General features: G+C 45.9%; 2 protein-coding genes across 2 annotated transcripts; one reads left to right on the top strand and one right to left on the bottom strand.

The window, feature by feature from the left end:
• The first annotated feature begins 56175 nt into the window (after positions 1-56175).
• LOC140195997 (uncharacterized) lies at positions 56176-110688 on the top strand. Its single transcript, XM_072254685.1, has 3 exons — positions 56176-56291; positions 105022-105183; positions 106732-110688. Exons 1-3 carry the CDS (start codon positions 56208-56210, stop codon positions 107680-107682), a joined length of 1197 nt encoding a protein of 398 aa, XP_072110786.1. The 5' UTR covers positions 56176-56207; the 3' UTR covers positions 107683-110688.
• Positions 110689-135273: 24585 nt separating this feature from the next.
• Positions 135274-280503, bottom strand: cpe (carboxypeptidase E). The gene is made up of 9 exons (XM_072254684.1): positions 280186-280503; positions 240520-240716; positions 236262-236426; positions 231303-231420; positions 150122-150304; positions 140860-140999; positions 140250-140349; positions 138444-138562; positions 135274-136458 (listed from the first exon to the last, which is right to left on the bottom strand). The coding sequence occupies exons 1-9, from the start codon at positions 280427-280429 to the stop codon at positions 136360-136362; spliced, it is 1365 nt and encodes a 454-aa protein (XP_072110785.1). The 5' UTR covers positions 280430-280503; the 3' UTR covers positions 135274-136359.
• Positions 280504-288358: the final 7855 nt, after the last annotated feature.

Below are 288358 nucleotides of genomic sequence, written 5' to 3'. Positions count from 1 at the left end.
AACTCCCAGTAATTTCTTCCTCTCCTTTCCCCTTCCCCATCCCCCTCACTCTTTGTCTTTCCATTCCTTATTCTGTTTATCCTCTCACCCCTTCTCTTCTCCTCATCCACCCATCACCTCCCTCTGGTTCACCTCCTCCATGGTCCACTGTCCTCTCCTATCAGATCCCTTTTTTTTTCTTCTTCAGCCCTTTACCTCTTCCACCTATCACTTCCCAGCTTCTTACTTCATTTCTCCTTCCTCACCTAGTCTCTCCCATCTCCTGCCAACTTGCACTCCTTCCCCTCCTTGCACCTTCATACTCTGGCTTCTGCTGCCTCCTTTCCAGTCCTGATGAAGGATTTCAACCTGAAACATTGACTGTTCACCCCCCACCTCCAAAATACTGCTTGATTCGCTGAGTTTATTCAGCATTTTGTGTGTGTTCTTCCGACTCCTCCCACTTTAACAAGCATACCCAAAATAATAGACTCCATATGTTTTCGCCTAGCATCGCCAGTTATAGTTTCAATACCAAACAGAAGATGCAGAGTCTGGCATACAGGTGGTATTTATTATTGCTAGTGTAGCGGTTAGCGTAATGTTTCACAGCACCCCTGACCTGGGTTCAATTCCTGTTTCTACCTGTAAGGAGTTTGTACGTTCTCCCCCATGACTGCATGGGTCTCTTCCAGATGCTTCATTTTTAGATTAATTGTCATTGTAAATTGTCTTCTGACTAGACTTGGGTTACAAAGGTGGATTGCGGGGCTCATTGGGCTGGAAGAGCCTGGGGTATGGAGGGAAGGCTGGTACAGGGCTCTGAGTTGGATGATCAGCCATGATCATACTGAATGGCGGTGCAGGCTCGAAGGGCCGAATGGCCTACTCCTGCACCTATTTTCTATGTTCCTATGTTTCTGCACTCTAGAATTAGCAGTTGTAACGGTGTGAGGTTTTTTTCTTCTCAATAAGGTCATTGTCTTTGCTAACACACAGTTGGCCAATGGCTCTCCTCTCTCAACTTCACCCCACAGGGTATGGGGGATTATGACCTAAAGCTGGACTACCAATTTGCTGTTCATACCCCCAAATGTCTGAGTAATCTGCTTTCTAGATTTGTATCTGAAGTAAGGTAAAATGGAAGAGATCAACAAAGCATAAGTTATCAAAACCGCATGGCTTTCTTTTGTGTAGATGTTTTCTCTTCAGAAGTGACTTTGCATTTTTGCTGTGGAAAGCACCTTTTCAGGTTCAGGAGGCAACAAGCCAGCAGGGGTGCTGAAACTGAGAAAAGAAAATCATTAGAACAGTGATATCGCCATCTAGAGGAGGATTTTATAAAACAGCTGAATTCAGGCACTGCTTGGTACTGTATCTGTATGGGGTTGTTGTAGCAGACAGAATATAACTCCTGATTCTTGTCCACCATTTGTTGAGGACCCCCACAGGTCAGAGTCTTCTGGAATCCTCTTCACTTCCTGGCACTTGATCCTCCTGGATTACCTTCGATCTGAATACTCAAAACACCTTTTTCCCACCAACTCAGGATACCACCTAATTTTGCCTTGAATTCTGATTCCCCTCACTCCCAGTCATATCTTCCATTTCCAGAGACGCTCAGTAACAGTCTTCCTCTGATTCTATAATCATAGAGAACTATGATTCCAGATCTTTCAAAGCTACTCTCTCTCACCCTGCTAATATCCGCACCAACCCAAACTCTTCCGTTGACACAACAAAACCAGAGATCGCAGAGGGAATGTCTTTGGCCACCCAGAGTGTACATAATCTGTTGTACCTTCTGCAAGGCCTGCTACAACATAGTGGGGCCTGTGACATTTTGCCCTTGGTTTTGCGATATGGAAAGCCTGTTCTATTTGCTGCTAGATCTTTTGTGTTGAAAATGTGAAATATTAAAGTGCCTTAAGTGCAACTGTGCACAACAGTCTCTGAACTAAGAGTAAGACCTGCTCTATTACAGTATAGAGTCATAGAGTCATAGAAAACTACAGCACAGAAACAGGCCCTTCAGCCCATCTAGTCCATGGCAAACTATTTAAACTGACTAGTCTTATCAATCTGCCCTCCATACTCCTCCCATCCATATACCTATCCAGTCTTCTCTTAAACATTGAAATCAAAATCACATCCACTACTTGTGCTTGTAGCTCGTTCCATACTCTCACCACCCTCTGAGTGAAGAAGTTTCTGCTCGTGCTACCCTTCAATATTTCACCGTTCACCCTTAACCCATGACCTCTAGTTGCAATCTCACCCCATCCCAATGGAAAAAGCCTGCTTGCATTTACCCTATCTGTACCCCTCATAATTTTGTATACTTTTATCAAATCTCCCCTTAATCTTCTATGTTCTAGGGAATAAAGTTCGAGCTTTATTCTAGGGAATAAGTTCTAAACTATTCAATCTTTCCTTATAACTCAGGTCTTCCAGTCCCAGCAACATCTTTGTAAATTTTTTCTGTACTGTTTCAATCTCTAGTTTGAAGCCCCTGTGCAGAACTAGCAAACCTTCCTACTAGGATAATAGTCCTCCTCCAGTTTAGGTGCAAAGCGTCTCTTCTTTACAGGTCTCACCTTCCCTAGAAAAGAGCCCAATATGTTAGTATGTCCATATGTTGCATATAAGCTTGCTGTATTCTGCACAGGGTCCATTGCTTTGTCCTTCCTCTCTTCTTAGGTATTTCATTGGAATTGAGAGTGATTTATTTCAAATTTGGATTTGTGGTTTGTGGTTAATTAGTATGTTGGCTTATTATGGTCACGTACTGAAGTACAGTGAAAAATGTTGCTTTGCACACCATCCATACAGACCATTTCATCTTTTAATTCGTGCAGGTAGTACAAGACTTGTAGCTTGTAGCTTTAGTTTTAGGTTCATTTGTCACATATACATTGAAACCATGAAACATACAGTGAAATGCATCAAATCAAATCAGTGAGGATTGTGCTGGGTAGCCTACAAGTTTCACTATGCTTCTGGTACCAACATGGCATGCCCACAACTCATTAGCCCTCGCATAATTGTAATGTGGAAGGAAACCGGAGGAAACTCATGCCATCATGGGGAGAATGTACAAATTCTCTACAGTCAGTGGCAGGAATCAAACCTCGATCAGTGAAAGCTGCCGTTGTGAAGTGATGTGCTAACGGGCTTTGATTCCTGCCACTGACTGTAAGGAATCTATTTGCACTAATATTACTTTATGTGTTACTTGTGAATTAAATGTACTGTGTTGCGTCCTTGGTCCGGAGGAACATTGTTTCATTTGACAGTTCAGTTGTGCATCTCACTGTACATATCATTTATTACAACTTACTATAATTTGCACATTGTACGTTCTGACAGAGATATAACAAAGATTTTTACTCATGTATGTGAAGGATGTAAGAAATAAAGTCAACTCAATTCAGTATACAGTACTTGTATACAGTTAAATGACAATAAACTTGAACTTCACTGTTATATTTCAAATCAGACACATTGTGTTATGCATAAGTTGTATTTTTCTGTGGGTGATGTCTGTTGCATTGAGCATGGGATGTAATTAAAATGTGCAAAGCCTGTTGGATTTAATCCAAGATTTTTGCTTAATCAGAATCAGACTGAATATCAGCAGCATATGTCATGAAATCTGTTGTCTTTGCAGCAGCAGTACAACGCAATACACAATAGAGAAAAAATGTGAATTACAGTATATAGATATATATTAAAAAGTTGAATTAAACAAGTAATGCTGTACCTCCTTCTTTTATCAACAAGAAGAGGCATGTCCCCAGGGTGATGGGGGTCTTTAATGATGGACACCACCTTTGTGAGGCATTGGTCCTTGAAGATGTCCTGGATACTACGGAGGCTAGTGCCCATGATGGAGCTGACTGAGTTCACAACTCTCTACAGCTTACTTCGATCGTGTGCAGTTGCCATTATATGACGTATAAGTTACATTATTCACAAGCTTGTTGTATTGTTGAATGGTATCCAAACTCTGTTGTACATTGCAGAAGTCTTGCTGTATTGTGGCCAAGCTCCATCATATGGAATGAAAGACCAACTGTTTGCAGACTATACACAAGACCTGTTCACAGAGCATGGTGCATGTTGCAATGTGTAAAAGGCATGTTATGTTTTGTATGAGGCTTGTTGGACAGTACATCAACCCTTTTGAGATGTGTACAAGGTCTATTTCTTGTGAGTTAGATCTGTTGTATTGAAGGCGAGTCTTGAGTTTTTATGAATGTGTGTATTGCTGTTCATGAGGCCTGTTGCAATGTGCATACAATGAGGTTGGAAGTGGAACTGGATGCACGTCAACTCTGACAGAGTTTTTAGGCCATCACTTCTTACAAAGTGAAATTGAGAATGGCTGTAATGCTTCACTCCCAGATGAGCTCAACGTCATTTATGCACACTTTGAAAGGGAGAATAAAACTACAGTGATGAGAATCCCTGCAGCATTCAATGACTCTGTGATCTCTGTCTCAGAGGTTGAACGTCAGAACATCTTTCAAGAGGGTGAACCATTGCAAGGCAACAGGCCCTGATGGAGTATCTGGTAGAGCTCTGAGAACCTGTGCCAACCCACTGACAGGTATGTTAAAAGATATTTTCAATCTCATTGCTAAAGTCAGAAATTCCCACCTGGTCAATACAAGTACTTATGTCTGGGTGCTGTCTATTGACTACAGCTAAGCGTTTAACACAATCATTCCATTCCTACAGCTCTGATTGAAAAGCTCCAAAACCTGCGCCTTTGTACCTCCCTTCCATGACCGTGTGTCTAGGCACAGCTCAAATGCCATCTATAAATTTGCTGACAACACAAATGCTGTTGGCAGAATTTCAGATGGTGATGAGAGGGTGTACAAGAGCAAAAGATATCAGCAAGTGGAGTGGAGTCACAGCAACAACCTTGCACTTAACAACAGAAAGACTAAAGAACTGATTGTGGACTTCAGAAAGATTAAGGCAAGGGAACACACACCAGTCCTCATAGAGGGATCAGAAGTAGAAAGAGTGAGCAGTTTTAGGTTCTTGGGAGTCAACATCTCTGAGGACTGATCCAGGGCCCAGCATATCGCTGCAGTTACAAAGACATAACAACAGCTGTATTTCATTAGTTTGAGAGATTTAGCATGTCACCAAGGATACCTGTAAATTTCTACAGATGTGCCACGGAGAGCATTCTAACTGGTCGCATCACCATCTGGTATAGGGTGGGGGAGGCTGTTGCACAGGATCGAAAGAAGCTGCAAAAGGTTGTAAACTCAGTCAGCTCTGTCAAGGGCACTAGCCACCCCAGCACTCAGGACATCTTCAAGGAGCAATGTCTCAAAAAGGTGGCATCATCAAGGACCCCATTTGCCCTCTTCTCATTGTAACCTCAAGCACCAAACCTGTATTTTCTGACTAGCCTGTGTATTGTGCGTTGTGTGTGAAACATGCATTGTTTGATAAATATGTTGTATTGTGCAGGGAGATTGTTGTATTGTATCGTACGCAAGCCTTGACGTACTCTGCACAGGATCTGTTGTATTGAGGATAGAACTTGATCTATCATGTGTATGCTGCAGGGACTTGTAATATAATGTGCAAAACTTGTATGATGTTGATTCTCTTTGTCAGTTATGGTGAAGTGTCTTCGACTTGAAATGTTAACTGTTTCCCTTTCCACAATTCCTGCCTCACTGCTGATTTTGTTCAGCAGTTTCAGTTTATATTTCTGCATTGTACTTGTTTTACTCTGCATCCTCAGTTTGACAGTGCATTTTGTATTGGTTTATTCTGTGTTATTTGATTTTTGCAACCTGCATTAAGTTTATTGTATTGTCTATGATGCTGGCTGTACTGTGTGGTGCAAAAAGTAAGCTCTGTCTGTGCAGCGGATGTTACATGTTTATTTAGCAATACAGTGCGGAATTGGCCCCTCCAGCTCTTCAGACCGCACAACCCAGCAAACCTGATGACCCCGATTTAACCCGAACCTAATTACAGAACAACTTACAATGACCAGTTAACCTACTAACCAGTATGGCTTTAGACTGGGAGGAAAACGAAGCACCCTGAGAAAACTCAGGTATTCCAAGGGGAGGACCATAAGATATAGGAACAGAATTAGGAAATCTGGCCCATCAAGTCTGCTCTGCCATTCAATCATGGCTGTTCTTTCTTTTAATCTCCTCCACAACCCCAGTTCCCAGCCTTCTTCCCGTAACCTTTGATGCCACGTCCAATCAAGAACCTATCAATCTATGCCTTAAATACACCCAACAACCTGGCCTCCAGAGCTGTATGTGCCAACAAATTCCACAAATTCACCACCCTTTGGCTAAAGCAATTCCTCCACATCCTTGTTTTGAAAGGGTGCCCCTCTATCCTGAGGCTGTGCTCTCTTGTCCTAGACTCTACCACTATGGGAAACATCCTTTCCACACCTACTCTGTCTAGATCTTTCAACATTTGAGAGGTTGCATTGAGATCCCCCTGATCCTTCTGAATTCCACTGACTACAGACCCAGAGCCATCAAACGTCCCTCATATGACAACCCTTTCATTCCTGGAATCATCCTTGTGAACCTCCACTGGACCCTCTCCAATGCCAGCACATCTTTTCTAAGATGAGAGGCCCAAAACTGTTCTCAATGCTCAAGGTGAGGCCTCACCAGTGCCTTATAGAGCTTCAGCACCACATTCTAGCTCTTGTATTCTAGACCTCTTGAAATGGCATTTGTCTTCCTCACCACTGACTCAACCTGCAAGTTAACCTTCAGGGAGTTCTGCACAGGGACTCCCAAGTACCTCTGTATCTCAGATTCCTGGATTTTCTCCCCATTTAGAAAATTTTATTTCTACTACCAAAGTGCATGATCATGCATTTTCCAACATTGTATTTTATTTGCCACTTTCTTGCCCATTCTTCTAATCTGTCCAAGTCCTTCTGCATGCTACCTGTTTCATCAACACTCCTGCCCCTCCACTAATCTTCGTATCATCCATAAACTTGGCAACAAAGCCATCTATTCCATCAGCTAAATCAGTTATATACAGCATAAAAGGAAGTGGTCCCAACACCAACCACTGCGAAACACCACTAGTCACTGGCTGCCAACCAGAAAAGGATCCTTTTATTCCCACTTGCTGCCTCCTGCCAATCAGCCAATGCTCTAACGATGTTAGTAACTTTCCTGTAATGCCACGGGCTCTTAACTTGGTAAGTAGCCTGATGTGTGGCACCTTGTCAAAGGCCTTCTGAAAGTCCAAATGTACAACATCCACTGCATCCTCTTTATCTATCCTACTTGTAATCTTCTCAAAGAAATCCGAACAGGCTCATCAGGCAGGATTTTCCCTGAAGGAAACCATACTGACTTTGTACTATCTTGTCCTGTGTCACTAAGTACTCCATCACATCATCCTTAACAATTGACTCTAACATCTTCCCAGCCACTGAGGTCAGGCTGACTGGTGTATAATTTCCTTTCTACTGCCTTCCTCCTTTCTTAATCAGTGGAGTGATATTTGCAATTTTCCAGTCCTCTAGCACCTTCTCTCTTGTAATAGAAACTGCACCCACTTCTCTTCCTTCACACACTACAACATCAGGCATACTGCATCCACAGTGAAGGAAAAGGAAAGGTACGTCTCATCCAGAGTTTCTCCGGTTAGCGGGCGACTTCCCTCCACACCGCTCTGACGTAGTGGGGAACCGCGTACGAGGCAAGTTACAGCAGTGGTTTGCCATTGCCTTCTGCCGGGTGAGTTTCCAAAGAGATCACCAGCTCATAGCCCAGCACGGATGGAAAGCGTGCAGGGGAGCCGGCTGGATTCAAACTTGGGACCTTTCGTCCTGAAGTCCGATACTGATGCCACTATGCCACCAGCCAGGCCCCACAGTGAAGACTGATGCAAAATACTCATTTAGTTCATCAACCATCTCTTTGCCCCCATTACTATTTCTCTTGCCTCATTTTCTGACAGTCCTATATCCATTCTCATTTCTCTTTTATTTTTAAGATACTTGAAAACACCTTTACTATCCACTTTGATATTATTTGCTAGCTTTCTTTTATATTTCATCTTTTTTCCTTGTGATTTTTTTAAGTGCTCTCTGTAGGTTTTTAAAAACTTCCCAATCATCTATCTTCCCTGCCAGCAGCTCCTTCCAATTTACTTTGGCCAACTCTTCTCTCATACCACTGCAATTTCCCTTACTCTATTGAAATACTGCTACATCAGACTTTACTTTCTCCCTATTAAATTTCAAGTTGAACACAATCATATTGTGATCACTGGTTCCCAAGGCTTCTTTTACCTTAAGCTCCCTAATCGCCTCCAGTTCATTACATAACATTTAATCCAGTACAGCTGATCCCCTAGTAGGCTCAATGACAAACTGCTCTAAAAAGTTATCTCTTAGGCACTTAACAGACTCACTCTCTTAAGATCCATTTCCAACCTGATTTTGGCAAGTTATAATCTCCCATGACTACCATAACATTGCCCTTTTGACTCGCTTTTTCTATTTCCTGTTGTAATCTGTGGTCCACCTCCCAGCCACTGTTGGGAGGTCTGTATATAACTGCCATCAATGTCCTCTTACCCTTGCTGCTTCTTAACTCAACCCACAAGGATTCAACATCTTTCGATCCTATGTCACATCTTTCTACTGATTTGATGCTATTCTTTACCATTAGAGCCACGCCACCCCCTCTGCCTACCTTCGTATCCCTCCGATATAACGTGTAAACTTGGATATTCAGTTCCCAACTACAACCATCCTTCAGCCACGATTCAGTGATGGCCACAACATCATACCTGACAATCTGTAATATTGCAACAAGGTCATCCACCATCTTATACTACGCGCATTTAGATACAACACCTTGAATACTGTATTTGCTATCCTTTCTGATTCTGCATCCCTAATGATTCGATACTCAGCCTGTTGGCTGCAACTAAATCCCAACACCTGCCTGCCCTTCCTGACAATCTGACTGCATGTTATCTTTACTTTTTTACCATCCATCCTTTCCTGAGTCCCTTCACTCCAGTTCCCACCCCCCTGCCAAGTTAGTTTAAACCCTCTCCATCAGCTCTAACAAACCAGCCCGTGAGAAAATTTGTCCCCCTTGAGTTCAGGTGCAACCTGTCACTTTTGAACAGGTCTAACCTCCCCCAGAAGAGCTTCTGATTATCCAAGAACCTGAAGCCCTGCCCCCTGTACCAGCTTTTCAGCCACACATTAATTTGCCACATCATCCTGTTCTACCCTCAATGGTGCATGACACAGGCAGCAATCCAGAAATTACTACCTGGGAGGTCCAGCTTCTCAGCTTTCTACCTAGCTCTTTAAATTGTCTTTTCAGGACCTCATTGCTTTTCCTTCCTATGTCATTGGTAAAAAAAACATCCAGTGGGTGGCTGGTCTGTGAGCAAAAACACCTTGTTAAATGCACTCGCTGGATGTTTATTTTGTTTTTGGCACCATTCTTTGTAAACTCTAGAGTCTGTCATGCGTAAAAACCCCAGGAGATCAGCAATTTCTGAGATACTCAAATCACCATGGGCGGCAACTAATTAATTAGCTTGATTATTTCAGCTTTTTTCTTAAAGATGTGCTGGACGTGCTCTGGTGCGCCCCGGCTAGCACTGCACCCCTGATGCTCCCCTCCCTCTCCAAAATGTTGTGGACGTGATCTGAAACATCCTTGACCCTAACACCTGGGAGACAACATACCATCCGGGAGTCCTGTTCACATCCACAGAATCTCCTGTCTGTTCCCCTCACTATCAAGTCCCCTATCACTACCGCTCCCCTCTTCTCTCTCTTTCCCCTCTGTACCACCGACCCATGCTCCTTACAAAGGATGCCGCAATTGAACTCCGAACTCTGATGTCCCATTCTGTAACAACGTCTCGCTAACTGCTACGCTACCATAGCGCCCACACAGTTGTATTTAGCTTTTTTCATGTGTGACGCTTGCCGCATTGTACATTGGGCTGAATGATCATGCTTGACTCCAATTAAATTCTGCGCAAGGCATGATACACAGTGGACAATGCAGGTGAAGTTGCATGTAACACACTTTGCATAATGCATTAGGCTTATATTATGCATGTGGTCTGTGGTATGGCGTATGAAGTCTGTCGCATTTTACATCAAGCTTATGGTATATTTTGTGAGTCGTGTTGTACTGTGCACAAAGCCTGTTAGATTGTGTGCAAGGTCTATTGTACTGGACTGAGACCAGTTCTTTTGTGTGTCTTGCCCTTGTTATTGTGTGTATGTTTGTTGTATTGTGCACGTGGCCAGTTATTTCTGGGCAAGGCATCCTGAATTGCATGCAAGGCCTATTGCTGCCTGGCCTGCTGTGTTCACCAGCAACTTTGATGTGTGTAACTCTGAAGACGAGTGGTATTCGTTTTATATTTAGTTTTTCCTTTCAGCCTCAGTGTTGGCTTCGTTTTCCAGTTGAGAGCTTTAGTTAACGGCCCTGTTTGGCCTACGGTTTATTGTTTTCTTATCCCTCTAACTCTGTTTGCATTAAAGTCTGTGAACTATCCGTGTCTTGCACTTGGGCCATATCCAAACGTAGTGACAGAAGGAGGTACAGGAGCCTGAAGGAGCACACTCAACGATTCAGGAACAGCTGCCATCCAATTGCTGAATGGACACTGAACCCATGAAAACTACCTCACTACTTTTTTGCACTACTTATTTAGTTTAACTTTTTAATATAAATGCTTCGTGCTGTAATTCACAGTTTTTATTATTACATATTGCAATGTACCGCTGCTGCATAACAACTAATTTCACAACGTACGGTGGTGATATTAAACCTGATTCTGAAGACATGGTGGCTGGTGCAAAACAAAATAGGCACCACAGGCAATCACTGAATTCTTTTAAAAAACTGCAAATGTTTGTAACCTGAAGCAGACAGCAGATGAGGCAGCATATGTGGATAGTGAGCTATAGTTTCAGGACAAAGACTTCATGAGTGATTCAGCAGGCATTCACATCTACAATATAACAATCCCCTTCCATAGCACATCATGGACAAAGCAAACAAGCTCTGCAGACCGAGCAAGAAGGTGAGGTGGGGTGGGGGGGGCCAGGAGAGGAGTACAATCCTACTGAGGACTAGCACCTTATCTACAGTCTAGTATGTTGCATCCTGCTGGACTCCATACTGCATTCTATAACTTTAGCTGATTTGGTTTCTCAATCCGTATCATCCATCTATGGTATTATCTCAGCTCGTTTATTATTTCTTCTCTCTCTGAGAATGAAGGACATGCTCGGCCTGATCTGCTGGCCGCATCCTCCTGCTCTGCATTTCACAATTCCCACATTCTTTTCTCAAGATTGTTCTGCTTATGGTATCACCCTCTAACAGCTCCCATTCATTTAACGACCAGATAATGTTGGATATAGATTCTCCCCATGTTCACCCCAGTTTTACCCCACCAGAGACCTCCCCCTCTCTTACCCTTACTGCAGCTTTACAAACTTCTGTCTCTTTTTCACTTCTGACAGAGGGTCTCTAATTCTAGTTTCCAGATACCACTTAAACTTTCCTGCATTTTCTGTTCTTGTTTTAGTTTTCCAGCATCAGCAGTAATTCTTTTTCTTTGGTTTTCACTATATAAATAGATGGTTTGGTGTAATTAAAATTATTCTATATAAAGGAATGCTAATAAATTCACAGTTGGGGAAATTGCTGGATGAATTACCTTTACCTTTGGCCAATGACAATGCCAATTATCATATATTAATCTATTATTAAAGCTGTTTACTTCATTTATATCAGAGTCATTTGATCAGAATATAATGACTATAAATCAACAAGAATCTTGTTCAAATATGGTTAGAAAATGAGCAAGGAAAGGCTATTAGATCCTCATGAGAGCTCATGAATCATCTTCAGCCCCAGATGATGTGGTTTACTCTGATGTCATTATGTTGTTTAATTCCTGAAAAAACACAGACTTTTAGAATCACTAATCTACACAGTTAGTGGCAAGTGACAGAAATAAATTCTGGCATCATAGTGAACTGGGCCTTCAAATCAAGGTGAAAACCAATTTCAGTATCTGAGAAAATATAGATTAAGAGAGGGATATTTGACACACTGAATGACTGGTCTATACACTGTGAACATACTGCTTTTCTATCCTAACTTTTAAGTTAACTGAGGGAAATATTACACTTCTACTTCATCTGGAAATGCTGATCCAGCATTTATATTTTTATATCTCTATTATCGAAGATTTCTGGTTTCTTTCCACATTTATATTTTCTTAGTCTCAGCATCATTTGGATTATCGTCTGCCAGGCAAAATTTGACAAGCTTTTTATTAATATCTCCAGTCCCATTTCAAATAGACATTTGCATCTCCCCATCAGATCAATTGCCCAAAGAGGGAGTCTGATCCAGATGCTGCTACCATGCATCATCATCAGCATGTGCTGTGTCATATGACGTGGGCGATCATGGTCTTCATCGATCTTTAATCTGGCTGTTGCTCTTATTCTTTCTTCCATCCATGACCATGATTGCTCTTGGCAATTTTTTTTCTACAGAAGTCATTTGCCATTGTCTTGATAGAATAATCTTGATAGTGTCTTTACAGAACAGTTAACCCTAGCCATTATCAATACTCTGCAGAGATTGTCTGTCTGCTGTCTGTGGTCACATAACCAGGACTTGTGATTTGCACCAGCCACTCATACAGCCATTCACCACTGGCTCCCATGGTTTCACATGACCCTGAGCAGGGGGCTAAGCAGGAGCTACACCTTACCCAAGGGTGATCTGCAGGCTAACAGAGGGAGGTGGAGATGTATCTCCACCCTGCCACCCAGCTACTATGCAGGGAATTGCATTGGGAGGACAGCATAAGATTTACATACTTACCCAATGAAGGTATTGCAGGTTTGCAAAATCAGTGGAGTACAGCTTGCATTTATGTAGTGCCTTTGACATATTGAAGCCACCCAAGTACTTCATAGGGATGTGAACAAATTAAGGTTAAAATAAAAGAAGGTTAGTCAAATAGGAAGATTTTCAAGAACATCTGAAAAGAGGGAAGAGCAGTGAGTTCAGGGAAGAAGCTCCAGAGCTGATTAGCTTAGTGTCTGAAGGCTTGCCAGCTGAAGGTCCATGCCCATAAAAGGGGTTGCAGGCAACATTAAGTGATGGTGATGACTCTCTTTCAGTTCTTTTGTGTGACCAGTTATGGTGCTGTTCATTAGCTGCATGGATTAACAAGGAATACAATCATTTTGTATATGTGTTAATTTACAGCACAAAAACAGGCCCTTTAGCCCAAATTGTCCATGCCAGCAAAGATGTCCTCCTGAGCTAGTCCAATTGCCTGTTTTAGGTCAATATCCCACTAAATCCTATCTATTTACCTGTCTAAATATCTTTTAAATGTCTTAATTGTTGTCACCTCCATCACAAGATAGTGAACATCTACTCAGTCTAATTTTATAAGCCTCTATATGGTCACCTCTCAGCTTTATTCATTTCAGGGATAATAGCCCCAGTGTATCCAATTCCTTCTTACAACCGAGTCTTTCGAGTCCAAGCAACATCCTTGTGAATCTTTGCTGCACTGACTCTAGTTTAATCACATCCTTCCAATAGCATGACAACCAGTATGACACACAGTACTGCAAGTGTGCTCCTACCAATATTTTGAACACTTGTTTTCAGTACCATAGCCATAAAAAGCAAGCACGTCAGATGGCTTCCTCACCACCTGCCTGGCTGTGTACTTGTACGCCATGTCTCCCTATTGGGATACCAAGGGCCCTGCTATTCAGTTTATATCCTGATAGAACTTCACAAAATGCAGCACGCTCTGCCAGTCCAAGTTAAATTTTATCTGCTCTTCCACGTGTCCACTTTCCCAGTTGAGCTAAAGACAGCTGTGACATGAACCAAGTCACCAGAGAGACACTGGAGCTAGTGGACATAGAATTGCTTTATTCAACAAAAATCAGCACAGGCATCATATTGAGACACTTGATATCGGCGGCAGCCAAAGGCAGGCGGAGCACCACCAAACGCCGTGAGTTCTTTCACCTTGTGTGGGGGTTTTCTTATTTTTTTAAACCGTAAAAGAGAGATAGGGTCTAGTGGAACGGCCATCATTGGAGAGGGGGCTAAAGCCAAAGTGGGAACTTAGAGGCTTTGACTCAGGAGGCTTCGACAAGAAGAGGCTGAGGCCAAAGGAACAGGTAAGAAGGGCAGGTTTGTCCTTTCGTTATTGCTGATTTGGCCTTGGTTGCCCATAATAAAGAGCAGGCAGAATGGCAGATACAGCAGTGGAATGCTCCTCCGTAGGATGTGGGACTTCATGGAACCTAATGGTCTCCCTGATGACTACACCTGCAGGAAGTGCAGCCAACTGCAGCTCATGAAAGACCGCATTAAGGAGCTGGAGCTGGGGTTGGATGAATTAAGGATCATCCAGGAGGCAGAGCAATTGATAGATACGACTTTTGAGCAAATGGTTACACCCAGAGTGCGGAATTCGGAGAGCAGATGAGTGAACACCGAGAGAGGTGAAGGGAGAAGGAAGTCAGAGCAGGCTCCTCCTGTGGCCATTCCCCTCAGCAGCAGGTATATCCCTTTGTATACTGCTGAGGGGGATGACTTATCTGGGCAAGGCAGCAGCAGCCAGACCAATAGCATTGTGGTTGACTCAGCCTCAGAAGGGAAGGGTGAAGTCAGGCAGAGCAATAGTCATACGGGACTCGATAGTTAAAGGGACAGATAGGAGATTATGCGGCACCAAAGGAGACGCCAGGGTAGTGTGTTGACTCCCGAGTGCTAGGGTCCAGGTTGTCTCTGAGTGATTGCAGAATATTCTTGAAGGGGAGGATGAGCAGCTGGAGGTTGTGGTACATGTTGGTACTAATGACATAGACAGGAGAGGGACAGAGATCCTGCACAGCAAGTTTAGGGGGTTAGGAAGGAGGCTGAAGAGCAGAACCTCCAAGATGGTAATCTCCGGATTACTCCCAGTGCCACGAGCTAGTGAAGGTCAGAACAGGAAGGCAGTGCAGATGAATGAGTGGCTGAGGAGATGGTGTGGGGGGCAGGGTTTCAAGTTCTTGGATCATTGGAACATTTTTTTGGGAATGGGTGACCTGTACAAGTGGGACAGGTTGCACCTGAACTGGGGGGGGGGGGGGAACCAATATCCTGGGAGGGAGGTTTGCTAAAGCTATTGGAGAGGGGTTAAACCAGATTTGCAGGGGAAGTGGGAACTGAGGTGAAGAGGCAGAGCATGGGGTGGTTGGTGAACACGTAGAGACAGCTTGTAGGGAGTTTATGAGGAAGGACAGAGCAAAGGTACACTGATGGCTTGAGGTGTGTCTGTGTTAATGCAAGGAGTATCATAAACAAGGTGTATGAACTTGGAGCATAGATCAATACATGGAACATTGTGGACATCACAGAGATTTGGATGTCTCAGGGGCAGGAATGGCTGCTGAGTGTGCTGTGTTTTAGATGTTTCAACAAGGACAGGGAGAGATGCAAAATAGGTGGGGATGTGGCATTGCTAATCAGGGATAGGATCACAGCTGCAGAAAAGGAAGAAGTCAGTGTGGATAGAAGTCAGAAACAGGAAGGGGCAATAACTCTACTGGGTGTTTTTATAGATCCCCCAGTAGTAACAGATACATTGAGGAGCAGATGGGGAGGCAGATTCTGGAAGGGTGCAATAATAATAGGATTGTTATGATGGGTGATTTTAACTTTCCTAATGTTGACTGGAATCACCTTAGAGCAAGAGGTTTAGGTGGGGTGGAGTTTGTTAGGTGTATTCAGGAAGTTTTGCAAGTTTTGCTGGTAAGCCAACACAAGGAGAGGCTGTACTTGATCTGGTATTGGGAAATGAGCCTGGTCAGGTATCAGATCTTTCAGTGGGAGAGTATCTTGGAGGTAGTGATCACAACTCTTAGCTCCTTTACCACAGTGCTGGAGAGGGATATGAGCAGAGAATTTGGGAAAAACATTTAATTGGAGTAGAGGGAAATATGATGCTATTAGGCAGAAACTTGGGAGCATAAATTGGGAACAAATCTTCTCAGGGAAATGCATGTGAGAAATGTGGCTGGTGTTCAGGGAACAATTACATGAAGTTCCACACAGGTATGTTCCATTGGGGCAGGGAAAGGGTGGCAAGGTGAAAGAACCATGGTGTACAAAGGATGTAGAAAATCTAGTTAAGGCAAAATGAAAAGCTTACAAAGTGTTCAAGGAACTAGGTATTGTTAGAGCTCTAGAAAATTACAAGGTTGCCAGGAAGGAGATTAAGGATAAAATTAAGAGAGCTAGAAGGAGCCATGAGAAGGCCTTGGTGAGCAGGATTAAGGAAAACTCCAAGGCATTCTACATGTGTGTGAAGAGCAAGAGGATGAGCCGTGTGAAAACAGGACCAATCAGGTGCGATAGGGGAACCGTGTGCATGGAGTCAGACAAGGTAGCGGAGGTTCTTAATGAACACTTTGCTTCAGTATTCACCAGGGAAAAGGACCTTGGCAATTCTGGGGGATGACTTACAGCGGACTGAAACGCTTGAGTGTATAGACATTAAGAAAGAGGATGTGCTGGAGCTTTTATAAAGCATTAAGTTAGATAAGTCGCCGGGACCAGATGAATTATACTCCAGGCTACTGTGTGAAGTGAGGGAGGAGATTGCTGAGCCTCTGGCAATGATCTTTGCATCAATAGGGATGGGAGAATTACCAGAGGATTGGAGGTTTGCAAATGTTGTTCCCTTGTTCAAGAAAGGGAGTAGAGATAATCCAGGAAATTATAGACCAGTGAGTCTGAATGCAGTGGTGGGCAAGTTGTTGGAGAAGATCCTGAGAAGCAGGATTTATACGCATTTGGACAGATATAACCTGATTAGGGATAGTTGGCATGGCTTTATCAAGGGCAGGTCGTGCTTTACGAGCCTGATTGAATACTTTGAGAATGTAACAAAACACATTGATGAAGGTAGACCAGTGGATGTAGTGTATATGGATTTCAGTAAGGCATTTGATAAGGTTCCCCATGCAAAGCTCATTTGGAAAGTAAGGAGGCAAGGGATCCAAGGAGACCTTGCTTTGAGGATCCAGAACCGGCTTGCCCACAGAAGGCAAAGGGTGGATGCAGATGGTTCGCATTCTGTATGGTGGATGGTGGTCCGAGACCAGTGGTGTTCCGCTGGGATCTGATCTGGAACCCCTCCTCTTTGTGGTTTTTATAAATGACCTGGATGAGGAAGTAGAAGGGTGGGTTAGTTAGTTTGCTGATGACACAAAAGTTGGTGGTGTTGTGGATAGCCTGGAGTGTCGACAGAGGTTACATTGGGACATCGATAGGACGCAGAATTGGGCTGAGAAGTGGCAGATGGAGTTCAACCCAGGTAAGTGTGAAGTGGTTCATTTTGGTAGATCAAATTTGAAGACAGAATATAATATTAATGGTCAGACTCTTGGCAGTGTGGAGGATCAGAGTGATGTTGGGGTTCGTGTCCACAGACACTCAAAGTTGCTGCGCAGGTTAACAGTGTTGTTAAGAAGGTATATGGTATGTTGGCCTTCATTACCCATGGGATTGAGTTCAGGAGCCAAGCGGTAATGTTACTGCTATACAGCACCTTCATATGACGCCACTTGGAGTACTGTATTCCTTGGCTTGTCCTTGCAACCTCCCTTAAAAAAAGGCAAACATTATTCCATCCTCTAGCCTTCCAGTTTCTCACCTGTGACTAATAGAGATACACAAATCTCTGCCAGGAAGCCTACAATTTCAGCATTGCAGGTTTTCTCGTGTTTTTGAATTTCTTTCTTTGCTTCCCACAACATCCTAAAATACACTTGGTTAGGCCCCAGGGATTTATCCAGCCTTATGCATGTTAAGACTGCCCTCCCTTTTGTAATGTTGGTATGATTCAGGATAGTATTGTTCTTTTCCCTCTAAACGCATTATCTTCCAGGTCCTTCTCCAGAGGAAATACAAATAACTCTGCATGGCTCTCATAGTCCACACCAAGGTTCCTACACTTGTTACCATTTTGCTCTTAAGAATCAGTTCAGGATTTTGCCTAGGCACGCTGTAAGAGAAGACTTACAGGTGTTCACAGCCAATTGCAGCACTGAAGTGCCTGTTGATATTAAGAACAAAATGCCTTTGAACTCTAAAACTCCCGTGTTAGATGCATTAAAACACCCCCACCCCCAGTCTGCCTTAATACCAAAAAATAACTCACTGAAAAATGATAAACTTGGGATTTGTATACATTAAGAAATAATTACTGTGATTTATTTCCTTCAAAACTATGTTAAACCTTAATTGTATATTTCATAAACACTGCTGTTTCCCAGCAGGAAGTGTCAAGGTCATTCACCCATTTTAATGTGGTAAATGGGGCGCTAATTTTAAAGGGATCACACTATGACAGCCTTCACAATTAGCAGCCGCCTCTTCACCGCAGATAGATAGGTACATGAATTTCTGTTATCAGTTCCCAGGAGCCGTTGACTGTACTGCAACATAATTTTATTGAAGTAAAATTTATTGGAGATGATCTTCACTGATCAAAATTGTTATCCGAGTGACCGTTTTCAATCCTGGAAGTTTAAGGTGTCCCCTGGTCTTTGAGCCAGTTGCAGCCCAGACCAAGTTGGCACTGTGTAAGCTGAGGGCTGTTTGAATTTGTCTTCTTAAGCTATTTGCAATCAAAGGTATGCAGCTACATACTAGCCACTAGGTAAGCATCTCAATGCACTAAAAGGCAACTTTGGTCATTAATGGGTCCGACAATTTCCTGCAGGATCCCACCAGCTTCCAGTTCATTAAATCTGCCATTATCCAATCCTCGATGTCCCCTAACATTCAAATTCCCCAAGACTTGTTGGCATAACCCTTACCATTATGGGCACATGTTAATCCTGAACCCTTGACTATTTCAATTTAGGATGATTTCCACTGATCACATGTAGAGAAGAAGAATGCCCTTAACTCAGAGTGGAGTCATCGGGACGCTGTCATAACAGCACTTTTTTTTTTAGCAGGCTTCTTATTTTTACGAGACCAAGTTGCTAGATTGACGCTCAACCCAGCTCAGATGGAAAGCGTGCAAGGGAGCCGGCTGGATTCAAACTCAGGAGCCTTCGCTCCAAACTCCGGCGCTGATGCCACTACGCCACCAGCCAGACTTCCCTGAAAATTGTTTCTCCCAGTCCAAGTATTATCATATTGAAATTAGTCTTCCCCTATTTAAGGACCTGAATTCCTGGTCTATTCTTGTCTTTCTCTATAAAATTCAACGTTATCATCATTATCTCTGTTCCCGTACAGACAATTCCTCCACTTTCCAAGTCACTCGCCCAGTGATTAAACCCAGTTTTCTGTATAACCTTAGGTTTACATTGAACAATTCCATGCAGTTATTCAATAAGCATGGCCTACTGATGAAAAAAAATGTCCTTTATGCTTCAGCATTGTCATCAAACTAACAGAGAATTAAGAATAGCATCACAAGATATCTTATGTATTCCCATTCTTGAAATTGACCCAACAAGATAACAACTGAAGCAGTTTGCTGAGAAGTGTGTGTATGCTTATGAAGGAGCTGTCTGACATGAGGGGTTGTCTGAAGGGTGATATGAAACACAAAAGGTTCAAAGTACTCATGCTGACATATAGTGCACATGACCTGAATTGTTAAGCAGGCTTCTCAGAGGGAATCTTGCAGTTGAGGCAAGTGAGACTTCTCGTGCATGCCTTTTATTTTTGTGTCCATATCGATCTAAGTGCACCTTCTGTTCAGGGAATGAGCACTTCTGCAACTCAGAGGAGAGCTTTCAGCTGGTGGAATTATCTGCAGGTGGCAGATGGAGAAATACTACAGACTCTTCGAGCACTGGCCAAAACCACATTAGGGGTTATAAATAAAATCAAAATAAACTGCAGACACTGTAATTCTGAAATAGTAAAGTATTTTCAAAACCTCAGCAGATCAGGCAGAATTGGTGCAAAGAATAACAATCAATGTTTCAGGTCTGACAATCTTCATAAGAACTGAGAAAAAGAGAAACACAATTTTCTAAGTGGCTAGAGAATTTAGGGGAGGACAACTGGTCAAGCAAAGAGAATGTCTGTCAGATTGTTCCTCCTCCATCTTCTCAGCTATGTGGACTGTCTTGTTCTTGCTTTCTCAGTTCTGGCAAGGATCTCAAACCTGAAAGATTATTTACATCATTCTCCATATGCTGCCTAACCTGCTGAGTTTATCCTGCATTTTCTGTTTTTTATTGTAGACTGTAAAACACTTGTTGGAAATATTTTATAATACTGACTTATGTGCAGGTGGTTGGGATCCCTGGTACGGTGACTGTTGGAGAGTCTATGCTCTTGGATGGTTCCAAACCACCTGTCCTTTGGATCGTTCACAAGCCTTTGGTGAGGGAAGACAGCCTCCCTCTATTGTCTTCTTCCTAGCTTTCCTCATGTTCCACCTCTTGCTGCAGGATGCTCAGGCTGGGCTCTGCTCAGCTCTTTGTTAAAGAGCCAGGAGATGCTGCAGCTGAGTACTGAATGCATCCAGAGAGGGTGCAGACACAGAATCTTACCCTGAGAAGGCCAATGGAGGCATTGGCTCAGTTCTTTGCAGTGCCATGGCACCTGTTACAGCTCCTGGGGCTGTAATGTTCATAGAGAAGATAGGTAAAGAGTCTTTTTTTCCTATGTCCATCCACTGGCAGTGGCCCCTGAAAGATAGAATGCAGAACATAGAACATTACAGCACATTACAGGCCTTTAGGCCCACAATGTTATGTCAATCTTTTTAACTGAGTTTAAGATCAATCTAACCCTTCCTTTCTACACAGCCCTCCATTTTTCTACCAGCCACCTGCCTATCTAAGAGTTTTTTAAATGCCCCTAATGGATCTGTCTCTACCACCACCCCTGGCAGGATGTTCCACACACTCACCACTCTGTAAATGACCTACAGTGCCCCAGACATTCCCCCCTATACTTTTCTCCAATCACCTTAAAATCATGCCACCTCATATTAACCATTTCCTTCCTGGGATAAAGTCGCTGCCTATCCACTTGATCTATGCCTCTTATCATCTTATACACCTCTGTCAAACCACCTCTCATCCTTCTTCATTCCAAGGAGAAAATCACTAGCTCACTCAACCTATATCTTAAGATGATAAGATATGCTTTCTAATCCGGGCAGCATTGTGGTAAATCTTCTCTGCACCCTCTCTACATTATTCCTGTAATGAGAGGAACAGAACCGAACACAATATTCTATACGTGGTCTAACCAGGGTTGTACAGAGCTGCAACATTTACTCACAGCTCTTGAGTTCAATCCCCTGAATAATGAAGGCTAACACAACGTATGTCTTCTTAACAACCCTTTCAACTTGCTCACCATCTTTAACATACCCATGGATGTGGATCCCAAGGTCCCACATTCCTTCACTCTGCTAAGAATCCTGTTTGTAACCCTGTATTCTGCCTTCAAATTCAACCTTCCAAAGTGAATCACTTCACTTTCAGGGTTGAACTCTGCCACTTCTCAACCCAGCTCTGATTCCTATCTATGTTCTGTTGTAACTGAGCATATCCTTCGACACTGTCAACAACTCCACCAGCCTTCAAGTCATCTGCAAACTTACTAACCACCCCCACCCCCCCCCCCGCCACTTCCTCATTCAAGTCATTTATAAAAATCACAAAGAGGTAAGGTCCCGGAACAAATCCCTGTGGAACGCCACTGGTCACCAACCTCCAGGCAGAAGAGGCTCCATCTACACCAACCCTCTGTCTTCTATGCATAAGCCAATTCTGAATGTACACAGCCAAGTTTCTTTGAATCCCATCCATACTGAACAGCAGTTCAAACACTGTAATTATCTTGAAATTAAGGAGTAATATGACCTTCGAGGATATCTTGCGTTAACCAGGACCCACACACTGAGTGACTGGAAGCCTGATTTAATCATGAAGAACCCTGATACAACCTGAACTTTAGGGAAACCAGCAACACTGGCAAGTCCACTTGACTGCTTCACAACATCTTCTCCACTGATAGAAATGGAGGGGAAAGCCACTTTTCTCAAGAGTAGAAATCAATAAGGTCAGTCAGTTAGAAACTGGAAATAGAGCACAGATCAGAAGCAGCCATCCACATTAATCTCAAGGCCAGGAGATTAGGTGTTACATTAACTTTGACTTTAAATAAGACAGTTCAGGCATAGATATGAGACAGGGGTTGGCTACAGATCACTGTTATTAGGACAACCTGAACCTCCACAGCTATAGATCTTCAGCGTGGTCATAGAGGAGCATAGACCTCTGGGATATAATCTTCAAAATTAGGCCCTCCTCCCTCCACAGTCAGGGTTCCCAGTGTGTTTGAAACCCCTCCTGCCACATGCTCCATTTCCCCGCTGTGCAACACCACACATGTGCATATCACATAGAGATCCTAAGTTCAGAAATAGCAGCTAGCTTTTAGTAAACTGAGCAGACAGCCTATAGTGTGTTGTACCGCAGAGCGTAGTTATTGCAGGTGAGAATGTAATCGAGCCTTTAAATTGTGCATCTACCGAGTAAGCAACATTGCACATGTGAAAAAAGTCAATGCTAAAAGTTTGCAGGCAAAGAGAGAAAGAGCTGGAGTCCTGTCCCTCATCTCCTTTAAGTGATAGCAGCTTGTTAAGTGTCAGGAATGCAACATCAGCCTCAAGTCTTCCTGCTCTTTGCACCAGTTCAAAGATTCCCACATCCTGAATTACTGGAGACACTTGTAACTAATGATATACCAAGGAAGATGACAGATGGGGGCAATTCAGAGATAATTACTGGTAATATGAGAGTGAGAAGGCATTATTTCTTCCACCCAACCTCCCTCCCCGCTCCCATCTTCACCAAAACACGATGAGAGTGCTTCAATTCTTCCCCATCCAGCTAATAACTCTCCACTTAATGGACGTGATCAAAGTGAGATACTTCTCCTTTGATTCCATATATTTCTACCAAATGAAATGTGCTGGCCTGGGAACTGAGTCCATTTCAGCAGGTCTCCATGTGCATTGTGAAAGGGTAGGCAGAACCTGCGGAGGAAAATGAACGGTCGACATTTTGGGATTGAAAGGGTAGTGGATAGACGGTCAGTGTAAAAAATTGGCAGTATGGGGTGGACAAAGAGGTGGCAGGTGATCCACTTGAGGAGGCGTGATAAGCAGACAGAAGAGGAAAGCGTGGAAATAGCAACAGAGCCTGGGAGATGATGGGAACTGACAGGAAAGGAAAGCGGAAGCTTTCGGAGCCAGGTGTAACTCATTGTCACTGCTGCATATTGCCAGGTCAATTGCTCGTGGTAGCTGCACTGTGCGCCTCAGAACTTCCTAGCAAGCTCCATTTGTGGACAGACTGCACTGACTCCAGTAATATAGCAAAACAGAGTGGCATATACTTCAGTAGTCACATGGCAGTGCCATGTTTATGGCAGAGATTGGTTAAAAATCAGCCAGAATTTGACATTGTTCAGCACCTCTCTCCTTTGCAAGACAAAGCCTGTTTCCTTCCTGGGAAAACCAGGCACCATAAGACAAAGGCACAGAATTAGGCCATTCAACCCATCAAGTTTGCTCCATTATTCCAACATGGCTGATTGATTATTGCTCTCAACTCCATTCTCCGGACTTCTCCCTGAACCTTTGACACCCTTGCTAATCAAGAACTTACCAATCTCCACTTTAAATATATCCGATAACTTGACTTCCACAGCCATCGGGGTGGTAATGAATTCCACAGATTCACCACCCTCTGGCTCAAGAAATTCCTCTTCTCACTGTTCTAAGGCGTCATCCTTCTATTCTGAAGCTATACTCTCTGGTCCTGGACTCGCCCTCTACATCCTCTCCACATCCACTCTGTCTAGGCTTTTCAATATTCAACAGGTTTAAATGAGATCGTACCTCATTCTTCTAAACTCGAGTAAGTACAGGCCCAGAGCCATTAAACACTCCTCATCCCACTTTAATTCACAGGATCATTTTTGTGAACCTGCTCTGGACACTCTCTAATGCCAGCAATTCCTTTCTTAGATAAGGAGTCGAAAACTGCTCTCAAGTGCGGTCTGACCAATGGCTTATAAATCCTGAGCAGTACGTGTTTGCTTTTATATTGTAGTCCTCTCAGAATGAATCCTAATATTGCATTTGCCTTCCTTATCACCAATTCAACCTGCAAATTAATCTTTAGGAAATCCTGTCCCAAGTCCCTTTGCACCTCTGATTTCTTAGTTTTCTCCCTGCTTAGAAAATATTCTGTGCCTTTAATCCTTCTACCAAAAAGCATGATCATTCACTTCCCTACACTATATTCCAAATCCCATTCTTATAATCTTTCTAAATTCTTCTGTAGACTGCCTGCTCCCTCAAAACCACCTGCCCCTCCACCTACCTTTGTATCATCCATAAACTTGGCCACAAAGCCATCAATTCCATCATCTAGATCATTCACATATAAAGGTAAGATAAGCAGTCCTAAAACCAACTCTTGTGGAACGCCGGCAGCCAAGCAGAAAAGCCTCCTTTTATTCCCACTCTCTGGCTCCTGCCTGTCAGCCAATCTTCTATCCATGCCAGTATCTTTCCTGTAATACCATGGGCTCTTATCATGTTTAGCAGCCTCATGTGCGGCACCTTGTCAGTGGATTAACATTTGCAATTTTCCACTCCTCCAGAACTATTCCAGAATTTCATAATTCTTGAAAGATCACTACTAATGCCTCCACAAACTCTTCAGTTCTCTGTTTCAGATCTCTGGGGTCCAGGTGACTTATCTACCTTCAGACATTTCAGCTTCCCAAGATCCTTCTCCTTAGCAATAGCAACTACTGTCACAATGGGCGGGGCATTGGGAGAAAGGGTGGACCCAAATGCGAGACACATCTTGTGAGGTTACTTAGATTTAGTTTATTGTTCGACACCAGGAGAGCTAGGCAGGAGCAGGAAATAGCAAACTGGACAAGGACTCAGGACTATGACTAGGCTGGGACCAAGGGTCTGGGCTTGGACTCGGAATCAGCTCCCAGAACTAGAGGAGACATGAAGAGGCTAGGGTATGGACTCCGAGCCTGAGACTGGGCAAGGACCCAGTACCTGGGTCTTGCCTCGGGCTCGGACCCCAGAACCAGGCAAGGACATGACATGGGCTAGGGAGAGGAGGAACATGGGAAAACAGAGCCTCGGTCTTGGGAGAGCAGGTACATGGAACCATGGACACATACAAAGAACACAGAGTCGGGACCCCTCCTTGGGTACAGGACATAAGGCCGGGACTCACACACAGAACAGAGAGCCGGGACCCCTCCTTGGGTACAGGACATAGGGCCAGGACTCATGACACCCCGCGGGGCAACGGCAAGACGACCTGACTTACCCTACGGAGGCGAGGACAAGACAAGACATGACCCCCCACGGGGTAATGGCAAGATGGCCAGACTTACCCCATGGAGGCAAGGACAAGACAAGACAAGACCAACATGAAAGAACACCAGACAGTACCTATCTAGCTCCGGCAATATAGAACTAGACCGAAGTGCAGGTGAGGGCTGCAGATGAGGGCTAGAGTGAGAGGGACAGAGAAGGGATTCAGACAGTGGGGTAGGACAGGAATCAAAGACCGTCAGGGCCAGGACTTGACTCAGAACTGGGAAGCCGCCAGGACCAGGACTTGACTTGGTGCTTGAATGCCACCAGGGACAGGACTTGACTTGGTGCTTGAATACTGCCAGGGCCAGGACTTGACTTGGAGCCTCCGGGTAGTGGCAAGCTCTCGACTCGACCTGGGAACAACGACTCCTGATTCTCTCCGGCAGGTTAACTGACGGACTCACCTTGATGAGGAAACTTTGCAGGCTCGCTTCGGCGAGGTAACTGGACAGGGTTGCTCCGGTGAGGAAGGGCGAATTACCGGCACTCGCTTCAGCAGAGACTAGGCTTGCTCCGGCCAGATGACATCGGCACACCGTGACTTTGCAGAGGCTCTCCCGCCGAATGGCTGAAAGCTGGAGACTATAAACTACCGGTTCAGCCGAGCATTAATTGTCTCTAATCACCAAAGTCGAGGGGCACGGGAAAACAGGGAATCAACGGTCTGGATCGTAACATAAACAAGGTAAATTTAAAGGGACCCCAATCCGGACCATGACAACTACACTCACTTCTGCCCATGGGCACATTTGAATCTCTGGAATACTGCCAGTGTTATCCATAGTGAAGACTGACAGAAAATACTTATTAAGTTAATCTGTCATCTCTTTGTTCCCCCATTACTACCTCTCCAGCGTCATTTTCCAGTGGTCCAATATCCGTTTACTAGGCACTTATGATACCTTGGTTTCAGTGGTATAGTGCTAACACAAATTACCAGGCAACTGCCTGCTGAATATTCCACTCACCTTTCTCCTCTTTCTCCAAAAGCAAAGGCCCAGAGAGGGTTTCCTATCTAGGTTTCCACCTTGCCCTGCCTGCATCCATTTGTTGTAAACAGCAGTTCCACAGAAGAAGGCACTCAGACAGATGAGTGGACAGTCAAGAAGATCACAACTGCTTCAGAAATATAGTCCATAAGTTGTATGTCAGCAGCCCTGGGATATTAAATTTCATTCCATCCCATCCGTCATGCTATACAACCTACTCTGTAGATTACCTGATACAAATAAAATGTGTCGGATAATGGAAGCATAGTATGGAACCACACTATCAACACCTTGTTTCCACTGAGTTGTCAGCAGTTAGCTTGGCACTACTACCAAACGGTAAATATCAAGCAGGTAGCAAATTGTGCCAAGTTCCCATCAATTGATATGCTGCCCGTTTTCAACTTATTTTAGTTCCTGCATACTACTGTCATGTGCACCAGGAATGAGAAAATCAAGCTTGATTCAAATATCCACTTCATTCACAAAATATTCAGGAAGTGAGTTACATAAATTATGAAAGGTTTGTGAAGTACTTACAAAATCTAAATAACTTGGAATGATCAAATCTATATATCAGATAGGCGAGGAAGAGTCTGGTTCAGCTCACTGCTCTGCTTTGCGCTGAACTAGGGCTCGGAGGATGGTCTGTGAGTGGACATCAGTTGAGAACACTATTTGCTTGCATTTATAGAACATAAAACATACAATAGTACAGCACATTACAGGCCCCTCGGCCCACAAAGTTGTGTCGACCCTCAAACCCTGCCTCCCATATAACCTCCCACCTTAAATTCCTCCATATACCTGTCCAGTAGTCTCTTAAACTTCACGAGTGTATCTGTCTCCACCACTGACTCAGGCAGAGCATTCCACGCACCAACCACTCTCTAAGTAAAAAACCTTCCTCTAATATCCCCCTTGAACTTCCCACCCCTTACCTTAAAGCCATGTCCTCTTGTATTGAGCAGTGGTGCCTTTGGGAAGAGGCGCTGGCTGTCCACTCTATCTATTCCTCTTATTATCTTGTACACCTCTATCATGTCTCCTCTCATCCTCCTTCTCTCCAAAGAGTAAAGCCCTAGCTCCCTTAATCTCTGATCATAATGCATACTCTCTAAACCAGGCAGCATCCTGGTAAATCTCCTCTGTACCCTTTCAAATGCGTCCACATCCTTCCTATAGTGAGGTGACCAGAACTGGACACAGTACTCCAAGTGTGGCCTAACCAGAGTTTTATAGAGCTGCATCATTATATCGCGACTCTTAAACTCTATCCCTCGACTTATGAAAGCTAACACGCCATAAGCTTTCTTAACTATCCTATCTACCTGTGAGGAAACTTTCAGGGATCTGTGGTTATGTACCCCCAGATCCCTCTGCTCCTCCACACTACCAAGTATCCTGCCATTTACTTTGTACTCTGCCTTGGAGTTTGTCCTTCCAAAGTGTACCACCTCACACTTCTCCGGGTTGAACTCCATCTGCCACTTCTCAGCCCACTTCTGCATCCTATCAATGTCTCTCTGCAATCTTCGACAATCCTCTACACTATCTACAACACCACCAACCTTTGTGTCATCTGCAAACTTGTCAACTCACCCCTCTACCCCCACACCCAGGTCGTTAATAAAAATCACAAAAAGTAGAGGTCCCAGAACAGAACCTTGTGGGACACCGCTAGTCACAACCCTCCAATCTGAATGTACTCCCTCCTCCACCACCCTCTGCCTTCTGCAGGCAAGCCAGTTCTGAATCCACCTGACCAAACTTCCCTGGATCCCATGCCTTCTGACTTTCTGAATAAGCCTACCGTGTGGAACCTGGTCAAATGCCTTACTAAAATCCATGTAGATCACATCCACTGCACTACCCTCATCTATATGCCTGGTCACCTCCTCAAAGAACTCTATCAGGCTTGTTAGACATGATCTGCCCTTCACAAAACCATGCTGACTGTCCCTGATCAGACCATGATTCGCTAAATGCCCATAGATCCTATCTCTAAGAATCTTTTCCAAAGCTTTCCCACCACAGACATAAGGCTCACTGGTCTATAATTATGTGGACTATCCTTACTACCTTTTTTGAACAAGGGGACAACATTCACCTCCCTCCAATCCTCTGGTACCATTCCCATGGACAACGAGGACATAAAGATCCTAGCCAGAGGCTGAGCAATCTCTTCCCTCGCCTCATGGAGCAGTCTGGGGAATATTTTGTCAGGCCCCGGGGACTTATCCGTCCTAATGTATTTTAACAACTCCAACATCTCCTCTCCCTTAATATCAACATGCTCCAGAACATCAACCTCACTCATATGCCTGTATGATCATATTGAAAATATACATATACACATTTTTTCAATATATCATATTGAAAATCTTGATTGACTTGATTGCACAGACCAACTGCAAAAACTGCCAGAATCTCTCGAGTCAAAGCCTCCAAGCTCCACTCCTTCACTGGCCCACTCACTCACTGGCCGCTTTCCACAGGAATATTGTTTGCATGATTTGTTTTTTTCTCTCTGCATATTGGGTGTCTGACTGTCTTTTTTTATGGATTCTTTTGGGTTTCTTTGTTTTGTGACTGCCTGTTAGGAGACAAAACTCAATGTTGTATAATGAATACATACTTTGATAATAAATGTACTTTGAACTTTGAACTTTGAACGTTGAACTTCCAGCTGGGATTTTCAAATATCATTCTTAATGTTTTGCAAACTAAATTTCATGATTTAAATCACAAAGGAGACATGAATAGAGTATTTATTTAGTGAAAAGCCTGTACATTATTGCAATCTATGTACAGATCACAAAACAATGAAATACAATTTGTGTTGACACATGGGACTGCAACAAATTGGGAGAAAATATTCCTTTTAATAAGTGTTCAAGGTATCTGCTTAATCCTGTCAAAGAAATCTCCACAGCTCCAAAGAAATTAATTAATGAAAACTTTAACAAAAAAAGCTTCCCTTAAACACAATCAATACCCTCTGACAGTGTTATGTAAATCTTAAAGCTTTTATATTTGTGAATACAATTAAATCAAAGTTGTCTGCAATTAGTTTTGTCCAGCAAAAATTAATGACAAATCACTTCTGTAGAAATATTTGCAAGAACAATCATGGCCATGGAAATACCATGATCGTCCACATCATGTGGCACAGCACATAACAAATGAACAAAAGTTTTCCAAATTGGTTAAAAGAGTATCAACAATCACTAGGTCCAGTTTTTTTGCATAGAGGCATGATTGTAAAATCGTTCTCATTTACAATGATGTCTATGTTATTGGTAAATTTCTGTAGCATAAGCCATAGCCAAGCAGCTGTTATTTTTGGATCCTTCCCAGTTCAGAAAAGGGTTACAAACACAAGAAAAAGTGTAGACGCTGGAAATTTAAAATGCTGCAGGAACTCAATAGGCCATGCAGTATTTATAGAAAAGAGGAAACAGTCAACGTTTCGGGCCAAGATCTTTCATCAGGACTATGAAGGATCCTGCCCCAAAAAATCAACTGTTCACTCTTTTCCATAGATGCTGTCTGGCCTGCTGAGTTCCTTCGGCATTTTGTGAGTGTTTCCTCAGAAAGGGGTTAAATCATTTGTCACTGGTAAATGGTGGATTTCACTGATAATTTCCATATTGGCAGTGACGTAAACTTGTTCCTAACATATGCTTTGCTACCAGATAATATGAGTGGTGGAGCACTAGATCATAGTTAATACAGAAAGAAACCATTCAATTCAGAAAACAGGATATTCATTGAAACAAGCATGAAGTTTTCATTTGCACTGCAACATCATAATACAAACACTTACCAGCTCAATATCCCTCCATTTCAATAGATAATTAGTTTACTACTCACCTCTAATTCCTCTGTTAAATTGAGCCACTTCAGGCCAATCTCATTAAATGTTCACATGATAACACCAACAATAGCTTTACCTTTGAAGTACAACAATCTGATTTTCACAGAGATAGCCACAATTAATATAAAAATTCTTCATCACCCGTTTTACACTTTTTCTCAAATTTATCCCTATATTGCTGCAAATCAATTAACATTATTTATGAATATGTGGTCAGAATGAATAAAAAGTCAAATCAGGTAAGGTTGACCTGACTGCTTATTGTTGAGTTCAGAACATAAAGTCACCAATATTTACCACATCCTGAGTAAATGGCTTGAACCTCCATCTTAATGATTTTAACAATCTTGAAGCTAACTACTGCAAATAATTACCACATGATCACCAGGAAAGAATTCCACTGCCTTTAGCAATTTCAAAGTCCTCATGAGCTCCAGTTGTAAGTAGTTAATGCAACCAATATGGCATTATAAAATGCTTCCAAATGTCGAGCTTTAAGCGAAAACAATTAGATTATTTATTAATAAGCACTGTTTCTTTGAATGAACTGACTAAATTTAATTCAGATGCAGAGAACCTAATGAGAACCATCCAAGAAACATCCGCTACATAGGTGTTCAATTTACACAAGGACTGTCTGCTGAAATGTAATTCCTTTACTGAGTCAGTATGCACTCTCCTGGTTTTATTTACCATGTCCTGCATCACAGTAAGGGGAAAATATGTGTACAGTTCCACATTGAGCAGATGTACGGGAGCTGATGACACCTCCACCATCACTCTGACAATTGGGATTTACACCCACTCATTAAGTAACACAATTTTTGTTCTAAATCTAATCAACACAGGTATAATTTGGATTTGACACTGCCTGTAATCAATCCGCAAGGTATTTTCAGACAACACAAGGTTTTGCTGACTGTAGATTGGTGCAGACATCATCCTGGTAGCATGCAACCAAGACCACAGGTTGCTCAACTCAGCCCAACCACCACTCAGCAGAGAATCTGCTACAGCCCTGTGTTAGCAAACGCAAAATGAAGTGCAGATTGAGTTTTTGCACTCAAACTGCGAATTCAGTGATGAGATTTAGATGTTAACCAGTCCCCATGACAGTTTAAAAGCCTGGCTATTTGACTGTTAGTTTGGGGGAGAAAGTGACCAGCATTCGGAAGTAGTTGAAAATTGCCTGCAGATGTACTGTGCTGCAGAATAGTACATTAAACAGGCTCACATACACTTGCCCATCCATACTGAATGCCATATCCATAACCAGCAGCCATCCAGCATCTCCACCTGGGCAGATAGCGTGGTGAAAGGTGGAGCAGTCTCGCCCAAAACATCAACCGATCTTTTCCACGGATGCTGCCTGACCTGCTGAGTTCCTCCAGCATGTTGTGAGCGAGGCCTCGAATATAATTCGAAGCCAGTAATTGATTATTCATGGTCTCTTTCACCCATGCAGACTGATCTTATAGCAGCCTCACTGGATGCAGGATAGTACTGAGACATTAAGCAATATCAAATTCCAGACACACTCAGAGGGGTGGAATACAAACCATGCTGACCTAAATTGTGGATCATTATCAGAAACCTGTTCCTCCACATGTATGACTATTTGCAATCATTGGCGTGTGTGATTCTTTCTTGGCTACCTCCTCCTTACTATCTACCACTTCTGTAAAGATCACCCATCCTATTCAGACATTTATCACTGGAAGGGCCCTCCAATTGAACTATCCTCTTAAAGGTATTGACAGAAATGACCTTCTACTCTTAAAATCAACCATCCCCGATGCACCACTCCAAGCTGCTCTGGTTAAGCTTGCTTTTCCAAATGTGAGATCCTTTCAAATAATACTTTGATCTGAAACGATATTATTGCCTCTACGGACCTTGATTTTCTGATCTTAGCTGAGACCCGGTTAAAGCCAAATGAATACAGCCAGTTATGTGAACTGTGTCCCCTGACTCTGACAGCTTCAATGTACCAAGGTCTAGTAGATAAGGTGGTGGGCTTATCACCAGATTCGTAAAGGATTTTAAGTGCAATCTACTGCCTGTCAACAAATTTTCAAGTTTTGAAGTACATATGTTTAAAATGTAGTATGGATTCTGTCCACTGTGTTATCATTTATTGCCCTCCTAAATCTAATGCCTGCTTTCACCAGCAATTCTCAGAATTCTTATCCTCTTTTATATTGAACTATGACACGATTGTCATTTCAATATTTATATTAATGATCTCTCAAATGTGAACTCGAGGGCAGCTGAATTCATGAGCTTGCTCAACAGCCTGGATCTCAGCCAGCATGTCACTGAGCCCTGGCACTGGAGGGGGATGCCCGGTGGGTCCTCCTCGACCTAACCCCCGCAAGAGGGTGTATCTTTGCAAGGCATCAGGCCCTGATGGTGTACCTGTTAGGGCTCTAAAATCCCGAGCTAACCAACTGGTGAGAGTGTTCAAGGACAGCTTCAATCACTCACTGCTGCAGTCAGAGGTTCCCACCTGCTTCAAAGGGGCAACAATCATACCAGTTGCCGAGATAGGCTGGTGAGCTGCCTCAATGACTATCACCCAGTGGAACTCACATCTACTGTGATGAAGTGCTTTGAGAGGTTGGTTATGGACAGAATTATCTACTACCTAAGCAAGGACCTGGTTCCACTGCAATTTGCTTATCACCACAATAGGTCTACAGCAGATGAAATCTTGCTGGCTCTCCACTTGGCCTTGGATCACCTGAACAATTGTAACATCTACATCAGGCTGCTGTTTATTGACTACAGTTCAACACAATCATACACCCCACCCCATTGTAAACAATGAGCTCCAAAACCTGTGTCTCAGTACCTCCTTCTGCAAATGGCTCCTTGACTTCTACACCAGGTACCACAGTCTATGTGGATCAGAAATAACATCCCCTTCTCACTGACAATCAATACTGTCACAGCTCAAGGATGCATGCTTAGCCCACTGCTCTACTCTTTCTACGCCCACGACTGTGTGGTTAGGCACAGCTCAAACACCATCAATAAATATGCAGATGACACTGCGATTGTTGGTAGAATTTCAAATGGTGATGAGGAGGTGTACATAAATGTGATAGATCAGCTGGTGGTGTCACAGCAATAACCTTGCACCCAACATCAGTAAGACCAAGGAATTGAGTGTGGGCTTCAGGAAGGTGAAGTCGATGGAACACGCACCAATCCTCATCGAGGGATCAGCAATGGAAAAGGTGAGCAGTTTCAAGCTCATGAGTGTCAGCATCTCTGAAGATCTATCCTGGGCCCAACATATTGATGAAATTACCAAGGAGGCATGACTGTGGCTATAGTTCATTAGGAGTTTCAGGAGACTTGATATGTCATGAAATGCCGTAGCAAATTTCCACAGATATACCGTGGAGAGCATTCTACCTGGTTGCATCACAGTTTGGTATGGATGGACCACTGCACAGGATCAGATAAAGTTGTAAGGTCAGCGAGTTCCATCATCCAGGACATGCCCTCTTCTCATTGCTACCATCAGGGAGGAGGTACAGGGGCATGCAGACCCACACTCAACATTTCAGGAACAGCTTCTTCCCCTCTGTCATTTCTGAATGGTCAATGAACCCATGAAAACACTAGCTCTGTACTTTTCCCTTTGGTTTTGCACATACTTCTTATTGTAATTTATGGTTTTTACGAATTTTTATTGCAGTGTAATGCTGTCGCAAAACAACAAATTTCATGACATGTGTCAATAATATTAACCTGATTCTGGTGTTGATTCTATTTTTATCAACAAAATTATTTCCATTAGAGAGAGTGTAGTGACAGATACTGCGAACCTCCATAACCAACCTCATAAAAAAATGGCAACCATGTCAAAATGTACAAGTTTTTCTGATTCAGGTTGTAACAAAGAGCAAACTGCCTACTTGCTAGCTCAACCATGACCCTGCCACACTTTTTAAGGACTCTTTTAATTATGTTTTCAATTCTGTTAGAAAAAATTATTACCACATCCCTTGAAACTGGAGTTTTTCCAGATGCCTTCAAAATTGCAGCTGTCAAGCCCCTAGATAAAAAGCCAGTCCTCTTGAAATAAATGCTAAGGTTTCATTCAGTTTTCTCACCATCAATTTAACCTGCAAATTAACCTTTTGGGACTCCCGCATGGGGACTCCCAAGTTCCTTTGCACCTTGGATTTTTGAATTTTCTCACCATTTAGCAAATAATCTATGCTTTTATTTCTTCTAACAAAGTGCATGATCACTGTGTTCCATTTGCCACCTTTTTGTCCACTATCCTAATCTGTCTAAATCCTTCTGCAGCCATTCTGTTTCCTCAACACTACCTGCTCCTCCACCTATCTTCAAATCATCTGTAAACTTGCTTACAAGGCCATCAATTCTGTCGTCCAAGACATTGACATACAGTGTAAAAAAGAAGCTGTCCCAACACCGATCCCTGATCACCTTGAGAACTGGGTTGGCCGCTGAGGTACTGCCCTTAATTAGTTTCACTCATACCTATATCTTAGAGGGAGAATTTTTTGTCTGGGGACCAATTTTCTAAGAGATATAATGTACCTTTTGGTGTTGCTTAGCAAAGCTGCCTTGGCACCCTACTGTCCTTGTTATACATGGTCTCCTTAGGAGACATCTGTTGCAGCTGGGTTGATCAGATTCAATTACTTGAGTGTCCAGGAGGAATGGGAGTAAGTGAGTAAGCACAACAAAGTAACTTAAATCTAGTTTATTATCATAAAATAGGTAGCACAAATAAACCATACCAAATGCTGCATAGCAAGTCACAAAAATTTTTACAAGCTACAAAGACTTCTGGTCTCACGATTCCTAGTCACCACTCAGTTGTTGTTGGGGAAACTCCGATTCCAACTCTTGAAACCACCCCTTGGTCCCAGACACCAATCACGATTCTGATCCAGGTGAAATTCCAATGTAGCCTGGGAAGGCACCCTCATAAATATGAGCTTCACCAGCACTGAACCATCGGGTGACAAACAAATCCTTTGTCCTTCTCCGACACAGTCTGGTTTCTTTCATTTAAACAGCACCTCGTGCCCATCAGCACAGTCTTATAAATTCAATTAAACATTTTAATGATCATTCCTTGTTATCTCATTCCTTAACCTCATAGTGTCCATCAGACATAACATTCCTTGGGCTTACACTATACATTAATGTTTACAGATAAGTGATAAACCTGAATTCCAAAAGAATCTGGCCATCGATATCTCTTGACAGACATTCTCACTAATAGACCTACAGATTGCATATGCTACAAGTTCAGAAAGAGTTAAGTTGTTATCCCACCTGACAGATATTCAATCATTACTCTACACATTCCATATGCTACATTCAATCCCTTAAGTATCAGGTTAGAGGCACATAGAACTCTTTTCTCTGCTTAAAACATTTAATCTAATATTGAAGAATACGTAACTATATCCCTTGGGTAATTAAAAGTAATATTATCACAATTATTAGAATATGAGATATTATATGCATCTACCCAATGAAGATAAAATTGAAGACATTTGGTTGGTCCCAAAGCCAGAAAAGATAAACTTATTGATAAACTTGGGAGCTTAGCCACCTTGTAAGATCAGAAGTAACACACCTGGTGTTATCCTTGATTTAGATTTCAATTTTTATAAACGACCATTAAGAAAGTGACCAAGGCAACATTTCTACACTTACGAAATATTGCAAAGGAACATCTATAATTGTCACGTAATGATGCTGAAAAACTAATTCACACCTTTATATTGAATAGATTGCTGCAATGCACTTTTTTACTGGCCTTCCAAAGCAATCCACTGACAAACTTCAACTCATCCAAAATGCCACTGCTAGACTTCAAACTAAAACCAGGATGAGGGAACATATCACTCACACCCTACCTACTCTGCATTGACTTCCTGTATCTTTTGGAATTGATTTTAAAGTTCTCTCACTTGCTTTTAAAGTTCTCAGTGGTCTGGGACTGGAGTACATCACAGAATCAGTTTTGTTTTATGATCCTGCTTGAGCTGTCAGGAATTCTTCTGCCAGTCTGTTAAATTTAAACAATCTTCTGCAAAGATCTGGTCAGCTTTATTGAAGTACATTTCTGTCTGTAGCGCTTAATACCTAAAACTCAGATGATACTTCTAAATGCCAGCTCAAAACCTATTTATTTAGTCTTGCTTTCAACTAACATCTTTTTGTCTTTTACTTTCATGTTTGCACTTTAACCCTTTATGAAACACTTTGAAATATATCATTTGTATGAAAAGTGCTCCATAAAAAAGTTATACTTATTGTTGTATTTGTATTTTTTCTCAGCTCAAGCTGGCATAGCCATGCACACTCAATTCTCAATTTCTAGGAACTTTTGGACTATTCTAGTGGTGTTTAGTATTGTGGCTTTCTGGAGACTTACGTAAATATTGCTGTGTAGGCCTATTTGCTTAATTCCATTGTGTATTAGGATGATATTAGCTGTAGATATTACTATTAGGACAATGTATACTCTGTTCATGTTCCATAGTCTTTCAATTTCCTCTTTTATTTCAGCATATTTTTGGTGTTTTTCACTTATTAGTTTCCGTATGTTATGTGTGTTTGGGATGGCTAAATCTATTAAGTAAGTTGTTCTTGCATGTTTATCTTGTAATATTATATCCAGATGGTTATTATCAATTGTCCTATCTGTGATAATGGATTGGTCATAATATAATTTGTAGGGCTCTGATTCTAAAACTAGATCAGGTTTGTATTTATAGTAAGGCATTGTGTCTTTTATGAGTATGTAACTCAAAGCAATATTTTGGTGAATGACGTTTGCCACTTGATTGTGCCTGTGTAACAAATCAGATTGAATTAAACAGCTACAGGATCCTATAATGCGTTGGATTGTTTCTGGTTTCCTTTGGCATTTTCTGAATTTATCAACTTGAATTTGTTGGTTCTTTATTATGTATTCTTGATAATTTTTTGTGTTAACCACCTTATCCTACACTGCCTCAAGAACCCCTCTGTTCCTGAGAATAAGTCTCCAACTCTGAGCCAGGTGTTTGATGCTTCCTTGTTGATATCTAGTTTGCTAAGATCATGGGCATGTCTTCCATGGTCTTCATGCTCTTCCAATGGTTATTTTTTTCTTTTGTAGCAAGGATTCCCAACCTTCTTTATGCCATAGACCAATACCATTAAGCAAGGAGTCCATGGAGCCCAGGATGGGAACTCCTGTTCTATCGTGAATGTCTCTTCAGTTTTTCTGCATTGTGCTTTCACTTAAGTTTAATAGTGTGTACTGCAGATCAGAATTGCACATGCTCACGTGGAATGCTGAACCTTGTTTTTATTAATGAAAATATATCCTTAGAAGTTTTATCTGTTGGTTGTATAATTTTTTAAAGTCTGTCTTTCCTCTTCTCCTTTCTGTCCTAGGTAGTATTAATCTAAGCACATTTGAATAAGAATAATGTTTTCTAAAAATTGTCATTTCAGTTCTTATTTGTCCTTGTAAATTTTCCAGGTTGGTTTTGGACCAAAAGAATATGTTAATACAGGTATAGCAAAAGTGTTTACTGCCTTTGCTATGTTTTTACTATTGAGCTGTTTGAAAGATTTTCTTCAATCTTGAAGTAAATTGCATTGGAAGTTTGTCCTTTATTGCACTATGATCTATTTTCTTTCCTTGTTGATGTCCCAGATACTTCTATGCTTCATATTCATCCATCAGTTGTATTGTATCTTGCTGTTCTGCTTTGTATTCTATTAGTTCTATTGCACCTTTCTTTATGTTTAATGTTCTGCACTTATCTAGTCCAAAGTTTATGTTTATATCTTTTGAATACAGCTCTACTATTCGAATTAATTACTTTAGCTTTACTGATGAAGCAGCATACAATTTCAAATCATCCATGTATAGAAAGTGTGTTAAGGTATAACTCATTTTGATGTTTCTGATTTGATACTCAAGTAAGTTAGACAGTGGTTTAAAGCTAGACAGAACCAAAGTGGACTTTGAGGGTTGCCTTGGAAAATGCCTTAGTTTAAAGGTGATTGTTCTTTTTTGGTTGTTATCTGATAGGCTGATTATAGTACACCAGTCCTCCATCAGATGTTGTAGGGATTTCACAAGTATTGGGTGCAGTTGATATATATGTAAAGAACTTCTATTAACCGTGAGTGTGGGACAGAGTCAAATGCCTTTTGGTAGTGAAAGATTTATGCCTTTCTGCCCAGTTTAATTTAGAATTATGGAATCTATTATCAGTTGATCTTTACATCCTTTCATACCCTTACAGCACCTTTCTGCTCTTCTGTAAGTATATTGTGGTTATACAAGGGAGTGGTGATTAGTTGTGAGATGCTTGATGTTACAATTTGATATATAGTTTGTAAACAAGTAATTGGATGATATTTTGATGTATAATTTGTGATTTCTGCTTTAGGTAAAAGATATGTTTTACCTTCTATCAAAAATTCAGGTACTTTTCAGGATTTTTAAGAAAATTGTTGATATGCTTATAAAGGTACAGATGAAGGCCAGTAAATTTTTATACCAATAATTATGAATATTATAACTGCCAGTACATTTCCAGTTGTGGGTATTTTTTATAACCTCTTTCAGTATTTGCATTGTAACTTTAGGTACTTGCATTTCTTCAATTGTGTATGTGTGATCTTTGTCCTCCCTTATCCAGCTTGCTTCTTGATTGTGCATCACCCTGTTTGACCAGATATTAGACCAAAATTTCATTATCTCTGTGTTCATTGGTAATTGCGTGCTAGGTTTGGTGTCATTTTGAACCATTGAATTTAATTTCAATGTCTTGTATAAACCTTTTTCATTGTTTCTGAACAGATAATTCTGTTTTCTTTGTCTGATGCATTTCATGTATCTATTTAGTCTGGTTTTGTACACACCAAGCTTTTGTTTTGGTGTATCTGTAAACTCTACAGTGCTTTAGTTAGGCTGGTCATATCTTGCCTAGACCTTATATTTCCTTCATATTTTCTCAGTTTTTCTCTTAACTTTCCTGCTTGGGTTATCCATTTTATACTCCATTAGGTGGGCTATTTCTGCTGTTAAAGTTTCAATGTTATTTTTTAATCTCTTCTGCAATTTTGTTGTTCTCATTTCATTACTCAGTTTTGAGTTTCAATTAATGAAAGCTTTATTTTGGAGCTACTGCTCTGCACTGTTGCTAATGCCGCACAGTGTTTTATTATGTGTAGTTCTTCAAAAGTTTCAAGGTTTCCTAAATGATGTGGAAATATAATATTGTTGAGAGTATTAACAATCTTTGCAAATTTTGATGACTTCTTTTGGTGTGTAGGGTTATTTTTGTTAGGCCAATGCCCATATATTCTGTTAGTGTGGTGTTAAATATTAGGGTAATTTTGTCTGAAAGCTCAGCTTCATCATCAGCATCCTGCAGAGGCTCTGAATCTGTGTTGTTGCTGTTACTGTCCAATTGTGAAGCAGTTGAAATAATTGTATCTTGATCAATGCTTTGGTGAGTTCCATCTTCATTACTTTCTTGTGTAGTATTGTTGTGGTCTTCAGGCTGGTTTCTCTCTAGCTTTTGTGCAACCCCATGTTTTATTTGGCTTAACATGTCTATAGGGATTAAGTTATTTTTTTACTATCACATGATTTTGATTTGTTGTGCATTTACTGGCATGAAGGGATAGTGTGCTATAAACTGTTGATGAAGTTTGTATCTGTATGCTGTCATGTCAGTCTCAAGTTCTGTTGCTCGATAATATACATGCATTAAGAATGTGTTTACTTCTAATGATCATTTCACGCATGTCCTCCTTCGGTTAACTGCTTGAGTGATCTCAGTTATAAGTGGACTACTCCCCTTAGAAACACTTGCAGCAGTCACAGCCTGTGATGTTGATGGGTTACTTTGAAAGCTGGCTGTATCTTTTCAGGTTCCCAGGTGCCTGCCCACCAATTCAGCAGTGCACCACTAGCAGTTTGTTTACGGTCAGGTCACGCCCATTGCTAGCTCCAGGCATGCCCTGGCAATCCCCAGACAGCGTCCGCATCACTCTATTCCACAGACACCTCTCTATTTCTAAAGCAAAAGGGTAATGCTTTTTATACCTTCAGCCAGCCCTAACATGGAGAACAGACACTGACCTGAGCACCACCCAGTCTGAGTACAGACGTGTGTGACATGTGTGGATTTGTTTTTGGACCCGGCAGGGCGGGAGGGTGGGGAGTGGTGTTGGGGTTTGAGGGTTGGGCATGGCTGACTTTACACTGATGGATATCCTCTCCCCGCACCTTATGTCCCAGCATCCAAGACCGTCCTGCAGAGCCCAAAACCGAGCCTTGGCTCCTCATCTGTCCTCCGAGTCTGTACGGCTGAGTGGCACACCGTCTGATGAGTTCTCTAAATGCTGCCTCCTACTGCCAGAGGCCAGTATTGTCATCTCATCCTGCCCATGCTGGTGCTGCTGCTGGCCGCCCCTGGTTCTGTTTGTTCAAATATTTAGTATTATTGCTGTTGTTGTTATTATTATTATTATTATTATTATTATTATCATCATCATTACTGTTTCTCTCAGCTCAAGCTGATAAAACCTGAGGTATGGGCACAACCAAGCATGCTCATTTCTTAATTGCTAGGAACTTTCAGACTATTCTACTGATGATTTGTATTGTGGCTTTCTGAAGATTTACATAGACATTACTGTGTAACCTAATTATTTAATGATACTGTGTAGTGCCTTTAGGATGATAGCAGTTGTCAATATTACTATCGGGACAATGTATACCTTATTCATGTTCCAAAGTCTTTCAATTTCCTCTTTTAATTCAGCATATTTCTGGTGTTTTTCACTTACTGATTTCTGTAGTTATATATGTTTAGAATGGATATATCTATCAAGTAAGTTGTTCATGCTTGTTTATCCTGTATGATTACAACCAGGTGGTTATTATGGATTGTCCTACCTGTAATAACAGATTGGTCATAATTTCATTTGTGATATTTTCACTCTAAAGCTGGTTCAGGATTGTATTTATAGTAAGGTGTGATTTCTTTTAGGAGTTTGTATTTTAAAGCAAAATTTTGGTGAATGATATTTGCCATTTGAATGATATTTGCGCAAGTAATCAGATTGTGTTAAACTGCTACAGGATCCTGTAATATGTTGGATTATTTCTAGTTTTCCTTGGCATTTTCTAGAATCAGAATCAGAATCAGGTTTATTATCACAGGCATATGTTGTGAAGTTTGCTAACTTAGCAGCAGCAGTTCAATACAATACATAATGTAGAAGATAAATAAACAAATAAATAAATAACAGTATACATATAATAAATAGATTAAAAATTGTATGAAAACAGAAATAACATATATTAAAAAAGTGAGGTAGTGTTCACAGGTTTAATGTCCATTTAGAAATCAGATCACAGAGTTGAAGAAGCTGCTCCTGAATCACTGAGTATGTGTCTTCAGGCTTCTGTACCTCCTACCTGATGGTAACTGTGAGAAATGGGCATGCCCTGGGTGCTGGAGGTCCTCAATAATGGACGCTGCCTTTCTGAGACACCACTCCTTGAAGATGTCATGGGTACTTTGTAGGCTAGTACGAGAGTGGAGCCGACTAAATTAATGACCCTCTTCAGCTTCTCTCAGTCCTGTGCAGTAGCACCCCCCCCCCCAACCCTCCATACCAGACGGTGATGCAGCCTGTCAGAATGCTCTCCATGGTACTTCTATAGAAGTTTTTGAGTGCTTTTGTTAACATACCAATTCTTTTCAAACTCCAAATGAAGTATAAGCACTGTCTTGCCTTCTTTACAGCTGCATTGATATGTTGGGACCATGTTAGGTCCTCAGAGATCTTGACAGCCAGGAACTTGAAGTTGCTCACTCTCTCCACTTCTGATCTCTCTATGAGGATTGGTATGTGTTCCTTCATTTACCCTTCCTGAAGACCACAATCAGCTCTTTTGATTTACTGACATTGAGTGCAAGGTTGTTGCTGTGACAGCACTCCACTAGTTAGCATATTTCTACATTTATCTTCTTGAATTTGTTGAACTTTTATCATGTGTGTTTGATTATTTTTATTGCTAACAACCTGGTCCTGTATTGTAACCAGGATCCTTTCTGTTTTTGGAAAGAAGTCTCCAACTCTGAGGCTCGTGGTTGAAGCTTCCTTGTTGACATCTAGTCTGCTCAGATCATGGGCATATCTTCCATGGAGGGCCATGTTCTTCCATTTGCTAACTTTTTCTTCAATAGTGATAATGTCTTCATTTTTCTGTATTGTGGCTCATTTGAGTTTAGTGATCTATACTTCTTATCAGAATTGTAAATGATCACATGGAGTGCTGAATCCTGTTTTCATTGGTGAAAAGTTTATCCTTAGAAGTTTTATCTGACTGTTCTGTAGATTTTTAAAATCTTTTATTCCTCTTCCCAATTCTGTCTTAGGTAGTTTAATCTATGCACATTTGAGCGTGCATAATGTTTACTGAAATATGCTATTTTTGTTCTTATTTTTCTTTTTAAATTTTCCAGTCATCAGACCAAGATATTATGCCAAAATAATATGTTTATATGGGTATCGCAAAAGTGTTTATTGCAAGGGTCAGCAACCTTTTTGCCTCTGTGGGCCGGATCACATATTAATGAACGGATGGTGGGCCAGATAAATGCCATAAAAAAACTTGAAATTTGGGAATTATCCATTTAAATACATCTAGTTATGTTTTGCCTCAAATTAATGAATATCGCATGCTGGAAAAACATTTGTGCTTAACCAAGGATGCCAATTAGTAATCAAAGAACTCAGTTTAGTTTCAATTTATTTCAATCAAGGCATTTTTTGAATCTATTAAGAGGACACAAAGAATCTTTAAACATAAAACATATGAACATGATGCATTGAATGGTGGTAAATTAAGTATAATAAAAAAGAAAATTTTAATACAAACAGTCAATAATCAATGTGAAACTTGATGCTGTTTATTGCTTGAAAGCTTCTCAATATTGGGTGTCAGACTTGTTGATGCCAAGAGCAAGACATTATCCAGATGGGCATCAGTCAATCTTGTTCTCAAATGGTTCTTGGTGTGCTTCATTTTTGAAAATAATTGCTCACACAGATAAGTGCTTCCAAACAATGATGCCATCTTTTCTGCATGGTCCACTAAGTTAGGATACGTCCCACTTGGATGAAGATATTTTCTATAGAAGTCAAGCACTGACACATCTTCAGAATGAAACTTCAATCTCAGTATGTTGTCACACAGCATCTCAATCAATTCCATTTGAAAAATTTCTGATGCAGTATCCACTTCCACATCAAATGGAGTAGCAAACAGCTTGAACTCATTTGCATGCAAGCGAAAATCAGCAAAACGTGAGGAAAACTCTTTTCTCAATTCTTGGACCATATTCACAAAAATGCTTGAATCTTGTGCTTTACTTTTTTGAAAAGTGGGAAAATATGCACAATTTCCTTTTTGAAGCTGGTACTCCCACAATTGCAGCTTTCTTTCCACTATGCCGGGTCTTGTAATGTCACCTGATATTTGCCACCTTCTTCACAGCAACATTTTCTAGGCAAATGAGACAAACTGGTTTCCCAGCTTGCTCAGTGAAGAAGTAATCTAGTGTCCAAGTGTCTTGGAAGTTTCTGCACTCAGTGTCTACCTTCCTACGTTCTGCATTCATTGCCATTGGAGTTTTTTCTTCGGTTTTATCTCCAAGCACAAGTTATTCAACAAGTTTCGTAGCACATGTAAATATCCGGATATTTAGCATGGATTTCTTGTTAAAACATTTCTTGTTAAAACACAGTGACGCTGTTTCTGTTTACAAATTTGAATGATCCAATCTGAAAACCTGTGCGTGTACGGAGAGTATCTAATACATATTAATAAGGTAGTCTGCCTTCCCGTCATTTGTATATACCAGTGTTTGGTTTGGAACAAAATGGAACCTGGGGCCAGTGTAACTAGATGCCATGCATGTCCATCAGTGTGGTTACGTGAAACACTCAGAATAAAGAAAAATCGCTCGCAGGCCAGATAAGCATAGTATCCCAATATTTGCTCGTGGGCCAGATCTGGCCCGCAGGCAGTAGGTTGCCTACCGCTGCTTTATTACTTTTGTTATATTTTTACTATTGAGCTCTGTTTAGCAGATTTTCCTAAGCTTTGAAGTAAATTCTGTCAAAAGTTTTTCCTTTATTGCACTATGATCTATTTTCTTTGCTTGATGATATCCCAAATAGTGATACGCTTCATATTCATCCATCGGTTGTATTGAATCCTGCTGCTCTGTTTTATATTCTATTAGCTCTATTGCACCTTTCTTTATGTTTAATGTTCTGCACTTATCTCGTCCAAAGTTCATGTTTATATCTTTTGAAAATAGTTCTACTATTCGAATTAATTGCTTGAGTTTTTTGGATGAAGGAGCGTTTAATTTCAAATTATCCATGTATAGAAGTGTGTTCAGGTATAATTCTTTTAACTTTTCTGATTTGATACTCAAGTAAATTAGGGAGCGGATTTAAAGGTAGACAGAGCCATCATGGATTTAGAAAGTCACCTTAGAAAATGTCTCAGTTTATTTTGATAACAGTGGTTATTCTTTTTTGGAATCTATTATCAGTTGTTCTTTACATCCTTTCATACCCTTACAGCATTCTTTCTGCTCTTCTGTAAGTATATTGCGGTTATCTCAGTGAGTGGTGATTAGCTGTGAGATACATAACGTTACAATTTTATATATAGTTTGTAAACAAGCAATAAGATGATATTTTGATGGATCTTTTGTGATTTCCGCTTTAGATACAAGATATGTTTTACCTTCTGTCAAAAAGTCTGGCACTTCTACAGGATTTTTAAGAAAATTATTGATATGCATTAATATTACTTTTATTCAAAATATTCCTCAGGCCAGCCTGCAGCAGTGAGAAGATAAATCGAGTTTCACCCTCAGTCTGAAGTCCCTTCTTCAAAACTCAAACCAGTAAGCAGCCTGTTTCCAGATGAAAGAGTGAAGAACATGCTGGGCCTCTCCATGGCTGGACTGAGAAGCAGCGGTTGTAGCCCATAGTCACCACACACTCACCAGTCTCCACGGGGTCTTCCCTTTCCTAACCAACCTGCGGTCCGATCGTTTTAAGCGCTGTGCTGGAAGCAAAATTGAGATGGTGATGTCCTGGCCCCAGAGAGTACCAATTCGACTGCACTCAGTGTTTGCACAGAGACTTCAGCATCGTACTGAATCAGAGAGGTCAGTTATAGGCTGAATTGAAGCATGGGGTCCAGGCCCCAGAGCATTTCGGGCCGATTGAACCCAATGTTTGGATGTTGATTTAGGCACTGCGCCAGATTGAAAAGTTTAGATTGTTGGGACCCACGGCAAAGGAGGAGCCGGTTCAGATCTCTGCTCTACAACTCAGCTCTATGCTGAACTACGATACTTAGGCTATGTCCACACTAGACCGGATAATTTTGAAAACGCCGGTTTCACGCAAGAACGATAGGCGTCCACACCAGGTGTTTTTGAAAATATCTCCATCCACATTAAAACGGATATTTGGGTGAATCTCCTCCTACTGGGCATGCGCAGGACACACAGAAGACAAGTGAAGAGGAAACGGTCCATGTTTGTCCAGTTACAGACTTGAAAAACTTAAAAGGAGATTGCCAAACGAAAGACTTGGTGCGCGTTTGTCCAGAAACATTTCCTACAGCCATAGTCTCTTTACCGATGAAAGGGACGACAGCTACAACTAAATGCAATAAGGTTTGTTACTGGACAAAAGTGAAATATGCTGTTACCTCATTTGTTTGACTTTACTTTTGCCATGTCTTTGTGTATTATTTTGCTGTATTTAACATGTGCAATAAAATGAGTTACTGGGCAAAAGTGACAATTGCATTCATTGAATATTTGCACAAGCAATACATTACTAAAGCACCTTGTTAAATGTATAAAACATGTCTGCATCAGTGTTACCTTGTATTTCTATACAACGTTACACATCTATTGTCAGATATTGTTGTGGTGTTGGAGGCTGCGTTCAAGAAAACAATGAAATGCCGCGCTGCCACCACTATTTGTTCCGGCAGGTCATGACAGCTGTTTTAAAAATAGCTGGTTACCCCATACACACTACAATGGATATTAGGCATTTTCAGATTTATTCACTCTGGAGAGCGTTTCTGTAAAACTCTTTTTTCGAGGGAGGAAAACGACGTTTCAGTGTGGATGGAGGGTCAAAACGAAGAGAAAAAGCTTTGGATACGGATTTATCCGGTCTAGTGTGGACGTAACCTAAGGGACTCTTTTTGTAACCTATAATTCAGACCTCTATTTGCTTGCATGATGTGTTTTTTCTCCCCTCTGCATAATGGGTGTTCAACGATAATTTTTTATGGGTTCTTTCATTTTTTTATATGGGGTCTTTATGGGCATGATGTTTTTTTCTCTGCACATTGGGTGATTGATGGTCTTTTCTGTATACGGGTTCTTTTGGATTTCTCTGTTTTGTGGCTGCCTGTAAGGAGACAAATCTCGAGGTTGTATAATAGGGGTCGCCAACCCATCCACCACGATCGACCGGTCGATCTTTGAGACTTTCCCAGTAGATCCTGAAGAAAAATCAAAAATAAATACACAAATACTGTTGTAATGTGAGCATAATAAAAGTAAGTAATACTAATTAGGATAATGGTAATATAGCAATATCTTCACTAAAAAGCTGTTCGTAAAGAGAGATTGTTTCCGGGTTGCGGGGGTTTAGTTCCGTTCTTTCTGCCCAGTGTGCATGTGTGTAGCTCCCCCGCCATGCACCACGTTTTCAGCGTAGCCTGTGCTGCATCAAAGTGACCAATCGGATTAGGGATAAGAGTACCGACGGTCACAAACATCAATATACGGCAGTGGTCCCCAACCTCCGGGCTGCGAAGCATGCTGTGGTGCAGCGGTAGTCGAGATGCACACAGCACATCTTTAAGAAAAAAAGCCAAAACAAACAAGCTAATTAATTAGGTGCCGCCCAGCACGTAAATGTCGGCTTAGATCACAGGCGACGCAATCGGCAATCGCTCGTGGTATCCTGATAGCATAGCGGAGGCTCCATGAAAGAAGGTGAAAACATACGAATTCCATCCAGAATGGGAAGAGGAATTTCTATTTACGTTAGTGAAAGACAAGTGTGTATGTATATTGTGCCACCAAACACAAGCACTGACCAAAAGAGGGAATCTGGAGCAGCACCGCAACACCAACCACCAGGAATTTAAAGACACTCACCCCCCAAAGAGCGCAATTTGTGCCTGGAAAGTTCTGAAATCGGGGTTGAAAGCCCTGTTTTTCCACAAAACATGCTGCTCAAAATAAGGCTGCTATTGAAGCATCATTTCATGTAAGTCACCTTTTGGCTGAGTACAAGAAGCCTTTTACACATGGCAATTTATTCAAGGAAGCAGTGGTCATTACTGCAGAGACTGTTTTTAATGACTTTAAAAACAAAAACAGCATCACAACCACAATACGTAATATACCGCTTGGCCCTGCAACAGTGCCGGGGAGGGTAGAGTCACCATCAGAGAACGTGAATATTTTTCACTACTGTTCGATGAATCCCTGGATGTAATGCAAACAGCTCAGCTTGTTGTATTTGTCAGAATGGCTTTCCAGGATTTTACAACAAAGGAGGACTTCCTCACTCTTCTGCAATTAAGGGAAAGAACAAGTGGTGAGGATATTTACAATGAGTTTAAAAAAATAGGTCCGTGAAAATGACATCCCCATTCATAAACTAGTAGCAATTACTACTGATGGGGCCAAGCAACGCATGGTGTGTGCGTTGGTTTTATACCACTAGAAGTCAGTGCCTACTTCGGGTCAACTTATCTATGTGAAATTGCATTTTCACAGATGAAAATTATTAAATCGAAGTACAGGAGCTGACATACTGACAGACACCTCACTAGGGTTGCCAACTTTCTCACTCCCAAATAAGGGACAAAAGTAGCAGTCAAATCCCGGGACATTTGTGTTTACCCTGAGAAAGACTACCATGACCATGAAATCTTGCGTGGGCACCTGTGTGCACATGCGTGTACGTGCCGATTTTTTTTTACCCCACGAATGGGTTTTGGCTTAATCTTCATTCTTTCTACTTTATATAGGCTGTGTATTTATCATATCATTCCTGCATTTACTATATGTTAGTGTTATTTTAGGTTTTATGTGTTATTTGGTATGATTTGGTAGGTTTTTTTGGGTCTGAGAACGCTCAAAATTTTTTTCCATTTAAATTAATGGTAATTGCTTCTTCAGCGTAAAGCATTTCAGCACAAAAGGTTTCATAGGAACGTTCTACCTTAGCGGGGGGAATATGGGACAGTTGGCAACCCTACACCTCACAGACTGTCTCAGACTGGCAGTCTGTAGTTATGAGCCAAATTTCAGGGAACTGGCTGAAAGTATTCAGCCCCAGTCATCACACTGAGTGCATCAGTCAATTTTTATTCATTTATTTTTTGTGTTGAAATAAAATTAAATAATGAAACTTAGAATTAAAGGTGTGAAGTATTGTAATATTCTTAAAGAAAGACAGCTATGGCCTGTTTGATATGCTAGTTACAGTGTTTTCTTGTTTGAATTAATTTGAAAGTTTGACAAAAGTATTTTGTGTAATTCAAATACAATTCACCCAAATAAAAGGCCTCAAATTGGAAGTACAATCTGAGCTGTTTTTTCTCTAAACGATTTAGTAGGTAGATCTTGCCTTTCACTGAGGTCGAGGTAGGGGATCTTGGGCTTAAAAAGATTGGTGACCACTATTGTATAATATATACATATTTTAATAATAAATGTACTTTGAACTTTAGCACACATATTCTCTAGATACTAAACATGAGATTCTGCAAATGCTGGAAATCCAGAGCAAAATACTGGAGAAACTCTGCAAGTCAGGCTGCATCTATGGAAATGAAGAAACGGTTGACATTTCGGGCTGCGACCCTTCATCAAGGTTGCGAAAAGGAAGGGGGAAGATGCCAGAATAAAAAGGTGGGGGTAGGGAAAGGCAGACAAGCTAGAAGATGAAGTCAGGTGGCTGAAGAGGGATGATGAAGTAAGTATATGGGAAGCGATGGGTAGGAAAGATGAAGGGCTGGAGAAGAAGGAATCTGATATGAGAGGAGAGTGGACCATAGTAGAAAGGGACAAGGAGGTAATGGGCAGGCAAGAAGAGGTAAGAGGCCAGAATGGGGAATAGAAAAAGAGGGGAGGGGAAGGGAAAAAAATAACTGAAGGAGAAATTGATGTTCATGCCATCAGGTTGGATGGAATATAAGGTGTTTCTTCTCCACCCTGAGAGTGGCTTCATTGCTGCAGAAGAGGAGGCTATGGACAGACATGTTGACATGCTGCCTTATATGAACAATGCTCAGGTGCTGACCATGAATCTTCTACAACATGCAAACCTCAAGTACATTCACAAACTCTAGTCTCTGGCCCCAATCGAGTTAGCTCTGATGCACCAATAACTCAGGCTGACTTCTCTGGGGGGCGGGGGGCATCTATCTCATCACTCACTTCCAACTCCGATCGATTCAATGCATCAAATGCGGTATATTCACATGCTTGTCACTGAGTATATCAGCAAAGTGGCTCCAGCAATCCCAGCCTTGTGACTGGAACATCATCTCCAATACCCTGAAGTTGAAAAATGTCCTATTCCAAGTTAGCTATCGCTACCTCATAACATACCTGAGACAAAATATCTGTAGCACTTGTGAGGCAGTATTCAATATAGTTACAGATGGGTGGGAGGAGAAGATGGCAACGCGCCACCAGTGCGCAGCTCTCCGGTGAAAAATGATGTCGTATCTGTTAAATAGGGGCCATGGGCAATTCTGATTTCATGGAGAATGGACGTGAAAGCACAGAAGAACATCTGGAGAAATTTCTGAAACACCCGTTCGCTGCTGTCGTTACTGTGTGGTTGGGAATCTTTCGGAGGGTAGGCCTCAGAATCCCTGGCCTTGCCTGCTTTTGGCGAACGAGAAGGAGGTCAAATCGTTCAGCAGAGATGGTGCTCAGTACTCGGTGTCGGAGAGCTGATCAGAGCTCAAAGTTTTCGGATGACTCAGAGACGGATTGTGGTTGGCATGGCAGGAAGAGTTTTTCTTCCTTCTCCCATCTGCGTGAGATGTGGGACATTTGAGAAACTTTGAACTTTACTTTGGACTTTCTTCATCAAGTTACGGTATTGTTACACTGTTTGTAACTATAGGTTATAATTATGTGGTTTTGTCAGTTTTTTCAGTCTTGGTTTGTCCTGTATTTTGTGATATCACACCGGAGGAAATAATGTATCATTTCTTAATGCATGCATTACTAAATGACAATAAAAGGGGACTACGTGTCTTCATAATCTAAAGATGTGTCAATAAGATAGGTAATCACCCTTTGTGTGAAAATTTTATCTATCAGGTCCCCTTTAGACCTTTCCCCTCTCATCAGATTTAAATTGTCCTACCCTGTGGAAAAGACTGTGACTTTATCTTACCTAAGATATTATATACCTCTGTAAAATCATCCCTTAGCTTCTGAAACTCTGAGGTGGAGAAAACAGTCTATTTAGCCTCTCCTGATCTCCAGTCTTCCAGTCCCAGTAACATGGTTTAAGGGCAAGACGGTGGTGAAACACTATTACACTGCCCGTGAATCGGGTCCAATTCTCACCACCGTCTGTAAGGAGTTTTTACGTTCTCCCTGTCATTGTGTGGGTTTCCTCTGGATGCCTTGGCTTCCTCTCACATTCCAAGGACATACAGGCTAGTAGATTAATTGGGTGGCGTGAGTTTATTGACCTGTTAGCATGCTATATCTCTAAATTATTTTTTAAAATTAGCATTCTTTTAATATTTTCTACATCTTTTCCAGCTTAATAACATCCTTTATATAATTGAATCACCAAAACTACAACAATATGGTCTCACCAATGGCTTGTTGAGTTATAATAGGACATTCCAATTCTTGTATGCGGTGCCCTGTCAGATAAAGACTCTTTCCACATTATTCTGTCTACCAATGTTGCCGCTTTCAGGGAACTTTCCATTTGAATCCCTAGGTCTCTCTGTTACCCAACATTCTTCAGAGTCCTGCCATTTAATATGCAAGTCCTACCCTGCTTTATCTTATCAAAATGCAACCTTTCACACATCCAAGTCAAATTATATCTGTCATGCCCAGCTGATCTATATCCTGCAGTGGTTCAAGGGAGTGGCTATTTGGGTTGGTTGTTAAATTGTGGCCATGTGATGCTTGGAACCTGTAACTATCATTCCTGACATCTAGCCCATCAAGCTCCATAGGAATTTTACCTGTTTCATTGAGATTCCTAGTATTTGACTGTTACAATGGGTATAAGCCTACTGTTTTTCACTGTCCCTCCTAACAAGACAAACTCCATCCCAGGAATCAATCCAATGAACTTCATTACACTCTGTCGCAAGTATGTTATTCTTCAGACAGGGAGACCAGTTCATTACGTAATATTGTGGTTATTACGTAATATGGTGCCTCAATAGGGTTCCATGTAATTTGAAAATATATCTTCACTCTTGTATTCAACCTCTCTTGCAATAAAGACCAATATGATCCATGCCTTCCTAATCACTTGGTTACTTAATTGTAACTGAAGGGCACATGGAAAAAGTCCAACCCTATGTCCCCGTCATGAGAGGTGGAAGTGGGTAAGGCTGGTCAACAGGGCTCTGGCGAAGCTGTACAGGCCCATCCCCTGTACAGTGGATACAATGGATTGCAGGAACATTGATGAACTCCAACCATACCATTGACTTTGTGAGAATAGGCTTATCATTGAGTGAGCACATGACACAGTGCAGGGAAAGTCATCAGGATCCTGCACACGTCAACTCTTTTGTCACCAAAGTCTATATCTACCTTGAGTACCTGGAATGTGAGAACCATGTACCAGGCAGGAAAATCCACCATCATAGCAAATGAGATGAAAGCGTAAAAACTGTCAATACTTGGAATGAGTGAGAAAAGATGGACGTCATCTGGAGAGACACAACTGACAGACAGGATAAGTATCATCTCCTCTGGCCATCAGACCAATGATGCACCGCCTACAGAGGGTGTAGCCTTCATGGTGACACCAGAAGCTCGTAGAGCCATGATCACGTGGGAAGCCAACAGTCCCAGAGTCATCACTGTTGGCTTTAAAACCAAGCACAAGAATATAACAGCTCGAGTTATCCAGAATTACGCACCAACAAATGACACTAATGAAGAAGACAAAGACTAGTTCTACATTGCACTCAGTAGCGTCATCAGCAGAAGGAAGGAAAAAGACCTGACCATTGTCATGGGAGATTTTAGTGCCAAAGTAGGCAGGGACAATGCAGGATATGAACAGGTAATGGGAAACATGGTTCAGAGAAATGAACGAAGATGGGGAATAATTTGATGAAACTTGTACTGACTTCAAGCTAGTTTTCAGAGGAAGCTTATTCCCACACAAGTAAATACACAAAGCAACATGGATATCACCAAACAAGGTAACAGAAAACCAAATCGACCATATATGCATCTCAAAGAAACTTTGAAGATCACTCCATGATATAAAATTGAAACATGGTGCAGATGCAGGATCAGACCAATGTCTTCTAATCGCCGATGAAGCTAAAAAGAACCAACGCACCATCCAATCAATGACTGAAGTATAACATGAGCTACCTGGAAGACAAAGAAGTGGCTCAGAGATTTGCCTCACACTTTCCAACAGGTTCCAGGCACCTGAGGACGTTGATATTGAAGATGAACGACTGCTGTCAAAGAGGCACTAAATGAAACTTGTGAGGAAGTGCTGGGAAAAAGGACATTTGAGCATAAAGAGTGAACTACACCAGGAATCATAGAAGCAATGAATGGGAGGAGAACACAAAAAGAAAAATACATTAGAAGCAGATCTAGGAATTAGAAAGTGGAGGCACAGGGGGAAGATGACAAGAAATTAAGGAGAAACATTAAGAGGGACAGGAGAGAGCACATCAACACCCTTGTGTCCCAAGCAGAAGAATCCTCAGCAAATGGGAATATGAAAGAACTGTATGATATAACCAGGAAGCTAGCTGGCAAATTCAGATCAACACCCAAGTGAAGGATAAAGATGGAAATATCCTAAATGAAGAAGATTAACAGCTCCAACATTGGACACAGTACTTCAATGAGCTTCTGAACAGACCACCTCCTCTCGAATCTCCTTTAATTCCAGAAGCACCATCACACTTGGATGTCAACTGTGTCAAGCCATCAAAGAAGGAGATCATGCAGACAATCAAGACGCTAATGTCAGGAAAAGCAGCTGGCCCGGACAGTGTACCACTAGAGCTGTTGAAGGCAGACCCTAAACTTTTGACTGATTTCTTCGACACTTTGTTTTGCAGCATCTGGGACAAAGAAGAGTGGATAGAAAGTCACATAATCAAGCTTCAAAGAAAGGTGACCCACAAGACTGTAAAAACTGCAGAGATTTATCCTTAATGTTTGTGGTCAGAAAGATGTTAAACAGAATTATTCTGCAACACCTTCAACAAGCTGCTGACATAACATTAAGGAACCAGCAAGCAGGCTTTAGGAAAGATCAGTCCTGTACAGAACAGATAGCTGCCTTAAGAATAATCATAGAACAGTCAATCAAATGGGATACATCTCTCTACATCAACTTCATCGACCACGAGAAAGTCTTCAATAACTTAGACAGAAACACCTTATGGAAACTTAAGAAAGATTATGGAAAACTGCAGAAATTTATCAATATCATCAGGAATTCCTACAACATGTCATGCAAAGTCATACATGCAGGAGAACTGTCAGACAGCTTCAATGTCAACACTGGGGTGAAGCAGGGATGTTTGATGGCTCCTTTCCTGTTCCTGTAGGCAATAGTCTGGACTATGAAACAGACAAGTGAAAAATGAAATGGAATCCAATAGGCTATGTGGCGGTAACTTGATGATCTGGAGTTTGAAGGTGACATGGGACCTACAGACTAGCTCTAACATATCAATACAAGAGAAATCAACACACTTGACCACCAGCTCCACCTTACTGGGTCTAAGACCAAATGTAGATAAAACAAAGGTGATGAAGATAAACTGCATCAGCAATAGACCCGTAGTGATGAGAGATAAACCTGGAAGAAAGGACTTCCTTTGTCTGTCGTAGAAGCATCGTGAGTACTCATGGTGGAATGGATGAGGAAGTCAAAGCCAGGATTAACAATGCCAGAGTAATTTTCAACATCCTGAAGAAAGTGTAGACATCTAGAGTCATGTCATGAAAAAACAAAATTAGAATCCTAAAACAGTGCTCCTATATGGCTCTGAAACTTGGAAAAGAACAAAAAAGACACTACAGAAACTACAGGCTTTCATCAACCAGTGCCCGTAAAAGAATCTAAGTATCAAATGGGTTGACAAAATAACCAACCAAACACTGTGGGAAAACACCAACCAGGAATCTACAGAGATACAAATACTCGAAATGGAAGTGGATTGGCGCCTTGAGAAAGCCAACCAACATTATCACCAGGCAGGCGTTAAAATTGAACCCCCAAGGAAAGAGCAAAAAGGGATGTCCAAAGAACACATGGAGGCTGAAATTAGATGATGGACACTCCTAGTCCACTCTCGTGAAGGTGGCCAATGGAGACGGGAGGTCATTGATGGCTGATGCTTCAAGGGGAACCAAGGGCCCAAGAAGAAGACATGGACAAAATATTCATATTGATAATCTACTCTTTGTCCAGTTGCTGGCCCCTCTGAAGGATGTTGGATTTATAAAATGGATAATGTTTGCAACAGGAGTTGGCATTTAGATTAGCCCATTGAGAGCTTGTCCTATAGTTGAAGTCACAGTGTTGGGAAGGCTGTGATATTGCCAACATAGAAATTTTCTTCCTTCAATCATCCTTCACCATTTTTAGGATTAGTGACTTATCCAGTTTCCTGGCAGTCATATTAAAGCCCCAGCCAATTACATCAGAAACCTACCATTGGGCCCACAGAAATTCCAAACCAAAGTAATTTTTCAAAATAAACATTTGCTATTAAAACATGTTATATGTTCCAACTATTCAATAATTTTGAAGTGACAACAACAATTTAAGTCAGGAGGACAATTAATATATTTATTTATGGTTGTTTTATCTTATCAAGTTCCTCCTATCATTTCATGTCTGTATTAGATGCCAGCTCCTTGTATGGAGATAGGCCTCCCCCGACTTTGCTCATGAAGCATATATTAGGGAAATGCCTCGTTGCAGTTCCTGGACACTGACCAACTTCTTCTCATGAGAGTGCAGCTGACATTGGGAGTTTACTCATTCCATAATCTGAACACTACACCATGACTTTTACCATTTGTTTTTAATTGGACCTTTTATTTTCATTGCTTAAGGAAGTACGCACCTAATTAAATCATCAGATTCAATTACCTGGCTGTGGTTCCTCATAAAACCTTTTTTAATACACACATTTATTGTCTTCATGCATTTCATTAAGCCTATGCTAAATAATGTCCCTCCCTCTAGATTTCCCCAGATGCTCCTGCCAACCATGTGTCATTCCACCCACAGTGCTTCATTCCAAAGTTCCTCTTTTCACACAGAACAAAAATTAAAAATCTCCTCAGAAGTGCTGCGGTCTCCACACATGCAGTCATAGATTTCTGTCTCAGTTCATGCCCAAGAAACGGAGAAGAATGTTGACAAAATTATTCTACATGTTCCGGGTAATGAATTGTGTTTGGTTCCACTTACTGCTAGTAAGTTGCATTTATTATTTACTTTTCATCATTTCTCATCTTTCTTGTTTGCTCAACTATTCTAGTTTCTGGAAATAGATGGATTAACATGGTGTTCTGATTCTGGAACCAGTGTTCAAATTCAATCTGCACTATTAAGTCTCCCATGTCTCTGATGGTTTCTTTATTAACATTTTATCTAAATCTGCCATTAATTGTTCTTTTACAATTATGGGTCCATTTTCAGTTCCATCCAGCTGTGAATTAATCCATATTACACAGGATGAGAAAGCTCTTTAAGAAACATTAACAATCTATGTGTTGACCATCTGTTTCACTTTAGGACGAAACAACACTTATATAACATTCCCTTGGGAGACTAAATAGTTGAGGTTAAAGTCTGTGAAAAGAACAGAGTCTCTGTTATTCTTTTTATATGTTACCAAATAAATACTGAACTGTACCAGTATATGTTTAGAAACCGTTTAATCCTCGTACTAATTTATTTTTATTCATTAAAGGATGGTAGACATTGCCGGCAATTATCCATCATTAATCAAACTTTACTAAAGATGGTCACCATCTTTCCCAGAAGTCTAAATTCAGCTGGTGAGGCCAGAGAGGCAGGAGGGGAAGGAGTTGGTTGTTTCAGAGGACATTGGTGAACCGGCTGGGCCTTTTCGTGAGCAACATTGCTGGAGCTAGTTTTTGATTTCCAGATTTATTAAGCTAAGTGAATTTAGATTCTCAAACTTCCCTGATGGAATTTGAACAATTATCTTAAAATCTTCAGTCTATACTCCTGGGTTCTAGTACAGTAACAAACACATTTCACTGTTCTCACTTGGTATTTAACGGAAAGAATACACATTTATATGCAGAAATGTGTACTTATAATTAAGGGCTTCTAGTGATAAATTATCAATCATTGAATTGGTTGCCAATACAAATGGATATTTCCAGCTGCTGTGCTAGAAGATACAGTACCTTTGCAAACTAATGGTTCAGTAGAAGAAAAATTATTTTGGAGCCACAAGGATTGGCTCTGGGTGACAAAATGGAATCATATTCCATGCTGCACAATTCTGCGTCAGAATGCTCTATTTTCATCATTACAGTTTTTACTCTTTCTACTCAAAGGATAAAATTCCACAGGAGCTGTTTTTAATGAATAGACTTGGTACAATTATTTGAGTATCCCTGTGTTAAGCTGGCCTGTTATAGTTTCAGGTATTTATATTACACTGAATGCATACATTGATTTCCCCTCAATAAAGAAGGCAAAGTATGTTACATATACTGTAGGTATTTGCCAGAGAACATAAATGTCGAGAATTCTAGAGTGGTTAAGAAGTTCCTTGTTAGCTTGTACTTTTTTGATCAGAAACAGACTTTACTGTAACTACTTCCCTTTTGCCACAATAGGGGGAAATTGTTGCTTCATTTTTTTAAAAAATGCCCAGATCTGATTATGGCTTCCATTAGAAAGACTAGATAGAACATTGTGTGTGTAAAGCAGATGATCACATCTCTCAGTAACTCCATTGGCTGTATTTTGTTGTTAGCGTGGCCGTACTGTTAGCAGTGTTCATATTGATATTTGAGTCTAATACCCAATTCAAGTAACTACACAAATATAATTAAATACATAAATCAGGTGATTCCCAGATTATAGAAATAGTTTTTATAATAATCTCTCTATAAAAATGGAAATTTCTGGAAGGACCCAGGAAGTCAAGTAGGCATCAATGGGGAGAGAAACAGAGTTGACATTTTAGGTTCAGGACCCTTTAATTCACATAAAAAATGTTTGCTAGAGTTCCTGGTCGAGATGCTGAATCAGTAAATTAATGACTCTTCAATGTCATTGGTTAAGGAGATGCTCAGTTCTAGCTTTCTTCATATAGATGCCAGAAACCCTTTAGAGGGAGGCATGAACTTGGACAGGAATTTCCACTACCAAAGCCCACAGAAAGCCAACGGCCAAGAGCAAGTCTTACAAGAGGCTGGTTCTGCTTGTTTGCCATTGGCCACAAAACTCTACTCAAGGGGTTACTTTGAATCTATAGGTGAAGGGTCTGAACCCAAAACACAAACTGAGCATTTCCCTCCACAGATGCTGCCCGACCTACCAAGTTCCTCCAGCAGTTTCTCTTTTACGTTTTGAATCTTTAGTTGATTTGCAACAACCATCAACAACCATTTAAACGTAACGGTAGCTTGTGAATGACATTGACATGAAGAATGGCTTCCTCATTAGTTCTTTGTTTATGTTTGAATACACAAAATGAATAATATCTATTCTGGTCAGTACCCCAATATATAGTCTCAAATATAGTCTCAGAACCAGCCTCTTGTAAGACTTGCTCTTGTACTCACCTCCCTCACTCTCCTACACACCAACTATTCCCCCAACACCCCCCCCCCACACACACACTTGAAATTGTGTGTCCTTTTGACTGTATTTTGAAAGGTGGTGAATTTCAGGGGTTTTTTTTTTTGCTTTCAATGATGTGGATAACCAGATTGTTGAAATCCGTGTTTGAAATTTCCACTAAAAGTCTAAATCATTAACAAAAATAAATATATGATATAATTGCAATTATCTTTTAATCTGAGAAGTAAACTATATTTCAGCAGATTTACTTGCTGCTCCTCATATGAAAATTCAGCAAGTATTTTGACATAATACAACAGAGGGGTTTAAAGAGCAAATTCCATAAACACTGTTTTTAAAACTGAAATTGGTAAGCTGAACTGATGCAACCATGGCAACATCATCAAAACTCTTTACCACTAACTAGATCTATAACAAATCTGACTCAATGCCACGTCAAGGCAGTCCTTCAGATTTTGCCTGTGGGAATAGCCATCTGTTTCCAGGCAGACAAGGACTTGAATAAACTTTCACAGGGTAGATTGTTAAAACTCTGCTAGATGGACTTACAATTTTCTTTCCCCTATCATTTTCTCCTCTCCTCTCCTCTCCTGAAGTTCTGACACCTATTGGAGAAGTTTCGTAGGCATTTTACCCAAATGCCCCTTTACTGTGGCTGTGCCTCACTTTAGGATTTAGCAGGCAAATAAACCTGGTGATCCTTTTTGTCTCTTACATATTTCTTACCAGCTGATTCCATTAGGTAGCAATCAGAAGCGGTAAACCTTCCCCATTCCTTCCCCGCTATCTGTCTGGGTCTGGAGAGGCTAAGCAAATGCAAGTGATCCTATTCAGCATGTGCAAACTCACTCACCAGCACTGCCAGACAAGCTGTTTTAGTGATTCAGGAGAAAGCTATCATTGGACATACAACATAGAACATCAAACCTAGAACAAGCCGTACAGCTACAATGCTTGTGCCAACTAAATGATCCGATTTGCCTGCACGTGATCTATATCCATCCATCCCACGCCTGTCGAAATGCCTCTTGACTGTTTCTGTCAGATCTGCTGCCACCACCTTCTCTAACAGTGTGATCTACGCATCTAGCAACCTCTGTAAACAAAACACTTGCCTCATAAATCTCCTTTAAACTTTCTTTGTCTCACCTTAAAGCTGTGTCCTATGTATTTGACATCTCTACCCTAGGGAAAAGGCTCTGACCATCGATTATACCTGTGCCTCCTATTATAACATACACTTCCATCAGGTCACCCCTGAACCTCCAGTGTTCCAGGAAGTCACTCTAAGTTTATCAAAGCTCTCCTAATACTCTCTCCTTGATCGCCCAATCTACCTCACTCTGGCCCTTGCTCCTTACTAGCCTACATGCATTCGACTTTCTTTGTAACTAGAACATGGTATTCTGCATTTAGTTTTCCTCTTAACAATCTTGACGTGTTTATGCACAGAACGATCGGTCTGGAAGGCGCACAGACAAAAATCTTTTCACTGTATTTCAGTACATGTGACAAGAAGAAACAAATACCAATTTTGGCAACATCCTAGTGAACCTCTTCCATACGCTCTCCAAAGCCTCCACATTCTTCCTATGATGTGGCAACCAAGACTGCTCACAGTACTCCGAATGCGGCCTAACAAAAATGTTATACAACTCCAAGCTTTCTACTCAGTGTCCCAAACTATGAAGGCAAGTATGTCAAATGCCTTCCATACCACCCTACCTACATGTACTGTCACTTTTAGGGAGCTATGGACTTGCACCAATGTGCATCAATGCTCCTAAGAGTCCTGCCATTCAAAGCATGCTTTCCTATCCAGTGTATGGCCTTAAGAGGGATAGGTGTGACAGAGACTGGAAGGTGATGGATGGAACCAGACTGGAGAGGGGTGGGGGCAGGCTATGGTAGTCAAAAATCATGTAGGCAAAGGAAGAAACACATATGAGGTCTCCAACTATTGCAGAGGAGAAACCTCATTTCAGGATGGAGGAGGACATTTCAGAGGGATCTTGGGGTCCGAGTCCATAGGACACTCAAAGCTGCTGCGCAGGTTGACTCTGTGGTTAAGAAGGCATACGATGCATTGGCCTTCATCAACCATGGGATTGAGTTTAGGGGCCAAGAGGTAAGGTTGCAGCTATATTAGACCCTGGTCAGACCCCAATTGGAGTACTGTGATCAGTTCTGGTCACTTCACTACGGGAAGGATGTGGAAACTATAGAAAGGGTGCAGAGGAGATTTACAAGGATGTTGCCTGGATTGGGGAGCATGCCTTATGAGAATAGGTTGAGTAAACTTGGCCTTTTTTTCCTTGGAGCGACAGAGGATTAGAGGTGTATAAGATGATGAGAGGCATTGATTGTGTGGATAGTCGGAGGCTTTCTCCCAGGGCTGAAATGGCTAACATGAGAGGGCACAGTTTTAAGGTGCTTGGAAGTAGGTACAGAGGAGATGTCAAGGGTTTTTACGCAGAGATTGGTGACTGCGTGGAATAGGTTGCCAGCAACTGTGGTGGAGGCAGATATGATAGGGGCTTTTAAGAGAGTCCTGGACTAGTACATGGAGCTCAGAAAAATAGAGGGCTATGGGTAACCCTAGGTAATTTCAAGAGTATGGACATGTTCCAAACAGATTTGTGGGCCGAAGGGCCCGTATTGTGTTGTAGGTTTTTTATGTTTTTATGTCTTTATTTCAGAGGTTATAGAACAGAAGGCCTCACCTTGAAAACAAATGAAGCACAGTTGATAAAATTGGGGAAATGGGACAGCGTCCTTGCAGGAGGCAGGGTGTGAGCAGGTGTAGTTGTTTAGAGAAGATGTCATTGGCATGTCTGTCTCCTGTGATGGAGACAGAGAGGTCCAGAAAAGGAAAAAAGTGTCAAAGATAGTCCAGGTGAACTTGAAGGCAGGGCGAAGCTGTCGACATTGTTGAGGCTCTACACAGGCGCAGATTGTAAGGGGGTTAGGAAGATGCCTGCCCATTCATATTCAGCTTCATTCACTAAAGGTAGATGACAATTTCTGTTGACAGAGGACATGTAACCACAAGGATGCTGCCAAATATGTACTTGGACACATCTGACATGTTGACATGACAGTGAGATGAACGGCAAGTCATGGTACGCCGATCTGTCTCTTAGCCTCCAATTCCCCAAGAGTCTTTTCTGTGACTTTTCCAGTGGAGCTACTTGTTACGTCGAGAGAGGTAACAAGTCTATGAATATGATTTGAAATGACCTGTGCTGCAAAATAGAGACATAGAAAACTACAGCACAGAAACAGGCTGTCTGGCCCATGCCAATCTATTTAAACTGCCTCATCCCAATGCCCTCCATGTACCTATCCAAACATAGAAAACATAGAAACATAGAAAATAGGTGCAGGAGTAGGCCATTCAGCCCTTCGAGCCTGCACCGTCATTCAGTATGATCATGGCTGAACATCCAACTCAGAACCCTGTACCAGCCTTCCCTCCATACCCCCTGATCCCTTTAGCCACAAGAGCCATATCTAACTCCCTCTTAAATATAGCCAATGAACTGGCCTCAACTGTTTCCTGTGGCAGAGAATTCCACAGATTCACCACTCTCCGTGTGAAGAAGATTTTCCTAATCTCGGTCCTAAAAGGCTTCCCCTTTATCCTCAAACTGTGACCCCTCGTTCTGGACTTCCCCAACATTGGGAACAATCTTCCTGCATCTAGTCTGTCCAATCCCTTTAGGATTTTATACGTTTCAATAAGATCCCTCCTTTATCTTCTAAATTCCAACAAGTATAAGCCTAGTTCATCCAGTCTTTCATCATATGAAAGTCCTGCCATCCCAGGAATCAATCTGGTGAACCTTCTTTGTACTCCCTCTATGGCAAGGATGTCTTTCCTCAGATTAGGGGACCAAAACTGCACACAATACTCCAGGTGTGGTCTCACCAAGGCCTTGTACAACTGCAGTAGTACCTCCCTGCTCCTGTACTCGAATCCTCTTGCTATAAGTGCCAGCATACCATTCGCCTTTTTCACCGCCTGCTGTACCTGCATGCCCACTTTCAATGACTGGTATATAATGACACCCAGGTCTCGTTGCACCTCCCCTTTTCCTAATCGGCCATCATTCAGATAATAATCTGTTTTCCTGTTTTTGCCACCAAGGTGGATAACTTAACATTTATCCACATTAAATTGTATCTGCCATGAATTTGCCCACTCACCTAACCTATCCAAGTCACCCTGCATCCTCTTAGCATCCTCCTCACAGCTAACACTGCCGCCCAGCTTCGTGTCATCCGCAAACTTGGAGGTGCTGCACTTAATTCCCTCAAACAAGTCATTTAAACTTCTCTTAAATGTTGAAATCAACCCCACTTCCACCACTTCCATTGGCACCTGCTTTCTCACTCACACCACCCTAAGTGAAGAAGTACCCCCTCATGTTCCCCTTAAGCATTTCACCTTTAACCCTTAACATATGACCTCTAGTTTTAGTCTAACCTAACCTCAGTGGAAAAGCATACTTGCATTTGTCCTATCTATACTGATAATTTAGTGCACCTCTATCAAATCTCTCCTCAATCTTCTACGTTCTGGGAAACAAAGTCCTAACCGCAACATCCTTGTAAATTTTCTCTGCACTCTTTCAATTTTATTTAGATTCTTCCTGTAGATAGGTGACCAAAACTGCACCAAAACTCCAGGTTACATCTCACCAACAGCATCAACATAACCCCCCAACTCCTGTGCTCAATACTTTGAGTTATGAAGGTCAATGTGTCAAAAGCTTCTTTTACAAACCTATCCAGCTGTGAAACCACTTTCAAGGAAATATGGTTCTGTATTCCCAGATTCCTTTGTTCTACTACTCTCCTAAGTAACCTACCACTCACCATTTAGGACCTACCCCGCTGGTCCTCCCAAAGTATAACACCTCCAGCTTCTCCACATTAAATTCCCTCTACCATTATTCAGCACATTTTTTCAGCAGGTCCAGATCCCACTGTGAGCTTTGATAGACTTCCTCACTATGCACTACATGGCCAATCTTCGTGTCATCTGTACCTCTTCCAGTTTACCACCTTACCATCTGGTTGTTGATATAAATGACAAACAACCACAGACCCAGCTTTGATCCCTGCCGCACTCCACTAGTTACAGGCCTCCAGTCAGAGAAGCAAATATCTACTACCCCTCTCTGACTGCTTCCATGAAGCCAATGTCTAATCCTATTTACTACACCTTGGATGCCAAGTTCTGCCAACCTTCTTGACCAACCTTCAATATAGGACCTTGTCAGAGGCCTTGCTAAAATCCATGTAGATAACATCCACTACCTTGCATTCATCAACTTGCCTGGAAGCATCTTTGAAGGACAAGAACTCTTTCAGATTAGTTCGACATGACTTACTTCACACAAAGCCATATTGACTATACTGACTCAGTCCCTGTCTACCCAAATACTTGTATATCTGATTTGTTAGAATATGGTCCAAAAACTTTTCCACTGCTGATGATAGGCTCAACAGCCTATAATTTCCAGCTTATTTTTAGTGCCTTTCTTTAACAACAGAGCAACGTTAGCTGTCTTCCAAGCCTCCAGCACCTCACCCAGAGCTAAGGATGTTTTAAATGTTTCTGCAATAGCCCCCCAAAAGGTCCAAGGGAACACCTGGTTTGGCCCTGGGGTTTTATCCACTATAATTTGTCTCAAGACAGCAAAGACCTCCTCCTCTATAGTCTGTATAGAGTCTATGACCTCACTGCTGCTTTGTGTCCATTTACAAATAAACACAGATACAAAAAATTCACTTAAGTTGTCCCACAGCTCTTTCCATTCCATGCATAGATTACCACTCTGATATTCCAGAGGACCAATTTTGTCCTTTCCTATCCTTCTGCTCTTAATATATCTGTAGAAGCCCTTGGGATTCTCCTTGACATTGCCTACTAGAGAAACTTCATGTATTCTTTTAGCCCTTCTGATTTACCTCTTAAGTGTTCTCTTGCATTTTAGTGCTCCTCAAGTACTTCATTTGTTCCAATCTGCCTATACCTGCTATGCTCTTGCTTCCTTATCTTAACCAGGGCCTCAAGATCTCTTGAAAACCAAGGTTCCCTAAAGCTGTTGACCTTGCCTTTTATTCTGACAGAAACTTATAAACTCTGTGCTCTCAAAGTTTCACTTTTGAAGACCTCCCACTTACCAAGTACACCTTTGCCAGAAAACCACCTGTCCCAATCCATACTTGCCAGATCCTTTCTGAAACATCAAAATTGGTCTTTCTTCAATTTGGAATCTCAACCCAAGAACCAGAATCCTTTTCGTAAATACCCTGAAAATTAGACCATAAGACATAGGAGCAGAATTAAGCCATTTGGCTCATCGAGTCTGCTCCAGCATTCAATCATGGCTGATCCTTTTTTAATCTCCTCCTCAACCCCAGTTCCTAGCCTTCTCCCCGTAACCTTTGATGCCATGTCCAATCAAGAACCTATCAATCTCTGCCTTAAATACACCCAACGACCTGGCTCCACAGCTGCATGTGGCAACATTTTCCACAAATTCACCACCCTTTGGCCAAAGGAATTTCTCCACATCTCTGTTTTAAAGGGCGCTCCTCTGTCTTGAGGTTGTGCCCTCTTGTTCTAGACTCTCCCACCATGGGAAACATCCTTCCTACATCTACCTTGTCTAGGTCTTTCAACATTCAAAAGATTTCAATGAGATAACCCCTCATCCTTCTGAATTCCAGCGAGTACAGACACAGAGCCATCAAACGTTCTTCGTATGATAACCCTTTCGTTCCTGGAATCATCGTTGTGAACCTCCTCTGGACCCTCTCAAACGCCAGCACACCTTTTCTAAGATGAGGGGCCCAAAGCCGTTTGCAATACTCAAGGTGAGGCCTCACCAGTGCCTTATAAAGCCTCAGCATCACATCTTTGCTCTTGTATTCTAGACCTCTTGAAATGAATGCTAACATGGCATTGGCCTTCCTCATCGCTGATTCAACCTGTAAATTAACCTCCAGGGTGTTCTGCACAAAGAATCCCAAGTACCTCTGTATCTCAGATTCCTGGATTTTCTCCCTCTTTTGGAAAATGGTCCACACATTTATTTCTACTACCAAAGTGTATGACCATGCATTTCCCAACATTGCATCACTGTCTGGTATGGAGGGGCTGCTGCACAGGACAAAAAGAAGCTGCAGAAGGTTGTATATCTCATCAGCTCTATCTTGGGCACTAGCCTACAAAGCACCCAGGACATCTTTAGGGAACGGTGTCTCAGAAAGGCAGCGTCCATTATTAAGGACCTCCAGCACCCAGGGCATGCCCTTTTCTCACTGTTACCATCAGGTAGGAGGTACAGAAGCCTGAAGGCACACACTCAGCGATACAGGAACAGTTTCTTCCCCTTTACCATCCGATTTCTAAATGGACATTGAACCCTTGGACACTACCTCACTTTTTTAATATACAGTATTTCTGTTTTTACACAATTTTTTAAAAATCTATTCAATATACGTAATTGATTTACTTGTTTATTTATTATGTTTTATTTTATTTTTTTTCTCTTTCTCTCTACTAGATTATGTATTACATTGAACTGCTGCTGCTAAGTTAACAAATTTCACATCACACGCCGGTGATAATAAGCCTGATTCTGATTCTGATTCTGACTTTCTTGCCCATTCTCCTAATCTGTCTAAATCTTTCTGCATCCTACCTAGTTCAACACTACCTCATCCTCCACCAGTCTTTGTGTCATCTGCAAGCTGGCAACAAAGCCATCTATTCCATCATCTAAATCATTTATATACAGCATAAAAAGAAGTGGTCCCAACACTGACCCCTGCAGAATACCACCAGTCACTGGCAGCCAATCAGGAAAGGATCCTTTTATTCCCACTCACTGCCTCCTACCAATCAGCCAATGCTCTAACCACGTTAGTAACTTTCTTGTAATACCATGTGCTCTTAATTTAGTAAACAGCCTCATATGTGGCACCTTGCCAAAGGCCTTCTGAAAGTCCAAATATACGACATCTACTACATCCCCTTTATCTATCCTACTTGTAATCTCCTCAAAGAATTCCAACAGTTTCATCAGGCAGGATTTTTCCTGATGGAAACCATGCTGACTTTGTACTATCTTGTCCTGTGTCATCAAGTACCCTATAACCTCATCCTTAACAATTGACACCAACATCTTCCCAACCACTGAGGTCAGGATAACTGGTCTATAATTTCCTTTCTGCTGCCTTCCTCCTTTTTTAAAGAGTGGAGTGATATTTGCAATTGTCCAGTCCTCTGGCACCATGCCAGAGTCCAATGATTTCTGAAAGATTATTTCTAATGCTACCACAATCTCTAACACTATCTCTTTCAGAACCCTAGGATGTAGTTCATCTGTTCCAGGTGATTTGTGTACCTTTAGGTCTTTCAGATTTTTGAGCACCTTCTCTCTTGTAATAGTAACTGCACTCACTTCTCTTCTCTACTAGTGCCCTCCACAGTGAAGATAGATGCAAAATATTCATTTTGTTCATCAGCCATCTCCTTCTCCCCCATTATTACTCCACCAACTAGGCCTCAGCTCATCACTCTGCAACTGGGTCCTGAATTTCTTGTCAGAGTGTTCGCAGGCAGTGAGACTGGGCCCTTACCTGTTCTCCACTACTATCCTGAACACTGGTATACCACAAGGTTGTGTATTGAGTCCCATACTCTACTCCCTCTTCACTTACGACTGTGTATCTGCATTTAACACCAACACCATAGTTAAATTCACAGATGACACAACAGTGATCGGGCTGATCTCCAAAAGAGACAAATCAGCATATAGAGCGGAGGTACAGAACTTGGTGAGCTGGTGCTCAGAGAACAACTTGTCCCTTAATACAGCAAAGACTAAGGAGCTAATTATCAACTTTGGAAAGTCACGGGATGACGAGTACGCTCCAGTCTACATTAACGGAGACATAGTGGACAGAGTGTCCAGTTTCAGGTTTCTGGGAATACACATCTCAGAAGACCTTACACGGTGCACTAACACTACAACAATAATTAAGAAAGCACAGCAACGCTTGTTTTTCCTCAGGACGCTGAAGAAAGCTGGTCTACCTGAACAGATGCTGGTGACTTTTTATCGTTGCACCATAGAGAGCACCTTAACATACTGCATCTCTGTGTGGTACCTAAGTTGTACAGCAACTGATAGGAAAGCACTTCATCGCGATGTCTCTAGCGCACAGAAGATCATTGGGACACAGCTCCCAGCCCTGGAGGACACCTACAGCTCTCGCTGCCTAAGGAAAGCTACAAGCATCTGTGAGGACAATACACACCCATGCAATTATTTGTTTGAACTTCTTCCATCTAGCAGACATTATAAGACTTTCTATGCCCGCACTTCTAGACTGAAAAATAGCTTTTTTCCCCAGAGCTATAATTGCTCTGAACCAATTGATCAAGCATCATCCATGAATTTGTTATATTGCTACTTTTAATCCTGGTTTTATGGCCGTCATGCATCTGAGTCGTGCTTTTGTACTGCTGGACATTGCTTGTACTGGCTGGTTACTTGATTTTATCTATTGTTTATTTTATTTGTTGTTTGAGCATTGAGTATGAGAGTTGCTTTATTGGTGCATGACAAATTGTACTATGCAATGACAATAAAGATATTTCATTTCATTTCATTTCATTATTCCTCTTGCCTCATTTTCTAGCAGTCCTATATCCACTCTCATTTCTCTTTTATTTTTAACATACTTGAAAAAACTTCTACTATCCACTTTGATATTATTTGCTAGCTTGCTTTTATATTTCCTCTTTTCCCTTCTAATGATTTTTTTAGTTGCTGTCCGCAGGTTTTTAAAAATTTCCCCATCCTTTATCTTCCCATTGATTTTTGCTTTGTTGTATGCCCTTTCCTTTGCTTTTACAATGGCTTTGACTTCCCTTGTCAGCCATGGTTGTACTACTTTACATTTGAATATTTCTTCATTTTTGGAATACATGTGTCCTGCACCTTCCTTATTTTCCCCAGAAACGCACGCCATTGCTGCTCTGCTGACATCCCTGCCAGCAGCTCCTTCCAGTTTACTTTGGCCAACTCCTCTCTCATACCATTGTAATTTCCCTTACTCCATTATGGCATTATAATCACTAAATGCAAAGTTTTCCCATACACAAACATCTGTCACCTGCCCTGTTTCATTTCCTAATAGGAGATCGCGTATCACACGCTCTCTAGTTGGGACTTCCATGTACTGATTAAGGAAACTTTTGTGAACGCATTTGACAAACTCTTTCACATCCATCCATTTTACTGTATAGGAGTAACAGTCAATATTTTGAAAGATAAAATCTCCTATCACAACCTTATGTTTCTTGCAACAGTCTGCAATTTCTCTCCAAGTTTGCTCCTCTAAATCCATGGATTGTTGGGTGGTCTATAATTAATTCAATTAACACAGTTTGAGAGGGAGAAGCTAAACTCAGACGTATCAGTATTACAGTGGAGTAAAGAGAATTACAGAGGTATGAGAGAGGAGCTGGCCAAAGTTGATTGGAAAGTCACACTGGTAGAGCAGCCAACAACAGGAATTCTGCAGATGCTGGAAATTCAAGCAACACACATCAAAGTTGCTGGTGAATGCAGCAGGCCAGGCAGCATCTGTAGGAAGAGGTGCAGTCGACGTTTCAGGCCGAGACCCTTCGTCAGGACTCGGCCAGGCAGCATCTGTAGGAAGAGGTGCAGTCGACGTTTCAGGCCGAGACCCTTCATCAGGACGAAGGGTCTCGGCCTGAAACGTCGACTGCACCTCTTCCTACAGATGCTGCCTGGCCTGCTGCGTTCACCAGCAACTTTGATGTGTGTTACTGGTACAGCAGCAATGGCTGAGGTTTCTGAGAGCAATTTAGAAGGCACAAGAGAGATACAGTACATCCCAAAGATGAAAAAGACAGGGTGACACAACCATGGCTGACAGAGGTCAAAGCCCACATAAAAGCAAAACAGAGGGCAATATAATAGACCAAAAACTAATGAGAAGTTAGATGATTGGGAAAATCTTAAAAACTAATAGAAGGCAACTAAAATACCAGAAGAGGGGAGAAGATGAAATATGAAGCCAACAATATCAAAGAGGATACCAAAAGTTTCTTCAGATATATAAAGGGTAAAGGAGAGGTGAGAGTAGATATTGGAACACTGGAAAATGAGGCTGGAGAAGTAATAATGGGGGAGAAGGAAATGGTAGACAAGCTGAATAAGTATTTTGTATCATCCTTCACTGTGGAAGATACTAGCAGTACACCGGAAGTTCGAGTGTGTCGGGGGCAGAAGTGAGTTACTAGGGAGAAGGTGCTTGGGAAACTGAAAGGTCTGGAGGTTGATAAGTCATATGAACCAGATGGTGTACATCCCAGGGTTCTGAAAGGTGAAGTGATGATAGGAGATTCCATAGTCAGAGGAACAGAGATGAGATTCGGTAGGCGCAACAGAGACACTCTGATGATATACTGCCTTCCAGGTGCCAGGGTCAGGAACGTCTTGGATCGAGTCCATGACATTCTCAAGGGGAAATGTGAGCAGCCAGAAGTCTTGGTATATATTGTCATCAACGACATAGGTAGACAAGGTGAGGAGATCGTGAAGAGAGGCTTTAGAGAGCTAGGTAGAAAGCTGAAAATAAGACCACCAGGGTAGTAATCTCTGGCTGGTGCCTGCGCTACATGCCAGTGAGGGTTTGGCAGATGAATCCATTGCTGAGGAACTGGTGCAGGGAGTAGGGGTTCCAACTTATCAATCATTGGGATCATTTCTCTTCTGGGTTAGGGACAACCTGTACAAAAGGGACCTTTTACACATGAACCCAAGATGGACCAATATTCTTGTAGGCAGGTTTGGTAGAACTGTTCAGGAGGGTTTAAACTTATTTGGTAGAGGGATGGGAACTGGACTGATAGTGCTGAGGATGAGGTAGTTGGTTTACATACAGAGACAGTGTGTAATGAGATGCCAAAGAAGAAAAAGCTGGTGATAGGGCAAAACTGCAGTCAACAGGCAGACAAAATCAAAAGGGGTGAATACAGGACTGAATCCTCCAAGAGGCCCACGACCTTGTCGAAGGGTTTGGAGGCTTGCGTGCCTCAGTGGACTGGAGAGCTATGTTGGCTGGAGTCAGTGCTTTATGCTTTGGATCTCGGTAGAGTCATCCATGTCAAACAGGTCAAAGGGTAGAGGCCTCCAGGTCCAGGATTCACCTCAAGGCTAACAACCCTGACCGGTAAAACAAAATTGTTATGGAAACAGCAATGAAGAATCCTTCTACATCTGAGCGTGACAGTATTCCTGAGTATCCACCTGGGACTTGCATGACTGATAGTAATGAAAACTGAGAAGCTACTGACATGATGGAAGAAGCCCTGAACACGGCCAGAGATGGAGGACCATCATTGCTCTCCTAAACACCAGTGGCATAACAGGCAGCAAGTAAATAAGTAAGTACAGGATTGAAGGTGTTATATTTGAATGCGCACAGCATACAGAATAAGGTAGATGAACTTGTAACACAGTTACAGATGGCAGGTATGATGTTGTAGGCATCACTGAATCATGGCCGAAAGAAGGTTATAACTGGGAGTTTAACATCGAAAGATACACATTATATCAAAAGGACAAGCAGATAGACAGAGGGGATAGCGTGGCTTTGCTGGTAGAAAATCAAATCAAATCATTGGAAAGAGTGACATAGGATCATATGGTGTGAAATCATTGTGGGTAGAGCTAAGGAACTTCAAGGGTAAAAAGACCCTGCTGGGAGTTTATATACAGACCCCCAGACAGTAGTTAGAATGTGGTCTACAAATTACAGTGGGAGATAGAAAATACTGGTCATGGGGATTTCAATATGCAGGTAGATTGGGAAAACAGGTTGCTGCTGGATCCCAAGAGAGGAAATACCGAGAATGCCGACAGAATGGCTTTTTAGAACATCACATGGCTGAACCCACTAGGGGATCAGCTATTCTGGATTGAATGTTGTGCAGTGAACCACAACTGATTTAAGAGCTTAAGGTAAAAGAACCCTTAGGAGCAAGAGATCATAATATGATTGAATTCACCCTGAAAGTTGAGGAGAAGCTAAAGTCAGATATATCAGTATTACTGTGGAATAGAGGGAATTACAAAGGCATGAGAAATTAGTTGGCCAAAATTGATTGGAAAATAACACTGGCAGGGATGACAGCAGAGCAGTAATGGCTGGAATTTCTGGAAGCAATTCGAAAAGCACAGGATATATATGTACATCCCAAAGAAGAAGAAGTATTCTAAAGGCAAGATGACGCAACCGTGGCTAACAAAAGAAATCAAAGCCAACATAAAAGCCAAAGAGAGGGCATATAATACAACAAAAATTAGTGGGAAGTTAGAGAATTGGGAAGCTTTTAAAAACCAACAGAAGATAACTAAAAAAGTCATAAAGAAAGAAAAGATAGAATTATCTTTAGATAGAGTAAGCAAGACAATAATATTAAAAAGGATACTAAAAGTTTCTTCAGAGACATAAAGTGTAAAAGAGAGATGAGAGTGGATATTGGACCTCTGGAAAATGATGCTGAATAGGTAGTAATGGGGGACAAGGAAATGGCAGATGAATTGAATGAGCATTTTGCATCAGTTTTCACTGTGGAAGACACCAGCAGCATGGTGAATATTCCAGGTGTCAGGGGTCATGAAGTGCGTGGTTACCATTACTAGGGAGAAGGTTCTTGGGAAACTGAAAGGTCTGGAGTTAGATAAGTCAACTGGACAAGATGGTGTACACCCCAGGATTCTGAAAGAGGCAGCTGAAGGGACTGTGGACGCACTAATAATAATCTTTCAAGAATCAATAGTTTCTGGAATGGTTCCAGAGTACTGGAAAATTGCAAATGTCACTCCAAGCTTCAAGTAGAGAGGGAGACAAAAGAAAGGATTTATAGGTCAGTTAGCCTGACCTCAGTGGTTCAGTAAACGTTGGAGTCAATTGTTCAGGAAGTAGTTTCAGCATACTTGGAGGCTCATGATAAATTAGGCAAAGTTGGCATGGTTTCCTTCAGGGAATATTTTGCCTGACAAATTTGTTAGAATTATTTGAGGAAAAAATGAGCAGGATAGGCAAAGGAGAACCAGTGTGGATGTTGTGTACTTGTATTTTCAAGGTTCCACACATGAAGCTGCTTAATAAAGTAAGAGCCCATGGAATTACAGGAAAGATTCTAGCATGGATAAAGCAATGGCTGATTGGCAGGAGGCAATGAGTGGGAATAAAGGAGGCTTTTCTGGTTGGCTACCAGTGACTTGAGTTGTACTGCAGGATAGGTGTTGGTACCACATCTTTTTCCGTTGTCTGTCAATGATTTGGATGATGGAATTCATGGCTTTGTGGTGGTAGGGCAGGCAGGCTTGAGGAAGCAGGGAGGCTGCAGAAGGACTTAAATTAGGAATATGGACAAAGAAGTGGTAGATGGCAGAAGGACTAAAAGCATACACTTTCTTCTAAATGGGAGAGAAATTCAAAAATCCAAGGTGCAAATGGACTTGAGAGTCCTTATGTAGCCAATTTACTGTTTGAGCCGGTGGTGAGGAATGTACTGTAAAAGCAATGTTAGCATTGATTTCTAGATGACTAGAATATAAAAGCATGGCTGTAATGAAGTTTTATAAGGCACTGGCGAGGCCTTATTGTGAGTATTGTGAAGAGTTTTGGGACTTTTATTTAAGAAAGGAGTACTGACATTGGAGAGGGTCTAAAGGAGGCTCCAGAAATTGAACGGTTCATCATATGAGGAGTGATTGATGGCTTTGGGCATTTATTTGCTGGAATTTAGAATAATGTGGGGGGGGGGGCAGAATCTCATTGAATATTGAAAGGCTGAGATAGATGTGGACAGCATGTTTCCTCTGGTGGGGGAGTCTATGACCAGAGGGCACAGCCTTGGAATAGAGGGACATCAATTTAGAATGATGAGGAGGGAGTTCTTTAGCTAGAGGATGATGGATCTGTTAATTCATTGCCACAGGTGGCTGTGGGGCCAAGTCATTGGGTGCATTTAAGGCGGAGGTTGATAAATTCTAAATTAGTCAAGGCATGAAAGGTTATGGGGAGAAGGCAGGAGAATGGGATTAAGAGGGGAATGGATCAGCCATGATGAAATGGCGGAGCAGATTCAATGGCCTAATTCTGGTCCCATGTCTTCAGGTCTTATGGATTAACATGGTCATACCTTACTTATTCCTCATTTCTACCCATAAAGACTCACTAGACAAGCTCTCCAGTCTGTCCAGACTGAGCACTGCCAAGATATCTTCTCTGACTAGTAATGCCACCACTCTCCCTTTAATCCTTCTTGTTCTATCACTTCTAAAATAATGGAACCCCAGAACATTGAGCTGCCAGACCTGATACTGCTATAACCGTCTCAATAATGGCTACAATGTCATAATTCCATGTGTTGATCCATGCCCCAAGCTCATCTTCCTTTCCTATAATACTTCTTGCATTGAAATATACGCAGCTCAGAACATTAGTTCCACCAAGCTTAACTTCATAATCCCTGGCCTTGTACGTAGGCACATTGATGAAGGTAGAGCAGTGGATGTAGTGTATATGGATTTCAGCAAGCTATTTGATAAGGTACCGCATGCAAGGCTTATTGAGAAAGTAAGGAGGTATGGGATCCACAGAGACCTTGCTTTGTGGACCCAGAAGTGGCTTGCCCACAGAAGGCAAAGGGTGATTGTAGATGGTTTATATTCTGCATGGAGGACGGTGACCAGTGGTGTTCTGCAGGGATCTGTTCTGGGACCTCTCTTCTTTGTGATTTTTATAAATGACCTGGATGAGCAAGTAGAAGGCTGGGTTAGTAAGTTTTCTGACAATACAATGGCTGGGGGTGTTGTGGATAGTCTGGAGGGTTGTCAGAGGTTACAGAGGGACATCAATAGGATGCAGAACTGGGCTGAGAAGTGGCAGATGGAGCTCAACCCAGATAAGAGTGAAGTGGTTCATTTTGGTAGGTCAAATCTGAAAACAGTATATAATATTAATGGTAAGACTCTTGGCAGTGTGAAGGATCAGAGAGATCTTGGGGACCATGTCCATAGGACACTCAAAGCTGCTGTGCAGGTTGATAGTGTTGTTAAGAAAACGTACGGTGTGTTGGCCTCCATCAACCGTGGGATTGAGTTCAAGAGCCGTGAGGTAATGTTACAGCTATACAAGACCTTAGTTAGACCCCACTTGGAGGACTGTGTTCAGTTCTGGACACCTCACTACAGGAAGGATGTGGATACTATAGAGAGAGTGCAGAGGAGATTTACAAGGGTGTTGCCTGGACCAGAGAGCATGCTTTATGAGAATAGGTTGAGTGAACTTGGCCTTTTCTCCTTGGAGCGACAGAGGATGAGAGGTGACCTGATAAAGGTGTACAAGATGATGAGAGGCATTGATCATGTGGATAGCCAGAGGTTTTTTCCCAGGGCTGAAATGGCTAAAACAAGGGGGCATAGTTTTAAGGTGCTTGGAAGTAGGTACAAGGGGGATGTCAGGGTTAAGTTTTTCACACAGAGAGTGGGTGCATGGAATGCACTGCCAGCAATGGTGGCAAAGGTGGATACAATAGGGTCTTTTAAGACATTCTTAGCTAGGTACATGGAGCTTAGAAAGATGGAGGGTTTTGTGGTAGGGGAATTCTAGGCAGTTTCTAGAGTTGGTTACATGGTCGGCACAACACTGTGAGTCAAAGGGCCTGTAATGTGCTGTAGATTTCTGTGTTCTTAACAATATTTGTCTCCACAACTACTCTACTATCCGGCCTGAAGCTTTGGTTCCCATCCCCATGCAACCCTAGTTTAAATTTCCCCATGCAGCAGTAGCAAACCTCCCCACTAGAATATTAGTTCCCCTCCTGTTCAGGTGCTATCCATCCCTTCTGTACAAGTCTCATCTTCCCCGGAAGAGAGCCCAAAGATCCAAAAATCTAACGCCTTCTCTCATGCACCATCCTCTTAGCCACATGTTAAACTGTATGACCTTCCAATTTCTGGCCTCACTAGCATGTGGCAGGGGTAGCAATCCTGAGATCACAACCCTGGAGGTCCTGTCCTTTAACCTAGCACCCAACCCTGAGCTCACTCTGGAGGAACTATCACTCTTCCTACCCATGTCATTGTACCGATATGCACCACCACCTCCGGCTGCTCACCCTTCCATTTAGGAGTGTTGTGGACTCGATCTGAAATGACCCTGACCCTGTGCCCTGGAGGCCACAAACCATCCATGAATCTTGTTCTCATCTATAGACCTTCTCTCTCATCTCCCAATCAATGAATCCCCTATTACTTCAGCTCGCCTCTCCTCTCACCTTCCTTTCTGAGCCACAGAGACAGAATCAGTGCCAGAGACTGGGTCAGAATCAGTTTATTATCACCGGCATGTGACGTAAAACTTGATAACTTTGCAGCAGCAGTTCAATGCAATACATAATCTAGCAGAGAGAGGAAAAAAATAAAAATAATAATAATAATAATAATAAATAAACAAGTAAATCAATTACATATATTGAATAGATTTTTTTAAATGTGCAAAAACAGAAATACTGTATATTTTAAAAAAAATTGAGGTAGTGTCGAAAGATTCAGTGTCCATTTAGGAATCGGATGGCAGAGGGGAAGAAGCTGTTCCTGAATCGCTGAGTGTGTGCCTTCAGGCTTCTGTACCTCCTACCTGATGGTAACAGTGAGAAAAGGGCATGCCCTGGGTTCTGGAGGTCCTTAATAATGGACACTGCCTTTCTGAGAGACCGCTCTCTGAAGATGTCCTGTGTACTTTGTAGACTAGTACCCAAGATGGAGCTGACTAGATTTACAACCCTCTGCAGTTTCTTTCAGTCCTGTGCAGTAGCCTCCCATACCAGACAGTGATGTAGCCTGTTAGAATGCTCTCCACAGTACATCTATAGAAGTTTTTGAGTGTATTTGTTGACATGCCAAATCTCTTCAAACTCCTAATAAAGTATAGCCACTGTCTTGCCCCAGCTTCAGCTGCAGCTTCTCCCAGTAGATTATTCCCACACCCCACCAGTTGTATCCAAAGAGTTGTATACATTCTATTAAGGGATACTGCCGCAAGCTGTTTATTCCCTTTCCCTCTCCTGACAATAATTCAGGACCTGCCTCCTGCAACTTGTGACTACCTCTCTATCGCTCCTACCTATCACCTCCTCATTCTCTCATATGAGTTGAATGTCATCGAGCTGTAGCTCCAGTTCCGTAACTTGTCTCTAAGGAGCTGTAACTCGGTGCACTTTGTAAAGATGTAATTATCAGGGAGACTGGAAGTCTCCCAAAGTCCCCACATCTTACACAAAGAACATAATGACTTTTGATTTTTCACGGGTGACAAACGCATGTCAGAAAATTGAAACCAAAGAAGGAAAGAAATGAAGACAATCATTATCTCTGGAGAAAACATACCTTGCATACCAATAGGACAAACTGCTGTGAGACCTCTGGACCTGCATTCATAGAACTTTAAAAGTGTTGGCTGTAAAAGCTCTAGATTCCACAACTCCTGTTGTGATCATCCCAAAATTCCTCGGATTTTGCAAAAGATCCAGCATGTTGGAAAATTGAAAGTGCAGTTCAAGAAAGAAATGAGAGAGGAATCAGCAAAACTACAGGCCACTTAGCTGAATATCTGTCAGTGAGAAAAGGATGGAAGAGGGAACAAAGCCTTTAGAAAATTATAATATCACGAGCCAAAGCAAATATTACTTCTAGTGGAATGTAACTTGTGTTTGACATACTTAGTAAGATTTGTGAGGATGTAACTAACAGATGTGGTATATTTGGATTTTCAAAGGCATCTACTGAGGCAACACGTGTCCATATAGCACTTTATTTTAGGTCCCTTGGCTGAGATAACAAGAGTGCAGCATTAAGGGTGCTATATTAGACTGGATCTATGACAGCTGACAAAAGGCAGAGAGTAAGGATAAATAGATCATTTTCAGGTTAACAAGCTGTAACTAATACATCTGCATCCTGGGACTTCAACAAATTACAATCTATATTAATGATTTGAACATAGGAGCCAGGTGTATGGCATCAAAATTTGCTGATCATACAAAAATCAATAGGAAATTACGTTGTAATGAGCACACAGAGGATTCACAAATCAATATAAAATTGGTGAAGAGAGGGGAGATAACAATGGCAGTTGGAGAATTTTGAAATTATTCACTTTGGGAGGAAGAAGAGAAAAGCAAAATATTATAGAACAGTCATTGACTAGAGATTCCCAAGAGTCATTAAGAAGGTTATGTTTCTTCAAGGAAGTTTTAGGCATTTCTTTGAAACCTTTCCCCTGTTTGCTTGAGAATCTCATTTCATGACAAAGCTCTATGGTGTCAGGCCTGTGAACGATCTGCACATTGCAGCTGACCTGAGAGTAACTATGGCCTCCATACTGCAGATGGAGGAAACGGATATTGCCAATCCTTCCACTGAACTTGGGGGCTACTGAGAAGGTACCACTGGTGGTATTTTTCCAATGCCTAGAGATGCTGTTGTAGGGAATACAGGTTTAAGAATCTCATAGAAAGAGAAACGTCACTGCTGCCTGGTATCCATGAGTTTGTGCCAGGTCTTCCTCCATTGACAGAAGGCCATTCTGGTGCATTGACGTCATTGGTAAATTTGATGTCTGACTTCACCAAGATGTGACACCTGAGATATGGGAAGTAGTTCTCACTTTTTGAGGGTCCCACTGTAAACCTTTACTATTGGAAAGGATTGTAAGGGCAGGTAGGAATATGTTGCATGCAAGCCACATCTTTACAAACACTTTAATGAAAGACTTTATAATGACTTGGAGGTTGATCACTGGCCTTGGGCAAACACAAATGTCTATATACTTCAGCAAACTACTGAAGATTAGGTAATATTGGTTCCAGATTGCATTCACTTGAACAGCTTCTCCTGACATCTGAAGACCATTGCAGGACATTTGTCAGAGGCAAGATGTAAGACTGCATCAAGGAAAACAGGAACACAGGCTCAGAGGGACAATCACACAGGATCACTGGGACAATCACATAGGATCACTGGGACAATCACACAGGCTCAAAGGGACAATCATACAGGACCACTGGGAAAATCACACAGGATCACTGGGACAATCACACAGGCTCAAAGGGACAATCACACAGGATCACTGGGACAATCACACAGGTTCACTGGGACAATCACACAGGCTCACTGGGACAATTTCATAAGCCTTGCTGGATGCCTGTCTTCATTCAGAATGGAATGTATTCACAAAGCAAATAACTCTGTTCCAACTGCAAGCCAATGTTGTTCCTGTAGAGACAGGTTTTGAAATAATGAGAGATGGGTGATAGAGTACTGCTGAACTGTCTGTTATATGGAAATGACTCCAGACAGCGTAACCTTTAGACATGGAGCTCTCCAAGAGAACTGCTACATAAAAGTTGCTGTGGTGTCTCTCCAGTGTGCGACTGTGTTCTATGAATACCCGCACTTTAGGAAATAGTTCAGTGGTTAAAGTTGATATCAGAACTGTATAGAATATACCACCCAAAATTCTTACTCTTCATAGACATCCACGAAACAGAAAAAAATCCCAAAGAGTGAATGACAGAAAATATCAGAACTCCAAACTCCTCCCCTCGCACTCCCATGCACGAGCAGCAGCGAAGCTTCAACCCTCCTCCTGTCTAGTCTGTCTGTTTCTGTAGACTGTAAGTTAAACAAAGTCTCCTTTTATCGATTATGGAGTTTGGTGACCCACCTAATGCAGCAGTCGAGCGGCAAAATCGGTGACATCATGAGATCATCATCAGCAACCTGGAATGGTCGTAAGGCTGAGAAGCTAAAAGTCACTGTGGTCTTGCCTTTCAAGAGCAAAGCATTCAAGGCACATGTCTGAAGTTGCATCTCAATGAAGACTAGAATTACTGTTCAAGCGAAAACACATACTGACGCTCTACCAGCCTCTCTCTCTCTTGCTGCTGCAGAGGAAGGTATCTGTTTATGATATTCTCTCGCTCTCTCACTCTCTTCTGCTTCTACTAGAGGAACGTCCCTGCATTCGAATGGTCTCTGTCTCCCTCCATCTCACTCGATGCTGCCAGAGGATGATGCTGGGGTCCTGGGTCTTGGAAAAGATTTAATCGACACAGTTTATGGATAGGACTCACATTATGATGTTATTCTAGTTTCTGATCACTCCTTTTTTGTTGCTATTTTGGGCAATTTTGATTGGGCCAGACTGCCTCGGTGGCCTGTTGCCAATGAACGACACAGCACCACATTGAACTGAATTGAATATGCCTGGATTTGTTCAACGACTTGCAGTTCGGTGTTTTATATTCTGTGTTTTTCATTCTTTTTTTTTGCCATTTGTGTGATTTGTTTGTTTTGCATGTTGGGGTCTGATAATTTTCTTTGAATGGGTTCCATGGTTCTTTGTTTCATGACTGTCTGTGGGAAGACAAATCTCGGGGTTGTATAATACATAAATACTTTAATAATAAATGTACTTCGAATCTTAAATCTTTGGAATAGGATTTTACCTAGTTAGCAATACTGAAACAAGTAATTAATGCCAGTGCCAAGGAAGTCATAAAATTAACCAAAATCCAGTGTGAATTTGAATGAGGGCTGTTCTCATCCAGAAACACATCTTGAAACAGGACCCACAAAATTCCCCGCAACACTTATTTAGCATGGATCCTGAAACATCGTGGTAGAATGATCACAGAAGGGAACATTTCACGTGATAGCACACAGCAGCAATGTACACTGCAGCTGCGATGGATGTAGAAAATGTTGGGCATACTCAACGGGGCAGGCAGCATCTGTGAAGAAAGAAACAGAATTAAAGTTCAGATCTATGACCTATCATCAGAACCAGACAAAGAATGGTGAAGGAGAGCCCATGGTTAAGAACAAAAGATATCTTGAAAGCACGGGAATCAAAATTGTCATTTCAAAGGTTTCGAAGATACATTTAATGTCAGAGAACTGTATACAATATACATCCTGAAATGCTTTTTCTTCACAACCACCCACGAAAACAGAGGAGTGCCCCAAAGAATGAATGACAGTTAAATGTTAGAACTCCAGAGCCCCCCCCAACTCCCCCCTCCCATATGTAAGCAGCAGCAAAGCAACGATCCCCCCTCCCTATCACAAAAAAGCAGTGGCGCCCCCCACCGAGCACTCAAGCGTGCAGCAAAGCGTCAATAAAGACACAGACTTGCAGTATCCCGAAGACTACTCATTCACCCGGCTCTCCCTCTCCCTAATAAGGGAAAAAGAGATGTCTCCGTTTCACAGTGAGGGGGAGACATAACAAGCAACTATTTTAGAAACAGATATGGCAAAGTTAAGGAAACTGGTAAAATGGAATAGTTTCCTAACAGAAGGTTGTCAAATAGTAGTGAGAGTCAGTTGGTTTTAATGAATATTGGTTTCAAGGCTCCCCCTATGAGATGAAATCTTGAAATCAAGGACATAAATTTACTTGTATGTAATGTCTGGGTCTTTATGCTAATACAATGATTAGAAGGCATTGCAGAGATCTGCAGCAGCAACTTGGAAAAGTCCTGTGAGAGTTACGAATCGGTCTCAGCTTCCTGTGTCTTTTCTACTAGCAGTTTATTTTTTCCTCCAAACCCCAGAATCTGCAGCCTCTAGTGTTCGAAGCTGAGAGTAAACAGGCCCTTGACAGTCACATAGAGAGTAGTGAAGAAAAGAGAACGCAAGCAAAAGAATGTCAGCTATCTCAGAATTGCGAGCTAGGATGTGAGAGAATAAGCTGCATGAAGCTTAAAAATGGACTGTAATAGTTTGAATAGAATATGCAAAAACAGCAATTGAATGTCACCTACAGCTAGAGAGGGAAATTTTATAATGGAGAATGTTGAAATTGCAAAGAAACAAATACTTTCTAAACATTCAAAGGTTCATTTACTATCGAAGTGTGTATGCAGTATACGTTCTTCTCCAGATAGCAACAAAACAGTGAAAACCATGCAAATCAGATTCAAAGAGAAACAGCAAACCCACCCCCCGCCCCACACAAAAACAGAGTGGCAATACGATCATCAATTCCTACCCTCCCCCGCCCCCGAAGCCCCCCTCTCGCCATGCAAAAGGCAACAAGAACATCAGTCCCCAAATCCCACTCCCCCCACATGAAACACAACAAGAAAATCAAACCACCCCCCACACACACAAAAATTAACAAAAACACCTGTTTTGACTGAAAAAAGGCCCAAAACCTATAAAAAGTCTGAGAAGAGGAGGTCTGGCTAGAATAAGGAACTATCGGTAAAAGTGTTAGTAGAAAAGAAGTACCAGAGTCAATAAATACTGAGGTGTCAGTAACCTTTTCAAAGAGGAGGCCATAGAAATATTGAGCATCTGATTATCATCTTCCAAACTTCTACTGATCTGTGGGTGGGAAGAGAGCAAATATGACCCCAGTATTTATGAAAACAAGGTGTGAGAACAGAGGGGTTTATAGACCAGTTAGCCTAATATCAGTAGCAGGGAAAACGCTGGGATCTAGAATGAAGGATATAATAATGGAACCTCATGAAAAGAATATAATCAATCACTATCTGACCATTTAGAAAATCCAAATGGTTGGCATCTGGTTCACCAGCTAATGTTTGTCATTATCCCTATCCACTCACAAAGTAAACTGGTAAATTGGGTTATGATTGTCACATGTACCAAGGAACAATGAAAATCTTTGTTTTGCTTGACATCGATACAGATTATTTCATCCCATAAGTACATTGGGGTTGTATAAGGGAAAAGCAATAACAGAGTGCAGAATAAAATGTTACAGTTACACAGAAAGTACAGTGCAGGCAGACAATAAGATACAAATCCATGTCAAGGTAGATTGTGAGGTCAAGAGCCTATCTTATCATACACTCAGTGGCCACTTTACTAGTTACCTCCTGTACCTCATAAAGTGGCTGCTGGGTGTATGTTCATGTCCTTCTGCTGCTGTAGCCCATCCACTTCAAGGTTCGACATGTTGTGCATTCAGAGATGCTCTTCTACACATCACTGTTGTAATGTGGTTATGTGAGTTACTGTCACTTTCCTGTCAGCTTGAACCAGTCTGGCCATTCTCCTCTGACTTCTGTCATTAACAAGATGTTTTTGCGGCACAACTGCAGCTTACTAGATTTTTTTTGTTTTTCACACCATTTCTGTAAACTCTAGAGAATTTTCTGCAGGAAAATCACAGAAGATCAGTAATTTCTAAAATGCTCAAACCATCTCATTTGACACCAACAATCATTCCATGATCAAAAACACTTAGATCAAATGTCTTTCTCATTATAGTGTTTCATTTGAACAATAACTGAAACTCTTGACCATTTGTGCATGCTTTTATGCATTGAGTTGCTGCCATGTGATTGGCTGATTAGATATTTGCATTAATGAGCCGGTGTACCTAATGAAATGCACTGAGCGTGCAGGAAGTCCAATCAATAACCTTTCAACTACAGGAAGGATATGTTGACTGACTTACCAAGGCAGCAAGAAGTGTGGTCATTGAGAAGGGTTGGTTTTCATGATGTGCTGAGCTCTGTCCATAACCTTCTGCAGTTCCTTGTAGTCTTGGGTAGAGCAATTGATATACCAGGTCGTGATGCTGTTCATTCAGTAAGGTGCTTTCTATGGTATCTCTATAAAAACTGGTGAGGGTTAACAGGGATATGCCAGATTTCGTTAGCCTCCAGACACACTGGTGAAGTTTTTTGGTCATGATGTCTACCTAGATGGACCAGGGCAGGCTGTTGGCAATGTTTACTTCTAGCTGTAGTCTGGTACCTTCATCTGAAAAGGAATATACTGGACGAAGAGGCATGCACCGGCTGCTTTCCATAAGACATCGGTGTAAAATTAGGCCTTTTGACCCACCAGGTCTCTCCTGTCATTCGATCATGGCCGATTTATTTACTCTCACAACTGCATTCTGCTACCTTCTCCCTGTAACCTATGACAGCCTTACAAATCAAGAACCCATCAACTTCTGCTTTCGATATACTCAATGACCTGGCCTCTGCAGCCATCTGGCAATGAATTCCAGAGATTCGCCAGTCCCTGGCTAAAGAAATTTCTCTCCATCTATGTTCTAAAGGAACATCCTTCTATTCTGAGGCTGTGCCCTCTGGTCCTAGACTTTCACATTATCGGAAACATACTCTCCACATCCACTTTATCTAAGACTTTTAATATTCTGCAAGTTTCAATGAGGAGCAATGCCTCAAAAAGGCAGCATTGTCATTAAGGGCCCCTATCAACATGAGCCTGAAGGCACAACTCAACATTTCAGGAACAGTTTCTTCCCCTCTGCCATCCAATTTCTGAATGGACATTAAACCCGTAAATGCTACCTCACTACTTTTTTTCTCTCTTTTTGCGCTAATTTAATTTAACCTTTTTAATACAGTGCCTATAGAAAGTATTCAACCCCCCTTGAAAGTTTTCCTGTTTTACCATTTTACAACATTGAATCACTGTGGATTTAATTTAGCTCTTTTTGACACTGATCAACAAAAAAATACTCTTTTGTGTCAAAGTGAAAACAGATCTCTACAAAGTGATCTAAATTAATTACAAATGTAAAACACAAAATAATTGATTGCATAAGTATTCACCCCCTTTAATATGGCATGCCAAGTCATCACTGGTGCAGCCATTTGGTTTTAGAAGTCACATAATTAGTTTAATGGATATCACTGTGTGTAATCAAGGTTTTCAATTGATTGTAGTAAAAATTCACCTGTACCTGGAAGGTCCATCTGCTGATAAGTCAGTATCCTGGCAAAACTACACCATGAAAATACAAGAACACTCCAAGCAACTCTGTGAAAAGGCTATTGAAAAGTACAAGTCAGGAGATGGATACAAGAAAATTTCCCCCATGTCACCAAATATCCCTTGGAGTACACGTAAGTCAATCATCAAGAAATGGAAAGAGTATGGCACAGCTGTAAATGACGCAAACACGAGGAAATCTGCAGATGCTGTAAATGAGTAGGCTGTTCTTAAAAACTGAGTGACTGTGCAAGAAGGGGACTAGTCAGGGAGGCCACCTAGAGACCTATGACAACTCTGGAGGAGTTACAAGCTTCAGTGGCTGAGATGGGAGAGACTGTGCATACAACAACTGTTGCCCAGGTGCTTCACCAGTCGCAACTTTATGGGAGAGTGGCAAAGAGAAAGCCACTGTTGAAAAAAAACTCACATGAAATCTCGGCTAGAGTTTGCCAGAAGGTATGTGGAAGACTCTGAAGTCATCTGGAAGAAGGTTCTATGGTCTGATGAAACCAAAATTGAGCTTCTTATCCCTCAGACTAAACCCTATGTTTGGCATAAGCGAAACACCACACATCATCAAAAACACACCATCGTTACCGTGAAGCATGGTGGTGGCTGCATTATGCTGTGGGGATGCTTCACTGCAGCAGGCCCTGGAAGGCTTGTGAAGGTAGAGGGTAAAATGAATGCAGCAAAATACAGGGAAATCCTGGAGGAAAACCTGATGCAGTTTGTAAGAGAACTGCAACTTGGGAGAAGATTTGTTTTCCAGCAAGACTAGAATATAAGCCAAGCATATATTCTTCATTCACCTCAAGCATTAAGCCAAAGCTACACAATTATGGCTTAAAAACAACGAAGTCCAGACCTCAATCCAATTGAGAATTTGTGGCTGAACTTGAAAAGGGCTGTTCACTCTCAATCTCCATGCAATCTGACAGAGCTTGAGCAGTTTTGTAAAGAAGAATGGGGGAAAATTGCAGTGTCAAGATGTGCAGATCTGATAAAGACCTATCCACACACACTCAAGGCTGTAATTGCTGCCAAAGGTGCATCTACTAAATACCGACTTGAAGGAGGTGAATACTAATGCAATCAATTATTTTGTGTTTTATATTTGTAAGTAATTTAGGTCACTTTGCACAGATCTGTTTTCATTTTTCTGTTCTAAAGGACATCCTTCTATTCTAAGGCTGCGTCTGTGGTCCTAGACTTTCCCACTTCAGGAAACATCCTCTCCACATCCACTCTATCTAGGCATTTCAATATTTGATAGGTTTTAGTGAGATCCCCCCTCCAAATCTTTCAAACTTCAGTGAGTACAGATCCAGACTCACCAAACACTCAGCATGTATTAATCCTTTCATTCCTGGGATCTTTCCCATGAAACTCCTTTGGACCCTCTCCAATTCCAGCACATCCTTCCTTAAATAGTTCACAATAACCCTAGTGCAGTCTGACTAATGCCTTATACTGTCTCAGCATTGGAGCCTTGGTTTTACTTTCTAGTCAGAGCTGAAGGGTGCAGAGTGACCAGGATGCCCCAGTGCATGATTTTAGAAGGCTGATATACCTGTACACTTGAAGTACAACAAGTAATTAGGACAACTATTTACTCAAGCACTCTCTTCCATTTACTAAGATCATGGTGATTTCACCCTAACCTCACCTCTGCTTTTCCATCTTTCACCCTCTTGCTTATCAAGAATCTACAGTATCTTTACTTTAAAAATATCCAAAAGCTGTGTTCCTATTCGTCGATCAAGAGTTCCAAAGAGAGCTGAGAAAAATCTCATCTCTGCCTCAAGTGTGTGATTTTTTTTAGACAGTGACTCCTCACCCTAGATTATCACAGAGAAAGCAGCCTCTTCACATCACTTCGTCAACACCCTCAGGATCCTTCAGGTTTCAATCAAGTACCTTTCCAAATTCCAACATTCCATCAGCCAGATATTTCCATAATCCTTAATGTAACTATGTCCCATTGTCGCCTCCCCATGCCCTCATCACAGTTTAAGACCATTAGCCCACTTCCAGTATTGACCTCATAACCTTCTCTTGAATAGCTGAAGTGCATTAAACAAGGAGACATATACTAAACCTGTTCTTGAGTTGTAGTTTCACCAATATCTGAAATAACTGAGGTATAATTTTATTTTTGTACCCAATTCCCCTAGCCATAAATGGTAACACACTGTTAATTGTTCTAATTGCTTGCTGTATTGCAATTTTGGAAGTAAACCAGTCTTGTAAAAATCATGCACACTAGGATCAGGGATTAAGCTAGTGCGGGGCCTGTAGCTTATGTTATAAAGGGGCCCTAATTTTAAAAATGCACGTAAGTATTAAAACATAAATTACTTACTTGCATAGTAAAGTAATTAAATTTTTTCATTTGCTATACAGCCAGATAATATGACAAACGTCTGACACTTCAGTAATAGTATTACTTACATGTAGGCATCAATTTCAAATGTCAACAGTAACAAAACTACAATTTAAAAGTTAGATTTTCTAGATTAGCATGAGCAAATTTGTTGATAATACTGGAAATGTCTATTTCACACAGAAGTTCATGTTTAATGCTCATTAGAGTGAGATTGTTCAATCTGTTTTGACACATGGTGCTCTTTAGTTCATTTTTAATCCTTTTCAGTTTTGAAAATGAGCATTCTCCACTGCAGTTGGTAACCATGAGTGACAAATCGATGTGCAAGGCATTGTCTACACTTGGAAAGCATGGACTCCAAAGAATTCTCAGTTATCAAACGGCACAACTGTAACTCTACAAGGTCTTGTTTGGTGCCAGTATGAGAATCAAGATCAGTTTTCAACAGTTCAGTAAACTGCACAAATTCTTCATCAAGACTTTCTTCCAGATCTTCTGGATATGATTTAATAAGATTTGATGACCGCTTTATGATCTCTTCAGGTGTAAATGACTGTAACTGATGAAGGAATCCAAAAACACCATTCACCTTTAGATAAGCTTTCTGCCTTTTTGACAGGGCAGAAAGCAAGCTGTCAATAACAGCAAGAAACGTTCGGCTTTTCAACTTCTGAGAAGGTGTTTGAGATTCAACAAGTGGATCAAGAGTGCTGGAACCACTGAAATCATCATACATGTGATTTTGCTTGTGTTTTCTTCGAGTTTGCTGTTGATAATCCTCACACTTAGTCAGATCCTTGGCTTTTTACTCAATGTCTGAAAAAGTAGATGGCATAGCTTGAACATATCCATGCAAGGATTCATAGAGTGCACAAGCTGTGTTCAAGTCTTGGCCAGAAGATTGCAAGGAAGCACTGGTCATCTGAAAACGCTGTAATACTTGATCCCACAATATGACCATTATTCCTGTTCCCAACTTCATCATGGTTGAAAGTAGTCCATGAGCCTGTTGTTGACACTCTGCCTTCTGATCATTGTTATTGAAATGTCATCCAAGACTTGTTTTATTGCAGAAAAGCTGTGTAAAAGTGCTTTTGTTGTATCTGCACGAGCTGACCACCTGGTATCTGACATTCTTTTCACAATGGACAAATGAGCACCACCATCAGATAATGCAGCAGAAAGGAGATCCCACCGATAAGTAGAAGCAGAAAACAATGTGTACAGGCTTTCTACAAATTGAAAGAAAATTAATGCTTCTTGACAACATTCAGCAGCGCATTTTCAACTAAATTTAGTGAATGTGCAAAACATGGATTGTAATCCACAAACTCATTCAGCTCTTTAATTCGTGCTTATAAGCCACTATACTTGCCACTCATGTTGCTGGCATTGTCATAGCTTTGACCACGGCAGTCTTTTATATCAATGTCATTTTCCTTTAAAAAGTCAAGTAAACTTTGAGCGAGCTGTTTAGCACTATGACCTTCCATATCCAAAAACTTCACAAATCTTTCAACCGGTCCAGACGGCAAAACATAGCGCACACTCAAAGTCAGCTGATCCACATTAGATATATCTGGAGTAGAATCCAATGAAACAGAATAATACTTGTATTTCTTCACTTCACCAATAATGTGATCCAGTATGCTGGATCCAATTAGATTGATGAATTCCTCACATGTTGTTTTAGATAGGTATGATTTATGTCCCCTTCCTCGGTTTGCATGAGCACTTATACCACGACACAGCAAGGAGCCAACACACGCCTGCACACACATACTGTACCATGCAGCATGCAGCTCCCCCGACATGAAAATAACAGCGTTGCCAGATCGTCGTTGTTGTGGTGTGGATGAAATCACAGAGCGTTGCGTCACCAGTAGGTACAAGGCAGTTTCTTTATTTGACAAAACAAGGTTACAGCAGGCAGAGACCCCTGGCAGAACAGGTCTAACCGCCTTGTGATTGAGGCTTGATATTTATTTGCTAAACACAAAGGTCAGTTCATAGTTACAAGTATAGACAATTTTTTCACATCTTTTGAGTAAATTCATTCTACTGGCGCCAGTATGCCTAAGCTGGCATTCATGGCCTTTAGGAATGCAAGTTAAAATCCATAATATATTATCTGGTATGTTACGTGCTAACATAGAGGACAATTCATATTCAAAAAGCATAGATATGGCATCTTCGCAACTATCTGTAAATTTAGCATTCTTGTCTCAGAGGTGCCGTGCCAGAGATGCATTGTTACAAATGAAACTGGGTTCACAGCTTTTAGAAAATGCATTGTTATGAACTCAATCCACAGTACTTTGTCAAAGAACAGAAGACCAATGGCTGAAGTCATTTACTTAAGTGTAAATGAATCGTCTACCCAAAACCCAAAACAGTCGTGAGAATACGGTGAGATGTTGCTTTCACCAGACTGCAGCTTGCAGGCATTTAGTGCCTCAAAAATATGGGGCCCGTAGCATATGGTACTTTTGCTACTAAGTTAATCTGGCGCTGACTAGGACACCCAGGTCACTGCATCTTAGAGATCTGTAAGTTCTTGTCAAGCACCTTTCGCTATGTCTTATAATGAACAACAAATAACTCAAATAACTCAGAGTGGATCAATCATAAACACATTTATTTTACTTGCACTAAGGGAAGACTAGCACCACACAAGAGCTGATGATAGTTTTGATAAAACAGCATAGTCTCTTTTATAGTGTTATCTAGCCCCACCGGTTCAGGGACAGGGCGCTTTCTGTTAATCTGCTTAATTAGTGTACTTGGCATTCTTCCAATAACTGAATCTGCTTGTCTTTCTGCAGTTTCTCATATACTCAAGGCACAGCAGCCGAATGTTGCATGAACATAATTAGCAAAACACTCTGGTACAATGCAGATATCATTATGCTACCCACATCCATGACACTTCACACGTTCCAGTTCTCTTCAATGACTTTAAGCTCCCTAGCCCAATTGTCTCACTGTCACTATGGATGTCCAGTACCTATACACTTCTATCATCTATCCGGAGGCTTTAAAGCTCTCCACCTTTCTGGACAACAGACCCAACCAGTTCCCCTCCACCACCACTCTCCTCCATCTGACAGAACTGGTCCTCAACCTCAACAATTTCTCCTTCAGCTTCCCACACTACCCTCAAACTCAAGGTGTAGCCATGGGCACTTGCCTAAGTCCCTGCTATGCTTGCCTTTTCATTGGCTACATGGAACATTCCTCAACTCTTCCTACACACTACATTGATGAATGCATTGGTGCTGCTTCCTGCACCCATGCTCAGCTTATCACTTTCATCAACTTTGCCTCCAACTTCCACCCTACCCTCAAATTTACACTTTCTATTTCTGTCCCCTCTTTCACTATTCGTGAACCCTCTGTCTTCATCTCTGTACGCAGTCTAACTACTGATATCTTTTATAAACTCTCACACCTGCTTTGACTATACCTCTTTTCACCCCATCACATAAAAATGCCATTCCCTTTTCTCAGTTCTTCCATCTCCACTGCACCTGCACTCAGGAAGAGGTTCTTTGTTCAGAACAACTGAGATGTCCTCCTTCTGCAAAGAAAATGGCTTCCCTTCCTCCATCATCTACACTGTCCTCACCCCATCCTCCTGCCACCACATCAGGTACAGGGTTCCTCTTGACCTCACCTACCACCCCACAAGCCTCCACATCCAGCACATAATTCTCAGTAACTTCCACCATCTCCAATGGGATCCCACCACCAAGCACATCTCTCCCTCCCCCCCCCTCAGTCCACCACTTTCCACTTTCTGCAGAGATCGCTCCCTACGCGACTCCCTTGTCCACTCATCCCTCCCCATTGATCTCCCTCCTGGCACTTATCCTTAGAAGTGGGATAAGTGCCACATCTGCCCCTGCACCTCCTCCCTCACTACCATTCAGGGCCTCAAAAAGTCCTTCCAGGTGAGGCAACACTTCATCTGCTAGTCTGCAGCGATCGTCTGCTATATCCGATGCTCCTAGCGTGGCCTCCCGTATATCAGTGAAACCTATTAATTTTATACTGGACTGAAATTTTTTTTGAAAGTGTTGCTTCCTCAGAAGTCTCTAGTTTTTATAACAGGCCACCTGAAGCTGAACACAAATATAATTTAACACTACTTGTATCACATAGGAATTAGAGAAACAAGAAATTAACTTTTATTGAATATAACGTGTTTAATTGCATATCGGTGCTGATGCTTTGCAATAGTTCAGCTAAGCTAAAAATCTTCTATTGATGATTTTCATTTGTACTCAGTGTCTGAGGCTTCTCACTTAAGTGTCCAACAATAATCAGCCAGCATTGATGAATTCCAATTGCACTGATACCGTTTCTCAATGACCACAATGCCCTGGTGAAACTTTTCACTGTTTTCGTCACCGACAGCATCAAGATTTGCAGGGAAGAATTCCAAATGGGAATGCAGAAAATGAATCTTTAGTGACATGTTGCGCTTCATTGTTTTGAAAGCTTGAAGCATGTTGTCAACCAGCTGCACCTAATTTGGTGCCCTGTAGTTGCCAAGAAAGCTTTCAACAACATCCTTGAATGCTTTCCATGCGATTTTCTCTGGTCCCAGTAGTAGAAATTCTTTGAATTGCCTGTCATTGATGACCTGTTTGATTTGTGGACCAAGAAAAATGCCTTCCTTAATCTTGGCATCAGTTATTTTGGGAAATGTCTGTCTCAACTATAAAAGTCCTTCAAGGAAATGTTTGTGTCATGGTATACAACCCTGAGATTCACTTTCCTGTGGGCATACTCAGCAAATCTATAAAATAGTAACAGGATCAATGAAGTATTAAGTAGAGTGCAGAAGACAACAAACTGTGCAAATGCAAATATAAATAAATAACAATAAATAATGAGAACATGAAACATAGAAACATAGAAAACTTAGAAAATAGGTGCAGGAGTAGGCCATTCGGCCCTTCAAACCTGCACCGCCATTCAGTATGATCATGGCTGATCATCCAACTCAGAACCCTCTACCAGCCTTCCCTCCATACCCCCTGATCCCTTTAGCCACAAGGGCCATATTTAACTCCCTCTTAAATATAGCCAATGAACTGGCCTCAACTGTTTCCTGTGGCAGAGAATTCCACAGATTCACCACTCTCTGTGTGAAGAAGTTTCTCCTAATCTCGGTCCTAAAAGGCTTCCCCTTTATCCTCAAACTGTGACCCCTCGTTCTGGACTCCCCCAACATCGGGAACGATGTTCCTGCATCTAGCCTGTCCAATCCCTTTAGGATCTTATACGTTTCAATCAGATCCCCCCTCAATCTTCTAAATTCCAACGAGTATAAGCCTAGTTCATCCAGTCTTTCATCAAATGAAAGTCCTGCCATCTCAGGAATCAATCTGGTGAACCTTCTTTGTACTCCCTCTATGGCAAGGATGTCTTTCCTCAGATTAGGGGACCAAAACTGCACACAATACGCCAGGTGTGGTCTCACCAAGGCCTTGTACAACTGCAGTATTACCTCCCTGCTCCTGTACGCGAATCCTCTCGCTATAAATGCCAGCATACCATTCGCCTTTTTCACTGCCTGCTGTACCTGCATGCCCACTTTCAATGACTGGTGTATAATGACACCCAGGTCTCGTTGCACCTCCCCTTTTCCTAATCAGCCACCATTCAGATAATAATCTGTTTTCCTATTTTTGCCACCAAAGTGGATAACTTCACATTTATCCACATTAAATTGCATCTGCCATGAATTTGCCCTCTCACCTAACCTATCCAAGTCACCCTGCATCCTCTTAGCATCCTCCTCACAGCTAACACTGCCGCCCAGCTTCATGTCATCCGCAAACTTGGAGATGCTGCATTTAATTCTCTCATCCAAGTCATTAATATATATTGTAAACAACTGGGGTCCCAGCACTGAGCCTTGCGGTACCCCACTAGTCACTGCCTGCCATTCTGAAAAGGTCTCGTTTATTCCCACTCTTTGCTTCCTGTCTGCCAACCAATTCTCTATCCACATCAATACCTTACCCCCAATACCGTGTGCTTTAAGCTTGCACACTAATCTCCTGTGTGGGACTTTGTCAAAAGCCTTTTGAAAATCCAAATATACCACATCCACTGGTTCTCCCCTATCCACTCTACTAGTTACATCCTCAAAAAATTCTATGAGTTTCGCAGACATGATTTTCCTTTCACAAATCCATGCTGACTTTGTCCGATGATTTCACCGCTTTCCAAATGTGCTGTTATCACATCTTTGATAACTGACTCTAGCAGTTTCCCCACCACCGATGTTAGGCTAACCGGTCTATAATTCCCCGGTTTCTCTCTCCCTCCTTTTTTAAAGAGTGGGGTTACATTAGCCACCCTCCAATCCTCAGGAACTAGTCCAGAATCTAAAGAGTTTTGAAAAATTATCACTAATGCATCCACTATTTCTTGGGCTACTTCCTTAAGCACTCTAGGATGTAGACCATCTGGCCCTGGGGATTTATCTGCCTTTAATCCCTTCAATTTACCTAACACCACTTCCCTACTAACATGTATTTCCCTCACTTCCTCCATCTCACTGGACCCTCTGTCCCCTACTATTTCTGGAAGATTATTTATGTCCTCCTAGGTGAAGACAGAACCAAAGTAATTATTCAGTTGGTCTGCCATGTCCTTGCTCCCCATAATCAATTCACCTGTTTCTGTCTGTAGGGGACCTACATTTGTCTTAACCAATCTTTTTCTTTTCACATATCAATAAAAGCTTTTACAGTCAGTTTTTATGATCCCTGACAGTTTTCTCTCATAATTTTTTTCCCCTTCCTAATTAAGCCCTTTGTCCTCCTCTGCTGAAATCTGAATTTCTCCCAGTCCTCAGGTGAGCCACTTTTTCTGGCTAATTTGTATGCTTCTTCTTTGGAATTGATACTATCCCTAATTTCCCTTGTCAGCCACGGGTGCACTACCTTCCTTGATTTATTCTTTTGCCAAACTGGGATGAACAATTGTTGTAGTTCATCCATGCGATCTTTAAATGCTTGCCATTGCATATCCACAGTCAACCCTTTAAGTGTCATTTGCCAGTCTATCTTAGCTAATTCACGTCTCATACCTTCAAAGTTACCCTTCTTTAAGTTCAGAACCTTTGTTTCTGAATTAACTATGTCACTCTCCATCTTAATGAAGAATAGTCTTTAAAGTGATATCATTGGTGTGGGAACATCTCAATTTATGGGCAAATGGAGTGTACTCATCCTCTTTTATTCAAGAGCCTGATGGTTGAGGGGTAGTAACTGTTCTTGAAGTGGGTGGTGCCAGTCCTGAGGCTCTTGTACCCAATGGCAGCAGGTGGCAATCTCTGATGATGGACGTTGCTTTCCTACGACATTGTTTCATGAAGATGTGCTCACTGGTAGGAAGGGCTTTACCAATGATGTACTGGGCCAAATCCATTACCTCAACATAAAGTGTTCAAACTTTGTGTCGTTTTCCATTCCTAGCTCCTGCATCATGAGATCTTCGTCTGCCTCCTCTAGACTCCATTTCTCTGGGGGGCTTCGGTAATGGAAGACTATCATCATGCAGTACAGGTCTCATAACTGAATGGAGATTGGGGTATTCAATAGATTTCTTGTTTTTATGAATTGAATTAACAGATAGAGTTGATTTCAAAAAATAGAGCGTTATAGTGAGATTTCATATAGTCCTGATGAAGGGTCTCAGCCCAAGACATTGACTGTTTATTCCTTTCCATAGATGTTGCTTGGCCTGCTGAGTTCCTCCAGCATTTTGTATGTGTTGCTTGGATTTCCAGCATCTGCAGATTTTTTCATGTTAGTGAGATTTAATTGTAATATTCATGGCCAGCAGCCCAAAATCCATAAGATGGTCCTAAAAGTATTCAGGAAGCAAATTCTTTGTTGTCTAGTGTTAGCAATAGTTTTATCTGACACACTGCAGCTGTTAATAATTTTGTCATTCTCTGTTATTCTCACATAAGTCGTTAGGGACCACTGCAGAGTCCATTTCATGTCTATGCTGCAATTCCTTGGAGTTCCGAAGGTGGCGCTGCACACGGAGTCCTGTCAATCTCCTGAGTTTGGATGGTGGGCACCGTTCAGTGGCTGTGAGCAGTAATAGCTTGGGCAGAGCTTCCGAAGTAGGAGTTTCCCAGAATGCAACATCAGCAGTTGTGTCACTAGTAATGCCACTCGAAGTGTCAGGGCAAGGACCGCTCACTCGAGGTCGAGGCTGTGATTTAACTTCTTGTGTTTCGCTTTGAAACTTCATACATTGAGCATCGATTCAACTATCACACTCTTTCGGCTAATGCAAAGATTTCGGCTTTAGACTTTTCATGGTCTATATCATGATTTTTTTTAGTTTATCGCATGTTTGCCATTTCTTTCAATTAGTAAAAGATTTTACATGCCTCGTTAATGTTCAATCGCTCACACATTTCTTGTTTTAATTGTTCAATTCATCTTTTCTACTCAGCCTACCAACTGAGGGTGGTAGCTACAATGGAAATATGTAAGGCCTTACATATAAGGTTCAAAAGTCCAATTTAATGTCAGAGAAATGTATACAATATACATCCTGAAATATTTTTTCTTCACAGTACAGTGGGTACCATTGTCTCTAGACAATTTCCAAGGAATCCCAGGTCTTGGGATGATTTCCTTCAATAAACATTTAGTTACTGTAACTGCATCATTCTTAGTACAAGGAAATGTTTCAACCCGTCGTGATAAAACATTAATAATGACCAATAGATATTTATAAACTTCACACAAGCGTAACTCTATAAAATGGTCGCACAGTCCAGGTTCCATTGTCTAGTATCTTCTGTATATATTTTTCTACAGACTTGCCTCTACCTGTGTCTCCATAATCTTAGACCAATTAGCCAATTTAGGAAAGGCAGCATGTAATGCATCGAACATAATTTTATAAAAATCTTCATTTGGCAAGGTGACAGGTTCTGGTATTCTTGAAAGTTAACCAAATAAAATTCAAATTTGGGGCCTAACCATGCCCTTATTAAGGTTTCCAAATCCATAATACTAGGATCGTGACACAAAACAATAGTTTTAAGTTTCTGAATAGCTTTTTCCAAACCCACTTCTGGTTCAGGCAGCTTTTCTACCACGGCCTGTAATTCTCCTGCCATCCAAGTCAATGTACACCCGTTGGTTCCCCATGCACCCCAGCCTTCAGGGGAACACCTCCTGGTTGGTCTGGTTGTCTCTCCTGATCCTGTCCCCGAGCAGTGGCTTCGGCACTATTTCTTAACTCCATACCATGCCAAGAATTAGGGGATGTGAGTTGGGTCTTTGAGGGTGCTGAGTGACAGGGAAGACTTATACCGCACAGGAGCCATTGAAAGCTTCGAGAAAACAAACAGCATATGCTCTTTTTTGTACTCAAGTGTTATCTACCTACACAAGTTCAAGGACAGGTTGCATTCTGTTAGTCTACTTAATTAGTGTACTCAGCATTCTTCTAGTCACCAAATCCACCTGTCTTTCTGCAGTTTGTCATATACTCAAAGTCCATCAGCATAACATTGCACAAGGACTATTAACAAAGCACTCTGGTACAAAACAGGTTCTGTTTTGTTGTAGACAAAACTGCCGTTTTGTTACTCCAAGTAAAATACATCTCTATATTGTTAACATTCAGATTGCATGTTTCTTTACTAATTTTGCTAACAAACTGGAAAATGTGAAATTATACTTTATACTTTATTGTCGGCAAATTGGCCATTATTATACTCCATTTGCCTGGTTTTTAACTGAACCACTTCCCTTTGCAGCCTCCCTGTGTTTTCATCACAACCCAGATTGTCTTCCACTGCAGGTCAAGCAACTTATCAAGTTTTTTTGTGGAATTATGGAAAGGATTTTCAGCCCACAAAGTTTTGCTGGCTGCCAACCCCAAACAGACAGGATTTGACCACAATGTGGTGCTGGGGCTGAATAAAGTTTTCAGATTCAGATGTGATCAGAATACACCACACTGGTCAGGATGCACCACACCAGCCAGGTGTGGAAAACCCAGCCCGTTCTACACCATGTGAAAAGAGAGGTCTTTACCCAAAACTACGTCCCTTTGTTGCCCCTGCATGCTTTCATGGTCAGATCAGAGATTCATCAATTCATGAAGCACGGAAGCAAACCATTCAGCCTAACATGTCCACACCAATTAGTAGGGACCGATCCAAAGTCATTCCACCTTCCAGTGTTTGTCCCGGAGCCGTCTATGTTGAGGCAATCCGTGACTCTTAAATGATGTGGGTGACTTCGCTTCCATCATTCTCACATGCAGTTTATTCCAGATACTCACCTTTCTCTAAGTGAAAACAGATGCTCCTCTTCCTCCTTATCCCAAATTTATCTCCCCTATTTTCATTCAACTCTGATAAGAGGAAATGATTCCTGCAGTCTTCCCTATTAACCCTTCATAATCTTATATAACCCAATCATGTACCCTAGTAACATAGAAACATAGAAACATAGAAAATAGGTGCAGGAGTAGGCCATTCGGCCCTTCGAGCCTGCACCGCCATTTATTATGATCATGGCTGATCATCCAACTCAGAACACCGCCCCAGCCTTCCCTCCATACCCCCTGACCCCCGTAGCCACAAGGGCCATATCTAACTCCCTCTTAAATATAGCTAATGAACTGGCCTCAACTGTTTCCTGTGGCAGAGAATTCCACAGATTCACCACTCTCTGTGTGAAGAAGTTTTTCCTAATCTCGGTCCTAAAAGGCTTCCCCTTTATCCTCAAACTGTGACCCCTCGTTCTGGACTTCCCTAATATCGGGAACAATCTTCCTGCATCTAGCCTGTCCAATCCCTTTAGGATCTTATACGTTTCAATCAGATCCCCCCTCAATCTTCTAAATTCCAACGAGTACAAGCCCAGTTCATCCAGTCTTTCTTCATATGAAAGTCCTGCCATCTCAGGAATCAATCTGGTGAACCTTCTCTGTACTCCCTCTATGGCAAGGATGTCTTTCCTCAGATTAGGGGACCAAAACTGCACACAATACTCCAGGTGTGGTCTCACCAAGGCCTTGTACAACTGCAGTAGTACCTCCCTGCTCCTGTACTCGAATCCTCTCGCTATAAATGCCAGCATACCATTCGCCTTTTTCACCGCCTGCTGTACCTGCATGCCCACTTTCAATGACTGGTATATAATGACACCCAGGTCTCGTTGCATCTCCCCTTTTCCTAATCAGCCACCATTCAGATAATAATCTGTTTTCCTATTTTTGCCACCAAAGTGGATAACTTCACATTTATCCACATTAAATTGCATCTGCCATGAATTTGCCCACTCACCCAACCTATCCAAGTCACCCTGCATCCTCTTAGCATCCTCCTCACAGCTAACACTGCCACCCAGCTTCGTGTCATCCGCAAACTTGGAGATGCTGCATTTAATTCCCTCATCCAAGTCATTAATATATATTGTAAACAACTGGGGTCCCAGCACTGAGCCTTGCGGTACCCCACTAGTCACCGCCTGCCATTCTGAAAAGATCCCGTTTATTCCCACTCTTTGCTTAACCACCCCACTCCAATGAAAACAGACCCAGCCTCTCTAGTCTCTCTTCATACCCGAAATGCTTCATCCCAGGCAACACTATGGTGAATAAACTCTGCACCCATCTGGCAGTATCATATCCTTCCTACAGAGTGGTGAACCAAACTGTTGATAATACTCCATCTGAGGTCTTACCAATACTTTATAAAGTGGAAGCATTACCTCCTTTATTGTAATCACCTGATCTATTTGTGCTACTACTTTTAGGGATCACTAGGCTCATATATCAGAGTCCCCTTTTCTTAATACTCCAATACCTTATTATGTGGTGCTGCCACAAAGGGCTGAATGGCCTACTCCTGCACCTATTGTCTATTCCTATTCTATGTCCTAGCTCAACGGTACTCCCAAACTAGAAAAACATTGCATTTATATGGTTAAGCTCAATCTGCCATTTCACCAACACATCAGTTTCACTCTGTAGCTCAAGAGCCCAAGACTACCATCCAAACTCTCAATATCTCCACCAATCTTCATGTATCTGTAAGCTTCTTGATCACACTTCCCTGATCCACTAAATCATTCACATACAGTACATTATAAACAGCAAGAGGTCCCAGCATAAAGCCTTGGGGAACACCACTAGACACAGATATTCAATTACAGAAACAACCCTCTACTATCACCTTCTGTCTCCTATGCCAAGCCAATTTTGGTTCCAATTTACCACCTTGCCTTTAATTCCTTGGCCCAAACATTTAGCAAAGTGACCTCATCAAAATTCTTGTAAACCATATTTACTGTACAATCCTGATCAAAACACTTTATCTTCCCATGAAAACATTCAAATATATTGGTCACATAAGATCTGCCAATGCCATACTTGCTGCTACTGAGGTTAGACTTACATTCTGTAGTTGGTTGGCTTTAACCCAGTGCCATTCTTGAAAAGGGGAATACATTTTCCATTCTCCAGTCACCTGACACCTTATTTCAGACCAGCAAAGATTTAAAAACACCAACCAGAGCCCAAGAACTGTCTTTCCTTGCTCCCACAGCAGCCTCAGGTAAATCTTATCCAGCCCTGTAGATTTGTCCATTTTTAACCCCACACAGAGCCCCTGTTCTCCCAAACAGTCCCTACTCATTACCTAATTATTCTTTAATCCTTAATTCTGTTTGCCAATGATAGATCATGATCCATCTTTCTCTTCATTAGATTAAGTCAGGTTAAGCAAGAAAATAACTACAAGTGCTCAAGCTCAGGTCAGAACCGTGACAATGCTGGTCAGTTGGGGTATTGGTCAAGTACCATTTTTAATACCTGAGCAGTCTCTCTTGTAGAGGATTTGGGTGAGAATGCACCTGGTGTACTACATATAGTGCAATGCAGTGATACTACATGTAATGGAAAAGCCTAGAAATCTGGGTGCCTAACTTCTGTTTTGCGTCGAAAGTTGATTTGCACATGTGTAACCCTCTCACCGGGGCTTGTATACAAACTGGGCTCGGTAGCCGACTCTGCTAACAGCCACCTGACTCAGGGGTGAGAAGGCCACCTTTCACAAACAATTTGCGTATAGGTTTGGTATGATCTGGGACTCAACCAAACAGGAACATTGGGAATTCCAATTAAAGAAACCTCAATTTGAGTGAATGCCGTGTAAGTACTGCCCATACACAATTCTCGGTCACCAAGAAATAACAGATCATGAACTACATGAAATTATAAAGGAAGTATATTTACCAATTTCAGCTTTTATCAAACAGTTAAGAGGAAAAAAAATTTTAAAAGGGCCAAATATAGTTAAGCCAGTCTAAATATGCACATAAACACTGGAGCTTGTTTCAACAGTGGTTTTGTGTACCACTTTACTCACGGTGCTGAATTCTCATCACCAATCACAGTCCCTTCATGGACTCCTTCATCTTGGGAAGTACTCCTTGCACTAGGGTCTCCCCTTCAGATAGGATCCTCCAGGCGTCTTCCCAGATCCTCTCCATATCTTCCCCCAAAAGACGACGAACCTGACTACTGTCCATCAGAAACCTGTCTCCACCCAGCTCTTTCTAGAACCTTCTCTCCACCCCACCATCTCAATTGGCCTACACAATGTTCCTAAGTTGGACATCATGGTTCCTTTACCAAAACAAAAACACTCTCACCATCAGGACACACTGCTTTTACAGAAAGCTGCTAAAATAAAATACCTTTCAACATAGTAGTAGAAATCTTAAACAAGGCATTACACATGATTTCATCCCTCTAGGAAACTGCACCAGGCACTTCCAGCTGCCAGTTGACTCGAGAGAAACAGTTGCTTTTCTAGAGTTATTTTACACATGATGACAAAACAGTTTCAGCATGGGGCACACATTAGTGACAAAATTTGAATAATATGAAACCTATGCCATTCACCTTTAACTTCCAGGAGAATTAAAGGATTCTTACCGGGGCATAGAAACATTGTGTGTGGCAGAATTTCCAAAGATGGAAGTTTTTGTTATATCATTCCACCAACAGCAGATAGATGCAGGTTTGCTGATGACACCAGTGTTGCTGGCTGAATAAAAGGTGGTGATGAATTGGCACATAGGAAGGAGGGAGGCTGAAAATCTGACTGGATTGTGCCACAACAACAACCTCTCACTCAACATCAGCAAAACTAATGAGCTTGATTATGACAGCAGGAGGAAGATGGAGGTCTGAGAATTAGTCCTCATTAAGGGATCAGATGTGGAGAATGTCAGTAGATTTAAATTCCTCAGCGTTAACAAATCAGAAAATCTTTCCTGAGACCAACACGTAAAAGGAGGCGTGACATTGCATTTACGTTCTTCGAATTTCCCATAGATTCAGCATGCCACCAAAATCTTTGACAAACTGCAATAGATGTACAATGGAGAGTGTCCTAAGCAGTTCCAACATATCCTGGTATGGAGACACCAATGCCCAGAACAGAAAAAAAAAGCCCTGTCCATCTCAGGCACAGCCCTCTCTGCAGGAAAGCTACATCCATCATCAAAGACACCCAGCGTCCAGGCCATGCTCTTTTCTCTCTGCTGCCAACAGGAAAGAGGTACAGAAACCTTGGGCACCACAGGATCAGGTTCAGGAAAGTGAGTCAGTGCAGAATCAGTTCAGAGTTGTGGTCAGAGAAAATATTCATGTTGGTTCAGGGCCATCAAGCTCCTGAACCAACATGAATATTTTCTCTGACCACAACTCTGAACTGATTCTGCACTGACTCACTTTCACACACACATTTTAATTCCACATCCCATTCCCATTCTGATATATCTATCCACAGCCTCCTCTACTGTCAAGATGAAGCCACACTCAGGTTGGAGGAACAACACCTTATATTCCGCCTGGGTAGCCTCCAACCTGATGGCATGAACATTGACTTCTCTAACTTCCGCTAATGCTCCACCTCCCCCTCGTACCCCATCCGTTATTTATTTATATACACACGTTCTTTCTCTCACTCTCCTTTTTCTCCCTCTGTACCTCTGACTATACCCCTTGCCCATCCTCTGGGTTCCCCCCCCCTTGTCTTTCTCCCCGGACCTCCTGTCCCATGATCCTCTCATATTCCTTTTGCCAATCACCTGTCCAGCTCTTGGCTCCATCCCTCCCCCTCCTGTCTTCTCCTATCATTTTGGATCTCCCCCTCCCCCTCCCACTTTCAAATCGCTTACTAGCTCTTCTTTCTGTTAGTCCTGACAAAGGGTCTCAGTCTGAAATGTCGACTGTACCTCTTTCTAGAGATGCTGCCTGGCCTGCTGCGTTCACCAGCAACTTTGATGTGTGTCACTTTCAATGTCTCTTTTACAAATCAGGTTCTGAGTTTTACTTCTTTATTTGCACAGATGGTCATCTTTTACACATTGGTTAGGTCTGTCAATCTTTGTTTATGTATTTTTTCATAGATTCTATTGTATTGCTTTACTTTTCCTCCAAGTGGCTACAAGTAATTAAGTCTCAAGGTAGTATATGAAAATGTACAGTATGCACTATGCACTTTGATAATAAAGTTGATTTGTGTCTGGCTTTGTCTCTCTGCCTAGGAGGATGGTGCAATCAGAACTTTTCGATATCTTTAAGACAGAAGTAGATAGATATTATAAGTAAAGAGGTGGGTTCACAGCTTGGAAGAGTATCTATAAAGTAAAAGTGAAGGACAGTGCAGCAGAGGTTACTAAAGTCTCCAGAATAAAGAATAAGACATAAAGTTTAAAAAGGGATTAGAATATCACTTCCAGTAATATGAAGAGAAATTCGAAACGGGTGGTGAATGCTGGACTGAAGGTGTAATATTTGAATGTATATGGTATTTTAAATAAAGTAGACAAGCTTGTAGCGCAGCTAGAAATGAGCAGGTATGATGTTGTAGGCATCACTAAGTGATGGTTGCAAGATCTTTACTGGAAGCTAAGCAACCATGGATACACATTTGGGCAGATGGATCTGCTGATAAAGTTGCACATGTGGGTAGATTGGGAAAATCAGGTTGGTACTGGATACCAAGAGAGGAATTTGTAGAATGCTTATAAGATGGTTTTATTGAGCAGCTTGTGGCTGAACCCACAGGAAAGGCAATTCTGGAATTGGTGTTATGTAATGAACCAGATTTGATTAGGGAGCTTAAAGTAAAGGAACCCTTAGGAGGCAGTGATCATAATATGATATGATTCACTCCATAGTTTGAGCTGGAGATGCTAAAATTGAATGTATTAGTATTACAGTGGGGTAAAGGTAACTATAGAGGCATGTGAGTATATAGTATATATTTTGAATATATTGTATGCTTTGACAGTAAAAACGAAGTTTTATTATGTGTATTTGTATTACAAAGATTACCTTAGAAATGAAAGGGTTAACATACGAGAAGCATTTGATGGCCCTGTGCCTGTACTCACTGGAGATTAGAAGAATGAAGGGGGATCTTATTGAAACCTACCGAATATTGGATAGAGTGGACATGAGAGGATGCTTCCAATAGCGGGAGAGTCTAGAACCAGAGGGCACAGCCTCACACTATAAGGACATCCCTTTAGAACAGTTGTGAAGAGGATTTCCTTTAGCCAGAGAATGTTGAATCTGTGGAACTCATTACCACAGACATTGTGGAGACCAGTTCATTGGGTATATTCAAAGTGGAAGTTGAAAGGTTCTTGGTTAGTAATGGTGTCAAAGATTACAAGGAAAATGGGGTTGATATGGAAAATAAATCAGCCATGATCTAATGACAGAGCAGACTCCATGGGCCTAATGGCCTAATTCTGCTCCTACGCCTTATAGTCATATTGTCTTAAAAGATCATTGCAGGTACATGTGAAATCAGAAGCAAATTTACAAACAAGTAATGCGTGATTTTATTAAGTGATGGACCGGGGCTGAATGAGCCGCTCCAATTTCTGATTGGTATTTTCATCAGCTATTTACTTAGTGGCATAGCTTCAGTGGAGATTAAGGTATTTACCAAATTCCAAGTACAGTCAAGGATGAGATAGATAAAGTTTTCAAATTTAGGAGAATCAAAAGTTATGGGGATCAGCATAAGAATGGGCCAAGGCCAACATTACTCGATGTTCGATACGTGGACTTTGTGTAGGTAAGAGGGATTAGTTTTTGGGGGTTTTTTTGATTTATTTTTTAGCCAATTCAGCACCACATTGTTGCTGAATGCCCTGTTCCAGTGTTGTACTGTTCTATGTTCTAATAGTAGATCAGTCACAATCCTATTGAATCGCAAACCGGGCATGAGGCCCATGTGGCTTATTCTCACTGCTACACTATACACGCACAGGCTTAAAGGCAGTTTAAATTGTTTCACCATGGACTAGATGGGCTGAAGGGCCTGTTTCTGTGCTGTCCTTCTCTATTACTCTAAAGGCATCATTCCAAGATATGCCACTATGTAAATTCACCCATGATATGAAAATACCAATTAGAAACAGGAGTAGCTTATTCAGATCCTGGTCCACCATTTACTAAAATCAAGCAAATTCTTTTTGTAGATTTGCTTCTGTTTTCCAATGTACCTGAAATTATCTTTTATAGAAACATAGAAACATAGAAAATAGGTGCAGGAATAGGCCATTCGGCCCTTCGAGCCTGCACCGCCATTTATTATGATCATGGCTGATCATCCAACTCAGAACCCCGCCCCAGCCTTCCCTCCATACCCCCTGACCCCCGTAGCCACAAGGGCCATATCTAACTCCCTCTTAAATATAGCCAATGAACTGGCCTCAACTGTTTCCTGTGGCAGAGAATTCCACAGATTCACCACTCTCTGTGTGAAGAAGTTTTTCCTAATCTCAGTCCTAAAAGGCTTCCCCTTTATCCTCAAACTGTGACCCCTCGTTCTGGACTTCCCCAACATCGGGAACAATCTTCAGACTATAATACCATATGCGATTGAGACAAGGGTGTGAGTAATTTATTTTCTCTGTTCTCTTACTCTAGGTACCCGTGACAGGACAGTTAGCTGCTGATGATGGAGCACCGGAAGGTTCCAATCCTCTTCGGCCATATTTAACGGTGGCTATTGTCCTGCTTGTGATGGTTCTGCTAGTGTGCCTTGCAGCTATCATTGGAGTAGCTCTCATCTATTTTAAATTGAGCCAGGTACATTATAAAATAAAACAAGCTTTGTAACTTTTTTTAAAAAATCACAAAATGAAATTTGGCTACTGAGCCATTAAGTCTCTTAGGCCTGGCCTCTACTTTATTCAATTACTTGATTGACATCTATCTCCCCACCTTTGCTCTGCATGCCTGGATGACCTAGCCTAATGAAACTCTATGCAGCTCAATTCAGAAGCTCTGCTATACCCAGCGTTCACAACCTTCAGGAAAAGGAATTCCAAATCCCACCAGCTGAACTGAAAATGTGATTCTTGACTTCAGGTCAAGTCAAGTCAAGTCAAGTCACCTTATATTGTCATTTCGGCCATAACCGCTGGTACAGTGCACAGTAAAAATGAGACAACGTTTTTCAGGACCATGGTGCTACATGAACAATACAAAAACTACACTGAACTACATTAAAAAACAACACAAAATTACACTAGACTACAGACCTACCCAGGACTGCATAAAGTGCACAAAACAGTGCAGGCATTACACTAAATAATAAACAAGACAATAGGCACAGTAGAGGGCAGTAGGTTGGTGTCAGTCTAGGCTCTGGGTAATGAGGAGTCTGATGACTTGGGGGAAGAAACTGTTACATAGTCTGGTCATGAGAGCCCAAATACTTCGGTGCCTTTTGCCAGATGGCAGGAGGGAGAAGAGTTCGTATGAGGGAACATGTTGTTTATGTTATATTGATATAATAGTGTACAAAAGGTCACCGAAAGTATGAATTTGCAAAAATCCCACTTAAGCTGTCATTGCGAATTATATTCAAACCAGCTGCTAGGTTTATGCAGCTGTTTTATGTTGGACCTGAAGTTGCAAACACTTCTCTCATATGTACATCTGGGAATCTCCCAAAAAAATAGTGAAAGATATTGATCATATCTGCCACTTTCACTCCAAATACATAAAGGACATTAACTGTGTTGCTGACAACGAAGGAGGAATCAGAGTAACATTGATGGCCAGGAAAAGAAGTGAAATGAAAGATGCCAGCTTCACCCAAAATGTATGAAAATAAGGAGAGAGCGTGACTGAATAGGAAAACAAGTAGTGTCTTTTTAAATTGTCTGCTAAAATAATTAGGTTTCAATAGCTACATTTAATGTCAGAGACATGTATACAATATACATCCTGAAATTCTTTTTCTTCGCAAGCATCCACAAAAACAGAGGAGTGCTCCAAAGAATGAATGAGTTAAATGTTAGAACCCCAAAGACCCCCAACTCCTCCTCCCACACATAAACAGCAGCAAAGCAACAACCATCCCCCCTCCCACCCAGACCAACAAAAAAGCATCAGTGGCCTCCACCGAGCACTTAAGCATCAATAAAGACACAGATTTGCTGTACCCCAAGACTACTCATTCACCCGGTATTTGACATAACACAGGCTCTCTCTCTCTCCCTAGTAAGGGAAGGAGAGGTGTCCCTGTTTCACTATATGTGTGTCTGCCACAAAATAGGTCACTTTTCTTTTGCTTAATGTGTACCTTGCTCCAATACAGAATACAAATTAATAGATCTTCTGTTTCAGATCCAGAAAATGCTGTCAGAAAAAGATGAAGAGACATATGCACAAATTGGCACCAACCTACCTCATTTTACACATGTAAAAAAGGATCAGGACCTGACCAATAACAGCACAAACATGAAAGGAAACAACGGCATCGTGGAAACAGGCAATGAACATGACAGGGAAAAGAGGCCAAGCAATTGTCGTTACCTCAAGCTTCCTGACAAGGTAGTTCAAGCCATTTCTCTGGAGTTCCCTAAAGAAGCGAAACATGACACAGAAGCAACAGCACACTCCAAAGGAGCCAGAATGAATGGACAATTGACAGAGGATATCCCAAAATATTCCTCACCACCATCTTACGATAATTTTTCCAGGAACAGCTCTCCAGCAGAGCTGAATAATTCCCAGAGGAACATCCCTCAGCAATCCAAAGAATCTCAAACATTCAGTCCTGCTGCAAGCAATGACTCCAACATTACTCAAAGCAACCAGAAAGCTGCAAAGAAGACAAAGGTGCAGCCAGCAGCAAACATCCCCGAGCCCTCTTCTCTTGACTCAAATAATTATGCCATTTATGATGTTCCTCGGCCTTGCACTTGCTCCCCGACGTGCCATGGTGTTCCGTGGCCTCCTCCAGCTTCAGATTTCCACCACAACCCCTTGAAGCGCTCCTTCAGTGAAATTGGCCCTTCCACTTTTGAAGTACCCCTTGAAATAGTCCAGGATAACAAGTATGCAGTGCCCAGACCTGTGACTTTTCCAAGCCATGGAAACTATGAAACTGAATTTAAAGATATGACAAAATCATCATCCAAGGACTCGGGTGTGCTTTCCTCCGTAGACTCCCAGTTGCTGGATTTCATACCTGAGGGGAATGAGCCCCATCTTGACTCAAAAAATAATCTGGAGAACAAGCAAAGACAAGTTGCTGATAAGGAATCCATTGAAAACAAAACTGTATTTATTTAACATAATTGTTAACTAGGAATCCTGAGCATTCATAAAATAAGCAATTTGCCTGTCAATTTCAAAAGAAAGGTTTATCATGTACACTTTCAAACAAAACTGATGGCAACATCCAGTGTTATTGATCATAAGTCTAATGATTTCATTGGAACATTATTTTATTGCTGGCTATAAGTTTAGACTTCTAGTATAACTAAGTGAAGGTGCACTAGTTTACCAGCTTTTTCTTTCAGTAAGAGCAGTCCCAGTCCATAGCAAGCAGAAATATCTAGATCAAGCAATTATGATTCTGAGGTACATCCTAGGATGTGCTGGGACCTGCCATCACTGATGTAACCTGGGGTCACTGGGTGTTCTGGGGCTTTCAACCCTCACCCAGGCGACCCAGCCAGGGTTGATCAGGCCCCGGCTTGTTTACCAGCAGCACTGATCTACAGTCACACCTCTTGATCCATAGCCATCCGGAGGGTTGCTCAGCAGCCCCTGTGATGGTCCTGATGGCTCTTTTCTTTGCAGCCCCCATAATGCCAAGGAGAGACTAGCTTCTGCACAGTGAGCTGCCAGCAAAACCTTGAATACAGGAGACACCTTAGAGAGAACTCCAACCTTTGGTCCAACAACATACAAAAACATAACAACACTCTAGAACACTGACTTAGATAGCAAAGTATTCTACTGGAGCAAAATAGCTGTATAGTATTTATTTCAATTGCATTGTTCATCATACATACATCTCAATAATATGTAATCTGAGCATTACAATTTGGAAGGATGTAAAGACTTTGATAATTCTGCTGCAAACTTCTCCCAGAAGAGCACTGAGCTGGGAGTTCAACAAATTGGAACTAGAGAAAATGCTGTGCTTGTTCTATCCTGAGCAGAGAAGGTTAAGAAATTTAAAATGTTGCTCCTAAGTCTGAGGTGCTTTTATAGAGTGAACAAATTTGCACTGGCAGAATGATCAGAGAGTAAAGTAGTTAAAAGTAAGAGAATTAGGAAGAAAGGTCACCAGTGACACAATGGGTGGAAGAACGCTGGAAGCCTCTAACCTTGCCACGCCAAGCAAATGCATGCAGTCTGATCCAGTAGGTGGGTAGCTGCATAACTTTGAGCTGTATGAGCCAATCACTGGGGAACCAGGAAATTTAAGCCAACACTTATGCTAGTTATTAGTTGTAGCTTCTAGGAGAATCTTGGGATCGGGAAGAGAACACCAAGGACAAAGAGGTGTAAACATCTTTTTAGGACCGATGTAGCATGACTCTTCTGGCCCTGGATTCTCTTCCCATAATCATCATGTATGGACAAACCACGGTAAAGTCATGCCATGAACTGCACCAAAATAAGTCTTCAAATAATCTGACAAAAGGGCATTAGTGCAAAATGCCAACTCTGTTGCCTCACCACAGATGTTGCCTGACCAGCTGAGATACTTTAAATAGGTAAAACTGGTAAATTGATTTAATATTGTCACAAGTAAAGAGGTACAAAGAAAACTTGTTTTGCATGCCATCCATACAGATCATTTCATTACAACAGTGCATTGAGGAGCTACAAGGGAAACCAGTAACAGGATACAGAATAAAATATTACATTTACAGAGGAAGTGCAGTGTAGGCAGCCAATAAAATGCAAGTTTTTAACAGTGTAGATCACACAATCATGAGTCCATCTTACTGTACCGAGGAGCTGTTCAAAAGTCATATAACAATAGGATAGAAACTGTTCTTGAGCCTTGTGATACATGCTTTCAACCTTTTGTATCTTCAGCCTGATGTGAAGGGGCTGTGGAGGGAATGCCTAGGGTGGGTAGGGTCTCTCTGATGTGCTGGACTGTGCCTAGAGCTCTCTGCAGATCCTTGCGGTCTCAGGCAAAGCAGATCCCATACCGAGCTGTGACATATCTGCATAGGATGCTTCATATGTTTTGTTTTGTTTTTATTTCAATGTTCCAGCATTTTCATTTTTCAATAACTATGGTGTTACACGGCTGAAGCAACAAACTGAAATTAATCATGCTTATATTCTCTGCCTATTGTCCTCCAATAGTAATTCTAAGGGCCAATAGCTTCACAATTCTTTTTACCAGGTCATCTTTAACAACATGCAGTGTAAATAAATGTCTGCTCTGCATTGTCAGATTGTGGTTTCAAACCCTCCTTCAGCATATAAATACATATTCTGGACTACAAATTCAACGTCATCATTTTAGAGGTATTATTCCTGGGACAAGAAAATAGACCTGCCTGTTAAATATCAAAGATCCCCAAGATAAATGCAGATTTTATCCCTTGTACCCTGATCAATATGTGTCTTTCAATTGACATCTTTAAATCTAGATTATCCTGCTATTTATTTTATTACAGTTCGTATGACCTCAATCTACAAAAATAATTCACATGTTTTTTTGCTAATGCAATAATTACACTTCAGAAATACTTTATTGGCTGCAAACCATTCTGGATGCCCTGATGTTGTGAAATGGTGCTTAGAATTACTAGGTCTTTCTAACTTTGTATCAGTTTCAAGATTCTTTTTAATATTATTGTAAATGTAGAGCATTTCTTTCCTTCTGATTCATTAAAGAGATGTAAATTTGTTCTTTTTATATATTTTTACCTATAAACCACTATATATATCCTGATCCCATTTCAGAGGACCCCATACCAGGCTGTGACGTATCTGCATAGGATGCTTCATATGTTTTGTTTTGTTTTTATTTCAATGTTCTAGCATTTTCACTTTTCAATAACTATGGTGTTACACGGCTGAAGCAACAAACTGAATTTAATCATGCTTATATTCTCTGCCTATTGTCCTCCAATATCATCTGTTGCCAAAACTAAGTCTATTGTCAACCACCCTTTTGCCAAGTAATTCCTATTTCTGCTGTGTCCAAGCATATGTTGTGCTCCCTTCTCTAGATGTATATGCTTTTAAATTTGTCCATGTAATATGTGCCTTGATAGTTGTCCAATACATTGCAAATAACTCTCTCTTTGTGTAAAATAATCCAATTTAAAAAATAAAGATTTTTTAAAATTCTTGATCACTTCACTTTTTCTGCTTTCCACGGCAATTCCAGGGATTTGCAATTTGCCTTTCACCACAATAGGGCTACAGTGGATACGATCTCATTGGCTCTTCATGTGTCCTTGGATCACCTGGACAATACTAATACTTACATCAAGTTGCTATTTATTGACTACAGCTCGGCGTTTAATGCAATCGTTCCTGCAGGTTTGATCAAAAAGCCCCAAAACCTGGGCCTCTGTACTTCCCTTTGCAATTGGATCCTTGACTTCCTCACCGGAGGACCTCAGTCTGTGAGGGTTGGATATAACATCGTAACCTTGATAATCAACACTGGCACACCTGGTGGATAGGTGCTTAGCCCACTGCTAACTCTCTCTACACCCACGACTATGTGGCTAGGCACAACTCAAGTGCCACCTAAATGCTGATGACACAACTATTGTTGGCAGAATTTCAGATGATGATGAGAAGGCGTACTGGTTGAGCGATGTCACAACAACAACCTCAGTAAAGCCAAGGAATTGATTGCTGACTTCAGGAACGGTAAGGCAAGGGAACACGCACCAGTCCTCAAAGGGGGATCAGAATTGGAAAGGGTGAGAAATTTCACATTGCTGGGTGTCAACATTTCTGAGGACCAATGCTGGGTCCAACTTATCGAAGCAGTTACAAAGAAGGCACAACAGCGGCTATGTTTCATTAGGAGTTTGAGAAGATTTGGTTTGTCACCAAAGACACTTGCAAATTTCTACAGATGTATCATGGAGAACATTTTAACTGGTTGCATCAGCATCTCATATGGGGTGGGGTGTCATAGTCCGGTCCGTAGAGTCTGTGTTCTGGTTCATGGTCCGGTCCATGGTTCCTTGTTCCAGGGTTTCTGGTTTTCTCCAGTTTCTGTTGTGGGCACATGTTTCTCATTTTGGGGCTGAGACATAAATACCTCTGCAAACCAGAGATTCCCTGCTGGACTGTCCTGTTCCCCTCCCTGTCTTTTCCCCCCTCGCCTGACTCTCTGCCTGGATACCTCACCTGAGTCTCTGCCTCTCGCCTAGCCTGGATAACCTACCTGTATACCCCACCTGTATCACTGAAGTCTTAGCGCTGGAGCAAGACTGGAGCCTTGTTAGGTCAAGATAAGGAACTGTCTTTTGTTGTGTTGAATTGTCTCTCTGTGTCCATGCCTTCGCTAGGTGGGTCTGGCTGTTTGCTGCCACCTAGTGTTGGGATCTGTCTCTGTGTCCACATCTTCGCTAGGTGGGTCCGGCCGTTTACCGCCACCTTGTGTTGGGATCCGTCTCTTCATGTTCAGTGTTCTGTGTATGAGTTCTGGCCCTATGTCTTGTTCCCAAGGAGGGGTCCCGGCTCTGTGTCATGTGTGTGGGTCCTGGCCCTACGTCTTGTTCCCAAGGAGGGGTCCCGGCTCTGTGTTATGTGTGTGGGTCCTGGCCCTACGTCCTGTTCCCAAGGAGGGGTTCTGGCTCTGTGTTCCGTGCTCCTGAAGGCCCTCATCCAGTCCGTGCCTAATCCAGTCCTATCCAAGTCCTGTCCATGTGCCTTTACCTGTCCTTGTGTCTCACCCTACCCAGGAGTTCCACACCCAAGGAATGCCCAGTCCTGTAGCCTCATCATATCCACGCCTCATTCTGGAGTCCGAGCCTGAGTCAAGTCTCAGGTTCTGGGTCCTTGTCCAGTCTCTGGCTCAGAGTCCATACCCAAGCCTCGAAGTACCCAAGCTCTAGCCTCAAGACCAAGACCCCAGCCTGTCTCCAAGCTCAAGCCTCAAGCCTGTCTCCAAGCCTCAAGCCTCAAGACCTCAAGCCTGTCTCCAAGCCTCAAGCCTCAAGACCCCAAGCCTGTCTCCAAGCCTCCAACCTCAAGACTGGTTCTGGGGCCCGAGCCCAAGGAAGACCCAAGTTCTGGGTCTTTGTTCAGTCTCTGGCTCGGGGTCCAAGCCCTAGTCTGCGTTCTTGTCCCTGCTCCTTGTCTGTATCCGGTCACGTCCCTACTCTAGTCAAGTCCTGTTCTTTGTACTTCAGTGTCTGTGTCTTGCATTTGGGTCCGTTCCCAGCACCCCCATTGTGACATGGGGGCTACTGCACAGGATCTAAAGAAGTTCCATCATGGGCACCAACCTTCCCAGCAAGCAGGACATCTTCAAGGAGCGATGCGTCAAAAAGGCATCTTCCATCATCAAGACCCCCATCGCCCAGGACATGCCCTCTTCTCATTGTTACCATCTGGGAGGAAGTACAGAAGCCTGAAAGCACACACCCAGTGATTCAGAAACACCTTCTTCCTCGCTGCCATCTGATTTCTGAACAAACATTGCACCCATGACACTACCTCACTACTTTGTTTCACTTTTTGCTCTACTTACTTTAATTTAATTTTTTTAGGTACTGCATTGTACTGCTGCTGCATACTAACTAACTTCACGACAGTGATATGAAACCTGATTCAGATTCTGAGGACATGTCACACCTCTCACACTGCAATCAAAGAAGAGACAAAATCATTTCCTGTGTCCAGCCAATCAAAATCAAGTTTACTAGTGATTTTTGGAGCTTTTATTTACATGAAATAAAATCTCTTTTAACTACTCATATTTATCTAGGTGCTTTTTTTCCAATAATTGTTCCAAGAATTCCTACTGCTATTGTTCATTCAATAGATCCAGCACCGTCAGACACTGGAGCGACTGCAACTGTTGAAAAAGGGGACTCCCTCCTCAGGAGTCAGAGGAGGAGGTGTTGGGCTGATATGAAATATAACACACAGACAGATCACCCTCATCTTAGATGATAATTGGAGGTTGTCCTTCTAAAAACTTGTGAAGGAAAATTAGGAAGTGGTTGAGGGAATCATTAATTGTCAAATGAACTCACTGTGAATTGAGATTCTTCAATGTGTTTTAATATGGGTGTCCTGCATGGTAGTAATTTTCAACTGAAATTACTTTACATGAGTATTTAGAATGGTTTACATTCATAGAGATGTCTTACCAAAACTGGTAAAATCTTCCGCTTTAGAATTCAGTAGTAATGGAAAATCACAAATGTCACTCCACTCTTTAAGAAAGGAGGGGGCAAAGGACTGGAAATTATAGGCTAGTTAGCTTGACCAGTGGTTGGCAAGAATTTATAGTCCATCATTAAGGATAAGGATTTCTGGTACTTGGAGGCACACAATATAGGCTGAAGTGTGCATGGTTTCCTTAAGGAGAAAACATGCCCAGTAAATCTGTTGGAATCTTTGAGGGAACAGCAGGCAAAATTGGCAAATGCAAGCTAGTGAATGCTGTTTACTTGGAATTTCTGTTGACAAAATGCTGCACATTAGGCTGCTAACCAGAAGTCCATGGTATTACAGGAAATATACTAACTAGCATGGACAGAAGATTGGCTGACTGGCAGAGGGCAAAGAATGGAAATGGATGATGGAAATGATGCCTTATAGCCTAGTTTGCAGATAACATGAAGACAGGTGGAGAGGCAGGTAGTGTTGAAGAAGCAGGGAGTCTGCAGAAGGACTTGAACAGATTGGGAGAATGGGCACAGAAGTGGCAGATGGAATACAGTGTCTGGAAGTGTATGGTTACATACTTTAGTAGAAGGGACAAAGACATAGACTGTTTTCCAAATGGGGAGAAGATTCAGAAATCAGAATTGCAAAGGGATTTGGGAGTCCTTGTGCAGGATTCCTTAAATGTTAGTTTGTAGGATGAGCTGGCAATGAGAAAGGCAAATGCAATGTTAGCATTTATTTTGAAAGGACTAGAATATAAAAGTAAGGATGTAATTCTGAGGCTTGATAAGGCATTGGTCAGACTACATTTGGAGCATTGTCAGCAGTTTTGGCGCCATAAATGGTGTGCTGGCATTGGAGGAGGTCTCTCGGAGGGTCATGAGAATTATCTCAGGAATGAACATATGAGGAGAGCTTTATGGCTCTGGGCCTACACTTACTAGCGTTTAGAAGAATGTAGGGGGGTGGATTTCATTGGAATGCAGCAAATATTGTGGAGGTTGTGTCCAGTGAATGAAGAGTTTAGCACCAGAGGATACAGCCACAGAATATAAGGTTCCTTTGGAACCTTTGTGATGAGGAGAAATTTCTTCAGCCAGAGGGTGGTGAATTTGTGTAACTCCTTGCCACAGACGGCTGTGGAGGCCAAGTCATTGGGTATATTTAAAGATGAGGTTGATAGGTAATTAATTAGGAAGGGCATCAAAGGTTATTGGCAAAAGGCAGTAGAATGGGGTTGAGAGAAAAAATAAATCAGCCATGATTAATGGGCAGAGCAGACTTGTTGGGCCAGATAGCCTAATTCTGCTCCTTATGTTCTTGTGATCTTATAAACTGGAACCCACCTTTCCAGTCCATACAAACCATCTTCACAAAATTCCAGCCCTACCCAAGCTCCAATCCCAGATCCTAGTTGTACCTTTGTGTTACTGAGCAAGATGTAGTCTACTCATTCTAATGTCTAATGGGTATTCCCATTTATTCATAATGTGCTGGGAGGTTGCAAGATCATTGGATGGATTTTCTGCTTGGGTAGCCAGCAACAATCTGCTGATCTCTGCTTTTCCACAGTGTTATTGAGAGATGTCATTCTTGGAGGATCATCCAGTGAGTACATATCAAGATCAAGTGCAAATTTATTATCATCTGACTGTACTAAAAGAAACAACACACACAGCACCTGCAGTAAAACAAAATATTCTCACAAATAAGTTAAGGAAATATAATTCAAAATGCATATAAAGTGTGCAGTGCAGGTAAACAGTAAACACTCACTGTCCTAGTGATGAGACTTCACTGATGGTAGAATGTTCATTAGTCACGCAGCCTGAGAGAAGAAACGGTTAACCAGTCAATGCATAGATGTTAGAAACAAAAGAAATAAAAGATTGCAGAAAAATTACTTCAGTCAGAGGGTGGTAAATCTGTGGAATTTGTTGCCACAAGCAGCTGTGGAGGCCAAGTCATTAGGAGCATTTAAGGCAGAGATAGATAGGTTCTTGATTAGCCAGGGCATCAAAGGGTGTGGGGAGAAGGCAGGGGAGTGGGGATGACTGGAAGAATTGGATCAGCCAAATTGAATGGCAGAGCAGACTCCAAGGGCTGAATGGCCTACTTCTGCTCCTATATCTCATGGTCTTATGGTCTAAAAGATCAGGGTAACTCTAGGTCCTTATTAGGGACACCCAGTGGTCAGTGGGACCTTAAGGAGCAGGTGTATAGAGAAATTGCTCATTGTTAACAGAATAATGGGGATGTATTAATAAACAAGCAAGTTTATTTGTATAACACTTTTCAAACACCAGGCAATTCAAAGTGCTTTACATAGAACAAGGTATAAAAATCAAACTTCAAATTTCAGGCAGCATGTAAGAGAAAAAAATCACACAAAAAATAAATAATGATAAATAGAAGTTATGGTGCAGGAGATTCTAATCAAAGCTACAGCGGAAAGAAAAGTTTTAAGCCTTGATTTAAAAGAGCTTAAAGATGGGCCAGACTTCAGAGCCGCTGGAAGGTTATTCCAGATATGCGGAGCATAGGAACTAAACGCTGCTTCACCATGTTTAGTTTTGACCCTGGGGACGGTAAGCAGACCTGCCCCAGACGATCTGAGACTTGGGAAGGTTCATAATGCAGCAAGAGATCGGACAAATATTTTGGTCCTAGACCATTCAGTGGTTTATAACCAGTAGTAATATTGTAAAGTCAATCCTCTGATGAACAGGAAGCAGGTGTAGTAATCTGAAAACTGGATTGATGTGTTCTACTTTACTGGTTTTAATGAGGGCTCCACAACTATCAGCGCTCTAAATGAGCTGCAGCTGAATGAGGGATTTTTTTTTTACAGGGACCTATGAAAAAACACCATTACAGTAATCAAGTAACACACATAAAAGTTGCTGGTGAATGCAGTAGGCCAGGCAGCTTCTCTAGGAAGAGGTACAGTCGACGTTTCGGGCAGAGACCCTTCGTCAGGACTAACTGAAAGAAGAGCTAGTAAGAGATTTGAAAGTGGGACGGGGAGGGGAAAATCCAAAACGATAGGAGAAGACAGGAGGGGGAGGGATGGAGCCAAGAGCTGGACGGGTGATTGGCAAAAGGGATATGAAAGGATCATGGGACAGGAGGCCTAGGGAGAAAGAAAAGAGGGAGGGGGGAAGCCCAGAGAATGGGCAAAGGGTATAGTGAGAGGGACAGAGGGAGAAAAACAATGTGCGTATATAAATAAATAACTGATGGAGTACGAGGGGGAGGTGGGGCAGTAGCGGAAGTTTGAGAAGTCAATGTTCATGCCATCAGGTTGGAGGCTACTCAGACGGAATATAAGGTGTTGTTCCTCCAACCTGAGTGTGGCTTCATCTTTACAGTAGAGGAGGCCGTGGATAGACATATTAGAATGGGAATGGGACGTGGAATTAAAATGTGTGGCCACTGGGAGATCCTGCTTTCTCTGGTGGACAGAGCTTAGGTGTTCAGCGAAACGATCTCCCAGTCTGTGTCAGGTCTCGCCAATATATAGAAGGCCGCATCGGGAGCACCGGACGCAGTATATCACCCCAGCTGACTCACAGGTGAAGTGTCGTCTCATCTGGAAGGACTGTCTGGGGCCCTGAATGGTAGTGAGGGAGGAAGTGTAAGGGCATGTGTAACACTTGTTCCGCTTACAAGGATAAGTGCCAGGAGGGAGATCAGTGGGGAGGGATTGGGGGACGAATGGACAAGGGAGTCGCGTAGGGAGCGATCCCTGCGGAAAGCAGAGGCGGGGGAAGGGAAAGATGTGCTTAGTGGTGGGATCCCGTTGGAGGTGGCGGAAGTTACGGAGAATTATATGTTGGACCCGGAGGCTGGTGGGACGGTGGGTGAGGACAAGGGGAATCCTATTCCCAGTGGGGTGGCAAGAGGATGGAGTGAGAGCAGATGTGCGTGAAATGGGGGAGATGTGTTTGAGAGCAGAGCTGATGGTGGACGAAGGGAAGCCCCTTTCTTTAAAAAAGGAGGACATCTCCTTTGTCCTGGAATGAAAAGCCTCACCCTGAGAGCAGATGCGGTGGAGATGGAGGAATTGTGAGAAGGGGATGGCATTTTTGCAAGAGACAGGGTGAGAAAAGGAATAGTCCAGATAGCTGTGAGAGTCAGTAGGCTTATAGTAGACATCAGTAGATAAGCTGTCTCCAGAGATAGAGACAGAAAGATCTAGAAAGGGGAGGGAGGTGTCGGAAATGGACCAGGTAAACTTGAGTGCAGGGTGAAAGTTGGAGGCAAAGTTAATGAACTCAATTTAACTGATTACAGCAATCAAGCCTACTAAAAATAAATACATGGACCAGTTTTTCTAGACCTTGCTGAGAATTAAGCCCTTTAACTTGTGCTATATTTTTAAGATGGTAGTAGGCTGACTTTGTAATTATCTTTATGTAGTGGTTAAAGTTTAATTCGGAGTCCATCACAACACCAAGGTTTCTGGCTTAGTTTGTGGTCTGCAACAACAAGGATTCTTTATGAGCACTGACTTTTAATTGTTCTTTTTTGGCACTAGAAACAATTACTTCAGTTTTATCTTTGTTTAACTGCAGGAAATTTTGGCTCATCCAATCAGTGATTTGTTCAATACAGTTTTTTAGTGACCGTATGGGACTGTAGTCACTTGATGACATCACTATATAAATCTGAGGGTCACCTGCATAATTACGGTCATATACCAGGATCTGAGCTAGAGGGAGCATATAGACATTAAACAGAAGAGGCCCTAGTATGGAGCATTGAGGCACTCCGTGTCATTTTTGTTCAGTCAGATATGCATCTACCAATCGATACAATAGTCCCTGTCCTGTAAATACAATTGAAACCACTTTAGTACTGTATCAGCAATTCCCACTCAGTTTTCCAATCTGTCCAGTAATATGCCATGGTCAACTGCATCAAAAGCAGCTCTAAGATCCAGTAAAACCAAAACTGAAATTTTATCATCATCATGGTTTAAGCGGATGCCATTTAAGACCTGGACCAGAACAGTCTCTGTGTCATGGTGTCATCGAAATCCAGACTGGAAAACATCCATACGGTTGCTTAATACCAAAAAGCTACTGAGATGCTGACAAACAACCTTTCCAATGACTTTATTTAAACATGGTAAGTTTGATATAGGTGTGTAGTTATTAATTACTGAGGCATCTCGGTTGTTCTTTTTAAAAGAAGCTTAATAACTGCAGTTTTCAGGGCTTTTGGGAAGCAGCCTGATAGAAGAGAAGTGCTGTCTATTTGCAAAATGTTTGGTGCAATGCAGCTAAAAACATTTTTTTTAAATGGTTGTCGGTAAAATGTCAAGGGAACAGGAGGAGGATGTCAGGTGTAGCACAATTTCTTCTAAAGTTTTATAGTTAATAGGTTTAAATTGTGTCACCTTAACTAAGTTAGTTCTAAGTGCTTGAAAGAATGACACTGGCTTCAGACCTGATGCAGTGACTGATAATCTTCTGAATTTTGTCAGTAAAAAAAACACAACATTATTACATAACCTTGTAGATAGAAGTTCAGGTGCTAGGGTGAAGGGTAATTGGAATTGGTTTATTATAGTCACACGTATTGAGGTGCAGTAAATGAACTTGTCTTTCATACCCTTCATACAGATCATAATGACACAATACAAGGTAAAACAATAACAGAATACAGAATAAAATGCCACAGCTACAGAGAAAGTACTGTGCAGATACATAATAAGGTGCAAGATCATAACAAGATGGACGGTGAGGTCAAGAGTGCATCTGTTGAACTAGGTGAACAATTCAGCAATCTTATAACTGTCACGCACGCCATGACAGGAATAAAGAACCAGCAGAAATAGAAAACACTTTGGAGTCCAGTATTGCTATTAACTAATAATATTTATTAGTAACTACGCAATACAGTAATACAAATGTAGATAAATCAAATAGGTTAGCATGATTATATATATATAAGTAAGTATATCAGTAAGTGTGGAAATATATGTGAAAACCAAGCTTCTTCAAGTCTAGGGGTAAAAAGATACAGTCTTACGATGATAAGTAAAGTTCAGTTCAGTTCATGGTATTGAGTTGAGTAGTGATGGAGAGAGAGAGAGGGAGAGATTTGAGTCTTCAGGTGAGCTGACGCCATCGATCTTCCCATTGTTCTCTGAAATCCTTTAAAAGTCATCGACTGTGACTTCGACCAGTTTTCTGTGGTGGAGCTATCAACCCAGGCAAGGGTGGACACGTGGACAACTCCCCACCAGTCAATCCCTTTTCTCACTGCAAGAGCGACTGATCGATCTGCCTGATCGATCCTCCAAAAAAACCCACTTTTTCTGTGGGCACAACAAAGCTCATTCAGTGTCCAAAATATGTGCCTGAGGTCTATATCATCCTACCTCCTATTTATCTCACTGTACTGGATACCAACTGTCATTCAAATAACTCCTCCTTCCTTTCTCTGCGTAAGAAATGTACAAGCAGGCAAATGTCCTTGAGAAGTATAAACACGCTGCCGGAAAATCATAACATCGATTGTCCATCAAATAACGCCACCCTCAGTCACCATAGCAACTTACGAGCTGCTCGGTGCAGTCTGCAACTCCAACTCAGCAGAAATCAAAAAGTTAGCCAGTGCCTTAAAGTGACAGTCCAAAAGTTAGTCTTCGTCTCTATCTCTCTCTCTCTCTCTCTCTCTCTCTCTCTCTCTCGTCAAAAGCACAGTTCATAGGGGTAATTCAGGACCCCATCACATAACAATGGGACTAAAGCTGTCCAGGAGCCTGGCTGGCCATACAAGGTTTTAGTATCTTCTTCCTGATAGAGTGGATGGGGTCTTTGATAATGCTGGCTGCTTTACAGAAGCGGTGAGAAGTTTAGAGTCTATAGAGGGGAGGCTGGTTTCCATGATGTGCTGAGCTCTGTCTATGACTCTCTGCAGTTTCCCACTGTCATAGGCAGAGCAGTTACGTTCACATAGGATGCTTCCTATGGAGCTCCATTTAAAAATTGGTAAGGGCCATTGGGGACATGCCAGATTTCTTTAACCTCCAGAGGAAGAAGAAATATGTCTGAGCTTTCTTGGCTATGGTATCCACTTGATTAGACAGGGACAGGTTATTGATGATATTCACTCCTCAGAACTTGAAGCTTTCAGCTCCTCATTGATGAAGATATTAGCATGGGCACCACCCCACTTCCTTCAGTCAATGACCAGTTTTTGGGCTTTGCCAACACTGAGGGAAAACCTGTTGTGATGAGACAAGGTTACAAAGCTCTCTATCTCCTTCCTGTACTCCGACTCATTGTTTCTTTGAGACACAACCCACTACAACAATATCATCTGTAGATGTAGATGGAGTCAGAGCATAATCCAGCCACATAGTCATGTGTACAGGGAGGAGAACAGGGTTTGAGGATATAACCTGGTGGAGCACAAGTGCTTAAAATAATTGTGGCAGAAATGTTGCTGCCTATCCCTACTGTTTGCTATCTATTGGTCAGAAGATTGAAGATCCAGTTGCAAAGGAAGGCACCGAGCCCCAGGTCTCAGAATCTGTTGATAAATTTACTTGAAATTATAGTATTAAGACCATAAGTCCATGAGACATAGGAGAAGAATTAGGTCATTCGCCCAATCAAGTCCTCTCCACTATTCCATTATGGTCGATTTATTATCCCTCTCAACCCTATTCTCCTCTTACTTGACTCCCTTACTAATCAAGAACCTCCGCTTTAAACATACCCAATGGCTTGGCCTCCACAGCTGTAATAGCAATGAATTCCACAGATTCACCACCCTCCTCATCTCTGTTCGAAATGGACATCATTCTATTCTGAGGCTGTGCCCTCTGGTCCTAGCTCCCCCACTACAGTATTTGAAACATCCTCTCCATATCCATTCTATGTAGGCCTTTCAATATTCAATAGGTTTCAATGAGAATTCTACAATATTGAAGAAGCAGTAAACCTGGCACGTTTAGAGAACCTTGACTGAAGAGAGATATTGAGGTTCTGGTCAAGAAAAAGAAGGAAGCATGCATTGGGATTTGGAGGTTGGGTACAAGTGAATCCCTGGATAACTATAAAAGGATTAAGATTACTTCTAAGAGGAAAATCAGGAGGGCAAAGAGGGGATATGAGACGAATCTGGCAGGTAAAATTAATGAAAATCCCAAAAGGTCCTATATTTATATTAGGAGTGAAAGAGAGGCAAGAGAGTATGTGGCCCTGCTGACATCAGCAGGGTGTCCTGCATCTAACAACTTGGTGTTTGGTGAAGACAAAATCATGGTTGCTCAAGAGCTAAGGGAGACAAGTGGAGATGTTTTGAAGAACATTGACATTACCAGACGAGAGGTATTTGCAGAGCTACAGTGCATTAAAGTAGACAAATTCCCAGGGCCTGACCGAAAGCATTCTCGTAATTTGTGGAAGACTAGAGAAAAAACTCAAGGGGCCCCTTCAGAGGTATTTGCTTCATCATTAGCTACTGGTGAAGTTCCTGAAGACTGGAAGATGTCTAGTGTTTTTCCATTGTTTACGAAGGGCAGCAAAGACAAGACAGGGAACTACAGGCTAGAGAGTCTGATGTCAATCTTGTGGAAGTTACTGGAGGCAATCCTGAGGGATAGGATCCACCAGCATTTGGATAGACAAAGTAAAATTAGGAGCAGTCAGCTTGGCTTTGTGCTTGGAAAATCATACTTGATAAACATTTTAGAGTTCTTTGAAGAGGTAGGCAAAAATGTAAATGAGGATAGGGCAGTAAATGTTGTCTATCTGGACTTCAAGGCCTTTGATAAGGTCCCACATGCTAGAAGCTTAGGTCTCATGGAAGCCGGTGGTAGCTAGTTAGGTGGATTCTAAATTGGCTCAGAGGTAGGAAGCAGAGGATGGTGTATTAAGGTTGTTTCTCCAAATGGAGCCTGGTGACTAGTGGATTACTGCAGAAGTCGATACTGAAACCCTTGTTATTCTTTATTTATATAAATAATTCGGATTAAATACAGCTGGGTTCAGATTACACAGAATTAGGAAGTATTACTGATAGTGAAAAAGGTCATCATCGATTACACAGGGATCTTGATCAGTTAGGGAGATGGACTGAGGAGTGACAAAGAAATGTGAAGTGACGCATTTTTGATAGTCAAACCAGAGTAGTATTTACACCATGAAGGGTAAGGCACTAGAGAATAAAGAAAAGGATCTGAGAGTACAAGTGCTTAGGTTGTTGAAAATGGAGTCACAGATAGACAGAGTAGTGAATGAAGTGTTTAGCATGCTAGCCTTCATCAGTCAGAACACTGACTAAAGGAGGCCCACACTTGGAGTAATGGATACAGTTTTGGTCACCTTCTTATAGGAAAGGAGTGGTTAAAATGGAAAGAAAGCAGAAAAGATTTCCATTCTTGTTCCGTCTTGTTGATCCACAGCCTCCTCTTGTGCCAAGATGAGGTCACCCTCAGGTGGAGGAGCAACACCTTATATTCTGCCTGGGTCCCCTTCAACCTGATGGCATGAGTATCTATTTCTACTTACAGTGAACAAATTCCACCCCCCCCCACTTCCTCTATTCCCACTCTGTCCTTTCATTTCTTCACACCTATTACTTCCCCATGTCCCCTCCTCCTTCCATTTCTCCTATCGTCCACTCTCCTCTCCTACCAGATCCTTTCTTCTCCAGTCCTTGATCTTTCCCACTCAAATGGCTTGACCTATTACCTAGCCTCTTTCCTCACTCCCTCCCACCTTTTTATTCAGGCATCTTCCCCCTTCTTTCCAGTCTTGAAGAAGGGTCTTGGTCAAAAACACCAGCTATTTACACCAGCTGAACCTGCTGTGTTCCTCCAGCATTGTGCATGTGTTACTTTCGATTTTCAGTACCTGCAGACTTTCTTGTGTTTAAGATTTTCAAGAGTATTGCCAAGGCCCTAGGGTTTGAGTTATAGAAAGATGTTGGCCAGGTTAAGTCTTCATTCTTCTTGAACCAAAATTCTTCAACCCAAGGTCAACACCTCATGTAATGACACCAAAACCAAAGGTAGAACCAATGAGCTTCTCAGAGACAAAATAATTAAGTGCTCTGAATACACAGCACCCATTGTACTGGTATTAAAGCATGATATATCCATGAGGATTTGTGGAGATTCCAAGATGCGAAGTGGAGGTTGGACTTTGTGCATTCCAAATTATTGCTGTTGTCCGCTCATCCACTTGTTCACTGCTCAAAGATATAGAAATGATCTTATTTTGTGATGCCACTTGTCTTCTGTTAGGGTTGTGCTTGGCAACACATGATGGCTCAGGAGGCACACAAGCAATAAACTAAAGTGCTAAAAGGATAAAATTCAGCCTTCTTCCTCTGTTAAGATATTACCTGGTTCAGTAGGAAAAGGCAAAGTGTTTTTATGCCAGAACTGTACATAACAGGGTTCCACAGTGTGAGGACTGATTCCATTGCTTTTTACAAAATGTATTAATAATCTGGGCCTAAATTTTAGACATTAGAGTGTGATATCAAAATGGTCAGTGTGGCTGATGGCATGGTAGGTGGTTCTAAGCTGCAGGAAGATATTGTGGCCAGCATTTGGTCCATAATGACAGATGAGGAAGCTCTTTAACTCAACAACTGTTTTATTGTGTTAGACACAAAACAGACCAGGCAGTGAACCCAGACCAGAGAGTGAACCCAACCAGTCTCACACAGACAGGGGGAGGTGACCATCACACACCCTGGTTGCAGTCACACAAATACACAAGCAACTAACTCTATAACCCAAGCTAAAATGTCACAGTGGACAAACTGGAACTTCCAACCATAATCTCACAAAAGCATTTTAACACACGAACAATAAACAGTACTAGTCATCAGAAATGCAGGGCCGTCTGTCGACCACGCCCCTCCCAGAATGCCACACTGTCGCCATCCAAGGGGTCAGCCATCCCCAGTAACCCCAGAGCCAATAACAAAGTCCAAAAAGGTCCAGTGGGCATCGTCACTGCCGCCTGTTTGTGTGAGGCAAGAGGCAGGGCACCCGGAGTGTCACTTCCTTCCTTCAGCCTCGCTGGGTTAGTGGTGGCCAAGGGCTGACACAGTGCCAGCTGGTCCCGGTGCAGTACGACCGCATTCTGCCGCTCAGGTAACCGCACCCAATATACCACCTCTCCCGGCCCCTTCCAGTGACTTCCACACCCGGGGGTAGTCCCTTCTTCCTGGAGGCACAATAGACACTTACTGAGGCCCCCACCATGTACCGCTGCATTGGCACTCTGGACTGGTGACCCGGCCCGTTCTGGGACTTGCAGGCATTGCAGCCGTGCACAAACAGCTCCGTCCTGCCTGTACCCAGGCCAGTAGAAGCGATCACACAGCCTGCCCAATGTCTTTGCCACTCCGAGATGTCCGGCCCCCACCAGCCTGTGCACCGACCACAGCACCGTGGCACAGAGCTCCCGGGGGACCACCAGCTGCAAGAGTCTTTCACCATCGGACAACTGCCACCGCCTGAACAGCAAGCTGTCGTGGCCCTCCAGTGTTCCCCACGGCGAGTACAGAGCCTTGGTCTCCGGGTCCAGGATGGAGACCCCTGCCCACTCCGGCCGTTGTCCCAGTCAGCCATTCTCTCACCCGGGCCAACATGGGGTCACTCACCTGTTCGCTGCGCAGCTGCTGGTCCATGGTGGGGAGGTGGTCGCCGGCTGTCACCTGAAGGGTCGTCACCGTTGCTTGCCCCTGGTTCAGCTGTGTTGTGTTGCCGCGGGCCGCTGTGAAACCGGTGGTGGTTGCTGCCCCCGGTGCGACCGCTTCCTGGAGCTGCCCTGCTGGAGAGCCGCGGCGCCAGCATCGAGGTAGACTGTTGGCCCAACACATCCACTCGGGCCCCCGAGCTGGACGGCGGGTCTCGGATGTCGGCGAGCCACACCTCGTGCTGCACTGTGTCCCCTCGCCCCCCCCCCCCCCCGCCACCACTGCGATGTGCAGCCTCCTCTTCCCTCGCATCGCCGGTGGCCGCCGCCAACTGGACCACCCAGGTGGGGATGGCGGGTCTGTGTTGGGGAGAACACCGGGACGGATGATGGTGATGACTGACCCTGTGTCCACCAACGCACAGCATCTGATACCCTCCACCACGCAGTCCGCGTATAAGCCTCGCTCTTCACCCAAACGGCCCACCCGGAGGGGCGACAACAGAGGGGTTCTGCTGAAGGATTCGGACGGCGCTGCCTGATCACCGTTTCCCGATGGCTGCTCTGGGCTGTGGCGTGGTGCCGGTGCGGGCAGTCCCAGGCCAAATGACCTGCCTCATCGCACTGGTAGCGAAGGTCGTTTTGTGGCCGGCGTGCAGCTAGTCAGACCTGCCTCACTGGCTCCTCCTCACCCTTGGTGACACAAACCCGGGCTGGCTGCTTGTGGGTCAACGCTGGAACACGTTGAAGGGCTAAAACTGCTTCTGTCCTCTCCGCTTCGTCCAGTGATGATGTCAACATCAGGCGCACTTGCTGCTGAAGGTGCTCTGGCATCAGCACCTTTACAAAGGCGTGGAGGGCAGGCTCCTCCTGGGTCGCGGGAGGGAACTCGGGGTAGCCATGTCGAGCACAGTGGCGGAGATCAGCTGCTAATGCCCCCAGGCTTTCTCCCATACGGCCCATCTGCTGCTCAGTTCTTCCCTCATTGCTACTACCCACGGTCTCTGCTCGAAATGCAGCTCAAGTGCCACTACGAGGGCCCTGTAGTCACGCTGCTCTGCCGGCATTAGTTCGAGGAGGGCCTGCAGGGCATTTCCTTCCAGTGCCAGGGCAAGGTGCACCGCCGTCTCAGTGGGGCTCCACCCGTTGCGCCACGCGGCAAGTTTGACTTGCGCCAGGTAAGGCTCCAGGCGGCTGACATTGTATCTGGGGAGCTTCAGGGTAGACTTTGAGGTGCAAATCGTCGAGGCCCTTTGGTCTTCCTCTTGCCCCGGCAGCATCTACCGTGGTACCCATCCTCCCATAGCTACGGCATCTTGGGTTCCCCGGTGCGGGTCGTGACGGGGACGAGTGATGCGCTCCGCTCTGTCCCCCGGGTTTGGGAGCCTGGGGACACTCGCTCCGTCGGGGCTCCCTGGGAAGGCACAATGCTCGGTTCCCAGGTCCTCCCTCCAGGTCTCGTCTGCGTGAGCCCAGCCTCTCGGTGCGGAGGAGGCATATTGCTCGGTCCCTCATTTTTTTCGCCGGGTCTTAAAGCACTCTATCCGCCGTCGTAGCTTTTCAATCTCGTTGCTGATCTTGCATCCCACTCCTGACACCAGTGTGGCGAGCAGTTGGTCCATAATGACAAACGAGGAAGCTCTTTAACTCAACAACGGTTTTATTGTGATAAACACAAAACAGACCAGACACCATGACCTGAAAAGTGAACCTAACCAGTCTCACACCGACGGGGGAGGTGACCATCACACACTCCGGTTACAGTTATGGTGACCCATAAATACACAAGTGAATAACTGTATAACCCAAGCTAAAATGTAACAATAAACGAACTGGAACTTCCCACCATAATCCCTCAAAAGCAATTTAATGTAAGAACAACAAACGGTACTGGTCACTAGAAATGTAGGGGCCGGCTGTCAACCACACCCCACCTCAGAACGTCACAATATCAATAAACTAAAGAGGACGCAAAATGGCAAATAAAAATCAGATGGGGGTTGGTGTGAGGCAATGCATCCGGGGTGGAAACAAGGCAAAGGAATACACAATAAGATACTATGAAGTGTAAACTAATAGAAGGAATTGTGAGAACGTATCAACACATTCATGAAGGTAGCAGAACAGGAAGATCATGTGGATAAGAAGGCACGTAAGATACTTTAATCATCTGTGGCACAGACTAAAAGAGCAAAGGCATCATACTATAATTATGTAAAACACTAGCAAGGCCACAAGTAGTCTGGTCATCCCATCAATGCAAGGATGTGGTAGAATAAACTAGGCTGTAGATAAATTTATGAGTGTACTCCTGGAGCTATAGTATTAATAATTATGTAGGGAGACTGTCTAAAACGAAGCTGTCCTCAACTGAGCAAAAGAGATCAAGAGATTTAATCACTGTGCATGAAATTGTGATGCCTAGAAAGGGTGGGACAGGAAGGATTTGCTTCCCTCGGTGGGGCGATTGATAACTGGGGAACCTAAATTCGTAGTTGGGTCAGCAACTGACTACTGGAAAGGTGGTGGAAACAAAACCCTCAACACCTTTCAAGATATTGAGCTGAGTGTCTTAGGCAGTGAGTTCCAGTCAGGTAGTCATTTCTACACACTCACCAGTCTTTTTGGAAAAAAAGCTTTTTCTCAACTTCGATCTTCCGAACGCTCTGCTCTCCACTCCCTCCACATTAATCCTAACCTTACTACAAAAACCCGCCGATAAGGGGGGTGCTGTTGTAGTCTAGTGTACTGACCTCTACCTTGCCGAGGCACAGCGTCAACTCATTGATACCTCCTCTTATTTACCCCTCGATCGTGACCCCACAAAGGAGCACCAGGCCATTGTCTCCCACACCATCACCAACTTTATCAGCTCAGGGGATCTCCCATCCACTGCTACCAACCTTAGAGTTCCGACACCCCGCACTTCCCGTTTCTACCTCCTACCCAAGATCCACAAACCTGCCTGTCCAGGTAGGCCCATTGTCTCAGCTTGCTCCTGCCCCACCGAACTCGTTTCTGCATACCTCGACACGGTTTTATCCCCCCTTGTTCAATCCCTTCCTACCTATGTTCCTGACACTTCTCACACTCTGAATCTTTTCAATGGTTTTAAGTTCCCTGGCCCCCACCACTTTATTTTCATCATGAATGTCCAGTCCCTATATACCTCCATCCCCCACCAGCAAGGTCTCAAAGCTTTCCACTTCTTTTTGGATTCCAGACCTAACCAGTTCCCCTCTACCACCACTCTCCTCTGTCTAGCGGAATTAGTCCTTACTCTTAATAATTTCCCCTTTGGCTCCTCCCACTTCCTCCAAACTAAAGGTGTAGCCATGGGAACCCGTATGGGTCCCAGCTATGCCTGTCTTTTTGTTGGGTTTGTGGAACAATCTATGTTCCAAACCTATTCTGGTATCTGTCCCCCACTTTTCCTTCGCTACATCGACGACTGCATTGGCGCTGCTTCCTGCACGCATGCTGAGCTCATTAACTTGATTAACTTTGCCTCCAACTTTCACCCTGCCCTCAAGTTTACCTGGTCCATTTCCAACACCTCCTTCCCCTTTCTTGATCTTTCTGTCTCCATCTCTGGAGACAGCTTATCTACTGATGTCTACTATAAGCCTACGGACTCTCACAGCTAAACTGGACTATTCCTCTTCCCACCCTGTCTCTTGCAAAAATGCCATCCCCTTCTCGCAATTCCTCCGTCTCCACTGCATCTGCTCTCAGGATGAGGTTTTTCATTCCAGGACGAAGGAAATGTCGTTTTTTAAAAAAAGAGGCTTCCCTTCCTCCACCATCAACTCTGCTCTCAAATGCATCTCCCCCATTTCACGCACATCTGCTCTCACTCCATCCTCCCACCACCCCACTAGGAATAGGGTTCCCCTTGTCCTAATCTACTACCCCACCAGCCTCCAGGTTCAACATATAATTCTCCATAACTTCCACCACCTCCAACGGGATCCCACCACCAAGCACATCTTTCCCTCCCCCCCCTCTGCTTTTCACAGGGATCACTCCCTACGCGACTCCCTTGTCCATTCGTTCTCACCGATCTCCCTCCCGGCACTTAACCTTGTAAGCGGAACAAGTGCTACACATGCCCTTACACTTCTTCCCTCACCACCATTCAGGGCCCCAGACAGTCCTTCCAGGTGAGGCGACACTTCACCTGTGAGTCGGCTGGGGTGATATACTGCGTCCGGTGCTCCCGATGTGGCCTTTTATATATTGGTGAGACCCGACACAGACTGGGAGACCGTTTCGCTGAACACCTATGCCCTGTCCGCCAGAGAAAGCAAGATCTCCCAGTGGCTACACATTTTAATTCCACATCCCATTCCCATTCTGATATGTCTATCCACGGTCTCCTCTATTGTCAAGATGAAGCCACACTCAGGTTGGAGGAACAACACCTTCTATTCTGTCTGGTAGCCTCCAACCTGATGGCATGAATATTAACTTCTCTAACTTCTGTTAATGCCCCTCCTCCCCTTCACACCCCATCCCTTATTTATTTATTTTATATATTTTTTATTCCCTCCCCCCCCCCTTTATTTCTCTCTCTCTTTTTTCTCCCTCTGTCCCTCTCACTATAACTCCTTGCCAGCTCTCCACCCTCCGGGCTCCCCTCCCTGCTTCTCTTTCTCCCCAGGCTTCCTGTCCCATGATCCTCTCCCTTCTCCAGCTCTTCGATCCACCCCTCCCCTGTCTGCTTTTATTACTTCCTCCTCTTTGTTGAAGCATCTGCTTTGGAAAAAGATCTTTCCTGTTTATCCTGTGAGGCCTGTCTTAATTTAAGCACTTCTAATAAACCTGATTCTCAAATAAGTATGCTTCTATAAACATTCATTATTTTTAGTTCATTTAAATATTTTAAAATTACAAACTTTCAAATTCATTTTGAAACGTCTTCTATCATCAAAGTTATGAAACAAATTAGGTGCCGAATCGCAAGCTCACATGTGTGTTGATGAACCCAATCTCATTTTTCCCCATATGTCTTTACTTAAGCAAGGAAAATGATTCAGCAGGCATAGGGAAAGATTTAGTTTGACCCAGCCTCTGACACTAGAAGCTGTGAAGTATCATTATGAGGTTCTGAAACCAGAGGCCAATTTACTGCTTTCAACTGATCCCCTCAGAAGCACCAGTGTTTGCTTACAGCCAGAAAAAAAAACCTTTACAGCCGTGGGAATGGTGCGGAAGGCAATCCTGAGTTGCAGGCTTGGGCCAATATAATCTGGCCCCATGCTTGCTCAATAAGGTTCTAAATGAACAGACACAAGACCCTTTTCACCAATGTAAGCCCAAGACACAACTGTCATGTTCTATCTGGGCACAATACAGCTCTCAGTTTTCAATATTGAATTCAATGATCTCAGTAGCCAGTTTGTTTCAGAACTAGCTTGTGTGGCAGGGTGGAGATACGTCTCCACCAAAGGAGGTGTAAGGCGCTCCTTCCCTCCACTAGCCTGCAGGTCACCCTTGCTTGGCACCTCCGATCAAGGTCACGTGAAGCCATGGGAGCAGGTGGTGGATGGTCGTATGAGCAGCTGGTGCAGATCACAAGTTCTGGTTATGCGACCACTGATGCCATGCCGACAAGTCTCTGAAGAGTATTGATTGTGGGTCACCTGTCTTGTAAACACTCTGATCAGAAGGTGACAATGGCGCAACACTCTGTAGAAAAAAATTGCCAAGAACAATCATAGTCATAGACCATGATTGCCATGTCATATAACACGGCACGTAATGGTGATGAGGAGCCTGTTCTGGTGAAAGGCAATCCACTACATCCCCATCTTACTCATGCCACAGATTCTGCCTAATCTGCATTCATTTTTCAGATCTCAAGGTATTGAATCTTACAATTCCCAAATGTTCTTTGCACCTCTCTTATTGACTGTCTTTCTTGTTAACTAGATGGCTCAAAAAGCTTTGCCTCACCAGGACAACCTCGGTCTTCACCATTGCTATTCCTTCTGTTTTTCCCACCCATCTCCTCTCTCTCCAACCTTCTCTGCCCCAGATGAATGGTCCTTGACCTAGAATTAATTCTGTGCTCTCTCTCCATATAATGCTGTCTGACTAACTGAATATTTTGGCACCCTCTGTTTTGACCCCTTATTTCCCACATCTGCATTTCATTACTTTCTGTAACACAGAAGGATTAAATAGTGTCAAATCAGTGATGGGGTTTTTAGGGTCTTGGGTAACTGGTGAGACATGTATCAATTTTGGTGGTTGTGAGCATGGGACACTGAACAGGTGCTGAAGATTTGGCTAAGTTCACGACTTAAAGGGAAACTCCCCAATGATGAATTCCTCAAAGTCTATTTAAAGTAATACTGAAACAGCCTACACAAGTGTTGTCCCTGCTTCTGCATCAGTGGTGTATGTGTGTGAATGAAATCCAGGCACCCATTGCATGCCATTGGACTCCACTGCACATACAAACTCTCCCTGCTTCAGGGCATTGTCACAGAACATATGGTTTGTGGTCACATCCAGCCCACAAAATCCTTCCTTCCAGCAATGGAGCCTTTTGCGATACAATGTGGAATTAATAAATGGGAGGTCCTCAGCTGCCTTCCACTTCGGCATCAGACACCCAGCATTCCAACTACCTAAAAATGTTACTGTTTTAGTTTATGAAACTTGATAATTTCCTTTATTTCACATGCACATCATCTTAAGCAGTTAACAAAACCTGCCAATATCCACAGACCAGTCCAGACTATTTCAATTCTCCAATGGCTATGAAGATTTATTTCCAACTGTTTATCTGAAACCAAATTCAATAATGATAAATTCCATTATCATTATTGCATTTGCTTTCAGATAAACAGCTGGAAATAAATTCGGTGCCAAGCAGAGGTCCAGCGGGTTTTATGAGCAGGAGGAAATATGGTTGGGTTCATCAACGTGCATTTTGCCAAAAACATGCCAGAAATGTTGAGTAAAAGTCAAGACAAGATCACCAGACCATCAGCCAACATTGTTGTCTGTGGATTAGAGCTATTGGTTTGAGTCTTTACGTACAAAGGATATAGCTAAATTACAAATGTTGAAGAAAAATGAGGACTGAAACAAAATACCACTATTGTCTCTTCCCATAATCTCAAACCTGGAATATTAGTTTTGTTGTCCGGTTGCCTTGAGAGGCCCTCATTCATTGTGCTGTTTCTGACACCATGCTGGTGCTGCTGGGGTTCCAGACATCTGCTTTCATTCAAAGTACATTTATTATCAAAGTGTATACATTATACAACCTTGAGATTGGTCTCCTAACAAAACAAAGAAACCCAAAAACAAACCGCTTATACTTGAAAAAAAGACTAACACGCAATGTGCAGAGAATTAAAAAAACACATCATGCACATAAGAACATAAAATAAAATAACCCATAAAAAAGGCCATCAAACACCCAATGTTCAATGGAAAAAATGCCAACAATAACCGCAAGCAAATAGTGTTTCTGAACTTAAGTCCGCAAAAGAGTCCCACAGCTCAACGCAGATCCAAGTAGCCATCATGAAGCAGCTATCTTAATTGGCCTGTACCTTGTCTCAGGCCCCGACACCCTAACCTTTCCAACACCTTGACCTTTTCAATCTGGTCCAGCGCTTAACTCTCCATCCCTACAACAGGCTGTGCCGCTTAGATACGCCAGACTTCGCCACTTCCATATGATCTGTAAATCTCCGTCCACACGCTGTGTCCAGTCGTATCTGGTGCCTGGAACCCGCGCTTTGATTCGGTCTGTACCCAATCTTTCACGCTTTTCCATGCTCTCGGCAATGGGCCCGCCGCCTCGCCTTGCCTCGCCTCGGTTCTGTCACATCGAATTACTTCCAAGTCCAAAGGGAAGTTACAGACCATCATCGGTGATGACCGTTTGCCAGAAAAAGTGTGGTTAACGAAGTATTTAGTTGCTGTCCTTGTTTTGTTAGCCACCAGCCAGAAGTCACAGAGGTTCACCAGCACCATCATTCAGTCTCTGCAGTGTCACTTATTGATTTATTTATTTATTTTGATTCGGTAACCACTCAACACAATCCACGAAATATCAATGTTTTTAAATGATTTATAATCAAACTACTGAAATGCCTGGACTTCCAGAATTTCTGTTTGTCAGGCATCAGGAACATTATACCTCTCATCAAACCCCTAATCACTATACCACTCCCAAATCAGCCAGTCTTGGCACATAAGTAGATCAAAGGGCAGGGGAGGGGAGAAATCTGGGAGAAATGCACAGTTTCATCTGATTCCAAGAAAATATTCAATCCTGGCTTTGGACCTACAGGTTTCCAAATGCTCTATTAGGTCAAATGTTTGATATATAAGTTTATTAGATACCATGGGGTGTAGGGGGTGTCAGGGAGGGGTAGCACCTCTGGTGGGGGAACATGTCGCGTCCTTTTCAAGGCAGTTTGTCCACCTTTGGTCCCCACCTGGCACTCAGCTCTTACCTGTGGCTCCCCGTAGCTGTTTGCATACGACAGTGGCCACACCCCGGCAACGGCTTCAACAAGCCGGCTAAACCAGGTGAGGGTAGCCGACGGGTCTCAAACCCTCGAGGAGATAAGGAGTTGTCTATCCCAGCATGTGAAGACAGACTCCAGTGGATTGAGCAGACGAGACCAATGGAAGGTCCAACGGTCAAGAAGGCGGTCTCTGCAAGCGTCGTGGAACGTGTAGAGCAGGACAAGACACAGAAGACGTCCTGGTCATCCACTGTGCCTAGTCCCATCTCCAGCTGTCTCGACTCTGTCTTGCCACTGGATCCAGAGGGGAATTGGGAAGAGAGAGTGAGGCTGATGCTGCGTAACACCCCCTCACTTAAATCCAAACCACGCACTAGTCTCGACACCATCATAATGGTGTTGAGGTCCTCATCGACGTCAATGATGGACGAACACACACATTAAATACCATAAGCAGTACTGCATACTTAATAACAGCTAACTCTTCCACCATTTTATTTGGAATCCGATAAACAATTTCCAGAAAACAATCTGTAAATTGACAGGCCAAGACTGGCACCAGGATTGGGGAAGCCCTCAGATTTTTCACTTGCTTAATTTTTAGTCAGTGAAACAAGAGACCAACAGTAAAAAAAAAGTGTGAAATTGGAAATGGATTTTTTTTCTCTAAACATCAAAGATTAATTGTTAATAAGGAAATGTTTTAAAATGAATGATATCATTTGATTTGGATGTAGACCCAGGCTGCACCTCTGGGATTGATAAAAGCTAAAAATGATTTCACACAAATTATGCTGCCAAACACAAACTATAAGTCATAACTTTAAATGTGGAAACCATTATTGGCTTGGTGTTCTTCAGTACCAATTTACATTTGAAACTAAATTGTTCACAATTTCCAACATCCATCCATTCAAAAATGTGACTAAAATGATCAGTATGGGTAAATTAGAAAATGCTTCATGAGTGGACGTCAAAAGAGATTGTGATTGTTAGACTGACCACTTCCCCTACTCCCACCACACATTCTGTCACAGCCAAAATACATGGAAAATCTAGCAGGAAACTGCGCAACTTGCAGAAAGTTCCTGAATTTTCCCCAAGTTTTATTTTTCACTGAAACTGAGAAAAGAATTGCAGCTGCACAATCTAGTTCCTGGTTTAAACCCATAAGGCTTCTTTCTGGTCAACCAAGTGAATGAGCAATGAGTGATCAATTGCATCGCCTGTGGGCACTTTCCTGTATGGCTGCTATTTTACACTGCTCCAAATTCTTCTCTGACATTGATACGACCAAATTTAAGCAGAGAGACCACATGCGGACAAATTACAGAAATCCTTGATTATTGGGCGATAATTAAATTTTAATCACAAACACAATAACCAAAACAACAACAAATCACAGTTCAGTTAGTTTGAGTTCATTATTACCATGAATGTATGTAGGTGCCATCCACTAATATTTCTGAGGTAACTATATAACGTTCAGTGTACAAAAACTGTGTCCAGTACACTTCTATGAAGAAATGAGACAGTAGCGTTACGAACATTCAGATACAACAGGATTATGAAGACATGGATGAACTATACCACCATGTGTTAAATTTTTAGTCTTAACTAACAACCAAATGGAAAGCATGGCTATTAAGTTAGACTGCTGACATACAAATTTAATGCATTTACATTCCCCCAAGACATAATCTAAACCTTTAAACTCTTTAACACTCTAATTTAATAACTTGGGTTTCAGATCTTCACATATGATTAAGGTCAGAACAGGAATGCATTATGAATATGAAAAATTGCTTCCATTAAGTGCTTAATTTCATAGTTTAGGAGTTATTATAAAATAACAGTTACTGTAGGATTGATTAAATGTAAGCATACAATGTACAGACAATATTATAACCATGATAGAATATTAACATTCTTGTAATTAATCAACAGCAGTTTTGATGTGAGAGCCTCCCTTCATTTGCCTTCAAAACACACTTTCCATTTCAATTTGAATACCCTCAATAGACAGTTACATAACTCCACACAGATCTTACAAAATTCATTTGTCATGGGCTATTTCAGAAAATCCCAAGCATTACGTAATGTGACACACCTCATGGGATATTTTAACGAATTATTCCAGAGACACAAACATGCAGTTGCAGTAATCACGTGTATCTAAAAAAAGGCCATGGGGGAAGGGAAACCAGCTTTCAGTAAGGGGAACAAATGAAATTATTGGCAAATACAAACATGTATTGCAGTTGGTGTGCTTGGAATAAGATGAGAGGGACATCAGATTGAATGCCTTACCTCAAGGCATCACTTCCTACATTAATCTCAAGTAATATTAAAACATCAAACATAATAATTAAATAACTTTTAAAAAAAGGATCAATTTGCTGTCATTTTCCATGAAAGCATTAGAATCCTCCTCTTTAAAAATTAAGCGTTTCAGACATCATCTTCCACCATTGCATTATTTCTGCCTTCTCCTCTTCTTTTCGCTCAGAAAATGATTCAAGGCTAAAGTCAAGCTGCAAAAAAAAGTGTACAGATCAAAATAAAACGTTGGAAAAATAACTCCTTTATTTAGTAGGGAACATGCCTACGTATGAAAATGAAAGAAAAGATGACACCATTCTGTCCACTGAACTTGAGAGCCCACCACAACACCAAACCTTTCTGATCTACACACAACAGCCACACGGTTGCCAGGGAGAAGGATGTGTCGTGCAAGACTGATTTAAGTTTTCTAGTATTGTTTGGTTTTCTGTATCTGTGGGAAATGTAGCAAGTTAATATTTATTAATATCATTACATGAAAATTCAGTTCAGGGTTGTTAACTTTGCTGAGAAATTGGACAACAGCCATGCAGAATTTGACTTCATCCAGACCAGATTGCACTTGTAATCATTTCTGGGTGAAATCAAGTCAGTCATAGACCTAAAAGGGGCATACCCATTTCTGAATGATATTAGCTCTTCAGAACTTTTCTCTGCTTCAGCTGATGGCATTATTCACAATTCACCCATTCATTCATTCCCACACTTTTATAAAGTGTCCTGGAACATTCCCAGTAGAAGTAGGTTAATGCTGTACTGATGTATTGCTTTTTGCCACTATTTAAAGGAATACTCTGCTGAGATCAGGAAATCTGACTGGGCATCTCCAGACCACAACAGACAGCTTAAGTGCCTTCCAAACTCCACAAAGTGAACTTAAACCAACAAAATGTCTTTGTCAGCATTTAATTGCGGAGGTGCTCATCCAATGGGTGGCTCAGTATGACATTGCGAGCATCCATCCATTACGAGAGGCACTGATATAGCCATAGCACCGTAGGCAGCAGGAAGATAAACACTCCTTTGGGTGAAGAACCTATTCTCAGAGCTTTCAGAGACACCACATAATGACAATGTATTCACAGGCACCAGCTTTCCAAGGCTATCGTCATTGCAATGTGACATTTTAATGAAAGAACATTCTCTTGTGCCCAAACTGCACTCTCTGTGGAGATCAACTCTCTCACCACCAACCTGTTCCACAGCGTTTCCTTCCTCTACAAACATTCATATGCTTTTAACACAGAAAAAGCATGACAGAGCATACACAAAAGCACCATAATCCTAACTATAACAGCAGTCAAGCACAAAAGCAATCCACAAGGATGCTTCACGATAGTCCCAAGTCGATGAGTAAAGTTAAAACTTGTTTTAAGTTGTGAAAGCAGGCTAGTCTGTTCATTTTTTACTAAGTTCATTTAAAAAAAAACTTCTCATGGTATATTCATAAGATATAGGAGCAGAAGTAGGCCATTCAGCCCATCGAGTCTGCTCCACCATTCAATCATGGGCTGATTCAATTCTTCCAGTCATCCCCATTTCCCTGCCTTCTCCCCATACCCTTTGATGCCCTGGCTAATCAAGAACCTATCTATCTTTGCCTTAAATACACCCAATGACTTGGCCTCCACAGCCGCTCGTGGTAACAAATTCCACAGATTTACCACCCTCTGACTAAAGTAATTTCCCCGCATCTCAGTTCTAAATGGACAACTCTCAGTCCTGAATTTGTGCCCTCTTGTCCTAGACGCCCCTACGATGGGAAATAACTTTGCCATATCTAATCTGTTCGGGCCTTTTAACATTAGGAGGCCATTGTGCCTCGTCTCACTTGGGAAAGGCATCTCCATCAAGCCCTGCTCAGGCAGGCAATGCGAGAAGCAGGAACTCTCACCGTATGGAATCCTGACCAAGTCCCTTTGATACATGGTTCATAATTCGTGCCAGACAAGTCTTCCTCTGAAACTTTCAACACAACAGTTTGCCTGAAGACCCACTTCATTATTGCCTCAATGTCACAGACTTTTAGTAACATTTGTGGAATTGCAGAGTACAAATTCTCATCTTTTCTTTGGAATGCAACTGTACAATTTTCTCATTCTTACATTCCTTTCACTTTAAGGGGGCAAAATGTGAAGTAGTATGCACAAATGATTAAGCAAAATGTGAAGCTTACCACTACAGCTGGGCTATAAGGGACTGCCACTTTCTTAGTTATTGCCAGATAGCCAGGAGCAGAAGCTGTTATTTTATAGTTTCCAGGAGCAAGGAGCCTCCAGTAATCACCATCTTTTGCTGAAATAGGAATACAATATTCATGTATGGTTATTTTACCCCGAAACTGCAGATATTTTCCAGGCTGACAATGCCATGGACAGATTGAACAATTTAAACTTATGCCAACAAAAGGCAGTCACATTGATTGCAACAGACTTTCCATCTATCTTAAGGCTCATGCATATTGAGGCCTTTATAAAAGGTGGACATTACTGTATCAAAAATGGTAGGATTAAGTTGTTTGAAGTGATGTGGATGCTATCATTGGGGCCTCATGAGAATGGATCACTTCAGCTGCAGAAACACAAAAAAAGTAACCAATTCACAAATCCCATGTTCCCTACCACCAATCTCTTCCTTCCAGTGCCAAACACTGTTGCAAAATTGCTTTGCATAAAATGAAGTAAAGATGAAAAAATAGTTAGTTGCTGAAATGTAACACTTAAAGACAAATATTTTACAAAAACTTTGTGTACAATAGTTTAGATACATAGTGTCAGATTATGTGGGGAAGTAGAGTGAAGCCCCATCTCCAACCATTGATCTTCTCAATGTGTTCCTCAATTATTTTCTTCTCTGAAATGATTTATTAGCTCCAGATCAATACCTATTCAGGTAATGACTGATTCCTGCCCACCCCCCAGTCTTTTACTGTATTATTGGCGGAAAAACCTAAATCAATATCATCAACAATGTTCTCTAATATCTTTGTAGTTCAGTCAAACCTTATGGTAGATACATCAGCACTTTTATAACTTATGTACATTTGGAGGAAAAACTATTTCTCTTACTTTCTTTCTAAGAAACACATTTGTAATTGTTGAGATTGTTTTCCAAGGAGTTACAGCACAAACTGTGTGAAAACTGCCAGTTTTCATCCCTACAGTATTACACAAAAAGTTCTGTTATGTTGCACAAATGGTAGAAATATTGCTTCACTCCTGTAGATAGCTGATTCCTCACAATTCAGAGTAACAATCTGAAGAGGTGCTGGAAGCGAGAACCACGTCAACTAAAAGAGGTTATTGTTCTTTACCAAATTTTTAATCATTGTTCTTGGCTGCAGCTTGGCCAAGTTTAATTGTACCCAAAAGCAGATGTGATGCAGACACTCCCAACTGAGGTCATGTTGGAAAGTTAACAAAGGTTTTGTAAATCATTTCACACACAGCATTCCCTTTCTCCTTCCCTCCTCCAGCAGAAGCAAAAAATTGTTATCCATCACTGCAAGATGTAAATTGTAATTTAAACTGGAATTGGCTTTAGTCAATTATGCCTTTTGTAAAGAGGCGACTGCACACTTACCATGTGCAGTTTCTCCTAAAGAAATTTGCTGAAAGAAGCCAACCCAAATCATTAAGTAGGACATGTCCCCCCACTAAACTGCTTAAGAGATTTTGACAGGTAGCTAGTCCAAGCAGAGTACATTCCCTTATGGAGAAACCCAAAGGAAGCAAAGCACTTGCCAACAAATGACATAGGAACTTAAGGGAAGCATGCAATAGAAATGTGGGTGTATACACAGTTAACTTGAGGATACATGGTATTGGAGACAGGCTGGAGGAGTATGCAACATTCTTCTCATCACAAATCATTGTTAATAAGATTCATATTTAATCAATAAAGATTACATTAAAATGCACCAGAGTTTCTCTGAATTGCCACTACCATTCCCAACACAGAAACATAATAATTTCAAACATACCAGAGGTGATATCATGATTTATGCCTTCAACAGATATCGTAGCATTAGCAATTGGGTTCTGATGATAATCACGGACAAATCCTTTAATGCCGCGGTGGATCTGAAACACAACACAGCAATGAAATCTACGCAACCTGCAAGTGTAGGAGGCAGGTTGGTTGTGAACTGGATTATCTCACTTCAAAAGCCCAGCTGCATGAGCACATTATTGCAAAGAGAAAGAGAAAAATATAACTGTAAAATTATTGTTGCACTTAATAGCACCCAGATCATATTTTACAAGAAACAAAATTTAGAAAGTAAAAAAAAGCAATGAGAAACCATTTGCATAATAAGAAATTTCAGCAAGTTTATATTCAATGTACCAACAACCAACATGCTTTTCGATGCTTGACCTATCACACATCCAAGAGCTAAATATTGTTTCTCGTTTCCTCACTGCCAGAAACAATTTGATTTAACAGTGATAAAAGATCAGACCTGTAGAAATGTCACACTTTCAATAATCATAACCTTCACTGAAAATAAAGTAAAAGATTAAGAATATAATAAATTACCCAGGCTGAACTTAATGGCAAATAGTTTGCTACTGCAACTATTGTTTGCTAACCTGCTGAATGTAATTAATGAGGGAGTCTCTGTTCTCATCCCAGTACTGTGAAAGTGTGTCTGCTGGTGGGAATTTCATGCAGCTTAGTTCCAATGTGATCTCAAAGCAATTACTGCTCAAGTAGTTGAAATCTTGCATACCTGGGAAAGAAAAAATTGAAAAAAATACAAAATCTTATTATGTTAACTGTGATACACAGATAAGAACAGTGAGACAATGAGAAAAAAAAGGTTCAGCAACATGGACATATACTACACAGATTAATAACATACATAAATGTTCAAAGTTAAAAAAGTAAAATTTATTATCAATCTCTGTGTTACCATATACTACCTTGAGATTCATTTTCTTGTAGGCATTTAGAATAAAAAAGCAATTCAATAGAACTTACAAAAAACCGTACATAAACAAAAACTGACCAAAAACCAACTTGCAAAAGATGACAAACTGTGCAAGTAAAAAAGCTGAGAACATTAGTGTAAAGAAATAAGGAAGTAAAGGAAGGCATCAAAATAAAAGCTTGTGCGTACAAAGTCGCAATGAGTAGTGGGAAACTGGAAGATTAAAAAGCAACAGAGAGACACTGAGCAAGCAATAAGGAAAAGGAAGCTAGATTATGAAAATAAGCTACCACAAAATATAAAAGCAGATAGTAAAAGTTTTTATAATTATTTAAAGCAGAAAAGTCTGGCCAAAGCGAATGTAGGTCCCTTGGAGGGCAAGAAGAGGGAATTGATATTGGGTAATAAGGAAATGGCCGAGGCTTTGAGTGGCTATTTTGTTTCAGTTTTCATGATGGAGGACACATCTAATATGCTGAAGAGAAATGATATGGATGTGATGGGAGGTGAGGACCTCGATATAATAGCTATCACCAAGGAGGTAGTGCTGAACAAACTTGTGGGCCTAAAGAAAGACAAGTCCTCTGGTCTTGATGGAATGCATCCCAGGGTACTGAAAGAAATGGCAGAGGTTCTCTGGACTCTGGGCAGGTCCCAACAGATTGGAAGAACACAGAACATAGAGTCTATATCACATTACAGGCCCTTCGGCCCACAACGTGGTGCCGACTATGTAACCTACTCTAGAAACTGCTCAGAATTTCCCTCGTGCATAGCCCTCTATTTTTCTAAGCTCCACGTACCTACCTAAGAGGCTCTAAAGTGGTTCCACTACTGCCACCAGCAGTGCATTCCATGCACCCACCACTCTCTGTGTGAAAAACTTACCCTTGACATCCCCTTGGTACCCATTTTCAAGCACCGTAAAACTATGCTCCCTCATGTCAGCCATTTCAGCCCTGGGAAAAAGCCTCTGGCTATCCAATATCACACCACTGTTCCAAAAAAGGATACAGGCAAAAGGTAGGTAACCATAGGCCAGTTAGTTTAACATCTGTAGTTGGGAAAATGCTTGAAGCCATCATTAAAAAAATAGCGAGGCACCTGAAAAGAAATGGATCCATCAGGCAGATGCAGCATGGATTCAGCAAAGGCAGGTCCTGTTTGACAAACTTACTGGAATTCTTTGAGCATATAACAAGCACAGTGGATAGAAGGGAACAGATGGATATTATTTACTTGGATTTCCAGAAGGCGTTCAATAAGGTGCCACATAAAAGACTTATCCATAAGATAAGGATGCATAGAGTTGGGGTGACATATTAACATGGATTGAGGATTGGTTAACTAATAGAAAGAAGAGAATTGGGATACATGGGTGTTACTCTGGTTGGCAATCAGTGGTGAGCAGTGTACCGCAGGGGTTGGTGCTGGGCCCACAACTGTTCACAATATACATTAATGATCTGGAAGAGAAGACTGAGTATAGCGTATCGACACTCTTTGCTGATGACACTAGATTGAGTAGAAAAGCAAATTGTGCAGAGGATACGGAGAGTCTGCAGAGAGTTACAGATAGGTTAAGTGACAGGGCAAGGGTCTGGCAGAAGGAGTACAATGTTGGTAAATGCAAGGTTATCCACTTTGGAAGGAAAAATGGAAGATGAGATTAATATTTAAATAGTAAAAAGTTGCAGCATGCTGCTGTGCAGAAAGACTTGGGAGTTCTTGTGCATGAATCACAAAAGGTTGATCTGCAGGTGCAGAGGCTATCAAGAAGACAAATGGAAAGTTGGCCTTCATTGCTAAAGGAATTGAACTTAAGAGCAGGGAGGTTATGCTGCAGCTGTATAGTGTACTGGTGAGGTCTCATCTGGCATATTATGTGCAGTTCTGGTCTCCTTACTTGAGGAAGGATATACTGGCTTTGGAGGCGGTGCAGAGGAGGTTCACCAGGTTGATTCCAGAGATGAGGGGGTTAGACTATGAGGAGAGATTGAGTCTTCTGGGACTGTACTCACTGGAATTCAGAAGAGTGAGAGGAGGTCTTAAGGAAACATAAAACTATGAAAGGAATAGATAAGATAGAGGCAGGAAAGTTGTTTCCACTGGTAGGTGAGACTAGAACTAGGGGACATAGCCTCAATATTCAGGGGAGTAGATTCAGGACAGAGATGAGGAGGAACTGCTTTTCCCAGAGAATGGTGAATCTGTGGAATTCCCTGCCCAATGAAGCAGTGGAGGCTACCTCAGTAAATATATTTAAGACATATAGATTAGATAGATTTTTGCATAGTAAGGGAATTAAGGGCTATGAGGAAAAGGCAGGTAGGTGGAGATGAGTCCATGGTCAGATCAGCCCTGATCTTATTGAATGGTGGAGCAGGCTCGATGGGTCAAATGGCCTATTCCTGTTCTTATTTCTCATGTTCTTACAGAGTTCTTAGAAGTGAGTCTGTAGAATCAGTTCAGAGTTGTGGTGAGTGAAGTAGAGTTAAGCAGAAACTCCCATTTAACCACCTGTAGATGTGAACTTCCTACTATTCAGGATATTTACAAAGACAGGTGTGTAAAACGGGCCCAAAGGATCAATGGAGACCCGACAACAAACTGTTCCAGTTGCCACCATCGGGAAACGGTACCGCAGCATAAAAGCCAGGACCAATAGGCTCTGGGACAGCTTCTTCCACCAGGCCATGAGACAGCTTAACTCATGCTGACACAACTGTATTTCTATGTTATATTGACTATCCTGTAATACATAATACTTAATACAAAATACCATAATTGCACATTGCACATTTAGAAAGGAGACGTAAAGATTTTTACTCCTCGTGTATATGGAGGGAGCAAGTAATAAAAGTCAATTCAAATCACCTTGCTGCTCCCAAACTAGATAGTAAAGGGTTAACTGGGATTCCTGTTTCAAAATCCCACCTAGTGATCCGAAAGTAAATGCAAAGGGGGTGGCAATGGGCAGAAAGCACCTACTAACTACTACACAACAACACAGTTCCCAGCAGGGAGAAAAGACACTGTCAAGTCAGGCAACATCTTTGGAGGCACTGGGATAGTTGACATTACGGGTTAAGGTCCTACGTCAGGACCTGTATCTCCAATATAGTTCCCACTTTACCTTAGCTCATTTACAGAATGTCTCCTGCACACTCCTGTTGTTTTTAAATTTGACCATTCTAGTGCTTTCCTGTCAACCTCCCTTATTCTACTTTCCATAGTCTGAGGTCATCCTGTGCACTATAAATTTGGTGTTTGCTGATGTCTGTGGCCGCTTTAATACAGAAATAGAACAGTTCATCACAGGAACAAACACTTCAGGCCACAATATTGTGCCTAACTAATTACCTTAGTAATCAAATACCCAACTGAACTAATCTCTTCTGCTTTCATAATGTCCATATCCTTCCGTTTCTTGCTCACTTAAGTGCCTGTCCAAGAGCCTCTTAAAAACCATTAGCATATTTGACTTCACCACCACCATACTTCACTGCAGCACACTACATACACCCACCATTCTTGTGTAAAAAACTTGTTCCACACATCACCTATGAACTTACACCCCCCCCCCACCTTAAAAGCATTCCCTCTGGTATTAGATATTTCAACCATGAGAAAAAGATAGCGGCTGTTTACTTATGACTTCTTCATAATTTTATAGATTGTTATCAAATCTCCCCTCAACTGCCGCCAGTCCAAAAAAAAACTCATCTGTCCAACCCCTCGTTATAGTACATGCCCTCTAATCTAGACTGTATCCTGGTAAAACTCTTCTACACCCTCTCTAAAGACTCCATATCCTTCCTATAATGAGGCAACCAGAAGTGAATAGAGTACTACACATGCAGCTTAACTGAAGCTGAAACAACTTCCTGGATCTTGAACTCAATGCCTAATAATTGCAAGAATACCATATACCTTCTCTGCCATCCCATCAACTTTCAGGGGCCTTTGGACTTGCACCCAAAGATCCCTGTCCACATCAGCACTGTTAAGGGTTTTGGCATTAACAGTGTACTGTCTTTTTACATATGATCTCCCAAAGTGTAACACTTCACATTTGGCCTGTTACACATCATCCACTATTTCTCAGCCCATATGTGCAACTGATCTATAGCCTGCTGTATTCTTTGCCAGTCTTCTCCACTTCATACAAGAACAACAATCTTTGCATTTTCTGCAAACTTATCTACATGTTTACCCTTATCTACATGTTATTGATACACACTCAGTGGCCACTTTATCTGGTACAGGAGCTACACATTCATGGTCTCCTGCATCCACTTCAAGCTTCAATGTGTTGTGCATTCAGAGATGCCCCTCTGCACACCACTGTTGTAACGCAAGGTTATTTGAGTTACTGTCGCCTTCCTGTCAGCATGAACTATTTCTAGCCATTCTCCTCTGACCTCTCTCATTACTAAGACATTTTTGCCCACAGAACTGCTGCTCACAGGACTTTTTTTTTTTGTTTTCCACACCCTGCTCGGTAAACTCTAGAAACTGTTGTGTGTAAAAATCCAAGGATATCATCAGTTTCTGAGATACTCAAACCACCCATCTGGCACCAACAATCATTCCACAGTCAACGTGACTTAGATTGCATTTCTTCCCCATTCTGGTGTTTGCTCTGAACAACAAGTGAACCTCTTAATCGTGTCTGCATGCTTTTATGTATTCAGTTGCTACCATATGATTGGCTGATACAAATACAGATATTTACGTTTACATTAATGAGGTGTACAAATGTACTGAGTGTATATTTTAAACAGCAGATACCCTAGTACAGATCCCTGCAGAACACCATTAGTCACTGACCTTGAGCCGCAATAGGTCCCATCAATCATTGCCCTGGTTTCCATGGACAAGCCAATTCTCAATTGAAATGGTCAATTCACCGTGGATCCCATGCATCTTAACATCCTAGGTGAGCCTCCCATGAGGGACTTCGTCAAATACCATATTAAAAACCAAGTAGGCAACATCTACAGCTCTACCTTCGTCAATCACCTTCACCACATCTTTGAAAAACACCATCATGTTAGTAAGAAGTGACTCACCCAGCACAAAGCCATGCTGACTGTCCCTAATTTGGCCATGGTTTTCCAAATGCTCATAAATTCCATCCCTAAGATTCCTCTCTAACTCCCCCCAACACAGATTCTGGTGAGATTCACCTGTCTCTTGTGTTTACCCATTCTGCTTCTGGAATAATGGAATAACATCAGCTACTCACAAGTGCTCTGGGATCTTGCCTGTAGATAAAGGGGACCCGGATCTGGGCCATACCCTCCAAATACCCAGACCTGCTTCTCGGTTTTTTTGCACTATTTTACTTTCCCTTTTCTATTTTCTATTTATGATCTATAATTTAAAATTTTTAATATTTACTATCGATTTGTACTCCAGGGAGCACAAAGACCAGAATCAAATATCGCTGTGATGATTGTACGCTCTAGTATCAATTGTTTGGTGACAATAAAGTATAAAGATATTGGTCAAGACCACAGCAATCTCTTCTCTTGTCTCTTTCAATAACCTGGGGGATATACCATCAGGCCCTGTAGATTTATCCACCATAATGTTCTTTAAGACTCCCAGCACTACTTCTTCCTTTACCTCAAGGTGCCTGGGCAAACTAGCATATTCCACACTGATCTCGCTATCCTCCACATCCTTCGCCTTGGTAAATTATGATGCAAAGTACTCAGTTAGGACCTCGCCCTCATCCTCCTCCAAGCACTCCTTTATCCTTGAGTGGTCCTATCCATTCCCTAGTTATCTTCTTCGGATTCTCTTCAAACATACTTGCCTTGGACATTTCATGGCCCCTCCTGGCTTTCCTAATTCCCTTTTCTGGCTTCTTTATAATCCTCCAGGCTTAGGTTTGATTTTAGCTTCCTAAACCTTATATGTGTTTCCTTTTCCATCTTGACCTTACATGACTGTATGTGTGCTCACTATCCTGAATGTGCTGTGTATGTTTTGCTCCTTGGCCCCAGAGGAACACTGCTTCATTTGGCTATATCAATGCATGGTTGAATGATAACTAAACTTGAGGAAGATTGAAATCATCGAGGCTGGTGCAGCAGCAAGTGTTCAGGGCTGTCTACACCCCCTCGTTCGTTGCTGCCAGAGGAGGGTGTCTGCATGTGGTGGTATTCTTCTCGCTTTCTGCTCCTGAGGGAAGGTCCTTGTGTGTGTGTGTTCGAGTTCGCTCTCTCTCCCACTCCCTCAATGTTGTCGGAGGAGGGTGTCTGCACGTGGTGGTATTCCTCTCGCTTTCTGCTCCCAAGGGAAAGTCCTTGTGTGTGTGTTCGAGTTCACTCTCTCTCCCACTCCCTCAATGCTATCGGAGGAGGGTGCAGGAGCATAGTTCAGTCACTGTGGTTTGCAGATTTGAATTCAGGTTTATGATATGTTCTAGTTTCTGGTCACTCATTTTTTTTTTGTTGCCACTTTCGGATGATTTTTCTGCATGGCCTGCAGAAAACGAACACTCAGCTGAACTGAAATATGCCTTTGGATTTTGTGTTTTATATTCAGTGTTTTTTATTGTTGTGGTTTGCAAGTTTTTGTTTTGCACATGAAAGTGGCGTCACAGGTAGACAGGGTTGTAAAGAAGGCTTCTGGCATCCTGGCATTCATAAATCAAAGTATTGAGTATAGGAGTTGGGATGTTATGGGGAGGTTGTGTAAGACATTGGTGAGTCCAAATTTGGAGTATTGTGTACAGTCCTGGTTACCTAACTATGGGAAGGATATGAGTAAGGTTGAAAGAGCGCAGAGAAGATTTTCTAGGATGTTGCCGGGTCTTCAAGAGTTGAGTTACAGGAAAAGATTAAGCAGGTTAGGGCTTTATTCCTTGGAGTGTAGAAGAATGAGGGGAGATTTGATAGAGGTTTACAAAATTATGAGGGGTATAGACAGAGTAAATGTGAATAGGCTCTTTCCACTTAGATTAGGAGAGATAAATACAAGAGGACACGGCTTTTGGTGAAAGGGAACATTAGGGGGAACTTCTTCACTCAGAGAGTGGTGGGAGTGTGGAACGAGCTGCCATCTGACATGGCAAATGTGGGCTTACTCTTAAGTTTTAAGAATAAATTGGATAGGTACATGGATGGGAGAGGTCTGGAGGGTTATGGACTGGATGCAGGTCAATGGGACTAATGGAATAATGTTTCAGCACAGACTAGAAGGGCCAAATAGCCTGTTTTCTGTGCTGTAGTGTTCTATGGCTCTATGGGGTAGGGAGGGTTGATGTTTTTCTTTGAACGGGTTGGTTCTATGGGTCTTCGTTTCGTGGCAGTCTGTGGGGAAAACGAATTCCAGGGTGGTATGCTGCATACTTACTTTGATAATAGATGTACTTTGAATTTCCATCACATGGTCAGATTTATAAACAGTCACATCAGAACGTTTAATTCTATGCAAATGGCATCCTTTTCTCTGTACACCGAGCAGAACGTTGGGGAGCTGTCCGTAATCACCATTTTCCTTCTAAATTACTCATCATCCATTTAATTACAATTTCCTTAAAATATTTGTGAATGTTTACTCTTAAAGCACAAAACACTAGCCATTGCAAGTTGAATGTTTCAACCAGGAAAACATATTTTGAAAGTGGATTACGGTCTGATGCTGACCTCAGTGTACTTGGCATGTAGCACATGCAATCAACAACAATTTGCGGCATACATTTCCAGGGAAGCAGAAGCTGTCCTCTTGATGAACTTGCTCAGATTCAGCCTTCAGCTGAGAGTATTAAACCATCTTAATTAGATACTTATCTAATTTTATATGAATTGTCCGTGTCAGTTGCCTACTCAACAAAGTCACTACACTTGAAATAAAGTCAACAGCTGTGCAGTCCTTTGGGTGTGTTCTGGGGAAAGTGAAATACATTGTATAAAGTTTTCCTTCAGACTCAGACAAGATTTGGTTCTTCTATTACAGAGGTTCTTAACCTTTCTTATGCCATGAACTCCTTTGGCAGTCTAGTGAAGCTAATGAACCCCTTCTCAGAATAATGTATTTAAATATAGAAAATGAAATACATAGGATTACAAAAGAAACCAATTATATTGAAGTACAATTATCAAAATTATATTTCAGGACCCCGGTCAGACCCCATTTGGAGTACTGTGCTCAGTTCCGGTCACCTCACTACAGGAAGGATGTGGAAACCATAGAAAGGGTGCAGAGGAGATTTACAAGGATGTTGCCTGGATTGGGGAAACATGCCTTATGAGAATAGGTTGAGTGAACTCAGCCGTTTCTCCTTGGAGCAATGGAAGATGAGAGGTGACCTGATAGAGGTATATAAGATGATGAGAGGCATTGATCGTGTGGATAGTCAGAGGCTTTTTCCCAGGGCTGAAATGGCTATCACGAGAGGGACAGTTTTAAGGTGCTTGGAAGTAGGTACAGAGGAGATGTCAGGGGTAAGTTTTTTTACGCAGAGAGAGGTGAGGGTGTGAAATGGGCTGCTGGCGATAGTGGTGGAGGCAGTTACGATAGAGTCTTTTAAGAGACTCACGGATAGGTACATGGAGCTTAAAAAAAGAGGTCTACGGTTAACCCTAGGTAATTTCTGAAGTAAGTACATGTTCGGCACAGTATTGTGGGCCAAAGGGCCTGTATTGTGTTGTAGGTTTTCTATGTTTCCATGTTTCTAAAATATTTTTAAAAACAAATAACTGTAGGAAATGTTAAATTTCAGTTTGCGGTTAGTGAAAATAAAGATGCAACTATTTTCCCATCCAAATTCACAGACACCTCCCCCCACCGGAATCTGTCCACAACCCCTCCCCACCCTCCACCCAGAGGGGTCCACGAACCCTAGGGTAGGGTTCTATGAGTTTCATAACAAGTGGATTGTTTATGGATAGGTTTCCACTTACCCCCTGGAACACTATACCAAGCTCCTCCATTTGTCGTTCCATCAACGAAGCTGGCGCCGTCATCATTCTTGTGGCATGGTTTTCTATGAGGATTTGACATGACTGGATGCAAAGAAGCATAAGCTTCAGCCAGGCTTTTAAAGATCTTATCATCTGGGCTGGCACTATATTCATGTGAAGAACCTGCCATACAAGAATACATGTTGGAACAAACAAATACAAAGGGTTTTATCAGATATTTAACTATTGCAATCATTTATAAAATGCAATTCAGATTGATCCATTTCATTTTCACCTGACTTACTGTACAAACGGAAGGATGGGTTTGCCAGAAATCAGGAAATCCTGGCTAAGTATGGAAAAAAAAAATTACATTCACCATTTCGGACACTGGCCTTCCCCGTGCTTAACAGTTGGAGAGGGGTTCTTTTCATGAAATTCTGCACCCTTTTTTCTCCAAACATACCTTTGCACATTGCAGCCAAAAAGTTCTATTCAAAAGGTTCAAAAGAACATCTAAACAAGCTTGATACATTTTGGAAACAAGTCTTGTGGACTGATGAAGTTAAAATAGAACTTTTGGGCTGCAATGAGCAATAGATCGATTATGCTTTGGGCTTGTGTTGCAGCCAGTGGCATGGGGAACACTTATTGGTAGAGGGAAAAATGAATTCAATTAAATACCAGCAAATTCTGAAAGCAAACAACACACCGTCTGTAAAAAAGCCAACGATGAAAAGGGGATCGCTTTTACAACAGGATAATGAACCTAAACACACCTCAAAATCCACAATGGACTACCTCAAGAGGTGCAAACTGAAGGTTTTGCCGTGGCCCTCACAGTCCCCCAACCTAAACATCATCGAGAATCTGTGGATAGACCTCAAAAGAGCAGTGCATGCAAGACGGACCAAGAATCCCACAGATCTAGAAGCCTTTTGCAAGGAAGAATAGGCGAAAATCCCCCAAACAAGAATTGAAAGACTCCTATCTGGCTACAAAAAGTGTTTACAAGCTGTGATACTTGCCAAAAGGGGTGTTGCTAAGTACTGCCATGCAGGGTGCCCAAACTTTTGCTTCGGGCCCTTTTCATTTTTTGTTATTTTGAAACTGTAAAATATGGAAATTAAAAGGTTTTCTTGTTTAAAATATGAAAGAAATGTATCATCTTTAACTTTATGCCTTTTGGAAATCAGTTCATCTTTTACTCACTTAGCTATTCACAGTAACAGAAATTTTAAGCAGGGGTGCCCTGCCACCTGTATCAGATAGAGCCTGGAGGGGTTGTGTAGCAAATCTTGGTAACAAAGAGTGAAGGGATGGAAAAAAGGGAGAGAAAGCTTGGGTAGAAGGAACAGAGGGGGTGTGGGTTACCAGAAAAAATAAAATCCAATGTTCACATCATTTGGCTGTAGGTTACCCAAGGGACCTGAGACGTTACAGCTGATTTTGTGGAGGAAATCGGCGAGTTGAGCAACATTGGTGGGAGGAAATAAACTGTCGATGTTTTGGGTCAAAACACTGCATCAGGAATGTATGGCCAGGAGTAGCTCTACCTGCAGAATGTTTGGTGCTCCAGATTCCAGCATCCGCAGTCAAGAACATGTGACATTGTTCAGCACAGCAGGTAATGCCATGTAATGTAATGTAATGTAATGCCATGACATTGGCAACTGGTGTCGCTGTCGGTAAGGAGTTACTACGTTCCCTCCCTGACCATGTGGATTTCTTCCCAGTGCTCCAGTTGCATCCCACATTGCAAAGGTGGACGGGTCAGGGTTAGTAAAGGTGGACGGGTCAGGGTTAGTAATGGTGGACGGGTCAGGGTTAGTAATGGTGGACGGGTCAGGGTTAGTACATCGTGGACGGGTCAGGGTTAGTACATCGTGGACAAGTCAGGGTTAGTAAAGGTGGACGGGTCAGGGTTAGTACACCGTGGACAGGTCAGGATTAGTAAAGGTGGACGGGTCATGGTTAAAGGTGGACGGGTCAGGGTTAGTAAAGGTGGATGGGTCAGAGTTAGTACACCGTGGACGGGTCAGGGTTAATAAAGGTGGACGGGTCAGGGTTAGCGCATCGTGGATGGGTCAGGGTTAGTAAAGTTGGACCGGTCAGGGTTAGAAAAGGTGGACAGGTCATGGATGGGTCAGGGTTGGTAAAGGTGGATAGGTCAGGATTAAAGGTGGAAGGGTCGGGGTTAGTACACCGTGGACGGGTCAGGGTTAGTAAAGGTGGATGGGTCAGGGTTAGTACACCGTGGACGGGTCAGGGTTAGTAAAGGTGGACAGGTCAGGGTTAGTACACCGTGGACGGGTCAGGTCAGTAAAGGTGGACGGGCAGGGTTAGTACACCGTGGGCGGGTTAGGGTTAGTAAAGGTGGACGGGTCAGTGTTAGTGCTCGTGGACGGGTCAGGGTTGATAAAGGTGGATGGGTCAGGATTAAAGGTGGACTGGTCAGGGTTGGTACACCGTGGATGGGTCAGGGTTGGTACACCATGGACAGGTCAGGGTTAGTAAAGGTGGATGGGTCAAGGTTAAAGGTGGAAGGGTCAAGGTTAGTACACCGTGGACGGGTCAGGGTTAGTGAAGGTGGACGGGTCAGGGTTAATACATCGTGGACGGGTCACGGTTAAAGGTGGACGGATCAGGGTAAGTACACCCTGGACGGATCAGGGTTAGTACACCGTGGACACGTCAGGGTTAGTACAGGTGGACAGGTCAGGGTTAATACATCGTGGATGGGTCAGGGTTAGTAAAGGTGGACGGGTCAGGGTTAGCACACCATAGACAAGTCAGGGTTAGTACACCGTGGACGGGTCAGGGTTAGTACACCGTGGACACGTCAGGGTTAGTACACCGTTGACGGGTCAGGGTTAGTACACTGTTGACGGGTCAGGGTTAGTACACCGTGGACAGGACAGGGTTAGTACACCGTGGACGGGTCAGGGTTAGTACACCGTGGACGGGTCAGGGTTAGTAAAGGTGGACGGGTCAGGGTTAGTAAAGGTGGACGGGTCAGGGTTGGTAAAGGTGGACGGGTCAGGGTTGGTAAAGGTGGACGGGTCAGGGTTAAAGGTGGACGGGTCAGGGTTAGTACACCGTGGACGGGTCAGGGTTAGTATGTCTTGGATGGGTCAAGGTTGGTAAAGGTGGACGGGTCAGGGTCAGTAAAGGTGGACGGGCAGGGTTAGTACACCGAGGGCGGGTTAGGGTTAGTAAAGGTGGACGGGTCAGTGTTAGTGCTCGTGGACGGGTCAGAGTTGATAAAGGTGGATGGGTCAGGGTTAAAGGTGGACTGGTCAGGGTTGGTACACCGTGGACGGGTCAGGGTTGGTACACCGTGGACGGGTCAGGGTTGGTACACCGTGGACGGGTCAGAGTTGGTACACCGTGGACGGGTCAGGGTTAGTAAAGGTGGACGGGTCAGGGTTAGTATAGGTGGACGGGTCAGGGTTGGTAAAGGTGGACGGGTCAAGGTTAAAGGTGGAAGGGTCAAGGTTAGTACACCGTGGACGGGTCAGGGTTAGTACACCGTGGACGGGTCAGGGTTAGTGAAGGTGGACGGGTCAGGGTTAATATGTCGTGGACAGGTCACGGTTACAGGTGGACAGATCAGGGTTAGTACACCCTGGACGGATCAGGGTTAGTACACCGTGGACACGTCAGGGTTAGTACAGGTGGACACGTCAGGGTTAATACACCGTGGACGGGTCAGGGTTAGTATATCTTGGATGGGTCAGGGTTGGTAAAGGTGGACGGGTCAGGGTTGGTAAAGGTGGACGGGTCAGGGTTAGTAAACGTGGACGGGTCAGGGTTAAAGGTGGACGGGTCAGGGTTAGCACACCATAGACACGTCAGGGTTAGTACACCGTGGACACGTCAGGGTTAGTACACCGTTGACGGGTCAGGGTTAGTACACCGTGGACGGGTCAGGGTTAGCACACCATAGACACGTCAGGGTTAGCACACCATAGACACGTCAGGGTTAGTACACCGTTGACAGGTCAAGGTTAGTACACCGTGAACGGGACAGGGTTAGTAAAGGTGGACGGGACAGGGTTAGTAAAGGTGGACGGGACGGGACAGGGTTAGTAAAGGTGGACGGGACAGGGTTAGTACACCGTGACGGGTCAAGGTTAGTACAGGTGGACGGGTCAGGGTTAGTACACTGTGGAATGGTCAGGGTTGGTACATCGTGGACGGGTCAGGGTTAGTACACCGTGGACGGGTCAGGGTTAGTAAAAGTTGATGGGTCAGGGTTAGTAAAGGTACACGGGTCAGGGTTAGTGCTCGTGGACAGGTCAGGGTTAAAGGTGGACTGGTCAGGGTTGGTACACCGTGGACGGGTCAGGGTTGGTACACCGTGGACGGGTCAGGGTTGGTAAAGGTGGACGGGTCAGGGTTAGTAAAGGTGGACGGGGCAGGCTTAGTACACCGTGGACAGGTCAGGGTTAGTACAACGTGGACGGGCAGAGTTAGTACACCGTGGACGGGTCAGGGTTAGTACACTGTGGATGGGTCAGGGTTAGTAAAGGTGGACGGGTCAGGGTTAGTGCATCGTGGACGGGTCAGGGTTAAAGGTGCAAGGGTCAGGGTGAGTACACTGTGGACAGGTCAGGGTTAGTACACCGTGGAATGGTCAGGGTTAGTACACCATGGATCAGTCAGGGTGAGGACACCGTGGACGGGTCAGGGTTAGTACACCGTGGAATGGTCAGGGTTAGTAAAGGTGGACGGGCAGGATTAGTACACCGTGGACGGGTCAGGGTTGGTAAAGGTGGACGGCTCAGTGTTAGTGCTCGTGGACGGGTCAGGGTTGATAAAGGTGGATGGGTTAGGGTCAAAGGTGGACGGGTCAGGGTTAGTAAAGGTGGATGGGTCAGGGTTAGTACACCGTGACGGGTCAGGGTTGGTACACCCTGGACAGATCAGAGGTAGTACACCGTGGACACGTCAGGGTTAGTACACTGTGGACACGTCAGGGTTAGTACAGGTGGACGGGTCAGGGTTGGTAAAAGTGGTCGGGTCAGGGTTAGTAAAGGTGGACGGGTCAGGATTAGTACATGGTGGACGGGTCAGGGTTAGTACACCGTGGACGGGTCAGGGTTAGTAAAGGTGGACTGGTCAGGGTTAGTACACCATAGACACGTCAGGGTTAGTACACCGTGGACACGTCAGGGTTAGTACACCGTTGATGGGTCAGGGTTAGTACACCGTTGACGGGTCAGGGTTAGTACACCGTGGACAGGACAGGGTTAGTACACCGTGGACGGGTCAGGGTTAGTAAAGGTGGACGGGTCAGGGTTGGTAAAGGTGGACGGGTCAGGGTCAGTAAAGGTGGACGGGCAGGGTCAGTAAAGGTGGACGGGCAGGGTCAGTAAAGGTGGACGGGCAGGGTTAGTACACCGAGGGCGGGTTAGGGTTAGTAAAGGTGGACGGGTCAGTGTTAGTGCTCGTGGACGGGTCAGAGTTGATAAAGGTGGATGGGTCAGGGTTAAAGGTGGACTGGTCAGGGTTGGTACACCGTGGACGGGTCAGGGTTGGTACACCGTGGACGGGTCAGGGTTAGTAAAGGTGGACGGGTCAGGGTTGGTAAAGGTGGACGGGTCAAGGTTAAAGGTGGAAGGGTCAAGGTTAGTACACCGTGGACGGGTCAGGGTTAGTACACCGTGGACGGGTCAGGGTTAGTGAAGGTGGACGGGTCAGGGTTAATATGTCGTGGACGGGTCACGGTTACAGGTGGACAGATCAGGGTTAGTACACCCTGGACGGATCAGGGTTAGTACACCGTGGACACGTCAGGGTTAGTACAGGTGGACACGTCAGGGTTAATACACCGTGGACGGGTCAGGGTTAGTATATCTTGGATGGGTCAGGGTTGGTAAAGGTGGACGGGTCAGGGTTGGTAAAGGTGGACGGGTCAGGGTTAGTACACCGTGGACAGGTCAGGGTTAGTACACCGTGGACAGGTCAGGGTTAGTAAACGTGGACGGGTCAGGGTTAAAGGTGGACGGGTCAGGGTTAGCACACCATAGACACGTCAGGGTTAGTACACCGTGGACACGTCAGGGTTAGTACACCGTTGACGGGTCAGGGTTAGTACACCATTGACAGGTCAGGGTTAGTACACCGTGGACGGGTCAGGGTTAGCACACCATAGACACGTCAGGGTTAGCACACCATAAACACGTCAGGGTTAGTACACCGTGGACACGTCAGGGTTAGTACACCGTTGACGGGTCAGGGTTAGTACACCGTTGACGGGTCAGGGTTAGTACACCGTGGACGGGACAGGGTTAGTAAAGGTGGACGGGACAGGGTTAGTAAAGGTGGACGGGACAGGGTTAGTACACCGTGACGGGTCAAGGTTAGTACAGGTGGACGGGTCAGGGTTAGTACACTGTGGAATGGTCAGGGTTGGTACACTGTGGACGGGTCAGGGTTAAAGGTGTACGGTTCAGGGTTAGTACACCGTGGACGGGTCAGGGTTAGTAAAAGTTGACGGGTCAGGGTTAGTAAAGGTACACGGGTCAGGGTTAGTGCTCGTGGACAGGTCAGGGTTAAAGGTGGACTGGTCAGGGTTGGTACACCGTGGACGGGTCAGGGTTGGTACACCGTGGACGGGTCAGGGTTGGTACACCGTGGACGGGTCAGGGTTGGTAAAGGTGGACGGGTCAGGGTTAGTAAAGGTGGACGGGGCAGGCTTAGTACACCGTGGACAGGTCAGGGTTAGTACAACGTGGACGGGCAGAGTTAGTACACCGTGGACGGGTCAGGGTTAGTACACCGTGGACGGGTCAGGGTTAGTACACCGTGGATGGGTCAGGGTTAGTAAAGGTGGACGGGTCAGGGTTAGTACACCGTGCACGGGTCAGGGTTGGTAAAGGTGGACGGGTCAGGGTTAAAGGTGCAAGGGTCAGGGTGAGTACACTGTGGACAGGTCAGGGTTAGTACACCGTGGAATGGTCAGGGTTAGTACACCGTGGAATGGTCAGGGTTAGTACACCATGGATCGGTCAGGGTGAGGACACCGTGGACGGGTCAGGGTTAGTACACCGTGGAATGGTCAGGGTTAGTAAAGGTGGACGGCTCAGTGTTAGTGCTCGTGGACGGGTCAGGGTTGATAAAGGTGGATGGGTTAGGGTCAAAGGTGGACGGGTCAGGGTTAGTAAAGGTGGATGGGTCAGGGTTAGTACACCGTGACGGGTCAGGGTTGGTACACCCTGGACAGATCAGAGTTAGTACACCGTGGACACGTCAGGGTTAGTACACTGTGGACACGTCAGGGTTAGTACAGGTGGACGGGTCAGGGTTGGTAAAAGTGGTCGGGTCAGGGTTAGTAAAGGTGGACGGGTCAGGATTAGTACATGGTGGACGGGTCAGGGTTAAAGGTGGACGGGTCAGGGTTAGTACACCGTGGACGGGTCAGGGTTAGTACACCGTGGACGGGTCAGGGTTAGTAAAGGTGGACTGGTCAGGGTTAGCACACCATAGACGCGTCAGGGTTAGTACACCGTGGACGCGTCAGGGTTAGTACACCGTGGACACGTCAGGGTTAGTACACCGTGGACACGTCAGGGTTGGTACACCGTGGACGGGTCAGGGTTAGTACACCATGGACGGGTCAGGGTTAGTAAAGGTGGACGGGTCAGGGTTAAAGGTGCAAGGGTCAGGGTGAGTACACTGTGGACGGGTCAGGGTTAGTACACCGTGGAATGGTCAGGGTTAGTACACCGTGGAATGGTCAGGGTTAGTACACCGTGGATCGGTCAGGGTGAGGACACCGTGGACGGGTCAGGGTTAGTACACCGTGGACGGGTCAGGGTTAGTACACCGTGGACGGGTCAGGGTTAGTAAAGGTGGACGGCTCAGTGTTAGTGCTCGTGGACAGGTCAGGGTTGATAAAGGTGGACGGGTCAGGGTTAGTACCCCGTGGACGGGTCAGGGTTAGTACACCGTGGACGGGTCAGGGTTAGTACACCCTGGACACGTTAGGGTTAGTACACCGTGGACACGTCAGGGTTAGTACAGGTGGACGGATCAGGGTTGGTAAAGGTGGACGGGTCAGGGTTGGTAAAGGTGGACGGGTCAGGGTTGGTACATGGTGGACGGGTCAGGGTTGGTACATGGTGGACGGGTCAGAGTTAGTGAAGGTTGACGAGTCAGGGTTAGTGAAGGTGGACGGGTCAGGGTTAAAGGTGGACGGGTCAGGTTAGTAAAGGTGGATGGGTCAGGGTTAGTACACCGTGGACGGGTCAGGGTTAGTAAAGGTGGACTGGTCAGGGTTAGCACACCATAGACATGTCAGGGTTAGTACACCGTGGACACGTCAGGGTTAGTACACCGTTCACGGATCTGGGTTAGTACACCGTGGACGGGTCAGGGTTAGTACACCGTGACGGGTCAGGGTTAGTACAGGTGGATGGGTCAGGGTTAGTACACCGTGGACGGGTCAGTGTTAGTACACCGTGGACGGGTCAGGGTTAGCACAGGTGGACGGGTCAGGGTTAGCACAGGTGGACGGGTCAGGGTTAGTAAAGGTGGACGGGTCAGGGTTGGTACACCGTGGAATGGTCAGGGTTGGTACACCGTGGACGGGTCAGGGTTGGTACACCGTGGACGGGTCAGGGTTGGTACACCGTGGACGGGTCAGGGTTGGTACACCGTGGACGGGTCAGGGTTAGTACACCGTGGACGGGTCAGGGTTGGTACAGGTGGACACGTTAGGGTTGGTACACCATGGACGGGTAAGGGTCAGTAAAGGTGGATGGGTCTGGGCTAGCACAGGTGGACGGGTCAGGGTTGGTACACCGTGGACGGGTCAGGGTTGGTAAAGGTGGACGGGTCATGGTTGGTAAAGGTGGACGGGTCAAGGTTAGTAAAGGTGGACGGGTCAGGGTTAGTACACCGTGGACGGGTCAGGTTAGCACACCATAGACACGTCAGGGTTAGTACACCGTGGACGGGTCAGGGTTAGTACACCGTGGACGGGTCAGGGTTAGTACACTGTGGACGGGTCAGGTTAGCACACCATAGACACGTCAGGGTTAGTACACCGTGGACGGGTCAGGGTTAGTACACCGTGGACGGGTCAGGGTTAGTACACCGTGGACGGGTCATGGTTGGTACATCGTGGACGGGTCAGGGTTAGTACACGTGGACGGGTCATGGTTGGTACATCGTGGATGGGTCAGGGTTGGTACACCGTGGAATGGTCAGAGTTAGTACACCGTGGAATGGTCAGAGTTAGTGCACCGTGGATGGGTCAGGGTTAGTAAAGGTGGACGGGTCAGGGTTAGTAAAGGTGGACGGGTCAGGGTTAGTACACCGTGGACGGGTCAGGGTTAGTACAGGTGGACGGGTCAGAGTCAGTAAAGGTGGACTGGTCAGGGTTAGCACAGGTGGACGGGTCAGGGTTAGTAAAGGTGGACGGGTCAGGGCTAGTACCCCGTGGACGGGTCAGGGTTGGTACACCGTGGAATGGTCAGGGTTGGTACACCGTGGAATGGTCAGGGTTGGTACACCGTGGACGGGTCAGGGTTGGTACACCGTGGAATGGTCAGGGTTGGTACACCGTGGACGGGTCAGGGTTAGTACACCGTGGACGGGTCAGGGTTAGTACACCGTGGAATGGTCAGGGTTAGTAAAGGTGGACGGGTCAGGGTTAGTACATCGTGGACGGGTCAGGGTTGGTACTCCGTGGACGGGTCAGGGTTGGTACTCCGTGGACGGGTCAGGGTTGGTACACCGTGGACGGATCAGGGTTGGTACACCGTGGACGGGTCAGGGTTGGTACAGGTGGACACGTTAGGGTTGGTACACCATGGACGGGTCAGGGTCAGTAAAGGTGGATGGGTCTGGGCTAGCACAGGTGGACGGGTCAGGGTTAGTACCCCGTGGACGGGTCAGGGTTGGTACACCGTGGAATGGTCAGGGTTGGTACACCGTGGAATGGTCAGGGTTGGTACACCGTGGACGGGTCAGGGTTGGTACACCGTGGACGGGTCAGGGTTAGTAAAGATGGACTGGTCAGGGTTAAAGGTGGACGGGTCAGGGTTAGTACACCCTGGACGGGTCAGGGTTAGTACACCGTGGACACGTCAGGGTTAGTACAGGTGGACGGGTCAGGGTTGGTAAAGGTGGACGGGTCAGGATTAGTACATGGTGGACGGGTCAGAGTTAGTGAAGGTGGATGAGTCAGGGTTAGTGAAGATGGACGGGTCAGGGTTATAACATCGTGGACGGGTCAGGGTTAAAGGTGGACGGGTCAGGTTAGTAAAGGTGGATGGGTCAGGGTTAAAGGTGGACGGGTCAGGGTTAAAGGTGGACGGGTCAGGTTAGTACACCGTGGACGGGTCAGGGTTAGTAAAGGTGGACTGGTCAGGGTTAGCACACCACAGACACGTCAGCGTTAGTACACCGTGGACACGTCAGGGTTAGTACACTGTGGACGGGTCAGGGTTAGTACACCGTGGACGGGTCAGGGTTAGTACACCGTGGACGGGTCAGAGTTGGTACACCGTGGAATGGTCAGGGTTGGTACACCGTGGACGGGTCAGGGTTGGTACACCGTGGACGGGTCAGGGTTGGTAAAGGTGGACGGGTCAGGGTTGGTAAAGGTGGACGGGTCAAGGTTAGTAAAGGTGGACGGGTCAGGGTTAGTACACTGTGGACGGGTCAGGTTAGCACACCATAGACACGTCAGGGTTAGTACACCGTGGACGGGTCAGGGTTAGTACACCGTGGACGGGTCAGGGTTAGTACACCGTGGACGGGTCATGGTTGGTACATCGTGGACGTGTCAGGGTTGGTACACCGTGGACGGGTCATGGTTGGTACATCGTGGATGGGTCAGGGTTGGTACACCGTGGAATGGTCAGAGTTAGTACACCGTGGAATGGTCAGAGTTAGTGCACCGTGGATGGGTCAGGGTTAGTAAAGGTGGACGGGTCAGGGTTAGTAAAGGTGGACGGGTCAGGTTTGGTACACCGTGGACGGGTCAGGGTTAGTACAGGTGGACGGGTCAGAGTCAGTAAAGGTGGACTGGTCAGGGCTAGCACAGGTGGACGGGTCAGGGTTAGTAAAGGTGGACGGGTCAGGGCTAGTACCCCGTGGACGGGTCAGGGTTGGTACACCGTGGAATGGTCAGGGTTGGTACACCGTGGAATGGTCAGGGTTGGTACACCGTGGACGGGTCAGGGTTAGTACACCGTGGACGGGTCAGGGTTAGTACACCGTGGAATGGTCAGGGTTAGTAAAGGTGGACGGGTCAGGGCTAGTACCCCGTGGACGGGTCAGGGTTGGTACACCGTGGACGGGTCAGGGTTGGTACACCGTGGAATGGTCAGGGTTGGTACACCGTGGACGGGTCAGGGTTAGTACACCGTGGACGGGTCAGGGTTAGTACACCGTGGAATGGTCAGGGTTAGTAAAGGTGGACGGGTCAGGGCTAGTACCCCGTGGACGGGTCAGGGTTGATACACCGTGGAATGGTCAGGGTTGGTACACCGTGGAATGGTCAGGGTTAGTACAGGTGGACGGGTCAGGGTTGGTACACCGTGGAATGGTCAGGGTTAGTACAGGTGGACGGGTCAGGGTTGGTACACCGTGGAATGGTCAGGGTTGGTACACCGTGGACTGGTCAGGGTTAGTACACCGTGGACGGGTCAGGGTTAGTACACCGTGGACGGGTCAGGGTTAGTACAGGTGGACGGGTCAGGGTTAGTACACCGTGGACGGGTCAGGGTTCGTATACTGTGCACGGGTCAGAGTTGGTACACCGTGACGGGTCAGGGTTAGTACAGGTGGACGGGTCAGGGTTAGTACACCGTGGACGGGTCAGGGTTAGTACACCGTGGACGGGTCAGGGTTAGTACCCCGTGGACGGGTCAGAGTTCGTATACTGTGCACGGGTCAGAGTTGGTACACCGTGGAATGGTCAGGGTTGGTACACCGTGGACGGGTCAGGGTTGGTACATCGTGGACGGGTCAGGGTTGGTACACCGTGGAATGGTCAGAGTTAGTACACCGTGGAATGGTCAGAGTTAGTACATCGTGGATGGGTCAGGGTTAGTGCACCGTGGATGGGTCAGAGTTAGTGCACCGTGGATGGGTCATGGTTAGTAAAGGTGGACGGGTCAGGGTTAGTAAAGGTGGACGGGTCAGGGTTAGTACACCGTGGACGGGTCAGGGTTAGTAAAGGTGGACGGGTCAGGGTTAGTAAAGGTGGATGGGTCAGGGTTAGTACACCGTGGACGGGTCAGGTTAGTACACCGTGGACGGGTCAGGGTTAGTAAAGCTGGACTGGTCAGGGTTAGCACACCATAGACACGTCAGGGTTAGTACACCGTGGACGGGTCAGGGTTAGTACACCGTGAAGGGTCAGGGTTAGTACACCGTGGACGGGTCAGGGTTAGTAAAGGTGGACGGGTCAGGGTTAGTACACCGTGGATAGGTCAGGGTTAGTACACCGTGGACGGGTCAGGGTTAGTACAGGTGGATGGGTCAAAGTTAGTAAAGGTGGACACGTCAGGGTTGTTACACCGTGGACGGGTCAGGGTCAGTAAAGGTGGACGGATCAGGGCTAGCACAGGTGGACGGATCAGGGTTAGTACACCGTAGACGGGTCAAGGTTAGTAAAGGTGGACGGGTCAGGGTTAGTACCCCGTGGACGGGTCAGAGTTGGTATACTGTGGACGGGTCAGAGTTGGTACACCGTGGACGGGTCAGGGTTACCACACCGTGGAATGGTCAGGGTTAGTAAAGGTGGACGGGTCAGGGTTCGTAAAGGTGGATGGGTCAGGGTTAGTAAAGGTGGACGGGTCAGGATTAGTACACCGTGGACGGGTCAGGGCTGGTACACCGTGGACGGGTCAGGGTTGGTACACCGTGGACGGGTCAGGGTTAGTAAAGGTGGACGGGTCAGGGTTAGTACACCGTGGACGGGTCAGGGTTAGTACAGGTGGATGGGTCAGAGTTAGTAAAGGTGGATACGTCAGGGTTAGTACACCGTGGACGGGTCAGAGTCAGTAAAGGTGGACAGGTCAGGGCTAGCACAGGTGGACGGGTCAGGGTTAGTAAAGGTGGACGGGTCAGGGCTAGTACCCCGTGGACGGGTCAGGGTTGGTACACTGTGGAATGGTCAGGGTTGGTACACCGTGGAATAGTCAGGGTTGGTACACCGTGGACGGGTCAGGGTTGGTACACCGTGGACGGGTCAGGGTTGGTACACCGTGGACGGGTCAGGGTTAGTAAAGGTGGACAGGTCAGGGTTAGCACACCATAGACACGTCAGGGTTAGTACACCGTGGACACGTCAGGGTTAGTACACCGTGGACACGTCAGGGTTAGTACACCGTGGACGGGTCAGGGTTAGTACACCGTGACGGGTCAGGGTTAGTACAGGTGGACGGGTCAGGGTTAGTACACCGTGGACGGGTCAGGGTTAGTACACCGTGGACGGGTCAGGGTTAGTAAAGGTGGACGGGTCAGGGTTAGTACCCCGTGGACGGGTCAGAGTTCGTATACTGTGCACGGGTCAGAGTTGGTACACCGTGGAATGGTCAGGGTTGGTACACCGTGGAATGGTTAGGGTTGGTATATCGTGGACGGGTCAGGATTGGTACACCGTGGACGGGTCAGGGTTGGTACACCGTGGACGGGTCAGGGTTGGTACACCGTGGAATGGTCAGAGTTAGTACACCGTGGAATGGTCAGAGTTAGTGCACCGTGGATGGGTCAGGGTTAGTAAAGGTGGACGGGTCAGGGTTAGTAAAGGTGGACGGGTCAGGGTTAGTAAAGGTGGATGGATCAGGGTTAGTACACCGTGGACGGGTCAAGGTTAGTAAAGGTGGACGGGTCAGGGCTAGTACCCCGTGGACGGGTCAGGGTTGGTACACTGTGGAATGGTCAGGGTTGGTACACCGTGGAATAGTCAGGGTTGGTACACCGTGGACTGGTCAGGGTTAATACACCGTGGACGGGTCAGGGTTAGTACACCGTGGACGGGTCAGGGTTAGTACACCGTGGAATGGTCAGGGTTAGTACAGGTGGACGGGTCAGGGTTGGTACACCGTGGAATGGTCAGGGTTGGTACACCGTGGACTGGTCAGGGTTAGTACACCGTGGACGGGTCAGGGTTAGTACACCGTGGACGGGTCAGGGTTAGTACAGGTGGACGGGTCAGGGTTAGTACACCGTGGACGGGTCAGGGTTCGTATACTGTGCACGGGTCAGAGTTGGTACACCGTGACGGGTCAGGGTTAGTACAGGTGGACGGGTCAGGGTTAGTACACCGTGGACGGGTCAGGGTTAGTACACCGTGGACACGTCAGGGTTGGTACACCGTGGACGGGTCAGGGTTAGTACACCATGGACGGGTCAGGGTTAGTAAAGGTGGACGGGTCAGGGTTAAAGGTGCAAGGGTCAGGGTGAGTACACTGTGGACGGGTCAGGGTTAGTACACCGTGGAATGGTCAGGGTTAGTACACCGTGGAATGGTCAGGGTTAGTACACCGTGGATCGGTCAGGGTGAGGACACCGTGGACAGGTCAGGGTTAGTACACCGTGGACGGGTCAGGGTTAGTACACCGTGGACGGGTCAGGGTTAGTAAAGGTGGACGGCTCAGTGTTAGTGCTCGTGGACAGGTCAGGGTTGATAAAGGTGGACGGGTCAGGGTTAGTACCCCGTGGACGGGTCAGGGTTAGTACACCGTGGACGGGTCAGGGTTAGTACACCCTGGACACGTTAGGGTTAGTACACCGTGGACACGTCAGGGTTAGTACAGGTGGACGGATCAGGGTTGGTAAAGGTGGACGGGTCAGGGTTGGTAAAGGTGGACGGGTCAGGGTTGGTAAAGGTGGACGGGTCAGGGTTGGTACATGGTGGACGGGTCAGGGTTGGTACATGGTGGACGGGTCAGAGTTAGTGAAGGTTGACGAGTCAGGGTTAGTGAAGGTGGACGGGTCAGGGTTAAAGGTGGACGGGTCAGGTTAGTAAAGGTGGATGGGTCAGGGTTAGTACACCGTGGACGGGTCAGGGTTAGTAAAGGTGGACTGGTCAGGGTTAGCACACCATAGACATGTCAGGGTTAGTACACCGTGGACACGTCAGGGTTAGTACACCGTTCACAGATCTGGGTTAGTACACCGTTCACGGATCTGGGTTAGTACACCGTGGACGGGTCAGGGTTAGTACACCGTGACGGGTCAGGGTTAGTACAGGTGGATGGGTCAGGGTTAGTACACCGTGGACGGGTCAGTGTTAGTACACCGTGGACGGGTCAGGGTTAGCACAGGTGGACGGGTCAGGGTTAGCACAGGTGGACGGGTCAGGGTTAGTAAAGGTGGACGGGTCAGGGTTGGTACACCGTGGAATGGTCAGGGTTGGTACACCGTGGACGGGTCAGGGTTGGTACACCGTGGACGGGTCAGGGTTGGTACACCGTGGACGGGTCAGGGTTGGTACACCGTGCACGGGTCAGGGTTGGTACACCGTGGACGGGTCAGGGTTGGTACACCGTGGACGGGTCAGGGTTAGTACACCGTGGACGGGTCAGGGTTGGTACAGGTGGACACGTTAGGGTTGGTACACCATGGACGGGTAAGGGTCAGTAACGGTGGATGGGTCTGGGCTAGCACAGGTGGACGGGTCAGGGTTGGTACACCGTGGACGGGTCAGGGTTGGTAAAGGTGGACGGGTCATGGTTGGTAAAGGTGGACGGGTCAAGGTTAGTAAAGGTGGACGGGTCAGGGTTAGTACACCGTGGACGGGTCAGGTTAGCACACCATAGACACGTCAGGGTTAGTACACCGTGGACGGGTCAGGGTTAGTACACCGTGGACGGGTCAGGGTTAGTACACTGTGGACGGGTCAGGTTAGCACACCATAGACACGTCAGGGTTAGTACACCGTGGACGGGTCAGGGTTAGTACACCGTGGACGGGTCAGGGTTAGTACACCGTGGACGGGTCATGGTTGGTACATCGTGGACGGGTCAGGGTTAGTACACGTGGACGGGTCATGGTTGGTACATCGTGGATGGGTCAGGGTTGGTACACCGTGGAATGGTCAGAGTTAGTACACCGTGGAATGGTCAGAGTTAGTGCACCGTGGATGGGTCAGGGTTAGTAAAGGTGGACGGGTCAGAGTTAGTAAAGGTGGACGGGTCAGGGTTAGTACACCGTGGACGGGTCAGGGTTAGTACAGGTGGACGGGTCAGAGTCAGTAAAGGTGGACTGGTCAGGGTTAGCACAGGTGGACGGGTCAGGGTTAGTAAAGGTGGACGGGTCAGGGCTAGTACCCCGTGGACGGGTCAGGGTTGGTACACCGTGGAATGGTCAGGGTTGGTACACCATGGAATGGTCAGGGTTGGCACACCGTGGAATGGTCAGGGTTGGTACACCGTGGACGGGTCAGGGTTGGTACACCGTGGAATGGTCAGGGTTGGTACACCGTGGACGGGTCAGGGTTAGTACACCGTGGACGGGTCAGGGTTAGTACACCGTGGAATGGTCAGGGTTAGTAAAGGTGGACGGGTCAGGGTTAGTACATCGTGGACGGGTCAGGGTTGGTACTCCGTGGACGGGTCAGGGTTGGTACTCCGTGGACGGGTCAGAGTTGGTACACCGTGGAATGGTCAGGGTTGGTACACCGTGGAATGGTTAGGGTTGGTATATCGTGGACGGGTCAGGATTGGTACACCGTGGACGGGTCAGGGTTGGTACACCGTGGACGGGTCAGGGTTGGTACACCGTGGAATGGTCAGAGTTAGTACACCGTGGAATGGTCAGAGTTAGTGCACCGTGGATGGGTCAGGGTTAGTAAAGGTGGACGGGTCAGGGTTAGTAAAGGTGGACGGGTCAGGGTTAGTAAAGGTGGATGGATCAGGGTTAGTACACCGTGGACGGGTCAAGGTTAGTAAAGGTGGACGGGTCAGGGCTAGTACCCCGTGGACGGGTCAGGGTTGGTACACCGTGGAATGGTCAGGGTTGGTACACCGTGGAATGGTCAGGGTTGGTACACCGTGGACTGGTCAGGGTTAATACACCGTGGACGGGTCAGGGTTAGTACACCGTGGACGGGTCAGGGTTAGTACACCGTGGAATGGTCAGGGTTAGTACAGGTGGACGGGTCAGGGTTGGTACACCGTGGAATGGTCAGGGTTGGTACACCGTGGACTGGTCAGGGTTAGTACACCGTGGACGGGTCAGGGTTAGTACACCGTGGACGGGTCAGGGTTAGTACAGGTGGACGGGTCAGGGTTAGTACAGGTGGACGGGTCAGGGTTAGTACACCGTGGACGGGTCAGGGTTCGTATACTGTGCACGGGTCAGAGTTGGTACACCGTGACGGGTCAGGGTTAGTACAGGTGGACGGGTCAGGGTTAGTACACCGTGGACGGGTCAGGGTTAGTACACCGTGGACGGGTCAGGGTTAGTACCCCGTGGACGGGTCAGAGTTCGTATACTGTGCACGGGTCAGAGTTGGTACACCGTGGAATGGTCAGGGTTGGTACACCGTGGACGGGTCAGGGTTGGTACACCGTGGACGGGTCAGGGTTGGTACATCGTGGACGGGTCAGGGTTGGTACACCGTGGAATGGTCAGAGTTAGTACACCGTGGAATGGTCAGAGTTAGTACACCGTGGATGGGTCAGGGTTAGTGCACCGTGGATGGGTCAGAGTTAGTGCACCGTGGATGGGTCATGGTTAGTAAAGGTGGACGGGTCAGGGTTAGTAAAGGTGGACGGGTCAGGGTTAGTACACCGTGGACGGGTCAGGGTTAGTAAAGGTGGACGGGTCAGGGTTAGTAAAGGTGGATGGGTCAGGGTTAGTACACCGTGGACGGGTCAGGTTAGTACACCGTGGACGGGTCAGGGTTAGTAAAGCTGGACTGGTCCGGGTTAGCACACCATAGACACGTCAGGGTTAGTACACCGTGGATGGGTCAGGGTTAGTACACCGTGAAGGGTCAGGGTTAGTACACCGTGGACGGGTCAGGGTTAGTAAAGGTGGACGGGTCAGGGTTAGTACACCGTGGATAGGTCAGGGTTAGTACACCGTGGACGGGTCAGGGTTAGTACAGGTGGATGGGTCAAAGTTAGTAAAGGTGGACACGTCAGGGTTGTTACACCGTGGACGGGTCAGGGTCAGTAAAGGTGGACGGATCAGGGCTAGCACAGGTGGACGGATCAGGGTTAGTACACCGTAGACGGGTCAAGGTTAGTAAAGGTGGACGGGTCAGGGTTAGTACCCCGTGGACGGGTCAGAGTTGGTATACTGTGGACGGGTCAGAGTTGGTACACCGTGGACGGGTCAGGGTTACCACACCGTGGAATGGTCAGGGTTAGTAAAGGTGGACGGGTCAGGGTTCGTAAAGGTGGATGAGTCAGGGTTAGTAAAGGTGGACGGGTCAGGATTAGTACACCGTGGACGGGTCAGGGCTGGTACACCGTGGACGGGTCAGGGTTGGTACACCGTGGACGGGTCAGGGTTAGTAAAGGTGGACGGGTCAGGGTTAGTACACCGTGGACGGGTCAGGGTTAGTACAGGTGGATGGGTCAGAGTTAGTAAAGGTGGATACGTCAGGGTTAGTACACCGTGGACGGGTCAGAGTCAGTAAAGGTGGACAGGTCAGGGCTAGCACAGGTGGACGGGTCAGGGTTAGTAAAGGTGGACGGGTCAGGGCTAGTACCCCGTGGACGGGTCAGGGTTGGTACACTGTGGAATGGTCAGGGTTGGTACACCGTGGAATAGTCAGGGTTGGTACACCGTGGACGGGTCAGGGTTGGTACACCGTGGACGGGTCAGGGTTGGTACACCGTGGACGGGTCAGGGTTAGTAAAGGTGGACAGGTCAGGGTTAGCACACCATAGACACGTCAGGGTTAGTACACCGTGGACACGTCAGGGTTAGTACACCGTGGACACGTCAGGGTTAGTACACCGTGGACGCGTCAGGGTTAGTACACCGTGGACGGGTCAGGGTTAGTACACCGTGGACGGGTCAGGGTTAGTACACCGTGACGGGTCAGGGTTAGTACAGGTGGACGGGTCAGGGTTAGTACACCGTGGACGGGTCAGGGTTAGTACACCGTGGACGGGTCAGGGTTAGTAAAGGTGGACGGGTCAGGGTTAGTACCCCGTGGACGGGTCAGAGTTCGTATACTGTGCACGGGTCAGAGTTGGTACACCGTGGAATGGTCAGGGTTGGTACACCGTGGAATGGTTAGGGTTGGTATATCGTGGACGGGTCAGGATTGGTACACCGTGGACGGGTCAGGGTTGGTACACCGTGGACGGGTCAGGGTTGGTACACCGTGGAATGGTCAGAGTTAGTACACCGTGGAATGGTCAGAGTTAGTGCACCGTGGATGGGTCAGGGTTAGTAAAGGTGGACGGGTCAGGGTTAGTAAAGGTGGACGGGTCAGGGTTAGTAAAGGTGGATGGATCAGGGTTAGTACACCGTGGACGGGTCAAGGTTAGTAAAGGTGGACGGGTCAGGGCTAGTACCCCGTGGACGGGTCAGGGTTGGTACACCGTGGAATGGTCAGGGTTGGTACACCGTGGAATGGTCAGGGTTGGTACACCGTGGACTGGTCAGGGTTAATACACCGTGGACGGGTCAGGGTTAGTACACCGTGGACGGGTCAGGGTTAGTACACCGTGGAATGGTCAGGGTTAGTACAGGTGGACGGGTCAGGGTTGGTACACCGTGGAATGGTCAGGGTTGGTACACCGTGGACTGGTCAGGGTTAGTACACCGTGGACTGGTCAGGGTTAGTACACCGTGGACGGGTCAGGGTTAGTACACCGTGGACGGGTCAGGGTTAGTACAGGTGGACGGGTCAGGGTTAGTACACCGTGGACGGGTCAGGGTTCGTATACTGTGCACGGGTCAGAGTTGGTACACCGTGACGGGTCAGGGTTAGTACAGGTGGACGGGTCAGGGTTAGTACACCGTGGACGGGTCAGGGTTAGTACACCGTGGACGGGTCAGGGTTAGTACCCCGTGGACGGGTCAGAGTTCGTATACTGTGCACGGGTCAGAGTTGGTACACCGTGGAATGGTCAGGGTTGGTACACCGTGGACGGGTCAGGGTTGGTACACCGTGGACGGGTCAGGGTTGGTACATCGTGGACGGGTCAGGGTTGGTACACCGTGGAATGGTCAGAGTTAGTACACCGTGGAATGGTCAGAGTTAGTACATCGTGGATGGGTCAGGGTTAGTGCACCGTGGATGGGTCAGAGTTAGTGCACCGTGGATGGGTCATGGTTAGTAAAGGTGGACGGGTCAGGGTTAGTAAAGGTGGACGGGTCAGGGTTAGTAAAGGTGGATGGATCAGGGTTAGTACACCGTGGACGGGTCAGGGTTAGTACAGGTGGATGGGTCAGAGTTTGTAAAGGTGGACACGTCAGGGTTGGTACACCGTGGACGGGTCAGGGTCAGTAAAGGTGGACGGGTCAGGGCTAGCACAGGTGGACGGGTCAAGGTTAGTAAAGGTGGACGGGTCAGGGCTAGTACCCCGTGGACGGGTCAGGATTAGTACACCGTGGAATGGTCAGGGTTGGTACACCGTGGACTGGTCGGGGTTAGCACACCGTGGACTGGTCAGGGTTAGTAAAGGTGGACGGGTCAGGGTTAGTACACCGTGGACGGGTCAGGGTTGGTACACCGTGGACGGGTCAGGGTTGGTACACCGTGGACGGGTCAGGGTTGGTACACCGTGGACGGGTCAGGGTTGGTACACCGTGGACGGGTCAGGGTTGGTACACCGTGGACGGGTCAGGGTTGGTACACCGTGGACGGGTCAGGGTTAGTAAAGGTGGACGGGTCAGGGTTAGTAAAGGTGGACACGTCAGGGTTGTTACACCGTGGACGGGTCAGGGTCAGTAAAGGTGGATGGATCAGGGCTAGCACAGGTGGACGGGTCAGGGTTAGTAAAGGTGGACGGGTCAGAGTTAGTACACCGTAGACGGGTCAGGGTTAGTCAAGGTGGTCGGGTCAGGGTTAGTACCCCATGGACGGGTCAGAGTTGGTATACTGTGGACGGGTCAGAGTTGGTACACCGTGGACGGGTCAGGGTTAGTAAAGGTGGACGGGTCAGGGTTAGTACCCCATGGACGGGTCAGAGTTGGTATACTGTGGACGGGTCAGAGTTGGTACACCGTGGACGGGTCAGGGTTAGTAAAGGTGGACGGGTCAGGGTTAGTACCCCGTGGACGGGTCAGAGTTGGTATACTGTGGACGGGTCAGAGTTGGTACACCGTGGACGGGTCAGGGTTAGTACACCGTGGAATGGTCAGGGTTAGTAAAGGTGGACGGGTCAGGGTTAGTAAAGGTGGACGGGTCAGGATTGGTACACCGTGGACGGGTCAGGGTTGGTACACCGTGGACGGGTCAGTGTTGGTACACCGTGGACGGGTCAGAGTTGGTATACCGTGGACGGGTCAGAGTTGGTACACCGTGGACGTGTCAGGGTTGGTACACCGTGGAATGGTCAGGGTTGGTACACCGTGGACGGATCAGGGTTGGTACACCGTGGACGGGTCAGCGTTGGTACACCGTGGACGGGTCAGCGTTGGTACACCGTGGACGGGTCAAGGTTAGTACACCTTGGACCGGTCATGGTTGGTACATCGTGGATGGGTCAGGGTTAGTAAAGGTGGACGGGTCAGGGTTAGTAAAGGTGGACGGGTCAGGGTTAGTACACCGTGGACGGGTCAGGGTTAGTACAACGTGGACGGGCAGAGTTAGTACACCGTGGACGGGTCAGGGTTAGTACACCGTGGACGGGTCAGGGTTAGTACACCGTGGATGGGTCAGGGTTAGTACACCGTGCACGGGTCAGGGTTTGTAAAGGTGGACGGGTCAGGGTTAAAGGTGCAAGGGTCAGGGTGAGTACACTGTGGACAGGTCAGGGTTAGTACACCGTGGAATGGTCAGGGTTAGTACACCGTGGAATGGTCAGGGTTAGTACACCATGGATCGGTCAGGGTGAGGACACCGTGGACGGGTCAGGGTTAGTACACCGTGGAATGGTCAGGGTTAGTAAAGGTGGACGGCTCAGTGTTAGTGCTCGTGGACGGGTCAGGGTTGATAAAGGTGGATGGGTTAGGGTCAAAGGTGGACGGGTCAGGGTTAGTAAAGGTGGACGGGTCAGGGTTAGTAAAGGTGGATGGGTCAGGGTTAGTACACCGTGACGGGTCAGGGTTGGTACACCCTGGACAGATCAGAGTTAGTACACCGTGGACACGTCAGGGTTAGTACACTGTGGACACGTCAGGGTTAGTACAGGTGGACGGGTCAGGGTTGGTAAAAGTGGTCGGGTCAGGGTTAGTAAAGGTGGACGGGTCAGGATTAGTACATGGTGGACGGGTCAGGGTTAAAGGTGGACGGGTCAGGGTTAGTACACCGTGGACGGGTCAGGGTTAGTAAAGGTGGACTGGTCAGGGTTAGCACACCATAGACGCGTCAGGGTTAGTACACCGTGGACGCGTCAGGGTTAGTACACCGTGGACACGTCAGGGTTAGTACACCGTGGACACGTCAGGGTTAGTACACCGTGGACACGTCAGGGTTGGTACACCGTGGACGGGTCAGGGTTGGTACACCGTGGACGGGTCAGGGTTAGTACACCATGGACGGGTCAGGGTTAGTAAAGGTGGACGGGTCAGGGTTAAAGGTGCAAGGGTCAGGGTGAGTACACTGTGGACGGGTCAGGGTTAGTACACCGTGGAATGGTCAGGGTTAGTACACCGTGGAATGGTCAGGGTTAGTACACCGTGGATCGGTCAGGGTGAGGACACCGTGGACAGGTCAGGGTTAGTACACCGTGGACGGGTCAGGGTTAGTACACCGTGGACGGGTCAGGGTTAGTACACCGTGGACGGGTCAGGGTTAGTAAAGGTGGACGGCTCAGTGTTAGTGCTCGTGGACAGGTCAGGGTTGATAAAGGTGGACGGGTCAGGGTTAGTACCCCGTGGACGGGTCAGGGTTAGTACACCGTGGACGGGTCAGGGTTAGTACACCCTGGACACGTTAGGGTTAGTACACCGTGGACACGTCAGGGTTAGTACAGGTGGACGGATCAGGGTTGGTAAAGGTGGACGGGTCAGGGTTGGTAAAGGTGGACGGGTCAGGGTTGGTAAAGGTGGACGGGTCAGGGTTGGTACATGGTGGACGGGTCAGGGTTAGTAAAGGTGGACTGGTCAGGGTTAGCACACCATAGACACGTCAGGGTTAGTACACCGTGGACACGTCAGGGTTAGTACACCGTTCACGGATCTGGGTTAGTACACCGTTCACGGATCTGGGTTAGTACACCGTGACGGGTCAGGGTTAGTACAGGTGGACGGGTCAGGGTTAGTACACCGTGGACGGGTCAGTGTTAGTACACCGTGGACGGGTCAGGGTTAGCACAGGTGGACGAGTCAGGGTTAGTAAAGGTGGACGGGTCAGGGTTGGTACACCGTGGAATGGTCAGGGTTGGTACACCGTGGACGGGTCAGGGTTGGTACACCGTGGACGGGTCAGGGCTGGTACACCGTGGACGGGTCAGGGTTGGTACACCGTGGACGGGTCAGGGTTGGTACACCGTGGACGGGTCAGGGTTGATACACCGTGGACGGGTCATGGTTGGTACACCGTGGACGGGTCAGGGTTGGTACACCGTGGACGTGTCAGGGCTGGTACACCGTGGACGGGTCAGGGTTGGTACACCGTGGACGGGTCAGGGTTAGTAAGGGTGGACGGGTCAGGGTTAGTAAAGGTGGACGGGTCAGGGTTAGTACCCCGTGGACGGGTCAGAGTTGGTACACCGTGGACTGGTCAGAGTTGGTACACCGTGGAATGGTCAGGGTTGGTACACCGTGGACGGGTCAGGGTTGGTACACCGTGGACGGGTCAGGGTTGGTACACCGTGGACGGGTCAGGGTTGGTACACCGTGGACGGGTCAGGGTTGGTAAAGGTGGACGGGTCATGGTTGGTAAAGGTGGACGGGTCAAGGTTAGTAAAGGTGGACGGGTCAGGGTTAGTACACTGTGGACGGGTCAGGTTAGCACACCATAGACACGTCAGGGTTAGTACACCGTGGACGGGTCAGGGTTGGTACACCGTGGAATGGTCAGGGTTGGTACACCGTGGAATGGTCAGGGTTGGTACACCGTGGACGGGTCAGGGTTGGTACACCGTGGAATGGTCAGGGTTGGTACACCGTGGACGGGTCAGGGTTAGTACACCGTGGACGGGTCAGGGTTAGTACACCGTGGAATGGTCAGGGTTAGTAAAGGTGGACGGGTCAGGGTTAGTACATCGTGGACGGGTCAGGGTTGGTACTCCGTGGACGGGTCAGGGTTGGTACTCCGTGGACGGGTCAGGGTTGGTACACCGTGGACGGGTCAGGGTTGGTACACCGTGGACGGGTCAGGGTTGGTACAGGTGGACACGTTAGGGTTGGTACACCATGGACGGGTCAGGGTCAGTAAAGGTGGATGGGTCTGGGCTAGCACAGGTGGACGGGTCAGGGTTAGTACCCCGTGGACGGGTCAGGGTTGGTACACCGTGGAATGGTCAGGGTTGGTACACCGTGGACGGGTCAGGGTTGGTACACCGTGGACGGGTCAGGGTTAGTAAAGATGGACTGGTCAGGGTTAAAGGTGGACGGGTCAGGGTTAGTACACCGTGGACGGGTCAGGGTTAGTACACCCTGGACGGGTCAGGGTTAGTACACAGTGGACACGTCAGGGTTAGTACAGGTGGACGGGTCAGGGTTGGTAAAGGTGGATGGGTCAGGGTTGGTAAAGGTGGACGGGTCAGGGTTAGTAAAGGTGGACGGGTCAGGATTAGTACATGGTGGACGGGTCAGAGTTAGTGAAGGTGGATGAGTCAGGGTTAGTGAAGGTGGACGGGTCAGGGTTATAACGTCGTGGACGGGTCAGGGTTAAAGGTGGACGGGTCAGGTTAGTAAAGGTGGATGGGTCAGGGTTAAAGGTGGACGGGTCAGGGTTAAAGGTGGACGGGTCAGGTTAGTACACCGTGGACGGGTCAGGGTTAGTAAAGGTGGACTGGTCAGGGTTAGCACACCATAGACACGTCAGGGTTAGTACACCGTGGACACGTCAGGGTTAGTACACCGTGGACGGGTCAGGGTTAGTACACCGTGGACGGGTCAGGGTTAGTACACCGTGGACGGGTCAGAGTTGGTACACCGTGGAATGGTCAGGGTTGGTACACCGTGGACGGGTCAGGGTTGGTACACCGTGGACGGGTCAGGGTTGGTAAAGGTGGACGGGTCAGGGTTGGTAAAGGTGGACGGGTCAAGGTTAGTAAAGGTGGACGGGTCAGGGTTAGTACACTGTGGACGGGTCAGGTTAGCACACCATAGACACGTCAGGGTTAGTACACCGTGGACGGGTCAGGGTTAGTACACCGTGGACGGGTCAGGGTTAGTACACCGTGGACGGGTCATGGTTGGTACACCGTGGACGTGTCAGGGTTGGTACACCGTGGACGGGTCATGGTTGGTACATCGTGGATGGGTCAGGGTTGGTACACCGTGGAATGGTCAGAGTTAGTACACCGTGGAATGGTCAGAGTTAGTGCACCGTGGATGGGTCAGGGTTAGTAAAGGTGGACGGGTCAGGGTTAGTAAAGGTGGACGGGTCAGGGTTAGTACACCGTGGACGGGTCAGGGTTAGTACAGGTGGACGGGTCAGAGTCAGTAAAGGTGGACTGGTCAGGGCTAGCACAGGTGGACGGGTCAGGGTTAGTAAAGGTGGACGGGTCAGGGCTAGTACCCCGTGGACGGGTCAGGGTTGGTACACCGTGGAATGGTCAGGGTTGGTACACCGTGGAATGGTCAGGGTTGGTACACCGTGGACGGGTCAGGGTTGGTACACCGTGGAATGGTCAGGGTTGGTACACCGTGGACGGGTCAGGGTTAGTACACCGTGGACGGGTCAGGGTTAGTACACCGTGGAATGGTCAGGGTTAGTAAAGGTGGACGGGTCAGGGTTAGTACATCGTGGACGGGTCAGGGTTGGTACTCCGTGGACGGGTCAGGGTTGGTACTCCGTGGACGGGTCAGGGTTGGTACACCGTGGACGGGTCAGGGTTGGTACAGGTGGACACGTCAGGGTTGGTACACCATGGACGGGTCAGGGTCAGTAAAGGTGGATGGGTCTGGGCTAGCACAGGTGGACGGGTCAGGGTTAGTACCCCGTGGACGGGTCAGGGTTGGTACACCGTGGAATAGTCAGGGTTGGTACACCGTGGAATAGTCAGGGTTGGTACACCGTGGACGGGTCAGGGTTGGTACACCGTGGACGGGTCAGGGTTAGTAAAGATGGACTGGTCAGGGTTAAAGGTGGACGGGTCAGGGTTAGTACACCGTGGACGGGTCAGGGTTAGTACACCCTGGACGGGTCAGGGTTAGTACACCATGGACACGTCAGGGTTAGTACAGGTGGACGGGTCAGGGTTGGTAAAGGTGGATGGGTCAGGGTTGGTAAAGGTGGACGGGTCAGGGTTAATAAAGGTGGATGGGTCAGGATTAAAGGTGGACTGGTCAGGGTTGGTACACCGTGGACGGGTCAGGGTTGGTACACCGTGGACGGGTCAGGGTTGGTACACCGTGGACGGGTCAGAGTTGGTACACCGTGGACGGGTCAGGGTTAGTAAAGGTGGACGGGTCAGGGTTAGTATAGGTGGACGGGTCAGGGTTGGTAAAGGTGGACGGGTCAAGGTTAAAGGTGGAAGGGTCAAGGTTAGTACACCGTGGACGGGTCAGGGTTAGTACACCGTGGACGGGTCAGGGTTAGTGAAGGTGGACGGAGTCAGGGTTAATATGTCGTGGACAGGTCACGGTTACAGGTGGACAGATCAGGGTTAGTACACCCTGGACGGATCAGGGTTAGTACACCGTGGACACGTCAGGGTTAGTACAGGTGGACACGTCAGGGTTAATACACCGTGGACGGGTCAGGGTTAGTATATCTTGGATGGGTCAGGGTTGGTAAAGGTGGACGGGTCAGGGTTAGTAAACGTGGACGGGTCAGGGTTAAAGGTGGACGGGTCAGGGTTAGCACACCATAGACACGTCAGGGTTAGTACACCGTGGACACGTCAGGGTTAGTACACCGTTGACGGGTCAGGGTTAGTACACCGTGGACGGGTCAGGGTTAGCACACCATAGACACGTCAGGGTTAGCACACCATAGACACGTCAGGGTTAGTACACCGTTGACGGGTCAGGGTTAGTACACCGTTGACAGGTCAAGGTTAGTACACCGTGAACGGGACAGGGTTAGTAAAGGTGGACGGGACAGGGTTAGTAAAGGTGGACGGGACGGGACAGGGTTAGTAAAGGTGGACGGGACAGGGTTAGTACACCGTGACGGGTCAAGGTTAGTACAGGTGGACGGGTCAGGGTTAGTACACTGTGGAATGGTCAGGGTTGGTACATCGTGGACGGGTCAGGGTTAGTACACTGTGGACGGGTCAGGGTTAAAGGTGTACGGTTCAGGGTTAGTACACCGTGGACGGGTCAGGGTTAGTAAAAGTTGATGGGTCAGGGTTAGTAAAGGTACACGGGTCAGGGTTAGTGCTCGTGGACAGGTCAGGGTTAAAGGTGGACTGGTCAGGGTTGGTACACCGTGGACGGGTCAGGGTTGGTACACCGTGGACGGGTCAGGGTTGGTAAAGGTGGACGGGTCAGGGTTAGTAAAGGTGGACGGGGCAGGCTTAGTACACCGTGGACAGGTCAGGGTTAGTACAACGTGGACGGGCAGAGTTAGTACACCGTGGACGGGTCAGGGTTAGTACACCGTGGACGGGTCAGGGTTAGTACACTGTGGATGGGTCAGGGTTAGTAAAGGTGGACGGGTCAGGGTTAGTGCACCGTGGACGGGTCAGGGTTAAAGGTGCAAGGGTCAGGGTGAGTACACTGTGGACAGGTCAGGGTTAGTACACCGTGGAATGGTCAGGGTTAGTACACCATGGATCGGTCAGGGTGAGGACACCGTGGACGGGTCAGGGTTAGTACACCGTGGAATGGTCAGGGTTAGTAAAGGTGGACGGGCAGGATTAGTACACCGTGGACGGGTCAGGGTTAGTAAAGGTGGACGGCTCAGTGTTAGTGCTCGTGGACGGGTCAGGGTTGATAAAGGTGGATGGGTTAGGGTCAAAGGTGGACGGGTCAGGGTTAGTAAAGGTGGATGGGTCAGGGTTAGTACACCGTGACGGGTCAGGGTTGGTACACCCTGGACAGATCAGAGTTAGTACACCGTGGACACGTCAGGGTTAGTACACTGTGGACACGTCAGGGTTAGTACAGGTGGACGGGTCAGGGTTGGTAAAAGTGGTCGGGTCAGGGTTAGTAAAGGTGGACGGGTCAGGATTAGTACATGGTGGACGGGTCAGGGTTAGTACACCGTGGACGGGTCAGGGTTAGTAAAGGTGGACTGGTCAGGGTTAGTACACCATAGACACGTCAGGGTTAGTACACCGTGGACACGTCAGGGTTAGTACACCGTTGATGGGTCAGGGTTAGTACACCGTTGACGGGTCAGGGTTAGTACACCGTGGACAGGACAGGGTTAGTACACCGTGGACGGGTCAGGGTTAGTAAAGGTGGACGGGTCAGGGTTGGTAAAGGTGGACGGGTCAGGGTTGGTAAAGGTGGACGGGTCAGGGTTAAAGGTGGACGGGTCAGGGTTAGTACACCGTGGACGGGTCAGGGTTAGTATGTCTTGGATGGGTCAAGGTTGGTAAAGGTGGACGGGTCAGGGTCAGTAAAGGTGGACGGGCAGGGTTAGTACACCGAGGGCGGGTTAGGGTTAGTAAAGGTGGACGGGTCAGTGTTAGTGCTCGTGGACGGGTCAGAGTTGATAAAGGTGGATGGGTCAGGGTTAAAGGTGGACTGGTCAGGGTTGGTACACCGTGGACGGGTCAGGGTTAGTAAAGGTGGACGGGTCAGGGTTGGTAAAGGTGGACGGGTCAAGGTTAAAGGTGGAAGGGTCAAGGTTAGTACACCGTGGACGGGTCAGGGTTAGTACACCGTGGACGGGTCAGGGTTAGTGAAGGTGGACGGGTCAGGGTTAATATGTCGTGGACGGGTCACGGTTACAGGTGGACAGATCAGGGTTAGTACACCCTGGACGGATCAGGGTTAGTACACCGTGGACACGTCAGGGTTAGTACAGGTGGACACGTCAGGGTTAATACACCGTGGACGGGTCAGGGTTAGTATATCTTGGATGGGTCAGGGTTGGTAAAGGTGGACGGGTCAGGGTTGGTAAAGGTGGACGGGTCAGGGTTAGTACACCGTGGACAGGTCAGGGTTAGTAAACGTGGACGGGTCAGGGTTAAAGGTGGACGGGTCAGGGTTAGCACACCATAGACACATCAGGGTTAGTACACCGTGGACACGTCAGGGTTAGTACACCGTTGACGGGTCAGGGTTAGTACACCGTTGACAGGTCAGGGTTAGTACACCGTGGACGGGTCAGGGTTAGCACACCATAGACACGTCAGGGTTAGCACACCATAGACACGTCAGGGTTAGTACACCGTGGACACGTCAGGGTTAGTACACCGTTGACGGGTCAGGGTTAGTACACCGTTGACGGGTCAGGGTTAGTACACCGTGGACGGGACAGGGTTAGTAAAGGTGGACGGGACAGGGTTAGTAAAGGTGGACGGGACAGGGTTAGTACACCGTGACGGGTCAAGGTTAGTACAGGTGGACGGGTCAGGGTTAGTACACTGTGGAATGGTCAGGGTTGGTACACTGTGGACGGGTCAGGGTTGAAGGTGTACGGTTCAGGGTTAGTACACCGTGGACGGGTCAGGGTTAGTAAAAGTTGACGGGTCAGGGTTAGTAAAGGTACACGGGTCAGGGTTAGTGCTCGTGGACAGGTCAGGGTTAAAGGTGGACTGGTCAGGGTTGGTACACCGTGGACGGGTCAGGGTTGGTACACCGTGGACGGGTCAGGGTTGGTACACCGTGGACGGGTCAGGGTTGGTAAAGGTGGACGGGTCAGGGTTAGTAAAGGTGGACGGGGCAGGCTTAGTACACCGTGGACAGGTCAGGGTTAGTACAACGTGGACGGGCAGAGTTAGTACACCGTGGACGGGTCAGGGTTAGGACACCGTGGACGGGTCAGGGTTAGTACACCGTGGATGGGTCAGGGTTAGTATAGGTGGACGGGTCAGGGTTAGTACACCGTGCACGGGTCAGGGTTGGTAAAGGTGGACGGGTCAGGGTTAAAGGTGCAAGGGTCAGGGTGAGTACACTTTGGACAGGTCAGGGTTAGTACACCGTGGAATGGTCAGGGTTAGTACACCGTGGAATGGTCAGGGTTAGTACACCATGGATCGGTCAGGGTGAGGACACCGTGGACGGGTCAGGGTTAGTACACCGTGGAATGGTCAGGGTTAGTAAAGGTGGACGGCTCAGTGTTAGTGCTCGTGGACGGGTCAGGGTTGATAAAGGTGGATGGGTTAGGGTCAAAGGTGGACGGGTCAGGGTTAGTAAAGGTGGATGGGTCAGGGTTAGTACACCGTGACGGGTCAGGGTTGGTACACCCTGGACAGATCAGAGTTAGTACACCGTGGACACGTCAGGGTTAGTACACTGTGGACACGTCAGGGTTAGTACAGGTGGACGGGTCAGGGTTGGTAAAAGTGGTCGGGTCAGGGTTAGTAAAGGTGGACGGGTCAGGATTAGTACATGGTGGACGGGTCAGGGTTAAAGGTGGACGGGTCAGGGTTAGTACACCGTGGACGGGTCAGGGTTAGTAAAGGTGGACTGGTCAGGGTTAGCACACCATAGACGCGTCAGGGTTAGTACACCGTGGACGCGTCAGGGTTAGTACACCGTTGACGGGTCAGGGTTAGTACACCGTTGACAGGTCAGGGTTAGTACACCGTGGACGGGTCAGGGTTAGCACACCATAGACACGTCAGGGTTAGCACACCATAGACACGTCAGGGTTAGTACACCGTGGACACGTCAGGGTTAGTACACCGTTGACGGGTCAGGGTTAGTACACCGTTGACGGGTCAGGGTTAGTACACCGTGGACGGGACAGGGTTAGTAAAGGTGGACGGGACAGGGTTAGTAAAGGTGGACGGGACAGGGTTAGTACACCGTGACGGGTCAAGGTTAGTACAGGTGGACGGGTCAGGGTTAGTACACTGTGGAATGGTCAGGGTTGGTACACTGTGGACGGGTCAGGGTTGAAGGTGTACGGTTCAGGGTTAGTACACCGTGGACGGGTCAGGGTTAGTAAAAGTTGACGGGTCAGGGTTAGTAAAGGTACACGGGTCAGGGTTAGTGCTCGTGGACAGGTCAGGGTTAAAGGTGGACTGGTCAGGGTTGGTACACCGTGGACGGGTCAGGGTTGGTACACCGTGGACGGGTCAGGGTTGGTACACCGTGGACGGGTCAGGGTTGGTAAAGGTGGACGGGTCAGGGTTAGTAAAGGTGGACGGGGCAGGCTTAGTACACCGTGGACAGGTCAGGGTTAGTACAACGTGGACGGGCAGAGTTAGTACACCGTGGACGGGTCAGGGTTAGTACACCGTGGACGGGTCAGGGTTAGTACACCGTGGATGGGTCAGGGTTAGTATAGGTGGACGGGTCAGGGTTAGTACACCGTGCACGGGTCAGGGTTGGTAAAGGTGGACGGGTCAGGGTTAAAGGTGCAAGGGTCAGGGTGAGTACACTTTGGACAGGTCAGGGTTAGTACACCGTGGAATGGTCAGGGTTAGTACACCGTGGAATGGTCAGGGTTAGTACACCATGGATCGGTCAGGGTGAGGACACCGTGGACGGGTCAGGGTTAGTACACCGTGGAATGGTCAGGGTTAGTAAAGGTGGACGGCTCAGTGTTAGTGCTCGTGGACGGGTCAGGGTTGATAAAGGTGGATGGGTTAGGGTCAAAGGTGGACGGGTCAGGGTTAGTAAAGGTGGATGGGTCAGGGTTAGTACACCGTGACGGGTCAGGGTTGGTACACCCTGGACAGATCAGAGTTAGTACACCGTGGACACGTCAGGGTTAGTACACTGTGGACACGTCAGGGTTAGTACAGGTGGACGGGTCAGGGTTGGTAAAAGTGGTCGGGTCAGGGTTAGTAAAGGTGGACGGGTCAGGATTAGTACATGGTGGACGGGTCAGGGTTAAAGGTGGACGGGTCAGGGTTAGTACACCGTGGACGGGTCAGGGTTAGTAAAGGTGGACTGGTCAGGGTTAGCACACCATAGACGCGTCAGGGTTAGTACACCGTGGACGCGTCAGGGTTAGTACACCGTGGACACGTCAGGGTTAGTACACCGTGGACACGTCAGGGTTGGTACACCGTGGACGGGTCAGGTTTAGTACACCGTGGACGGGTCAGGGTTAGTAAAGGTGGACGGGTCAGGGTTAAAGGTGCAAGGGTCAGGGTGAGTACACTGTGGACGGGTCAGGGTTAGTACACCGTGGAATGGTCAGGGTTAGTACACCGTGGAATGGTCAGGGTTAGTACACCGTGGATCGGTCAGGGTGAGGACACCGTGGACAGGTCAGGGTTAGTACACCGTGGACGGGTCAGGGTTAGTACACCGTGGACGGGTCAGGGTTAGTAAAGGTGGACGGCTCAGTGTTAGTGCTCGTGGACAGGTCAGGGTTGATAAAGGTGGACGGGTCAGGGTTAGTACCCCGTGGACGGGTCAGGGTTAGTACACCGTGGACGGGTCAGGGTTAGTACACCCTGGACACGTTAGGGTTAGTACACCGTGGACACGTCAGGGTTAGTACAGGTGGACGGATCAGGGTTGGTAAAGGTGGACGGGTCAGGGTTGGTAAAGGTGGACGGGTCAGGGTTGGTACATGGTGGACGGGTCAGGGTTGGTACATGGTGGACGGGTCAGAGTTAGTGAAGGTTGACGAGTCAGGGTTAGTGAAGGTGGACGGGTCAGGGTTAAAGGTGGACGGGTCAGGTTAGTAAAGGTGGATGGGTCAGGGTTAGTACACCGTGGACGGGTCAGGGTTAGTAAAGGTGGACTGGTCAGGGTTAGCACACCATAGACACGTCAGGGTTAGTACACCGTGGACACGTCAGGGTTAGTACACCGTTCACGGATCTGGGTTAGTACACCGTTCACGGATCTGGGTTAGTACACCGTGGACGGGTCAGGGTTAGTACACCGTGACGGGTCAGGGTTAGTACAGGTGGACGGGTCAGGGTTAGTACACCGTGGACGGGTCAGTGTTAGTACACCGTGGACGGGTCAGGGTTAGCACAGGTGGACGGGTCAGGGTTAGTAAAGGTGGACGGGTCAGGGTTGGTACACCGTGGAATGGTCAGGGTTGGTACACCGTGGACGGGTCAGGGTTGGTACACCGTGGACGGGTCAGGGTTGGTACACCGTGGACGGGTCAGGGTTGGTACACCGTGGACGGGTCATGGTTGGTACACCGTGGACGGGTCAGGGTTGGTACACCGTGGACGTGTCAGGGCTGGTACACCGTGGACGGGTCAGGGTTGGTACACCGTGGACGGGTCAGGGTTAGTAAGGGTGGATGGGTCAGGGTTAGTACACCGTGGATGGGTCAGGGTTAGTAAAGGTGGACGGGTCAGGGTTAGTACCCCGTGGACGGGTCAGAGTTGGTACACCGTGGACTGGTCAGAGTTGGTACACCGTGGAATGGTCAGGGTTGGTACACCGTGGACGGGTCAGGGTTGGTACACCGTGGACGGGTCAGGGTTGGTAAAGGTGGACGGGTCATGGTTGGTAAAGGTGGACGGGTCAAGGTTAGTAAAGGTGGACGGGTCAGGGTTAGTACACCGTGGACTGGTCAGGTTAGCACACCATAGACACGTCAGGGTTAGTACACCGTGGACGGGTCAGGGTTAGTACACTGTGGACGGGTCAGGTTAGCACACCATAGACACGTCATGGTTAGTACACCGTGGACGGGTCAGGGTTAGTACACCGTGGACGGGTCATGGTTGGTACATCGTGGACGGGTCATGGTTGGTACATCGTGGACGGGTCAGGGTTAGTACACGTGGACGGGTCATGGTTGGTACATCGTGGATGGGTCAGGGTTGGTACACCGTGGAATGGTCAGAGTTAGTACACCGTGGAATGGTCAGAGTTAGTGCACCGTGGATGGGTCAGGGTTAGTAAAGGTGGACGGGTCAGGGTTAGTAAAGGTGGACGGGTCAGGGTTAGTACACCGTGGACGGGTCAGGGTTAGTACAGGTGGACGGGTCAGAGTCAGTAAAGGTGGACTGGTCAGGGTTAGCACAGTTGGACGGGTCAGGGTTAGTAAAGGTGGACGGGTCAGGGCTAGTACCCCGTGGACGGGTCAGGGTTGGTACACCGTGGAATGGTCAGGGTTGGTACACCGTGGAATGGTCAGGGTTGGTACACCGTGGACGGGTCAGGGTTGGTACACCGTGGAATGGTCAGGGTTGGTACACCGTGGACGGGTCAGGGTTAGTACACCGTGGACGGGTCAGGGTTAGTACACCGTGGAATGGTCAGGGTTAGTAAAGGTGGACGGGTCAGGGTTAGTACATCGTGGACGGGTCAGGGTTGGTACTCCGTGGACGGGTCAGGGTTGGTACTCCGTGGACGGGTCAGGGTTGGTACACCGTGGACGGGTCAGGGTTGGTACACCGTGGACGGGTCAGGGTTGGTACAGGTGGACACGTTAGGGTTGGTACACCATGGACGGGTCAGGGTCAGTAAAGGTGGATGGGTCTGGGCTAGCACAGGTGGACGGGTCAGGGTTAGTACCCCGTGGACGGGTCAGGGTTGGTACACCGTGGAATGGTCAGGGTTGGTACACCGTGGACGGGTCAGGGTTGGTACACCGTGGACGGGTCAGGGTTAGTAAAGATGGACTGGTCAGGGTTAAAGGTGGACGGGTCAGGGTTAGTACACCGTGGACGGGTCAGGGTTAGTACACCCTGGACGGGTCAGGGTTAGTACACCGTGGACACGTCAGGGTTAGTACAGGTGGACGGGTCAGGGTTGGTAAAGGTGGATGGGTCAGGGTTGGTAAAGGTGGACGGGTCAGGGTTAGTAAAGGTGGACGGGTCAGGATTAGTACATGGTGGACGGGTCAGAGTTAGTGAAGGTGGATGAGTCAGGGTTAGTGAAGGTGGACGGGTCAGGGTTATAACATCGTGGACGGGTCAGGGTTAAAGGTGGACGGGTCAGGTTAGTAAAGGTGGATGGGTCAGGGTTAAAGGTGGACGGGTCAGGGTTAAAGGTGGACGGGTCAGGTTAGTACACCGTGGACGGGTCAGGGTTAGTAAAGGTGGACTGGTCAGGGTTAGCACACCACAGACACGTCAGGGTTAGTACACCGTGGACACGTCAGGGTTAGTACACTGTGGACGGGTCAGGGTTAGTACACCGTGGACGGGTCAGGGTTAGTACACCGTGGACGGGTCAGAGTTGGTACACCGTGGAATGGTCAGGGTTGGTACACCGTGGACGGGTCAGGGTTGGTACACCGTGGACGGGTCAGGGTTGGTACACCGTGGACGGGTCAGTGTTAGTACACCGTGGACGGGTCAGGGTTAGCACAGGTGGACGGGTCAGGGTTAGTAAAGGTGGACGGGTCAGGGTTGGTACACCGTGGAATGGTCAGGGTTGGTACACCGTGGACGGGTCAGGGTTGGTACACCGTGGACGGGTCAGGGTTGGTACACCATGGACGGGTCAGGGTTGGTACACCGTGGACGGGTCAGGGTTGGTACACCGTGGACGGGTCAGGGTTGGTACACCGTGGACGGATCAGGGTTGGTACACCGTGGACGGGTCATGGTTGGTACACCGTGGACGGGTCATGGTTGGTACACCGTGGACGTGTCAGGGCTGGTACACCGTGGACGGGTCAGGGTTGGTACACCGTGGACGGGTCAGGGTTAGTAAGGGTGGATGGGTCAGGGTTAGTACACCGTGGATGGGTCAGGGTTAGTAAAGGTGGACGGGTCAGGGTTAGTACCCCGTGGACGGGTCAGAGTTGGTACACCGTGGACTGGTCAGAGTTGGTACACCGTGGAATGGTCAGGGTTGGTACACCGTGGACGGGTCAGGGTTGGTACACCGTGGACGGGTCAGGGTTGGTACACCGTGGACGGGTCAGGGTTGGTACACCGTGGACGGGTCATGGTTGGTAAAGGTGGACGGGTCAAGGTTAGTAAAGGTGGACGGGTCAGGGTTAGTACACCGTGGACGGGTCAGGTTAGCACACCACAGACACGTCAGGGTTAGTACACCGTGGACGGGTCAGGGTTAGTACACCGTGGACGGGTCAGGGTTAGTACACTGTGGACGGGTCAGGTTAGCACACCATAGACACGTCAGGGTTAGTACACCGTGGACGGGTCAGGGTTAGTACACCGTGGACGGGTCATGGTTGGTACATCGTGGACGGGTCAGGGTTAGTACACGTGGACGGGTCAGAGTCAGTAAAGGTGGACTGGTCAGGGTTAGCACAGGTGGACGGGTCAGGGTTAGTAAAGGTGGACGGGTCAGGGCTAGTACCCCGTGGACGGGTCAGGGTTGGTACACCGTGGAATGGTCAGGGTTGGTACACCGTGGAATGGTCAGGGTTGGTACACCGTGGACGGGTCAGGGTTGGTACACCGTGGAATGGTCAGGGTTGGTACACCGTGGACGGGTCAGGGTTGGTACACCGTGGACGGGTCAGGGTTAGTACACCGTGGACGGGTCAGGGTTAGTACACCGTGGAATGGTCAGGGTTAGTAAAGGTGGACGGGTCAGGGTTAGTACATCGTGGACGGGTCAGGGTTGGTACTCCGTGGACGGGTCAGGGTTGGTACTCCGTGGACGGGTCAGGGTTGGTACACCGTGGACGGGTCAGGGTTGGTACAGGTGGACACGTTAGGGTTGGTACACCATGGACGGGTCAGGGTCAGTAAAGGTGGATGGGTCTGGGCTAGCACAGGTGGACGGGTCAGGGTTAGTACCCCGTGGACGGGTCAGGGTTGGTACACCGTGGAATGGTCAGGGTTGGTACACCGTGGACGGGTCAGGGTTGGTACACCGTGGACGGGTCAGGGTTGGTACAGGTGGACACGTTAGGGTTGGTACACCATGGACGGGTCAGGGTCAGTAAAGGTGGATGGGTCTGGGCTAGCACAGGTGGACGGGTCAGGGTTAGTACCCCGTGGACGGGTCAGGGTTGGTACACCGTGGAATGGTCAGGGTTGGTACACCGTGGACGGGTCAGGGTTAGTAAAGATGGACTGGTCAGGGTTAAAGGTGGACGGGTCAGGGTTAGTACACCGTGGACGGGTCAGGGTTAGTACACCCTGGACGGGTCAGGGTTAGTACACCGTGGACACGTCAGGGTTAGTACAGGTGGACGGGTCAGGGTTGGTAAAGGTGGATGGGTCAGGGTTGGTAAAGGTGGACGGGTCAGGGTTAGTAAAGGTGGACGGGTCAGGATTAGTACATGGTGGACGGGTCAGAGTTAGTGAAGGTGGATGAGTCAGGGTTAGTGAAGGTGGACGGGTCAGGGTTATAACATCGTGGACGGGTCAGGGTTAAAGGTGGACGGGTCAGGTTAGTAAAGGTGGATGGGTCAGGGTTAAAGGTGGACGGGTCAGGGTTAAAGGTGGACGGGTCAGGTTAGTACACCGTGGACGGGTCAGGGTTAGTAAAGGTGGACTGGTCAGGGTTAGCACACCACAGACACGTCAGGGTTAGTACACCGTGGACACGTCAGGGTTAGTACACTGTGGACGGGTCAGGGTTAGTACACCGTGGACGGGTCAGGGTTAGTACACCGTGGACGGGTCAGAGTTGGTACACCATGGAATGGTCAGGGTTGGTACACCGTGGACGGGTCAGGGTTGGTACACCGTGGACGGGTCAGGGTTGGTATAGGTGGACGGGTCAGGGTTGGTAAAGGTGGACGGGTCAAGGTTAGTAAAGGTGGACGGGTCAGGGTTAGTACACTGTGGACGGGTCAGGTTAGCACACCATAGACACGTCAGGGTTAGTACACCGTGGACGGGTCAGGGTTAGTACACCGTGGACGGGTCAGGGTTAGTACACCGTGGACGGGTCAGGGTTAGTACACCGTGGACGGGTCATGGTTGGTACACCGTGGACGTGTCAGGGTTGGTACACCGTGGACGGGTCATGGTTGGTACATCGTGGATGGGTCAGGGTTGGTACACCGTGGAATGGTCAGAGTTAGTACACCGTGGAATGGTCAGAGTTAGTGCACCGTGGATGGGTCAGGGTTAGTAAAGGTGGACGGGTCAGGGTTAGTAAAGGTGGACGGGTCAGGTTTGGTACACCGTGGACGGGTCAGGGTTAGTACAGGTGGACGGGTCAGAGTCAGTAAAGGTGGACTGGTCAGGGCTAGCACAGGTGGACGGGTCAGGGTTAGTAAAGGTGGACGGGTCAGGGCTAGTACCCCGTGGACGGGTCAGGGTTGGTACACCGTGGAATGGTCAGGGTTGGTACACCGTGGAATGGTCAGGGTTGGTACACCGTGGACGGGTCAGGGTTGGTACACCGTGGAATGGTCAGGGTTGGTACACCGTGGACGGGTCAGGGTTAGTACACCGTGGACGGGTCAGGGTTAGTACATCGTGGACGGGTCAGGGTTGGTACTCCGTGGACGGGTCAGGGTTGGTACTCCGTGGACGGGTCAGGGTTGGTACACCGTGGACGGGTCAGGGTTGGTACACCGTGGACGGGTCAGGGTCAGTAAAGGTGGATGGGTCTGGGCTAGCACAGGTGGACGGGTCAGGGTTAGTACCCCGTGGACGGGTCAGGGTTGGTACACCGTGGACGGGTCAGGGTTGGTACAACGTGGACGGGTCAGGGTTAGTAAAGATGGACTGGTCAGGGTTAAAGGTGGACGGGTCAGGGTTAGTACACCGTGGACGGGTCAGGGTTAGTACACCCTGGACGGGTCAGGGTTGGTACACCGTGGACGGGTCAGTGTTGGTACACCGTGGACGGGTCAGAGTTGGTATACCGTGGACGGGTCAGAGTTGGTACACCGTGGACGGGTCAGGGTTAGTAAAGGTGGACGGGTCAAGGTTAGTACACCTTGGACCGGTCATGGTTGGTACATCGTGGATGGGTCAGGGTTGGTACACCGTGGAATGGTCAGAGTTGGTACACCGTGGATGGGTCAGGGTTAGTAAAGGTGGACGGGTCAGGGTTAGTAAAGGTGGACGGGTCAGGGTTAGTACACCGTGGACGGGTCAGGGTTAGTAAAGGTGGACGGGTCAGGGTTAGTAAAGGTGGATGGGTCAGGGTTAGTACACCGTGGACGGGTCAGGTTAGTACACCGTGGACGGGTCAGGGTTAGTAAAGCTGGACTGGTCAGGGTTAGCACACCATAGACACGTCAGGGTTAGTACACCGTGGACGGGTCAGGGTTAGTACACCGTGAAGGGTCAGGGTTAGTACACCGTGGACGGGTCAGGGTTAGTAAAGGTGGACGGGTCAGGGTTAGTACACCGTGGATAGGTCAGGGTTAGTACACCGTGGACGGGTCAGGGTTAGTACAGGTGGATGGGTCAAAGTTAGTAAAGGTGGACACGTCAGGGTTGTTACACCGTGGACGGGTCAGGGTCAGTAAAGGTGGACGGATCAGGGCTAGCACAGGTGGACGGATCAGGGTTAGTACACCGTAGACGGGTCAAGGTTAGTAAAGGTGGACGGGTCAGGGTTAGTACCCCGTGGACGGGTCAGAGTTGGTATACTGTGGACGGGTCAGAGTTGGTACACCGTGGACGGGTCAGGGTTAGCACACCGTGGAATGGTCAGGGTTAGTAAAGGTGGACGGGTCAGGGTTCGTAAAGGTGGATGGGTCAGGGTTAGTAAAGGTGGACGGGTCAGGATTAGTACACCGTGGACGGGTCAGGGCTGGTACACCGTGGACGGGTCAGGGTTGGTACACCGTGGACGGGTCAGGGTTAGTAAAGGTGGACGGGTCAGGGTTAGTACACCGTGGACGGGTCAGGGTTAGTACAGGTGGATGGGTCAGAGTTAGTAAAGGTGGATACGTCAGGGTTAGTACACCGTGGACGGGTCAGAGTCAGTAAAGGTGGACAGGTCAGGGCTAGCACAGGTGGACGGGTCAGGGTTAGTAAAGGTGGACGGGTCAGGGCTAGTACCCCGTGGACGGGTCAGGGTTGGTACACTGTGGAATGGTCAGGGTTGGTACACCGTGGAATAGTCAGGGTTGGTACACCGTGGACGGGTCAGGGTTGGTACACCGTGGACGGGTCAGGGTTGGTACACCGTGGACGGGTCAGGGTTGGTACACCGTGGACGGGTCAGGGTTAGTAAAGGTGGACAGGTCAGGGTTAGCACACCATAGACACGTCAGGGTTAGTACACCGTGGACACGTCAGGGTTAGTACACCGTGGACACGTCAGGGTTAGTACACCGTGGACGGGTCAGGGTTAGTACACCGTGGACGGGTCAGGGTTAGTACACCGTGACGGGTCAGGGTTAGTACAGGTGGATGGGTCAGGGTTAGTACACCGTGGACGGGTCAGGGTTAGTACACCGTGGACGGGTCAGGGTTAGTAAAGGTGGACGGGTCAGGGTTAGTACCCCGTGGACGGGTCAGAGTTCGTATACTGTGCACGGGTCAGAGTTGGTACACCGTGGAATGGTCAGGGTTGGTACACCGTGGAATGGTTAGGGTTGGTATATCGTGGACGGGTCAGGATTGGTACACCGTGGACGGGTCAGGGTTGGTACACCGTGGACGGGTCAGGGTTGGTACACCGTGGAATGGTCAGAGTTAGTACACCGTGGAATGGTCAGAGTTAGTGCACCGTGGATGGGTCAGGGTTAGTAAAGGTGGACGGGTCAGGGTTAGTAAAGGTGGACGGGTCAGGGTTAGTAAAGGTGGATGGATCAGGGTTAGTACACCGTGGACGGGTCAAGGTTAGTAAAGGTGGACGGGTCAGGGCTAGTACCCCGTGGACGGGTCAGGGTTGGTACACCGTGGAATGGTCAGGGTTGGTACACCGTGGAATGGTCAGGGTTGGTACACCGTGGACTGGTCAGGGTTAATACACCGTGGACGGGTCAGGGTTAGTACACCGTGGACGGGTCAGGGTTAGTACACCGTGGAATGGTCAGGGTTAGTACAGGTGGACGGGTCAGGGTTGGTACACCGTGGAATGGTCAGGGTTGGTACACCGTGGACTGGTCAGGGTTAGTACACCGTGGACGGGTCAGGGTTAGTACACCGTGGACGGGTCAGGGTTGGTACAGGTGGACGGGTCAGGGTTAGTACACCGTGGACGGGTCAGGGTTCGTATACTGTGCACGGGTCAGAGTTGGTACACCGTGACGGGTCAGGGTTAGTACAGGTGGACGGGTCAGGGTTAGTACACCGTGGACGGGTCAGGGTTAGTACACCGTGGGCGGGTCAGGGTTAGTACCCCGTGGACGGGTCAGAGTTCGTATACTGTGCACGGGTCAGAGTTGGTACACCGTGGAATGGTCAGGGTTGGTACACCGTGGACGGGTCAGGGTTGGTACATCGTGGACGGGTCAGGGTTGGTACACCGTGGAATGGTCAGAGTTAGTACACCGTGGAATGGTCAGAGTTAGTACATCGTGGATGGGTCAGGGTTAGTGCACCGTGGATGGGTCAGAGTTAGTGCACCGTGGATGGGTCATGGTTAGTAAAGGTGGACGGGTCAGGGTTAGTAAAGGTGGACGGGTCAGGGTTAGTAAAGGTGGATGGATCAGGGTTAGTACACCGTGGACGGGTCAGGGTTAGTACAGGTGGATGGGTCAGAGTTTGTAAAGGTGGACACGTCAGGGTTGGTACACCGTGGACGGGTCAGGGTCAGTAAAGGTGGACGGGTCAGGGCTAGCACAGGTGGACGGGTCAAGGTTAGTAAAGGTGGACGGGTCAGGGCTAGTACCCCGTGGACGGGTCAGGATTAGTACACCGTGGAATGGTCAGGGTTGGTACACCGTGGACTGGTCGGGGTTAGCACACCGTGGACTGGTCAGGGTTAGTAAAGGTGGACGGGTCAGGGTTAGTAAAGGTGGACGGGTCAGGGTTAGTACACCGTGGACGGGTCAGGGTTGGTACACCGTGGACGGGTCAGGGTTGGTACACCGTGGACGGGTCAGGGTTGGTACACCGTGGACGGGTCAGGGTTGGTACACCGTGGACGGGTCAGGGTTGGTACACCGTGGACGGGTCAGGGTTAGTAAAGGTGGACGGGTCAGGGTTAGTAAAGGTGGACACGTCAGGGTTGTTACACCGTGGACGGGTCAGGGTCAGTAAAGGTGGATGGATCAGGGCTAGCACAGGTGGACGGGTCAGGGTTAGTAAAGGTGGACGGGTCAGAGTTAGTACACCGTAGACGGGTCAGGGTTAGTCAAGGTGGTCGGGTCAGGGTTAGTACCCCATGGACGGGTCAGAGTTGGTATACTGTGGACGGGTCAGAGTTGGTACACCGTGGACGGGTCAGGGTTAGTAAAGGTGGACGGGTCAGGGTTAGTACCCCGTGGACGGGTCAGAGTTGGTATACTGTGGACGGGTCAGATTTGGTACACCGTGGACGGGTCAGGGTTAGTACACCGTGGAATGGTCAGGGTTAGTAAAGGTGGACGGGTCAGGGTTAGTAAAGGTGGACGGGTCAGGGTTAGTAAAGGTGGACGGGTCAGGGTTGGTACACCGTGGACGGGTCAGTGTTGGTACACCGTGGACGGGTCAGAGTTGGTATACCGTGGACGGGTCAGAGTTGGTACACCGTGGACGTGTCAGGGTTGGTACACCGTGGAATGGTCAGGGTTGGTACACCGTGGACGGATCAGGGTTGGTACACCGTGGACGGGTCAGCGTTGGTACACCGTGGACGGGTCAGCGTTGGTACACCGTGGACGGGTCAAGGTTAGTACACCTTGGACCGGTCATGGTTGGTACATCGTGGATGGGTCAGGGTTGGTACACCGTGGAATGGTCAGAGTTGGTACACCGTGGATGGGTCAGGGTTAGTAAAGGTGGACGGGTCAGGGTTAGTAAAGGTGGACGGGTCAGGGTTAGTACACCGTGGACGGGTCAGGGTTAGTAAAGGTGGACGGGTCATTATTAGTAAAGGTGGACGGGTCAGGGTTAGTAAAGGTGGACGGGGCAGGCTTAGTACACCGTGGACAGGTCAGGGTTAGTACAACGTGGACGGGCAGAGTTAGTACACCGTGGACGGGTCAGGGTTAGTACACCGTGGACGGGTCAGGGTTAGTACACCGTGGACGGGTCAGGGTTAGTACACCGTGGATGGGTCAGGGTTAGTAAAGGTGGACGGGTCAGGGTTAGTACACCGTGCACGGGTCAGGGTTGGTAAAGGTGGACGGGTCAGGGTTAAAGGTGCAAGGGTCAGGGTGAGTACACTGTGGACAGGTCAGGGTTAGTACACCGTGGAATGGTCAGGGTTAGTACACCGTGGAATGGTCAGGGTTAGTACACCATGGATCGGTCAGGGTGAGGACACCGTGGACGGGTCAGGGTTAGTACACCGTGGAATGGTCAGGGTTAGTAAAGGTGGACGGCTCAGTGTTAGTGCTCGTGGACGGGTCAGGGTTGATAAAGGTGGATGGGTTAGGGTCAAAGGTGGACGGGTCAGGGTTAGTAAAGGTGGACGGGTCAGGGTTAGTAAAGGTGGATGGGTAAGGGTTAGTACACCGTGACGGGTCAGGGTTGGTACACCCTGGACAGATCAGAGTTAGTACACCGTGGACACGTCAGGGTTAGTACACTGTGGACACGTCAGGGTTAGTACAGGTGGACGGGTCAGGGTTGGTAAAAGTGGTCGGGTCAGGGTTAGTAAAGGTGGACGGGTCAGGATTAGTACATGGTGGACGGGTCAGGGTTAAAGGTGGACGGGTCAGGGTTAGTACACCGTGGACGGGTCAGGGTTAGTAAAGGTGGACTGGTCAGGGTTAGCACACCATAGACGCGTCAGGGTTAGTACACCGTGGACGCGTCAGGGTTAGTACACCGTGGACACGTCAGGGTTAGTACACCGTGGACACGTCAGGGTTGGTACACCGTGGACGGGTCAGGGTTGGTACACCGTGGACGGGTCAGGGTTAGTACACCATGGACGGGTCAGGGTTAGTAAAGGTGGACGGGTCAGGGTTAAAGGTGCAAGGGTCAGGGTGAGTACACTGTGGACGGGTCAGGGTTAGTACACCGTGGAATGGTCAGGGTTAGTACACCGTGGAATGGTCAGGGTTAGTACACCGTGGATCGGTCAGGGTGAGGACACCGTGGACAGGTCAGGGTTAGTACACCGTGGACGGGTCAGGGTTAGTACACCGTGGACGGGTCAGGGTTAGTACACCGTGGACGGGTCAGGGTTAGTAAAGGTGGACGGCTCAGTGTTAGTGCTCGTGGACAGGTCAGGGTTGATAAAGGTGGACGGGTCAGGGTTAGTACCCCGTGGACGGGTCAGGGTTAGTACACCGTGGACGGGTCAGGGTTAGTACACCGTGGACACGTCAGGGTTAGTACACCGTGGACACGTCAGGGTTAGTACAGGTGGACGGGTCAGGGTTGGTACACCGTGGACGGGTCAGGGTTAGTACACCCTGGACGGGTCAGGGTTAGTACACCGTGGACACGTCAGGGTTAGTACAGGTGGACGGGTCAGGGTTGGTAAAGGTGGATGGGTCAGGGTTGGTAAAGGTGGACGGGTCAGGGTTAGTAAAGGTGGACGGGTCAGGATTAGTACATGGTGGACGGGTCAGAGTTAGTGAAGGTGGATGAGTCAGGGTTAGTGAAGGTGGACGGGTCAGGGTTATAACATCGTGGACGGGTCAGGGTTAAAGGTGGACGGGTCAGGTTAGTAAAGGTGGATGGGTCAGGGTTAAAGGTGGACGGGTCAGGGTTAAAGGTGGACGGGTCAGGTTAGTACACCGTGGACGGGTCAGGGTTAGTAAAGGTGGACTGGTCAGGGTTAGCACACCATAGACACGTCAGGGTTAGTACACCGTGGACACGTCAGGGTTAGTACACCGTGGACGGGTCAGGGTTAGTACACCGTGGACGGGTCAGGGTTAGTACACCGTGGACGGGTCAGGGTTAGTACACCGTGGACGGGTCAGAGTTGGTACACCGTGGAATGGTCAGGGTTGGTACACCGTGGACGGGTCAGGGTTGGTACACCGTGGACGGGTCAGGGTTGGTAAAGGTGGACGGGTCAGGGTTGGTAAAGGTGGACGGGTCAAGGTTAGTAAAGGTGGACGGGTCAGGGTTAGTACACTGTGGACGGGTCAGGTTAGCACACCATAGACACGTCAGGGTTAGTACACCGTGGACGGGTCAGGGTTAGTACACCGTGGACGGGTCAGGGTTAGTACACTGTGGACGGGTCATGGTTGGTACATCGTGGACGTGTCAGGGTTGGTACACCGTGGACGGGTCATGGTTGGTACATCGTGGATGGGTCAGGGTTGGTACACCGTGGAATGGTCAGAGTTAGTACACCGTGGAATGGTCAGAGTTAGTGCACCGTGGATGGGTCAGGGTTAGTAAAGGTGGACGGGTCAGGGTTAGTAAAGGTGGACGGGTCAGGGTTAGTACACCGTGGACGGGTCAGGGTTAGTACAGGTGGACGGGTCAGAGTCAGTAAAGGTGGACTGGTCAGGGCTAGCACAGGTGGACGGGTCAGGGTTAGTAAAGGTGGACGGGTCAGGGCTAGTACCCCGTGGACTGGTCAGGGTTGGTACACCGTGGAATGGTCAGGGTTGGTACACCGTGGAATGGTCAGGGTTGGTACACCGTGGACGGGTCAGGGTTGGTACACCGTGGAATGGTCAGGGTTGGTACACCGTGGACGGGTCAGGGTTAGTACACCGTGGACGGGTCAGGGTTAGTACACCGTGGAATGGTCAGGGTTAGTAAAGGTGGACGGGTCAGGGTTAGTACATCGTGGACGGGTCAGGGTTGGTACTCCGTGGACGGGTCAGGGTTGGTACTCCGTGGACGGGTCAGGGTTGGTACACCGTGGACGGGTCAGGGTTGGTACAGGTGGACACGTCAGGGTTGGTACACCATGGACGGGTCAGGGTCAGTAAAGGTGGATGGGTCTGGGCTAGCACAGGTGGACGGGTCAGGGTTAGTACCCCGTGGACGGGTCAGGGTTGGTACACCGTGGAATAGTCAGGGTTGGTACACCGTGGACGGGTCAGGGTTGGTACACCGTGGACGGGTCAGGGTTAGTAAAGATGGACTGGTCAGGGTTAAAGGTGGACGGGTCAGGGTTAGTACACCGTGGACGGGTCAGGGTTAGTACACCCTGGACGGGTCAGGGTTAGTACACCATGGACACGTCAGGGTTAGTACAGGTGGACGGGTCAGGGTTGGTAAAGGTGGACGGGTCAGGGTTGGTAAAGGTGGACGGGTCAGGGTTAGTAAAGGTGGACGGGTCAGGGTTAGTACCCCATGGACGGGTCAGAGTTGGTATACTGTGGACGGGTCAGAGTTGGTACACCGTGGACGGGTCAGGGTTAGTAAAGGTGGACGGGTCAGGGTTAGTACCCCGTGGACGGGTCAGAGTTGGTATACTGTGGACGGGTCAGAGTTGGTACACCGTGGACGGGTCAGGGTTAGTACACCGTGGAATGGTCAGGGTTAGTAAAGGTGGACGGGTCAGGGTTAGTAAAGGTGGACGGGTCAGGGTTAGTAAAGGTGGACGGCTCAGGATTGGTACACCGTGGACGGGTCAGGGTTGGTACACCGTGGACGGGTCAGTGTTGGTACACCGTGGACGGGTCAGAGTTGGTATACCGTGGACGGGTCAGAGTTGGTACACCGTGGACGGGTCAGGGTTAGTAAAGGTGGACGGGTCAAGGTTAGTACACCTTGGACCGGTCATGGTTGGTACATCGTGGATGGGTCAGGGTTGGTACACCGTGGAATGGTCACAGTTGGTACACCGTGGATGGGTCAGGGTTAGTAAAGGTGGACGGGTCAGGGTTAGTAAAGGTGGACGGGTCAGGGTTAGTACACCGTGGACGGGTCAGGGTTAGTAAAGGTGGACGGGTCAGGGTTAGTAAAGGTGGATGGGTCAGGGTTAGTACACCGTGGACGGGTCAGGTTAGTACACCGTGGACGGGTCAGGGTTAGTAAAGCTGGACTGGTCAGGGTTGGTACACCGTGGACGGGTCAGGGTTAGTAAGGGTGGATGGGTCAGGGTTAGTAAAGGTGGACGGGTCAGGGTTAGTACCCCGTGGACGGGTCAGAGTTGGTACACCGTGGACTGGTCAGAGTTGGTACACCGTGGAATGGTCAGGGTTGGTACACCGTGGACGGGTCAGGGTTGGTACACCGTGGACGGGTCAGGGTTGGTACACCGTGGACGGGTCAGGGTTGGTAAAGGTGGACGGGTCATGGTTGGTAAAGGTGGACGGGTCAAGGTTAGTAAAGGTGGACGGGTCAGGGTTAGTACACTGTGGACGGGTCAGGTTAGCACACCATAGACACGTCAGGGTTAGTACACCGTGGACGGGTCAGGGTTGGTACACCGTGGAATGGTCAGGGTTGGTACACCGTGGAATGGTCAGGGTTGGTACACCGTGGACGGGTCAGGGTTGGTACACCGTGGAATGGTCAGGGTTGGTACACCGTGGACGGGTCAGGGTTAGTACACCGTGGACGGGTCAGGGTTAGTACACCGTGGAATGGTCAGGGTTAGTAAAGGTGGACGGGTCAGGGTTAGTACATCGTGGGACGGGTCAGGGTTGGTACTCCGTGGACGGGTCAGGGTTGGTACTCCGTGGACGGGTCAGGGTTGGTACACCGTGGACGGGTCAGGGTTGGTACAGGTGGACACGTTAGGGTTGGTACACCATGGACGGGTCAGGGTCAGTAAAGGTGGATGGGTCTGGGCTAGCACAGGTGGACGGGTCAGGGTTAGTACCCCGTGGACGGGTCAGGGTTGGTACACCGTGGAATGGTCAGGGTTGGTACACCGTGGACGGGTCAGGGTTAGTAAAGATGGACTGGTCAGGGTTAAAGGTGGACGGGTCAGGGTTAGTACACCGTGGACGGGTCAGGGTTAGTACACCCTGGACGGGTCAGGGTTAGTACACCGTGGACACGTCAGGGTTAGTACAGGTGGACGGGTCAGGGTTGGTAAAGGTGGATGGGTCAGGGTTGGTAAAGGTGGACGGGTCAGGGTTAGTAAAGGTGGACGGGTCAGGATTAGTACATGGTGGACGGGTCAGAGTTAGTGAAGGTGGATGAGTCAGGGTTAGTGAAGGTGGACGGGTCAGGGTTATAACATCGTGGACGGGTCAGGGTTAAAGGTGGACGGGTCAGGTTAGTAAAGGTGGATGGGTCAGGGTTAAAGGTGGACGGGTCAGGGTTAAAGGTGGACGGGTCAGGTTAGTACACCGTGGACGGGTCAGGGTTAGTAAAGGTGGACTGGTCAGGGTTAGCACACCATAGACACGTCAGGGTTAGTACACCGTGGACACGTCAGGGTTAGTACACCGTGGACGGGTCAGGGTTAGTACACCGTGGACGGGTCAGGGTTAGTACACCGTGGACGGGTCAGAGTTGGTACACCGTGGAATGGTCAGGGTTGGTACACCGTGGACGGGTCAGGGTTGGTACACCGTGGACGGGTCAGGGTTGGTAAAGGTGGACGGGTCAGGGTTGGTAAAGGTGGACGGGTCAAGGTTAGTAAAGGTGGACGGGTCAGGGTTAGTACACTGTGGACGGGTCAGGTTAGCACACCATAGACACGTCAGGGTTAGTACACCGTGGACGGGTCAGGGTTAGTACACCGTGGACGGGTCAGGGTTAGTACACTGTGGACGGGTCATGGTTGGTACATCGTGGACGTGTCAGGGTTGGTACACCGTGGACGGGTCATGGTTGGTACATCGTGGATGGGTCAGGGTTGGTACACCGTGGAATGGTCAGAGTTAGTACACCGTGGAATGGTCAGAGTTAGTGCACCGTGGATGGGTCAGGGTTAGTAAAGGTGGACGGGTCAGGGTTAGTAAAGGTGGACGGGTCAGGGTTAGTACACCGTGGACGGGTCAGGGTTAGTACAGGTGGACGGGTCAGAGTCAGTAAAGGTGGACTGGTCAGGGCTAGCACAGGTGGACGGGTCAGGGTTAGTAAAGGTGGACGGGTCAGGGCTGGTACCCCGTGGACGGGTCAGGGTTGGTACACCGTGGAATGGTCAGGGTTGGTACACCGTGGAATGGTCAGGGTTGGTACACCGTGGACGGGTCAGGGTTGGTACACCGTGGAATGGTCAGGGTTGGTACACCGTGGACGGGTCAGGGTTAGTACACCGTGGACGGGTCAGGGTTAGTACACCGTGGAATGGTCAGGGTTAGTAAAGGTGGACGGGTCAGGGTTAGTACATCGTGGACGGGTCAGGGTTGGTACTCCGTGGACGGGTCAGGGTTGGTACTCCGTGGACGGGTCAGGGTTGGTACTCCGTGGACGGGTCAGGGTTGGTACACCGTGGACGGGTCAGGGTTGGTACAGGTGGACACGTCAGGGTTGGTACACCATGGACGGGTCAGGGTCAGTAAAGGTGGATGGGTCTGGGCTAGCACAGGTGGACGGGTCAGGGTTAGTACCCCGTGGACGGGTCAGGGTTGGTACACCGTGGAATAGTCAGGGTTGGTACACCGTGGACGGGTCAGGGTTGGTACACCGTGGACGGGTCAGGGTTGGTACACCGTGGACGGGTCAGGGTTAGTAAAGATGGACTGGTCAGGGTTAAAGGTGGACGGGTCAGGGTTAGTACACCGTGGACGGGTCAGGGTTAGTACACCCTGGACGGGTCAGGGTTAGTACACCATGGACACGTCAGGGTTAGTACAGGTGGACGGGTCAGGGTTGGTAAAGGTGGACGGGTCAGGGTTGGTAAAGGTGGACGGGTCAGGGTTAGTAAAGGTGGACGGGTCAGGGTTAGTACCCCATGGACGGGTCAGAGTTGGTATACTGTGGACGGGTCAGAGTTGGTACACCGTGGACGGGTCAGGGTTAGTAAAGGTGGACGGGTCAGGGTTAGTACTCCGTGGACGGGTCAGAGTTGGTATACTGTGGACGGGTCAGAGTTGGTACACCGTGGACGGGTCAGGGTTAGTACACCGTGGAATGGTCAGGGTTAGTAAAGGTGGACGGGTCAGGGTTAGTAAAGGTGGACGGGTCAGGGTTAGTAAAGGTGGACGGCTCAGGATTGGTACACCGTGGACGGGTCAGGGTTGGTACACCGTGGACGGGTCAGTGTTGGTACACCGTGGACGGGTCAGAGTTGGTATACCGTGGACGGGTCAGAGTTGGTACACCGTGGACGGGTCAGGGTTAGTAAAGGTGGACGGGTCAAGGTTAGTACACCTTGGACCGGTCATGGTTGGTACATCGTGGATGGGTCAGGGTTGGTACACCGTGGAATGGTCACAGTTGGTACACCGTGGATGGGTCAGGGTTAGTAAAGGTGGACGGGTCAGGGTTAGTAAAGGTGGACGGGTCAGGGTTAGTACACCGTGGACGGGTCAGGGTTAGTAAAGGTGGACGGGTCAGGGTTAGTAAAGGTGGATGGGTCAGGGTTAGTACACCGTGGACGGGTCAGGTTAGTACACCGTGGACGGGTCAGGGTTAGTAAAGCTGGACTGGTCAGGGTTGGTACACCGTGGACGGGTCAGGGTTAGTAAGGGTGGATGGGTCAGGGTTAGTAAAGGTGGACGGGTCAGGGTTAGTACCCCGTGGACGGGTCAGAGTTGGTACACCGTGGACTGGTCAGAGTTGGTACACCGTGGAATGGTCAGGGTTGGTACACCGTGGACGGGTCAGGGTTGGTACACCGTGGACGGGTCAGGGTTGGTACACCGTGGACGGGTCAGGGTTGGTAAAGGTGGACGGGTCATGGTTGGTAAAGGTGGACGGGTCAAGGTTAGTAAAGGTGGACGGGTCAGGGTTAGTACACTGTGGACGGGTCAGGTTAGCACACCATAGACACGTCAGGGTTAGTACACCGTGGACGGGTCAGGGTTGGTACACCGTGGAATGGTCAGGGTTGGTACACCATGGAATGGTCAGGGTTGGTACACCGTGGAATGGTCAGGGTTGGTACACCGTGGACGGGTCAGGGTTGGTACACCGTGGAATGGTCAGGGTTGGTACACCGTGGACGGGTCAGGGTTAGTACACCGTGGACGGGTCAGGGTTAGTACACCGTGGAATGGTCAGGGTTAGTAAAGGTGGACGGGTCAGGGTTAGTACATCGTGGGACGGGTCAGGGTTGGTACTCCGTGGACGGGTCAGGGTTGGTACTCCGTGGACGGGTCAGGGTTGGTACACCGTGGACGGGTCAGGGTTGGTACAGGTGGACACGTTAGGGTTGGTACACCATGGACGGGTCAGGGTCAGTAAAGGTGGATGGGTCTGGGCTAGCACAGGTGGACGGGTCAGGGTTAGTACCCCGTGGACGGGTCAGGGTTGGTACACCGTGGAATGGTCAGGGTTGGTACACCGTGGACGGGTCAGGGTTAGTAAAGATGGACTGGTCAGGGTTAAAGGTGGACGGGTCAGGGTTAGTACACCGTGGACGGGTCAGGGTTAGTACACCCTGGACGGGTCAGGGTTAGTACACCGTGGACACGTCAGGGTTAGTACAGGTGGACGGGTCAGGGTTGGTAAAGGTGGATGGGTCAGGGTTGGTAAAGGTGGACGGGTCAGGGTTAGTAAAGGTGGACGGGTCAGGATTAGTACATGGTGGACGGGTCAGAGTTAGTGAAGGTGGATGAGTCAGGGTTAGTGAAGGTGGACGGGTCAGGGTTATAACATCGTGGACGGGTCAGGGTTAAAGGTGGACGGGTCAGGTTAGTAAAGGTGGATGGGTCAGGGTTAAAGGTGGACGGGTCAGGGTTAAAGGTGGACGGGTCAGGTTAGTACACCGTGGACGGGTCAGGGTTAGTAAAGGTGGACTGGTCAGGGTTAGCACACCACAGACACGTCAGGGTTAGTACACCGTGGACACGTCAGGGTTAGTACACTGTGGACGGGTCAGGGTTAGTACACCGTGGACGGGTCAGGGTTAGTACACCGTGGACGGGTCAGAGTTGGTACACCGTGGAATGGTCAGGGTTGGTACACCGTGGACGGGTCAGGGTTGGTACACCGTGGACGGGTCAGGGTTGGTAAAGGTGGACGGGTCAGGGTTGGTAAAGGTGGACGGGTCAAGGTTAGTAAAGGTGGACGGGTCAGGGTTAGTACACTGTGGACGGGTCAGGTTAGCACACCATAGACACGTCAGGGTTAGTACACCGTGGACGGGTCAGGGTTAGTACACCGTGGACGGGTCAGGGTTAGTACACCGTGGACGGGTCAGGGTTAGTACACCGTGGACGGGTCAGGGTTAGTACAGGTGGACGGGTCAGAGTCAGTAAAGGTGGACTGGTCAGGGCTAGCACAGGTGGACGGGTCAGGGTTAGTAAAGGTGGACGGGTCAGGGCTAGTACCCCGTGGACGGGTCAGGGTTGGTACACCGTGGAATGGTCAGGGTTGGTACACCGTGGAATGGTCAGGGTTGGTACACCGTGGACGGGTCAGGGTTAGTACACCGTGGACGGGTCAGGGTTAGTACACCGTGGAATGGTCAGGGTTAGTAAAGGTGGACGGGTCAGGGTTAGTACATCGTGGACGGGTCAGGGTTGGTACTCCGTGGACGGGTCAGGGTTGGTACTCCGTGGACGGGTCAGGGTTGGTACACCGTGGACGGGTCAGGGTTGGTACAGGTGGACACGTCAGGGTTGGTACACCATGGACGGGTCAGGGTCAGTAAAGGTGGATGGGTCTGGGCTAGCACAGGTGGACGGGTCAGGGTTAGTACCCCGTGGACGGGTCAGGGTTGGTACACCGTGGAATAGTCAGGGTTGGTACACCGTGGACGGGTCAGGGTTGGTACACCGTGGACGGGTCAGGGTTAGTAAAGATGGACTGGTCAGGGTTAAAGGTGGACGGGTCAGGGTTAGTACACCGTGGACGGGTCAGGGTTAGTACACCCTGGACGGGTCAGGGTTAGTACACCATGGACACGTCAGGGTTAGTACAGGTGGACGGGTCAGGGTTGGTAAAGGTGGACGGGTCAGGGTTGGTAAAGGTGGACGGGTCAGGGTTAGTAAAGGTGGACGGGTCAGGGTTAGTACCCCATGGACGGGTCAGAGTTGGTATACTGTGGACGGGTCAGAGTTGGTACACCGTGGACGGGTCAGGGTTAGTAAAGGTGGACGGGTCAGGGTTAGTACCCCGTGGACGGGTCAGAGTTGGTATACTGTGGACGGGTCAGAGTTGGTACACCGTGGACGGGTCAGGGTTAGTACACCGTGGAATGGTCAGGGTTAGTAAAGGTGGACGGGTCAGGGTTAGTAAAGGTGGACGGGTCAGGGTTAGTAAAGGTGGACGGCTCAGGATTGGTACACCGTGGACGGGTCAGGGTTGGTACACCGTGGACGGGTCAGTGTTGGTACACCGTGGACGGGTCAGAGTTGGTATACCGTGGACGGGTCAGAGTTGGTACACCGTGGACGGGTCAGGGTTAGTAAAGGTGGACGGGTCAAGGTTAGTACACCTTGGACCGGTCATGGTTGGTACATCGTGGATGGGTCAGGGTTGGTACACCGTGGAATGGTCACAGTTGGTACACCGTGGATGGGTCAGGGTTAGTAAAGGTGGACGGGTCAGGGTTAGTAAAGGTGGACGGGTCAGGGTTAGTAAAGGTGGACGGGTCAGGGTTAGTACACCGTGGACGGGTCAGGGTTAGTAAAGGTGGACGGGTCAGGGTTAGTAAAGGTGGATGGGTCAGGGTTAGTACACCGTGGACGGGTCAGGTTAGTACACCGTGGACGGGTCAGGGTTAGTAAAGCTGGACTGGTCAGGGTTGGTACACCGTGGACGGGTCAGGGTTAGTACACCGTGGAATGGTCAGGGTTAGTAAAGGTGGACGGGTCAGGGTTAGTAAAGGTGGACGGGTCAGGGTTAGTAAAGGTGGACGGCTCAGGATTGGTACACCGTGGACGGGTCAGGGTTGGTACACCGTGGACGGGTCAGTGTTGGTACACCGTGGACGGGTCAGAGTTGGTATACCGTGGACGGGTCAGAGTTGGTACACCGTGGACGGGTCAGGGTTAGTAAAGGTGGACGGGTCAAGGTTAGTACACCTTGGACCGGTCATGGTTGGTACATCGTGGATGGGTCAGGGTTGGTACACCGTGGAATGGTCACAGTTGGTACACCGTGGATGGGTCAGGGTTAGTAAAGGTGGACGGGTCAGGGTTAGTAAAGGTGGACGGGTCAGGGTTAGTACACCGTGGACGGGTCAGGGTTAGTAAAGGTGGACGGGTCAGGGTTAGTAAAGGTGGATGGGTCAGGGTTAGTACACCGTGGACGGGTCAGGTTAGTACACCGTGGACGGGTCAGGGTTAGTAAAGCTGGACTGGTCAGGGTTGGTACACCGTGGACGGGTCAGGGTTAGTAAGGGTGGATGGGTCAGGGTTAGTAAAGGTGGACGGGTCAGGGTTAGTACCCCGTGGACGGGTCAGAGTTGGTACACCGTGGACTGGTCAGAGTTGGTACACCGTGGAATGGTCAGGGTTGGTACACCGTGGACGGGTCAGGGTTGGTACACCGTGGACGGGTCAGGGTTGGTACACCGTGGACGGGTCAGGGTTGGTAAAGGTGGACGGGTCATGGTTGGTAAAGGTGGACGGGTCAAGGTTAGTAAAGGTGGACGGGTCAGGGTTAGTACACTGTGGACGGGTCAGGTTAGCACACCATAGACACGTCAGGGTTAGTACACCGTGGACGGGTCAGGGTTGGTACACCGTGGAATGGTCAGGGTTGGTACACCATGGAATGGTCAGGGTTGGTACACCGTGGAATGGTCAGGGTTGGTACACCGTGGACGGGTCAGGGTTGGTACACCGTGGAATGGTTAGGGTTGGTACACCGTGGACGGGTCAGGGTTAGTACACCGTGGACGGGTCAGGGTTAGTACACCGTGGAATGGTCAGGGTTAGTAAAGGTGGACGGGTCAGGGTTAGTACATCGTGGGACGGGTCAGGGTTGGTACTCCGTGGACGGGTCAGGGTTGGTACTCCGTGGACGGGTCAGGGTTGGTACACCGTGGACGGGTCAGGGTTGGTACAGGTGGACACGTTAGGGTTGGTACACCATGGACGGGTCAGGGTCAGTAAAGGTGGATGGGTCTGGGCTAGCACAGGTGGACGGGTCAGGGTTAGTACCCCGTGGACGGGTCAGGGTTGGTACACCGTGGAATGGTCAGGGTTGGTACACCGTGGACGGGTCAGGGTTAGTAAAGATGGACTGGTCAGGGTTAAAGGTGGACGGGTCAGGGTTAGTACACCGTGGACGGGTCAGGGTTAGTACACCCTGGACGGGTCAGGGTTAGTACACCGTGGACACGTCAGGGTTAGTACAGGTGGACGGGTCAGGGTTGGTAAAGGTGGATGGGTCAGGGTTGGTAAAGGTGGACGGGTCAGGGTTAGTAAAGGTGGACGGGTCAGGATTAGTACATGGTGGACGGGTCAGAGTTAGTGAAGGTGGATGAGTCAGGGTTAGTGAAGGTGGACGGGTCAGGGTTATAACATCGTGGACGGGTCAGGGTTAAAGGTGGACGGGTCAGGTTAGTAAAGGTGGATGGGTCAGGGTTAAAGGTGGACGGGTCAGGGTTAAAGGTGGACGGGTCAGGTTAGTACACCGTGGACGGGTCAGGGTTAGTAAAGGTGGACTGGTCAGGGTTAGCACACCATAGACACGTCAGGGTTAGTACACCGTGGACACGTCAGGGTTAGTACACCGTGGACGGGTCAGGGTTAGTACACCGTGGACGGGTCAGGGTTAGTACACCGTGGACGGGTCAGGGTTAGTACACCGTGGACGGGTCAGAGTTGGTACACCGTGGAATGGTCAGGGTTGGTACACCGTGGACGGGTCAGGGTTGGTACACCGTGGACGGGTCAGGGTTGGTAAAGGTGGACGGGTCAGGGTTGGTAAAGGTGGACGGGTCAAGGTTAGTAAAGGTGGACGGGTCAGGGTTAGTACACTGTGGACGGGTCAGGTTAGCACACCATAGACACGTCAGGGTTAGTACACCGTGGACGGGTCAGGGTTAGTACACCGTGGACGGGTCAGGGTTAGTACACTGTGGACGGGTCATGGTTGGTACATCGTGGACGTGTCAGGGTTGGTACACCGTGGACGGGTCATGGTTGGTACATCGTGGATGGGTCAGGGTTGGTACACCGTGGAATGGTCAGAGTTAGTACACCGTGGAATGGTCAGAGTTAGTGCACCGTGGATGGGTCAGGGTTAGTAAAGGTGGACGGGTCAGGGTTAGTAAAGGTGGACGGGTCAGGGTTAGTACACCGTGGACGGGTCAGGGTTAGTACAGGTGGACGGGTCAGAGTCAGTAAAGGTGGACTGGTCAGGGCTAGCACAGGTGGATGGGTCAGGGTTAGTAAAGGTGGACGGGTCAGGGCTAGTACCCCGTGGACGGGTCAGGGTTGGTACACCGTGGAATGGTCAGGGTTGGTACACCGTGGAATGGTCAGGGTTGGTACACCGTGGACGGGTCAGGGTTGGTACACCGTGGAATGGTCAGGGTTGGTACACCGTGGACGGGTCAGGGTTAGTACACCGTGGACGGGTCAGGGTTAGTACACCGTGGAATGGTCAGGGTTAGTAAAGGTGGACGGGTCAGGGTTAGTACATCGTGGACGGGTCAGGGTTGGTACTCCGTGGACGGGTCAGGGTTGGTACTCCGTGGACGGGTCAGGGTTGGTACACCGTGGACGGGTCAGGGTTGGTACAGGTGGACACGTCAGGGTTGGTACACCATGGACGGGTCAGGGTCAGTAAAGGTGGATGGGTCTGGGCTAGCACAGGTGGACGGGTCAGGGTTAGTACCCCGTGGACGGGTCAGGGTTGGTACACCGTGGAATAGTCAGGGTTGGTACACCGTGGACGGGTCAGGGTTGGTACACCGTGGACGGGTCAGGGTTGGTACACCGTGGACGGGTCAGGGTTAGTAAAGATGGACTGGTCAGGGTTAAAGGTGGACGGGTCAGGGTTAGTACACCGTGGACGGGTCAGGGTTAGTACACCCTGGACGGGTCAGGGTTAGTACACCATGGACACGTCAGGGTTAGTACAGGTGGACGGGTCAGGGTTGGTAAAGGTGGACGGGTCAGGGTTGGTAAAGGTGGACGGGTCAGGGTTAGTAAAGGTGGACGGGTCAGGGTTAGTACCCCATGGACGGGTCAGAGTTGGTATACTGTGGACGGGTCAGAGTTGGTACACCGTGGACGGGTCAGGGTTAGTAAAGGTGGACGGGTCAGGGTTAGTACCCCGTGGACGGGTCAGAGTTGGTATACTGTGGACGGGTCAGAGTTGGTACACCGTGGACGGGTCAGGGTTAGTACACCGTGGAATGGTCAGGGTTAGTAAAGGTGGACGGGTCAGGGTTAGTAAAGGTGGACGGGTCAGGGTTAGTAAAGGTGGACGGCTCAGGATTGGTACACCGTGGACGGGTCAGGGTTGGTACACCGTGGACGGGTCAGTGTTGGTACACCGTGGACGGGTCAGAGTTGGTATACCGTGGACGGGTCAGAGTTGGTACACCGTGGACGGGTCAGGGTTAGTAAAGGTGGACGGGTCAAGGTTAGTACACCTTGGACCGGTCATGGTTGGTACATCGTGGATGGGTCAGGGTTGGTACACCGTGGAATGGTCACAGTTGGTACACCGTGGATGGGTCAGGGTTAGTAAAGGTGGACGGGTCAGGGTTAGTAAAGGTGGACGGGTCAGGGTTAGTACACCGTGGACGGGTCAGGGTTAGTAAAGGTGGACGGGTCAGGGTTAGTAAAGGTGGATGGGTCAGGGTTAGTACACCGTGGACGGGTCAGGTTAGTACACCGTGGACGGGTCAGGGTTAGTAAAGCTGGACTGGTCAGGGTTAGCACACCATAGACACGTCAGGGTTAGTACACCGTGGACGGGTCAGGGTTAGTACACCGTGAAGGGTCAGGGTTAGTACACCGTCGACGGGTCAGGGTTAGTAAAGGTGGACGGGTCAGGGTTAGTACACCGTGGATAGGTCAGGGTTAGTACACCGTGGACGGGTCAGGGTTAGTACAGGTGGATGGGTCAAAGTTAGTAAAGGTGGACACGTCAGGGTTGTTACACCGTGGACGGGTCAGGGTCAGTAAAGGTGGACGGATCAGGGCTAGCACAGGTGGACGGATCAGGGTTAGTACACCGTAGACGGGTCAAGGTTAGTAAAGGTGGACGGGTCAGGGTTAGTACCCCGTGGACGGGTCAGAGTTGGTATACTGTGGACGGGTCAGAGTTGGTACACCGTGGACGGGTCAGGGTTAGCACACCGTGGAATGGTCAGGGTTAGTAAAGGTGGACGGGTCAGGGTTCGTAAAGGTGGATGGGTCAGGGTTAGTAAAGGTGGACGGGTCAGGATTAGTACACCGTGGACGGGTCAGGGCTGGTACACCGTGGACGGGTCAGGGTTGGTACACCGTGGACGGGTCAGGGTTAGTAAAGGTGGACGGGTCAGGGTTAGTACACCGTGGACGGGTCAGGGTTAGTACAGGTGGATGGGTCAGAGTTAGTAAAGGTGGATACGTCAGGGTTAGTACACCGTGGACGGGTCAGAGTCAGTAAAGGTGGACAGGTCAGGGCTAGCACAGGTGGACGGGTCAGGGTTAGTAAAGGTGGACGGGTCAGGGCTAGTACCCCGTGGACGGGTCAGGGTTGGTACACTGTGGAATGGTCAGGGTTGGTACACCGTGGAATAGTCAGGGTTCGTACACCGTGGACGGGTCAGGGTTGGTACACCGTGGACGGGTCAGGGTTAGTAAAGGTGGACAGGTCAGGGTTAGCACACCATAGACACGTCAGGGTTAGTACACCGTGGACACGTCAGGGTTAGTACACCGTGGACACGTCAGGGTTAGTACACCGTGGACGGGTCAGGGTTAGTACACCGTGACGGGTCAGGGTTAGTACAGGTGGACGGGTCAGGGTTAGTACACCGTGGACGGGTCAGGGTTAGTACCCCGTGGACGGGTCAGAGTTCGTATACTGTGCACGGGTCAGAGTTGGTACACCGTGGAATGGTCAGGGTTGGTACACCGTGGAATGGTTAGGGTTGGTATATCGTGGACGGGTCAGGGTTGGTACACCGTGGACGGGTCAGGGTTGGTACACCGTGGACGGGTCAGGGTTGGTACACCGTGGAATGGTCAGAGTTAGTACACCGTGGAATGGTCAGAGTTAGTGCACCGTGGATGGGTCAGGGTTAGTAAAGGTGGACGGGTCAGGGTTAGTAAAGGTGGACGGGTCAGGGTTAGTAAAGGTGGATGGATCAGGGTTAGTACACCGTGGACGGGTCAAGGTTAGTAAAGGTGGACGGGTCAGGGCTAGTACCCCGTGGACGGGTCAGGGTTGGTACACCGTGGAAAGGTCAGGGTTGGTACACCGTGGAATGGTCAGGGTTGGTACACCGTGGACTGGTCAGGGTTAATACACCGTGGACCGGTCAGGGTTAGTACACCGTGGACGGGTCAGGGTTAGTACACCGTGGAATGGTCAGGGTTAGTACAGGTGGACGGGTCAGGGTTGGTACACCGTGGAATGGTCAGGGTTGGTACACCGTGGACTGGTCAGGGTTAGTACACCGTGGACGGGTCAGGGTTAGTACACCGTGGACGGGTCAGGGTTAGTACAGGTGGACGGGTCAGGGTTAGTACACCGTGGACGGGTCAGGGTTCGTATACTGTGCACGGGTCAGAGTTGGTACACCGTGACGGGTCAGGGTTAGTACAGGTGGACGGGTCAGGGTTAGTACACCGTGGACGGGTCAGGGTTAGTACACCGTGGACGGGTCAGGGTTAGTACCCCGTGGACAGGTCAGAGTTCGTATACTGTGCACGGGTCAGAGTTGGTACACCGTGGAATGGTCAGGGTTGGTACACCGTGGACGGGTCAGGGTTGGTACACCGTGGACGGGTCAGGGTTGGTACATCGTGGACGGGTCAGGGTTGGTACACCGTGGAATGGTCAGAGTTAGTACATCGTGGATGGGTCAGGGTTAGTGCACCGTGGATGGGTCAGAGTTAGTGCACCGTGGATGGGTCATGGTTAGTAAAGGTGGACGGGTCAGGGTTAGTAAAGGTGGATGGATCACGGTTAGTACACCGTGGACGGGTCAGGGTTAGTACAGGTGGATGGGTCAGAGTTTGTAAAGGTGGACACGTCAGGGTTGGTACACCGTGGACGGGTCAGGGTCAGTAAAGGTGGACGGGTCAGGGCTAGCACAGGTGGACGGGTCAAGGTTAGTAAAGGTGGACGGGTCAGGGCTAGTACCCCGTGGACGGGTCAGGATTAGTACACCGTGGAATGGTCAGGGTTGGTACACCGTGGACTGGTCGGGGTTAGCACACCGTGGACTGGTCAGGGTTAGTAAAGGTGGACGGGTCAGGGTTAGTAAAGGTGGACGGGTCAGGGTTAGTACACCGTGGACGGGTCAGGGTTGGTACACCGTGGACGGGTCAGGGTTGGTACACCGTGGACGGGTCAGGGTTAGTAAAGGTGGACACGTCAGGGTTGTTACACCGTGGACGGGTCAGGGTCAGTAAAGGTGGATGGATCAGGGCTAGCACAGGTGGACGGGTCAGGGTTAGTAAAGGTGGACGGGTCAGAGTTAGTACACCGTAGACGGGTCAGGGTTAGTCAAGGTGGTCGGGTCAGGGTTAGTACCCCATGGACGGGTCAGAGTTGGTATACTGTGGACGGGTCAGAGTTGGTACACCGTGGACGGGTCAGGGTTAGTAAAGGTGGACGGGTCAGGGTTAGTACCCCGTGGACGGGTCAGAGTTGGTATACTGTGGACGGGTCAGAGTTGGTACACCGTGGACGGGTCAGGGTTAGTACACCGTGGAATGGTCAGGGTTAGTAAAGGTGGACGGGTCAGGGTTAGTAAAGGTGGACGGGTCAGGATTGGTACACCGTGGACGGGTCAGGGTTGGTACACCGTGGACGGGTCAGTGTTGGTACACCGTGGACGGGTCAGAGTTGGTATACCGTGGACGGGTCAGAGTTGGTACACCGTGGACGTGTCAGGGTTGGTACACCGTGGAATGGTCAGGGTTGGTACACCGTGGACGGATCAGGGTTGGTACACCGTGGACGGGTCAGCGTTGGTACACCGTGGACGGGTCAGCGTTGGTACACCGTGGACGGGTCAAGGTTAGTACACCTTGGACCGGTCATGGTTGGTACATCGTGGATGGGTCAGGGTTGGTACACCGTGGAATGGTCAGAGTTGGTACACTGTGGATGGGTCAGGGTTAGTAAAGGTGGACGGGTCAGGGTTAGTAAAGGTGGACGGGTCAGGGTTAGTACACCGTGGACGGGTCAGGGTTAGTAAAGGTGGACGGGTCATTATTAGTAAAGGTGGACGGGTCAGGGTTAGTAAAGGTGGATGGGTCAGGGTTAGTACACCGTGGACGGGTCAGGTTAGTACACCGTGGACGGGTCAGGGTTAGTAAAGGTGGACTGGTCAGGGTTAGCACACCATAGACACGTCAGGGTTAGTACACCGTGGACGGGTCAGGGTTAGTACACCGTGGACGGGTCAGGGTTAGTACACCGTGGACGGGTCAGGGTTAGAAAAGGTGGACGGGTCAGGGTTAGTACACCGTGGATGGGTCAGGGTTAGTACACCGTGGACGGGTCAGGGTTAGTACAGGTGGATGGGTCAAAGTTAGTAAAGGTGGACACGTCAGGGTTGTTACACCGTGGACGGGTCAGGGTCAGTAAAGGTGGACGGATCAGGGCTAGCACAGGTGGACGGATCAGGGTTAGTACACCGTAGACGGGTCAGGGTAAGTAAAGGTGGACGGGTCAGGGTTAGTACCCCGTGGACGGGTCAGAGTTGGTACACTGTGGACGGGTCAGAGTTGGTACACCGTGGACTGGTCAGGGTTAGTAAAGGTGGACGGGTCAGGGTTCGTAAAGGTGGACGGGTCAGGGTTAGTAAAGGTGGACGGGTCAGGATTGGTACACCGTGGACGGGTCAGGGTTGGTACACCGTGGACGGGTCAGGGTTGGTACACCGTGGACGGGTCAGGGTTGGTACACCGTGGACGGGTCAGGGTTGGTACACCGTGGACGGGTCAGGGTTGGTACACCGTGGACGGGTCAGGTTTGGTACACCGTGGACGGGTCAGGGTTAGTAACGGTGGACGGGTCAGGGTTAGTACACCGTGGACGGGTCAGGGTTAGTACAGGTGGATGGGTCAGAGTTTGTAAAGGTGGACACGTCAGGGTTGGTACACCGTGGACGGGTCAGGGTCAGTAAAGGTGGACGGGTCAGGGCTAGCATAGGTGGACGGGTCAGGGTTAGTAAAGGTGGACGGGTCAGGGCTAGTACCCCGTGGACGGGTCAGGATTAGTACACCGTGGAATGGTCAGGGTTGGTACACCGTGGACTGGTCAGGGTTAGTACACCGTGGACGGGTCAGGGTTAGTACACCGTGGACGGGTCAGGGTTAGTACACCGTGGAATGGTCAGGGTTAGTAAAGGTGGACGGGTCAGGGTTAGTAAAGGTGGACGGGTCAGGATTAGTACACCGTGGACGGGTCAGGATTAGTACACCGTGGACGGGTCAGGGTTGGTACACCGTGGACGGGTCAGGGTTGGTACACCGTGGACGGGTCAGGGTTGGTACACCGTGGACGGGTCAGGGTTGGTACACCGTGGACGGGTCAGAGTTGGTATACCGTGGACGGGTCAGAGTTGGTACACCGTGGACGTGTCAGGGTTGGTACACCGTGGAATGGTCAGGGTTGGTGCACCGTGGACGGGTCAGGGTTGGTACACCGTGGACGGGTCAGGGTTAGTAAAGGTGGACGGGTCAAGGTTAGTACACCGTGGACGGGTCAGGGTTGGTACACCGTGGACGGGTCAGGGTTGGTACACCGTGGACGGGTCAGGGTTGGTACACCGTGGACGGGTCAGGGTTGGTACACCGTGGACGGGTCAGGGTTAGTACACCGTGGACGGGTCGGGGTTAGTACACCGTGGACGGGTCAGAGTTCGTATACTGTGCACGGGTCAGAGTTGGTACACCGTGACGGGTCAGGGTTAGTACAGGTGGACGGGTCAGGGTTGGTACACCGTGGAATGGTCAGAGTTAGTACACCGTGGAATGGTCAGAGTTAGTACATCGTGGATGGGTCAGGGTTAGTGCACCGTGGATGGGTCAGAGTTAGTGCACCGTGGATGGGTCATGGTTAGTGAAGGTGGACGGGTCAGGGTTAGTAAAGGTGAACGGGTCAGGGTTAGTAAAGGTGGATGGGTCAGGGTTAGTAAAGGTGGATGAATCAGGGTTAGTACACCGTGGACGGGTCAGGGTTAGTACAGGTGGATGGGTCAGAGTTTGTAAAGGTGGGCACGTCAGGGTTGGTACACCGTGGACGGGTCAGGGTCAGTAAAGGTGGACGGGTCAGGGCTAGCACAGGTGGACGGGTCAAGGTTAGTAAAGGTGGACGGGTCAGGGCTAGTACCCCGTGGACGGGTCAGGGTTAGTACACCGTGGAATGGTCAGGGTTGGTACACCGTGGACTGGTCAGGGTTAGTACACCGTGGACGGGTCAGGGTTAGTACACCGTGGACGGGTCAGGGTTAGTACACCGTGGAATGGTCAGGGTTAGTAAAGGTGGACGGGTCAGGGTTAGTAAAGGTGGACGGGTCAGGATTAGTACACCGTGGACGGGTCAGGATTAGTACACCGTGGACGGGTCAGGGTTGGTACACCGTGGACGGGTCAGGGTTGGTACACCGTGGACGGGTCAGAGTTGGTATACCGTGGACGGGTCAGAGTTGGTACACCGTGGACGTGTCAGGGTTGGTACACCGTGGAATGGTCAGGGTTGGTACACCGTGGACGGGTCAGGGTTAGTAAAGGTGGACGGGTCAGGGTTAGTAAAGGTGGATGGGTCAGGGTTAGTACACCGTGGACGGGTCAGGTTAGTACACCGTGGATGGGTCAGGGTTATTAAAGGTGGACTGGTCAGGGTTAGCACACCATAGACACGTCAGGGTTAGTACACCGTGGACGGGTCAGGGTTAGTACACCGTGGACGGGTCAGGGTTAGTACACCGTGGACGGGTCAGGGTTAGTACACCGTGACGGGTCAGGGTTAGTACACCGTGGACGGGTCAGGGTTAGTAAAGGTGGACGGGTCAGGGTTAGTACACCGTGGATGGGTCAGAGTTGATATACTGTGGACGGGTCAGAGTTGGTACACCGTGGACGGGTCAGGGTTAGCACACCGTGGAATGGTCAGGGTTAGTAAAGGTGGACGGGTCAGGGTTCGTAAAGGTGGATGGGTCAGGGTTAGTAAAGGTGGATGGGTCAGGGTTAGTACACTATAGACACGTCAGGGTTAGTACACCGTGGACACGTCAGGGTTAGTACACCGTTGATGGGTCAGGGTTAGTACACCGTTGACGGGTCAGGGTTAGTACACCGTGGACAGGACAGGGTTAGTACACCGTGGACGGGTCAGGGTTAGTAAAGGTGGACGGGTCAGGGTTGGTAAAGGTGGACGGGTCAGGGTTAGTATGTCTTGGATGGGTCAAGGTTGGTAAAGGTGGACGGGTCAGGGTCAGTAAAGGTGGACGGGCAGGGTTAGTACACCGAGGGCGGGTTAGGGTTAGTAAAGGTGGACGGGTCAGTGTTAGTGCTCGTGGACGGGTCAGAGTTGATAAAGGTGGATGGGTCAGGGTTAAAGGTGGACTGGTCAGGGTTGGTACACCGTGGACGGGTCAGGGTTGGTACACCGTGGACGGGTCAGGGTTGGTACACCGTGGACGGGTCAGGGTTAGTAAAGGTGGACGGGTCAGGGTTGGTAAAGGTGGACGGGTCAAGGTTAAAGGTGGAAGGGTCAAGGTTAGTACACCGTGGACGGGTCAGGGTTAGTACACCGTGGACGGGTCAGGGTTAGTGAAGGTGGACGGGTCAGGGTTAATATGTCGTGGACGGGTCACGGTTACAGGTGGACAGATCAGGGTTAGTACACCCTGGACGGATCAGGGTTAGTACACCGTGGACACGTCAGGGTTAGTACAGGTGGACACGTCAGGGTTAATACACCGTGGACGGGTCAGGGTTAGTATATCTTGGATGGGTCAGGGTTGGTAAAGGTGGACGGGTCAGGGTTAGTACACCGTGGACAGGTCAGGGTTAGTAAACGTGGACGGGTCAGGGTTAAAGGTGGACGGGTCAGGGTTAGCACACCATAGACACGTCAGGGTTAGTACACCGTGGACACGTCAGGGTTAGTACACCGTTGACGGGTCAGGGTTAGTACACCGTTGACGGGTCAGGGTTAGTACACCGTTGACGGGTCAGGGTTAGTACACCGTGGACGGGTCAGGGTTAGCACACCATAGACACGTCAGGGTTAGCACACCATAGACACGTCAGGGTTAGTACACCGTGGACACGTCAGGGTTAGTACACCGTTGACGGGTCAGGGTTAGTACACCGTTGACGGGTCAGGGTTAGTACACCGTTGACGGGTCAGGGTTAGTACACCGTGGACGGGACAGGGTTAGTAAAGGTGGACGGGACAGGGTTAGTAAAGGTGGACGGGACAGGGTTAGTACACCGTGACGGGTCAAGGTTAGTACAGGTGGACGGGTCAGGGTTAGTACACTGTGGAATGGTCAGGGTTGGTACATCGTGGACGGGTCAGGGTTAGTACACTGTGGACGGGTCAGGGTTAAAGGTGTACGGTTCAGGGTTAGTACACCGTGGACGGGTCAGGGTTAGTAAAAGTTGACGGGTCAGGGTTAGTAAAGGTACACGGGTCAGGGTTAGTGCTCGTGGACAGGTCAGGGTTAAAGGTGGACTGGTCAGGGTTGGTACACCGTGGACGGGTCAGGGTTGGTACACCGTGGACGGGTCAGGGTTGGTAAAGGTGGACGGGTCAGGGTTAGTAAAGGTGGACGGGGCAGGCTTAGTACACCGTGGACAGGTCAGGGTTAGTACAACGTGGACGGGCAGAGTTTGTACACCGTGGACGGGTCAGGGTTAGTACACCGTGGACGGGTCAGGGTTAGTACACCGTGGATGGGTCAGGGTTAGTAAAGGTGGACGGGTCAGGGTTAGTACACCGTGCCCGGGTCAGGGTTGGTAAAGGTGGACGGGTCAGGGTTAGTGCACTGTAGACAGGTCAGGGTTAGTACACCGTGGACGGGTCAGGGTTAAAGGTGCAAGGGTCAGGGTGAGTACACTGTGGACAGGTCAGGGTTAGTACACCGTGGAATGGTCAGGGTTAGTACACCGTGGAATGGTCAGGGTTAGTACACCATGGATCGGTCAGGGTGAGGACACCGTGGACGGGTCAGGGTTAGTACACCGTGGAATGGTCAGGGTTAGTAAAGGTGGACGGCTCAGTGTTAGTGCTCGTGGACGGGTCAGGGTTGATAAAGGTGGATGGGTTAGGGTCAAAGGTGGACGGGTCAGGGTTAGTAAAGGTGGATGGGTCAGGGTTAGTACACCGTGACGGGTCAGGGTTGGTACACCCTGGACAGATCAGAGTTAGTACACCGTGGACACGTCAGGGTTAGTACACTGTGGACACGTCAGGGTTAGTACAGGTGGACGGGTCAGGGTTGGTAAAAGTGGTCGGGTCAGGGTTAGTAAAGGTGGACGGGTCAGGATTAGTACATGGTGGACGGGTCAGGGTTAAAGGTGGACGGGTCAGGGTTGTTACACCGTGGACGGGTCAGGGTCAGTAAAGGTGGATGGATCAGGGCTAGCACAGGTGGACGGGTCAGGGTTAGTACACCGTAGACGGGTCAGGGTTAGTAAAGGTGGACGGGTCAGGGTTAGAACCCCGTGGACGGGTCAGAGTTGATATACTGTGGACGGGTCAGAGTTGGTACACCGTGGACGGGTCAGGGTTAGCACACCGTGAAATGGTCAGGGTTAGTAAAGGTGGACGGGTCAGGGTTCGTAAAGGTGGATACGTCAGGGTTAGTACACCGTGGACGGGTCAGAGTCAGTAAAGGTGGACAGGTCAGGGCTAGCACAGGTGGACGGGTCAGGGTTAGTAAAGGTGGACGGGTCAGGGCTAGTACCCCGTGGACGGGTCAGGGTTGGTACACCGTGGAATGGTCAGGGTTGGTACACTGTTGACGGGTCAGGGTTGGTACACCGTTGACGGGTCAGGGTTGGTACACCGTGGACGGGTCAGGGTTAGTAAAGGTGGACTGGTCAGGGTTAGCACACCATAGACACGTCAGGGTTAGTACACCGTGGACACGTCAGGGTTAGTACACCGTGGACGGGTCAGGGTTAGTACACCGTGACGGGTCAGGGTTAGTACACCGTGACGGGTCAGGGTTAGTACAGGTGGACGGGTCAGGGTTAGTACAGGTGGACGGGTCAGGGTTAGTACACCGTGGACGGGTCAGGGTTAGTACACCGTGGACGGGTCAGAGTTCGTATACTGTGCACGGGTCAGAGTTGGTACACCATGACGGGTCAGGGTTAGTACAGGTGGACGGGTCAGGGTTAGTACACCGTGGACGGGTCAGGGTTAGTACCCCGTGGACGGGTCAGGGTTCGTATACTGTGCACGAGTCAGAGTTGGTACACCGTGGAATGGTCAGGGTTGGTACACCGTGGACGGGTCAGGGTTGGTACACCGTGGACGGGTCAGGGTTGGTACACCGTGGAATGGTCAGAGTTGGTACACCGTGGAATGGTCAGAGTTAGTACATCGTGGATGGGTCAGGGTTAGTGCACCGTGGATGGGTCATGGTTAGTAAAGGTGGACGGGTCAGGGTTAGTAAAGGTGGACGGGTCAGGGTTAGTAAAGGTGGATGGATCAGGGTTAGTACACCGTGGACGGGTCAGGGTTAGTACAGGTGGATGGGTCAGAGTTTGTAAAGGTGGACACGTCAGGGTTGGTACACCGTGGACGGGTCAGGGTCAGTAAAGGTGGACGGGTCAGGGCTAGCACAGGTGGACGGGTCAAGGTTAGTAAAGGTGGACGGGTCAGGGCTAGTACCCCGTGGACGGGTCAGGGTTAGTAAAGGTGGACGGGTCAGGATTAGTACACCGTGGACGGGTAGGGTTGGTACACCGTGGACGGGTAGGGTTAGTACACCGTGGACGGGTCAGGGTTGGTACACGGTGGACGGGTCAGGATTGGTACACCGTGGACGGGTCAGGGTTGGTACACCGTGGACGGGTCAGGGTTAGTAAAGGTGGACGGCTCAGGGTTAGTACACCGTGGACGGGTCAGGGTTAGTACACCGTGGACGGGTCAGGGTTAGTACAGGTGGATGGGTCAAAGTTAGTAAACGTGGACACGTCAGGGTTGTTACACCGTGGACGGGTCAGGGTCAGTAAAGGTGGATGGATCAGGGCTAGCACAGGTGGACGGGTCAGAGTTGGTACACCGTGGACGGGTCAGGGTTAGCACACCGTGGAATGGTCAGGGTTAGTAAAGGTGGACGGGTCAGGGTTCGTAAAGGTGGATGGGTCAGGGTTAGTAAAGGTGGATGGGTCAGGGTTAGTACACTGTGGACGGGTCAGGGTTAGTACAGGTGGACGGGTCAGAGTTAGTAAAGGTGGATATGTCAGGGTTAGTACACCGTGGACGGGTCAGAGTCAGTAAAGGTGGACAGGTCAGGGCTAGCACAGGTGGACGGGTCAGGGTTAGTAAAGGTGGACGGGTCAGGGCTGGTACCCCGTGGACGGGTCAGGGTTGGTACACTGTGGAATGGTCAGGGTTGGTACACCGTGGAATAGTCAGGGTTGGTACACCGTGGACGGGTCAGGGTTGGTACACCGTGGACGGGTCAGGGTTGGTACACCGTGGACGGGTCAGGGTTGGTACACCGTGGACGGGTCAGGGTTAGTAAAGGTGGACTGGTCAGGGTTAGCACACCATAGACACGTCAGGGTTAGTACACCGTGGACACGTCAGGGTTAGTACACCGTGGACGGGTCAGGGTTAGTACCCCGTGGACGGGTCAGGGTTGGTACACTGTGGAATGGTCAGGGTTGGTACACCGTGGAATGGTCAGGGTTGGTACACCGTGGACGGGTCAGGGTTGGTACACCGTGGAATGGTCAGGGTTGGTACACCGTTGACGGGTCAGGGTTGGTACACCGTGGACGGGTCAGGGTTAGTAAAGGTGGACTGGTCAGGGTTAGCACACCATAGACACGTCAGGGTTAGTACACCGTGGACACGTCAGGGTTAGTACACCGTGGACGGGTCAGGGTTAGTACACCGTGGACGGGTCAGGGTTAGTACACCGTGACGGGTCAGGGTTAGTACAGGTGGACGGGTCAGGGTTAGTACAGGTGGACGGGTCAGGGTTAGTACACCGTGGACGGGTCAGGGTTAGTACACCGTGGACGGGTCAGGGTTAGTACACCGTGGACGGGTCAGGGTTAGTACACCGTGGACGGGTCAGAGTTCGTATACTGTGCACGGGTCAGAGTTGGTACACCGTGACGGGTCAGGGTTAGTACAGGTGGACGGGTCAGGGTTAGTACACCGTGGACGGGTCAGGGTTAGTACCCCGTGGACGGGTCAGGGTTCGTATACTGTGCACGAGTCAGAGTTGGTACACCGTGGAATGGTCAGGGTTGGTACACCGTGGACGGGTCAGGGTTGGTACACCGTGGACGGGTCAGGGTTGGTACACCGTGGAATGGTCAGAGTTAGTACACCGTGGAATGGTCAGAGTTAGTACATCGTGGATGGGTCAGGATTAGTGCACCGTAGATGGGTCAGGGTTAGTGCACCGTGGATGGGTCATGGTTAGTAAAGATGGACGGGTCAGGGTTAGTAAAGGTGGACGGGTCAGGGTTAGTAAAGGTGGATGGATCAGGGTTAGTACACCGTGGACGGGTCAGGGTTAGTACAGGTGGATGGGTCAGAGTTTGTAAAGGTGGACACGTCAGGGTTGGTACACCGTGGACGGGTCAGGGTCAGTAAAGGTGGACGGGTCAGGGCTAGCACAGGTGGACGGGTCAAGGTTAGTAAAGGTGGACGGGTCAGGGCTAGTACCCCGTGGACGGGTCAGGGTTAGTAAAGGTGGACGGGTCAGGATTAGTACACCGTGGACGGGTAGGGTTGGTACACCGTGGACGGGTAGGGTTGGTACACCGTGGACGGGTCAGGGTTGGTACACCGTGGACGGGTCAGGGTTAGTAAAGGTGGACGGCTCAGGGTTAGTACACCGTGGACGGGTCAGGGTTAGTACACCGTGGACGGGTCAGGGTTAGTACAGGTGGATGGGTCAGAGTTAGTAAAGGTGGACACGTCAGGGTTGTTACACCGTGGACGGGTCAGGGTCAGTAAAGGTGGACGGATCAGGGCTAGCACAGGTGGACGGGTCAGGGTTAGTAAAGGTGGAAGGGTCAGAGTTAGTATACCGTAGACGTGTCAAGGTTAGTAAAGGTGGACGGGTCAGGGTTAGTACCCCGTGGAATGGTCAGGGTTGGTACACCGTGGAATGGTCAGGGTTGGTACACCGTGGACGGGTCAGCGTTGGTACACCGTGGACGGGTCAGCGTTGGTACACCGTGGACGGGTCAGGGTTGGTAAAGGTGGACGGGTCAAGGTTAGTACACCGTGGACCGGTCATGGTTGGTACATCGTGGACAGGTCAGGGTTGGTACATCGTGGATGGATCAGGGTTGGTACACCGTGGAATGGTCAGAGTTGGTACACCGTGGAATGGTCAGAGTTAGTACACCGTGGATGGGTCAGGGTTAGTAAAGGTGGACGGGTCAGGGTTAGTAAAGGTGGACGGGTCAGGGTTAGTACACCGTGGACGGGTCAGGGTTAGTACACCGTGGACGGGTCAGGGTTAGTAAAGGTGGACGGGTCAGGGTTAGTAAAGGTGGACTGGTCAGGGTTAGTAAAGGTGGACTGGTCAGGGTTAGTACACCGTGGACGGGTCAGGGTTACTACACCGTGACGGGTCAGGGTTAGTACACCGTGACGGGTCAGGGTTAGTACACCGTGACGGGTCAGGGTTAGTACACCGTGGACGGGTCAGGGTTAGAAAAGGTGGACGGGTCAGGGTTAGTACACCGTGGACGGGTCAGGGTTAGTACAGGTGGATGGGTCAGAGTTAGGTGGACACGTCAGGGTTGTTACACCGTGGACGGGTCAGGGTCAGTAAAGGTGGACGGATCAGGGCTAGCACAGGTGGACGGGTCAGGGTTAGTAAAGGTGGACGGGTCAGGGTTAGTACCCCGTGGACGGGTCAGAGTTGGTATACTGTGGACGGGTCAGGGTTAGTACACCGTGGACGGGTCAGGGTTAGTAAAGGTGGACGGGTCAGGGTTAGTAAAGGTGGACGGGTCAGGGTTAGTAAAGGTGGATGGGTCAGGATTAGTACACCGTGGACGGGTCAGGGTTAGTAAACGTGGACGGGTCAGGGTTAGTAAAGGTGGACGGGTCAGGGTTAGTACACCGTGGACTGGTCAGGGTTAGCACACCATAGACACGTCAGAGTTAGTACACCGTGGACGGGTCAGGGTTAGTACACCGTGACGGGTCAGGGTTAGTACACCGTGGACGGGTCAGGGTTAGCACAGGTGGACGGGTCAGGGTCAGTAAAGGTGGACGGGTCAGGGTTGGTACACCGTGGACGGGTCAGGGTTGGTACACCGTGACGGGTCAGGGTTAGTACACCGTGGACGGGTCAGGGTTAGTAAAGGTGGACGGGTCAGGGTTAGTAAAGGTGGACGGGTCAGGGTTAGTAAAGGTGGATGGGTCAGGATTAGTACACCGTGGACGGGTCAGGGTTAGTAAACGTGGACGGGTCAGGGTTAGTAAAGGTGGACGGGTCAGGGTTAGTACACCGTGGACTGGTCAGGGTTAGCACACCATAGACACGTCAGAGTTAGTACACCGTGGACGGGTCAGGGTTAGTACACCGTGACGGGTCAGGGTTAGTACACCGTGGACGGGTCAGGGTTAGCACAGGTGGACGGGTCAGGGTCAGTAAAGGTGGACGGGTCAGGGTTGGTACACCGTGGACGGGTCAGGGTTGGTACACCGTGACGGGTCAGGGTTAGTACACCGTGGACGGGTCAGGGTTAGCACAGGTGGACGGGTCAGGGTTGGTACACCGTGGACGGGTCATGGTTGGTACATCGTGGATGGGTCAGGGTTGGTACATCGTGGATGGGTCAGGATTGGTACACTGTGGAATGGTCAGAGTTAGTACACCGTGGAATGGTCAGAGTTAGTGCACCGTGGATGGGTCAGGGTTAGTAAAGGTGGACGGGTCAGGGTTAGTAAAGGTGGACGGGTCAGGGTTCGTAAAGGTGGATGGGTCAGGGTTAGTACACCGTGGACAGGTCAGGGTTAGTACAGGTGGACGGGTCAGAGTTAGTAAAGGTGGATACGTCAGGGTTAGTACACCGTGGACGGGTCAGAGTCAGTAAAGGTGGACACGTCAGGGTTGTTACACCGTGGACGGGTCAGGGTCAGTAAAGGTGGACGGATCAGGGCTAGCACAGGTGGACGGGTCAGGGTTAGTAAAGGTGGAAGGGTCAGAGTTAGTATACCGTAGACGTGTCAAGGTTAGTAAAGGTGGACGGGTCAGGGTTAGTACCCCGTGGACGGGTCAGAGTTGGTACACCGTGGAATGGTCAGGGTTGGTACACCGTGGAATGGTCAGGGTTGGTACACCGTGGACGGGTCAGCGTTGGTACACCGTGGACGGGTCAGCGTTGGTACACCGTGGACGGGTCAGCGTTGGTACACCGTGGACGGGTCAGGGTTGGTAAAGGTGGACGGGTCAAGGTTAGTACACCGTGGACCGGTCATGGTTGGTACATCGTGGACAGGTCAGGGTTGGTACATCGTGGATGGATCAGGGTTGGTACACCGTGGAATGGTCAGAGTTAGTACACCGTGGATGGGTCAGGGTTAGTAAAGGTGGACGGGTCAGGGTTAGTAAAGGTGGACGGGTCAGGGTTAGTACACCGTGGACGGGTCAGGGTTAGTACACCGTGGACGGGTCAGGGTTAGTAAAGGTGGACGGGTCAGGGTTAGTAAAGGTGGACTGGTCAGGGTTAGTAAAGGTGGACTGGTCAGGGTTAGTACACCGTGGACGGGTCAGGGTTACTACACCGTGACGGGTCAGGGTTAGTACACCGTGGACGGGTCAGGGTTAGTAAAGGTGGACGGGTCAGGGTTAGTACACCGTGGACGGGTCAGGGTTAGTACAGGTGGATGGGTCAGAGTTAGTAAAGGTGGACACGTCAGGGTTGTTACACCGTGGACGGGTCAGGGTCAGTAAAGGTGGACGGATCAGGGCTAGCACAGGTGGACGGGTCAGGGTTAGTAAAGGTGGACGGGTCAGGGTTAGTACCCCGTGGACGGGTCAGAGTTGGTATACTGTGGACAGGTCAGGGTTAGTACACCGTGGACGGGTCAGGGTTAGTAAAGGTGGACGGGTCAGGGTTAGTAAAGGTGGACGGGTCAGGGTTAGTAAAGGTGGATGGGTCAGGATTAGTACACCGTGGACGGGTCAGGGTTAGTAAACGTGGACGGGTCAGGGTTAGTAAAGGTGGACGGGTCAGGGTTAGTACACCGTGGACTGGTCAGGGTTAGCACACCATAGACACGTCAGAGTTAGTACACCGTGGACGGGTCAGGGTTAGCACAGGTGGACGGGTCAGGGTTGGTACACCGTGGACGGGTCATGGTTGGTACATCGTGGATGGGTCAGGGTTGGTACATCGTGGATGGGTCAGGATTGGTACATCGTGGATGGGTCAGGGTTGGTACATCGTGGATGGGTCAGGATTGGTACACTGTGGAATGGTCAGAGTTAGTACACCGTGGAATGGTCAGAGTTAGTGCACCGTGGATGGGTCAGGGTTAGTAAAGGTGGACGGGTCAGGGTTAGTAAAGGTGGACGGGTCAGGGTTCGTAAAGGTGGATGGGTCAGGGTTAGTACACCGTGGACGGGTCAGGGTTAGTACAGGTGGACGGGTCAGAGTTAGTAAAGGTGGATACGTCAGGGTTAGTACACCGTGGACGGGTCAGAGTCAGTAAAGGTGGACAGGTCAGGGCTAGCACAGGTGGACGGGTCAGGGTTAGTAAAGGTGGACGGGTCAGGGCTGGTACCCCGTGGACGGGGCAGGGTTGGTACACCGTGGAATGGTCAGGGTTGGTACACCGTGGAATGGTCAGGGTTGGTACACCGTAGACGGGTCAGGGTTAGTACACCGTGGACGGGTCAGGGTTAGTACACCGTGGAATGGTCAGGGTTAGTACACCCTGGACGGATCAGGGTTAGTAAAGGTGGACGGGTCAGGGTTGGTACACCGTGGACGGGTCAGGGTTGGTACACCGTGGACGGGTCAGGGTTGGTACACCGTGGACGGGTCAGGGTTGGTACACCGTGGACGGGTCAGGGTTAGTACAGGTGGACACGTCAGGGTTGGTACACCGTGGACGGGTCAGGGTCAGTAAAGGTGGACGGGTCAGGGCTAGCACAGGTGGACGGGTCAGAGTTAGTACACCGTGGAGTGGTCAGGGTTGGTACACCGTGGACTGGTCAGGGTTGGTACACTGTGGAATGGTCAGGGTTGGTACACCGTGGAATGGTCAGGGTTGGTACACCGTGGACGGGTCAGGGTTAGTACACCGTGGACGGGTCAGGGTTAGTACAGGTGGACGGGTCAGAGTTAGTACAGGTGGACGGGTAAGGGTTGGTACACCGTGGACGGGTCAGGGTTGGTACACCGTGGACGGGTCAGGGTTGGTACACCGTGGACGGGTCAGGGTTGGTACACCGTGGACGGGTCAGGGTTGGTACACCGTGGACGGGTCAGGGTTAGTAAAGATGGACGGGTCAGGGTTAGTAAAGGTGGACGGGTCAGGGTTAGTACACCGTGGACGGGTCAGGGTTAGTACACCGTGGACGGGTCAGGGTTAGTACACCGTGGACGGGTCAGGGGTAGTACAGGTGGACGGGTCAGGGGTAGTAAAGGTGGGCACGTCAGGGTTGGTACACCGTGGACGGGTCAGGGTCAGTAAAGGGGATGGGTCAGGGCTAGCACAGGTGGACGGGTCAGGGTTAGTAAAGGTGGACGGGTCAGGGTTAGTACACCGTGGACGGGTCAGGGTTAGTACGCCGTGGACGGGTCAGGGTTAGTACACCGTGAATGTGCTACGTTGGTGTCAGAAACATGCTGATCTTGAGGATTGCCCCCAGCACATACAACACATCATTTGCATCAACAACGGTGTTGGTCGTTGATGCAAACCACGCATTTCACTGTGAGTTTTTATGTTTCAATGTACATGTGACAAATGAAGCTAAATCTCTTTTTAACTTTGTGTTAGGCCACACTATGGCCATCAACAGACAGGTTTGGACCACAAGACCATAACACAGAGAAGCAGAATTAGGCCATTTAGCCCATTAAGTCTGCTCTGTCATTCCATCATGGTTGATTTATTATCCCTCTCAATCCCATTCCCCTGCCTCCTCCAGTAAGCTTTGATGCCCTGATTTATCAAGAACCTATCAATCTCCGCTTTAATATATTTGGCCTCCACAGCTGCCTCTGGCAATCCATTCCACAAATCCATTACTCTCTGGCTATAGGAATTCCTTATCTCTCTTCTAAATGGACAGCTCTCTTATCCAAAACTGTACCTCTGGTCCTAGACTCATCCACAACAGGAAACATCCTCCCCACATCCACTCTATCTAGGCCGTTCAATAATCAAAAATTTTCAATAAGATCCCCCCTCATTCTAAACTCCAGTGAGTACCGGCCCAGAGTTATCAAATGCACCTAGTATAGAAAACCTCAGCACCATACAGGCCCTTTGGCCCACAATGCTGTGCCGAACATGTACTTACTTTAGGAATTACCTAGGGTTACCCATAACCCTCTATTTCCCTATGCTCCATTTACCTATCCAGGAGTCTGTTAATAGACCCTATTGAACATTTGCTACATTTCTTCTGCACATTTCCCTGAGATCATCTGTCCCAACTTCTGCTTCCAAGTTCCTGCCTGAAAGCTTCATATTTCCCCTTACTCCAATTAAATGCTTTCCTAACTTATCTGTTCCTATTCCTCTCCAATGCTATGGTAAAGGAGATAGAATTGTGATCAGTATCTCCAAAATGCTCTCCCACTGAGATATCTGACACCTGACCAGGTTCATTTCCCAATACCAGATTAAGTACAGCCTCTCCTCTTGTAGGCTTATCTACATACTGTGTCAGGAAACCTTCCTGAACACACCTAACAAACTCCACCCCAATCGATATTTTGGAAATTAAAATCTCCCACCATGACAACCCTGTTACTATTACACCTTTCCAGAATGTCTCCCTACCTGCTCCTCAATATCCCTGCTACCATCGGGTGGTCTATAAAAACACCCAGCAGAGTCATTGACCCCTTCCTGTTCCTAACTCCCACCCACAGAGACTCCGTAGACAATCCCTCCATGACTTCCTCCTTTTCTGCAGCCATGACACTATCTCTGATCAGCAGTGCCGTGCCCCCACTTCTTTTGCCTCCCTCCCTGTCCTTTCAGAAATATCTAAAGCCTGGCAGTCGAAGTTAACCATTCCTGCCCCTGAGCCATCCAAGTTTCTGTAATGGCCACAACATCATAGCTCCCAGTACAGTTGCGCTTTGTTCATGATGCTTCTTGCCTTAAAATAGACACATCTCAAACCATCGCTCTGAGCGCATCCATTCTCTATCACCTGCCTATCCTCCCTCTCACACTGTCTCCAAGCTTTCCCTATTTGTGAGCCAACCGCCTTAACCCTTCTTAACCCTCCATTTTAACCCTTTCATTCCTGGGATCATTCTTGTAAACCTCTCCAGTGCCAGCACATCTTTTCTTAGACAAGAGGGCCCAAATCTGCTCACAATACTCCAAGTGCAGTCTAACCAATGCCTTATAATGCTTCAGCATTACATCCGTGCTCTTGTCATCTCGTCCTCTCATAACAATAGATGCGAACATTTCATCTGCCTTCCTTAACACTGACTCAACCTGCAAGTTAACCTTTAGGAAATCCTGCACAAGGACTCTTTTTCACCTCTGATTTTTGAATTTTCTCCCCCTTGAGAAGTGCTTTTATTTATCTACCAAAGTGCACTTCCCTACACTATATTCCATCTGCCCTTCCTTTACCCTTTCTCTCAACCTGTTAAGTCCTGCTTCCTCAACACTACTTGCCACTCCATCTATCTTTGTATCATCTGTAAACTTGGCCACAAAGCCACGATTCAGTCAACCAAATCAATGACATATAATCTGAAATGAAGCAATCCCAACACCAACCCCTGCAGAACACTTGTCACTGGCAGCCAACCAGGAAAGGCTCCCTTCATTCCCATTCTCTGTCTCCTGCCATTCAGCCAATCTTCTGTCCACGGCAGTATCTTTCCTGTAATACCACTGGCTATTACTTTGTTAAAGAGCCTCATGTGCAGCACCTTGTCAAAGGCCTTCTTTACCACAATACACAACATCCACTGATTCTCCTCTGTCTATCCTGCCTGTTATTTCCTCAAAGAATTCCAACCGATTTGTCAGGCAAGATTTACCCTTAAGGAAATCGCCTTATTTTACCATGTGCCTCCAAGTACCCCAAAAACTCATCCTTAGTAATGCACTCCAACATTTTCCCAACCACAGAAGTCAGGCTAACTGGTCTATAATTTCTTTTCTTCTGCCTTCCTCCCTTCTTAAAGAGTGGAGTGAATCTGCAACTTTCCAGTTCTCCAGAACCATTTCAGTATCTAGTGATTCTTGAAAGATCATTACCAATGCCTCCACAATCTCTTCAGCTACCTTTTTCAGAACCTTGGGGTACAGTCCATCTGGTCCAGGTGACTTATCAATCTTCATATGTTTCAGTTTCCCAAGCACCCTCTCCTTAGTAATAGGAACTGCACTCATTTCTGCCTCTGACACTCGCTCAATTCTGACCTCCTGCTTCCACTGTGAAGATAGATGGAAAATACCTGCAGGTTTGTGTGGCGATGGGAAACAGGCTGATGGAACATACCCAAACAACAGGAATTCTGCGGATGCTGGAAATTCCCTTACTCACTCTTCCTTCAGTTAGTCCTGACGAAGGGTCTCGGCCTGAAACGTCGACTGCACCTCTTCTTACAGATGATGCCTGGCCTGCTGCGTTCACCAGCAACTTTTATGTGTGTTGATGGAAAATACCTGCAGGTTTGTGTGGGGATGGGAAACAGGCTGATGGAAAATACCTGCAGGTTTGTGTGGCGATGGGAAACAGGCTGATGGAAAATACCTGCAGGTTTGTGTGGGGATGGGAAACAGGCTGATGGAAAATACCTGCAGGTTTGTGTGGGGATGGGAAACAGGCTGATGGAAAATACCTGCAGGTTTGTGTGGGGATGGGAAACAGGCAGATGGAAAATACCTGCAGGTTTGTGTGGGGATGGGAAACAGGCTGATGGAAAATACCTGCAGGTTTGTGTGGGGATGGGAAACAGGCTGATGGAAAATACCTGCAGGTTTGTGTGGCGATGGGAAACAGGCTGATGGAAAATACCTGCAGGTTTGTGTGGGGATGGGAAACAGGCTGATGGAAAATACCTGCAGGTTTGTGTGGGGATGGGAAACAGGCTGATGGAAAATACCTGCAGGTTTGTGTGGGGATGGGAAACAGGCAGATGGAAAATACCTGCAGGTTTGTGTGGGGATGGGAAACAGGCTGATGGAAAATACCTGCAGGTTTGTGTGGGGATGGGAAACAGGCTGATGGAAAATACCTGCAGGTTTGTGTGGGGATGGGAAGAGAAGTTAAAGTGCCATGCTTCAAGATGTCAGGAAGCTCAAGATGACATTGGAGACAGAGGGCAGGTTCTCCTAGTGTACACTTTGCTTCATTGACGTAGAGAAGGCCACATCATTGAACACTGAATGCAGGTGGTGTACATGCATCCATCTCACCTGAAAGATGGACCTAAACAGCTGACAGTGAAAGGAAATCGAGAGTTGATGCTGAAGAAACAAGTTTTTGATGGTGTGCCTTTAATGCCTATGTTATAGGCAAAATCAAAGGGCAGTCATGTGACCTCCTGTACTCCTGTACATACCACACTGCAAGATTCACCAAAAGACAAGAACCTTGACCTCAATTATGAGTTGGCAGTGTAGCCGCGGGTTACTAGGTGGCATATACCATTGCTTTTATTGTCAGGCTTGGTGAAACACCTCTTGCCCAATATTTATTTCCATTATGAGTTTCCATTATTGGTTGCAAATGGGTAACTAGAGTTCCACATTTGATTTTATCTGTCTCTGTCTCTAGAGACAGCTTATCTACTGACGTCTACTATAAGCCCATGGACTCTCACAGCTACCTGGACTATTCCTCTTCTCACCCTGTCTCTTGCAAAAATGCCATCCTCTTCTCGCAATTCCTCCATCTCTGCTGCATCTGCTCGCAGGATGAGGCTTTTCATTCCAGGACGAAGGAGATGTCTTCCCTTTTTTAAAGAAAGGGGCTTCCCTTCCTCCACCATCAACTCTGCTCTCAAACGTATCTCTCCCATTTCACGCACATCTGCTCTCACCCCATCCTCCTGACACCCCACTAGGAATAGGGTTCCTCTTGTCCTCACCTACCACCCCACCAGCCTCCGAGTCCAACATATTATTCTCCGTAACTTCCGCCACCTCCAACAGGATCCCACCACCAAGTACATCTTTCCCTCCCCCCCCACTTTCCACATGGATCGCTCTCTACACGACTCTCTTGTCCATTCGTCCCCCCCATCCCTCCCCACCGATCTCCCTCCTGGCACTTATTCTTGTAAGCAGAACAAGTGCTACATATGCCCTTACACTTCCTCCCTCACCACTATTCAGGGCCCCAGACAGTCCTTCCAGGTGAGGCGACACTTCACCTGTGAGTCGGCTGGGGTGATATACTGCGTCCGGTGCTCCCAATGTGGCCTTCTATATATTGGCGAGACCCGACGCAAACTGGGAGACCGTTTCACTGAACACCTACGCTCTGTCCGCCAGAGAAAGCAGGATCTCCCAGTGGCCACTCATTTTAATTCCACGTCCCATTCCCATTCTGATATGTCTATCCACAGCCTCCTCTACTGTAAAGATGAAGCCACACTCAGGTTGGAGGTACAACACCTTATATTCTGTCTGAGTAGCCTCCAACCAGATGGCATGAACATTGACTTCTCTAACTTTCGTTAATGCCCCACCTCCCCTTCGTACCCCATCTGTTACTTATTTTTTATTATTATTAATTATTTTTCTCTCTCCTTTTTCTTCCTCTGTCCCTCTCGCTATATTCCTTGCCCATCCTCTGGGCTCCCCCCGCCCCACCTTCTTTCTCCCTAGGCTTCCAGTCCCATGATCCTCTCATATCCCTTTTCCAATCAACTTTCCAGCCCTGAGCTCCATCCCTCCCCCTCCTGTCTTCTCCTATCAGTTCTGATCTCCCCCTCCCCCTTTCAAATCTCTTACTATCTCTTCTTTCAGTTAGTCCTGACGAAGGGTCTCAGCCCGAAACGTCAACTGTATCTCTTTCTATAGATGCTACCCCGGCCTGCTGTGTTCACCAGCAATTTTTATGTGTGTTGCTAGATATTTGAAAAGGTTATTTCAAAAAACGCAACTTTAACCAAATGAAAAACAAATTAATTTATAGGTACTGTAAAATTGTTTACACATCAACTTTATATTTGGCCAGAGAAGGAAATTTGCATTGAAGTAGATAATTATGCTGGAGCTTCCCCACACCCATAATGGGTTAGCTTACTTACTGCCCTGCAAAACCACAACTGGACTTCTGCCTCCTATCTTGCCTTTTTGTATCCACCATGTTCAGTCTTGAACCTGATCATAACAATGCTAACCAAAAAGTAACACAGTGCCTGTACTCTGCTTTCATTTTATGCTTAGTGTATGTGTCAACTTTATTTTTTAACGGAGTTCATGCTTACCTGTTCGAGTCTCATCATAAGGATAATTTGCTACAACATCACCACCGTGAAGATTTGCAGACAGCACAAATGGAATGTCCATGATCCAGTAAATTACAGCTTTCGTCTCAGGAGCAAGCTGCAGAAATAATATTTTTCATGCTTCAGACAATTACAATAGATCTTGGCATGTAGAGTATGTTCATGCCCACCATGAACTTGGACATCAAGACTTTTGTACCCAAGGCATTAAGTACAAAGAGTTTGGATTTGTTGCTCAAAATCTTTATACAATTTCAAGCAGTACCCGATTTTGGTTTTATTATTTCCTAACCCAGTGATTTCCTGCTTGCAATTCCATTTACTTAGGTTCACAAAGCTGCCTGTTGCAAAAGAAAACAGAAACTGCTGGAGAAACTCAGTGGGTCAAGCAGTATCTGTGGAAGTAGGTGGATGTTCGAGACCCTGTACCATCACTGATGGTGTAGAGAGGGGAGGGCACTAGAAGTTGGTTCACCTGGTTCCAACTCTCGCCTACTAACCCCCCTGTCTATCCCCTCCCTCACCTCGTTATACTGATATCTCCTCTCTACACTCTGAGCCCTGACGCAGGGTCTTAAACTGAAACACCAGTCATCCCTCTGCCTCCACAGATGCTGCCTGACACGGGGTTCCTCCACAGTACAGGATCTGTAGAGTCTTATTCAAGATCCAAAATCACTTACTGTCACACTTTAGTGCACAGGTGTAAAGGAGAATGAGATTATTATTACTCTAGATCCAATACAGCATAAATAAACACAATAAACATAAAGAACACAATGGGGAAAAAAAAGAAAAAACATAATAAATGTAAAATAAATTTTAAAACTGCAGCACTGTTTCAGAGACACAGCAGGTTAGGCTGCTCAACACTGCACAACTGTAGAAGGTGGTAAGTACTTATGTGCATAGACCAGCTCACTTCAGCCTCCTCAGAAAGCGGAGGTGTTGGGGAGCTGTCTTGATTGTGGAGGATGTGCTCTGGAAGCAACAGATGTGCACTGTTAGGCATTTGAAACTGGCTGCAGTTTCCACTTCGATGTGAGGAGGGGTGTGAGTGGTGAGTTATGTTGCACAATGTTGCCTGCCAGCTTTTGACTACAACACTGCGCAAAACCTTTTCTTTGTTTTAAAAGCACTTTTCAAATGCATTTGTCAACCTTGTTCAGGAGCCACATTAGTCATTTCTGTACCAATCCAATGTTTGTAGAGGTGCAGATTAAATGCATCTGGAGTTTCAACAAAGTGCAAACACCCCACCTACTGGATTTGCAGGAGTAAATTCAAATACATGGTTAGCTCCATAGACACAACCCTCAATAACATCACGTCAAAGATTATCATAAAACTGCAGGGCAAAGTCTCTTTCCAGACATGTGCATTCATCAACAGTACAACTAGTTAATTTGTAAATCACGCACTATTGACCTGTGTAGCCTAAAGCCAGAAATAAAGACAGAACATTATGTTCCATGAGCAAGTTACCACAATACAAGCAGTAACCCACAGACACTTTCTCATCAAGCACGTTGCGTTAGTTTTGATTTTCCCAACTGCTGCTCATTAAGTGCAGCAAATTAACTTTCATAAACCCACTGGGTACACACAGACCGGCAGAAGCACCACGTGAGAGCACAATGCCACTGACGGAAGGCCCAGTTTCCACAGAAGGAGCAAAATAGACTGCCATGTTGTCTGGTTATTACAAACAATATCCAAGCAACCTCAAGACTGTAAATAACCCAAAATCTATCACAAGACATTGACTATTTGTGGTTACTTAGAATAGTTGAACAGTGGTTTTGTGTTCATCATATTCATTCTGGATGAACCAATGAAGGGTCTGTTTGAAAGGTTTTAGACAACATGAACATGCACGGAGGGACCAACCAGACAACCTGAAGAGTGATATCTACTAGCAGAGGAAACAGCCCATCATGTGGCAAAACTCCTTCACTGAATAAGTCAGAGTACATTTACAAGCTGCAGGGCTACCGTTAAACCAGTAAGAGTTGTTCATTGAAAAGACAAATACAAATTTAGGATGTAAAAAGATAAACTGCCGGAGGAAGTCAGAGGGTCGGGCAATATCTGTGGAGGCAAAGAGAATGGTTGACACTTTAGGCTGAGACCTTGCATCAGGACCGAGAGAGTAGAGAGGGGTGTAGGGAGAAGATAGTCTGTATAAAAAGTTGAGAGGGAGGCGTGAGGCAGGAGCTGCCAAGCAATAAGTAGGAACAAGTGAGGAGGGAGGTAATGTGCAGATGCACCCTGGTAGAGGAAGGGGTGGGTGACGTTAACAGACAACTGGGAGGTGACGTTAACAGATAGATAGGAATACAGAAAAACAGGGCAATGGAACCAAGTGCAGAGAGGGAAGGTGGAAGTAGAGACAGGGGCTGGAAAGTGATAAGTGGAGAGACGGAAGCTGCAGATACCGGAATCTGATGAGGAAGGTGATAGGTACCAGTTGGCATAGAGTCTGTTTCACATAAGACTGGCAGACGGAACCATTTGATAAATATATTCTGAATATTACCAAATACCAAAGTTCCACAATTCCCATTTCATCAGATACATCTTATAACAGCTCTTCCAAATCACCACCCATTGGAGTGATCCCAAAAATGTCATTAACCCTGTCCAGTTTTAGGCACTGGAGAAAGGTAACAGATTGAAACCATGGAACAAATAACAATGGGGTTTCAGCACAGAGGAAACTGTCTGTTTCACATGATCACACGTGTCCACTGTCTATTGTTTACCTGGACTCTCCCAAAGTTTTACTTTTCAAATATTCAATTGCCATCTCTAAAATAGTGCTCTATAACATAACCATAAAGAAATTCCCTTCTCCTTCCCACCCTCTTCTACCCAACTCCTTGGTCTTTTCTTTATTGTCTGTACTCTATGCGAACTGGTTACCACATTTCTCATTTTGTATTTATCTGAGAAATTTTTCTGAACTTCGAACACTTCAATCAGATCCCATCTTCGTTTAAAGAGTCTCATTTTCTTTGAGTTCTGCTCTGAACTAAAGCTAAGAATCATATTTGGTGTTTATCTTAGCAGACACAAGAACTGGAAAAGTTCATTTTTCTAAGTGAAGTTTAATCAAGGATTCACACAAGTTTAACATTATCAGTTTGTCTTCGCAATCTATGCCTCAATTTCTAGCAGAATGATGATTATTTGATTAATAAGCATAGTTCCCTCATTTTTACTTGTGCTTGGATAAACTCACCCTTGACAGATGTTGCTTTATGTGGAGATTGAGAACTATTGTACCATCCAAGCCGAGAGCCAAAGTGTTGGAGGAGCTACATACCAGTCATTGAGGCATGGTCAAAATGGAATTGTTAGTTCAAAACTTTGCCTGGAGGCCTGGGATAGATCAGCAGATTGAGTAGTTTGCCATGCACTGTTCAGGGTGCCAGCATTTCCTGCAGTCCCAGAGTCAACTCCCACAACCAGCATGAAGGAGACCCCAGAACCTGAGATTGTTTCACAGCCACGAGTCTGTGCAGAGTGACCTCCACCCATCAACCTTGTCAGGAAAGACTATATCCCAAAAGAGTAAGAAATTCTCCACAGCGATTAAATCTTCAGGCATGAATGGGGGAATTTATATTTTACAATGCTGAGGATGGGGGAATTTATATTTTACAATGCTGAGGATGTCTATGTGGTAGTTGTATTATATAGTATACTGTGTATTGAGACGCATTCTATATTGAGTTGAAGCTTATAGCAAAGCAGTTTGTACTTAATATTTCAGTAATATTTAAGTAATATTGTAAATATATTGTTTGATGAAGCATCCTTTGTTGTTTACATAATTCATTGCAGAATATATGTACAAGTACATGAACGGCCTACATCATTACGCTACATCATAATATTAGAGCGCCTCACTGAAGTAAAACAAAGTAGACACAATTTCCGGGCTCCCGTGATTTTCTTTCAATTAGTTTTTGGAGTTACAAGACATCTATAGGTTCCATTATTGATAGTTCCAAACCCCACCTACCCCTCCCCAGAGTAAAACGGTCCTTTCACTTCAGTTCTTATAATAGATATAGTAGCCTGTGCATTAAGGTGCCAGAAAGCCAAGCTACAGCTACTGAAGCCATGATAAGCATTTACTGACTGAGGGTAAAGGAGGACTTGGGTGTTATTGATCCTTACTAGCTTGAAAAGCACCAGGCCACACTAGAACTTAATCAAACAATATATTCAGAAGGATGAGGGGAATCTCATTGAAACCTTTCAAATGTTGAAAGGCCTAGGCAGAGTAGATGTGGAAAGGATGTTTCCTATGGTGGGAGAGTCTAGGACAAGAGGGCACAGCCTCAGGATAGGGGAGCGCCCTTTCAAAACAGAGATGCAGAGAACTTTCCTTAGCCAAAGGGTGGGGAATTTACGGAATTTGTTGCCATATGCATTTATGGAGGCCAGGCCGTTGGGTGTATTTAAGGCAGAGATTGATAGGTTCTTGATTGGACATGGTATCAAAGGTTACAGGGAGAAGGTCGGGAACTGGAGGAGAAAAAAAAAGAATCAGCCATGATTGAACAAGGGAGCAGACTTGATGGGCCAAATGGCCTAATTCTGCTCCCATGTCTTATGGAACCCACAATTTCAGAGCATAGCAAAAATACTTGCAAGAGAATACTCTTCAAAAACACATGTCCAAATAGGTAGAAGGAACACAAGCCAGAATGGATCAGGCAAATAGAAACTTGTATACGGTTTTCCTGAAAGTATTGACAAGGCTCCAATGGTCTACAAGTTCAGAAACAGAGCTGGCCACAAGTGGCACCTGGTCATGAGCTGCTTTTGGAGTTATTAGATCTACTTTGTCTGTGAACAGAGTGCAGTTACTCAGTAACAGAGAATTATGCTGTTTTGACTCAGGAACCTGTCGATAACCCTTACCTTTGTGTTTCTGTCCACAGAAAGCTTCATGTTTTTCAGAAGATGGTTGTTGGGGCCTCCTTCCTGTTCATAGATGTAAACTATCCTGTCAAGATCAGGGAAATTTCTGTTCAGGTCTATTCCTTGCGTATTACTGCGGCCCACGAACCAGTCCTTCACATCGGTCTAGAAGAGAAAAGCAGGGGTAAACAACACAAGACTACAAATACAACAAGACATTGTTGGAGCAGCATTAGGCTATTCAAACCATCGAGCCTGCTCTGTCTTTTCATCGCGGCTGATTTATTGTCCCTCTCAATCCCTTTCTTCGGCCTTCTCTCCGTAACCTTTGCCACCCTTACTGATCAAGGCCTATCAACCTCTGCTTTAAATACACCCAAAGACTTGGCCTCTGCAGCCATCTGTGGCAATGAATTCCACAGATTCACCACCCTCTAGCCAAAGAAATTCCTCCTCATCTCTGTTCTAAAGGAACGTCCTTCTATACTGTGGCTGTGCCCTCTGGAACTCGACTACCCCATGTTCACTCGATCTAGGTTTTTCAATATTCAATAGATTTCAGTGAGATCCCTGCCCCCACCCCCAATGTTCTGAACTCCAGTGAGTACAGGCCCAGAGCAATCGAATGTGTTGACCCTTTCATTCCCACAATCACTCTTGTGAACCACCTCTGAAACCTCTCCAATGCCAGCACATCCTTTCTTAGACAAGGGCTTAGATCACAATTCCCCATGTGTAGTCGACCAATGCCATATATAGTCTCATCATTGCACCCTTGCTTTTATATTCTACCCTTAAAATGAATGTTAATATTGCATTTGCATTCCTTACCACTGACTCAACCTGCATGTTAACCTTCGGGGAATCCTGCACGAGGACTCCCAAGCCCCTTTGCACCTGTGATTTCTGAATTTGCTCCCCATTTGGAAGGCAGTCTGCACCTTCATTCCTTCTACCAAACTGCATGACCATACACTTCCCTACAATCATTGTACATGAGCAAAGGGCCATGGTAACAATGGCAAGGCAGGTTTGCCCAGTTGTCCAAATAGCAATAGGAAACATCTGCCTCTCAGACAAGATCAACAAATTTCATGACTTATTCCAATGATATTAAACCTGATTCTGATTCTAAATTAGAAGAAATTTCCTCAAAGAAGAAATTACAAACCTAAATCAGAAGCAAACATATGCTATTGGAAAGAATTAGAGCTTAAAAGACAACTTAATCATTCCACTGTACTAGAATTAGACTGGAGGAGGCAAGCTTGAAACTACTCTAGGATTTTGGATTTGGGAATTTTTTTTGCCACATTGCATCATGCATTTACAACTCCCTGATGCACACGCACGCGCGTGCCCACACACACACACTTGAATGATTAAGAATCAAAGTCATACGACATAGAAACAAGCCCTTCAACCAGCATGTCCATTGTACCTATCTACAACTAATCACATTAGTCCTACTTATCTGCATTTGGTCAGATCTCTACGCAGATGTTAGGAAATAAAGAGGAAGGTAATTGGATTTATATTTCTCATTACAACGAGCATCTCAAAGCAGTCTACATAATAAATTCCCTCGTTGATAAGAGGCAATAATTACAGTATATCTATTAATAAACAGTCAAATATCCTCCCATTCTAATGTATCATTGATGCCTTCGGTCTGTGGTTTGAACTCTGTAATTCATATTTTGTGTTTCTGGTCACTCCTTTGTTTGCTACTATTTCTGTGCAATTTTGATTGAGACAGACCGGTTCAGTGTCCTGCAGACAACAAAGGTACAACACTGAGTTAAACTGAACTGAGCAGGACTCAGCACGGATTCTAGATAACCATGTGGTCTGGTGTTTATATTCTGCTTTTTGCTTGTTTTTTTTTGCCGTTTGCATGATTTGTTCTTTTTCTGCACTTTGGGTGTTTGATTTTTTTTTGAATGGTTTTCTTTGTTTCATGGCTGTCTGTGGGAAGACAAATCTCTGGACTGTAGACTGCATCCACATTTTGATAACAAGTATACTTTGAATCTTTGTATTTTATCAGGATTATATTTTTCTGTCCACAAGATGGTGCCAGAATCCAATCTAACACAAGGATATTTGCAGAGTGCTGCCTGACCTACTGAGTTCCCCCAGCATTTTGAGTGAGTTGCAGGATTTTAAGTTCCTGTTTGGCTGATTGAAGTGAATGTGTACAACTGGCAATGCTGATCTGCTAGTTCCTTCCACATGCCTCACATCTACTCAGGAGTAAAGTGATAGCCAAAAAGTTGCAGATGCTGGAAATCTGAAACAAAAATAAAATTCTGGAAACACTCAGCAGATCGGGTAATATCTGTGGAAACAGGAACAGTTTTAACATTTAGGCAACGTCTGTCAATGGAACTTCAATCAGAAATATAAACTTCATTTCACTTTCCACAGTAGATCATTGATCTGCTGAGTGTTTCCAGTATTTTCTGCTTTGACTCAGGGAATATGCTGTTCTTTATGATGCCAACCTTGCCACATTAGGTCAAGAATGTACAGGTAACACAAAGTTCTCTCTGCACTTCCACACAAGCTATACAGATGAGCATTCTTACACACACACACACACACACAATGGCTAGTGGAATTGTAACATTCCAGTTCCAGCAAGCTGAGTTCAATCTGATCTTTTATGCTGTCTGTGTGGAATTTGCATGTTCTCCCTCTGACTACGAGTTCCCTGGGTACTATGGTTTCCTTCCTCATCCCAGAAAACATGGTGTAGTTGGTTGTTTAAATGGGCATCCTAAATCACTCCTATCTCATAGATTAGTGATACAGTCTATGGTCAGCAGTGGCAATAGAATGGGATTTGTGTAAATGGACACTTGATAACTGGTGGAAAACGAGTTGTATTAATTTATGCTGTATAAGTCTTGTGACAAACCAGATATATATATATATATATATATATATATACACACACACACACACACACACACACACGCACGCACGCTACCCTCGGGTAGTCAGATACCTGCATATCTTGTGCCTCCAGACATGGAACAGGTCTAACAGGTCTATTTACAGCAGTGGAGCTGTTCTCACGGCAGCACAGTGGTAGTTTCTATACCACAACACTACAATGGGTCAGCAAGGCTTCCCTTCTTTTTAGCTTCTCAATCTTTTCAACAGCAATTAGGACTGAACGTTAAAACCCAACTTCCCACCCATGCTAGCCTCCTTCAAGAGATTACAGATAAAGAGAAGTTTGCAAACCCAGGGACACTCATTAATGGTATCACTCTGGCTGTTATTCATCTCAGTGTACCTTTAAGCACAAAGTAGAAGAATCAAATAAAACAAAGATTATATACACAATCAATATTAAAAATATTGGTGCTGACATTTTGCCCCTGCAGGTAAAAGTAGTTGATTATTTTTTTCCTTTATGGAGATACAGTGTGGAGTAAGCCTTTTCGGCCTGTCAAGCTACACTGCCCAGTGATGCCAATTTAACCCCAGCCTAATCACAGGACAATTTACAACGACCAGTACACCTTTCAACTCTGGGAGGAAACCCACATGGTCACGAGAAGAACACACAAACTCCTTACAGACAGCAGTGAGAACTGAATCTGGGTCACTGTCCACTACACCCCCAACCATGGTGTCATTTGCAAATTTGATGATCCAGTTAGCCACATTACCATGCAGGCCACTGACACAGAAGACAGGCAACAAAGGACCCACATTCTGTCTATAATGAGTTGCTGATTTCAGGCTAGTGGCTCTACACCTGCCATTGCCATTTCTGGTCTGGGTTGCAAAGGCTCTTCTTAGAACCCTGCTAGAAAATGGATCAGATGTGAAAATGACCAACCTTGGCAATGACTACATGCACATTCGAATAGCTTGTTGAATGTCACTGTGTAAACTTACATGTGGTGAAAGGAATATTGCTCAACTCCAGTTCAGTTTGCTGTCTGTCATTGATTCTGTTATAGTTACTATTCTAGGAATTTATTGAGTATACCCACAAGAAAATGTATCTCAGGATTGTACGTTGTGACATAGATGTACCTTGATAATATATTCACTTTGAACTTCAGTTTGACAATGCCTTCAGCAGAGTGAAAAGAAATATATTTTGGTATCAGATGCACTTTCAACATTGCTTCAAACCTAAATGCTTCAAAAGCAGGTTATCTCGGTTTTGCTAGAAATACTGCAGACAGAGGAGCCATTATCTCAGGCGCTGGAGTATGTGGCCCTGACTTACCTGTGAATATGCCTTCTCAAACCCGTCAGGATTCATGGAGGGCATGATGTGAATCCGCGTGCTGTGAATCAGTCTGACAATGGTTTCATTTCCTTTCTGGTATTCGTTGCACAGATACTGAGCCAAGAAGACAAGCAGCTCTCTTCCCACCGCCTCGTTCCCATGCATGTTGCCAACATATTTAAATTCCGGCTCTCCTGCAAGGCAGACAAGGTGCATGAGCATTTTATAAAAGACCTGTAGCCCTCAGGCACTTGAGAACCATTTGCAATTTTACAAAGGGAAAATAAAATACTTTGTCCAAATACAGGAGCATCTTTTTTACCCTTCACTGCCATAGGCTTTGCCTGAACTTCAGGTAACAGGACGAATAAAACAACTAGTTCACTCAATGTCAGTCTAAGTGATGCTTGGAAACAAGTGAGCATGTAACAGCTCATCCTGCTGTAAACACCTGCTCAATACCTGCTTAAAACAGCCAGAGGTAGATAGAGATGGCAAAGAATTCTGAGGAATTCATTCACCTACCCTCAGTAACACATTTTGCTAATAGGGACTGAGCAATAAATTCTCAAATACTGGGGTAATGATGGGGTAAAATCAGAGCCAAAAACGTGTAACAAGTTTACTTTCTCAAGGAAAAGAAGAAATAAAAGTCTCTTTGAAAATGTTTCAAAGTACTGTATATGCTGCCATCTACAATTAACAGGGAAGTCAAATGGTTTTCATCAGTAACATGAAACTAATGCCAGTAAAGATCCTCACTACCCAGCCCACGCTCTTTTCTCGCCGCTGCCATCAGGTAGAAGGTACAAGAACCTCAGGACTCGCACCACCAGGTTCACGAATAATTACTACCCCTCAACCATCAGGCTCTTGAACAAAAGAGGATAACTGCATTCACTTGCCCATCCATTGAGATGTTCCCACAACCAATGATCTCACTTTAAGGACGCCATCTCATTATCTCATGTTCTCATTATTTACTGCCATTTATTTATATTTGCATAGTTTGTTGTCTTCTATAGTCTATTTAGTTCCTAAGGTTGTCATAGCTGGGGGTGGTAGTGGGGATAAGCTGCCACGACCTATAAAGTGCTCCAAATGGCGTGTAACTCTAGCAGCCTCTGACAACCAAGTCCAACGCTTGGCCTTTACGTGTGGCTTAGCTACTAGACCCGGCGGAACTGTTTCTACTGACAGGAGAAGTGGCAAAGGGGGGCTGCCAGCGCCTCAAATCCAGTTGCTTCAGGCAGGTGGAGCTCATCAGCCTTCGGGCTGCCTGTCTCGGAGATGGAAAACTTTGATTTTAAACCTCCGCTGCCTTGCGACCATACTCACCCACAGAAAAGGCTTCAGTAAACCCTGAGGAAGAAATCAAGAGCCGGGGTCCTTAAGGCAGTTTGATGTTGTTTACAACTTCACTCTGGCAACACCTGCGATGACACTGGTGCCAGGCTGTATCGCCACTTGCCCTTCCCTTGGACTACATCAGTAACAAGGAGAGGGGGAACCCACTGTATGGGCAACAGCCGCTTCTTCAAATCTTCCTGCCCAGGCTTGCCCCCTGGAGAGGACACAGTCCACCAGAGGCACAAACCCATCATCCCCTGGGACCGATGGCTGCCTACTACTACACTCTGGCTGATCTTTCATTGATCCTGTTATAGTTACTATTCTATAGATTTGCTGAGTATGCCCGCAGGAAATGAATCTCAGGGTTGTACCTGGTGACAAATATGAACTCTGATAATAAAATTTACTTTTTGAACTTTTATTGACAGCCAGTTTAACCTCAATGGAAAAGTGAGGTTTTCAAACCAAGTTGCTGATCTGTGATCAGCAGATCCACCACACCAAGACTTTACGCTTCTTATTTTTCCAGTAGGTGTAAGCCCTGCAGAATAACAGAATCACTATAAGCCAATGGCTAGTGCAAGGGGGCACAGTTTTAAGTAGGTACAGAGGAGATGTCAGGGGTAAGTTTCTTTTCAAATGCAGAGTGGTGAGTGTGTGGAATGAGCTACCGGCGACGGTGGTGGAGACAGATACAATAGGATCTTTTAAGAGACTCCTGAATAGGTACGTGGAGCTTAGAAAAATAGAGGGCTATGGGTAACCCTAGGTAATTTCTAAAGTAAAGGCATGTGCGGCACAGCTTTACAGGCCGAAGGGCCTGTATTGTGTTGTTGGTTTTCTGTGTTTCTAAAAACAGTCACCTTAAAACTATGTAATTAATTTATAAATTTATGAAGAACTTCACAATTTTAAAAATGTTTATTTCAGATGAATCTGCAAATATATACTATAAAAACATTTACAAATTAGCAAGTCACAATTCTGGAAAACAATTTTCACCCAAATATATCTTGACCTGGCTGGAGAAACTATGAAGCTTTATCCAATCTGCTCCACACAAAGCTTTTCTTTCCTTCTCCGGACTTAGATATCCACATCTAAATTCAGGACGCAGTCTGCTGCTGCTTTAGTCTAGCTGTTCTTTTTGTCACCTCTCTAAGTGAGAAATTGTCAGCTGAAAGCATTTGGTAACAACTTCCCTATAAAAAGACATTGAAATATGCCAATTCGTTTTACTTAAAAGCTTTCAGACAGAACTGGCTTTCATTGCACTGGAACTCCATTATAAACTCTGCCAACATGCCATGCCACCCCATTGCCTACAAATACCCTTCTGTAGCTTTGTAAATCTCACGCTTGTGATGTGTTTTTGTTTGCAACTTAAGTTCTAAAGTGAATTTAAATAAAATCAGTAAAGGAAAGAAAATCAATTCACACTATGCTTTAGCATGAACATTGCCCTGACTAAAGGGATGCACAGATTATCTCAAAGAACAACTTATTTTTAATGTTAATTTAGAAACCAAGATGAAGGCATAAAATGGCTTACCATTTTTCTTAACTATTAAGAATGGACTCCTTCTTTTGAGCTGCATTATCTACATAAGCCCAAGTCCAAGCATTACATGGGGCAAGGATGAAGCTATATCCGTTCTGTGTTTTCTAACAGGCAGTACGTACGTCTTAGTGGCTGAAGCAGAGTTGACATACACTCTGTGCAGTTTTAAAACCAGTATTAAAGTGTTTAAGGACTGGAATAATTCACAGTTCCCATAATTCAAGTGGATCCTCCTAAAGTAATGATCATAGTTATGGATATTAACACCACATTGTATTCCTCATCAGCTACCCTACCTACCAATCCCTCATTTCACCTCCTTGCACCCACATCTGCCCTATCATTTACTTCTGCACTTTGAAACTCCAAACTGGCTGTTCTTCCATTACTGCTGTTGTTAAACCATTGGAAATACTCAATACATCAGGCAGCATCTGTGGACCAATTCTCTGTCTCACTCCTCTAGTCTCATTCATCTTCCATTATTTACATCATCCCCAGGCAGAGTTAATTCCTTCCCTGCTCTCCCTTAAATAGCACCTGCACCAGCATCATTCACACCTCAGAGACGTCACCTTTGTTGTCTCCACATCTCCCTCCTCTCAGCTATTTAAAGATTGCCTGATGTCCAACTTTCCCCAGCTCTGATGTTGAGCACTGAACTGGAACAGTTCTTCTCTCTCCACAGAGCCTGACCAGTATTTTTTTGTTTGTTTTTATGACTTGGGAAGTTTTATATGTTAGAAAGGCTACGCAATGAAAGATGGTTATTGTTGTTGTCATTATCAGTGCTAGTGTGTTATGCTATGTCTTTTCATAATGTTCGGCTCGGAAGCTAGATGTCTTATTCAGACTTCCTGTGGATTGTCTGGGTGGGAGAGGTACCTGGTGCTTATACAGATCGAGAAAGTATCATAGGTGATTGGACACCTCCCCGTCCCATGCATAGTCCATGCAATAACAGAACCTGTGCTGTCTTTGTGTTGGCATAGTATTGCTCAAAAGAGTAAAATGTAGCATCAGTTTCTTGTTATTTTTATAATTATATTCCTTTCTGACCAGTACCATCACTTTTTCTCAGCAGGTATGTGAAGGGTCATGGAATAGCTAGCTCATCATGGACTAGATGGGCTGAAGGGCCTTTTTTGTGCTGTAGTTATGATTCAATGATATTTTATGTACTGATTCAATGACCACAACAAAATTTCTATTGATTCAACTCCATATTCAATGGACAAACTCTTTGTGTTTCTAGCCCAACTCTTCATGGCCCCTTTATCAGTGATCCAAAGACAAACACGTACCATCTTCTCATTATTGCAAGTTTCAATTTGATATAAGTAGAGGAAATATTAGTATAATGTATTAAGTTATAAAAGCTTATGACTATGAAAAATATGAAAGAATATGCAATGAATTAATTACACTTATAATGTACATTACATATTATATGCATTTGTAATTTTGGTTTCACATCTTACTGTTTGAGGTGTACTGTGCTAAATGCTAGTCATGAGCCAGAGATAGAGCATGCATACAGATAAAGTCAGGTGCAGATTTTGCTGGACACTGGGAACTTTTTACATTTGCCACCATGCTATAGGACAAGCAATAAATGAAACAACCAATATGACAACACAGGAGATGTGCTAGATTTGGTGTACTGGTTTGCAAGATGATGTTGGCAACGTTTTGTAGGCTGCACACAAAACTTCTAGATATACCTCTTCTGGACTACTATCATTGCAATCTGCAGCCTGCGTTTTCCCTTGAAGAAACGCACTTTTAAACTGGCTTAAAGAACTAGCGATTTCACAACCTTCTGGAGGACTTAGCACTCTTGGCACTTTTCAGCAGCCACATCACCATGGCCAGAAGAGAGGGAGAAGAACCAGACTAAAATGTTGGGGTATAAAACTTCCTCTACCCAGCAAATATAGTCTCTGGAGAAAAATTATTGAGGAACTAAGGGCAAGATTGTTGTACTGAGAGGAAAAATGAAGGGTTGCTGTGTTCTTTGTTTCACAGAGACATGGCTGACCTCAGATATGCTGGCAAGACCCAAGGGCTTCTCCATACAACGGATGGACCAGACTGCTGATTCGAAGAGGGCAAAAGGTAGTGGGTCTGTGTTTCATGACAAACTTCTATGGCGTTCAGATGTAGTGGACATGTCACACCTATTCCTCCTGACCTAAAACATCTAATGATTAAATACCAACTGCTCTACTTACCAGGAGAGTTCTCCTCTGTGATCCTGACTGCAGTTTACTTACCACCAAAGGCCAATGTTAGACATGCACTCGGGGTATTCAATGCAACAATGAACAAACAAGAAATAGCCTACCCCAACACATTTCAAATCATCGCTGGGGGCTTCAATCACATACTTGATGAAATCTCTGTCCAGTTAGCAGCAACATATCACCTGCAGCACCAGGGGTCCCAACACACTCGAACACTGCTATACTACCACAAGGAATGCCTACCATTTGATCCCTAGACAGCATTTCAGGAAATCTGACCACCTGGCTGTCCTCCTACCTGCAGACAGGCAGAAGCTAAACATCGAGGTTTCAGAACCTAGAACAATAAAGAGGTGGTCACAGGAGTCAGAGGCACAAACACGTAGCTGCTTCGAGTTTGAACCGGGCCACATTCAAGGACTTAGAGGATCTGAATGAATACACCATTGTTGTCACGAACTTTGGAAAGTCAGTCATGGATGAGTGTGTCCCCACAAAGTAATTTGGAACCTTCCCCAACCAGAAGCCCTCGATGAACCAAGAGATCTACAATCTGCTGGGGGTCAGATCATTAGTGTTCAGGTCTGGCAACCAAGTACAAGAAATCCAGGTACAACCCATGGAAAGCCATCTGGCATGCAAAGTGGCAATTCTGGTACAAAGTGGCAATTCTGGACCAAATCGGAATCACAGAAGAAAGATGGACAGCTGTGGCAGGACTCGATTGCTATTGCCTCCTATAAAGCAAAACAAGGGACATATGAGACGAGGTCTTCTCCCAGATGGGCTTAATGTTTTTATACTCTCTCTTTGATCACCAAATCATGGAGACACCTTCACAATCCTCCACAGACACCAAATCACTCTGTGATTTCAGTCTCTGAAGCCGACGTGAGAGCATCCTTAACGAGGGTGAATCCACAGAATGTATCCGGCCCAGATAGTGTACCTGGTCAGCTACTGAAAACCTGTGCTAATCAGCAGACTGGAGTGCTTACTGAGATCTTTAACCTCTCGCTTCAGCAGTCTGAGGTACCACCTGCTTCAAGCAGGCTTCAATCAAACCAGTGCCCGAGAAGAACGCGGTAACCTTACAAAATGACCACCATCCAGCAGCACTCTAGATCCAGTGATTAAATGTCAAGAAGTATATCAATTCCTGAGGAGCGGCCCAGAATCACTCCACTTTGCCTACCACATTGGTGTCATTTCATTGGCTCAATCCTAGAACACCTGAACAGAGAAGATGCATATATCAGGCTGCTCTTCATTGACTACAGCTCAGTATTCAACGTTATCTCCTCGAAATTAACCACTAAACTCCAAAAGCTAGACCTTGATGCCCCCTATGCAAATGCATCCTCAATTTCATCACATGCAGACCCCGGTCAGCACAGACAGGCAACAACATCTCTTCCACAATTACTGTCAGCACAGGTGTACCACAAGGCTATGTTTTTAGCCCCCTGCTCTACTTGCTTTATGCCTTTGTGTAGCTAAGTGCAGCTCTAATGCCATGACACCACTGTTGTTGGCTGAATCAGAGCTGGTGATGGATCAGCATAGAGGACGGAGAATGAAAATCTGGTTGAGTGGTGCAACAACAACCTCTCACTCAACATTAGCAAAACCAAAGAGGTGATTATTGACAGCAGGAGGAAGAAGATGGGGGTCCATTAACCAGTCCTCATTAAGGGATCGGAGGTGAAGAGGGTCAGTAACTTTAAACTCCTTAGTGCTGTCATATCAGAGGATTTGTTTGGGGACCGGCACACAAGTAAATTCACAAAGGAAGACATAACACTACATCTACTTTCTCAAAAGTTTGCACGGATTCGGCATGTCATCTAAACTTTGACAATCTTCTACAGACACATGGTAGAGTATCCTAACTGGTTGCATCACGGCTTGGTATGGAAACGCCAATGCACGGAAACGGCAAGGTCTATAGACAGCGTTGGATTCAACAGTCCATCCATCACAGGCAAAGCCTTCCCCGGCATGAGCACATTTACAAGGTGCACTGCCACAAGAAAGAAGCATCCATCATCAAATACCCCTAGCAGCCAGACCATGCTCTCTTCTTAATACTACCATTTGCCAGGAGGTACAGTACAGAAGTATTAGCTCCCACAGCACCAGTTTCAAGAATAGTTATTACCCTGTCAGGCTCCTGAACCAATATGATAATCTCACTCTACTGAACTGATTCCACAACCTACAGGCTCACCTTAAATGACTCCACAAATTCATGTTCTCAGTATTTTGTATTTCAATTTGTGCTGCAGCAAGAATGCCACTACTTGCCCACAGCCAACATGCCGTGCAAATGTAGAGCTACTCAATATTACTTTCACTTACCACACAAGTAAGCCAAATATGAAAATTATCTTCCAGGCGTTACTTCATACTTTATACTTCATTGTCGCCAAACAATTGATACTAGAGCGTACAATTATCACAGCAATATTTGATTCTGCTCTTCGTGCTCCCTGGAGTACAAAACGATAGTAAATATTAAAAATTTAAATTATAAATCATAAATAGAAAATAGAAAAGGGAAAGTAAGGTAGTGCAAAAAAACCGAGAGGCAGGTCCGGATATTTGGAGGGTACGGCCCAGATCCGGGTCAGGATCCATTCAGCAGTCTTATCACAGTTGGAAAGAAGCTATTCCCAAGTCTGGCCGTACGAGTCCTCAAGCTCCTGAACCTTCTCCCTGAGGGAAGAGGGATGAAAAGTGTGTTGGCTGGGTGGGTCGTGTCCTTGATTATCCTGGCAGCACTGCTCCGACAGCGTGCCGTGTAAAGTGAGTTAAAGTGAGTAAAGTGATTACATGTTCAGGTATGGATTTAACAGAACAGATAATGCAGAATAGCAAGTTTCCCTTTCTTCTCCCTCACCAGAGTCTTTTTTAAGAACCCCTGATCTTTTTTCTCGGGTGGCAGGGTGGAGGTAAATCCCTACCAAAGGAGGTGCAAGGTGCTCTAGCCTGCAGGTTACTTTTGGGAAAGGTGTAGTACCAGCTCAGCTCCCCCTCCCCACCCCAATCAGGGTCACGTGAAGCCATGGGAGCAAGAGGTGGATGGTCGTAGGAGCAGCTGGTGCATATCACAAGTCCTGGTTATGCAACCGCTGACGCAGACCAGACAATCTCCAAAAGGTATTGATAATGGCTGGGGTCACCCACCTTGTAAAGACACTGCCCAGAAGGTGGCAATGGCAAACCACTTCTGCAGAAAAATTTGCCAAGAACAATCACGGTTATGGAAAGACTATGATCACCAATGACACACAACCACCAACCTGCTTCTTAGCCTCTTCTCCAAGTTCTCCACAACCACTCTCCAATCTCCCATCACCCCCCTATCCATCTTTTTCCCTATTTATACTAGTCTGATCGCTGGATCTTCCACTCTGCACCCGCCACGCTCCAATCTACTTCCAGACATCTACAGCATATTTGCTGAAAATTATAATCATAATTAAAAGACTTCATCTTCAACATGTGCTTCCAACTAACTATAAACACTGAAAGAAAATCTGGAAAAAATTCTGGAGTAGATGAGGAAAGGAAACTAAATCTGTGATTTGTAGCATCATTGAGTATTACTTAATTATGCGCGATAGATTGCAGGAGCAAATGCTTGAAAAAATATGCAAATACGATCATAATCAGATTTTCTAAATCCTCTGGAAAACTTTTCAGAGAAAGACATGCCCAAAAGCTGTCAGATATGAAAACAATTTTCTTCAATGTTTGAAATAAAATTTTTATAATGAAAGGAACTCGGAAAATGGGAAAACAAACTGGCTCCGTGGTCTTGTGCCCACTCAGCTATTTAATATTAACAAGGCTGAGCTCTGACATATATCTCCCTCTCCCTCCCTCCCAAAAATAATCCATTATATTTCATCATCTTCAAGGTAGATAATTAGTGCCTGACTTTACTTACCTACTCATCAGAGTTTCCTACATTGACATTGGGTTGTACTAATGGCACTCGTTGCCAAGTTACTGAGCTATTTGTGGATGTAATTATCAACAAACACATGTTCTCCCGGTTGCTTTATGCATTTTATGATGCACTGTACTAGGCATTGATTATTTAATGCAGTAATATTTGAACAAATAGTACTCAAGTCCAGCACTTAAAGTGCCATTATGAAGAAAATACATCAGTGCCTAAATATCCTTAGAAATTTGCAGGTATTCGGCACGGCATCTAAAACTTTAACAAACCCCTATCGATGTGTGGTGCAGAGTACATTGGCTGGTTGCAACTCAGCATGGTATACAGTGCCATTGCATGGAAAAAGTGGCGGATATAGCCCAGTCCCTCATGGATAAAGCCCTGCCTACCACTGAACACATCTACATGGAGTGCTATTGCAGGAAAGCAGCATCCATCATCAGGGACCCCCACGCCAGCCATGTTTCTCTTTTCACTGCTACCATCAGAAAGAAGGTACAGGAGCCTCAGGACCCTTACCATCAGGTTCAGGAACAGTTATTACCCCTGAACCATCAAGCTTTTGAACCAGAGGGGTAACTTCACTCGTCCCATCGTTGCACTATTCCCACAACCTATGGACTCCTTTCCAAGGACTCTTCTTCTCATGTTCTATTATTATTTTCTGCTTTCTTTTGTGTTTGTAGAGTTTGTTGTTCACCTTGCTCATTGATTGTTTGTCTGACCTGTTGAGTGCAGTCTTTCATTGATTCTGTTATGTTTCTTTGTATTTACTGTGAATGCCCACAAGAAAATGAATCTTAGGGTTGTATAAGGTGACGTTTATGTACTTTGATAATAAATTAACTCTGAACTTTGAAATGTGTACCAGAAAATGCTAGCTGACCTTGCTAGAGATCCCAAATTTCTGGAAACTGCCATGATATCAAAAATTCATCATTCTAGATTCAAATTACCTGTACGTAATCTTCAGTGGAGGTTGGTTGTAGGGGATTCGTAGCCCATTCTTTAGTTAGAGCCTCCAGCATTTTGGGCATCGAGGGAGAGAGGAAGAGGAGAGCCATCTGCAGTACCACGGATGTGGCAGAGAGGGCCTCAAGATGGCTGTGGCTCAAAAGAGGGGAACCATGGAGCCATAAGTAGATAGCCATCTGGACACAAGCTGGGGTCTGATCAGCCCCGGCTGGGTCACCTGGAGGAGGCTGTATGATGTTGAAAGACCCAAAACACCCGATGATTCCAGGAACATCACTGAAGATGTGTCCAGAAGCATCAATAGATGTATGTACACAGCTGCCCTCAGCCTTCTTTCCTAAAGGTGTGGATTTAAGTGATGACAGTTGACACAACCCTACCAAGGATATTTAATGCCATGCTCAAATCAAAGGTAATGTATTGTAGCACTCCAGGTGGGGCGGGGTCAATAGCCCACCTCGGCATTCCTAGCAGCCAGCGCTATTTATTGTTCTTGTGTTAAAATCCTTTCAAGGGATGGTGGTGGGATGTTCAAGTTCATTTATTGTTACATCTTATCTTGGGTTATACAGTTATTCACATTTGTGAGTCAGCCTGACTATAACTGAGGTATGTAATAATCACCTCCCTCATCTGTATGTGACTGAGTTGGTTCTCTCTCCAGGTCATAGCACCCAGTCTGTTTTTGTGTTTATCACAATAAAAACAGCTATTGAGTTAACAAGCTTTTCTCGTCTGATATCATGAACCAAATGTTCGTCACAATATTTTGGATAATCAGATAAACAGAGATTGCAGTTTTCCTCCACTGGCAAGATCAAGAGGAGTTCATCTGGGCATCTTCCACGACATCAGCAAAAGCTAAAGGATAGAAACTCATCCAGTCACTAGCAATAAGCATGCAATATATGTGATGGCTGAACTTTGGCATCCAATGTTGGTTCCACTAATTTCATCAAACCAAATTCTGGAAGTGGGTAACAACGCACGGACACTAACAATATTACATGAAGATTGTTTGTTGCCAATGCAAATTTCTATCCCTGATATCTGAGAAATTACCTCATTTTTGCTTGTGAGCTCGTTTTGCAGGTAGGCGGGCTGAAACACTCACTTTATGCCAATAAATGAATTATATTTACATTGTGTCATGCTGAATTCTTGATTTTTTTAAAATACTAAATTGTGTATGACTGCATTAGAATAATCCAACTGGCCCTCTTCCCAATAATTTTCTAGACACTGAGCACAGTATTCCAGCTACTACTAGTTCAACATGGTTTTTTTAATTAAACAATGCAAATTTCATCCATTATATTATTGCAGAAGTTGCACTCATTTCATAAATAATGGCAAAATATCAGAGACCACAGGAAAGTACAAAGCTGCCTCTTCCTTTTATTATTACAGAGAAAGTATCCTAAAATTTCAACTATGGTCAAATCTATCAAATGATTAAAACACTGAAGTAGCTCAGAACGTGATGCATTTCTGTATATTAGTTCCAACTTACAGAGACACATTGATTTATTTTTAATGCATGGACTAGACACTGGCAGATAAAAATGAGATTTTTACCTTTCCAAACTTATTCTATTCCTTGTTGATATATGTTGAGAGGAGCAGAGTCAACGACACTAATGGTTCCTTTTTTTTTGATGTTATATAACAGCCCATGTCTTTTTCTTCTTAGTTTAGTTGAATAACATTGTTTAGGTTAGTTTTTCTTTTGGGGTATTTTTTTTTCTTCTTTTAATGATTTTTTTTTTCTAATTTTTTTTTGTATATTGCATTTGTATCCTGTATGTTTGGGAGGTTTAATACTCATGTGTCAACTGGATTTATACTTAACTATGTTAATCATAGCAATGTAATCCCAACAATTTTGTATCAATACTGTGGTATGTTTATTATTATGAAATTAATAAAAAGATTGAAAAAGAAAGAAAAACAAAATTTTTGTGGCACTAGGATAGAAAGCATCCTTCTCTGTGTACAATATGAATCAGCTAAAGCTCCTGCTGATTCACCAGGCAGTAACAATCAAAGACTCCCAAGGAATTATGATTACAAATGCAATGGAGAAAATATAGCAGGATATTCAACCAAAATGTAGAGTTATTTGGTCAAACTGCATCTAGAATCTTTTTTACATTGACAATAAATGCCAGAGTATTAGAAAATTCTTTAAGTATGTTTTACAGTGAATAAAAAAATTAGTTTATGGTAAGAAAATTTAAGAATAACAGTGTAACACAACTACCAAAAAGAAAATCTCTCTAATTTGGTTGCAGAGTATATTCTTGCAAATTTATGGATCAATTGAAACCCTTAGCAGCATTGAAAGTATGCTTAATAATTGACTGCATAATAGAAATATAAATTTTATAATCTATAGGCTGACTTACATGATTTTTTTTTACAAGAATGATGAAGTCAGAATACTGCAGTAACTATGACTAGATACAAAATAACCATTCAAATTGTCCACTAACGATTAGAGGCATATGGTGACATGTCCAATTCTGAGTTGTCTGCAATATATGTACATCTTCCTAAAAATTGCCAGGTGTCTTTCACGGTATAATCCCTCCCCAGTAATCTGCCAGATCTCCACTGAGTAAATGAAATAATGATGGCTTCTAACCAGTGGAAATTTATATTGCCAACGCATTCTCAGACTCATGCAATGAAAGCTAATGCCACATTTAATCTTGTGAACAAAGGAGTGATTGATTACGGCACATCTGAATCACAGCGTGCAAACAACACATCAGTTATATAATCCTTTGTTGGCTTTTAATTAAAATCTTAATGCAGTAAAATCAGAAGTAAACAGGTGAACAAATTATAAAAGGAAACAGATCTGAATGTTTCAAATGGATTAGCAATGTTTAAGGCAGCCAATCAAGAATTTGATGATAACCCATGCGTTATCTTTAATGAGCCCTTTAGCAGTTCTGCTAGAAGCATCTGGCCACCAATCTGTGCTGCATTAAAATCAGTCATGTGGGACGGTATAACTAAATCTCCTCAGACTTTACACAGTTCTTTTCATACATACAAGGTCAGTGAAAGCTATTTCTCCAACAAGCCAGGATTATCATACCCATTTTTCTAAATTCAAAAAGTAAATCATTTCATTATAGTTTCTTGATGCAGACAGAGCTTACAGGGGTATACGTGACTTGCCTCTACTGGTATGCAGTTTATCAGCCTTTTATGACTAATTATCTGAAAATGCTACTGCCATTCAGGATTATGCACCAAAAAGATAGGAACTAGAAGTTACATTACTTAAAATTAAATGCAGGCTGTATGCACAAAACCAACCGAAGTACGATGCTGCACCTCGAACGGGTTCTAGCTCACGGGTCCCCAACCTTTTCTGCACTGCGGACCGGTTTAATATTGACAATATTCTTGCGGACCGGCCAATCCGGGGGAGGGGGGCAGGTAGGGTTGTCAACGGACAAGAGTAGCAGTCAAATAAGTTGTGTTTACCCCGAGAAAGACAATTACCATGAAGCCTTGCGTGGGCACTAGTGCGCATGCATAACATGCTCATGCGTGTGTACCTGCCGATTTTTTTCTCTGCAAATCGGTTTTGGCCATTTTGTTCGGTGGGAGGGTGTTAATCACAACCGGAATATAGGTGATAAGTGGCTAATACACTCAATTTCGTTTCTAAAAGGGATTATCTAACGAATTTAATATTTTAAACACAGCGCATATTTTCCTCGCATGAATATAGTGATAAGTCAATTATCAGGGGAGGACAGGGGAGCTTGAAGTAAGTGTTGAATGAACTTCCAGTGAGGCAAGTTCGATATTATCATTTAAAAAAAAATTGGATAGGTGTAAGGAATGGAGGATTATGGGCTGAGTGCAGGTCGGTGGGGCTAGGTGACAGTAGTGTTCGGAATGGACTAGAAGGGCCGAGATCGCCTGTTTCCGTGCTGTAATTGTTATATGTTTATATAAGTAAGTCAATAGCATCATAACATTTTAAGTAACGTTTGGATATTAAACACACAGCACATATTTTCCCCGTATGAACATATAAAATCATTGCAACACACCAATATCGCTGAATCAGTGGGAGCCCTGGGCTTGTTTCCCTGCAACAAGATGGTCCAGTCGAGGGGTGATGGGAGACAGCGATACTTGAACGGGGTTCCTTATGTCCAGTCTATTCTGCAATTTAGTTTTCGTTGCATTCACTGCAGAAATATGTTGGAAATGGAAGCAACGTGCTTTCGTGGCCACCTTGATCTGGAATGCCAGCAGAGATGTTATGTCAAACATACTTTTCAGCCCGCCGTCATTTGCAAGCTCGAGGAGTTGATCTCCTCCCGCGCTGACACGGATGACGCGCGGGTAATGACCTCGCGCGTGTTCAAGCTCAACAGTGCGTGACAGGGAATGAGGAAAGGTGCAGCTGACTCCTATCGCCAAATCATATCGTTTCCTCGCGGCCCGGTAGCACATGGTCTACAGCCAGGTGGTTGGGGACCGCTGCTCTAGCTCATCCAGCAGCCTACACAGTCTAGATGGTCTGCACTGCAACAACCCGAAGATTATGTCCGTAAGACACAGGAGCAGAATTAGGCCATTTGGCCCATCGAGACTGTTCCACCATTCAATCATGGCGGATCCTTCCCCACCCCCACCCCCACCGCCCCACTCCCCAGACTTCTCCCTGTAACCTTTGATGCCGTGGCCAATCAATAACCTATTAATCTCTTCCTTAAATGCACCCAACAACCTGGCTTCCACAGCTGCCTTTGGTAATTCCACAAATTCACCAACCTCTGGCTAAAGAAATTTCTCAGCATCTCTGTTTTAAATGGACGCCCCTCAATCCTGAGGCTGTGCCCTCTTGTCCTAGACCCTCCCCCCACCATGGGAAACATCCTTTCCACATCTAGCCTGTCGAGGTCTTTCAACATACAAAAGGTTTCAATGAGATCCCCCCTGCCAATCCTTCTAAGTTCCAGCAAGAACAAACCCAGAACTATTAAAACATTCCTCGTATGATAACCATTTCAATCCCAGAATCATCCTTGTGAAGCGCCTCGGGACCCTCTCCAATGCCAGCACATCTTTTGTTAGATGAGGAGTCCAAAACTGTTCACAGTACTCAAGGTGAAGCCTCACCGGTGCCTTATAAAGCCATGCATCATATCCCTGCTCTTGTATTCTAGACCTCTTGAAATGAATGCTAACATTGCATTTGCCTTCCTCAGCACTGACTCAACCTGCAAATGAACCCTTAGGGTGCCTGCTCAAGGACTCACAAGTCCCTTTGCATCTCAGATTTTTTGGATTTTCTACCCATTTAGAAAATAGTCTGCATATTTATTTCTACTACCAAAGTGCATGACCATGCATTTTCCAACATTGTATTTCATTTGCCACTTTCTTGCCCATTCTCCTAATCCAAGTCTTTCTGCAGCCTTCCTATTTCCTCAATACTACTTTCTGTCCACCAATCCTCGTGTCATCTGCAAAACTGGCAACAAAGCCATCTATTCCATCATCTAACTCACTGATACACAGCTTAAAAAGCGATCCCAACACTGACCCCTGTAGAACACCACTAGCTGCTGGTAGCCAACCCGAAAAGGATCCTTTTATTCCCACTCGCTGCCTTCTATCAGCTAAAGCTTCTAACCATGTTAGTAACTTTCCTGTAATACCATGGGTTCTTAACTTGGTAAGCAGCCTCATGTGTGGCACCTTGTCAAAGGCCTTCTGAAAATCCAAATATACAACATCCACTGCATCCCCTTTATCTAACCTACTTGTAACTTCCTCAAAGAATTCCAACCGGTTTGTCAGGCACAACTTTCCCTTAAGGAAACTATATTGTTGTTGTCCTAGCTTGTTCTGTATCACCAAGTGCTCCACAACTTCAACCTTAGCAATTGACTCCAACATCTTCCCAAACTATTTTTTCCTTTCTGTTGTCTTCCTCCTTTCTTAAAGAGTGGAGTGACATTTGCAATTTTCCAGTCCTCTGACCAGATTCTAATGATTACTAATGCTTCCACAAACTCTACCATAACCTTTCAGAATTCTAAGGTGCAGTTCATTGGTCTGGGTGATCTATGTACTCTTACATCTTTCAGTTTTTTGAGCACCTTCTCCTTTGCAATAGTAACTGCACCCATTTCTCTTCCCTCACACCCTTCAACACCTGACACACTGCTAGTGTCTTCCACAGTGAAGACTGATGCAAAATACTCATTTCATTTATCTCCTTGTCACCCAGTTATTATTTCTCCGACCTCATTGTCTAGCAGTCCGAGATCCACTCTCATCTCTCTTATATTTTTTTACATACTTGAAAAAGGTTTTACTATCCATTTTGATAGTTTGCTAGCATGCTTTCATATTTCATCTCTTCCCTCCTAATGATTCTTTCAGTTGCTTTCTGTAAGTTTTTAAAAAGATTCCCAAGCCTCTATCTTCCTGCTAATTTTAATTTTGTTGTATGTCCTCTCTTTCACTTTTACATTAGCTTTGACTTCCCTTGTCAGCCACAATGGTACTATTTTGCCATTAGAGCATTCCTTTGTTTTTGGAATACATCTATTCTATTCTGTACCTTCCGTCTTTACCCCAGAAACTCCACCATTGCTGCTCTGTTGTCATCCCTGCCAGCAGCTCCTTCCAATTTACTTTGGCCAACTCCTCTCTCATACCACTGTAATTTCCTTTACTCTACTGAAATACTGGTACGCAAGACTTTACTTTCTCCGTGTCAAATTTCAAATTGAACTCAATCATATTGTGATCACTGCCTCCTAAGGGTTCTTTTATCTTAAGCTCCCTAATCCAGTTCATTAGATAACACCCAATCCAGTGTAGCTGATCCCCAAGTAGGATCAACAACAAACTGCTCTAAAAAGCCATCTTGTAGGCATTCAACAAACCCACTCTCTTGAGATCCATTACGAACCTGATTTTCCCAATCAACCTGCTTATTGAAATCTCCCATGACTAACACATTACCCTTATGACACACCGTTTCTATTTCCCATTGTAATCTGTGGTCCACACATCCCAGCTGCTGTTTGGAGGCCTGCATGTAACTGCCATCAGGGTCCTTTTACCCTTGTAGTTTCTTAACTCAACCCACAAGGATTCAAGATCTTCTCATCCTATGTCATATCTTTCTACTGATTTGATGCCATTCTTTACCAGCAGAGCCACTTCACCCCCAGATACTGATATTGTACTGATATATACTGATATTGTATATAATTTCCGGGCATCAGGAAGCCACTATCGATATGCGGGAGACTCCCAGAACTTCCGGGAGAGGTGGGATGTCTGGATTTGTAAGTGGGAGGGGGAGGGGGAGATCTGAAATGATAGGAGAAGACAGGAGGTGAGGGGTGGATCTAAGAGCTGGAAAGTTGATTGGCAAAAGGGATACCAGGCTGGGAAGGGAGGGGATCATGGGATGGGAAGCCTGGGGAGAAAGAGAAGGGGGGAGGGGAGCCCAGAAGGTGGAGAGCAGGCAAGGAGTTATAGAGAGAGGGACAGAGGGAGAAAAAAGAGAGAGAGAGAAAAAAAAGGGGGGAAATACATTAAAAAATAAATAAGGGATGGGGTAAGAAGGGGAGGAGGGGCATTAACAGAAGTTAGAGAAGTCAATATTCATGCCATCTGGTTGGAGGCTACCCAGACGGAATATAAGGTGTTGTTCCTCCAACCTGAGTGTGGCTTCATCTTAACAGTAGAGGAGGCCGTGGATAGACATATCAGAATGGGAATAGGACATGGAATTAAAATGTGTGGCCACTGGGAGATCCTGCTTTCTCCGGCGGACAGAGCGTAGGTGTTCAGCGAAACGATCTCCCAGTCTGCGTCGGGTCTCACCAATATATAGAAGGCCACATTGGGAGCACCGGACGCAGTATATCACTCCAGCCAACTCACGGGTGAAGTGTCGCCTCACCTGGAAGGACTGTTTGGGGCCCTGCATGGTGGTGAGGGAGGAAGTGTAAGGGCATGTGTAGCACTTGTTCCACCTACAAGGATAAGTGCCGGGGGGAGATCGGTGGGAAGGGATGGTGGGGGGGGGGAGGGGGGGAACGAATGGACAAGGAAGTCATGTAGGGCGCGATCCCTGCAGAAAGCAGAGAGAGGTGGGGAGGGAAAGATGTGCTTGGTGGTGGGATCCCGTTGGAGGTGGCGGAAGTTACGGAGAATTATATGTTGGACCTGGAGGCTGGTGGGGTGGTAGATGAGGACAAGGGGAACCCTATTCCCAGCGGGGTGGTGGGAGGATGGGGTAAGAGCAGATGTGCATGAAATCGGAGAGATGCATTTGAGAGCAGAGTTGATGGTGGAGGAAGGGAAGCCTCTTTCTTTAAAAAAGGAAGACATCTCCTTCATCCTGGAATGAAAAGCCTCATCCTGAGAGCAGATGCGGTGGAGATGGAGGAATTGCGAGAAGGGGATGGCATTTTTGCAAGAGACAGGCTGGGAAGAGGAATAGTCCAGATAGCTGTGAGAGGCAGCAGGCTTATAGTAGACATCAGTAGATAAGCTGTCTCCAGAGACAGAGACAGAAAGATCAAGAAAGGGGAGGGAGGTGTCAGAAATGGTCCAGGTAAACTTGAGGGCAAGGTGAAAGTTGGAGGCAAAGTTAATGAAGTCAACGAGCTCAGCACGCGCGCAGGAAGCAGCGCCAATGTAGTCGTCGATGTAGCGAAGGAAAAGAGGGGGACAGATACCAGTATAGGCTTGGAATATGGATTGTTCCACAAAGCCAGTGAAAAGGCAGGCATAGCTGGGACTCATACCGGTGCCCATGGCTACACCTTTAGTTTGGAGGAAGTGGGAGGAGCCAAAGGAGAAATTGTTAAGAGTAAGGACTAATTCTGCTAGACAGAGGAGAGTGGTGGTAGAGGGGAATTGGTTAGGTCTGGAATCCAAAAAGAAATGGAGAGCTTTGAGACCTTCCTGGTGGGGGATGGAGATATATAGGGCCTGAACATCCATGGTGAAAATAAAGTGGTGGGAGGCCAGATCCTCCCACATGCCCTTATTTATTATTTATTTATCCCCCCCCCCCACTTCTTTCTCTCTCTTTTCTCTCCCTCTGTCCCTCTCAGTATAACTCCTTGCCTGCTCTCCAGCCTCCGGGCTCCCCTCCCCACTTCTCTTTCTTCCCAGACTTCCTGTCCCATGATCCTCCCCCTTCTCCAGCCTGGTATCCCTTTTGCCAATCAACTTTCCAGCTCTTAAATCCACCCCTCCCCTCCTGTCTTCTCCTATTATTTCGGATCTCCCCCTCTCCCTCCCACTTTCAAATTTCTTACTATCTCTTCTTTCAGTTAGGCCTGACGAAGGGTCACGGCCCAAAACATCGACTGTACCTCTTCCTATAGATGCTGCCTGGCCTGCTGCGTTCACCAGCATTTTGTGTGTATGACTTGCAGAGGGCTATTTCAAGAGCGAATAAATAATTCCAAGCAAATTTGGAGGCAACATCAGATGCATGTCAACTCTGGCAGGGTTTACAGGACATTACTTCCTACAAAGTGAAACCCAATAGCAAGAATGGCAGTGATGCTTCATTACCAGAAGAGCTCAAAGCCTTCTATGTCCACTTTGAAAGGGAGAATACAACCACAGGTGCGAAGATCTCTGCTGCAACCAGTGCCCTGTGATCTCTGTTTCAGAGGCCGATGTCAGGCTGTGTTTCAGGAGGGTGAAGCTTCGCAAAGCTCTTAAAACTTGTGCTAACCAACTGGTGGGAGTATTCAAGGACATTTTCAACCTTTCCTACAATGGTTGAAAGTTCCCACCTGCTTCAAAAAGGCAACAATTATACCAGTGTCCAAGAAGAGCGGTGTAAGCTGCCTTAATGATGAGGGAACGTGAACCACTCCTCAGAGGGAGCAGAAGTGGAAAGAGTGAGCAATTTCAAGTTCCTGGCTGTCAAGATCTCTGAAGATCCAACCTGGACTTCTCGAAAACTTCTATAGATGTACCATGGAGGGTGTGTGTGTGTGTGTGTACGTACGGACTGGACTGCTACTGCACAGGACCAAAAGAAGCTACAGAAAGTTGTAAAATTAGTTCACTCCATCTTGGGTACTAGCCTTCGTAGTATCCAAGGCACCTTCAAGGAGCTGTGCCTCAGAAAGACAGAGCCGATTATCAAGAACCCCCATCACCTCTTCTCATTGTTACCGTCAGGTAGGAGGTACAGAAGCCTGAAGGCACACACTCAGTGATGCAGGAACAGTTTCTTCCCCTCTGCCATCCGATTCCTAAATGGACATTGAACCCATGAACAATACCTCACTTTTTTTTAATATTACCTCTGTTTTTGCACTATTTTTAATTTAACTATTTAATATACATATACTATATCTACTTACTTGATTTATTTTCTTTCTATATTATCATGTATTGCATTGTACTGCTTCTGCTAACTTAAATTTTACAACTCATGCTGGTGAAAATAAACTTGATTTTGATTCTTCAAAAAGCAGTGATTATTGTCAGAATAATTGGTGAGAAGTAGGCTGTAAGACAATTCGGAACTGTTTTGCTCACTGCGGTTTCAAGCATTCAGACTTGGAGATGCCAGAAACAGCCTGGAATGAAAATGAAATGATTTCACTACTTGAAGTTAGAAACTACAAAGAATTGGAAGGTTTCGACAATCATCCTAAATGTCAGTAAAAATAAATGTTCAGAAGCTGCAATCATCGACAGCATTGTATAAAGGCAGTCCATAATCCACACTCCATGTCTGCAATGATTTGGTTAACTTACAGTCAAAAGAATGCAATATGGATGAATTCCTCTGTCGATAAGTACTAGGAACTAATACAATTTTATAGAACACTACAAATACTATTACAGTACTAATTTGTTCTGTATTTTATTTAAATATATAATTTGTTACTCGGTTGACTTTTTTTAAAACCTTTTTAACTATTTCTATGAAACTTCAGCTTGTTGGGGCAGCCACTTAATTGATCCAAAATGTGCTAGTCTCTATGTGTCCCAATTAACCAGAATCCACTGTATTTCCTTCTCCAGGTGTCAAAAACCTTGTTTTATAGATAATTCTCTTTATAACAGCTCTGAGTTATGTGATGTTAAAGATACGTTGAATATGAGCTGTTGCTGGAGATGTACAGAATTTGTATTGAAACAGCTCAATAAAGTACAGGCAACACATCAATAATCAGCAGTGGATTTGCACACATCTGAAACTCATGTCTTTAATTTTCTAGGATGAAGGAAATATTACACTCTCAATCAATTCATAAGATGTGCATCTCCTGAATTTCTGCCCAGTTTTCCAATCATAGTTGCACAAATGGTTAAAGAGACCATATATCTGTAAGTTATGGTACCAATTGCAATATAAAGGCTTACTAACACCATCTAAGCATGAACACAAGAAATTAATATTTAGACGCAGATCCTAAAAGTTTCCAGATGAACTTGTTAAACAACTTCATAAAGGAGTAGATTAAACACAGCAAACAGAGAGACAAATGAATCCTCAATATTCTAATGGTGATGATAAAACTTCAGTCGTGTGTATTTCCTGTCTCATTTGCTAATGTAAACTGCAGCTGAACATCTGTTCACCGTTGACGATCTAATCTCATATCCAAGGCAACTCATGAGACAGAACAAAGAATTTCTCACACGTCACTTCAAATGATCTAGACAAAGCTATCAGAGCAATCTGGGTTACAGAAGCAACAAATGGTTTTAAAATAACAATCAGAGAAGGTAGATTACATGCTATAATATTTATCTGGTAAAAACAGTTTTTTTTAATGTAAAGCCTCCCACTGTCAGTAAATTGACTCTTAATTGTGATATGCATACAATTGGCCTGGTATGTGTGGATCCATAGTTCTAATTCTTCTAGTCCACTGCTGCTAAAATTAATAATCAATGCTCATTTGACACATGTGCACAGACTATATATACATAAACAAATTCCTGAAAGGACAGTTTTTTCATGACCCAAACTGTTCTTCATATAGTTTGATTTACATAACCACTGCTAGTATAATTACACATGCCAGTGTGGGCAAATCTTTCTTATTACACAACTTCCTCAACGGATCAGGACCACACATTGTGCTACTGGTCGGATACACTTGTTGCATATTTTTCTTTCACATAACAAGTCAAAATTCTACAAGTCTGTATTTCATAATGTTTCAGATCAGTACATTATGCTGTTTAACAGCCAGATTTGGTTAAAGCACTACCACACCATCGGCCACAAGCGGGATTTCCTGGTTACCAAACATCTTAATTCCCTTTCTTGTTCCAACATGCCAGTCCATGGCCTCCTCTTGTGCCAAGATGAGGCCACCCTCAGGGATGAGGAGAAACTCCTCATGCTCTGTCTGGGTATTCTCCAACTGATGACATGAATATTGATTTCTCCTTCCAGTAAACAGAATCTGTCCCCTCCCTCTATTCCCCACTCTGACCATTTACTTCTTCTCACCTGCCTATTGCTTCCCCCGGGTCCCCTCCTCCTTTCTTTTCTCCCAAAGTCCACTCTCCTCTCCTATTGCTTCCTTCTTCTCCAGCCCTTGATCCTTCCAACCCACCTGGCTTTACTAATCACCTTCCAGCTAGCCTCTTTCCCCTCTCCCCATCTTCTCACTCTTGAAGAAGTGTCTCAGCCCAAACATCAACTATCTCTTCATTTCCATACATGCTGTCTGACCTGCTGGGTTCCTCCAGCATTTTGTGTGCGTTGCTTTGGATTTCCAGCATCTGCAGATATTCTTTTGTTTATTAGTTATGTATTGTTTGTTTGCTAGGTTTGTACTAATATTCCGATGTTCATTAGTTTCCTGGCATTTAATCACTGGCCTTTCAAAATGCCTTAAACATATTTGAAACATCTGTTATCATTGTTTGCACTGAGCTGCGTACAGCACTAGATGATTTTCCAGATCAAACAGCAAAAAATAATTATGACTTGCATTGGCTAAACGCTTTGATCACTATGGTGACATCTATTCTCGATCTTTGTTCAGTTTTCAGCAAGTAGACATACACAGGATTTAGCAAATGTTCTCTTTACCGAGCATAATGTACTCAATAGATGCTATCTGCAAACAAAAAAGGAAAAGATAAATGGCACATCACTGTGGTCAGCTCCAATATGAAGAGTAAAAATACCCAACAGCTGAAACCCAAGACTGAAAGTAGATCAATACTCTCTGCCCAGGATAGAGGATATCTTTTCAAACCTTTCTGAAGGAAAACACTTCAGCAAAGTGGACTTAGTTAGCTGAGGCTTACATACAGATGGAGATGGAAAATAAGAGTCCAAAGCGTTTCTCACCATAAATACTCACAAAGGGCTTTAATATAATAGGCTTATTTTTGGAGACGCTCCTGCACTCTGACAGAAAGCTATGAACCAGGTGCTGCAAGGCTGCCAGGCACTCAGTGTTACCTGGACAACATCGTTGTTACCAGTGAGGATGATAAGGAACATCTCTGAATCTAAAGAGTGCTAAGAAAATCAGATGATTATAGGCTCAGAGCATGACGCAACAATTGAGACTTCTTTAAAAAACAAGTATCACTTACTGTGGTCACACCATTGGTACACAAGGATTACACAAGTGTGCTGAGAAAATTCAAAGAAAAGGTGGATGCCCCCAGGCCAAGGGGCATATCACAGTTGCAGTCCTGTCAAACCTGGCTACTGTGCTCCACTCCTTGAACTCATTACCACAGATTGGGAAGAAACAGCATGGCCAAAGCAGTGTGAGGTGGTTTTCCAAAACTCAAACATTGTACTCACAATGTATGATCCACATCATCCAGTGAAACTTACCATGCACTGTTCAGGATGCCAACACATTCAGAAGAAAGGTGTCTAGAACTGTCAGAACCACTTCCTGCAGTCCCAGAGTCAACTCCTACAACCACCACAGAGGAGGTTCCAGAACCTGAGACTGTTTCACAGCCACAAGCCCCTCCTGCCAAACTGAATGACCTACTTTGTCAGGAAAAATGTCATGCCACAGAGTAAGAAATCTTCCATCATGATTATATCTCTACTATGCTGTGAATGTCTATACAGTAGTCGTTGTATAAGTACAGGTGAAGAGATTAAGAGCTGACTAAGTAGGGGAAGAGCATGTGTTGGCAGGTAACCGGAGAATCCAGGTTGGGGGGTGGCAGTCTACTGCCCTCTCCTATCATATTCCTCTTTGTTAGTCTTGTATCTCTTCCAGTTTCTCACGTCATTCCCACTTTCCCCTCCTTCCCCACTTTCCTATCTTCCACCTCTCACCTAGACTCACCTATCATCCACCAGCCTCATGCTTCTCTCCACTCCCATTACACCCATCCTGACCTCCGCCCTCTCTTTCCAGTTCTGATTCAGGGTCTCGCACCAAAATATCAACTGTACATTTCCCTCCAATAATGCTGCCTGACCCATTGATGTCCTCTAGCATTGTGTGTGTGTTGGTCCAGATTCCTGTGAGTGAGACTAATTTTTTTAATGGCTCCTCTGTTTCAAAAGGTGCTGACAGAAAGGAACTAGGTGAGTGTCAGACAGACTAAGCAGATCAAACCAGTATGCACTTCCAAATACTCAAGGGAGAAAAAGGTTCCCTGGGGAATTGTGTGGTTCCCTGCAAAGGAAGAGAGCAGTCAAGAGCAATGGTGAAAGGGAATTCTATAGTGAGTGGGGCCCAGACCAATGCCCTCACAGTGCTCTTGGCAGGGGGTGGGGAGCTGAGCTTTAGTTCAGAAGGCAAGAAATGGATAATTAGTGAGTTTGTTTGGAAAACAATCTTTAGAAAATGGACAAAGAGACAATCTGGTTTGCATTACATAAGATACCCAAAAGAAAGGAGTTCAATCCAAAAAAAAAATTCACCAATAGCACTAAGATAAAGGAGCAGAATTAGGCCACTTGGCCCATCGAGACTTCTCTGCCATTCCACCCTGGCTGATGCATCTCCCACTCAGCTCCAATATCCTGCTTCTCCCCGAACCCTTCTTGCCATGACTAATCAAGAATCTATCACCTCTGCCTTAAATATACCCAATGACTTAGCATCTACAGATGCTTGTAGCAACAAACTCCACAGATTCACCACCATTTGGCTAAAGAAATTCCTCACCTCCATTCTAAATGGATGTCCCTCTATTCTGAGGCGGTGTCCTCTGGTCTTAGACTCCCGCCAGAGGAAACATTCTCTCCACATCCACTCTACTGAGACCTTTCAACATTCAATAGGTTTGAATAGGAATGCGATCCCCCTCATTCTTCTGAATTCCAGTGAGTACTGGCCCAGAGGCATCAAATGCTCCTCCTATGATAAGCCTTTCAATCCTGGAATCATTTTTATGAACTTCCTTATTGTTGCATTAGCTGAAGCAATGGAATAAAAGAGCAGAAATTTTAAAAAGCAGGGAAATTCCACAGGTCAGGCATCACCACTGATAAGAAAAGCATGTTTTGGACCTGTTGTGACTTCTTGTCAAAAGGATCAAAGAAACAATCACGCCTGTGAGAAACTGACGGCATGTCACAGGAATTATTACACAGAGCTTTTGGGTTAAACTAAAATGCAACAATGGTACAAACACACAAGCCGGGGAAGGCATCTCTCTGACATGCAAAAACAATAGGACTGAAGTTTTCAATTGACTGATATTAAGTGGGAAACATCAACTGTAGAAAATCATAGACACAAGAAATTCTGCAGATGCTGGAAATCCAAAGCAACACACACAAAATGCTGGAGGAACTCAGCCGGCCAGGCAGCATCTATGGAAAAAAGTAAACAGTCGATGTTTCGGGCTGAGACCCTTCATCAAGACTGGAGATAAAAAAAAAAGATGAGAAGGGAGAATAAGAAAGTGGGGGAGGGGAGGAACACATTTGCACCAGGTGCACTGAGCTGCAGCTCCTGAGAGAATGTAGAACCAGAGCTGTAGATCGATGACCTTTGACTCATACAGGAGAACAAGGAGGTGATAGACAGGAGCTACAGGGAGGTGGTCGTCCCTAGGTTGCAGGAGGCAGGTAACTGGGTGACTGTCAAGAGAAGGAGGGAAAATGCACAGCCAGTGCAGAGTACACCAGTGGATATTCCCCTCAATAATAAATATATAACTTAGATAATATTGAGGGGGACGACCTACTTGGGGGGTGGGGGAACAGTAACAGGGTCTCTGACACAGGTTCTGGTACCGTGGCTCAGAAGAGCAGAGAGGTGAAGGGGATTCCTGTGTTGACAGGAGATAAAGAGAGACGAGGTTCTGTGGGTGCAATAGCGCCACCCAGATGGTATGTTACCCTCCTGGTGCCAGGATCAGGGATGTCTCAGTTTGGGTCCATGGCATTCTCAAGGGTGAGGGTGCGCCATCAGAAGTCTTAATACATATTAGCACCAATGACACAGGTAGAGAAAGTGAGGATGTCCTGAAGAGAGATTTTAGGGATCTAGATAGAAAGCTGAGAAACAGGACCTCCAGAATAGTAATCTCTGGATTGCTGCCTGTGCCCCATGCCAATGAGGTTAAGAATAGGATGATCTGGCAGGTGAGTATGTAGCTGGTGCGGGGCGCAGAGGTTCAGATTCACGGATCATTGAGACCTCTCTGGAGAAGGTATGACCTATACAAAAGGGACGGGTTACACCTGAACCCGAAAGGGACGAATATCCTTGTGGGCAGGTTGGCTAGAGTTGTTCGGGTGGCTTTAAATTAATTTGGCAGGGGGTGGGAACTGGAGTGATGGTGCTGAAGATGAGGTAGCTGGGTTACAAATGAGGCAGTGTGTAGTGAGGAGAAGCTGATGATAGGGCAAAATTGCAATCAACAGGATGAACTGCAACATAAAAAGGCAGACAAAAATCAAAAAGGGTGAGTACAGGACTAAAGGTTTTATATTTGAATGCATGCAGTATACGGGAAAAGTTCAATGAATGCAGGTTGGCAAGTATGATGTTGTAGGCATCACTGAATCATGGCTGAAAGAAGATTATAGCTGGGATCTTAAGATCCAAGGATACACATTGTTTTGAAAAGACAGGCAGGAAGGCAGAGGGGTGGTGTGGTTCCATTGGTAAAAAATGAAACCAAATCATTAGAAAGGTGACATAGGGTTGGAAGGTGTTGAATCATTGTCCATAGAGCTAAGGAACTGCAAGGGTCAAAAGACCTTGATGGGAGTTGTATAGAGACCCCAAGCAGTAGTAAGGTTATGATTCCTCTTGCAAGTCGCAAGGGTTCCTCTTGTCCTCACCTACCACCCCACCAGCACACAATTCTCTGTAACTTCCGCCATCTCCTATGGGATCCCACCACCCAAGCACATCATTCCACCCACCACTTTCTGCTTTCCGTAGGGATCGTTCCCTACACAACTATCTTGTCCTTTCATCCCTCCCAACTGATCTCCCTCCTGGCACTTATCCTTGCAAGCAGAACAAGTGCTACACCTGCCCCTCCCTGACTACCATTCAGGGCCCCAAACAGTCTTTCCAGGTGAGGCGACACTTTACCTGTGAGTCTGTTGGGATAATATACTGTGTTCAGTGCTCCCAGTGTGTCCTCTTCTATATCGGTGAGACACAACGTAGATTGGGAGACCACTTCGCCGAGCACCAATACTCCGTCTGCCAGAAGAAGCAGGATCTCCCAGTGGCCACTCACTTTAATTCCACTTCCCATTCCCATATGTCTATCCATGGCCTCCTCCACTGTCGTGATGAGACCACACTCAGGTTGGAGGAAAAACACCTTATAATCCATCTGGGTAGCCCCCAACCTGATGGCATGAACATCGATTTCTCAAACTTCCAGTAATGGCACACCCCGCCCCCCCCACTTCACCATTCCCCATCCCTTTTCCCTCTTTCCCTCTCTCACCTTATCTCCTTGCCTGTCCATCGCCTCGCTCTGGTGCTCCTCCCCCATTTTCTTTCTTCCAGGGCCTTCTGTCCTCTCCTATTAGGTTCCCCCTTCTCCAGCCCCATATCTCATTCACCAAACAACTCCCCAGCTCATTAATTCACCCCTCCTCCCCTTCCAGGTTTCACCTATCATCATGTGTTTCCCCTCCCCTCCTCCCACCTTTTAATTCTATGCCTCAGCTTTTTTTCTCCAGTCCTGCTGAAGGGTCTCAGCCTGAAATATCAACTGTACTCTTTTCCATAGATGCTGCCTGACCTGCTGAGTTCCTCCAGTATTTTGAGTGCGTTGCTTGGATTTCCAGCATCTGCAGACTTTCTCCTGTTTGGGATGTGGTCTACAACTTAGAAAGGGAGATAGAAAATGCAAGTAGATTGGGAAAATCAGGTTGGTGCAGGATTCTAAGAGGACAAATTTCTAGAGTGCCTACAAGATGGCTTTTTACAAGCAGCTCATGGTTCATCCCACTAGGGGATCAGCTATTCTGGTTTGGACATTGTGCAATGAACCAGAATTGATTAGAGACTTTAAGGTAGAAAAATCCTCAACAGCATGTGATCATAATATGATCGACTTGACCCTGAAATACGAGAAGGAGAAGCTAAAGTCAGATGTACCAGTATTACAGTGGAGTAAAGGAAATTACAGAGGCATGAGAGAGTTGCTGGCCAGAATTGACTGGAAAAAAACACTGGCAGGGATGATGGCAGAGCAGTAATGGCTGGAATTTCTGGAAGCAATTTGGAAGGCACAGTATATATATATATATATATATATATATATATATATATACACACACACACACACATCGCAAAGAGGAAGAAGTAGTCTAAAGACAAGATAACACAACCATGGCTAATAAGGGAAGTCAATGCCAACATAAAAGCCAAAGAGAGGGCATATAATAGAGCAAATATTAGTGGGAAGTTAGAGGATTGGGAAGCTTTTAAAAACCAACAGAAGGCAACTAAAATAGTCATTAAGGTAAAGATGGAATATGGAAGCAAGCTAGTCAGTAGTATTAGAGGACACTAAAAGTTTCTGCAGATACATGAAGTGTAAAAGAGAGACAAGAGTGGATATCAGACTGCTGGAAAATGATGCTGGAGAGGGAGTAATAGTGGATAAGGAAATGGCAGACAAACTGAATAAGTATTTTGCATCAGTCTTCACTGTGTGAAGTTACCATTACTAGGAGAAAGTTCTTGGGAAACTGATTGGTCTCATGGTAGATAAGTCACTTGGACCAGGTGGTGTACACCCCAGGGTTCTGAAGGAGGTGGCTAAAGAGATTGTGGAGGCATTAGTAATGATCTTTCAAGAATCACTGGATTCTGGAAGACTGGAAAATTGCAAATGTCATTCCACTCTTCAAGAAGGGAGAGAGGCAGAAGAAAGGAAATTACAGGCCAGTTAGCATTAACTCAGTGGTTGGGAAGATGTTGAGGTCGATTGTTAGGAATGAGATCTCGGGGTACTTGGAAGCACATGATAAAACAGGCCATAGTCAGCATGGTTTCTTCAAGAGAAGATCTTGCTTGACAAATCTGTTGGAATTCTTTGAAGAAATAACAAGCAGGATAAACAAAGGAGAATCAGTGGATATTGTGTACTTGGATTTTCAGAAGGCCTTCGACAAGGTGTCACACATGAGGCTGCTTAGCAAGCTATGAGCCCATGGTATTATAGGAAAGATTCTGGCATGGATAAAGCAGTGGCTGATTGGCAGGAGGCAAAGAGTGGGAATGAAGGAAACCTTTACTGGTTGGCTGCCAGTGACTAGCAGTGCCCCACAGGGGTCTCTGTTGGGACTGATTCTTTTTACGTTATGTCAATGATTTGGATGATACAATCAATGGCTTTGCTGCAAAGTTTGCAGATGATATGAAGATAGGTGGAGGGGTAAGTAGTTTTGAGAAAATAGAAATAGAGAAGAACTTGGACAGATTAGGAGATTAGGCAAAGAAGTGACAGATGGAATACAGTGTTGGGAAGTGTATGGTCATGCATTTTGGTAGAAGAAATGAAAGAGTTTTTTAAATGGAGGGAAAATACAAAAATCTGAGGTGCAAAGTGATTTGGGAGTCCTAGTGCAGGATTCCCTAGAGGTTAATTTGCAGGTTGAGCCTGGAGAGGAAGGCCTCATTTGGAGTATTGTGATGAGCTTTGGGCCACTTATTTTAGAAAGAATGTGCTGAAATTGGAGAGCATTCAAAGGAGATTCACAAAACGGATCACCGAACTAAATGGCTTGTTAAATAAAGACTGTTTGATGGCTCTGGGTCTGTATTCACTGGAATTCAAAAGAGTGATGGTTGACCTAATGAAGCCTATCGAATGGTGAAAGGCCTTGATAGTGGATGTGAAGAACACGTTTCCTACAGTAGGAGTATCCAAGACCAGAGGACACAGCCTCAGAATAGAGGGATGTCCTTTTAGAAAGGAGATGAGAAGGAATTTCTTTAGCCAAAGAGTGGCAAATCTGTGGAATTCTTTGCCACAAGCAGCTGTGGAAGCCAAGCCTGTATGTATATTTAAGACAGAGGTCGACAGGTTCTTGATTAGACAGGGCATAAAAGGATACGGGAGAGAAGGCAGGAGATTGGGGCCGAGAGGAAAAGTGGATCAGGCATGGTGAAATGGCAGAGTATTCTCAATGTGCCAATTTCCTTAATTCTGCTCCTATATCCTAGGGTCTCTAATGGTCGAACCACACAAGGAATGTTAGGTGTCAAGTCAAAGACAGGAAAGAGCTTCAAAAATGTAAAAATAGAGGAGAGATTTGAAAAGGTTTGTGGAGTTTGATCCATGTCAGCAATTGCAATAATCAAACAACATGGGCAACAACAGGGCTTTGCTTCCAGGTGGGCTCAATGCCCTCTATGCTCATTTGACCATCAAAACATGGAAGAACTATCACAAACTCCCAAACCCCCTGATGATCCTATGATTTCAGGATCTGAGGCCAACGTGCAAGCAGCCTTCAGGAGAGTGAACATAAGAAAAGTATCCAGGCCAGATGGGGAACCTGACCAGTTACCAAAGACCTATGCTGATCAGCTGGCTGGAGAGTTTACTGAGATCTTTAACCTCTCACTTTGCCTGTCTGTGATATCCACCTGCTTCAAGCAGGCTTGAATTATACCGGTGCCCAAGAAGAATACAGTAACCTGCCTCAATGACTATCGCCCAGTAACACTTACATCACAGTGATTAGGTGTTTTGGGAGATTGGTGATGACATATGAACTTCCGCCTGTGAGTCAGGATGTTCTTTATTGATTACAGTTCAGCATTCAATACGACCATCCCTTCAAAACTAATCAATAAGCTTCAAGACCTTGGCCTCAATATCTCCATATGCAAATTGATCCTTGATTTCCTCACTTGCAGAACTCAGCCAGTATGGATTGGCAACATCATCTCCTCCACAATCTCCATCAGCACAGAGGCACCACAAGACTGTGTGCTTAGCCCCCTGCTCTACTCACCTTACACTTATGACCGTGTGGCTAAGCACAGCTCCAATGCCACCTTCAAGTTGGCTGACAACACCACTGTCATAGGCCGAATCAAAGATGGGGATGAATCATCATTTAGGAGTGAGATTGAAAATCTGTCTTAGTTATACCATGACAGTCACCTCTCTCTCAATGTCAGCAAGACCAAGGACCTGATTACTGATTTCAGGAAGAGGAAACCAGAAATCCATTATCCAGTCCTCAAAGGATCAGAGTGGGAGAGGGTTAGCAACTTTACATTCCTCTTTGTTATTACTTCAGAGGACCTCTCCTAGGCAAGTGCGATTACTAAGAAAGCAAGATAGCACCTCTACTTTTTAGGAGTTTGCAAAGATTCCACATAACATCTAAAACTTTGGCAACTTCTGTAGGTGTGTAGTGGAGAGCATATAGAGATGGTTGTTGACTTCAGGAGGACCAGAGATCGTTCAGAGCACCAAATTTCTTGGTGTTCGCCTGGCGGAGAATCTCATCTGGTCCCTCAACACCAGCTCCATAGCAAAGAAAGCCCAGCAGCGTCTCTACTTTCTGCGAAGGCTGAAAGAAGTCCATCTCCCATCCCCCATCCTCACCACCTTCTACAAAGGTTGTATCGAGAGCATCCTGAGCAGCTGTATCACTTCCTGGTTCGGAAATTGCACCATCTCGGATCACAAGACCCTGCAGCGGATAGTGAGGTCAGCTGAGAAGATCATCGGAGCCTCTTTTCCCGCCATTACAGACATTTACACCACACGCTGCATCCGCAAAGCAAACTGCATTATGAAGGACCCCACGCACACACCTCATACAAACTCTTCTCCCTCCTGCCATCTGGCAAAAGGCACGGAAGCATTCGGGCTCTCACGACCAGACTATGTAACAGTTTCTTCCCCCAAGCCATCAGATTCCTCAATACCCAGAGCCTGGCTTGACACCAACCTACTATACCCTCTACTGTGCCTATTGTCTTGTTTATTATTTATTATTATTTATTGTAGTACCTGCACTATTTTGTGCACATTATGCAGTCCTGGGTAGGTCTGTAGTCTAGTGTAGTTTTTGTGTTTTTTACGTAGTTCAGTGTAGTTTTTGAATTGTTCATGTAGCACCATGGTCCTGGAAAACATTGTCTCGTTTTTACTGTGTACTGTACCAGCAGTTATGGTTGAAATGATAATAAAAAGTGACTTGACTTGACTGGCTGCATCACAGCTTAGTATGGAAACATCAATGTTCTTGAATGGAAAATTCTACAAAAAGTAGTAGATACAGTCCAGCCCATTAAGGGTAAAGCACTCCCCACCACTGAACACATCTACATGAAACATTGTCACATGAAAGCAGCATCCATCAATAGGGACCCCCACCATCCAGGTCATGCTCTCTTCTCACTGTTGCCATCAGGAAGGTAGTGCAGGAGCCTCAGGACCCACACCACCAGGTTTAGGAACTGTTAATACCCCTCAACCATCAGGTTCTTGAACCAAAGGTGATAATGTCACCCAGCTTCACTTGCCCAATCATTGAAATGTTCCCACAACCTATGGACTCACTTTTTAAGGCTCATCGCTTATTTATTATTATTATTATTATTCAATTCTGTTGTCTTTTGGACACTGGATAAACACTCAAGTCTTTTACTGATTGTATTATGGTTATTATTCTATTATGGAGTCATTGAGTAGCTAGCAAGACAATGAATCTCAGGGTTGTATATGGTGACATGTACTTGATTTTAAATTTACTTTGAATTTTGAATTGCTATTACTGTCAATGGCAGAGCAATTAAAATCGACACGGAGCATAGTATCACTGTGAGTTGCATGTTTACAAAGATTGTGTGGAAAAGAGGAGGTCACGGCGAGAAAACAAAGATGAGGATTTCAAAAGTCAATATTGTTTAAATAGGATTAACCGCGGGACTAATTAGGGAACATACAGTATAATGGTGCAAATTAAAATATATGGAAAATGTTTTCGATTATGTAAACTTTACAGATGTTCCAGGATAGTAACGTATCCGCTGAGAAGGCCATGCTTATTTAAATAGGAGTTGAGTTGATACAGCGCCAATTATCAGGCACATTACTGGGTGCAAATAATGAATATACTGATGTGTTGTGGTCATAAGTCATATTGAGGTCCGATATAACACTAAAGTTACAAATGATTGGATTCAATCCCAAACAGCTGCAAGGGAGAGGATTAAAGCATTTGTGGCAGAGATCAAACATTGAAAATGAGTTTGGAATTCCTGCAATGATGGGGAGGTTCAGAGAGGTGCAGGTGGGATAGAGCTGCATCTCACCCGCATATATGAAGAAACAGAATTTCTGTTATTCTTGGCCATCAGTATGTGTCATGTAAATGTTAAACTGGAAGGGTGGACCGATCCATGTAGAAGGGAAGGATGAGGAAGGAGAATTTACCTTTATCACTGTGCTTTATTAAAGAGATTGGCCTTTTAATCATCGATTTAGGAAGGAACCAAACAATTGTTACAAATTCCTGTCTGAGGCCAATGTTGTCACAAGTTTTGCTTCATCAGCTATTCCTTGCATGAAGAGAATCCACACTTTATGTCTTCTGAAATAGGCTTAAACACTTCATATCCCATTATCCTTGAAACCAATTACCTATTTCCTTTGCTTGTATCCCAGTGCGTAAAACCATTAAGCTGCTTCATTTCACAGGACTGGAATACATTGCATCATTGCTATAATTAAAACAACAGGAATTCTGCAGATGCTGGAAATTCGAGCAACAGACATCAAAGTTGCTGGTGAACGCAGCAGGCCAGGCAGCATCTGTAGGAAGAGGTGCAGTCGACATTTCAGGCCGAGACCCTTTGTCAGGACTAACGTTAGGCAGCAGGCCTGGCCTGCTGCGTTCACCAGCAACTTTGATGTGTATTACTATAATTAGTTTTGTTTAGTTCAATCAATACAATTTGCCTTCACAAAATGTTAAAATAAGGATAATGTCCTGTTGTACATGACTTACGATTTTGCTTAACTTGACCAAAATAAGCCATTGCGACAATTTCCACTCACTTTCTCAGAGTGGCTTAAACTGACTTTCTCAACCCTCCTTATTCCAATTCAATGTGAGTAAACCATTGCTTAAAAAATCAATGTGACAATAATTTATCAACTAATTTATTCAGTACTCTTTTAGATCAGTGTTGAATATCTTATTACCCATGGAAATATTGATTGATTCATTAATTTTGCCTACATCACCTCTTGGGAAATATCAGTAATATTTACCAAATTATATATAGAAGAGACATGACCAAAAGAAATATAACTTCTAGCTTTAAAGTGTTTTGGCTCAGGACTTCAATATATCATACTTTACATTCAAAACACCAGAAGCATAATGTTTGTTAAGATGGAGGAGGAACAGAATGATCCATGCCTCGAGTGACATTACATGGTCAGTTTGCTTGACACTCAGGACAATTGCCAGCTGCTGGTAAACCATTGCTAATTTTGTGCTTCCATTCAGAACAATGTCTGATTTTACCTCCAATCTCTGGCAAACTTGCATCAGAATTTACAACAAAAATCACAGAAAACATGTCAGACACAAGTTTTTCCAATGCGCCTTTGGGGAAATGCTCACCTTATACTAACTAGATGAAGATCTTTGTTTCTGACTTGCCTGCAGGGAGGTAACCAAGGGAGGGTAAATAAAAACGGAAAGTGTTGGAGCTGCTCAGCAGGTTAAGCTTCACACCGATGTTGCATGAACTGCCGACTATTTCCAGTATTTTCCGTTTTTATTTCAGATTTCCACCAACTGTAGCATGTTACTTGTAGATGAACACAACAATCTGATAATGCTTTATTACCATCAATAAATTAGTTATTGCTTCATTATTATACCATAGTAATGGAACATGGGACCAGACAACATGGGAAAAGATCCTTATACCCAATCTGTCCATGTTGACTAAGTTACTTATCTGAGTTATTTCCATTTGCTAGCATTTGACCCATATCCCTCTGCATTTACCAGTCTAAAGTTTGCAATTCCACCCACTTCCACCAGTCCCCCTGGTAGCTTGTTTCACATACCCACCACCCTCTGTGTAAAAGTTTTCCCTCAGCTCCCCTTTAAACTGTGAATGCTGGACACCTGGAATAAAAACATCATTTACATGTTACAACGTAAAGTTTAGTCAGTTTAGCAATAAAAGGAAAATACATTTTATTAAAATAAACTCTATTCATTTGTTCACTGCTCCCTATCTTTTAACGTCAAAACAACAAAGGGCTGTCTGCTATTGTTTCATATTCTTGCATTATGTCACTAGTTGATCAATCTGTTCAACACACTGGCCCACTTAACCAACATTTAGTGAGTATACTCTTAAATACCTGAGAGTGAGTAATAAACTGAAATATAACACAGGACAACAAAGATTTTGCTTCCTGAATACCTTTAGGTGTATCTTATGAATTTTGGGCTACTGATCATGAAAATCACTATGAAATTTCCCTATCACGCACCATTTTTTAAAAAGTTATGTTTATTATTTCAATTCATAATTCAAGTCAATTAAAATGTTGCTTATGATGTAAGCTATGAAGTTTCCTATCTTGTCCAGACATGCTTGGCCATGCTTAGGCGGCATGGCTGCTGCATGGCAGGACAGGTTTTAGTAATAATTATTGGGTTCAGGACTGTAAGGATGGAATTTGCTATCACCAGACACAAAAATTTCTATGAAGGATTTTGATATTTAAGACAGATGCTTCTCAGAATAACTGATGCCAAGATTAAGGAAAGCATTTTTGTTGGTCCACAAATCAAACAGGTTATCAATGACAGGCAATTTGAAGAATCTCCCAGTGGGACCGGAGAAAATCACATGGAAGGCATTCAAGGAAGTTGTTGAAATTTTTCTCGGCATCTACAGAGCACCAAACTACATGCAGCTGGTTGAAAGCATGCTTCAAGTATATAAAATCATGCAACATGTCACTAAAGATTCATTTTCTGCATTCCCATTTAGACTTCTTCCCTGCAAAACTTGATGCTCTTAGTGACGAGCATGGTGAAAGGTTTCACCAGGACATTGCAGTCATGGAGAAAAGATACCAGGGCAACTGGAATCCAACAATGCTGGCGAATTATTGTTGGACACTTAAGCGAGAAGCCTCAGACACTGAGTACAAATGAAAATCATTAACAAAATATTTTTAACTTAGTTGAACAATTGCAAAGCATCAGCACCATTATGCAATTAAACACATTATATTCAATAAAAATTAATTTGTTGTTTCTCCAAATTCCTACGTGATACAAGTAGTCTGAAATTATATTTGTGTTCATTTTCAAGCAGTCTATCATAAACAAAGAAAAATTCTGAGGAAGCAACACTTTTGAAAAAATTTGTTGTCCAGTGTAATTAGTAACTGGAAGCAGTCAAGGAAATGTGTTTTTTTTGGAGGGGTGGGGAATGCAGACAGAGGAAAAACACTGAACAAGTCAGGCAGCAACTGTCGACGGGGATAAGGAGCCGAAATTTTGGGCCAGGACGCTACGTCAGGATCAGCAAGGAAGGGAGCAGAAGCCAGAATAAGCTACCCATTTCGATTAGACTTTTCTTTCCCATTCCAACATGCCTGTCTATGCCCCTTCTGCTGCCACAATGAGGCTGTACTCAGGTTAGAGAAGCAACACCACATTTATTCTGGGTAGCCTCCGACCTGATGGCATAAACATTGATTTCTCCAATTTTCAGTAATTACTCCTTCCTCACCCTCCTTCCCTCTTTTTCCATTCCCCATTCTGGTTAACTTCTCTTCACCTGCCCATTACCTATCTCTTGTTCGCCTCCTCCTTCCCTTTCTTCCATGGTCAACTGTCCTCCCCTATTAGATTTATTCATCCTTCAGCCTTTTGTCCCTTCCACCAATCACCTCCCAACTTCTTCCTTCATCCCCCTTCCCCCACCCACACACCCTCTCCCCCACCTGGTCTCACCTGTCACCTGGCAGCTTATACTCCTTCTCCTCCTCCTCCCCCCATCTTCTTATTCTGACCTGCTCCATTCTCTTTCAGTCCTGATGAAGGGTCTTGGCCCAAAGCATCAACTGTTTATTTGCCTTCATAAATATGCCTCACTTGCCAAGTTCCTCTGGCATTCTGCCTGTGTTGTTCAATATTTCCAGCATCTGCAGAATCTTTTGTGTTTATGGAGAACACTGAGGGTGCTAAGCTGCAAGTACTGAAAGCTCAAGATTTTGAATAATTAAAGAAAAACTCTATTTAAATCAAAAGAGGTTTAAGCATGTTCTATGCTCTAAATTGTGTTGGTCTTCATGTTCAGCAGCCACACAGGCTGTCACCATTAGTCTGTCACTCACATGAATCATATGTCCATTCTCATTGCACTGCAGTAAGCACCAAACTGCAGGCAGAATAAAGACTGCACGTGTTTTTATTAAAGCAAACTATTTCTGAAATGCTGTTTGAAGTTTGTTGTTAAAATTGTACCTTGGCATTCAGTTCAGAAAGAAACCTTAAGGAGACTAAGTCACAAACTGCTGCATGGAAACATTTTAAATTGGCACAAACACTTGGGAGAAATGGAAGATGATACAATTAATACATTAATTTGAACAAGGATACATGCAACTGAAATTAATTTCTCAATTATGCCTGAAAGGAAATGAATCTTAGGGTTGTATTTGGTGACATATATGTACTTCCACAATAAATTTACTTTGAACTCTTGAACATAATACCACTCACAAGGGGGAATTGCATTCAGTTGCCTAGAATCTGGCCATTTGAAATCTTACTGGGAAGCAACTGTTCCTTCTCGGCTTTCCTCCCCCTTTCGGTTAGGTCGGGCATCTTTTTCAGTACAGTATTGTATATGCAAGTAAAAATACCAAATTACCAATCGCTTTTTCTTCCCCTTACCAAGGAATTGTCAATAATCATAACGACAACCTGTACTCGCCGTGCGAGCTAAAATATTTGGGGCATTTCCAAATAGGACAATAGCTTGTTTTAAAGCAGAATTAATTCTCAGAACTAAACCTGAAATAATTATTTTCTCACGTTCCGTATTTGGTGAAGTTTGCACAGTAAAGCAACCCACACCTCAAACAATGCTTACGTTGCAAACTGAATCCGACCAGAAGCAATGCCGTGAACTGTAGTTAATACAACACATCCGTACGCTTTCAAATTGTGTTTTCCACAGTTCATCGTTTGTAAATATTAATATTTTGCAGAAAATTGGAGCCAGATATTTTAAATGCATTATTTATGAGAGTGAAAATTGACTCAACAACGAAAATAACACATTGTCATTATAAAAATGCGCCGCGGTGATTCTGTTGCATCCGTTTTCTAATGTGGCAGCGGCGAAGTGGGATTCGTCACTCGCTTACATAGACATAAAAGGCCGGTTCTCTTTCAGCGTCGTGAAATCCAATGATCCTAAGAAATTGATTATGACTTTATAAAATTTAAATTTATAATCTTAGATAACAGACTTCTCCTTCCATCGTATGGGGTGCCCCAAACAAAAAGACTGTCATAACATGCTCAAAAAAAACTCTCATGGCTAAATCCGCACTGGCAACAATCTCGAGTACTCCATGTTAATATAAAAGGAATTACATTGGAAAGGCTTCCTTATGAAATTAAATAGCGTCATGTTTTAACTTAACCTGATTGTTTCGGGGAGGAGAGGGATGATGTCAAGGTACATTAAATGTGAAGCGCCATATAATTAGCTGTGAGATGGAAGCGAGCTACCAGGCAGGTGCCGACGCACCCTTTAGTAAAGGTTAACGCAGGGAACTTGATCAGCGGTCATTACAAAATATCGGGTGACTATCGAAATAGGACAGACCACATCAGGTTGAGAACATCAAAGAATGCTTGCCCTTATCCACCCACCTTCAGAAGACGGGGTCATATCCCAGAACAAGCACCCACCACTCTACAATTTTAACATAAGGATTCGTCAACAATCAAATAATCTTTCTGATGGCAATCTATTTAATGCGCAGACTCGCAGGGCTTTGAATGTGCACATTACCGGCTTCATGCTTCCCGGGATTGTCCGTTATCTCGATGACCAGTAGGTCCCGGTCCTCGACGCTCTTGCCCACCGTATAGATACGGCTGATGCTGGGGCACTGGAGCCAGACTCCGACCAGCACGTCGCGCAGCTGCTGGTATTGATGGTACTTGAAGTCGATTTCGTCTGAGGGCTGAGCAGGCACCGCTGCCCTGGCCCAGGACACGGCCGAGCAGAGCAGCAAGAAGCGTCCCCAAGTCATGGTCAAGCCGGCCGTCTGGTTCAAACCCTGGCTGGCGGCGAGCGGCTGAATGGAGAGCAAGCAGAGGCAGCGGTGGAACCAATAGGGAGAGGCGGAGCCTGTCGCGTCGCAGCTTCAGCCCGCATGCGCACGATTACAGTACGGCACGACCATTTGGCCAACCACGCGCAGGTGGGTGATGCCTTCTTACCGTGGTGGTCAACACTTCCCTCGGTGTGGACGTGTGACTGACTGCTTCAACACGGTTCTCATGAAGCTGGTGATAGCTGTTTCTTTCAAGTGGAGAACTTGAAGTAGTGGATTCAAGAGCAACTCTTGATCTAGATGGAGTCACAAGAGGGTGCAGATGCTGGAAATCTGGAGCAACACCCAAAGGACTTGCAGGAACTCGGCAAGTCAGACAGCGTCTATAGAGGGACATTTCAGATCAAGACCCTGACTTGGTGAGTTCCTCCAGCTCCTGTTGTGTGCTGCTCTTGATGTAGACATTTTGGTTCAGCCCACAGCATCTCATAGCACCTCGACTTGACAGAAATTTAATCCTTCACAGGGCACTGGAATCAACTGGCAAATCTATGAACTGGGAAGAGAGGCACTGGTGTCATACTAGGAATTAAACCCAGAGCCGTGATGGCATCAGAGTGTCCAAAGTAGCACTACTATTTAAGATTGTTTCTGTGTGTGCTCCGACCAAAGTTGGAATGTCATCTATCAGACACTGCATTACATTTGGTGCCCCGTGTCAATGGGGAGTTGGCCACTACCATAAGTGATGCGGAGTAACGACTCCAGGCTCCATCAGTAGCCTTGGGGATGTCTTGACCCTTTTCTCCCAAACACCTCACAGAAGGCTTCAGGAGGGCCAGACAAGTTCCAAACATCTCTATTTGAAACTTGCGTCTCTAGATCACTCCAACATCTGAGTTCTCAGAAGTGGAGCTGTAGTGACCCTAACCCCCACAATCTGCTACTTATTCCATCTTCCCCTTAATCCAACAACAGGCCAATTTTGTCTGGAAATGCGCTAGGTCCAGATCCCTTCTCTTTCCTACCCTATGTGCTAAGTGAAATGAAAGGAGCTGAGCTAGTGAAAATGAAACTAAGCAATCCTGTCATCTAGAATTTCACTCTTGGATCAGACTTGTAAAATCCTTAATATGCTAAAGTTTGTGCATTGAAATCTGTTTCCAAAGTTTGTTTCTATTAAAATCAATGGATCAGAATTTCTAAAATTGAATGGAATGTACAGAATTTACCATTTGACATGTTCAGCACTACCAATCAGGAAATAACTTTCACCCCTACTGTCTCCTCCTCTGGTGATTGCAGTTCTGTCACTAGGGAGTGGCCTGGTGATTAGTCTTGACAATATCAAATCAGAAGGGCAAAAGAGCTTGACCTGATGAGGAGGAGAAATTGGAACAAGGACACTCAATATTTGAGTGTTAAGATGCTAGATCATTGTGGGATGAGGGATAATAATGGAATTAGATATGAACATTCTATTCTTACTTACAGTCCTGCTAACTGTCTCGACCTTCATCCTCCCTTCCTCCTCACCTGACTCCTGGATTAAGACATCAGAATACAACAATGCTAACTGTTACCACATATGTGAAGTCATTAATCTTCTGGTAAGGTAGGGACAGATCCTCTAAGCATCACTGAGGGAAATTCTCTTTCCAGCTTCTCCCAATAGCACCATGTTTGACAACTTTCTGGGCAGCCTGAGTGTCGGGCCCTTGGGTTCCACCTCTTCCTACAGTCAGAGGGATACAGCGTGGAACTACATCTGCCAGTCTACTGGCACCTTGCTGAACATCAACCACCTGCTAACTCTAATCATACAGTAGAGGGCATCCTTTTAGAACAGAGATGAGGAGGAATTGCTTTACCTAGAGAGTGGTGAATCTGTGGAATTCACTGCCGTAGGTGGTTATGGAGACCAAGTCATTGGGTATATTTCAGGCAAAGGCTTATAGATTCTTGATGAGTGAGGGAATGAAAGGATATTGGGAGAAGGCAGGAGACTGAGGTTGAGAGGGAAAATGGATCATCCATAATGAAATGACAGAGCAGGCTTGATGAGCCAAATAGCCTAATTCTGCTCCTATATCTTATGATCTTAATCCATTATATTCCTCCCATATCACTCCCATCACCCATCATCAGATTCTACCACACACCTAACACACTAAGGGCAATTTTCAGTGGATAATTAACATATCAAATGTGGGAGCAAACTGGAGAACCCGGATAAAACCCACATAGTTACAGGGAGAATGTGAAATTTCCACATGGTCACCTCTCAATGAAAAGGACTGAACCTGAGTGAGGCAGCAGTTCTACCAATTCATCAGTTCTCAATAAGATTTTGAAACTGGCATCCAAGAAATAAGATGCCCACTTCAAAACCAATGCAATCATTTGGTTTAAGTACACATCATACTATGTAAGGTTTTCCAATGGTGGGTATCTTCAGCTTCCCTTCAAGAGATTCAGGTGTGACTGTAATTAGCTCTGGTTATTTGAACAGGAACACAGCATTCCTAAATCAGTTCAGGTGTAATATGCATTAATGCGGAACATATCACAAAAGATGATCTAAAGATTTGTTCCAGGGTCTTAAAGTTACATCACAGTTATTAATGGCTTAACTATTGCAAAGGTCACAGTTCTATTTTGATAACAAAATAACTTGGTGACATTAGAACCAATTATAAAAGGAGCATGAAATTAGCAATAAACATCGGTAGTTAATTTTTTTAATTAACTTATGGGATGTGGGCATCGCCAGCTAAGCCAGCATTTGTTGCCCATCCCCAATTGCCCCTGAGAAGGTGGTGATGAGATGCTTTCTTGAACCACTGCAGTCCCAATGTGTGGAAATATGGATTTCAATGCAGATAACTAGTGACTATCCATTTTGAATTAAAAAGGATCTGAACATTTTAGAAAAGACTTTAAGCTTGGAAAGCCACAGGTTCAAATGTACTTACACATCCAAGTAAATTAATTGAATTGAATTGACTTTATTTCTTACATCCTACACATACATGAGGAGTGAAAATCTTTATGTTGCATCTCCGCCTAAATGTGCCATGTGCAATCATAGTAATTTATAATAATTTATAATAAATAGAACAGTCAATGTAACATAGGATATACTCAAGTCAGCGTGAGTTCCTCAATCTGATGGCCTGGAGGAAGAAGCTGCCCGGAGTCGGTTGGTCCTGGCTTTTATGCTGCGGTACCGCTTCCCCCAGATGGTAGCAGCTGGAATAGATTGTGGTTGGGATGGCTTGGGTCCCCGAAGATCCTACGGGCCCTTTTTACACACCTGTCCTTGTAAATGTCCAGAATCATGGGAAATTCACAACTGCAGATGTGCTGTTTTGTCCGCACCACTCTCTGCAGAGTCCTGCGATTAAGGGAAGTACAGTTCCCATACCAACTATCATTTCAAACATGAAAAATGCTTCTAATGGAAATATAGCCTTTATAGCAGAAGGGATAAAATAGAAGTGGTTCAACTACACAAAGTTGTAGTTCAATTAGATCTGTGGCTTCACGGTAGCCTAGTGGTTAGCACAACACTTTACAGCAGCCAGCTGTAAGATCGGGGTTCAATTTCTGCCACTGCCTGTAAGGAGTTTCTACTTTCTCCTCGGAACTGCGTGGGTTTCCTCCAGGTGCTCCGGTTTCCTCCCACACTCCAAGGATGTACAGCTTAGGGTTAGTAAGTTGTAGGCATTCTATGTCGGAGTGGAACCATGGCGACACTTGTGAAGGGCTGCCCAGGACAATCTTCATTGATTTGATTTGATGCAAAACGATGCAATTCACTGTATGTTTCCATGTACATGTGAGAACTCAAGGGACTGTGCACAGGACTAGGTACAACTCAAAATGGAGATGTTGATCTTCAAAACAGAGCATCTTAGATTCAACAAAATGTAGGCATAGTCCCATGGGGTTGATAATGAAACTTGTGTTTCGTGGATTATAAAAGGTTTGAGGTAACAACTGAGGAGCTTATGGCTTTGAAAGAAATTGATAAAATGGACAAAGCTAAGTCTTTTTTGTAGTTAAAAAAGATCATGACATGGAAACAAAATCTTAAAACCCAAAAAAATGCTATCTGAAAAAAATGGTCAAAAATCACTACCTCACATGAAAGGATGGTGGTACTTTTTCCCATAAAAACTTTCTATCTGAGACTTTTCAACCTTTGGTAAACAGAAGTATTGTGGATATGGAATGAAGATGTGTAGACAACATTAACATAACAATCAACTATGATCGTTTGAATGGCAGAATAATTTGATGTGATGAATAGTCTACTGCTGCTTCTATGTTTGAGATGTCATTGCAATTTTAAATTTCTTTATAATGGGAATTTATCTGCAATATTCCAAGGCTGCAATATTATTAGCTGTTTGAATCAGTTTCCACAGTTACAATGCAAAAATATGGTAAAGACTTATTGCATCATGACACTAACTTACAAGCCCCTTGAGGAAGCATGTGCAGAGTGCTTAGCTTCACTAGGCAGCATATTTACTGGGGTCAATTGGATTCACAAATTAACTGTGTGGGTTTTATCTGGGTTCTCTAGTTTCCTCCCACATTTGATATGTCAATTATCCACTGAAGCCACCTAGGGGACATAGCCTCAAGATTCAGGGGAGTAGGTTTAGGACGGACATGAGGAGTAACTGCTGTTCCCAGAGAGTGGTGAATCTGTGAAATTCTCTGCCCAATGAACTGTGGAGGCTTCCTCAGTATATATATTCAGGACAAGGTTGGATAGATTTTTGTATTGTAGGGAAATTGAGGGTTATGGGGAAAAGACAGGTAGGTGGAGATGAGTCCATGGTCAGATCAGCCACGATCTTATTGAATGACAGAGCAGGCAGCAGATGGCCGACTCCTGCTCCTATTTCTTATGTTCTTCTGTAACCCAGAATGTGACTAACAGCCTGGTTTAAAATCAAAAATGTATTAACTGAATGCATTGGTTAATGTGTACTAGCATTGCCTTCCTGTATATTAATGTACAGTATATTCCAACCAATTACGTCCAGTACTGAAATTAGTAACAGGCTCTGTTCAACCTCCCCAGCTCATAATCGAACTGGACAAGCAAGGTGCTATGGAATAATAATGGGTGGTAACAACATCTGAAGTAGAAACTTCAGAGAATGAGGAAGCTGAATCGTGCAGGATTTTATTCATACCTTATCATGCGTCTTTTTCATATTACTTCCTTGTTAGGGAGATTTCAAATTTATGCATATACACTTACTTTGAGATGGTACAGGGTTTGCTGTCCGCAAAGTTCTGAACTCAAATGAAGCTCTTAAGCCTTACCCAATATATATAGCTAAAAGAACCTTCGCAAACGGTGTTACACTATAGCCACCTACTTTTTAAAGGCTAGATCACTTTTTTCTTTATCCTCCACAGTGAGTTAGCTGCCAATACCCAACATTTGAGCAGACATACTTCCAGCTAATGAAGTAGTTTAAACACAATTTATTTCTTTTTAATGTTAAGTGTTTAAATTTAGATAAAAATTTTAAAAACACATTTAAAACTCACAGGGGATTTTCATCTTATATAAGCTTTCCAAATTATAAATGATTTCTAAAAGACAAACAATTTCCAAAACACAGGTACAATTCCTATAAGCTAAAAAGACCACAAGACCATAAGATATAGGAGCAGAAGTAGGCCATTCAGCCCATCAAGTCTGCTCCACCATTCAATCATGGGCTGATCTAATTCTTCCAGTCATCCCTATTCCCATGCCTTCTCCCCATACCCTTGATGATGCCCTGGCTAATCAAGAACCTATCTATCTCTGCCTTAAATGCACCCAATGACTTGGCCTCCACAGCCGCTCATGGCAACAAATTCCACAGATTTACCACCCTCTGACTAAAGTAATTTCTCTGCATCTCTTTTCTAAATGGATGTCCTTCAATCCTGAAACTGTGCCCTCTTGTCCTAGACTCCCCTATGATGGGAAATAACTTTGCCATATCTAATTTGTTCAGGCCTTTTAACATTCAGAATGTTTCTATGAGATTCCCCCTCATTTTCCTGAACTCCAGCCCAAGAGCTGCCAGACGTTCCTCATATGGTAACCCTTTCATTCCTGGAATCATTCTTGTGAATCTTCTCTATACCCTCTCCAATGTCAGAATATCCTTTCCAAAATAAGGAGCCCAAAACTGTACACAATACTCCAAGTGTGGTCTCATGAGTGTCTTATAGAGCCTCAACATCACATCCCTGCTCTTATACTCTATACTTCTTGAAACAAATGCCTACATTACATTCGCCTTCTTCACCACCGACTCAACCTGGAGGTTAACCTTTAGGGTATCCTGCACAAGGACTCCCAAGTCCCTTTGCATCTCTGCATTTTGAATTCTCTCCCCATCTAAATAATAGTCTGCTCATTTATTTCTTCTGCCAAAGTGCATGACCATACACTTTCCAACATTGTATTTCATTTGCCACTTCTTTGCCAATTCCCCTAAACTATCTAAGTCTCTCTGCAACACACATCAAAGTTGCTGGTGAATGCAGCAGGCCAGGCAGCATCTCTAGGAAGAGGTACAGTCGACGTTTCGGGCCGAGACCCTTCGTCAGACTAACTGAAGGAAGAGTTAGTAAGAGATTTGAAAGTGGGAGGGGGAGGGGGAGATCCAAAATGATAGGAGAAGACAGGAGGGGGAGGGATGGAGCCAAGAGCTGGACAGGTGATTGGCAAAGGGGATATGAGAGGATCATGGGACAGGAGGTCTGGGGAGAAAGACAAAGTGGGGGGGGGGGGAATCCCAGAGGATGGGAAAGGGGTATAGTCAGAGGAACAGAGGGAGAAAAAGGAGAGTGAGAGAAAGAATGTGTGTATAAAAATAAATAACGGATGGGGTATGAGGGGGAGGTGGGGCATTAGCGGAAGTTAGAGAAGTCAATGTTCATGCCATCAGGTTGGAGGCTACCCAGACGGAATATAAGGTGTTGTTCCTCCAACCTGAGTGCGGCTTCATCTTTACAGTAGAGGAGGCAGTGGATAGACATTTCCTCAACACTACTTGCTCCTCCACCTATCTTTGTATCATCGGCAAATTTCGCCACAAATCCATTAATCCCATATTCCAAATCATTGACATACATCGTAAAAAGCAGCGGTCCCAACACCAACCCCTGTGGAACTCCACTGGTAACTGTCAGCCAGCCAGAATAGGATCCCTTTATTCCCACTTTCTGTTTTCAGCCAGTGCTCCACCCATGCTAGTAACTTCCCTGTAATTCCATAGGCTCTTACCTTGCTTAACTGCCTCATGTGTGGCATCTTGTCAAAGGCCTTCTGAAAATCCAAGTACACCACATCTACTGCATCTCCTTTGTCTACCCTGCTTGTAATTTCCTCAAAAAATTGCAGTAGGCTTGTCAGGCAGGATTTTCCCTTCAGGAAACCTTGCTGGCTTTGGCCTATCTTGTCATGTGCCTCCAGGTACTCTGTAATCTCATCCCTAACAATCAATTCCAACAACTTCCCAACCACTGATGTCAGGCTAACAGCTCTATAGTTTCCATTCTGCTGCCTCCCACCCTTCTTAAATAGCGGAGTAAAAGGCATGCCAACAAGCTGCAGGCAAATAAGTTGTTCATTGTAGAAAATGACAACAGAGGAATGGATTCTAGTCACCCCATTTTCTGTCATTCCTTGACCATTCCTAACAAGCCTGACATTTATACCATTTTTTACTAGATGACATCATCTACATGTGATGCTTTCCAGATACCTTTGCTGGGATAAATAATTTACATAGGTGATCTAAAAGCTTCTAAGGATGATGGTACAAATAACTTAGCTGCAGTTTCCTAGTTTAATGTAGGCCAATTAATATA

Source organism: Mobula birostris, chromosome 4 (assembly GCF_030028105.1).
Source record: "Mobula birostris isolate sMobBir1 chromosome 4, sMobBir1.hap1, whole genome shotgun sequence".
Lineage (NCBI taxonomy): Eukaryota > Metazoa > Chordata > Chondrichthyes > Myliobatiformes > Myliobatidae > Mobula > Mobula birostris.
The sequence above is the reverse complement of the archived record's forward strand: the minus strand, read 5'-3'. Positions and strand labels throughout refer to the sequence as shown.

Excerpts from the sequence above, each read along its gene's own strand:
- LOC140195997 (XM_072254685.1), top strand. The coding sequence starts at position 56,208 with ATGCCCAAGAAACGGAGAAGAATGTTGACAAAATTATTCTACATGTTC. Across the intron at positions 56,292-105,021 it reads TTTGGTTCCACTTACTGCTA|GTACCCGTGACAGGACAGTT; the intron begins GTAAGTTGCATT and ends CTCTTACTCTAG. Across the intron at positions 105,184-106,731 it reads TCTATTTTAAATTGAGCCAG|ATCCAGAAAATGCTGTCAGA; the intron begins GTACATTATAAA and ends CTTCTGTTTCAG.
- cpe (XM_072254684.1), bottom strand. The coding sequence starts at position 280,429 with ATGACTTGGGGACGCTTCTTGCTGCTCTGCTCGGCCGTGTCCTGGGCC. Across the intron at positions 236,427-240,519 it reads TTGAGAAGGCATATTCACAG|ACCGATGTGAAGGACTGGTT; the intron begins GTAAGTCAGGGC and ends TTTCTCTTCTAG. Across the intron at positions 140,350-140,859 it reads TCATTAATTACATTCAGCAG|ATCCACCGCGGCATTAAAGG; the intron begins GTTAGCAAACAA and ends GTTGTGTTTCAG.